Here is a 213918-nt window from a genome sequence, read left to right as displayed (position 1 = left end):
AGAAGATAAAGTGGTTAGCATTCTTTGAGGATAAGGTATTATTACTTTGTGAGGATTTAAATAAATAGAAAATAAGAGTTGTTGGGAGGCAGTTGAGCCCAGTGGCCAAGAGCAGGGCGTCAGTGTTGTTCGGGGCTGGTTTTGAGTCCTGTGCTCTGTAACCTAGTAACTCTGTGACCAAGAGTAACAAAGTCACTGAAGCCTTGGTTTCCTCATGTAAAGAATGGAAATGGTTGTAGTACCTATTGTTTGAGGCAAAATCCAATACACTGCTCTTAATATGCAGTAGTGGTTATTGACGTAGTATAATGTTGGATGTGGCTTGGTGTGGGAGCCAGAGCAGTGTCTACCTTGGACTTGTCTTTGTGTCTCCTGAGGGTGAGAGTGTCTCACTCTCAGAGTGGGGTAGGCAATTAGCAATTTGCAGCAAAAGTCCTGAGGGGGATACTGGCATTTTGACCCAGCAGTTACGTCTACTAAGAATTTATCCTAAGGGAAGAAGTAAGCGTGTGCCTGGATTGACATGCAGGGCCTTGTTCATGAGGTAGAAGTCTGGGAACCACTTCAGTGTCAGGAGGGAGCTTGATCAATACATGGATCTATAGACTCTAGGCTTCCTCCAGTGGGGTCCTCTGTAGCCCTTACAACTGAGGAAGGCAGCAATCAGATATCAGGAGAGCTAGACAGGGTACACGATGATACACTGGTAAGTGAAAAAAGTGAGTATCAAAACAGCGGCAGCCTGGACCTCCCCTGGTGGCGCAGTGGTTAAGAATCCGCCTGCCAAGGCTGGGAACACGGGTTCGATCCCTGGTCTGGGGAGATCCCACATGCCACGGAGCAACTAAGCCCGTGTGCCACAACTACTGAAGCCTGAGTGCCTAGAGCCCATGCTCCGCAACAAGAGAAGCCACCGCAATGAGAATCCCGCACACCACTACGAAGAGTAGCCCCTGTTTGCCGCAACTAGAGAAAGCCTGTGGGCAGCAACAAAGACCCAACGCAGCCAAAAATAAATAAATGAATAAATTTAAAAAAAAAAACAGTGGGAGCCTTCTGAGGGATATGGGTTACATTTGCCTTTTTATTGGTTATTTATTTATTATTAATTAATTAATTAATTTTTGGCTGCGTTGGGTCTTTGTTGCTGGGCAGGGGCTTTCTCTAGTTGGGGTGAGCGGGGGCTACTCTTTGTTGCAGGGTGCGGGCTTCTCATTACGGTTGGTTTCTCTTTGTTGCGGAGCACGGGCTCTAGGCATGTGGGCTTCAGTAGTTGTGGCACGCGGGCTCAGTAGCTATGGCTCACGGGCTCTAGAGCGTAGGCTCAGTAGTTGTGGTGCACAGGCTTAGTTGCTCCGCGGCATGTGGAATCTTCCCGGACCAGTTATTGAACCCGTGTCCCCTGCATTGGCAGGCGGATTCTTTTTTGTTTTTTTCCAACAAAAGGTTTTATATTTATTACTGAGTTACACAGTGAACAGTGGTGAGGAAAGATCAAAAAAAGAGGAGAGAGCCATTCCATTTCTCCCATCAAACACAGGCAGCTGTTCCAGACACTAGTGATGTTATGATACAGTAAGATGCAATTGACATTGATAGCATAAATGTGTGCCGCTTCATATGTGAGGCTCCTTATAGACCCAGCTTGGTTCTTCTCCAATGTCTTCTCTTGGAGTTGTACCTGATTTTATTACCAGTTTTCATTCGAATCCATTGGGGAATGGGACGATTCTCCTTTTGTTTCTTGGCCAGGAATCGCTTGATCCTGAAGGTCTTGTGAGAAGACATGGCGAGGAGCAAATTCAACCACACATAGGATGGGGGATGAGAAAAGAGCGGCAGGCGGATTCTTAACCACTGTGCCACCAGGGAAGCCCTAGACATGAAAATTCCTTAATAAGAGTAAGCACCAAGTGAATGTTCGCAGCCATCAGTGCTATGCAACAATTAATTCTGGCCAGTGGGATGAGGGATTCACTTATCTTACTGTTACTTCTCTGTATTGTCTAAATCATTATTTTAAAAAATGAACATGTATTTCTTTTGGAAATAGAAAAAAAGTTATTTTAAAATATGCAAACCTTCAGGTAGCAAGGCGATTCTAATTTTGTTTGAAACATCTTAGAACAAAGTGAATGAATGAACTTAATGCCACTGAACTCCAAAATGGTTAAGATAGTAAATTTTATGTGTATTTTACCACAATTTTAAAAAGCAACAATATCACCGTCATCAACAACAATAACAACTACCAAAAAATTCAACATCATCATCGTCAACAACAACAGCTCCAAAAAAATTTATAAGCAGAGTAGAAAGTTCTGAAGGTGTCCCTGGGACTATTAGCAGTGATGAGATGGGATTGTTTTCTGCCTTATAGCTATGGCTTTAGAGCCTAGATTTCCTTCCGCGAACACTTCTTAGTTTTGCAACTAGTGAAGTTGCTCCTCTCGATGTTTACTCAGAGCCCCGCTCCGGAGTCGAAGCTGCACGGTTGGAGCCCAGCCCCACTCCCCCCTCGGGGCCGACCCCAGCGAGCCTCAGTTTTCCTGTCCGGCAGCGGGGATGACAGCTCGCCCGGTCCCGCGCCCGGCCCCACCCTGCGGCCCTGGGATTGGCTCGCGCGGGGTTCTCCCCCAACACCCCGCGCCCGAGGCGGGGCCGAACCTCTCCCGCCTGCCGGGCCCCAACCCGGAAATGCAGCTCGGAGGCGCCGGCTGGGCTGGCCGGGGCAGCGGCAGAGCGACGGTGAGTGTGACCAATGGGCGGCGGCGGCGGTGCGGCGGAAGTCCCGCCTGGCGTCGCGCGGGGGCGGGGCGGCGCTGGGGGTGGCAGGCCGCGGGGCGGGCGCAGGATGCGGGCGGCCATTGCTGGGGCTCCGCTGCGGGGAGGAGGACGCTGAGGAGGCGCCGAGCCGCGCAGCGCTGCGGGGGAGTCGCCCGTGCAGACGCGGGGCCCATGGCCAGGACCACCAGCCAGCTGGTGAGTGCGCGGCAGCCGCCCGGGCGCGCCGGCCCGTCACCCCGCCAAGCGCGGCGGTCGCCGGGGCCCGGCGGGGCGGCCCGCGGTCCCGGGGGCCGGGCGGCGCCTCACCTGCGGCGAGCGGCTGGGCCGGGGACCGTGGGCGCCGTGGGGGCGCCGCTTGGCTGCTGCAGGAAGCTCTGGCCCGGGTGAGGCGGGCGCTGGCCCGGCGGGGGCGCTGACAGGCGCGCGGAGGGCGGGGGAGGCCGGGGAGGTGTCACCGGCCCGTCGCGGTGGAAGTGCTTGGAAAGTTTGTTTTCGGCGCGGCGCGGCCTGAGGCAGGCCTCCGGGGTCACCTTTCGTTCTGTCTGCAGAGGAACCGCCCCGGGCCTTCACCTGGGACGGGGTCCCTGTGCCTCCGCTTGCAGCGAAAGCGGGACGTGCGAGTTCTTGCTCGAAGCACCTGATGCTCGGGCCCCTCCGAATTCTCGGTTGGGGTGGAGTCTGATACACTCGGATATGCTCCTTTCCCGGCCCGGTGGGGCGGCGTTTCGGTGCTTCTCATGCCTCGGGGCTCCGCTCCGGCACCGGCATCGGTGTGATGGGAAGCCTCCTCGAGGCCGGCCTTGAAACCACCACCGCGGGCAAGTGAGCGTGACCGGGCGGAAGGATTTTAGGGGGAAGGAAAGAGATAAAGCACTTGTTGGGTTAAATGTTTTGCTGCAAGTATCGTTAGTGTTTCTGTGTTTTTTCTCTGTTGCTAAAAGTATCCCTAGTGTTTTTATGTTTGCCCTCGGTTAAGTTCGGGAGTCTTGGGAAGATGGTTTAAGGATTTATACCTTGTATGCGAATGTGAAGAATGGAAGAATGTCGAGACAGCTTGCAAAGTCTGGTTCAAAAGGCAAATCCCTTAAATGAGGGAAAACCCAAGAAATTTACATTACCCCTTATTTTCCACGGTAGCGGCTGTTAATCTTTCTGAGGGGTCATGGGCCCTTTTGAGAATCTGACCCAAGATCTGAGTCCCCTCCTGAGAAAACCGCACGGCTTTACTGAATTTTGTAGTTACTTCATAAGGCTCTTGATCCTTCTGGAGCTGGTCCGTGGACTTGAGGTTGAGAACGCTGCTTTGTAGAGATGGGTGATACTCTGAAGTCTGAGAGGAGGAGGACCTGTTCAGTTGAGAAAAATGGTGAAAGGCCAAGGGATGTCTTTGACTCTTGCGACATGTGTGGTTGTACCGCGGGGTGCCTGGGCTAAAGCGCAAAAACACGAGTTAGGCTGCTTGGCGGACCTCCGTGGCGGCTGGGGCTGACAGTGATCATGGAAGTTTGTAAGACGAACTTTCACACAGTGATGCTATTGCAGTACAAGGTGTGCGCTCTGATGGCGTCCAGGGGAAGAGGAAGAGCATATCGTGTCATAGTCTTGGTAGTTCCATGTGATGGACACTTGACATCTGGAGTTTCTTTGCAGAAGGCAGCTTTTTAGTACAAAAAGACTGGAATCCGGTGAGAAGAAATGAATTACAGAATAAAGGATGGACCTCCCCATCAGGAAGTGAGAGGAACTAGGCTTTTGTGTTTTCATCAGCTACATTTGTCCACATGTATGTGAGAATATGCTGTATTTCCCATCAATAACGGCAAAGATGCCCCCAGTAGTGGATTTTTCATCTGGGGACAGATAGATTTGCACTGTTCAAGTGAGTTTGCACCTGGATTTTTAAGGTGGCACTTTAGGAGAGGCCCCGTCCCAATTACTTTCCCGCTTCTTTACGTGTGTACCGGCAGCGGGGGAGCAGTATGAGTTGGGAAGTCTGGAAATGGCCCAGCCCAGTTTGGTACTACGGTGAGCCAGAGGCTGTCAGAACCATTTATTGAGCACTTACGTCAAGGCAGGCACTTTGCAAGATAGCTCACACCGTGTTGCTTGACTTCTGTCAAAAGTGTTGTGAGATAGGTGTCGCTCCCATTTTACAGATGCAGAAACTTCAGTTTCCACAGTGCAGAGAGGTTAAGGACCTGCCTAATATATAGAGTGCAGTTTGAACCCACGTCTGAGCGATAGCAGAGGCCTGGGTGCCACCCTGCCCCTCCTGGGAGGGGCGCCCTGAGGGAGGGTCGCAGCCCTCTGTCTGGGGAAGTCCTCAGTGCCACTGCCCAGGACGTCTTCCTGGGGGTTGTGTGTGTCCTCGGACTGCCCTGTGGGAGGCAGGAGGGACATCTTCTCGTGGAAGGACAGCACACTTAGCTATTTCTTTGGGCAGATGGCTGAACTCTGTGACCCCTGGACCCTGTTTCAGCCTCACGCTGTCAGAAAGCAGCTGTTTGGAAAGAGGCTCTGGTCCCTCCTTATTTGAGGGCTGATATTCTGAATGGGTGAGGTTTGGAATCCTTGCTTCTTAAAAAATTGTGCAACGATTTTGTTAAAGGTAAAACTGTTGATTAGGGAGAGTGGTTCCTTGCACACTCTAGGGTGGCTTTTGCAAGGGTGGCTGCATCTGTGTGGGAAGCCAGTGGGGAAGGCAGAGAACTTGGAAAGAAGTGGGTTCTGATTTTCACACACCCTTTTGGGGAGCTTCTCATGTGGCCTCGTGCAGTATGATGTATTTGTGACGCCCCTACAGCACTTACTGAGCCGAGTCCAGAGGTGGCAAGGTGAGGTCCCTATACTAATAAAAGGTGGAAGTGTAGGTTTGTTCTAGTCTTCTGACATGCGTTTTATAAGAAGGATGACAGCAGCAGCTTGTGGCGATATGGGATCTGAAAAGAGGCCTTGGGCAGCTCTTCAAAGCAGGACTTGGCCTCTAGGCTGCCTTTTTTTTTTTTTAGATATGTAAGATACATTTATATAATGATAAGTGTAATGAAGAACATACTACAGGATAATGGGTTACAATGACGGGGGTGGGGGGCAGGGTGGACTGGCGGTGGCACTTGAGACTTGAGTCAGTATACACAGTCTAGGCTGCCTTTAGCACAGGTTTGGGGAGGAGGAAAAGGCAGCTCCTGGGTGGGTCCCCCTCGTCAATCTGTGCCTTTGTCTGCTGAGCCACCTAACGCGGGGTTTGGGTGCATGTAGGGCAAGTGTGTAATGAACTGGGAAGCGCTGCAGAAATGAGGGGGTGAACAACGTTGGTCCCTTCTGAGTTGATGGTGTGAGGAGAGCCTCCACTGGCCCTACATTTTGTCCCTTCCTGAGGAGTATCTTCTTTGGAAACGGACTTTGATGGAATCCCACGTGATACTTCACTTCTGTGACTATGGAGCAAGGAGCCACTGCTGAGGAACACTTGATGCAGAAATGACTCCCTCAGCAGGTGTGAGGGTTGGGGCCAACGTGTGCGTGCTCTGCGCCTGCCCTTGTGATGACAGCTGGCCATAGGGGTGCGGAGCACAGTTGTTTTGAAGGCAGGTTCAAAGGGCAGATCACCGGGGAGGAAGTGCTGGTGTGGAAACTGTAAGTTTTGGACATGTGTTGTTAAGGCCTTTTCAGTAGTGCATTCTTCCGTAACTGGATTGCATTCTTGTTCACTGTGATACCAAACCCTTTAAAAAAATAACTTAAATATTGAGAACCAGTCGTGTATCCAGTCTCTAGATGAAACAACAGCCAGAGTGCATTTTCTCAAGAGCAGTGGGGAACATGTTCTGATGATGATGTCTTAGAGGAGAAAGACCTGTTGGGTTCATGGTGGTTCTTGGCGGGGGGTGGGTGGGGGTCTGTTTTCTGTGCTCGACGGTGGTTGCATTTATATAGTTGCATGAAGTCTGCTTCCATCCTCTTGGTCTAGAAAATTTTTCTAATTTAAAATGGAATTTTATTATTTATTATTTTTTATTTGGCCACACCGCATGGCATGCGGGATCTTAGTTCCCCGACCAGGGATTGAACCCGCGCCCCCTGCAGTGGAAGTGCAGAGTCTTAACCACTGGACCGCCAGGGAAGTCCCTAAAATGGAATTTTTATCCCAAGAAATTCCAAGTTGTTTTGAATGTGTTAAGAGAGAGAGTTCATTATAAAGCATTTACACTTGTGGGCTTCAAATCCCTTATCAGAGCAACTGATTCAGGTTTCTGTTTAAATAGTTGGATTACACATAGGCTCACAGAAGCGAGAACTGACAGCACTGCAAACTGTGTGTGTGAAAAAGAGGGACAAATCTGACCTTAGCAGCTCATGACTGGGTGCATGGCCCACAGAAGAACAAACAAGTGTGGTTTCCATCTGGAGTGTAGTCGAGGGGCCTGATGAAGGTGAGCACATAGTTCCTGGTGGCCTGGTGACCTCCTCTATCCTACAGATAGGATTGTGTGCCCTCTGTACCAGCCACTTGCAGCCTTCGAAATATTTAAAGATGTGGTTTGAAGGTATGTCTGGAGGTCCCTGTCTTCCGCCTGTTTGTGGAGCTGGTGGCAGGTCTGCCCACACTGGAGAGGGCTGATGAGAGGCTGTGTGTGTGTCTCTCCTGGCAGTATTTCAGTCAGAATCTATCTGGGTAAAAGCTTATTTAACAATGAATTCATTGTTAAAGTCTCATTCTTCAACCTGTTTTTCTTTTTTGGAATTAATTTTACTGCAGCAGGAGTTGTATCTCAAAGTGACAGCCTAATATTGGATGCTGTCAAAGAAGGTTGATAAGATTCGCCGGGAGGCTTGAAGCCGCATTGAAGTTCTCCTTAGTGCTTTGACCTGCAGTGGAAACCTGTGGGAAAAGGGGCTTGGAGTTAACTTTTCTATCTTCCCTCCCTGTTTCTGGAAGATTTGGGAAAACAGGGGCTGCAGTGGACCTGGGAACTCTGCCCCGTCCAGGGGGAGAAGGTTTACCTTGCAGACCTTGCTCTTGCACCGGGCCTGAAGTGCAGTTGGTTCTTGTGCTCGACGGTGGCGTGGCTGTGGACGCCCTCCTGCAGTGAAGGAAGTAGTTATGTCTGGAGGGGGATGGCCGCACTGCGTGCTCATCACACGCTCTCGCCTGTGGGGCTGAAAACATTGACACATTTTTTCCCTAGTTTTCCCTTTCCTGGTGAGGAAGTGAGTTGCTAGTGGGGGTCCCCAAATTCCAATGCTCCTGTGACTTCCCCTGCTTTTCTTGGCGTGTCACTTAGCTCCTCCTCCGCGAGCATCACTCAGTTGCCCGTGCCATGTGGCCTCTCTTCCCAGCCTATAAAGCCCAGGACAGTGTCCAGGATGTTCTTGGCTGCCAGGTTCTCCTCTTTAGGCCCTTCCTCTTTGCCTGAAGAAATTCCCCTCAGTGGAAACACACCGGCCTCCCCACCCCCTGGCTGTGAAGCCTTTTCTGGCCAATCAGCTTCTTTGTGTCCCCCCTACGGCCCTTTGGTCCGCATCAGCTTTTGTTATATATTCAATGTTTTGTTTCTCGAAAACAGGTTCTGTACCTTGTTATGTATATATCTCTCTAAACTTGGAGTCTAGATGGTTTCTGTTACTCTTTTTCACGCTTTCTCTTCATGGTTCTCATACCCGGCATATTTTTTTTTTTTTAAAGGATTTTCTTATTTATTTATTTATTTATTTATTTATTTATTTATTTTTGGCTGTGTTGGGTCTTCGGTTCGTGCGAGGGCTTTCTCCAGTTGCGGCAAGCGGGGGCCACTCTTCATCGCGGTGCGGGGACCGCTCTTCATCGCGGTGCGCGGGCCTTTCTCTATCGCGGCCCCTCCCGTCACGGGGCACAGGCTCCAGACGCGCAGGCTCAGCAATTGTGGCTCACGGGCCCAGCTGCTCCGTGGCATGTAGGATCTTCCCAGACCAGGGCTCGAACCCGTGTCCCCTGCATTAGCAGGCAGATTCTCAACCACTGCGCCACCAGGGAAGCCCATACCCGGCATATTTGTGACAAGCTTGTCTTACCATTTTTGCTACTTATTAACGAAGACATCTCTGAATCCTGCATGTGTATTCTGACTCCCTGTGTTCAGAGCTGTATATGTTTGAGGGATGGAGGGTCTCATCATAAACTGTTTGTTGCTTAATATGAAAGCATTCCAAACTATGAAGAAGTCAGATGGTTAAAAACATGGTCCCATGTACCATTTCTTCATTGTCTAAGGAAATATAATTCAAAAAATGGATGGCTCTTTTTTCTCTATATATATTATACCACCTACCCTTTTACCACTTTTCAGCCCTTGAAAGGTTGTATTTGAAAGCCATTGGTTCCTTTTTATACTATAGTCCTTCCTGGGAAGTTTTGGTGATCAAATGTCAGGTTAAATCTGGATTAGTAAGTGTTAGTGTCAAGCATACAGTATTCTGGGCTGAGGCTCTCCATGTTGGCACTGCTGCCCTGCTGTGCCAACAGGCAGGGGTGAGCCCTGCCATGGACCACTGTCCTCATGTGGTCAGACCCTGAGTATCTAACTTGTAAAAGAGCCAGAGTCGGCTTTGTGGACCCTGCAGGTGGGCCCTGAGGATCAGGATGACCCTAGCAGATTCTCTGACCAGAAGCCAAGCTGCTTTCCCCTCATGACGGAAGCAGCCACCCTGCTCTGCGGTCCCTTTGGCACACCTCTCTTTGCTGCTTTGGGTAAGATCAGAGAGAGCTTTTCCCAGCCCTTGGCTTTGCTCTAATTTCTAAGAGTGTCCTGTCTTAAGAGGAGCACATGCTCTGTGGGTGTGTGCAGTGCCACAGCTGTGCCCCTGGCTGTGAGGGGCTCCACCTTCCTGAGATGGTTGTGCGGCTGGTGGTCCTGGGGGATCCCAACACTCAGTGTCTGAGCAGCCCACCTTGTCTTGGGTTTTCCTGCCATGCACCTGTGCACGGATGTGGGGTGAACGAGTCTGAGTGAGAGAGCCACCAACCTAGGAGGAGGGCGGGAGTGGATGGGAACTTCAGACCTAAGTGTGTGCCAGCACTGGCCGTGAGCAGTGCTTCTCCTTTGGGAAATGGTGGGAACAGCCCAGTCTTTGGGAAAATTGCCCGAATACTGGCTCTGCTCAGGCATGTTCTTAGGAAAGTCTGATCCGTGGCAGCTAGGCCCTGGGGAAGCAGGTAAGTTAGCAAGCCAGGAAGCTTGATAACTGCTCATTTCCGGGGTCCTGTCATTATTAACCGGCTTCCTTCCAGAGGGTGAGCCCTTAGCCATTCTGCATTTTTCTCTCAGAGTGGCCTGTGACTTAGCCTGGACTGGAGACTGAGAGAATAAACTGTTTCCTCAGTGCACAGTCTCAGAAGCTCAGCCCATACTACCCTCTTTTTCCATTGTTAACTCATTTTTTTCTTCCTGCAGTTTGGCATTTTTCTTTCATGGGTTTTTTTCGTTGGTCAAAATTATAGTCTGCTGACTGTATGTACATAGCTGTTATTATCAGATATACAGTTTTAAAGTTGTGCATCTAAATATAGATTTTATTTGCGAACACATTTATTTTCATTCCTAGAAAAACAAAACTCATACAATCTAAGTGCTTTTTTTTTTTTTTTTTTTTTAAATCTTAGAAAACTCTTTTACCCAGAAGCGCTGGCACTGAGCTTTGTGTTTCGGGGGAGTGGGGGGTGAGGATGGTCAGGTGGTGAGTTAGGAGAAGAGGCATCAACAGAACAGGGCTCCATGCTTATGCCCTGAAGGAATCCTTGGGTGAAAAGGACCTGATGTGCAGCTCAGTGGGTGGGGGGCAGCCTACGTGCGCACTCTCACCCCTCTGTGACCCCGTTAACCATGGCCCCGCTTCAGGGGCTGAGGGGAAATGGTCAACAGTGCGGCCAGAAGGGAGGGCAGTGCTCAGCCAGGAGGGGGTGGCTGGCCTTTGTAGGGCTGCTGCAGTGAGGAACACAGAAGAACCTGGCCCCAGGGTGCACCGAGCAGGGGGGCTTTCATGGCAGGGGCAGCCCGGAGGGCAGGGGAGAAGGGAAGTGGCTGAGTGTGGAGGAAGTTCAAGGAGGGAGCGCCGTTTTGTGTGCTGGGAAGACCAGGTGGCTGTGCTTGCCTAGTGCTTTCTCGGGGAGACCTGCTGTGCTTCCAAACACGGATGTCTTTTGGACAGTGCATGATGAAGGTGGTGGTATTTGGAAATTTATACTGAATTTATTCAGTGTCAGGTTTTTTTTCCCTTCCTTTCAAGTGTATTATTTTCCTTCAGTAGCCCTATATTTTTCAAATTAGTATTCAGTATGGACTCTGAGTCAAGTTGTTTTTTGTTGTTTCGTTTTGTTTTTGGCCGCGCTGCACTGCTTCCCTGAGCAGGGATCGAACCCGTGCCACCTGCAGTGGAATTGCAGAGTCCTAACCACTGGACCACCAGGGAATTCCCCTGAGTCAAGTTTTTAATGACACAGGATGTTTTCAGATGCTTTAAGTTTGCTTGAAGCTATCAAAATAGCCTCCAAACAAACTTATTTTTAAAATAAACTTGAGGGACTTCCCTGGTGGTCCAGTGGGTAAGACTCCACATTCCCAATGCAGGAGGCCCGGTTTTGATCCCTGGTCAGGGAACTAGATCCTGCATGCGACAACTAAGAGTCCACATGCTGCGAGTAAATGTGCCGCACGAAGATTGCGCATGCCACAACTACGACCTGGAGCAGCCAAAATAAATAAATAAATATTAAAAAAATAAACTTGATTTTTGGAATAACTTTAGATACATAGAAAGGTCGCAAACACAACACAGAATTCCCATAATACCCATCATCCCACTTCCCCTAATGTTAACATCTATACAACGCTGCCACATCTGTCAAACCTAAGACTTCAACATTGGTGCCACACTATTGACTGTACTGCAAACCTATTGGGATTTCCTCAGTTTCCCCCCAATGTCCTCTTCTGTTGCAGGGTCCCATCCAGGGTACCACCTTGCATTTGGTTGTTGTGTCTCCTTGGTCTCCTCTGCTCTATTACAGTTTCTCAGTCCTTCCTTGTTTGTCATGAACTTGACGCTTTTGAAGAGTACTGGTCAGGTATTTCATAGACTGTCCCTCAGTTTGGGTTTGTCTGATGTCTTTTGTTGATGAAACTGCGGTTATGGACTCAGGAAGAATCCCAAGGAAGTTGGGTGCCCCTAGTGCGTATATCAGGAGTGCCTTGTGTCCACGTGACTTATCACTGGAAAGATGAAACAAGATTAGTTCTGATTGACTGGAATTAGGCCTATGGCCCTGCTCTGCTCTCTGATACTTGCTGTTTGTGTGTCATAGGATGACCACAGTATTTTTATTTTGGGAGGGAGCTTCATGCTTACCCAGTTGGATCCTTCTGGTTTCCAGATGAAGACACTTGGGACTTGGAGGGCTTCTGACTTTTGTACCAGGTCAGAGCTGGCATGGGGTCCAGGTGCCTGCCTGCTGTGGCCACTTTCTGCAGGCATGGACGCTCCCAGGACACTGTGCAGGGACAGAGATGTCCCCAGGTGCCGAGTGAACCTGAACCCACTGATAGAAACGCTTTCTAATTGGGGAAGGCCCGTGTCCCTCCGGAGTATTTGGAGGCTGCTATTTGTGATCTAATTAACATTTGCCGTCATCTGCTCAGGTCCTGTGTGCTCAGTCTCTTTGTGCTTTCTTTGCAGGTAGGAGGATAGATCTGTATCACCTGGTCCTTGTGAAAGTAGGTGGTTAGCTTTGGTACGTTCTCTAGCTTTTTTTCTTTCAAGTGAAGCTATGGTGTTGTTTACTGTCTAAAGATCTTGAGTCACGGCCTGACTTGTGGGCTGTTACTTTGAGACTTTTAGATTGAAACAGCACAGAGTTTGGAGTTTCTTCTAGCCCAGAACTCTGAAGATAGGCATATTCAGGAAAGTCATGAGTTTGGTTTGTTTTCCCACCCATCTATGGATTTGCCCCTCCAACGTCGTTTCCATATGACCACAGCAAAAACAAGACAGTTATGAAGGTAGGAATTGGTGGGAAGAAGGACCAGGGCGCTGGTATAAGGGCAAAGCACTATGAAGAAAATGACGGAGAGGGCTCCTGGCAGCAGCAGAGAGGCCTGAAGGCATTGAAGTCCCTCCCTAGGACTGACTCTAGGAGTCCGGAGGCTGTTTACGTGTTTGGGGTTGGCTAAGAGAAGGTGAAATAGAGACTGGACTGGCCTGGCCTGCTCTTCTTTCCTTCCTCCTCCTCTCTTTGTTTCTGGTAACTGAATTCTAAGTTGGTGATTGGTGGAGGTGTGGATGAATGTCATGCTAGACAAAATAGATCTTTCTCTGCACACTGATGATGTTGTGAAGCTCTTCTGTAGGAGTTAGCCGTTAACAGTGGGACAAAGTCTCTCTCTGTCTCAGTTGGCCATTATTGTTCCCAATAAGAAACTCGTTATTCAGAATTTGCAGATAAAGGCCCAGGAAAGGAAAGCATCTGTTAAAGGAGCCTTTTCAGGTGTCAGGATAGGCATTCTTAGTTAGAAATAAGCTGGGTCTCTCTCCTTCCGTTGCAAAACCATGTAAGTTTACACTGCTGGAAGGGTGTTCCTGCCAGATGATGTTGATATATATGGCCAGTGGCATTCTGGGCGCTGGTTTGTTTTTCTCCTATTTCAAAGAGAGAGGAGCTTCAGAGGATTAAAAACCAAAAGTCTGACCACATTAATCTGGCTTTTTTTTTTTTTTAAACAGGATAATCTGTTTGGGTGATTAGAACAGTTATCCATATCACTGTGGTTGTATGTTTATGTGTGGGAAACACCAATGGAGGGTAAACAAAATCTAGGGCATTTTAGGGAAGTTCCAACAGGTCCGTTTGCTGCTTTCAAGGATTGTGCACCTTGCTGGGGGAGGTGCACAAGCTGTGGGCCGGCAAGGACAGATTACAGTGCAATCCCCACTGAGGTTGAAGGACACAGGAGGAGGAGAGGGCATGGCTAGTGGGTTAGTGTCAGCAAGGGGAACGTAACGGGGCTGCTGAGGATCCCCAGCGCAGAAGAGGGGAAGGGGGGGCTGGAGGGGAGGGGTTGGGAGGGCTGGAACCCTAGAGAACGGTTCTCATTTCATTGAAAGTGCCCATGTGCTCTAGATTTTATTTTAGCCGTTGACCTTTCAGTCTTGGAGGCTGAGGGAGGTTTCCTTTAAGGAGCTGGGGTTGGAAGCTGGAGAGTGGGAAAGAGGAGCCCCAGGGTTCAGCTCCTCTAGGTAAAAGGGGAAACAGCTCAGTACCTGCTGGCCTCACCACATCACTTAACTTTCAAGATAAATTGCTTTGGATCAAGTTAGGTATCACTCAGATTCACGAACTAGATTGCAGGGGAAAAACGTTTGCTGAATGAGTTTAATTCCCAAGGAAAGATTCATATTTAAGTGGTGTATAATTAATGTGACTTGAGCTTAGAAACTCAGTTTTTCTTAGTTGTCAAGTTTAATATGTTATATTATTTTAGTAAAACAGAAGGCGAGAGCTTGTTGATATTATTGTTTTCTGACTAATAATAGGTTTTACTGAAAAGCTTTTTTACTAAAGCTTTTAATGCATATTCTTTCTAGATTTCATCCAAGTTATTTGGCTGTGAAACAGAATCTTAGGTATATGGATTGGAGTGTCTTTGAAGTGCTGCTGTTTTGCTGCTACTGCTCTAGGATGACAGGCGTTAAAAGCAGAAATAGGATTTCCACACTGGGCCCCCAGTGGTAGTTAATGATTTCTTCCTCACACATAGGATCTGTATCTAAAAGATCCTGATTTATTCATCTACTCATTAGCAAATACTTTTTATACATCTCACGTCTTTTCTGGATGAATGAACTGATGGACCTGGAAGGAAGTGCAGAAGGTCTCTGGGCCCCACGTGGTATCACCAGTGTCTATTGAGGACTTAGTGGCCCCTGTGGTCGGTGCGCCATTGATAAGGTCCCTCAGAGGCCCCCACCGCCTGGAGCCCCTGTGCTGCATCTGCTGACCCTCCTAGGTCAAATTTCATCTCTGCAGCCATCAAGGTTAATAGTTACCAGGAACCAACTGGAAGATCTATCTTTTCTTCACCCAGGGGTCATCGTTTCCTTTCTGTATTTTTAAAAAAATCAAATTGGGACCCTGACCGTATATCTGAGACAGTTTTGTCTCCTGCTGTTTTTCACTGAGTGTTTTGCATGAGCCACTTCCAGTGGTTGTGTGGTACTCCCCACTGTGGGTCAACCATGAGTAGCCATTGTCCTGTTGTGGACGTTTACATAGGCCGTTTCCAGCTGTTTGGAGTAATTTCTTAATGAATGTTTTCATAATATAAATCTTAGTATGAATTTGACTGTTTCAACTAGATTCAGTGTAGCAGAAGTTGGCAGGTCAGAAGGACTTGAGCCTAAGATGTGATATGGGAGTGGTTACTGAATGCTTCCCAGGAAGGTCCTGCCAATTTGGGGCCCTACTTTCTTGTTCCCTGGGTCACATGGAGTATCAGCATCAGACATACCCTCTACCAGCTGGGGAGGGTTGAGAGCGAGTTTGAATCTGGCTTCACTGTTGGGCTTTTGACTTTGGACAGGGACCTGATATGTGCCTCAGTGCCTCCATCTGTGAAAAGGGATGCCAGTGGTCCTTACCCCCAAGAGTTGTTTTGAGGTCTGTGATAATATGTGTGAAATGCTCAGAAGTGTGCGTGACAACAGTAAGTTCTTAATAAAAGTTATTTTTAGAAGTAGAAAAATGACAGTTCATTAAGTTCCTTTTAAGCAATATTATTTACAGTTGTATCTATAAAGGGTGTATATTGAGAATTTAAAACAAACTTGCATGTGCCACCACCCTGTTTTTTTTTTTTTTAGTTATTTCTGAGATATACATTTTAAAGTAATAACTAGGATTATGACTTATAACATTATACCAGAACATATAAGATTTTTAGAAATTTCATGTAATGTCTGAAACATTTATATTAACGTATTTCCGTACAAATAACCCAATGAAAGTTTAGTATTAGTTGTTTTGTTTGTTTGTGTTTTTATACTGCAGGTTCTTACTCGTCATCAGTTTTACACACATCAGTGTATACATGTCAATCCCAATCGCCCGATTCAGCACAACACCATCCCCACCCCACCACAGTTTTCCCCCCTTGGTGTCCATATGTCTGTTCTCTACATCTGTGTCTCAACTTCTGCCCTGCAAACCAGCTCATGTGTACCATTTTTCTAGGTTCCGCATACATGCGTTAATATACGATATTTGTTTTTCTCTTTCTGACTTACTTCACTCTGTATGACAGTCTCTAGATCCATCCACGTCTCAACAAATGACTCAATTTCATTCCTTTTTATGGCTGAGTAATAGTCCACTGTATATATGTACCACAGCTTCTTTATCCATTCGTCTGTCGATGGGCATTTAGGTTGCTTCCATGACCTGGCTATTGTAAATAGTGCTGCAATGAACATTGGGGTGCATGTGTCTTTTTGAATTACGGTTTTCTCTGGGTATATGCCCAGTAGTGGGATTGCTGGGTCATATGGTAATTCTATTTTTAGTTTTTTAAGGAACCTCCATATTGTTCTCCATAGTGGCTGTATCAATTTACATTCCCACCAACAGTGCAAGAGGGTTCCCTTTTCTCCACACCCTCTCCAGCATTTGTTGTTTGTAGATTTTCTGATGATGCCCATTCTAACTGGTGTGAGGTGATACCTCATTGTAGTTTTGATTTGCATTTCTCTAATAATTAATGATGTTGAGCATCTTTTCATGTGCTTCATGGCCATCTGTATGTCTTCTTTGGAGAAATGTCTATTTAGGTCTTCTGCCCATTTTTGGATTGGGGTGTTTGTTTCTTTAATATTGAGCTGAATGAGCTGTTTATATATTTTGAAGATTAATCCTTTGTCCGTTGATTCGTTTGCAAATATTTTCTCCCATTCTGAGGGTTGTCTTTTCCTCTTGTTTATGGTTTCCTTTGCTGTGCAAAAACTTCGAAGTTTCATTAGGTCCCATTTGTTTATTTTTGTCTTTATTTCCATTACTCTAGGAGGTGGATCAAAAAAGATCTTGCTGTGATTTATGTCAAAGAGTGTTCTTCCTATGTTTTCCTCTAAGAGTTTTATAGTGTCCAGTCTTACATTTAGGTCTCTAATCCATTTTGAGTTTATTTTTGTGTATGGTGTTAGGGAGTATTCTAATTTCATTCTTTTACATGTAGCTGTCCAGTTTTCCCAGCATCACTTATTGAAGAGACTGTCTTTTCTCCATTGTATATCTTTGCCTCCTTTGTCATAGATTAGTTGACCATAGGTGCGTGGGTTTATCTCTGGGCTTTCTATCTTGTTCCATTGATCTATGTTTCTGTTTTTGTGCCAGTACCATATTGTCTTGATTACTGTAGCTTTGTAGTATAGTCTGAAGTCAGAGAGTCTGATTCCTCCAGCTCCGGTTTTTTCCCTGAAGACTGCTTTGGCTATTCGGGGTCTTTTGTGTCTCCATACAAATCTTAAGATGATTTGTTCTAGCTCCGTAAAAAATGCCATTGGTAATTTGATAGGGATTGCATTGAATCTGTAGATTGCTTTGGGTAGTATAGTCATTTTCACAATGTTGATTCTTCCAATCCAAGAACATGGTATATCTCTCCATCTGTTGGTATCATCTTTAATTTCTTTCATCAGTGTCTTATAGTTTTCTGCATACAGGTCTTTTGTCTCCCTAGGTAGGTTTATTCCTAGGTATTTTGTTCTTTTTGTTGCAATGGTAAATGGGAGTGTTTCCATAATTTCTCTTTCAGATTTTTCATCATTAGTGTATAGGAATGCAAGAGATTTCTGTGCATTAATTTTGTATCCTGCAACTTTACCATATTCATTAATTAGCTCTAGCAGTTTTCTGGTGGCAGTTTTAGGATCCTCTATGTATAGTATCATGTCATTTGCAAACAGTGACAGTTTTACTTTTTGTTTTCCAATTTGTATTCCTTTTATTTCTTTTTCTTCTCTGATTGCCGTGGCTAGGACTTCCAAAACTATGTTGAATAATAGTGGTGAGAGTGGACATCCTTGTCTCGTTCCTGATCTTAGAGGAAATGCTTTCAGTTTTTCACCATTGAGAATGATGTTGGCTGTGGGTTTGTCATATATGGCCTTTATTATGTTGAGGTAGGTTCCCTCTATGCCCACTTTCTGGAGAGTTTTTATCATAAATGGGTGTTGAATTTTGTCAAAAGCTTTTTCTGCATCTATTGAGATGATCATATGGTTTTTATCCTTCAATTTGTTAATATGGTGTATCACATGGATTGATTTGCGTATATTGAAGAATCCTTGCATCCCTGGGATAAATCCCACTTGATCATGGTGTATGATCCTTTTAATGTGTTGTTGGATTCTGTTTGCTAGTATTTTGTTGAGGATTTTTGCATCTATATTCATCAGTGATATTGGTCTGTAATTTTCTTTTTTTGTAGTGTCTTTGTCTGGTTTTGGTATCAGGGTGATGGTGGCCTCATAGAATGAGTTTGGGAGTGTTCCTTCCTCTGCAATTTTTTGGAAGAGTTTGAGAAGGATAGGTAGGTGTTAGCTCTTCTCTAAATGTTTGATAGAATTCACCTGTGAAGCCATCTGGTCCTGGACTTTTGTTTGTTGGAAGATTTTTAATCACAGTTTCAATTTCATTACTTGTGATTGGTCTGTTCATATTTTCTGTTTCTTCCTGGTTCAGTCTTGGAAGGTTATACCTTTCTAAGAATTTGTCCATTTCTTCCAGGTTGTCTATTTTATTGGCATAAAGTTGCTTGTAGTAGTCTCTTAGGATGCTTTGTATTTCTGCAGTGTCTGTTGTAACTTCTCCTTTTTCATTTCTGATTTTATTGATTTGAGTCCTCTCCCTCTTTTTCTTGATGAGTCTGGCTAATGGTTTATCAATTTTGTTTATCTTCTCAAAGAACCAGCTTTTAGTTTTATTGATCTTTGCTATCGTTTTCTTTGTTTCTATTTCATTTATTTCCGCTCTGATCTTTATGATTTCTTTGCTTCTGCTAACTTTGGGTTTTGTTTGTTCTTCTTTCTCTAGTTTCTTTAGGTGTAAGGTTAGATTGTTTACTAGAGATTTTTCTTGTTTCTTTAGGTAGGCTTGTATAGCTCTAAACTTCCCTCTTAGAGCTGCTTTTGCTGCATCCCATAGGTTTTGGGTCGTCGTGTTTTCATTGTCATTTGTCTCTAGGTATTTCTTGATTTCCTCTTTGATTTTTTCAGTGATCTCTTGGTTATTTAGTAATGTATTGTTTAGCCTCCATGTGTTTGTGTTTTTTACGTTTCTTTCCCTGTAATTCATTTCTAATCTCATAGCGTTGTGGTCAGAAAAGATGCTTGATATGATTTCAATTTTCTTAAATTTACTGAGGCTTGATTTGTGACCCAAGATGTGATCTATCCTGGAGAATGTTCCATGCGCACTTGAGAAGAATGTGTAATCTGCTGTTTTTGGATGGAATGTCCTATAAATATCAGTTAAATCTATCTGGTCTATTGTGTCATTTAAAGCTTCTGTTTCCTTATTTATTTTCATTTTGGATGATCTGTCCATTGGTGTAAGTGAGGTGTTAAAGTCCCCCACTATTATTGTGTTACTGTCAATTTCCTCTTTTATAGCTGTTAGCAGTTGCCTTATGTATTGAGGTGCTCCTATGTTGGGTGCATATATATTTATAATGGTTATATCTTCTTCTTGGATTGATCCCTTGATCATTATGTAGTGTCCTTCCTTGTCTCTTGTAACATTCTTTATTTTAAAGTCTATTTTATCTGATATGAGTATAGCTACTCCAGCTTTCTTTTGATTTCCATTTGCATGGAATATCTTTTTCCATCCCCTCACTTTCAGTCTGTATGTGTCCCTAGGTCTAAAGTGGGTCTCTTGTAGACAGCATATATATGGGTCTTGTTTTTGTATCCATTCAGCAAGCCTGTGTCTTGTGGTTGGAGCATTTAATCCATTCACGTTTAAGGTAATTATCGATATGTATGTTCCTATGACCATTTTCTTAATTGTTTTGGGTTTGTTTTTGTAGATCCTTTTCTTCTCTTGTGTTTCCCACTTAGAGAAGTTCCTTTAGCATTTGTTGTAGAGCTGGTTTGGTGGTGGTGAATTCTCTTAGCTTTAGCTTGTCTGTAAAGCTTTTGATTTCTCCATCAAATCTAAATGAGATCCTTGCTGGGTAGAGTAATCTTGGTTGTAGGTTCTTCCCTTTCATCACTTTAAGTATATCATGCCACTCCCTTCTGGCTTGTAGAGTTTCTGCTGAGAAATCAGCTGTTAACCTTATGGGAGTTCCCTTGTATGTTATTTGTCGTTTTCCCTTGCTGCTTTCAATAATTTTTCTTTGTCTTTAATTTTTTTTTTTTTTTAAATTAATTAATTTATTTTTTATATTTATTTTTGGCTGTGTTGGGTCTTCGTTTCTGTGCTAGGGCTTCCTCTAGTTGCGGCAAGTGGGGGCCACTCTTCATCGCGGTGCGCGGGCCTCTCACTATCGCGGCCTCTCTTGTTGCGGAGCACAGGCTCCAGACGCGCAGGCTCAGTAGTTGTGGCTCACGGGCCTAGTTGCTCCGCGGCATGTGGGATCTTCCCAGACCAGGGCTCGAACCCGTGTCCCCTGCATTGGCAGGCAGACTCTCAACCACTGCGCCACCAGGGAAGCCCCTTTGTCTTTAATTTTTGCCACTTTGATTACTATGTGTCTCGGTGTGTTTCTCCTTGGGTTTATCCTGTATGGGACTCTCTGCGCTTCCTGGACTTGGGTGGCTATTTCCTTTCCCGTGTTAGGGAAGTTTTTGACTATAATCTCTTCAAATATTTTCTCTGGTCCTTTCTCTCTCTCTTCTCCTTCTGGGACCCCTATAATGCGCATGTTGTTGCGCTTAATGTTGTCCCAGAGGTCTCTTAGGCTGTCTTCATTTTTTTTCATTCTTTTTTCTTTAGTCTGTTCTGCAGCAGTGAATTCCACCATTCTGTCTTCCAGGTCACTTATCCGTTTTCTGCCTCAGTTCTTCTGCTATTGATTCCTTCTAGTGTAGTTTTCATTTCAGTTATTGTATTGTTCATCTCTGTTTGTTTGTTCTTTAATTCTTCTAGGTCTTTGTTAATCATTTCTTGCATCTTCTCAATCTTTGCCTCCATTCTTTTTTTATTTTTTTTTATTTTTTATTTATTTATGGCCGTGTTGGATCTTCGTTTCTGTGCGAGGGCTTTCTCCAGTTGCGGCAAGCGGGGGCCACTCCTCATCACGGTGCGTGGGCCTCTCACTATCCCGGCCCCTCCTGTTGTGGAGCACAGGCTCCAGACGCACAGGCTCAGCAACGGTGGCTCACGGGCCCAGCCGCTCCGCGGCATGTGGGATCTTCCCAGACCAGGGCTCAAACCCGTGTCCCCTGCATTGGCAGGCAGATTCTCAACCACTGTGCCACCAGGGAAGCCCCTTTGCCTCCATTCTTATTCCGAGGTCCTGGATCATCTTTACTCTCATTATTCTGAATTCTTTTTCTGGAAGGTTGCCTATCTCCACTTCATTTAGTTGTTTTTCTGGGATTTTTTCTTGTTCCTTCATCTGGTATATAGTCCTCTGTCTTTTCATCTTGTCTATCTTTCTGTAAATGTGGTTTTTGTTCCACAGGCTGCAGGATTGTAGTTTTTCTTGCTTCTGCTGTCTGCCCTCTGGTGGTTGAGGCTATCTAAGAGGCTTGATGGGAGGCTCTGGTGGTGGGTAGAGCTGACTGTTGCTGTGGCTGGTCAGAGTTCCGTAAAACTTTAATCCACTTGACTGTTGATGGGTGGGGCTGTGTTCCCTCCCTGTTGGTTGTTTTGCCTGAGGCAACCCAACACTGGAGCCTACCTGGGCTCTTTGGTGGGGCTAATGGCAGACTCTGGGAGGGCTCATGCCAAGGAGTACTTCCCAGAACCTCTCCTGCCAGTTTCCTTGTCCTCACGGTGAAGCAGAGCCAGCCCCCGCCTCTGCAGGAGACCCTCCAACACGAGCAGGTAGGTCTGGTTCAATCTCCCCCAGGGTCACTGCTCCTTCCCCCAGGTCCCGATGCGCACACTATTCCGTGTGTGCCCTCCAAGAGTGGGGTCTCTGTTTCCCCCAGTCCTGTCGAAGTCCTGCAGTCAATTCCCACTAGGCTTCAAAGTCCGATTCTCTATGAATTCCTCCTCCTGTTGCCGGACCCCCAGGTTGGGAAGCCTGACATGGGGCTCATAACCTTCACTCCAGTGGGTGGGCTTCTGTGGTATAAGTGTTCGCCAGTCTGTGAGTCACCCACCCACCCACCAGTTATGGGATATGATTTTACTCTGATTGCGCCCCTCCTACCGTCTCATTGTGGCTTCTCCCTTGTCTTTGAATGTGGGGTATCCTCCTTCGTGAAGTCCAGTGTCTTCCTGTCGATGACTGTCCAGCAGCCAGTTGTGATTCTTGATGCAGTTTTGAAACCAGTTCCATCAGGTACTGACAGACAGCAACCAGGAACTAGGAGCTCCTTCAGACACTGTGGAAGTGGGGAAGTGTCTTCCTTAAAATGCAGGAATGGTGAATGGATTATTTTCTCCTTTGGGGTTGAGTTATTTAGCGGTTCTTTCAGCTTCTGGTTTGAAACTAAACATCCAGGGTAAAGAAATCATAACACTACTTTCGCTGCGACTTGCTGTTCATGTTCCTTGAAAAGAACTATATATACCTTTTGATGGGTCAAAAACACGCCACCTTTTTATCCTTTGTGCTCAGTCTAGTTGCACTTGCTCACAGGGGGTCGCGTGTAGAGGCCTCACACCCGGCTCTTCAGAACTCCTCAGCTTGCTGAGCATGTGGAGAAGCGCTGTCCACCACCCTGTTTTAAACGTAGGATTTTACCAGGCTCTTAGAAGCCCTCTGAGTGGTTCTGCTGATTGTAATCTCCTCCCTTCCAACCCAGAAGTCACCTGCATCCTGATGTTCATGTTAATCAAGTTAATGGCATGTAAAGTGTACCTTTATGCAATTCCAAAGTATCCGAAGGAAGTTAGAAGAGCAAAGAAATCCCGTATTTCAGTGTTTCATAGTATGTTTGTGGTATGCACAAAGTTAATGTTGAAGGTACCGGTTTATTAGCAAAATTCAGACATTGTTTACTGAGTCTTGGGGTCTGTTAAGCCTGAGGACTAGACTTTAGGCGGCTGGCAGCTGTGACCTTGTGTTCTTCCACCTGCCTCTCGCTGGGTGAGAGGCTCCAAGGGGCTGCAGAAGAGAGTGGGAGGACAGATTAAGTGGTCACCCTCGGGGATCACCCACTAGACGCTTCTCCCTCCCCTGGTGCACTTTCTCCACGCTGCTCCATGGAACAATAGAAAGTCTTACTCGGGTCTTCATTTAAATCCAGTCAGCCATCCACCTGGAGCTCCTAAGTGTAGTTCCATGCTGGTTAGGATGAGCTGCATTTTGCTGTGTGTCGAGCTGCACAAGAGCATTGGTGACCATTTGTGTCATGTGGGCCAGCTCCCCGTCTGCCTGTGGTTGAAGGTTAATGTGGGCGGAGCATGTGGCATGGTCTGTGTCACAAGCACCCATGCCCCGCAATCCCCTCCCACCACTTTAGGCAGTAGCCATGCCTGATCTGCCCTGTGAACACAAGACAGATGTATTTCACAAAGTAACTTTGAGCTCCTGACTGTTGTGGGCACCCAGCAGCCCTCAAGGGGTGGGTTAGTGTTATACAACTCACTTCACAGACTAGTAAATTACGGCTCAGAGAGAGTGTGGCTTACCCATGGTTACCCATGATTTCAGCTAAGTTACCTTGGGTCCTCGATTTTGCTCCTTCACTCTAGTTCTTCATGGTAGAGGTCTGGGGTTTGGGGAAGGTGGCAGTGATTGCTGTCCCTGCCTCTGCCAGGTTTTCTGTGCTGGGCCTAGCTTTGTGGACTTCCTTGAGGTGAGAGGAGGTTCTTATCGGAATGTTCTTTGCCAGTGAGCACAACTGACTTGAGAGCAGTGTCCCTTTGGGGATGAGCTGGTCAGATTTTGTGGCAGTCTACCACCCCCCTTTATGCAGGGGCCTAGAGGGAGGTGTTCCTCTGTGCGGTGTGTTGGCTGTACCGGTCGAGGGCCTTTCAGAGCACACTCCGCCCAGGCAGCATTTAAAGGCAGCTTAGCCTTTTGAGTTTGGGATCCTTTCTCTTGCTGGCTGGAGTCTTAAGCTGCGTGACAGCATCTTGACCATAGAAGGCCCTGATTTTGATCTTGATTCCTCTCCCAGTGTGTTAGGGAGCTCAGCCTTCCTGTATCATTTTGTCTGCCTCACAGTTAGAATTGGGCCTCCTAATTCAGTATATAGTTAATTCAGTTTATTCACAGATAAATATAGTATGTGGAAGGGGGATGGGTTTCATTTTGGTCTTGAAGAGCTTATTTTATGATCTGATGACCCTTGGTTGGGAAAACCTGTGTGTGTGTGTGTGTGTGTGTGTGTGTGTGTGTGTGTGTCTTCTGTGTTATTTAATCATAAAGCTGCTTATAGGGGCTTCCCTGGTGGCGCAGTGGTTAAGAATCCACCTGACAATGTAGGGGACATGGGTTCAAGCCCTGTTCCGGGAAGATCCCACATGCCGCAGAGCAACTAAGCCCGTGCTCCACAGCTACTGAGCCTGTGCTCTAGAGCCCGCGAGCCACAACTACTGAGCCCGCGAGCCACAACTACTGAGCCCGCATGCCACAACTACTGAAGCCAGCGCGCCTAGAGCCCGTGCTCCGCAACAGAAGAAGCCACCACAATGAGAAGCCCGCGCACCGCAACGAAGAGTAGCCCCCGCTCGCCGCAACTAGAGAAAGCCTGCGTGGAGCAACGAAGACCTAACACAGCAAAAAATAAATAAATAAAATAAATAAATTGATTAAAAAACAAACAAACCAAAAAAACTGTTTATAGCGTGCTCCCTCCGAGTCAGCTTGAGTGCTTTGTGTAGATTAACTCATTAAATCCTCATAGCAAGCCTGGAAGGTCCGGTTCTCCTTATCCCTGACCATTAGGTGAAGTCTGAGCCACAGAGAGGTGACTTAGTGTATTCAAGGTCAGATGGCCGGTCAGGAGCAGAGCTGGGGTCCCAACCTGGCAGAGTGCAAGTTCTCACAGTTTCGTGGTAACTTCTGTACTTGTACCTGTAACTTGTTTGTCGGAGGCAGCAACTATTCATATGCAAAAGGTTTGGACAGTTTAGTAACTAATGATTAAGCATTTGCAACTATTTATTCTGGTGATGTCAGATTCTTCCTCAGCAGGTTTGTAGGTAGAAGTTTTAAACTCTTAAGAGCCAAGGCATGTTTAAAGCATCTAGTTGCGATTGCTTAAATACGGGGTGTGTAGGCCCCGAGGTTTGACTCCTTGGCTCTGGTGCGGAATGACAGGCTCCCTCCTCAGGATGAAAGACTGTTTCTCATCACACCAACCCTGAGTCTAGCTTCAAACTCCCAAGCTGCTTCTTCATATGAAATCCTTGCTTAATTTGCACTTTATCCTTCCTAAAGAGATAAAGACATAAAGAAAGATCCAGAGGGATCTGAGGAACATCAGTCAACCCTTTTCCCCTGAAGTCAACTCGTCTGCTTCCTGGTGCTGACTCAGGGGCTGTTTGCTGTTTTCTTTTCTCCTTCTAGTCCCTAGGGCTCAAGTAAGATTGGGCTCCTGGTAGGTGCTAAGTGAATATCTGTTAATAGAATGAACAGATAAATCACTTTTCATTGTAAAGTGTTTTAAACTATATTTCAGAACAGAGGAGGAGAAACCATGAGTCTTCCTTCCTAACACAACCTCTCTGAACCATTTTGGAGAAGAAATCATCTCTTCAGCTGAACCTTACCCCATGTTTAGACACAGCAGGAGCCTTGGGAAGCCACCGAGGCCAGTGGCTGTGGCTTCTCCCCTACACACTTGCAGTGCCTTCTGAAACCTGCTGAGTTGCCTCCTCTCTCCACTTCCTCATCTGACCCTCGCAATATTGTCTTGCCACCAGGTAATTAAGGTCTGAGGTGCGCTTTAAAAATATATGACTCTGCCTGCTAAGTCAGGTTAGAGACAATCTCTCGACCCCTCGATACCTGATGAAGTTCCCCATTTCCCACCTTTGATGTCTAAGTCCCTGGACTGCCTTTAGCAAGAATCCTATAAGGCCAGTTTAGCAAGAATCCCCCTACCCTCGAGGTCTCTTCTTCATAATTTTCCATCCACTGCCCCTCACTCTGCTCCTTGGCTACAAATCCCCAGCTGTCCTTATTTTATTTGAAGTTGAGCCCCATCTCTCTCCCCTATGGCAATAGTCTTGAATAAAGTTTTCCAACTGTTTGAACAAGAAAAAAAAAATAAAATAAAAAAAATAAAATTAAAAAAAAAAAAATATATGACTCTGTATTTTAAAAATAAGCTTCCATTTACCTGGCAGTTTAGTCTCCTAAGGGTTAGTGAAGTTGTTGTCTGCAGCTTTGGAAGAGGTGAGGTGTCTAGTATAGGAGACTTGATGGAGGTAGAAAAGAAATCTGTGGGTCATTGTTTTCCTTTGCCCCAAATTCATTTGCATTTTAATCTATTTGTCAATCAAATATTTGTCACATTTAGCAGTTTTGAATGTTGGATACTGGATATTTTGATGTTCATATTTTCCTAAATTCTCTTAGTGGTTGAGCAATGTATTGCATAGTTAAATTGAACCTTGATGTGTTTTTGGTGGATACGAAAATGTAATTCCATCGCAAATTAATTTTCCCTTGAGGGTTTCTACCTCTAAGAGGAGACTGCTGAACTCAACACTCAAAAAGTCAAAGAAGTTGAAAATCCTAAGCTTTTATATACAAATTGGTGTGAAACCAGTTGAAGTCTACAGAAAACGCCCAGTTTATGGGCAGTAGTTTTACAAGTTCATTTGGAAGTCAGTTGTTTAAGACTTGGGTTTGTCTTCCTTACAAGAGATGCTCTTGCGGAAGGGTGTCGTGGTCCTGCTCTGGGGAGGCTGTGAGCACACAGGCGCCCTCCTGCTTGCTCAGTCACGCGACACAGTGACAGGTGCAGGACAAGGTGCATGTTGAGTGCAGTTGGGGGGGTGTGACCCACTTTTCCGGAGACATCCCAGGTGCTGGATGTTTGTGGCACTGGTTTTCCTGGCCAAGTGCAGTTGAGAACAGCTGTCCTTCCTTGTTCGCAGTAGAGCTGAGCCACAGACATGGCTCCCACTTCATGCAGTTATGGAAGCTTGTTCTGACAGCCACACAGGAAGCAGGAGAGAGGAGCACAGAAGGGGTCCTGTCCTGTGGGGGGATTTAAAGGATGCTGGTACCGGGAAGTGGGGGAGAAAGGGTGGGGGTTGGGGCCTGGCCTGGTCAGTGCGAGACCTTGGCCACAGGGAGCCACTGGTGTGAAGCTGTTGGTGAGGCAGGCTGCAACTCCCAGCCTTCTCTTGGGTGTGAGGTGCTTGCATTTGGGGTGTACCTGAGTGTGTAGGAAAGGCCAGCAGTCATGACTTGTGGTGACACAGTGCCTACAGGACCAGGTAGAGAGCCGTGTTCTTGAGAACTTGTGACCAGCTCCATTTTATTAGGGAGGGCGAGGATGGGGGACAGGGTATTGTTGCCTTAAATTTCTCCAGAGACTTAAATTTCAGAAGCTGTTGAGTAACCAGATGTATTTACTTACCATAATTTTGGGTCACCAAGTGGATGGTAAGCTGATTGGGCTCTGCTGGGAGGGAGTGACTCTCCCAAGGCCCTGGGTTGCCTGGGCACACAGGGCTGCACTGCCTCCGCAGGGCCCAGGGCTGGAGGGCTGGAAGGAGCTCCTTAGGAGCCTGACCCCCGCCTCTGCCCCTGGGCCACCGTATAGTGAGTGTCCTCCAGATCATGGCAGACCGTCTGAGAGTGCTGTTTATGCAGCTTAATTACCACCTCAAATGTGAAAAAAATCAGCCCTTTAGAATAATAGCTGTAGTACAAATAAACATTTGGGCTTTTCACACTGGAAGAGGGCTTTTTTCTTAGGTTTTTCATTTTATAATTGATGCTTTTAAAGTGCTTTAAAAGGTAATATTTTGAGCATCATTTTAACTGCAGAAGTGAAACTGTTCATTAAAACATACCCATGCCAGCGACTTACCACTGCAGGAAGAGAAAGCATGAGCACTGAGTTGTCACTATGAACATCTCTCCATCAGGGGCCATGAGAGCTGGTCCTGCACTGAGGTACTTGGCTGGCGTGCTATGGCCGAGGCAGGAAGGAAATTGCGGAATTCCACAAAGGAGAAAGGCTGCCCATGACAAGTCCCTGTGTCATCATGCCCATAAAGCTGGAGCAGAGCGGATGCTGCTGTGGCGCTTCCAGAGCGGCAGTGGTCTGGTGTCCAGCATCTTCCAGCCCAGGTCTGATGAGGGACAGTACAGCCAGGGTTAGGCTGGCATCCGACTCTGGTTCAGGAGGCACCAGGACTCTTATGGGAAGTCCCATTGCTCAGGCTTCCACCCTTGTGGTTTGAGGTGCCCAGAAGTGACCCCAGGAGGAGTGTTTCAGGGACCCTGAGGTCCTGCCTGGCATCCAGAGGTTCTGTCTGGAGGTGGCCCGTCCAGAGGGCCAAGCTGGACTGTTGTGAGTCTAGAGCTGCTCCTGCCTCTGGGCTTTCTCATTGCCCAGTCCTCTCCTGGGAAGGCTTTCCCCACCTCCTCGGGTCTCTGTTCAGATGTCACCTTCCTAGTAAGGGCTTCTCTGATTATTTAAGTTTGTACCACTCCCATCTTCCTTCCCTGCTGTATTTTTCTCACAGTTATTTATCACCATTTGACACACTGTAGATTTTACCTGGTTTTTGTTTTTTGGGGGGAGTCTGTCTGCTCCTACTAGAATGTGGGCTTCTTGAGGGCATGGGCTCAGTTTTGTTTTTTGCTGTATCTTCAGTGTCTAGAACAGTGCATGGCACACAGTAGGTGCTCAGTGAATATTTGTTGATGAAGTGGATAAAACAGTGTGGTCTTGAGGGTACTGCATTTACCTTAAATCACTGAAGCTGCTATGAACTGCTGGTGGTGGCCCTGCCGTTTCTTATAAAGCATGTGGTGGAAAAGCAGGTATGTGTGTATGTCTGTCTGTATTACATCATCTGTTATTGCCATTTCAAAAATCCGGAGTTCATTCTACACTTCACTTGGATGTTGATTTCAGAATGACTGGTTTTTCCTTCTGACTCATAAAGGCTGCTGAATCTGAATTTTGAATCTGAAACATTAGGGGAAAGTGAAATTTTGAAACGCGTGATGCATGATTAGCTATTATTATATTTCATATTCTGTATATGAGTATTCCCCTTCCTGCCACTGCAGCACATCTAAGCCGCTGTCACCCTCCCCTGGACCTGCTGCAGCCCTCTGGCCACTCCCCCCTACCCCCCCAGCACCCTCTCCCAGCCCCTCCCCAACCCATGCTCCGGCCTCACAGCACTCATCCACTTCTGCCATGGCTGCCCTCACAGCTTTAATTTGCTAATTCTGTAAATGATATTGGATCTGTCACTCTGTTGGGATGTAGCTTCCTAGGGGTAGGGACCACGTCTGCCTTACAGCCAAGTCCCTGGACAGTCGCTAGCACAGCAGCCATGTTTGTTGAGTAACTGGGTTAAAAATGTAGTTAATTTACCTTTTTTGAGAAACACTGATGAGCAAAATGAGTGCATATATTTTTATGACATAACAGAAAAGCATGGCTTTGGAGAACAGGGTGTACTTTACAGAAGTCACTCCACATCTAGTCACTCCAGAGCTGTCTGTGCTAGTGAGTTAAAGGTCTTGGCGCTCCCCTTGACCCTCCTGGGACTGTGCGCACTGCGCTGCGGGATGCGCTATAAGCTGTGGCAAACAGCAAAATGTGCCTGCTGAGTGTGGTGGGGATGAAGGGGCGGAGAGGTTCCTGGGGGCAGTGGCGGAGTCCTGGGCATTTGAGGCGGAGGGGGATGGTGGTTGTGCTCTGGGGGTGAGGCCGGCTGGTATATGTGTGTAGACATACAACATTCTCTCCCTGCCCCCTCTCAGCCTGGCCCCAGGGTCACGTTTCCACCTGCCGGCGTCTCCAGAGCACACACACTGTTTCTCTCCTCTGACTGTAGTCAAGCTTTTTACTTCAGTGCCCACCAAACTGAAGCGGGCATGGTTTAGCTCAGGCTCCAGAACATTCTACACCTGTCCAGAGCATGCTGACAGTTTCAGCCAGCTGCCGATGACAAAGAAAGACGGCTTACTAGTTTATGTTAATTTATACTAAGGTGGTGTGTATCCCTTAAAGAGAGGCTTATCAGCTGCCTTCAAACCTCTCATTGAAGTTGTGCTTTTGGGCTGGATGAACTTGCCAGGCATCTTGTAAAAGTAAGAGTTGGCATCAGGTGCATTAATGTTTACAGATGGGAAAATCCTGTGCTCCAACCTTTACCTTATGACAGGTTCTGGGAAGTATACAGGTTGCCTGGGCATTTTCTGTGGCGCTTATCATGGACGGGTGTCAGGGAGGACGTGAGCAGGTTTTATCCAGCACGATGCTCTACCTCCTACCTTGTCATTGCCCAGCCAGATGCTGCTCGGTGTCATAGGTCTGGAGGCAGGTCCAGCTCTGTTGAGACAGCATGTTGATTTTCAGCGCACCTCGTGGTTGATTTCTGCATGTCCACCAGAAATGGACAGAGTTGCAAGCCGAGGGCTGCCGCCTGGTTGGTACCTGTGTGTGGGGTCGGTCCAGCTGAGGTCAGGAGCAAACCTGTATTTTCTAAGGGACAGTGCTCTCCTTTGAGGACCTGTTCTGGAGACCTTTTTTTTTCTTTTTTTAATAACCATAGAAACTACTTTGATGAAAAGGAAAGAAAGCTCTCAGAAACATGTACTTGTCAACCAGTGTTTCATTAGACGTACCTTTTACTGTCTTTGGAGACCACTCTCCGTGGGCTGGACGCGTGTTCAGTTATCATTATGGAAGTTGGAGCTGAAGACCACTTTCCTCGGTAAGTATTCCTGAAGCCAGCATAAGAATTCTTCACTGTGCTGGGCCTTCCCAGGGTGTTTGACATCAGGGTCATCTGTCCCTGGAGTAGCCAGTTTGATGGTGGTTGTCACGCCAGGTCTTGCTTTCCGTGGCTGTGGATGCCTGCTGCCTGCAGGCCCTGCCTCCTCATCCTTGCTGCTCTTGGATGTCACTTCCAGCACCTCCCCTCCCAGAGTTGAGCTTCTGCCCTCCGTGAAGAAGCAGTGGGTTGTCCCTCGCCTGTGCCAGAAACCTTCATGTGACACATACGTTGGCGCCTTTGCTAGAATTGCCATTGGGTCCAGAAGCATGTCTATGTAAAATTACATTTTTCCAGGTCCATGAGTCACCTCATCACGTTTTGTTATTTAAAAACTTCATGTTTGGGCTTCCCTGGTGGCGCAGTGGTTGAGAATCTGCCTGCTAATGCAGGGAACACGGGTTCGAGCCCTGGTCTGGGAAGATCCCACATGCCGCGGAGCAACTAGGCCCGTGAGCCACAACTACTGAGCCTGCGTGTCTGGAGCCTGTGCTCCGCAAGAAGAGAGGCCGCGATAGTGAGAGGCCCGCGCACCGCAATGAAGAGTGGCCCCCGCTTGCCACAACTAGAGAAAGCCCTTGCACAGAAATGGAAGACCCAACACAGCCAGAAATAAATAAATAAACAAATGTGGGGTTTAAAAAAAAAAACAAAAACTTCATGTTTGAGATTTTATTCAGTAGTTCACTTGTCAGTTTTGAATTAAAAGCAACATTTGCCACTGTTCTGTGCATCTCCGGTTGTCTCCTTGAGCCTCACTTGGCAGGAGGCTGGGCGCACAGGTGAACTTAGATGAGGTCGATAAACAGGCCCACACTTGGTGGGACAGGTGCGGTGGGGGTGGGGCACGACAGAGACAGGCGGTGCTCTCCCCTCCCCTATCCCGTTGGGCAGCGATGGCCCCCGGTGGGCCTGCGACCAGGCCAGTTGGAAGCAGTGCTGTAGTGCCTGGGACGGCGCTGTGTGAAGTGCTGGCTCTTTCTGCTTCCCCTCTCTCGTGTGTGTCCCTTTGGGTCACACAGTCCTGCTGCTCCTCAGTCCCGGGCCTGAGGGTCTGCACTTGGAATGACCCTGCAGGCCCAGGGAGTGCTTACCCCTTGGCTGTGTCTGGGAACCCTGTGAGGTTCTCGGTGCTCCCTGGGCACAGCTCTCGGTCATCGTGCATCTGGCCTGGCTGGTGAGGACAGTCCAGGCCTATCTTGGTTCTTGATGGGCCTCAGCCTGGTGACTGTGACCTCTTCCTCACTTACCACTGCCTTCGAGGACAGAAAGTTCCAGCTAATCTCCATGGGAAGTTATTGAATTTGATTACACTTCTGTTAAGATTGTATGCTTTGTTTATAGGGACAAATTATTAAGGTACTGACTGACCAGAGAGCTTGGTCCAGCCCTTGGTACCTCTCATGAGATAGAGTGTTTATGAAATGCATAAGGCACGCTTGACTTATTGCGACCCATAGAGCATTCAAGAAAACAGCAGTTTGCCGTAACTAAATGGTGCGCCTTGGATTCCCATTCCAGCTAGAGAGCCTGTACTGCTGGTCATGTTTGTGCTGTGTGCCACATTTAAAAAGTCAGATTCTCTTAGATATTTTTTACAAAGCCAATTAGTCATATTCTCCTAGTATTTCACTGACACTGTGCCTTGGGTTAATTCCTTCATATTTGTATACCTTACCTGAAGTGATAATGATCTTGACAGACCGATAAGTAAAAGAAGCTTGCCCTCTCCCAGCTGTGGTGCAGCTCCAGAGTTGGTGGTGGCTCCTTGGTTGGGAGCTGGCATGTGGTGTGTCTTCTGGGGTGACCCTGCCTGAACTGGCCTTCCCGGGGCTGGCCTGCCGTGTGGAGCCGAGGTTTATATGGCCTTTCGGGGACTGCCCAGACTCCTGCCTGTTCTTGCCATCTGCTGCCTCACTTCTCCACCTCCGTGCTCATCGTGTTTGGGTTACAGGATGTTCCGTCTAGATTTGTTTTTTACTTATCTTAAGATGAGCGTCTCTGTCTCCATCAACTTTTCTCTTGTGGTTGAGCTGTCACCCTCTGCAAACCATTGGTTACTGTGTGCTCGCCTGTCTTGCCTGTTCTTGGTGCACTTTCTACAGGCTTATTCATAGTTCTCTGAAGTCTCCCTTCCCTATTTTTTTAAAAATTATTTATTTATTTATTTATATTTATTTTTGGCTGTGTTGGGTCTTCCGTTTCTGTGCAAGGGCTTTCTCTAGTTGCAGCGAGCGGGGGCCACTCTTCATCGCAGTGCACGGGCCTCTCACTGTCGCGGCCTCTCTTGTTGCGGAGCACAAGCTCCAGACGTGCAGGCTCAGTAGTAGTTGTGGCTCACGGGCCCAGTTGCTCCGCGGCATGTGGGATCCTCCCAGACCAGGGCTCGAACCCATGTTCCCTGCATTGGCAGGCAGATTCTCAACCACTGCGCCACCAGGGAAGCCCCTCCCTTCCCTATTTTAATGGAGAGAGAAAATTTTTATCCTTTATGAACAAACATATACACAGTATAAGAAACAGCTTTGTATGGCCACAGTCCCTTAGCTATTTAAATTTATAATATTAAGTGTTCAGTTGTTTTCAATCTGCTTTTATGTTGCCATGTTGATATACTTATCACCTTGTGTATTGTTGCAGACTCATGATTTTTCCCAGTTTCAGCTCATTCTAATTAGCTGTACTTATGTTTGCAGGGTCACAACATGGCCAGTAACGACCCCTACAGGCTAGCTTTCCTGCCTTTTCCTCCTACCACAGACAGCCTCCTTTTCAGATGTAGCAAGGGATTCCAGGCCCGTGTTGATTGTCTTATTCCTGTTCCAAAATGTGGAGTCAAGTGCTCTCCTGGATTCTTTTTTTTTTTTTAATATCTTTAGTACTCAATTGTACCTTTTTTTTTTTTTTTTAAATGAGTAATGGGGTTTTTTTTTTTTTTTTTTCCTTTTTTTGGCTGCGTTGGGTCTTCGTTGCTGTGGGCAGGCTTTCTCTAGTTGTGGTGAGCAGGGGCTACTCTTCGTTGTGGTGTGCGAGCTTCTCATCGCGGTGGCTTCTCTTGTCGCGGAGCACGGGCTCTAGTCCTGCGGACTCAGTAGTTGTGGCTCACGGGCTCTAGAGCACAGGCTCAGTAGTTGTGACGCACAGGTTTAGTTGCTCCGTGGCATGTGGGATGTTCCTGGACCAGGGCTCGAACCCGTATCCCCTGCATTGGCAGGTGGATTCTTAACCACTGTGCCACCAGGGAAGTCCTCTCCTGGATTCTTTTAATGGGCAGTACTATTAGAAGCAAATCTGGGTGCTCCGAGTTTATTTCATGTTGTTCTACAACAGTCTGGTGACGAGTAGGCTAATGATGTCACTGCTAGAACAATTTAGACTCAGACTGCAAAAGAGTTTTTTTTTAATGGTTGTGGGCACAACTTTTATGTATTTCTGATTTAACTTTGACATTCTCCTTTCTTTTTTTTTAAAATTTTTTTTTGACATTCTCCTTTCTTAATGTCCATCTGAATATTCAACTGTATATCTATCCACTTTAGTATTTTTGTGTATCTCACTGACAACTGTTGTGTTGTCGCTTTGTTGGCAAGTTACCATATTGCTTTCCAAAAACGTTTTAACAGCAGCACGGGTTTATGGTGCCAGCCACAGTTGTATGAGTATACTTGCTTTATCACAGTCTTGCCAGCATTTGGTGTCTCTGTGTGTTGCCCACATACTTAATCATAATTCTTATCTATTAATTCACCCCTCCAGCCTCCTCCTGTAATTAAAAATGTACAGCACTATCTCCGGTGCTTTAACTTTCTTTGAATACAACACACATTTTCGGCTCTTAGTTACTTGTTTCTTTTTTTTTTTTAACATCTTTATTGGAGTATAATTGCTTTACAATGGTGTGTTGGTTTCTGCTTTATAACAAAGTGAATCAGCTATACATATACATACATCCCCATATCTCTTCCCTCTTGCGTCTCCCTCCTTCCCTCCCACCCCTCTAGGTGGTCACAAAGCACGGAGCTGATCTCCCTGTGCTATGCGGCTGCTTCCCACTAGCTATCAGTTTTACATTTGGTAGTGTATATATGTCCATGCCACTCTCTCACTTTGTCCCAGCTTACCGTTCCCCCTCCCTGTGTCCTCAAGTCCATTCTCTAATAGGGCTGCGTCTTTATTCCCATCCTGCCCCTAGGTTCTTCATGACCCTTTTTTTTTTTTTAGATTCCATATATATGTGTTAGCGTAAGGTATTTGTTTTTCTCTTTCTGACTTACTTCACTCCGTATGACAGATTCTAGGTCCATCCACCTCACTACAAATAACTCAATTTTGTTTCTTTTTATGGTTGAGTAATATTCCATTGTATATATGTGCCACATCTTCTTTATCCATTCATCTGTCGATGGACACTTAGGTTGCTTCCGTGTCCTGGCTATTGTAAATAGAGTTGCAATGAACATTGTGGTACATGACTCTTTTTGAACCATGGTTTTCTCAGGGTATATGCCCAGTAGCGGGATTGCTGGGTTATATAGTAGTTCTATTTTTAGTTTTTTAAGGAGCCTTCATACTGTTCTCCATAGTGGCTGTATCAATTTACATTCCCACCAACAGTGCAAGAGGGTTCCCTTTTCTCCACACCCTGTCCAGCATTTATTGTTTGTAGATTTTTTGATTATGGCCATTCTGACTGATGTGAGATGATATCTCATTGTAGTTTTGATTTGCATTTCTCTAATGATTAATGTTGTTGAGCATTCTTTCATCTGTTTGTTGGCAATCTGTATATCTTTGGAGAAATGTCTATTTAGGTCTTCTGCCCATTTTTGGATTGGGTTGTTTGTTTTTTTGATATTGAGCTGCATGAGCTGCTTGTAAATTTTGGAGATTAATCCTTTGTCAGTTGCTTCATTTGCAAATATTTTCTCCCATTCTGAGGGTTGTCTTTTCCTCTTTTCTTTTTTTTTAATTAATTTATTTATTTTTATTTATGGCTGTGTTGGGTCTTCGTTTCTGTGCGAGGGCTTTCTCTAGTTGCGGCGAGCGGGGGCCACTCTTCATCACGGTGCGCGGACCTCTCACTATCGCGGCCTCTCTTGTTGCGGAGCACAGGCTCCAGACGCGCAGGCTCAGTAGTTGTGGCTCACGGGCCTAGTTGCTCCGTGGCATGTGGGATCTTCCCAGACCAGGGCTCGAACCCGTGTCCCCTGCATTGGCAGGCAGATTCTCAGCCACTGCGCCACCAGGGAAGCCCTGTCTTTTCCTCTTGTTTATGGTTTCCTTTGCTGTGCAAAAGCTTTTAAGTTTCATTAGGTCCCATTTGTTTATTTTTGTTTTTATTTCCATTTCTCTAGGAGGTGGGTCAAAAAGGATCTTGCTGTGATTTATGTCATAGAGTGTTCTGCCTATGTTTTCCTCTAAGAGTTTTGATAGTGTCTGGCCTTACATTTAGGTCTTTAATCCATTTTGAGTTTATTTTTGTGTAAGGTGTTAGGGAGTGTTCTAATTTCATTCTTTTACATGTAGCTGTCCAGTTTTCCGAGCACCACTTATTGAAGAGGCTGTCTTTTCTCCATTGTATATTCTTGTCTCCTTTATCAAAGATAAGGTGACCACATGTGCGTGAGTTTATCTCTGGGCTTTCTATCCTGTTCCATTGATCTATATTTCTGTTTTTGTGCCAGTACCATACTGTCTTGATTACTGTAGCTTTGTAGTAGTATAGTCTGTAGTCAGGGAGCCTGATTCCTCCAGCTCCGTTTTTCTTTCTCAAGATTGCTTTGGCTATTCGGGATCTTTTGTGTTTCCATACAAATTGTGAAATTTTTTGTTCTAGTTCTGTGAGAAATGACATTGATAGTTTGATAAGGATTGCATTGAATCTGTAGATTGCTTTGGGTAGTATAGTCATTTTCACAATGTTGATTTTTCCAATCCAAGGACATGGTGTATCTCTCCATCTAGTTACTTGAGTTTTTTTGGTGTCTATCCTTTGTGCATTTCTTCGTTAAAAAAAGTCTTTAGGATTTACAGATTTGAATGAGATCTTATATATAAATTAATGGGGTCATATATGATATAGCTATTTTTATAACAGTTTATTGAGATATAATTCATATACCATACAATTCACCCATTTACAGTGTATTTCAGTGGCTTTTAGTGTATTCATGAGGTTGTATATCCCCATCCAATTCCAGGACATCCTCATCATTCCAAAAACAAACCCATTAGCAGCCACTCCCCATTCTCCCCTCCAGCCCCTGACAACCACTAATTTTTCTTCCTCTATAGATTTGCCTATTCTGGACATTTCATATAAATGGAATCATACAGTATGGGGCTTTTGTGTCTGGCCTTTTTCACATAGCATAATGTTTTGCATGTTCATTTGTTTTTTAGAATGTGTCAGTATTTCCTTTTTATGGCTGAATATTCAATTTTATAGCTAGATTACATTTTGTTTATCCATTTATCCATTGATTGTCACTTGGCGTTGTTTCCACCTTTTAGTTGTTATGTATAATGCTGCTATGAACATGCTTGTACAAGATTTGTGTGGACCTATGTTTTCATTTCTAGGAGTGGAATTGCAGGGTTATGTGATACCTGTTTCCTTTTGAGGAACTGTTGTAATGTTTTTCAACGTGGTTGCACCATTTGACATTCCTACCACCAGTGTGATGGTTCCAATTTCTCTATGTCTTCATCAGCACTTGTTATTATCTTTTTGATTCTAGCCATTCTGGTATGTGTGAAATGGAATCCCATTGTGGCTTTGATTTGCATTTCCATAGTAACTAATGATGTTGAGCATGTTTCATGTACTTATTGGCCATTTGTATGTCTTTTTTTGAGAAATGTTTATTCAGATTTGTTGCCTATTTTTTAACTGTGTGGTTTTTGTTTTTTTATAATTTAGTTGTAAGAGTTCTTTATATAGTCTGAATACAAGTCCCTTATCAGATACATGATTTGCAAATATTTTCTCCTTTAATTGGGTTGTCCTTTCACTTTGTTGGTGGTGCCTTTGAAGCGCAAGTTTTTAAATTTTGATGAAGTCCCTTTGAACTGTTTTTTTCTTTTGTTCCTGTGCTTTCGGTTTCATATCTAAGAAACCATTGCCAAGATCATAAAGATTTACTCCTACATTTTCTTCTGAGAGTTTTCTAGTTTTATTTCTTACATGTAGATCTTTGATCCATTTGAGTTAAATTTTGTTGTGGGAAAGGCATCCAACTTCATTCTTCTGCATGTAGATATCCAGTTGTCCCAGCATCATTTGTTGAAAAGACTGTCCTTTCCCATTGAAGGGTCTTGGCACTCTTGTCAAAAATCGATTGGCCGTAGACATACGGGTTTATTCCTGGACTCTGTTCCAGTCACCCATGTGTGTATCCTTATGCCAGTACCTCATTGTTTTCTTTCTTTCTTTCTTTCCTTTTCTTTCCTTTCCTTTCCTTTCCTCTTTATCTATCTTATCTATTTATGGCTGCGTTGGGTCTTCGTTGCTGCGTGGCCTTTCTCTAGTTGTGACAAGCAGGGGCTACTCTTCGTTGCTGTGTGCGGACTTCTCATTGCGGTGGCTTCTCTTGTTGCGGAGCACAGGCTCTAGGCACGTGGGCTTCAGTAGTTGTGGCGCGCAGGCTCAGTAGTTGCGGTGCACGGACTTAGTTGCTCTGTGGCATGTGGGATCTTCCCGGACCAGGGCTTGAACCTGTGTCCCCTGCATTGGCAAGCGGATTCTTAACCACTGTGCCACCAGGGAAGACCTGCACTATCTTGATTATTATAGCTTTGTAATGAATTTGGAAATTAGGTAGTGTGAGTCCTCCAGTGTTCTTTTTTGAGATTGTTTGGCTATTCTGGGTTCCTTGAATTTCCATATGAATTTTAGGATCATCTTGTTGATTTCTGCAAGGAAGCCAGCTTCTTTTAATAGCGATTGCATTGAAAAAATTTAAAAACTTGTTAGGTTTTTGAATTTGTTTAAATAACTAAAAAACATAATTCTTTAATTTGTTTAGAGATAAGTTTGGTGTGTAGTGAGCAGTTGGGCTCTAAATCAGTTATTTTTCAAATTGTTAAGCAGTTATTCCACTACTGTCTTTTTTTTGAGCAGCTTATTTCTTATCAACTATATCTTTTATGTGTAGTTGGCAGTTCTTGGGCTCTTTTTTCCATTAAGTTATACTTCCGTGTTCCAGGATTGCTAGGTTAAAATTCTATTTAGTTGTGGGATATAGTTATTTATTTATTTGTTTGTTTATTTCTGCTTTGGATCTTCGTTGCCACGTGTGGGCTTTCTCTAGTTGTGGTGAGCGGGGGCTACTCTTCGTTGTGGTACGCGGGCTTGTCATTGCAGTGGCTTCTCTTGTTGTGGAGCACGGGCTCTAGGCGTGTGGGCTTCAGTAGTTGTGGCTCGCCTGCTCAGTAGTTGCTGCTCACAGGCTCTAGAGCGCAGGCTCAGTAGTTGTGGCGCACGGGCTTTGTTGCTCCGTGGCATATGGGATCTTCTCGGACCAGGGATCTAACCCGTGTCCCCTGCATTGGCAGGCGGATTCTTAACCATTGCGCCACCAGGGAAGTCTGGGATACAGTCTTAAGCTAGTCTGTTTGTTCAAACCCTGAGTGCCTTCTGTGTGTCTAGCCTTATATTAAATGTGAGTGGGTGAGCAGGGGAGGGGTTCTGGGATGGGAGACACCGTGGTCACAGGGTTGGACCAGCTTTCTCTGTGGACAGGGCCACAGATGATGTTTAGGCCAGGCAGTGTGATGGGAAGGCCAGCTGGCCATGGCTGGGTGGGGGTGGGGGAGGTGTTGGACAATTACGCAGTGCTGAGGGAGAGGGTGAGGGCAGGTAGGTTCTGGGTGGTGGGGTCCATGGGCACGCAGGACAGGGCAGGGTGGGATTTGAGAGGGGAAGGGACTTGAGAGAGGAGGGCAGTGGCCCAAACTGCATGGCAGAACATCAGATGGCCTGCCCTGTGCTTGGTGGTGTTTTAACGATGTCAACACTTTAGTTTATACGTTTAGGAAGGGTGAGCCACTTTGAATCTTACCTCTTTTTTCCTGTGTCCACCAGTATGACACCGTTCCTATTCAGTCCAGCGTGGTATTATGTTCCTGCCCGTCCCCATCAATGGTGAGGACCCAGACTGAGTCCAGCACGGCCCCTGGCGTTCCCAGCTGTGGTAGCAGGCAGGGCCCCACCATGGACAGCACTGCGGCCGAATCCCGGCCAAGTGCCAACTCGCTGCAACACGCCACACAGCCGCCACCACAGCCTCGGAAGAAACGGCCAGAAGACTTTAAATTTGGGAAAATTCTTGGTGAAGGCTCTTTTTCAACAGTGAGTATAAGCTGCTGCTGTTTATCGAATGAGGGTGTTTTCCTTGGGAATACTGGCCTTCCTCGGGACTTGGAGCTGGGGGACTAAGACACCACAGTGGTGTTCTACCCCAGAGGAGGGTCTCAAACCCTTGGGGATTCCTCTCCTGTTGTGAAGGTGACTTGGGGCTGGCTACCACCAGGCAGATCATGTGGTTTAAATATCTAGCTCATGATTTTGTAGGGGAAAGCTTTAAAAGGCATTTCATGATCTTATTTTTAATTTTCTCAAAAAATGCAGTTAGATTGTATTCTAACCAGGCATCAGCAAGTTACATTTCATATCATTGTGTCCTGTTAGCAAGGCCCTGGGAAGCTTTCCTGTTCCTTAGAGTAAACATTAGTGTTGGTGTATCTCTTCATAGTTTTGGGTAAACATTTAACGACCTTTGTTATTTCTCTGTTATTTTTAAAATATAAAACAGTACACCATTGACATTTGCTAGCTTCCAGATTTTTGTGTCCTCAGTTTCATGGACAGAATTACTATCACAGCACTGTCACGTCACACTCAGGGTAATTCTTTTTGTTACCTGAGAGAGTTTTACCTATCTTGTGGTATTTTTCCTCTTAAAGATATGAAGGTTCAGAGCTGCCCTTTGCTGAGTTGGAGGCCTCATGTGGCTATGGCTGGGCCAGAGGCTTGCTGCAGGCTCGGGAAGGCCAGAGCCCCTGTCCCCTGGCCAGGGCGCGCAGTCTTAGTCCGTGCCTTCAGAAGAGACAGATCCTTGCCGCCGTGGTCTCTGAGCTGGGCCCAGCATGAGCTGCAGCTCCTCACGCCAGCAGGGTTCCTGAATAATGAGACTTTCTTGCCTGGCCTTTGTGAAGAAACCTCGTGTGAAATTTGTTTTCCTTTTCTTTTTTTCCATTTATGAAATATTTCAAAATACAAAGAACATGACATACTGGGGCTCACCCATGTTCCCAACATCGTTTTAAGTGTTAACTTTTGCTCCTTTTACATTTTTAATTTAGATTTTTTTATTGGCAGTTTTTAAGTTAATGAAAGAATTGGGCCCTCATGATAAAAACCTTCAACTTTGAGGATAATCCCCAGTAGGTCTGGTACTCACAGGTCCTTTCAGAAAGAAAAAACTATTTTGAAAAGAATCTGGGATGTTCTGCACAGTTACTTACACGAGTCCAGTAAAAGAAGTGTTCTCTCTCCTTTTCTCAGCTGTACTTCATTGAACATTTATATTGACTGGAAAATGAGGATGTATTTATGAAATTCCCCTGTGTCCCTGGGTTTCCACCGTGGGTAAAAGTAGGTGCCATCTGTTCTGGGTGACAGACTCCTGATGTAGAAAAGCCCCAGCTGAGATTCTTGTCATCCCTGCGCCAGGGTGGTGCCCAGGAAAGTGCTGTGAGCCTGGAGCCTCCTTTCTGGTACTGTTTGGAATCCTGCAGCCTTGGGTCTCAAATTACATGTGCTACCCTCAGTTCCTTCTCACCATTCCTGAAATAGAGACAACTTAAAATGAGGTTTCCAGGGGAGGCAGCTCCCAGGCTGGATCCCCAGGCAGGACCTTCATGTGATGGAGCCTGCGCTGGAGAGGGGGAAGCCTGGTCCACTGCCGCCAGCTACCTGAGGGTGATCCTGACGTCTCCTGCCCCTGCAGTTGGCCCGGGCCATGTGGAGGGACATAAGGAAACTGCATAGAATATGCAGAGTTCACACAACAGAAAGATGACATAAATATCTTCTTCAGATAGGATTCCATTAAATATTAGTACTCAGTGTTTTTCTTCCTTTTTCCTACTTACATAGCTAGTGCATGCTGCTGTGAAGAAATTTAGCATTACATCGGTACATAACCTAGAGAAGGCCAGCCCTTCCCCAGCCCACTCTCCTGGACTCACCAGCGCCTGAGAACAGTCCACACAGGTTCCTTCCTCCACAGAGATCTTTAAGATCTTTCCACTTGAACACATATAATCCGACCTTGTTCTTCTTAAAAACTGCAGGGTTACACACAGTGCTTTTCCAGGGTCACTTCTGATGAACTTGGTGAAGAATTCCCTAACGGGACATAACTTACAACCAGGGGCCTCCAGAGGTCTTCCCGGAGGCTCTGGTATTTCCCGGGAGTCAGCAGGTTTTCATCTGCTCTCTGGTCCTCGGCTGTTTCCTGTAGGTGTCTCAGGAGAGGAATTTGCACCAGCTGGCGGTGGTGGGGACCACCCTGCCAGACTGGGCTCATCAGGCATTTGGAAGTCATTCATTACTCAGGTTGTGCCCAGGGTGTGTTCATGTAGAAAGTTCTTTTCAGTGTGTGTGAGGCCCCACTGGTGCTCTGTCCCCGAAGTCGAGTGTAAGACCGGGCTGTGCTGTGGAGAGGGCACAGGGGGTGGGGGGCGGGTGTATGTGTGTGACTGCACGCTGGAGGGAGGCGCTGTCTGCCAGCCGCGGTTCCTGTGCCCTCAGTAGCAGGGATGGGATTTACAGCATCTGAGAGTGGCATCAAGTGAAATGCAACTATTATTTGTAAAAGCCCAAATTCAGGGTGGCCTTTTGCAATGAACATGTACTGGGGACCTATCCATAGAGTTATTTTCTGAAGAAATTCCCAGTACCCACCTTGTGGAGATATTATTTGCTGCTTCTTCCTACTGTTTGTGTGAGGGTTATGCTGGTCGTAAGATGTTCCTGAATATATATTTCACTGCATGAGGGGGGACTGTTGGCATCTGATGAGGAACCTTCTGGAAACATTTGAGAGATACATGTGTTTCCTTTAACTATTAGAACACATTAACTTAGTCATTGACACTCAGCTATGTTTGTTAGCACAGGACCAAAAATATTTAAAATGTAATTTCGTGGTGGGGGCGGGGTAGCCTGTGTGGTTGGTTGCAGGGTGACTTGTGAGACTCAGTGCCCTGGTTACATTGGGTGTTTTTTTCTCTTCTTTTTCCCCCTTTTCTTCCCAAACCAGGTTGTCCTGGCCCGAGAACTGGCAACCTCAAGGGAATATGCTAGTAAGTAACTAACTCCAGCGAGCTAGGATGCTCCAGTGTCTAGGATGCAGGAACAGCGCACCTCTGGGTACGCGGCCACCTGGCTGCCCAGCCCCTGGAGGTTTCTGTGCTGATTTCAGGGGACAGGACACTGTTGGTCTTAGAGATCATAAATCTGGTGGGTGCGTTTTGTGAAAAACTTTAATTTTTATCTGTTACTTTATGAGTTGTGTCTTTAGTGTTTTCTTACCATTTCCAATTGTAGTAACTTGCTTCTCTCTTAAGTTAAAATTCTAGAGAAACGTCACATTATCAAAGAGAACAAAGTCCCGTATGTAACCAGAGAGAGAGACGTGATGTCGCGGCTGGATCACCCCTTCTTTGTTAAACTTTACTTCACATTTCAGGATGATGAAAAGCTCTGTATCCTTTGAACAGTCAAAGCCTTCTGATATCACGCCAGTGACCCCTTATCGTTTTGGAACCATGACCCCGTTTTTGTTTTCACAAGTAGCCCCTTCCCTGGAAGGGAAAAGGGTAGCTTATTCTAAATACAGACGAATTCACATCACTTTGCTTTGGGACCCCCTGGGATTGCTGACATTCCCTGAAGTAGAACATTACTTCAAGGGAGATCATCACAGTCATTTTTGAGGTTTTTTGTTGGTAAGCTTCATATCTAAAGGATCATTATTTTAATGCTGTTCTTGCTAGACATTTATTTAAAGGCATGCCCTCATTCCTTTTTAATCAGCATCCTTGGAGTATCTGTCAGGTTTCAAATCCAGTGCTCAAAGCAGGGAAGTGAGAGAGAGAAGAAGGATCTTGGGCATCCGGGGCTCCTGGGAGGTGGGCACCTTTCTGCCCTCTTTGGCCCTGGGTTGTGGGGTTTGGTTGGAAGGAACATCTTTCTCAGGCTCAGCTGCCAGGTAGAAAGTCTAGGGAGTGACCCACAGGAGCCCAACCCTTTCTTTCTGTATCCAGGACTTGTTCTCCCAAATACAGCCCCTCCCCAGGGCCCTCCAGCCTCCCCCACTCCCGCCCCTATGGATGTCTCTAATCATCCAGTGCCTGGCTCTCCAGGGCTGTGCACACTGCTTCTCCAGCTGCTTCTCCTGCAGGGACGTCACACCCTGCTGATTCTTTGTTTTATTTCAGGGCATCTCATGTTCCCTGACTTCTCCTCTAATCCCTGGAGCACTTTTTTTCTTTCTTCTTTGCTCAGGGTTCAAGGAGACAGGGCACCGTGGCAGTCAGGGTGGGCCATATCTGTGTCGTCAGCTTGTCTCTGGGCCATTCATCATACAGCCAGGCCCGCCAGGTCTCCTCACTCCCCAGCCCCTCTCCTGCAGTTGTTCTTCCAAACCGGGACTCCCTCAGCCCCCGTTTGCCCAGAGACTCTGTCTTCAATCCCAGCAGCTGCTCTTAGCTTCTTCTTGATGAGGGAGGTCGAGCTGCCAAATGGAGTTGAGAGCTTGTTCAAGTGTAAACCTCAGTCTGTGCATCTGTTCTTTTCCTCCTGCCCTTAGGTCTCCAGAGCCCCTTCCCCTCACCCCACCACCTGCAAAGCTTGGCTTCCCCATCCCACCTGTGGGTGGGGGCCTGATCTTAACCCCCTTCCCTCCTCCTCTCTCCTCTCTCCACACATATTCTTCTGGGTTAAAACTTTGCTCGATCCTGTTTCCCCTTTAACGCCATTTTCTGGCTCCTTCAACTGTCAGCTGAATGTTTCCTTTTGTTTATTGAGAAGTCCTGGTTGAGTGCCAGGTGATGGGAACATGCTGGTAAATGAGGTGAAGGCTCTGCGCTCATGGGGCTTGCATTTCTGCACAGGAGTTAGATATACACAGGTGATTAATGGCTGTGTGATAGACACTGAGGGAACAAGAGTAGTAAGGCCAGGTAGGAGTTGGTCGGTGGAGAGTTGGATCAGCTGTTTTAACTTGGTGGTCTGAGGAGACGACGTCAGCACGAGGCCTGGGCAGAGCAGGGGCAGGTGTGCGTATGTGTGGGGGGTACAAAAAGGCTGGGCAGGGGTCAGCTCCTTGGGCCTCGGAGTCCTGGCAAGAATTTTGGATTTTCTTCTAAGTGTGGCACAGAGTCCAGGAGGAGGGTCTGGAGCAGGGTAGCTGTTTGCTCTCACTCGGGCTGCTGCTGCAGGGAAGGCTCTTGTAAGTGAGCTGGGAGGATGGAGTCAAGCTGGCTTGTGGGTGTGGGGCCTCAGAGCTGCGTGCACAATGGTCCTGTAATTGATGCATCCGTTGGTCCTTGCTACTTGAGGCCTGAGTGGGCTACTGGGTGGCTGCCTGCAGAGCCTGAGGAGTCAGGTTGGTGTGCAGATTGGTGGGGGGTGGGCTGGGGTGTCGGTGGGCCGGAGGGTGCCCAGCAGGGAAGAGTTCCAATGAGTGGAGAGAACAGAGTTCCAGGGGCCATGGACCAGATGGTTTCCGGTGGAGGGTGCTGGCTGCCCTGCCAGATAGTGCCAAGTGGTCAAGTAGCTGGGCCCTGGCCTGACCTGTGGATTGCTTCCCATGCAAAGTGTTGTTGAGAGTGGCAGTCTGGGGGTGGGGCGGAGGGCTCAATCGAGAGGGAGGCAAGGAAAGGCAAACAGAGTGGGTTTTTCCCAGTGATTTCACCGTAAAGGGGAGCAGTAAAGTGGTCTAGTAGCCAAGAGCATGTGGGGCGGCAGGGAGGGGGGTTCCTTGTTGGTTTGTTTTAGGTCTTTTAAAGTGTTTGCCTCTCCACCTGGCTTCAGCATCACCCCATGTCCCCGTCTGCTGTCACTGCTCATGCAGCAGCCATCAGTGACCTATCTGTTCTGTATCTCACCTCTGAGGCCACCTAGACCTCTTGCTCCTTGTGCTCCATGGCACCCATGTGATTGTGCTTCTCTTTGAGCCTGTGGGGCTCTCTGGCTGCCAGATTTCCTGGAGTCCCAGGCCTGGGCTTCCTACGGGGCCTGGGGAGAATAAGTCTTGTTGGTTGGGAGGCTCCAGCAGGTCACACACACTTGACTTCATCTTCTCCCAAGGTCATGTTCAGTAGGATCAGGCACTCAGGGGCTAGATGAGTGAGCTCGCTGTCTGATTTCAGACGGGATTGGCCAGAGTAATGCAGGTGGAGGGAACTCTAGGTCTCTATCCAATGGTGTCTGTTGCTTTTGACATTTTAAGACAAATTTGAAAGCCTGTGGAGATTGCAAGGGCTCACTTACCTCTGACAGGAGCGAGACCTGGGGACTTCCGCTCCACTGGAAATCCTTTGTAGTATACAGTGTGTTGAAAGATAAAGAAAAGGAAACACTCTGCCTGAATAAAAGCCCCAGTGTGCACACTGTCCTCCTTTTAGCTGTAATTTACACACTGGGGAGAGAGGGAAGCAGCTCCTCCAGCGACTACAGGGCTAAGCACACTCTCAGGACAGGTGAGGCAGAGCCTGGTGACACCCCTGCAGCAGACTGAAAACAGGCAGGTAGATCCATGAGGGGCCTCCTGGGCACTGGCAGCCTCTTTGCCCTCTGGAGGTTCAGTTTGACCAGACTCAACCCCTGCTCCCCAGAGAGGGCTGAGCTCAGAGAAGCCCTCCCTCCCTCCTTAGGTGCAATGCAGGGCTGGGCACCGCAGCCAGCCAGCCAGGGTGCCTTTCCCTCCAGCAGGGATGAAGGCTGAGGGGTTTCAGAGGCTGTTGCTCTGCTAACCTGCGTTCTTCTTCCACCTCCCACCTGCCTGTCCTTGTGTGTCCTCTCTTGCAGCTTGGGGACAGGAACAGCACACTAGACCTCAGGAAGCTGGGCTCCAGTCCTGTCCCTCCTTGGCTTTGTGACCTTGAGTCAGTTGCTTAACCTCTCTGGGCTGGGTTCCTCTGCAAAGCGCAGGCGTTGGGCTCAGCAGGCTCTCAGGCTCTGCCACAGGCCTGATCTGTGCTCATCGTCCCAGGAATTCACTCGCTCCCTGTGAGAGAGCAGCCTCCTCTCACTGCCCTGGGGCCTTAGCTGTGCTGAGCGAGGTAGAAATGTTCTAGGGTGTGAAATGGACCACTGAGGTCTGAAAGAGTGTTTCTGGGGAATGAGGAACGTGTGTGGTCAGAGAGAACACGGGCTTGGAGCCATGATCCTCGACGTGTCATGTTCAAAACCTGTCGGTTACTTAGCGCCACAGCCAAGCAGAGAACTAGAAGTGTCCCTTACACAGGAAACAGGAACTCAGGGAGTGGTCAGATAAGGGACAAAACCTGTGAAGCCGGAAGAGGCCCTGTGGCCATGGCCGAGCCTCTCACGTGGGCTGTTGGTTTCTGGGAGACTGTGCTCCTGAGTGGGGAGGCTCTGCGGCCGGTCCAGGTCCAGGCGGGGCCCCTGCTTGGGGTTGGGTGGGCCAGAGTCTGCAGGCTGCTGGTGAGGAGGCCACGGATACCAGCCTTCCCCGAGGAGGGATCAGAGCAAGGAGAGGAGGGAAGGGGCCCTGGCAGAGACCCTTTGCATTCCCTAGAAGTAAGGTTGGTTTTGGGCTTCAGCTTCCTGTTAAACGTTGTTCTAGTTGGAAGGGCTTGGGAGGCCACAGGTGGGGCTCGATCACAGGCAGGTTCGAGCAGCTTTGGTTGGTGGTCTCTTCCCTCCTGGGCCGCAGCTTCAGGCATCTTCTTTGGTGGGAGATGGCAAGTGCCTTGGCAAACAGAAGCCGGATGGGACACCTTGAGCACAGGTCACCCCTTACCCCCTCGGAGCCGATGCTCAGGGCGGGTGAGGACTTGGGTCACCCTGTCCTTGGCTGCCAGGGAGTGGCGGAGTACCTGTAGATTTCCATTAAGAGGTGCATGTGTTCGGTGCTTCCAGGAGGAAGCAGTTATATGGGACCCATTTATAGTTTCTCCTCTTAGAAAAAGGGAGAACAGAAGTAAAACAAATTACACTGCAGTGGTGTCTGAGGGAAAGATGACTGTGTTGCTCGAGTCTCTCCCCAGTGGGGGCCCAATAAATAGATTGAGTTTATCTATTAATGGCATTTCTCTTACAAAACTTGTCACTTTATACTTGGGAAGGAGCATTCATTTGAGGAACCTTGACGTGAATGGACTCAGCACGGCATGTGGCGTGTGGTTGGTGCAGGTTGGAGGCTGTGTGCTGATGGGGGCGTTGGGGCCACAGGCCCTGACCGCCATCTCTAGCAGCTTCCCTTCACTGAGCCCACAGGTGTCTTCTGGGGATGGGGGGTCCAGAAGCGGCAGTTGGCCTGAGAGGCACGTGTTTTTGTGTTGTTGGTGAGAAACTCACTCTGGGACCCTGTCCTGGAGCCAGGGATTCCCTGCAGACCCAGTGCTTGCGGTAGGGTCTGGCTGGAAGAGGGGCAGCTGTCTCAGGCCACAGGTACCTTCAGTTTTAATTAATTTAAAAAGTTGCTACTGGGCTGTTAAGGTCAGTTTAAAAGAAAGATTTTTGCTCTCTTCCTTAACTATTCAATGTTTAGACTTTGGCCTTAGTTATGCCAAAAATGGAGAACTACTTAAATACATTCGGAAAATTGGTTCGTTCGATGAGACATGCACCCGATTTTACACAGCTGAGATGGTGTCTGCCCTAGAGTACTTGCATGGCAAGGGCATCATTCACAGGTACCAAGCCAGGGGGCTGCAGGCTTTGCTCCCCAGGCCTGGGGGTCAGCTCCGGTCTCTTTTATGGAGGGTGGGATGCCTCATTGTGAGAATTAAGAAGAGTTCACATTACTCTGATGTTGAGAGACTGTGGACCTTTAATATCAGATGAAATTGGTCAGATGTCTTTTTTGCCAGACTAACGATTCTCTTAGCCACGTTGACTGGTGCTTTTATTTTGTCAGTTGTAGATTCTGTGTGTACTTACCATTTTCCATGATTTTCCGATAAAGTCAAATTGAAAGTGTTCATTTAAGCTTTTTTTTTCTTACTGATTTTTTTTTTTTGGTGGTGGTAAAATACCCATAATGTAAAATTTACCGGGAATTCCCTGGTGGTCCAGTGGTTAGGACTCCGAGCTTCCACTGCAAGGGGCATGGGTTCAATCCCTGGTCGGAACTAAGATCCTGCCAAGCTGCGCGGTGCAGACAAAAAGAAAAAAGAAAAAAGCCTAAAATAAAATAAAATTTACCATTTAACCATTTTCTCCCTCCCAGTTTTATTGAGAAATAGTTGACATATATATATATAAATTTAAGGTGTACATTTATTGCGTAATGATACCACAGAAGGTTTAAAGGCGCTTTATAGGTTAGGCATGATAGATTGTACTTCAATTAAAAGTTTATTGAAATGGTAGATGCAGTTATGAAATGATGTAATTTGAATGTCCTCATTATATGCAGTTGATATTTGTTCAGTGCTAACCTTAGACTTGCATTCTTGGTTGTTAGTCTGTAAAGATTATAGGTATTAATCAGTTCATTTTGGTTTTAGCAAAATTTAGAGTTTGTAATAATGTTACTGTTTTAAATATTTCATCTCAAACGTAAAAAAATCTGCTTTCACAGGGACCTGAAACCAGAAAATATTTTGTTAAATGAAGATATGCACATCCAGATCACAGATTTTGGAACAGCAAAAGTATTATCCCCAGAGAGTAAACAAGGTGTGTGTTTTATTTCTAGTAGATCCCTGCTCAGTGCTTAAATCAAAACCAACTTCTTAGAAACAGGTTGAATTGCTTTATGCTCATCATTAATGACAGTTGTTTGTAGTACCTTTGTTATTATAAAATGGATGCTTGAGTTTTCACAGGGGAAGCCTCTGCCTTTGGGCAGCTTTAGCTGAGGGTCTGGGCGGTGTGTGCCTGGTCTGGTGGGTGTAGGGAGGGGCTTCTCAGGCTGCCCGTGGTTGGTCCTCCTGGCCTCAAGTGGTAGTAGGTCACCAGGCGCTTTCTGCATGTTGTCATAGGCCCTTGGATGCCCACTGTGGCTCACCCTCCCTAGTCATCTTCCTGGAAGATGCTGGGGTGCCACATTTGTTCCTGGTCTCCCATGCAGGGGTGCGAGGTCAGTGTGGTCAGCTCCCAGCTCTTCCTGTTGGCACTGTGGTTTCTCTGGGGTTGGGGGGTGGTATGCGCGCCCTCGTGCGCGCGCGCGCACACACACATGTGTGCACACACACACACACACACACACACGACTGACCTTGTATCCCAGTGCCCACTGTCTGCCTGTCTCCTGTGCGCAGCTGCCAGGGGTGGTGGCCCAGGCACGCTGATTATAGTGAGGTTCTATAAGATCACAGAATGAGTTGGGAGCTGGTTTTTTTCTGCTGGTCAAGTGCATGTTAATCATTGCAGACCCATCTAACCACTGTTCCTCTAGGGTATTTCCTAGCCGGATTATGTACTGTGACAGTTGCTGGCAGTCCACCTGGGTCAGAAGAGAGCCCTGGGTATCTTAGCTACCCAGGGGCATCTCGGCCATGGTGGGGGTGGGGACATCTTGCTGTCCTTCAGGTGTTTGTTGAATGGAAATCATAAACTCCGAGGGTAAAAAAAATGGCAGTTTAACTCCTGAAAACTGTGTTCAAGTATTGGGGTAGAGAGAAGATAAAGCCCTTTATGGTGAGGGTTGGGGGAAACTCAAAGCCCCTGTGTGAGTTAATAAGTGACTTTGAAAATGAAACTTGGGTGTAGGGACAGGTGTGACTGACAGAGCTACCCTGACCTGGGAGGCTGCTGCAGGGACCTCCACTCAGGGCATGTGCTTCTCTGCCGGGCTTGTGGGTACCCCTGAAAGAAGGACCTTGATGGAGAGCCCTGGGGGGACGGACATGCTAGGGGAGGGTAGAGGGTTTGTTGGTGGAAGAAAGATTCAGACAGAAGCATCCACTTCGCTGCAGCTGCTCTCGCGTGGAAAAGGGGAGCTGTGAGTGCAGGGCAGTGGTGGGGAGGAGCTGAGCCCCTCCGCAGAGCCCTCTAACTCAGCTGCGCTGGCCTGCTCTGCCTCGGGCTTGAACTGAGGCCTGTTTCACAGCAGCTGCGGGGCTAACACCTGGGGTTTTGCTCCTCCCGGGCACGGTGGGCAGAGTCTTGACTCTGTGCTGCTGGAAGGGCCTGGCTGGGCCTCCATGGGTTCCCTTCAGCAGGGTGCGTGATCTTTCCTTTCCAGGCCTTTTCCCAGCCCTGTGTTTTCAAACTGAGGGTTCTTGTCAAGTCTGTCAGTGCTTTCATCTGTGCACAGACACTCTTTGAGTCACAAGACGGCATCTTGAATTCGGGAACTTTTCTGAGAATCTTAAAGCACCACCCTTTTGTGTTTGAAACAAAACTTGCAGTCAAGGCAGATGCTCTTACTTCTCAACGAGGCTTAGTCCTGGCGACGCTTACCTACCTTTGTATTGCACTTCCCACCCAGGGCTCCTGCCTGGAGATGCACTTCCCAACCCCCAGGAAGTCCTCCTGGCACCTGTGACATGCCCCAAACCTTGATCTATTTGACTCATTCCTATTGTATAGTAACATTTTGTTGGCAAGTAATCATGTTTTGATAGACATGGTATAACTTGTAACCTAAGCAATGTCCATGACAGAGGTGAACCAAACAGGAACCTGAATGTTCTTGCTGGGCTGCTGGGCATCTCGTGTGTGACTTGCCGCTGAGACCAGCCATCGCCTGCCAGTCAGCCATGGGAGTCACCCCCTCAGAGTCTGCTTGGTCCTTTTTCTCTTCACTTAGATTACCTTCAGATCTGATATTTGGCACAGGCTCGTCCTACTGCCATGTAGCCATTAAAAAAATGTAAGAACTTAAATGCATTGGTGAAATAGTGAAATAAACCTGATTTTTAAAATCTTTCTGGAAGCAGGAGGCTAAAAAGTCCTTAACATTGTAAACCAGGCAGAACTATCGATACTTATATATACACAGTTGAGTTGGCTTTTTTTTTTTCTTCTTAGAGGAAATGTAGAAAACATGTATAATTACGTGAATGAATAATTTTGGTGACATACTCTCATTTTCTGTTTGACGTAGTTTAGAATCTTAGAGTTTATTCCTGCATTAGCTTTTTTTTTTAACATCTTTATTGGAGTATAATTGCTTTACATTGTTGTGTTAGTTGCTGCTGTATAACAAAGTGAATCAACTAAAATATATGGAACGCTTCATGAATTTGCTTGTCATCCTTGCGCAGGGGCCATGCTAATCTTCTCTGTATTGTTCCAATTTTGGTATATGTGCTGCCAAAGCGAGCACCTGCATTAGCTTTATAAACTTTTGTACAGAGATGGTTTCCTCAAAACATCTTAAAAGCTTCCAGAAGGGAACTCTTCGTGGGAGCGAGGCCCAGGTTCCTTAGCTGTGCAGTGAGCATGTTTCGCCCTCCACCTCGTGAGAGACAAGCTGTCTGTCTTCACAGACCTCCGTCCAAGTGGGTGGCTCCTAGGAGGGGGTGAGCCCCGCATCCCTCTCTTACTGCTGCCTGTCGGGTCCAGGGAGTGACCCCCGTGCTGTGAGGGTGGGTGGGCACATGGGTCGATGAGGCCTTTCTGGCACAGAGGACTTAGGCCTTCTAACCTTGGGGTTAGAACCTTAGGGGTCCCACAGAGCTTTACACTGAGGGCGGCTTAATTACATGGAGTCAGCCCCTCATCTGTGGCTGTGTGCCTGGCCGTGGCCCTCTTTGCAAGAAGCTTGGGGAGTTCAGGGTGCCCTGGAGGTTGAGACTTGAGGTTTGTGTCTGGAGGCCTGTCCTGAGCTGTGCAGGCCTTTCTGGTACAGTTGGGCGTGGAGGCTCCTCTCACCACACACGGGGGTGCAGGGGGGGGCGGCAGGTGTGGGGACTGCTGGAGAGGGGACGCAGCAGGGAAGCCTCAGAGCCAGCATCACTGTCACTATACCTGTACCTGTGCAGTGCCCCTCTGTGGACAGCCTTTGTCCAGACCCTCAGACCAGCGTTGACCCCCATCCTGCTGTGCTGTGGGCTGGAGACCCTCTCACAGCCTCTGCCCTGCCGCCACTCTAGCACGTGCAGGGCCACCTGCCCCCCTACACTCCCACCAACCAAGCACACCTCCCAGCCATCGAGAAGCGATTACTCTGGTCTTTACAGTATTGGTATTTGTTTAGTCATAGCTGTGATGCATGGAGTGGTGGTGTTTTTAAAACACAAGAGTACCTGCTTTTTGTAAAAATTCAGACCATCCTTGTGACCTGATTTCCACCATCATCGATTTGTTTTCCCTGTAAATATTTTAGTATTTATTACTAAATACAAAGCGTCTTTTTAAAAAACATAACCATAATACCATGCCATTTTTATACATTAAAAAATTAGCAGTAATAGCTTAATATCTTAACATATTCAGTCTGTGTTAAGCTTCCAGTCGCCATAATTCCACATCATAATTTTTTGGTTGTTGCTTACTTGAATCAGGTTTCAAATAAAATTCTCACATTGAGCTTAGCTAATTTTTCTTTTAAATTTCTGTTATCTATAGCTTCTTCTCCATCTCTGTTTTTTCCCTTGCAGTCTGTTGAAGAAACCAGGTCATTTGTCTTATAGAGTTTCCCAGAGTTTGCTGATTGCATCTCTGTGGAGTCATGTAACATGCTCCTCTCCCCTCTGTATGTCTTGAAAATTGGGAGTTGGTTGTGGCTGCTTGATCACATTCAGGTTCAGTCCTTTCACACCAGAGGCTGGTGTGTGTGGTGTGTTCTTCATTAGGAAGCGTGTAGCATCCAGTCGTCTCTCCCTGTCAACAGCCCTTTATAGCCATGATGGCCTAGATCCATCAATTCATTAGAGAATGCAGAGTGATCATAGCCCAGTTCTTTCATTCTTGAGCTGGAATTCTTTTTTTTTTTAATTAAAAAAATTTTTTTAAATTATTTATTTATGTATTTATTTATTGGCTGCGTTGAGTCTTCGTTACTGCACACGGGCTTTCTCTAGTTGCAGCGAGCGGGGGCTACTCTCTGTTGTGGTGCGCGGGCTTCTCTTGTTGCGGAGCACGGGCTGTAGGGTGCGCGGGCTCAGTAGTTGTGGCTCGTGGGCTCTAGAGCGCAGGCTCAGTAGTTGTAGTGCATGGGCTTAGTTGCTCTGTGGCATGCAGGATCTTCCCGGATCAGGGATTGAACCTGTGTCCCCTGCCTTGGCAGGCGGATTCTTTTTTTTTTTTTTTAATAAATTTATTTATTTATTTTATTTTTGGCTGCGTTGGGTCTTCGTTGCTGCACGCGGGCTTTCTCTAGCTGCGGTGAGTGGGGGCCGCTCTTTGTTGTGGTGCTGGGCTTCCCATTGAGGTGGCTTCTCGTTGCAGAGCACGGGCTCTAGGTGCACAGGCTTCAGTAGTTGTGGCTCGCAGGTTCGTGAGCACAGGCTCAGTAGTTGTGGCGCACGGGCTTAGTTGCTCTGCGGCATGTGGGATCTTCCGGACCAGGGCTCGAACCCGTGTCCCCTGCATTGGCAGGCGGATTCTTAACCACTGCACCACCAGGGAAAAATCCCTGGAATTCTTATTTAAAGAGAAACTTCCCCTTAGCCACTATTTATTTAACTAGTGATATTGATTGTGGAGGAAAAACAGGATAAATGCTTGCTTCATTCCCCTTTATTTGCAGCTTTTGGAAAGCATGAATTGGTTCACTGTCATCCTCCAACGATGACCAATTCATCAAAAACATTATTACCCCACCTCACAACATACACAAAAGTTAACTTGGACAGATCAGAGATCTGAATGTAGGAGCTAAAACTATTACACTCTTGGAAGAAATCATGGGAGTAAACATTCATGACCTTGGGTTAGGCTCTGGTTTCTTAGATACAATACCAGAAGTACAAGCAGCAGAACAAGTTTTAAAACTTTGGTGCTGTGATACCATTAAGAAAGTGAAAAAGACAACCTATGGGGTTGAATAGAAAAAAAAATTTCAAATCATGTATCTGATAAGGGGCTTGTATCCAGAATATATAAAGAACTCATAACAAAAAAAGTCTTTTTTTAATGGGCAAAGGGTCTGAATAGACATTCTTCTAAAAAGAAGATAAGCAAATGGCTAATAAACACATGAAAAGGTGCTCAATATCATTAGGGAAATGCAAATCAAAACCACACTGAGACACCACTCCACACCCACTAGGATGACTAATCAAAAAGACATCCGATAAGAAGTATTAGCAAGGCTGTTGAGAAATCAAAGCCCTCGTACTCTGCAGGTGGGATTGTCAAATGATGCAGCCACTTTGGAAAAGTCTGGCAATTCCTCAGAAGGTTAAGCATAGTTACCTTATAATCAGCCATTCAGCTTCTAGGTATATGTCCAAGAGAATTGAAAAACAAATGTTTACATAAAAGTTGTACGCCAGTGTTCATAGCAGCTTTATTTGTAATAGCCAAGGAGTGGAAACAACTCAAGTGTCCATCAACTGATGAATGGATAAACAGAGTGTGGTCTATGTGTGTAGTGGAATATTATTCAGCCTTAAAAGGAATGAAGTTCTGATATAGGCTCCAGCATTGATGAACCTTGAAAACATTGTGCTAAGTGAAAGCCAGCTGGGATTGGGATAGGGATTTTGTTGAATGTATAGATCAGTTTGGGGAGTATTGCTCTCTTAACAATACTGTCTTCTGATCCTTCAACGTGGAATGTCTTTCTGTTTATTTATATCTTTTGTAATTTCTTTCAAAATTTTTTTGTAGTTTTCAGTGTTATAAGCTTTGCACTTTTTTTTTGGCTGTGGTGGGTCTTCGTTGCTCTGCACGGGCTTTCTCTAGTTGCAGTGAGTGGGGGCTACTCTTCGTTGCGGTGCGCGGGCTTCTCATTGCGGTTGGCTTCCCTTGTTGCGGAGCCCGGGCTGTAGGGTGCGTGGGCTTCAGTAGTTGTGTCGCGCGGGCTTAGTTGCTCTGTGGCATGCGGGATCTTCCCGGACCAGGGATCGAACCCATGTCCCCTGCATTGGCAGGCGGATTCTTTTTTTTTTTTAATTTTCAACTGACATTTAAAAAAATTTAATTATTTATTTATTTATTTATTTATTTTGGCTGTGTTGGGTCTTCGTTTCTGTGCGAGGGCTTTCTCTAGTTGCAGTGAGCGGGGGCCACTCTTCAGCGCGGTGCGCGGGCCTCTCACTATCACGGCTTCTCTTGTTGCGGAGCACAGGCTCCAGACGCACAGGCTCAGTAGTTGTGGCTCACGGGCCTAGTTGCTCCGCGGCATGTGGGATCTTCCCAGACCAGGGCTCGAACCTGTGTCCCCTGCATCAGCAGGCAGATTCTCAACCACTGCGCCACCAGAGAAGCCCTGGCAGGCGGATTCTTAACCACTGCGCCACCAGGGAAGTCCCAGCTTTGCACTTCTTTTGTTAAATTTATTCCTAAGTATTTTATTTTATTTTTGAGGCTATTGTAAATGTAATTGTTTTCTTAATTTTCAGATTGTTCATTGAGAGTATATAGAAATATACTTGATTTTTTTTGGTACACTGATCTTACGTCCTGCAACGTGGATAGACTTGTTTATTAGTTGTAATAGTTTTTTAGTGACTTCCTCGGGACTTCTTACATACAGGATCATGTCATCTGTGATTAGAGATAGTTTACCTCTTCCTTTCCAGCCTGGATGCGTTTTGCTTCATTTTCTTGCCTAATTGCCCTGGCTAGAACCTCCCCATTGAATAGAAATGGCGAGAGCAGGCATCCTTGTCTTGTTCCTGATCTTAGGGGAAAAGCTTTGTCTTTTCACCATTGAATATGATGTTCGTTGTGGGTTTTTCATAGGTGCCTTTATCAGGTTGAGGAAGTTCCCTTCTGTTTCTAGTTTGTCTTATACTTTACCATGAAGGAGTGTTGAATTTTTGTTAGATGGTTTTTCTGCATCTCTTGATCAAGATGGTCATGTGGTTTTTGTCCTTTATTCTAATGATGTGATGTAATATATTGATTGGTTTTTATGTGCTGAACCACCTTTGCATTCCTGAGATTAAATCCCACTTGGTCATGGTGCACACTCCTTTTTATGTGTTGCTGGATTCAGTTTGCTTGTGTTCTGTCCAAGAGCTAATAAGCACATTTTGTGGAGTGTGTTTGCTGTGCTTCACATGTGGGTTCATGGATAAGACAATAGTGGTCTGCACTTTTGGCTTTGAAGAGAGTGTTCTGACATCAGGAGCATGTCAGGTCCCTCCGTCCCCACTGGCACCTCACAGTCTGACCTGCAGATCTGTGGTGGCCAGGGTGGTCCACAGCCCAGGGTGCTGGTCCGTTTATTTGAACCACTTTGAGGGTGGAGGTAACAACCCAGCCCAAACCCTTCTTTACCCTGACCCTTTGGCCTCCTGTTGAGTGGGTCAGTGGCCTAAAGGAGGCAGCATAAGCCAACAGTGGCTTGTGGACCTTGGTTTTCCAATAGCTGGAGAATTTTGACCTCTGGCTAATCTCTGAGCTTACAGGGGGAGGTAACTAGATTATCTCTGTGGCTTTCTAATGCACTCTTGGGCTCTTAACCTGGTGTCACAGATAGAAATCTGCCATTCGTGAAGTGGGAGAGGAGAAAATTACTTGTTTTCACTAACCCCTCAGTGAAATCGAGCATCTCGTTCAGTTATGAAGGTAGGCAACAAACATCTGTGTCATTAGAAATCACAGATGTTTTCATGTCCTGTCACAGTCGTCACAGATTCTTGATCTATTGTTTATGCTGATCGCTACTTCAGAATTACTCTATTAATAGACCTGCTGCCAGATCTTGTTGGTGCATTAATTAAAAAAAAACATATTAGTATATTGCATATTTATTACTTTAGTATTTTGATACTTTCATTATGTATAGTCTTGTAGATATTATTTTATGTCTTCAGAACATCATTCTGAGGACAGTTATTCTTTTCCACACTCCAGAGGATTCATTCATCTCTAGACTAGCGAAAGAGCTCCTTTCTAAGGGGGTGACTCTGTATCCCCAGGGACTTGGAGTCCCTTTAAGCAGGTGGACATAGGCTCCTGGGGAAGAGGAAGCAGCAGGTGTTGTGGGGGACAAGCAGACGCAGGCCCAGAAAGCTTACAGCAGCAGCAGCAGCAGCAGCACACAGTCCTAATGCCGTCACGATTTGCTCTTTAAAGCCCAGCCATGTCGTGTGTGTGTGTCTCCTGTCCACTTTGTTTTGTGCGTAATGTAGCTATTTAAAAGCACAGATACCTCTGCATACTGTATGATAGTCTGAATTATTTAATTATGTGTAATACATATCTTTCCATATAAAAATATATTTCTAGAACTTTTTAATAATAACATTTAAAAATATAAATCCCGGAAGTAATGCACGATTATTATGAAGAACAGAAACACTAAACAGGTGAAGCATTGAGTTGAAGCCTGGCCCCCGAAGGATTGTGTCATGGCCCTGCCATCTGTGCTGGCTCTGTCCTGGAGGATCAGGTGCCAGAAATGAATTGCTGGGTCAGAGAGCAAGCCTGTCCTGTATGACTTTTGATGTTTGTTGGAAAATTGCTCCCCCAAAGTCACAGCATTTCACATTCCCACCAGTAGCACTGTGAGGTTTTCCTCTTCACATCCTTGCCAATACTGTGCATTTTCCTTCTTTTTTATCTTTGCTGATTTTGCGTGTTCATTAACATTTCTTTGATTCATTGTAAGGTTGAATGGTTTCACTTGGTTTTAGCTCTTGATTTGTTTTCTTCCTCTGTTGAATCACTTCGGTGTGTTCTCGGCTGTCAGGGTCCTGGAAGGATGTAAATGTGGCTGAGAAGTCTCTACAGGAGAGTAGCTGACCTCTAGGGGACCAGTTACAGACAGCAGGGCCCAAGGAAGCTGGACTCCCGCAGCGGGATAGAGAGCCCCTCGGTCCTGGGAGGGCAGGTGGGAGGAACCAGCACCTGAGGTGGGGGGGCCCTCTGTGGTGGGAGAGGGCTGTGGCCTGGGGGTTGGCCAGGAGGAATAATCTCCATCTCTCTCCTGTCTCCCACTGGGGGTTCCTGCTGGCTCCAGGGCACAGAGAAGGACAGAGACCGCATCTGGGAACACATGGGGAAGATACGCAGCATGTCGGCCTTGTCTGTGTTTTTTAGGCATCTGCCTTTGGAGGCTGCTGGACCCGCAGTTAGGAAGTCTCCCGTATGGGGAGCCCTGCTGGCTGACCACCCCAGGGATGGCAGGTGGGGAGCCAATGGCCACCATGGCCAGTGGGCCTGCCTCACAGCAGACCATTGCATGCTGAATTGGTGTGGCCATGGGCCCTGGGTTTCTTGTGCATTTTAATTCTGGTGTTGTGTTGTTTATAGCCATACACTGTAAAGAATACAGCTATAGACAGACAAAGCATGGGTCTGTTGTGTTTTACTGCAGGTGGCTGTACCCTGTCAAGTTATTTCTGAGTCAGGCCTAAGTTGAGGTGCCCAGTACAGAGCCTTCAGTCAGTGCAGGAAGAGAAGGGTACTTTCCCCAAACTGGAGCACTTTGTGTAGCAGGGTGGTTGACTTTGAGAAGGAAAGACGAAAAAGAAGGAACTTTCAGCCATCCTCCCTTCCCCAGCTCTCCCTCCTCTAGAACATCCCAGAACTGAGTGAGTTGCTCCTGCTGTGTTTAGAGCCAGGTCTTTGGAGGGCGGGTACTCATGTCTGGGCAGAGCGCTGTCCCATGGAGGCCGCCCAGGGCTTCACAGCCAAGCCCTTGGGGGCGTTTGGGGTTGGAGAATTCTTGGCTGTGGGGCTGTCTGGTGCCTGCAGGATACTTAGCTGTATCCCTGGCTTCTACCCACTAGGTGACAGCAGCCCCTTCCCGCCCCCATTGTGGCAGCGAGAGATGTCGCCAGGCATTGCCAGATGTCCCGGGGGCCCAGTTGTCCACAGCTGAGACAGTGGGGCCAACAGGCAGGCCCCTTCACCGGGGGCCTGTTACAGTTTTTAGTGTTGCCTGATTTCAGAAGTGATCCTGAAGGGCCAGAGACCTCTCAGTGGTAGGTATATTGGTGTAATGTTTTACCCGGTACACTTTCTAAGTTAGTTCAGGAAAATTTGTCCACGGAGACAAGTAATTTCTAGCCCAGATTATTAAACATGTTGAGGAAAGGGACAGCTTGATCTGTAGAAGGTCAGGCTAGGTGAAAGGGTCTTGTTTGTCTGGAGCACAATGGTGTTGAGCTGTGGTATTGTGTCCTGCTTGTGCCCCGGGTTGCCGTGCAGGGACCTGGTAGTGGGAAGCGCGGTCTGAGCAGGGCCATAGCCTCGCTGGCAGCCGTTCAAAGCGGGTTACCGAGTCTGGTATGCGGCGCAGGCGTGGAAGGTCGTGGGAGGCAGTTGGCTGCCAGTGCCATGGGTGTCCCCAGTGAATCAGTCGGTGGAGGTGACCCAGCACTTCACGTGCTCCTTAGAGAAGTGATTTGTCCTCAGATGGTGGGCGGCTCTCACACGGGAATCCCCAATCCTGTGTCCTCTGGTCGTGGGCAAGGCTGAAAGCAGCTGTTCTGTCCCCGATGCCAGAGGATGCCCCGCGGGGGATACCTCTGGAGTGGCGCCGGGGGGTGGGGGGTGGGCAGGCTGGCTTGTGCCCACAGTGCTGCTCTGTCAGGGCTGCCTGGACACTGATGAGCCCCTGAGGACCTACTAGGGTGACGTGGGTGTCATGCCTCCTTGCGGCAGTTATGGGTGGGTCCAGCAGCCAGACCCCACAAGTCTGCATTTGAACTTGGCACAATCCAGTACTAGAGGTGGCAGACTGTTGCAAAGGGTCTCTGGCCGTGACGCCCGAGTCTTATTCCTCTCGTAGTCCCTAACCTGCCTGAGCTGTTTGTTATGAGGAGAGGGTATCCCTGCCCTGCGTGCAGCCTGTGGGAGATCCAGTCCTTTCCACATTCTGCGTGTGTCCGGGGCTGTTTTAGGCACCACAGGTCCAGCAGTGAACAGACAAGCCCCCTGTCCTCAAGATGCTCCCAGCTGACAACACGCTGGGCGACGTCACTCTGGTGTGTTGGCGAAAGGCAGGGAGGGGTCCAGGAGGGGCTGCCATGGCAGTCAGGGCTGGTGTTGCTGAGCAGGTGACCTTGAAGCCAGCCCTCGAAGGGGCGGGTCCAAGAAGGGGGTGTGATGGGAGGGCCCCTGACAAGTCCTGTTCTCGGGAGCGTACAGTCTGATCTCAGGTGACCGTGGCTTCCCAAGAGATGAACACCGACTGTGCAGCGTCCACGGTGGAAAATGCTCTGTGTCTCAGCATGAACTTTACCCTTTTCCCTCTTCTCATCAGCCAGGGCCAACTCGTTTGTAGGAACAGCCCAGTATGTTTCTCCAGAGCTGCTCACAGAGAAATCGGCCTGTAAAAGGTAACCTGTTTTCATCTGATCCATAATTCTCTTTTCTCTAAAGTAGTTGGTATTTTTTTCAGGTGAAATTAATAGTTAAGGGAGTGCCTTTCATGGCCTTTACATAGCCAAGCCTACTTTGGAAGAAGTTAGCCTTTTGTCTTTTAACCAGCATCTTTACTTTGATAACCTATGTGCTACTTTGTTACTACTTATACTTCCTGGCGTGGTTGTTGCTTTTATGCTTCGAGATTTGATCTTGCTCCTTCAGGAACAACTAAACAACTAACTATTCAGTGGGGAGTACTGTGGCCGACAGGTCTGTATTAGTGACACGAGGCTTCCTGCTGTGTCCCAGAGCCCCGGGACCCTTGGTGCCACCTCCGGCTCAGGCACCCTTGCTGTGGCAGCAGCTGCAGGTCAACTGTTCAGTGTAATGTGCTCTGCAGAGTGCAGGACAGGCCCAGAAGGCAGCGTCTGTGGGAGGAGACAGGACTGGGCCAGTTTCCCAGCAGGGGCCCAGCCAGCACTACAGGGGGCAGGCCCAGTGGTGGCCACAGGATTGAGGGCCTTGGTGGAGTCCTCAGTTGTGAAAATGAGAGGTGCAGGGGGTGGGATATTGTGTTCACAAGAGTGGAGGTCCAGAGAGTGGAGAGGGTCAGTGGCAGGGCAGTTGGGCAGTGGAGGTGAAGCAGGTGGGAGTGCCGATGGCCAGGAGCTGGGAGAAGTCTGGGGTGCTGTCTTGGGTGGACATGAGGCAGGTAGAAGACGGAGAGGCGGCAGGAGAACCTAGGCTTTCAGAGTTTGGGGATGACAAGTTCTGTGGTTGAAGCTTTTCTTTGGATTTTTCCTGCCCTGGGCCAGACACTCAGCCCACTGGGACCATTGCTGGAGCTGACAGAGGCCCACACAGTCAGTGTCGTGCACTGGCATGCTGCAAGGGGCTGCCTTCCTAAAGTGACAAGTGACTGCCAGGGCAGCAGAGGAGTGATGGTTCTGGGCACAGCAGCTCTGTGTTTCTGAGCCTGACGGCTTTTTAAAACCTCTTTAGCGAGTGGAGCCACAGGGCACAAACATGACGGTTGGAAGGATATTCAGAAAAATTAAGCTTGGGCATCTTAGCAGTCTCTGGGCTCTTTGGGTTTTTTTTGTTTTTGTTTTGCTTTTTGTTTTCTACTCTTATTGAACCAACAAACTTTGAGCTCTCACTGTGGGCCAGATGCTGTTGTAGGTCAGGGCTTCCCAGATGGGACAGTTCTGCCCGCCAGGGGACATCTGGCCATGTCTAGACACAGTTTTGGTGTCACAACTTGGCGGGGGTGGGGAGGGAATGGGTGGAGCCAGGGGCACTGCCCAACATCCTACAGTGTAGAAACGGCCCCCCAGCGAGGATGACGGGTCCCAGATGCCCACAGGGCCCAGGCTGAGAAACCCTCCTCCAGGTGGTGGGTACACTGGGCCAGATTCTACAAGTGTGTGTCACTGCTGCCTAAGAACTAGCTTTTCCTCGAGTTGGGGTTTACTTTCAGCAAGAGGAATTCCTTTCGCACTAATGGAGGAAGGTCTCCAGGCTCTACTGAGTGAGAGAAGGAAGACACAGAGTGGCCTCCCAGAGTCACTTGTCTGTGCATTTAAACCTCAAGAAGGATATACAAGCCACGGATAACTGGTTATCTGTGGTGAGGGTAAGGGTTAGGGCTGTGAGTGAGACCTCACTGGGTGCCTTTTTATGCTTTTAATTTTTAAAGTCATGTGATACTTATTTAAAAAATAGTTAAGAATTTTTTTCCTGATTCTAAAAATGATACTTATTCATTATAAAGAATTTTTAGAAAATATGGAGAATAAAAAAAAAAAGGTAGGGAGTTTCCTGGTGGTCTAGCGGTTAGGATTCGGCACTTTCACTGCTGAGGCCTGGGTTCAGTTCCTGGTGGGGAGCTGAGATCCCACAGTCCGGGTGGCCAAAATCAAACAAACAAACAAAAAAAGCCAAGGAAACACTCATAGTCTCCAACCCACTAGTAGTCACAGATAATGATTTGGTATGTCTTTCTTTCCAGCTACTTTTTTCTGTGTGTTTTAAATGTGTTTACATAATTTTTATACAACTGGAATGATACTGAATAACCACTTTTGAATCCTGCTCCCTGTGATTATATGATGAACATTTCCCCATACCACTAACATTATTGGCAGAAATCTTTTAACAGCTGTGTGATTTTCCAACATATGAATTCATTGTAGTTCATTGAGCTTTTCCTTTACTGTTAGACGTTGAAGTAGTTTTCATATATTGGGCACAGCCTGGTGTGCCTTTACGTGCGGCATGCCCTGCACTGGGGAAGAAGGGCCCTCCTGCCTGTTCAGCTGGAGAGTCTGCCAGGGATGCCCCATGTTCCTCTTTGAATTTCAAGAAGTAGAGTGACTTGGTTTAACTGAGCATTTAAAAAATCATCAGTGCATACTGCTTTCCAGAAATGTTACACTGGCTTCCCCCTTTAGTTTTCATTGTATTGAAAAACATTTTAAATGGCAAGATACCTGTGGAAAGTTAGCCCCGAAGCCGTTCTGCTGGCAGTCCCACTCCCTGGAGATGACCCGTGAAAGCAGCACAGGCAGCCCCACCCCACAGCCCTGCCCCTCCTCTCTGGCCACTGCCACATGGAAAGGCCGATACTTTTCTGTTGGCGTTTTTCTCTTGTAGCTCCCCATTTTAACTACACTAAACAGCAGAGAAAACCAAGTGTAAGAACTAGTTACTGAGTAGAATGTACGTTCATTTTTAACATGCCCTTCACTCCATCTGTGTGTTGTGACTCAGATTTCTGATCTGTGGCATTTTTCACCCACATCAAGTGCTTCATCTACCCCGGGCCAACGGTGCTGTGATATGGGTCCGAGGACAGAGCCTTCACCCAAGGCCCCCAGCACTGTAATTGGCCTCTTGTCTCCACCCACGACCTACGATTTCATCTTCCAGAATGCCAAGCTGTGGCCTCTTCCAGAAACTGACTGTATCCAGCAACGCATGAGCCCTACGTATATTTAGGGCTTGCGGGGAGGTAGTTGGCCATGCAGGGCAAGTTGCATCTTGATGCTTTCATAGGGCTGAGCTGGGAATAGAATGCAAGATTTACAGAGGAAATAAAATATGCAAAGTAGTTCTCAGCCGTGAACTCTGAGATGCACTGAGGGGAGAGAAAAAGCAGGAGCAGGAGGGAAGGAGGGTGGTGAGCAGAACAGCCCCTCCAGGGTCCCTGCCAGCTGGTTCCGGAAAAGACTTAGGGAAATTCAGAACCGTAGTGTGTTTCCTTTAAAATGTATAATTAAGGGCTTCCCTGGTGGCGCAGTGGTTAAGAATCCGCCTGCCAATGCAGGGGACACGGGTTTGAGCTCTGATCTGGGAAGATCCCACATGCCGCGGGGCAACTAAGCCCACGCGCCACAACTACTGAGCCTGTGCTCTAGAGCCGCAAGCCACAACTGCTGAGCCCGCGTGCCACAACAACTGAGCCCGCGTGCCACAACTACTGAAGCCTGCGCTCCTAGAGCCTGTGCTCCGCAACAAGAGAGGCGACCGCAACAAGAAGCCCGTGCACCACAATGAAGAGGAGCCCCCACTCGCTGCAACTAGAGAAAAGCCCACACACAACAACGAAGACCCAATGCAGCCAAAAATAAATAAAAATAAATTTTAAAAAAATGTATAATTAAAATGTTCATAAAGGAGGGGCAGGGCTTTGCACAGTGAGTCCAAGAAGGGAAAGAGAAAGCTTGCTTTGTGTGCATCCTGTGGACTGTGATTTGGCTCCTTGGCATACATGAGCTCGCATCTGTGTCCTGGGGGTAAACAGTGAGCTGTGAGAGAATCTGAGACTCAGCTGTACCAACCTGCCAGTGCCCCTGCCCCCGCCCCTGGGACTGGAAGAAGGGGCTTTTTGGCCAGTGTTTGCTGTAGTCAGGAGTGACCGCTGCTCCCTGGCCAGGACCAGACCGGGCCTGTGAGGTCGTTGGTTGCCCCTGAGCGAGGCACCCAGCCTGGCCCAGCAGTGCCTGCTGTGTGTGTGTGGGATCCTCTGGTCCTGGATCCGCAGAGAGGCCCCCTCATGGAGAGCCCAGAGCAGGTTTCCACCCTCACACTGACCTGGTTTTAAAGGTGAGAAACAGATCAGAGGCTGAAATGGGTGGTGTGAACAGACAGGATGGAAATGAACCATGCTCCCCACTGAAATGTTACAAATGTCATTCTTTTTTGTTTTTCTCCTCCCTTAAAGTTCAGACCTTTGGGCTCTTGGATGCATAATATATCAGCTTGTGGCAGGACTGCCACCGTTCCGAGCTGGGTAAGAGACCCACAACCCACACCCCCCTCCTAGCCCTTCGCAGCAGCCTGACAGAGAAGTGGGAGGGGGCAGTCCCAGGGTTAGGGCTGGGTGGGGGGAACTTTTATGACAGCTCTTTAGTGAACCTGGTGGCTCTCTGGGGAGAGAGGGAGACGGCTGTCCCAGGAAAGTACAGCTCTGTACTGGGGAGGTTTGTGTGACCCTGCCCAGAATGATGGCTTTTCTTATTTTACAGAAATGAATATCTTATATTTCAGAAGATCATTAAGTTGGAATATGACTTTCCTGAAAAATTCTTTCCTAAGGCAAGAGATCTTGTGGAAAAACTTCTGGTAAATATTTCGAATTTTCTTCTGGTAGGATGATCCAGTAGCCACACCCTGAGTCCCTCTGAACTTGTGATCAGAGGGCCTTTCCTTGGAGGCACCTATGTTTAATAAAAGGGCATTTTAGGGTTGATAGTGATTGTAGGTAGATGCATATCTTCAGTCTCATCCCATCAGGCCTTTTCAGTTTCCAAGTGCCTGATTCTTGAGCTTAATAAGATAGGAAATTACTGTATCACTTTGCATTTGCTCATCAACACACACACCATTTTAAGTTACCAGACGCTGGAGCAGCTTGGCGTGCTGCAGTGGCAGGTGGCTGTAAATTCTACTTAGCGACATCTGTGAGTATCAACTTTATAGAGTCAGCTACATGAAGGTGCTAAAGATCAACCCAAGTTATATAGCAAAGGTGAACAGATTTACCCAGGAATGGAGTGTCTGTTTATGTTCTGGAAACTGTAGTGTCCCTTCCCCTGGTGTGTTTTGGCTCCAGACCTTCCATTCACTTGATTTGGGGGAGCAGGGTCAGTCAGCCTCTTCCTACCTGTCCCTTGTGTGTCTGTCCCCTCTGGGGGAGTGCGTTGGATCCTCTGTGGGTCTGGGGGGGGGCAGCCGAATTCTGGAGGAGCTGGCTCTGGGGCCCTTTGAGACCACGTGCAGGTGGGGGACCCAAGGCACTTTACTCCCCATCTGTGATAGCTTCCTGTTCACGTAAACTCTTCATTCTCTTATTAAAGCCAGTGAGTTCCTCTTTTTCCTGTTTTAGGATTTTAAGAGAATACTTGCTGCTATTCATTAACTTTTGATGTAGTGATTCATTTTCACCTGTGGGGGGAGGGGCAGAGACTCAGGAGAAGTGAAAGCTGCGCTTGGCCCCCCCCCCAACCCCCCACGGTGACTCAGTTGTCCCCAGCACACTGTGCCCTTCCTATTTCCAGGAGATCCCAAGAATTGAAAAGAACTACTCAGAAATAATTTTTTGTCAGAATTACTTTTTAACCCCGACACTGACTTGACTTCTATTTAAGGTTTTAGATGCCACAAAGCGATTAGGTTGTGAAGAAATGGAAGGGTACAGCCCTCTGAAAGCTCATCCGTTCTTTGAGTCCATCACGTGGGAGAACCTGCATCACCAGACGCCTCCGAAGCTCACAGCTTACTTACCGGCCATGTCGGAAGATGATGAGGACTGCTATGGCAATGTAAGCCAGCGCGCCAGGGCCGAGATGGGTCCTGCTGGCCCGCCTGGGAAGTGGCTCCTCTGGGCAGGGCCAGGGACCCCAGGTGGTGGGATGAATGGCTAAAGGGGGAGCCAGTGTAGATCCGTGGAGGGGGAGGGGCAGTGAACACTCTGTGGCCCGAGTCTGAGTCCCTCACTGAGACTGGGGCCGAAGAGGCTTAACGTCTGCCCCGAGTGCAGATCGCCAGGTACGTGCATCCCTTTCTCATTTCCTCTAGTTAATTTTTGCCCAAAGGGGTCGAACCAGAGCCTGGGTGCTGATTCTCCTGGTGGGCTTCTGTCTTCTGGTTTTGGCTGATGTCCTTATAATTTTGTATCTGAAGACATTCCGGAATGCCTCTGGTATTTCCCAGAGAATCCCAGGGTGCTGCTGCTGCTTTGAACTTTTGGGGGATGTAGTGTTGAGGATGGACACTGGTCACTGTCAGCTCTTAGTGCCTGGTACAAGCGGGACAGTGGCGCAGGCCCGAGGGATGAGGCACCCTGGGGTCCGAGGCAAGCTCAGACATAGGGTCTTCAGTATACTTTGTCCTTTAAACTTTCCTTATGGACGGTGTGAAACATGCAGAAATGGGCCGAGGAGGATGGTGAGCTGCAGTGTGTCCGTCACTACCTTCAGGTCACCCTCCACCAGGACCCCCATATTTACATGTAATGTCAGGTGTTTTGATTATCAGCCATAGTCCATATTTCTGATTTGATTTCTGTCATTGTGGCTTATTGTAACCAGTTATCATATATAGAGTTCCGCCTCAATTGACTGAGGAATTCTAGAGTTCACGTAAAAGTCATCCAAGGCTAAGTTAAAATTACAACTGGCATCACCTCTTGGAGATCAAGAGCCCCCTATGGGGCTTCCCTGGTGGCGCAGTGGTTGAGAATCTGCCTGCCAATGCAGGGGACACGGGTTCGAGCCCTGGTCTGGGAAGATCCCACATGCTGCGGAGCAGCTGGGCCCGTGAGCCACAACTACTGAGCCTGCGCATCTGGAGCCTGTGCTCCGCAACAAGAGAGGCTGCGATAGTGAGAGGCCCGCGTACCGCGATGAGGAGTGGCCCCTGCTTGCCGCAACTAGAGAAAGCCCTCACACAGAAACGAAGACCCAACACAACCAAAAATAAATAAATAAATTAAAAAAAAAAAAAAGAGCCCCCTATGTCTCCTATCTACTGTTTTAAGCAACACATCCCTCCCTTTTTTGCCCTAAAATATCCTTTATGCCCAGACTTGAATTGAGCCAGAGGTGGAGTGCCGTCTGTGCTCCCCCCTGACTTGCTTCCCTACCTCAGTGGTCACGGCTGTCCACAGCCTCTGCGTGTGCAGACTGCAAAGGGCTACCTCCCTCGGCCCTAGTTGCCGACCAGGCCCTTGGGCCCTGATGTCGTTCTGGGGTCATGGCCGGCAGGCACGGGTGGGGTCCCCAGGGCCTTTGGCAGGGGTGTGCCAGGGGAGCAGCACGCTCTGCTGGCCAGACTCTGAGGGAGCCACTGGGGCCCCGGTTGTCTCAGGTCTCGGTGCCCAGGGAGCCTGGCTTCATGGGCGTGTGTGCACTCTTGAGTGTCTGTTGCAGGCTCTCTGTCTGCTATTCCATCATGTTTGCCATGTTGAGAGCTCTGGCTTCTCGGTACTCAAGTGTCGCCATCTTAATCCTGATCCTCCAGGATCAAAGAGGCCAGCAGGCCGCAGGTCCCGGGCCTCCCCTTCCTGTAGGTTAAGACTGAGGATAAGCTCCTCTCTGGGGCGAACAGCTTCTGACATTGCCATCAGAAGGGGGACGCAGGGCAGGCTGGATCCAGCCTGAGGCTGGTGGTCAGCTGTGTAGTAGAGGAGAAAGCTGGGCTGCGTGTCGGTGACTCGTCTCCCACGGCCTTCGGGGTGAGAGCTTGCTGGGTGTACGATAGGTCAGAGTGTGTCTGGATCTTTGGACCGGAGGGAAGTCCAGGCGCTGTTCTCACTTTTCCCTCTTCTCTGTGCAGTACGACAATCTCCTGAGCCAGTTCGGCTGCATGCAGGTGTCGTCGTCCTCCTCCTCCCACTCCCTGTCTGCCGCGGACGCGGGGCTGCCCCAGAGGGTGGGAAGCAACATCGAGCAGTATATCCACGACCTGGACACTAATTCTTTTGAACTGGACTTACAGTTTTCTGAAGATGAGAAGAGGTTGTTATTGGAGAAGCAGGCCAGCGGAAACCCTTGGTAAGAATGTACAGCTGTAAGCAGCGCCCCATTTAGAAACGCAGGGTGGAACGCACGGGGATGAACGCCAGCCGTGGTAACTGACAGAGCTTGGGCGTCCTACCTTCGACACCACTGCTGTAAAGGCTCCACTCCCTTCCGCCTCACACAGCTGCCTTTCTGCAGATGAGGACCCTCAAAGTGTCCAACTGGAAGTGGGTGTTTGGAGGGCCGGCTGGGGGATGAGAGGGTTTGGGACCCTCCGGGCTCTGGCCCTTGGGACTTGGCGGGCCAGGCACGCCAGCAACCGTGTTGGGACCTGGATTCACCATTATTTAAATAACCGCTGCCCAACAGACTTTCCTGCCCTGGAGCATTCAGATGCTCTAGAAATGGACCCGTGTGATTGGCGTTTGTGTTCTTATTGAGGCAAACATCTTCCATGTTCATTGGCCATTTGTATTTATTTTTTGAGGTTCATTTGTATCCTTTGACTCTTTTTTTCTTGTATGTTTTGCATCTTTCTAAAATTGACTTTTCAGAGCCATAGATATGAAGACTATTTCTCTGTTTATTTTGCAAACATTTTTTTCCAGTTTATCTCTTCATTCTATTTGTGCATTTTTTGGTGGGGGGAGTTGCAGATTCTTACAAAGTTGAACCTGTTTGTGTGTTTATTTTCTGCTTTCCATCTTGGTCCTGTTGAGAAGAGCTTCTCCACCTAGACATTTTCTTCAAGGATTTTTATGGTTTCACCTTTTGAGCAGGCAGAGAGGAGCCTGGGTGGGGGTGGGGAAGGAGGCTTAGAGGAAGAGAGGCCACCTGGACATGGGCGCCGTTGTGCAGAGGAATGGGGGTGGGGGACGCAGAGGAAAAGTGGCAGGTGGATGAGGCTAGGATTTTGTACAATTAGAAATGATTGTCTCTAGGGACTTCCCTGGTGGTCCAGTGGTTAAGACTTCACCTTTCAATGCAGGGCGTGTGGGTTCGATCCCTGGTCGGGGAGCTAAGATGCCACATGCCTCCTGGCCAAAAAACGAAAACATAAAATAGAAGCAATACTGTAACAAATTCAATAAAGACTTTAAAAATGGTCCACATCAAAAAAAAAAAATTATCATCTCTAGAAAAGTGAGTGTACCTCTTGGCCAGCTGAAACAATCTCCAGTTCTTGGGGGCTTACGTTCCCTGCAGTGGTGTTCCGAGGAGCCCTAACGTGTACCGAGCAGGAGGGAAGGGCTCCTGCTGGGCGCCCTGCTCTGAGCAGGTCCATGTGCCAGGTTGTGATCCTTGAGAAGGGCCTGCTGTGTCCACCCCACAGGCTTGGCCGGGTGCAGAGCACGGCCGAGAAGCACTGTTGCCGGCATGGGGGTGGCTACTCAGAAGGCCCATGTGCCCCGCCCGGGGCGTTTTCAGAGGCCCTGGGCAGCCTGGGCCCTTCAGCCTGCGGTTCCGGGCAGGGCAGAGTAACTGGTGGCCGGTCAGGCCCTGCAACCTCTCACCCACTCTTTCTTTTTTTTTGCGCTCTCCTCCCTTTCCTCCCAATTCAATCCCATTTGGAAGCTGACGACTGTGGAAAGTTTAAGGCATCTCTCATTTGGTCAGTGGAGATCCCTCAGGCACATTCTTTAGAACGGTGATTCTCAATGTCTGGCCCATAGACCACAATAATCAGTCTGTAATAATACTAAGATGGTGTTTGCTTTTCTACTTTTATTTTCTATGAATGTACAGTGGAGTTTTTCAGAAGCTACACACTGTAGGATGACATTGCTTTGACAGCTAATGGAATTTGTGTTTTCTATCTTTTGAATCTTCTAAAGAGGTAGGTTTGTGGTATAAATATGTGCACTTTTAGACATTAGTAAGTTCTCAGTATTTCTGCTGGGCTCTTACTAGCTATTTTCAGCTGTACCTCCTATAATTATTGTAACTTCCTATCATCGAGTAATTTACCGCTTTGCAATCCTGAAATTTTTCCTGTGCCCACATGGAAACACAGTGAAGAAGTAAGTATACTTTGAGTTGTTTGGCAATATTATTTTAAAATTTCTCAGAAACTTTAATAATTTCTATCTGAAACTTATTTTAGATTTTAATGATATATTCTAAAACAAAAGAACATTTATATGTTTTTCATATTTGAGTATAGATCATTGACTTAAAAAGGGAGAAGACTTGCTTTCCCACCCACAGTAGCATCACCTCAGTCTAAAGATGCAAAAAGAAGACACTGGGTTCTCTGACTCATGGAAGGAAGGAATCCACTCCAGAGAAACTAGGCAAAACTATAAATATGAAACAGAAATAGGACAAAAGGCTGTCTTTCCCTGGCTTTATAGATGTGAATACCTTGCTGTGTTGTGTCTATGAACAGAATGTCTTTGCATACTATTTTGGTGCCAGTTAAGTGGCAGCATCATTTAGAGACCAGTCATTCAGAATTTTAAAGATACAGGAATTGAATATTGTAAGTGTACACGTGATGAGCTCTTTCAGAGCCAAACATCAGAAAGCCTCTGGAGCACCTTAACAAGCGCTGGGAGGCTGAAGAGCCTCGAGCCATTGACCCTGCTGAGTGAATGCCATTGATGCAGATGAGAGCCACTGAGAGGAATCCCGGCCACAATGGTGGTCCACGATACGATACAGCGACTCTCTGGATTAAAGATGTGGCTGCGGAGGACACAGGGAGTGAGTTGGTATCTCTACCTCCAAATTGTTTTTTTGCCTTCCAAGTGGATGAATCTACAGATGGGACTAGACTCACTGCTTTACTTGTATTTGTCTGGTGCTCACCCCAACTTACCATCAAAGAAAGATGGTTCTTTTACCTTTTACCTAAGTGCTTGGCAGAAAGCACAATTTGTGCTGAGACAGTCCGTGTTGAGCACCTCTTTTGAATTTCACAGTTCTGGAACAAACATGTTGACATGTGCAGTGATGGTGCAGGAGCAACGGTGGGTAAAACTGTCAGTGCCAGGCCATGAATCCCGGCCATGGCACCAGGCGGTGCGAGAAGAGCCGGCTCTTCATAGCCACACGATCACAGGGGCAGAGGAAAAGACAACAAGCCAGCCTCACTTAGGAGTGGTCATTGAAGATGATTGATTTAATTAATGTGCTGTAGAACGAAATGGGAAGTACGCATAAAGCACTTCTGCTGCACCTCCAGGGTGACGGCTACCTCAAGAAAAGCGCTGTGTGGTGGTTTGTGCTGGGAGCTGAACGAGCTGCTCTTTTCACGGAAGACCATTTTCACTGGAAGGTTTGACTGACAAACTGGTTGTTCAGACTTGGCTATTTGACCAACATTTTTCTGGAAAATGACTGGAATGAGCCTGTCACTTCAAGGAAAACAACTGCTGGTGTTTGTTACCAATGATAAAATCAAAACCTTCAAGTGAAAATTAGAATTGTGGGAAACTTTATTCATCACTGTGAGCTTGACATCTTCCCAATATTTAAAGACTTTTTTGGGGAGAAAGGTAGCAATATTTATGAATTGATTTGTTGATATCGTAGAATGAAATTTGTCAACATTTGGAAGATCTCCATAACTCAGCGAACCACTATTTCCAGATGACCAATGTTTGGTGCTGTAAACTCATATAAGGGCGGAAGATCTATTCAAAGTGCAAGGTAGGTTGGTGGATTCTAATGTCAAAAGTATGAAAAATTCATTCTTGGGGATTCAGATTCCACGTGGCAGCTAACCTTTAAGAAACTGCACTTCTGGAGTTTTGGTGTAGTATCAAAGAAGAATGCCCACAAATATCTGAAAAGGCTATTAAAATACTCTTATGATTTCTTCATGTACTTCAGCCTGGACAGCATTATCACAGTAGAGTGAAGGCAGAGGCAGATGTGAAAATCCAGCTCTCTTCTGTGAAGCCAGATGTTAAAGAGATTTGCAAAGTGTACAGCAGTGTCATGCTTCTCATTAATTACCTTCATTTTCAAAAGAAATTATTTTTAAAATTAAAAAATCATTTATGTTAATGTGGAATGGATTTATTTTGTTTTTTAATGAATTAAATATTTGAAAATGTCTGTTTTAATTTCTTATACATAAGTATTGATGCATCTAACCCAAATGAAGGAGAGCTCTTTGGGGTCTTCCATAAAGTTAGAGTATGAAGGGGTCCTGAGACCTGAAGGGTTGAGAGATGGCATTTTAGAGCAAACTGGCCGTGCTCATGTGGTCCTCCCTCACCTGCCTAGAAGCCCAGTGTGGATAGCCTGCCCGAGGTGGTTGTAGAGCCCATCGGGCCCTGGCAGACTCACTCCGCTCTCCTGCAATGGCCCAGACTTGCTGGTGGCCTCAGGTTTATATCCTTGAGGTTGGTCTTCTCGGGGTTTGGGTGGGATGGGAGAGGCTGAGGAGCAGAGAACTGGCTTTGGAATCAAAAAAAGTGGAGGGTTTTGCACTGTTACCCCTTGTGAAATGATGGTGGGGAAGTCGTGAGACTCTCAGCCCCCGTGTTGACATCTGTACAGAGGCAATGACAACTGTCGCCTGAATGGTGGGAGCCAGAGGCTGTGTGAGAAAGCAAGGCTGTGTTAAAGCCCTGTCTGCACACTAACTACTTGCTACCTACATGCTGAGAATCAGGCGTGTCTCTGACTTAGGTCTGGTTTCGGCGCTTAAGCTGCAGACGGGCATCTACCACCTGCCAGAGAGAAGAAGGTGCCAGTGCGGGGCGGGGGCCTGGGGAGCTTTCTTCAGGAGGGTGGGAATTGACTTTCTGAAGTAAAAGATCAAAATGATTAAGTCTTTAAGCTTTTCAAAGTAGGTCAATAACCGGTAGCCTGTTGTAAGCTGCTTGGTTAGTTAACTGAATGAATGAACGGACTGGGGTGTTTATGTTGACAGTGGAGCCTCAGGCTGCTCCGTCCACCCTCTCTGCGTCCTGCCTCCTGGGCTCATTTCACCGCAGCCACGGGGTGCAGTCGGAGCCCAGCTTTGGCCTTTCCCGCTTTGGGCCACCCGTGGTTCTCCTGTCTCTCGGGAGAAGCTGGGAGAGTGTGGTGCAGGCTTCGGCCTTGTGTCAGGAGATAGCTGGGCCCCTCCCTCTGCAGGGCTGGGAAGGGGCTGGCCTGCTTCCCTGGCTTCAGGTTCACTCATGTGACTAGTACTGCTGTGAACATTTGTGCTCCTCCTTTTTGTTTTTCTTTTCTTCCTTAGAATAAATTCCTGGGAGCCGGATTACTGCAGTATTCAGCGAGTCCTCCTCATTTCAGGGCCGGTGGTGGCGGTGCGGGTGAGAATGCTACTCCACAGCCCCCGCCTGCGTTCACCTCACCCCAGTGCACCCCAGTAGAACGCCTGAAAAGTGGGGCTCGATTTCCTTTCTTTGTTTAGAGCCATTGAGAATTTGTGGTCACTTAATTCCCTTTTGGGAATTTCCAGTTTGTGTCCTTCCTCAGTTTTCTCTCAAGGTTTTAAGCCTTTTATGTTGCTTTATGTATGCTCTCTAGAGTACAAATGTTTACTCTTTATAGGTAATATTTGCTGAAAATCTTCTCCAGCCTGTTTTCATGTGAATTTTGGTTATTTTTGTAGTTAGAGATTCCTTTTGTTCCTGTGTAGTCACGTCTGTTACTCTGTATTTGGTGACTTGTTTTGTTTTCAGCGTAGATGACTGGCCCCTTTTCTTTTTCGTTCTCTTGTTTAATTTACTGTTTTAAACCGTCCTTCGTGTTAACCCAGCTGAGGCTGCAAAGGCTCCCTGAGGCTTCTTCTGTCCTTGCCTGTCAGGCTTCCCTGGCGACCCGGCCCCAGCAGCCCAGCTAAGTGGAGGGCTTGGTGGTGCAGTCCTTAACCGGCCTGGGATTAGACTGCACTCGCCCCACCCCCCCCCCAACCCCCCACCCCGCCGATAATTTAATTAAAGTCTTCCGCTTATTATCAGTTTGTGGTTCTTTACTACGCATACATTCTGACATAGTAGGGCCTGCTGGTTAAGGGGCTTTCCCTTCGGCCCTGTATTTCTTGTGCTGCAGTGACCCTCATTACGTCTCCTTCTCACAAAATCTCCTTGATTTTTTTCTTTGTTTCAAGTCTTGTTTTTGTTTGGTTGGTTTTTAAATACGTCTGAGAGGAAGCATCGCGCTTTTCCTCATAAAGGTCACAACACTTTTTTTGTTATTATTGACATTTTTCTTAGTTGTTTTCAAAATCCATATGACGCTGTGTCAGTTCACCTGGGCCTGTGGGTCCTCCGTGATGGGGCCTTGGTGGAGAAGCCCAGTGGGCTCTGGGGAGCGGGCCTTGGTCTGGTGTGTTAGGCTGGGCAAACCTGGGGGCCAGTTAAGCTCGGTGGGAGAACGTCTCAAGAGGAGCCAGGGGAAGTAGGTGGATGTGCTCAGATACTCACATGGTAAAATTGTCACTGTTTGAGGTGACAGTTGTCTTATGCCTTTTACTGTTTCTACAGTAGAACCTTAGATCAGGAATTTCAGTAAAATCAGAACATAAAGCAGTAACTGTTAGCTTTAACCAAAAGAGAGAACCTGCAGAAATTAAACTCCTGTGAATCAAAGTGGACTATACTTGTTAACAATGTATATTAAGTCAAAACCAGTATTTGAAGCTTTTCCTTCTAAATTCCTGCCGTATTTGGATACAAGTGCTTTATTACTATGGTAGAAATACCAGATAAGATGTTCTATTTTTTTTTTTTTTTTGATGTGGACCATTTTTAAAGTCTTTTATTGAATTTGTTACAGTATTGCTTCTGTTTTATATTTTGGTGTTTTGGCCTTGAGGCATGTGGGATCTTAGCTCCCCCACCAGGGTTCGAACCCGCACCCCCTACATTGGAAGGTGAAGTCTTAACCACTGAACTGCCAGGGAAGTCCCCAGATAAGATGTTCTTAAACCAAGTTTCCCACTTGGCTCTCTTAGGGATTTGTGATTCTAAACAGTGCAGTGGTTTCTGAGCGCTGAGTTGGGGTTCCAGCTTGGGGAAGTGACTTGAGAACAATAGTTTGCATCCTGAGCTTGCCTCGCAGCGGCCTCCCGGCTCTGGTGGGGTTCTGCGTCTCACCCCAGCCTTGCTTAAAGTAATGAGGACTTGTGTTCCCACCACCTCCCCTCTGCCTTTCCCCTGCTGTGCAAACACTGCTGAGGAGAGGTGAGGGTAGGTGATATTTCTAGGATCTGTGGACCCTGGTCCACATACAGATTGCAAATTCTGTAAAGCAGTAGGGCTTGCATGCTAAGGTACATTTGGGTTTTCTCACGTTACTGAAGTGATTTTGGATCTCTGAAGGGAGAGGATTGAAGCAAAGTTCACAGTGCCATCAGGGAGTTTGTTTTGAAGGGAGGAGTTTGGAGAATTTCTGTCTCTGACTCTGATTCATGTTTTCTTCTTTTTATAGGCACCAGTTTGTAGAAAATAATTTAATACTAAAAATGGGTCCAGTAGACAAGCGCAAGGTAAGTTAGATTACTATGGCTCCTTGCTGTGCGTCTGTGTCTTCCTCCCAGTTCTCACTCAGGGTCAGGCCTTGCTCCTCGGGCTCCTGTATAACTCATTGCCCATAGCATCTTTGTCTTGGTTCCCTTTAAGAGATCATCTCTAGATTTCATAGCTGAGGAAGATTTCAGCCGTTCAGGGGAGGCATTTGAAAGCACGCAGAGGCCGTGGCAGACAGAAATGCAGACTCTCGTTTCTGACTGGGGAGCCAGGGTTCCGATTTGTGCCCAAGGCTGGGTTCACTGAGGTCAAGGTTTCTGTCTGGTTGAGGAGGTTCTGTTTGAATCCCAGCAAGTCGTTTATTACTTCATTAGAATTGTTTTTGAAATCTTACTTACTATGTCTTATGGATTAATTAAATAGATTAACGTATCCAAAAATATCAGACTCCACAAATGTTCTCTCTCTGCTGCGGCGGGCCCTTCTCAGTTCGGGCTCCCAGCCTGCATTGCTGGCCGCACTCAGCCTCCCATACCCCGGGGCATCTCTGCCATGAGAAACTCTGTGAAGGTGGCTTGTGGCGGGACCGCCAGCAGAAAGGACGCTGTGCCTCGGCGTGGAGCAGAGGGCAGGAGAAGCGGCAGGGGCCTGACTGCCAAGGGCAGGCCCCTCTTGGCCGACTCAGCAACAGGGCCGTGTGCCGGTGTGCTGGCCTCGGGTGTGCTGCCTGTGTGGCCACTGCCCCACATGACGCCCGGCACAGGGGCGTCGGGATCCAGCTCACAGAGGCAGACAGGCCGGGCAGTGAGTGCTGCCTACTTCTCTCTGACCTTAGGGGCTGGGTCCAGGTGAGGAGGAGGTGTGCACGCCCCTCTGTCCCAGGCGAGTGGGCAGGTGGCCAGCAGTGGTCCCTGTGCCAGGAGCTACTCTGACAGTCCAACCTCCAAGGCAGCAGTAAGTGCTGTCAGCATCCACTTCTGAGCCTTAACAAGCAGTGTCTTCTTTCTTTCTTTTTCTTCTTAATTTGCATCAGGGTTTATTTGCACGGCGACGACAATTACTGCTCACAGAAGGGCCACACTTATATTATGTGGATCCTGTCAACAAAGTCTTGAAAGGTGAAATTCCATGGTCACAAGAACTCCGACCAGAGGCCAAGAATTTTAAAACCTTCTTTGTCCACACGGTGAGTTTGTCCCCACGGGTTCTCCCTTGCAGGGCACTTCAGAGGCCTTTGGGCCTTTGTGCCTCCATTCAGAGCATCCAAATGCTGTGGCTCAAGGAGGCATCTGGAGTTGAGGGGCAGTGGTCTCCCTCTTTCCCACCTTCCAGGGACCCCAATGTTCATGGCTCAGTTCAGAGTTGGGCTGGGAGATGCCTGTGCTTGTTTTCAGTTTGGGGGTGACCTCAGGGAGCTATAGGTCATCACTTGTATGTTTAATTTCTGCACATATGTGGAAAGAAAAAATTCACATGCTCATGTGCTTCCGGAAGGGACTTGGCAGTGGCTGCAGTGGACGGCGATTTCTTTTTACAGTTTCTCGCTGATGGGTGCAAGTGCTGGTCTTGGTGGGACTCCCTGGAGAATGTTAAACGTTTCTGTCTCTGCAGCCGAATAGGACGTATTACCTGATGGACCCGAGTGGGAATGCTCACAAATGGTGCAAAAAGATCCAGGAGGTGTGGAGGCACAGATACCAGAGCCACCCGGATGCCGCCGTGCAGTGACGCCCGCGGCCCTGCACCCGCTGCAGGACGTGTGCCCAGCACGGCTCACCGCCACCTGGACACTTCCAGACCACCTGCCAGCCATCTCAAGGGGGGACGCAGACGGCGGAACCTTGCAGCTTTTTTATTTAAAAGAAAAGAAAAATACCCAACCACACAAAGAACAAAACCAATAACGAAAAGGAATTCAGGGTCGCTTTGCTTGCTCTCTGTGCCACGTGGAGCTTCTCGCACTCTGCTCGCCATGGGAACCAGCATCGTGCACATCCGCCTGGTTCCCGCCCGGACTCGTAGACAGACTCGCGGCACCACCTCTCCACCATGTGCCCTGTCACCTGCCGGTCCTGCTGTGGCCAAGGGGACCACCCAGGCATGTCTCTGGGCTCTCTCTGCCCCCGGATCATCGTGGAACTAACTTTTCACCAGGGAGCCGGGCATACCTCTCTTGGGGTGGCCCCCGAGCTCTGTGGGGCAGGAGAGTTCTTGGCTTTTGTCCGTGTGCTCCTTTCTTCGCGTCCCTAGTGTATGGCCTGGTCCCCACGGCCCGTGCTTGCCTCCTCAAGTAACCCTGGCTGCGAGATTTCTGCGGTCCTTGCTGTCTGTCTGTGAGTTGTGTTGGCCGGGCAGGCTTCGGGCACTGAGAAGTAGAACAGGTTGTCCAGGTGAAATATGGATTCGCTGTTGTGTTAGAAGGTGCCAGCCAAGCATTCCGATGTGTCATCCCTTGGAGCAGCGTTGCCCTCTGAGGTGGGGAACTGAGTACCTGCCCGTGAGGAACACCAGGTGCACCAGGAGACGGGGCTCAGTGACCTCCCCTCCCCGTGTGAGGCCAGGGCAGTGCAGCAGACGGGCCTGGAGGCCTCCCTGTGGAGGAGTAAGAGCTGGTGGCCCCTCCTGAGAGTTTTGTTTGAAAGGTGGAGGGCTAAGTCAGAGCTGAGAGGTGCCTGGAGTCGGCACACTGGATGGTCCTCCATCACACCCAGGCCTCACGGAGGAGGGCAGGCTCCCAGCTGCCACATGCACACTTTTCCTGCTAAAGTTGAACAGTCTCATAGTCTAACTCAGAGCGTTTTTACATATGCACAGTGAAAATCGAAAAGCCTTCTCATGTTGCCAGGTCATCTGGTCCCCATCAAGTGGACTTTGCCTGGAAAAAAGTGTCACTCACCTTGCATGAGGGGCAGGAACACCACACTTGAACCCAAGCCCCAGCCCGCTCTCCTCCAGTTTCAGGCTTATTTCCTTTAGCTCTTTAGAGGCTACACACTGCTGTGCACTTAGGATGGTCCAGGGCTTACTGGTCCATTGATTGTCTTTGCTGCTGCCCCCTGAACAGAGAATGCCTGTCAGCCAGGCAGGGCTCAGCCATTCCTCTCCCTGCCCAGGGTGTCTCTGGGGGGCAGTCCTCAGTCCCAGGTGGGAGAGGAGTAGGCGCTGTGGCCTGCAGGCTGCCGCTCACAGACACGGCTCTGTCCCCAGGGGAGGGATGACTTTGCCATTTCCTTTAGACTTTCACAAAGGCACCAACAGAACCTCCCACAGAAAAGTTCCCCTGACGACTTCCCTGCCCCCATCTCCTATCTCGAACGAACCATCCATCACCCTGTGTGACCACTGGTCCACATGTAGAGGAAAGATGTCTTAAACTGTTTTAGTGATATGATAGCAGTGGCTCTTAAACTAGGAAAAAGGTTCGGATGTGGAGAATCCCACGGTGCTTGGACAGGGAGAGGGGTTGGATGGGAGCAGAGGTGGGAGCCAGGTTTGCCAGGGGTTTCTGCTTGGGCTGTGTGTGTGTGTGTGTCGAGGATACCAAGGTGTAGGGGGTGCCTGCCCTGGGGGCGTCCCAGGGTGCCCTGGGCGTGTGGTCGTGGACTGAGCCCCCTTTCCTCCTCCTCACTTTGGAAAAGTCTTGCCTGTGTTCACGTGCTTTCCAGAAAGTGAGTCTTTCTTGACCCTTTCTTTCAGGACTTTGATTTCAGGCGCACTCCCATGTTTATATTTACCCTCGTCAGAGCGTCCTCATCTGTGTGTGTGCAGTTAGGAGAGTGAGGAGCCCGCTCCTGCACAGCGTCTTTCCTGGGTGTCTGGTTGCAGGGAAATAAGCAGAGCTGATATTTGGCTTTTAAAAGAGCACTCGGCTGGGCTGCTCGGGGAGAGACAAATCTTCCGTTGCATTCTTCCCTCTGGATAGCGCCACTACCTCCTGGGCTTAACCGACAAGCTCCATCTTAACCTCCGAAACCAGAGAATAAGGGGTTCAGGGTTGAGCTCGAAGCTGGCAGAGCTGAAGTGACTGCCCAACCTGAGCCAGTGACAGCTGAACCCTTCTTTGTAGGTCACCGTTCTCTGCTCAGAGTCCTCTTTCCTTTTTGTTTTTTTAAGGCCCCTATATATTCCAGTCTTACCCTGTGCTTACTCATGTCATCTTTAGTTTTATCCACCTCATCCTTTGAGCCATCGTCCTGGCATGCAGGTGCCTTATGTTCTAAGACGTGGACGCGGGTGTCAGTCTCTGTACACATGCAGACATACCTAGAAATATATATAAATGTGGTCTTAACCAAGGTGAGAAAGAAAATGCCCTGGTGTTTAATAGATCCAAGAGTGTCTTACTGAGAGGGGACAAGACAGGGATAAGCACCAAAGCCAGCACCTGTCAAGCAGCGATGGTCTCACACCATGCAGCCTCTCTTGGCACAGAGTGGAGGGAGGACGGCCAGGAGGGCCAAGTCTCTGCTGGCCCAGACAGCCCGCTGTGCCTTGCCTCTCTCTGGGAACGTGAGGAAGCTGGGTTTGGATGGGGTTTCCTTCCCTCTGTGGACCTGACCAGGCCAGTGGGCAATGGGCAGCCCCATGTGGAGCACGAAGCCCCACCCTGTGAGTGGCACCCTGCGTGCCTGCCATCCTGAACCTTGACTCTTGGGAGGCTGGTTACGGACTTGCTTTGGGAAAGATGGCTCTTGGGGTCATGCCACAGCTGACGGGAGCTGCACCTACCCCAGCCCCCTTGGGGGCTACTCTGTGGTATTTGTGGTGCAGGCCTGAAGGAATTGTAGGAGACAGTCTGTGGCACAGACCCCCGAGGACAGGGTGCCAGCATGGGGTTCCAGGTGATTTTGTACTTTCTTAAAACATTTGTTTTCTGAAAAAAATCAACTGGAGGCTCAGCGCCCAGGAAAGACCACTGCGAGCATCTTGGTGCCTAGCCTGCTGCCCCCTCCTCCCCACCCGCACACGTGTGTTTGCTTTTGTAACTGAAGTGGGAACATTGCAACGTGCACCATTTTGCACCCAGCTTTTTTCACTTGGTATTTATCTTAATGTCATTCAAAAACCTTGTTTTTAATGATTGTAGAGTTTAATGGTTAATAATTTTTATCATAATTTATCTGACCATTTCATTGCTATAAAACATTTAGATGGTTTCTGGTTTTTCACTATTTAAATAAGGCTGTGATTAATATCCTTATAAATCTTTGATTTTTGACTCTGATCTCCCTTGCCCCCACCCTGCCCAGATTCTTAGAAGTGGTATTTTGGGGTCAAAGAGTTTGTTCATTTTAAAGCTAGTATAGTCTCTCTTCTCCTCTGTCTTGATCTGATGCTTAGGTGTTCAGAGTTCCAGTACAGAACTTTCTTAGTTGTGTCCTACAGATCCTGAACAAATCAATTTCTGGTAAGCTGTGTGTTCCCAAGAATGTTTGAATAAGACTGCTCTTTTTTTTTTTTTTTTTAATGCTAAAATGTTGTCATTACTGCAGGCCATTTGTGACATATTTTTCCAAAAGCCAATTTCCTTATTTTATTGAAAGAACCTGGTTGTGCTTGCATGTTACCTTCCCATCCCTGCTGCTATGGCTTTCAAGTGCTTGGTGATATTTACAGAGTCTTGTACTTTGTGTCCACAATGGTACTGAATTTGCATCTGCACAGTCAGCAGAGATAAAAAGTGTTGAACTGACCTTGCCACATACTTAGTGGATGAGTTGTAATTAAGTTTATAGACTCAGAAAGTACATTGGGCCATTTGGAATCAGTAAAAGAGCAAAGGCTCTACTTGAAAAAGAAACCATGTAGACAACTAGATTTTACAGAAGTGTGTTTGCCCCCATGTTCTTGAAATCGCGGGACTTAGTCAGAAGGTCTTAGCAGTTCAGTAGAGCACACTGGCCAGGCTTTTTCATTGTAGAATGTGATTGTCCTGGCTGACAAGGATTTAATGATTTCTCCTCCCCTCTCCTCGCCCACAGTGTTGCAGGTTGCCTAGTTGTCTTGAAGTACAGACCACCCAAATTTGGTTTCATTCTTAATTTCTCCACTTCAGTTTGGGGTCTGTCAATTCTGAGGTGAAACATGCATGAAAGATTTTTCTAGATGCCATGCTCAGTGCCACTTGGCTATGCCAGAGATTATGGCCAGATTGTGCAGAAGTAGGTTTCCTACCTTCCCTCTGACACCCCAAATCCCCTTCTCCCCGGGTTGGTCCACAGAATGAGGCAGAGGCTGCAGCCACTATGAGAACATGGTGAAGGTACTATTCTTGGAGATGGTGCCATATGCGTTTTTACATATTGTTTCTTTTCATATCCAAACCTAACATGAACTGATGGTGACTCAAGTGGGTGTGGCCCTTGCCTCTTAGGCAGACTACATGGCAAGTGCCTTAAATCGGGGCAGGAGTCACTCCCAGAGCCTCTGAGGGGTGCAGGCTGCTGGCCCAAGATTGCAGGGTTGTAAATTAGGCTGCCTGTGGAGAACTGGTCTGGGGCGGAAGCTGTTCCAGCAAAGGGCAGTTTTATCTGTAGCTCAGACAGCGTGGTGGGCAAGCCTAAATGTATACCTGAATTTCCCCCAGAATTCATTTCTTCAATATGAAGAAATCCCAAACTTTATGTACAGAGAACTTTTTACAAAAGGCAAATGTTTTTTAGCTGTGTGATCCACCCTAGTCTAACCCATCTGGCTGAGTGACTATGAATAAGGGTCGTTTTGTTGATGAAAAGCCTCTGTCATGATAAGTTTGGACATTGCAATCAAATTTTTGCAATATTTAGAGCTGCTGTAGCTGTTCCTTAACAACACAAAATAGGATGAATCAGTAGTATGTTAGCTGTCTTTCAGGTTGGTGGCAGTCAGTTAGAACATGTATAATATTCTCTACCTGGTCTGTAGCTGTAACTGTGATGTACAGGCAAAGCAAAAATTTAAAAAAAACAACTTATGAAAACAAATAATGCAATGATATTAGGATATACACTTTTGTATTTTTATTCTTATATAAGGTTATTTGCTGGCTATTGTTGGCCTCTAGTTCAGTCTGTGTTATTTAAAATCTAATATATGAATTATTTGGATTGAATTCATGTTCGGGGCCACGTTGTTGTATGTATTGATGTACAGCCTTGAATGTGAATAATTATTGTAAACTATATTTTACAACTTTTTTTCTGGCTTTATTATATAAATTTTCTATTTGGTCGATGATTTAATCATATCATAATTTAATGAATCTGTTTATTCTTTTTTTCAAATATTTGTGCTTTAGATGTAGTTGCCGGATGATGAATTTTCCACGTATGCTCGGTAGTCTTGTAATAAAAAAGCATGTAGAGTGTAGACGCTCGCTGACGTAGCTCTTCCTTTGGCCGGGGCTCGGGTCGGATGACCTGGATTCGCGGCTGGGAACCGGGCGTCCGGGCACGCAGGTGCCCGGCGGAGGCCAGCGAACCCCTCTAGAGGCCGACGCCCGGCTCCGCCGCGGCCCGCTCGCACTGGCTTCATCGGACCACGCCGCGCCGGGCTCCGGCCGGAAGGTGGCACGGACGGCCGCTTTTCCGGACCTGAACTTCCGCCTCCCGCGTGACGTCGGGGTGGGCGCTTTACGAGGGCGGACCTGTGGGCGGGACGGAGCTCGGAGGACTGTATTAAAGGCCGGACGCTTCCGGTATAGAGGAGCTGTGGCGGGGCTTGCTGGGATCATGGCGGAGAATCATTGCGAGCTGCTGCCGCTGGCCCCGGGCGGCCTCGGGGCGGGGCTGGGGGGCAGCCTGTGCCGCCGCTGTAGCGCGGGGCTCGGCGCCTTAGCCCAGCGCCCCGGCAGCGTGTCCAAGTGGGTCCGGCTCAACGTCGGCGGCACCTACTTCCTCACCACTCGGCAGACGCTGTGCCGGGATCCGAAATCCTTCCTGTACCGTTTGTGCCAGGCCGACCCCGACCTGGACTCGGACAAGGTGAGGGCCGCGCGGGCCAGCCAGGAGGGTTCGGGGCGCCCTGGTCGGCGGCCCGCCGCACGCCCCCTGCCCCACGCTGAGGAGACCCGCCCCGGCTCCGAGCCCCGCGCTCCCCTCGTCTCCAGCTCGACCCGAGCCCCCCGACTCCCTGTCCTGGGCCGGGGAAGGAGAGGATGACGCCCTGGCGCCCACCACCCTCGAAGATCCCCAGCCAGTCCACGTCGGGGTGTCTCTCTGTCTCGCCCTCTCTGCTCTTCGGTGGAGGAGGTTTCGCAGACCCCAGACTCTGCTGTGGATCTACTTTCTTTTCCTCCGCAGATTGTTTTGCCCCTGGTGTGAGAACACCTCTTCTCCGTCCCAGTGTACTTAGTGGCTCTGGAATCCGAGAACCCTGGTGTTCTTCTCATCTTCTCACATTCCAGACGTTTGACTTAACGTTGGTGTGGGGGGTTGACACGGGTGGCCTGCCTTTCCCAGTGACTTGCATTTAGAGAGTTGGTGCTCCATCGTTTTCAGCCGCAACACGCACCCACTCAGCACTCTCAGAAAGTGCCGTCCATAGAGTGATTTTTCAAACGGAATGTTGCTCATATTAAGGGGTGGCTTAGGGGTGTTAAGGAAGGGCAAAATAGGAAATCTTTTTCAATCTACTTTCTAATTAACCTAGTTTCCCTATTGCCCTCTCAAAAGGATAGGAATCTCTAGCTTGGTTTGCTGATTGCCTTTCATCAGATTAAATGCTCATACTGTTGTGCAGATGGTACTAGAAACTATTTTAATTATTACCTTTACAAGACTTGTGTGGCTGAAGAATATCTCTGGAGCTGAACAGCATTGAAACTCATAAAAGGCTCTGTTGGAAGAATAGTTGTTACCTGTATTTATCCTAGGCAGTTCACAAACCTTATTCTAACTTTCCTGTGTCTTTCACTCGAGCCTACATAATTGCACTTGGCTTTGTGCCTTGCCAGCCCAGCATTTGCCAGGCATAGGCTTCCCAGAAAGATTCAGATCCGTCTTCAAGATCCAGAAGCCTGACACAGACCATCCTCTGTGTGGCATGACCTTATGATCGGGAAATGAGAACTCGAGTTACCACAAAACCACCAGTCATGGGTAGAAATCAGGATTTGAGATGCCAGCGCTCCGGTACCCTCCCCCACCCCCCCAGCTGTTTCCATTGCTCATTTGACCAAGCTCTCCACTCTTAGAGAATTGACCTCCCAGAAAATGATAGTCATCTCCAGGATAGAAATAAGCTTTTGTTAGCTATGATTTTCCTTTTATAGCGTGGGTGTATGTTTTACTGTTTTGTTTTTCTGTTTAAACAGTTGGCCTTAGTGGTCATTCACTTGCATTTCTACTTGAGCGTTTCTTTTTTGTATATTGAGTCCGATTTTACATTGCTCTTGTCCATTGGGTTGTTTTGAGGCAATGGCTGTCTGTTCAGCACTGAGACAATTATTCAGAGCTGATTAACTATAGTTTGCCCAGTTAAGTCTTTACTGTCTTAAGACTACTTAAAAAAATTATGCTTTACTGTATAGTAGTCCTTTGGGGAGGGTAATTTATCAGAGTATGTCTATGTTGAAGTTGCTTTTTTTCACCATCATCCACTTAACCACATTTGATTTCCCAATTGTAAAATTGAAACTTAGAACATAAAGGTAATGCAGCAGATACAGTTTCTGTCTCATAAAATAGTTGATAGTAAATATGGGTTAGTTTTAGCCACAGATGTGAATTTGCCAGAAAGAGTAATGCTAATTCCCATTAGTCATGGTCGTAGAGTGTTTTACCTCAAATGAGAAAATGTATAAGGTACTCATTCTTCTCAGTTTTTTCCCCCTTTGGTTCTGATGAAAGAATGTCCCAGAGATTCACTCCTAGATCATTAAACCTTGAGTGAGGAATCTGAGGATGAGGGTGGAGGGAAAGGGGTGTTTGGAAGAGTGGGATGCTAGCAATTATGTGATGGAAGAGAAACAGGATGTTGAATCACATGTAAAAATCTCCAAGCCCTGACCTCATAGTTAAGATTGATGAAAGCATACCTCACAGATATTCACAGGGCTGGATGCACCTGGTGGAAGATTTCCTGCTGGGCATTTGTCTCCTGTTCATTGAGCACCTGGGCTTGCAGAGTAGTGCTTGGGTCGGGGTTGGGTGGGGAGATCAGGGGGAGGAGTTCCAAGAAGTGGAAGATCTGGAATCTTTCAGGAGCCTGATGGGTTTGGAGTTCACTGGGAGAGTACCTGGAGCTTGCTGTTAAACGCACAGTGTCTGGCAGGGAGCTCAGTCATGAAGCCCTGTGGGAGTGGTGGTGTCAGGACATTTTTCTGGAGGAGTGCTTTGTTAAATAGCCGACAGGTTGTTAGGGAGGGTGGGGAGCTGGGCTGTAACTGGGACCCACTGCCCACGGTGCCCCAAGCCGCTAAACCCTTACCCTCTTGTCTCCAGTTCTGACTCGGGGCCCTTGCTGCCACGAAGTTCTCTCTATAGATAGCCCAAGTGTGAATTCTCACTTCCTCCTGGTGCTTCCCCAGTGGGGCTGTGTCTGTGTTATTCATTTCGGCATCTGTTCACCTGCTATCCTGGGTCATTTTTCTCTCCCCTGTTCCATCAGGGGCAGGCCAGGTGTAACACTCCTTCCCAGAAGTGCTTTGTAAATACTCGACATGTGATTCATTTGGGTTATATCTCTCTCTATTCCATGGTACCTGGCCCAGTGGCATTGTTGAAAACAGATTAGAGTTTGTTCAGAGCTGAATCAGTCCCTGTTTCAGTGTGGAGATACTTTAGGAATAAAAGGGAAACAGGAAATACTACTTGGTGGTTGGAAACCACTCAGATTAAGTAGGATTTGGGGTGGGGGGGCATTCAGTCTCTGCACCTGAGCCAGGCCTCGAGAAAACTGTGTTTCACATGAGCTTTTGCCCTTCAACAGGGCCGTTGTCCTGGCTTTGGGGTTGCAGATGTGGTGGCATCAGATGGGTCTTTGAGGGGTGGGGCCGTCGAGGTGCTTCCGATGACATGCCATGTCCTCTGCAGTTCTTTGCCTGTGCCAACCCCCAGCGTACTTGGTGTTGGCTAGAGTTTCAGGATTAGAAAGATAGTGAGTGAAAGGAGTTTTACGGACAGGGCTAAGTGATGGGGGTGTGGGTGGAAGGACTATCTTTTAAGCTGCTTGGCAGGAGAAGTGGGGATTACTTAGAGTGAAACGGCAGATTATGTTCTGTGTGACTAAGTCAGAGGCGAAAGGCTGAGAGCATTGTGAGCTCCAGTGAGAGGGCTGGGTCTCCGGTCTGAGGCCAGGAGTGGGGGTCCCGAGCCACTGTGCATTTCGTCTCACGCTTTGCTTGAGGATTGGCTCTGAGCGTATTCTCAGCCCTGACCCCACGCCTGGCTCAGGCCCTGGGCAGGTGGTGGCCCAGTGCAGTGGGGGTTCGCTCGCCGTGGATGCCATGGTCACCTCTCCACAGGGCCCCTCGGACCTGAGCAGGGAAGCCCTGAGGAAGGGCTTGCCTTTAGTGAGGAGAGCTGTTTGGGGCATCGGACACAGCCGTCAGCCATCTGAGGGTGGCTGGGAGGAAGTGGTCGTCAACTGCAGAGCAGTTCCTCTTTCCCCCGACCGCACGGGCAGCCTTCACTCGCTCTTGGCCAGTGGGACAGTGACTGGTCTTGGTTTCGAGCAGCAGTCAGAAAGCTGCGGTCCACCTGCCTGGTTTTGCAAATAGAGTTTTATGGGAACCCAGAGATGCCAGCCCCTTATGGCTTGTCTGTGGCTGCGTTCCCCTGGAGTGGGTGCACATGGCTGCTTTCCAGGGATGCTCAAGGACAGCTTTCATTGGGCCAAGAATCTTTAAAGTCCTTTAGAGGAGCTGACTCTGTGTGGCACCCAGGGAGGGGTCTGTGTGGCCAGGGTGCCAGCAGGCCACCTTGAGCACTGGTGCTCTCCCCAGACTGCAGAGCGCCCAGCACATTCTGGTCTGGAGTTGGTGGGATGTGGGTGTTGGGGGTACGGGGCATTTTTCATGGTGGCCAAGTTAGACTTTGGACTCAGGCCTGACTTTGACTCCACCCACAACTTAACCTGCCCTGCGATTTGGGGTTAGTTAATGTACCTCTCTGAGCGGAGTCACAGAGGAGGAGTTGTGAGAATTAAGGAAGCTGAGGAATATGAGCCCTCCCCCACACAGTGCCTGGTGCTGGGTTGTTGCAGGAATTAGAGATGGCTCTTAGTAGTCTTTATTTTACTTTTGTACTTTGTTTTTAGAAAGAATGTACCAAGAATGCTTTTTTGTCCCCCTCAGAATTTGTTTTTGTTCCTGTTAGTCACTTATTACACACTCCCTCACTTGCCGCAAACCTCATGCTGCTGGCAGGTAGCTCTGGTTGCTGGGCCAGCCTCAGAGGGTGGGGTGTGGCAGCCGGGCCCTTCAGTGCCCCCTGCGTCCCAGACGGACACTTCTTAGGACAGGCCCTGGAGGGCCGGTTCCCAACTCTGGGCACTGGAGCCTGTGCCAAGGGGGAGGGGCACAGCTTCCTGGGCAGCCATCGAGTTATCGTACAAGAAACCTGATGCCCTCGAGCCTGGAGAACACAGCTCCAGAGTTCAGTACCATCCTCCATGTGTATTTGCGATGGGCTTGTGGCATCAGGGAGGCGTCTGAGCGGGGGTGTATACCGTTCATCTCTCCTCGTCATCCGTATTATGTTCTGTGGGTTTTAGTTTCCTCAGTGGTTGGGCTTCCAGGATCCTGGCCTGGTGTTACAAGTCAGCCTCCGTTGGGGCTGGTTCTGGAGGTGATGAGCTGGGCCAGCCCATCACTGCCACTACGTAGGCCAAGGTAGGTTTTTCGAAACAGGTAACGGAGAGGCAGGCAGTCCTGGGCGCCAGGCAGTCCTCGGTGAGGAGGGGAGGTGGGCGAGGGTGCAGAGGAGCCGTGGGCCTGCTCTTCAGCCCCAGCGAGAAGGAAGGGGGAACTCTGCACCGGATCTGCCGGCAGGGCCGAGCGTAGGAAGAGAACAGAGGCCGCCTTGGAGCCAGCAGGGCGGTGGCTGTGGGGCAGCTGCTGGGGAGGGCTCGGGCACCCCTGGGAGCAGCGGGCGTGGTGTGAACCCCTGGCGGGGCGTCCTGGCTGCAGAATGTCCTGCCTGCCTGAGCTGAGTGACTGGCGTCCAGGGGACTGGAGACTCTGGGCATGGAGGGGGGCCTCGCCTCCAGGCTTGCAGAACCACTGTGGGGAGGTTTGCGGCCAGGGACCTTGGGCTCTTCCTACTGGTGCTTCTCTCCCAGGCGGACGTGGTTTCCGCCTGTTTCCATGTCAAGTTGACTTCCTAGTTTCTCTCTCTCTCTCTCTTTTGCCACCAAGCTGAGTAGTGTGGCATCTGTAGGGGATTTATGTGCAGGTGTTCTGTAACTGGAGTGTCTGTAGGGAGGGAAGTACCTGAGAAATCCGGACAGATGGCTGCCCCCTTGCCTTGTGATAGAGATGTTCATAGCGCTGTGACCTGGACGGGTGGCTCTCTGGCTGGCAGGTCCACCCACGACATCCTGCCCACGACTGCCCCACACCCTGGGGTGGCCCGATGCCTGTTTCTGTCTGCACAGTTGATGTGGCATCTGCTCCAAGAAGGCCCTGGTCCTGCTGAGCTGAACGGTCCCTGTGAGCCATCTCCGTTTGTCCGTGGAGCTTGGTGGGACCCCCCCCCCCCACCGCCGCCACCTTAGGTGAATTTGAAGCACATTTGTTCTACGAGAATAACCAGGAGCCTCCTGTGCTGGGGTCCTTTCACATGTCCTCTTGCATTTGTTTCTTAGTGAGCCTCATTTGAGTCCTCTATGTCACCCTAAATTCTGTTTCTAAGCCACATTCTAGGACTGGGAGGCACCCGGGGGTCAGGGCCCTGAGAGCTTGGTGCTGGTTGAGATCTGAGGGTGGGAATGACCCAGAGCCCTTGCTTTTCCTTTATTCCCTGTGTGTGCCGGAGGGTTTCCGATCTCCAGGTGTACACAGGGCATCGTAGGGTCTTATATGGGGAAAGCTAAGTCAGAAGCAGCCAGCACTCCCACACACGTCAGCACAGTTCTGCACATCTGCTGCTTGGACAGGCCTCTAGTCTCTGGGCCTCTGGGCCTCTGTTTCCTCATTTGTAATTGGTGATGTCTAAGGCCTCTTCTAGGTCAAGGATTTGACAAACTGTAGAAAACAAAAGAGAAAAGAGGGCAGAGGTGAAGGTTTTAAGTGAAACAGAATCACTTAAATGGATAATTTCAGAGTGAAAATTATTTCTAATTATGTTGATTGCAAATGTTTGTGTACAGAAAATTCTATGCTTTTGCGTTTAGATTTCAAATGGGGAAATCTGACAGAATACATCTTGCGTTTAGCTTGGGATACTCAACCCTTTGCATTTCTAGTCTCCAGTGGCCGTGCGTTTCTTGTGTTCCATTTCCTCGTGTGTTTGTGGAAGTTGGGAAGGTGATAGAAAGGAGCCAGGTGCAAGCCTCTCCAGAGAATGCACGGAGCTGGAGTGAGACTTGACCACAGAATGCATTTCCGTCTACAGCCTTGCCTGAGAGCCTGACTTCCTCGACCCTCGTTCCTTATGGCCGTTTTCAAGGCCATGTGCATGGTTCTATCAAGGGGGCCGGCGGCCCGCCCTGGACCCACGATGTTTCGCCGGGCAGTGCATTCGAATCTGTCTTGAACGTGAGGGCCAGGCACAGGCGGGCGGGAGAACCTCAGCGGCCCTGTCAGAGCATTACCTCCTAACCAGGGCTGAGGGGTGAGGCTGCTGGGCTGCTCAGAAGGGAGTGGACGGGGTGGGGCTGCGCGGGTTTCCAATCAGGATCGTTTTCTCTGCCTCCATCCATTTTGGGACTGCAGGTCAGGGGTCTCCTCGGAGAGCATGTGACATGGGCTCTGGCCTGTCTTGCCTGCTGGCTCCTCTCAGAGAAGTGACTGCGGGCAGGGTGCTCCTGGCCGTGGCCAGGGCGTTCCCTCTGCGGCACAGGCTCAGGGATGCAGGATTCACAGTTCCCTGGAGCCCAGCAGCTCGGCCTCAGAGGCTGGGCCCCCTTGGAGTGGGATTCGGCCAACTTGGCCATCAGTGAGCCCCCAGCAAACAGTGTGTAACCTGACGGGCATGACCGCCATTAAATATTCAAGAGCCAAGTCCAGCACTTCTCTCTTTTATGCCTTTAGGATGGATGTATATTTTAAAAGCCAGCACCTCACAAGTAGGTCAAATGCAGACTCAGTGAGAAGTGGGGATAGTCAATAGAGAAAAATGATTTGTCAAGCAAGCAATCTTAATTCTGGCTCTTTTACAAAAAAACCCAAAAACCTCAAGCCTTGCCACTATATAAATGTAGCACATGCTTGTTATATAAACTGAGGAGAGGACGGAGGGAGGGAGGAGAGAGATCCTCGTGTCTTGCTGCCTTTTGTAAGTGTGACCATGCCAAGTGCACATCACAAGGTTCTTCTCCCGTGAGCAGGTGATGGATGGGGTGCTGTTACCACAGCTGCCAGTGGCTGAGCCTCGGACATCCCCTTCCGCTGCTGGTGTGGGTGTCACAGAGACCATTCTCTCTATGCTTTTGCATAAGCGAGTCTGAGACTTCTGAATTTGGGATGTTTTGGTATTTTCTCTTTTTCTGTGTTCTGTAGTTTTCTTTATTTCTGCCTTAGGATGGAGGCCCCAGGGCCACTTACAAACACAAGCAACATGAGATGCCGAGGGCCCTGGCGCCCGTGTCAGTCGCAGCCTGGTCACAGTCAAGTGGGCAGGCAGCCCTTGCCGGCACGCGTACACCCTCGAGTGCTGCTCGGGCTCAGGTGCTGGAAGACGGCGTTCCTCCAGAGCTCCTGCCTGGGTGCCTCTAAACGAGAGTCAGTCTGCGGTCCTCTGTTGCCCAAGATAAAGCCCAGTGGAATTTGGGGGCCCTGGCACTCCTTGTAGGATGAGAGCGCCGCCCCAACATGCTGCTGCCCAGTCTCTCCTAACCCTAGAGTCTCAGCCTTGTTTGTTTCTTTTTCTTAATTTCTTTCTTTTTTTTTTTTTTTTTAATTTTGGCTGCACTGGGTCTTCGTTACTGTGTGTGGGCTTTCTCTAGTTGCAGTGAGTGGGGGCTACTCTTCGTTGTGGTGTGCGGGCTTCTCATTGCAGTGGCTTCTCTTGTTGCAGAGCGTGGGCTCTAGGCATGCAGGCTTCAGTAGTTGCAGCACGCGGGCTCAGTAGTTGTGGCGCACGGGCTTAGTTGCCCCGCAGCATGTGGGATCTTCCCGGACCGGGGACTGAACCCGTGTCCCCTTCATTGGCAGGTGGATTCTTAACCACTGGACCACCAGGGAAGTCCTCGTCCTTGTTTCTTAATGAAGCCCATCAGATCAAAACAAATCCACGGGAAGAAACTGGGCCAGAGAGCCCTGTGGGGTCCATGGAGGAAGCTGCCATGAAGCCTCCTAAAGTCTGCTTAGCAGTGGCGGGGCTGGAGGGGCGGGCTTGTCACTGCTAGGGGATGGCCACTTGACCTTCAGTATCTTAGGGTCACCCCATGGGCCTGCATTTCCAGGTCTAGGTGGGTGGGTCTTCCCTCCCGGGAGGGAGTGCTAAGGCCACACTGCTGGGGCCAGCGTGGCAGCTGCTGGACTGAGCTTCCTGCCCTCAGCTGGTGACACCACGTGGGAGAAGCATGGGGTGACAAGGGTCCCAACTGAAGCCCATTCCAGCTTCCCCAGTCCCCTGGAGGCCAGCGCAGGCAGTGCGTCCTGGGACACCCAGGGAGCTGGTGCCCAGCTGTGGGCAGCCAGTGCTCTGGTGCAGGTCTGGATGCCCAGCACCCAGGCCTCTCTTTCTGGGGTGCTCTCGGCCCCAGCTTTCTAAACCCATGTGTGGATTGAGTGCCCAGGATGGCCTCCTCTAGGTTTTCACATGGGTTTTTAAGATAAGCCACGGACTGTGCGGTGGGGGTGGGGGTTGGGGAGGGTGTCACTGGAGGCACTGCCTTCGCTTCCTACCCGGGGAGGAGGCGTGGAAGGCGCAGGCCTCTGAGGGCCCGGCCAGGTGTGTGCTTCAGTCTCCTGGCTCTGTGCTTCCCCATCTCTGTGGCCAGAGCATGTGGCTTCCTCTGCCTTGGAATTTGTCCCAGCCACCAGGACAGGTCACGAGCCCAGCTCTGTCACCTTGAAGAGATGTTGGACTAGACACAGACCGTTAGAGCCAGAAGGGCCCCCGGCCTCCTCTTGGCTGAGTATCTCATGTGACAGATGGGGAAGCTGAGGCCTGGAGAGAGGAGCAATGTGCCTTGAGTAGCCGAGCGTGAGCCTGGACCCCAGGGGTTCGACCTCCGTGCTCCCGCCAACTGTGGCTCTGTGCCCCCCTCGCTATGGTGCCAGCTCTCTCCCGGCTGTGCTCCCGGCATCTCCAGGGACCAGAGCCTCTCTTGTTCTCCCGGTGGGCCACCAGGAACATCTGTTGGTGGATACGAAGCCTGGGTTCCAGACCCTGAGATGCAGGTGGGGTCCTCTTTGCTCTTCCACCCTTGGGCCTGGGCTCCAGCCCAGTTTGCAGCAAACGCCTTGGACTCTTTGGCCTTGTTCTGGAAGTATCCGTGAGGCTGCTCCTTTTATGAAGGCAGGGGTCCCCACACAGCGACGGGCCTGCCCCTCCCTTGGATGGCTGGGTAGTTGAGCATGGAGGCCACTTGCCTTTGAGCACAGGGTATGGGCGGGAGCATGTTGGGGAGGCTGGTGGGGGCGTGCTGTCCCCCAACCCCTTGCTGCTGCCTCTGCATTTGCCAGCCTGGGTGCTGGGTCCCCAGTCTCTCCTGGGGAGTCCTCAGCTCCCCGGGGTTAGAGGGCCTCACCTCAGGCACCCTAAGATGGGGCCACGAGCCTGGCCTGATGTGCGCCGAGCTGAGGGCTGGGCCTGGGCAGGAGTTCCTTCGGAGCATTGGCCACGTGGCCTTTTAGTGAAAGAGCCACCCCTGTTCAGCAGCCTCCCGCCCCTGCCCTTCTCCGGGTCAGCCTGGTGTGTGGAGGCCCAGCCCCATCGCTGGCTCTCCAGTGCTCTCCAGTGCTTGGTCAGGGGTCCCTTTGTATCTGGGCGGTGGCCCTCTCACCTGGCCCTGGGCGTGCCACCACCACAGTTTTGTGGGCTCACCTCCTTTCCCTCCTTCTCTGTCCCATCCCCCATCCCTCCAGGCTTTGGAGGCCTGGGTCACTTCCTTTTCCTCTCCCGCCCACTCCCAGTGCTGAGCGAGATACCCAGTGTGTCGGTGGCATAGCCTTGAGACCTGTCGTGGGACCTCAGCCCCGTGTGACAAGGGAGGCTCCCTGGGGTGTCCTGAGGGCGGAGATGAGCCCAGTCCCTGTCTGATCTTTCCTTCTCGATCTTCTGCCAGCTGACTGTGGAGGTAGCAGTGAGCCGATGAATAATTCCTGAGCTTGGCAATCTGCACTTGTCACGCTTGGGCTCTTTTCATCGGCAAGGTGCAGGGGAGAGCCCCTGGATTCCGTGTTGCGGCAGCTCCATCCTTTTCTTTCCAGACCTCGGCCCCTTTGTAGGAAGTGGCGGCTGTTTTTCACCAGTAGAGAGGCTGCTGAAGCATCATTCTTCCAGAAACCTGTCCCAGGGGTCTTCTGGCCTTGCTTGGAGAAGAGGAGGGGTCTAGGGAGTCTGGAGAAAGGGCTGAGGAGCCAGGCCGGGAGGCAGGGTCCCTTGGGACAACATCTGACCAGTGCTTCCTTAGATGAAGTTGGGGGTCTGTGTGTGGTTGGATGCTGCCCTGGGGGCTAGGAAGCCCATGGGGGGACCAGGCGGTGGCCTATCGAGGCAGGAGGTTGGGTTGAGCACCCAGGGCCTGTGGGAGAGAGGAAGGGGCAGAGGTGCTCCAGGCTGAGCGGGGCCTGCCCACCCATCAGCGAGGCTCCGGGTCCCGCTGGCCCCACATCCGGATTTGATCTGAGGAGAGCAGGTTTTTACAGCTTTGTGGACTCGGGAGGAAACCCTTGAAACCACCAGGTTTATTACACGAAATTCCAGATTTGATGCTCATGAGTGAGAAGGGGGCCCTAACACAGCACTCCGCTTCACGGTTGAGATTCCTCCCAGTGGGAGTGAGCTCTGGGGACCGTGGGCTCACCACGTCCAAGAGGTTCAGGGGGTTCCACCTCGCCACCTCCCTGCCAAGATGCCTGACGCTGTGTGCCGTGGGCAGTGAGGGTCCCTAACACTCAGAAAGGCCCTGGCCCATGGGGGCGAAGCAGGGCCTGCCCAGGTGTGGAGGGAGCGCCTTCTATAGATGGACCCCGGGAGGCGCTGCTGTGGGGGAGGCCTCCTCGGTGGTCAGCAGTCTCAGGGGAGCTCTAGGGTCACTTGGCAGCAGAAAATGAAGCTGTGTTCCATGAGCCTCTGACTACCCAGTCCTGCCCAGCGAGGAGCCCCGAAATGAGTAGCGGCGGCCCGGGTCACGGTGTCCTTCAGATGCTGACCTGTTGGTATCAGTCCCGCCTTTGAGAGCATCCCATGGGGGAAAGTGTGTCAGGTTACTCTTGTGGGACGGTTGCTGAAATGAGAAAAGGATGAACTCGCCCTCAGGAATTATTGGAGCTGTGAGGAAAGAGGCCTTGTACACAATCTCCTTGCCTCAGAGTAAATAGGGAGGTCACCTTGATGCAACAGAGCTTAAACTTGGCTTCACTTGCAGTGGTGACAGATCAGGGTCAACGGCTGCAGGTGGCTGGAAGCAGACGACGCTGCTTAGGGGTTCCCTAAAGCGCCATAAACACTGATCCTTCCAGTTGTGTGTTAGACGCGTACAGCCCACAAGCCTCCAAAACCCCCTTTAGCTGTGGCTGGGCTGCGGGCCAGCTGTGGGAACTGTGCTTTCTTGACTGGGATTCACCTTGGTGTGTTGTTCTTTGTAGGATGAAACAGGTGCCTATTTAATCGACAGAGACCCCACCTATTTTGGGCCTGTGCTGAACTACCTGAGACATGGAAAGCTGGTCATTAACAAAGACCTTGCCGAGGAAGGTGAGTCGCAGGCGGGACCGGGGTCGGGGTGGGGGGGGCCCTCCCTTGCTCTCCAGCTCCATCCCTCACAGATGCTTATCTCAGAGGCAACAGGGCTGCTCGGTGCTGCCTCTTCCCCTTTTTTTCCTCCGGGAAGCTGAGACAATCCAGAGCTGGGTGGGGGCCGGTTGGGACTGCAACCCATTCCCTCCTTCAGGCGTCTGGTTGCTGGTGCCGTGAGGGTGGGGCTCCTCCCTGGGGCCCGCTGCTCTATGGTTGCCTTGATTCACACAGCTTGGGGCCCGCCGCCTCCCGGGGGTCCCCGGTCTCGGTCACCCCGGGTCTGCTCTCCTTCTGGGGCAGCCCTGGCAGAACCCCCTCTGAGTTCTTCCTGCGTTTCCAGATGCCTGCCGTACTATGGCTCCCAGCTCAGGGTCCGGGTGGTGCTGAGAGCCCAGGGCTCTCTCCCCTTTGCTTGTTGAGCTGAGCCCGCTGCCTCCTTCTCTCTGGGCCCTCTTGCTCCTCCGACTGCGTGTCTGCATCTTCTTTTGCAGCGTCTTTTTCGTGCACACACGTGTGTTCTGTGTGTGCAGCTGTACAGTTCTAGGCAAACTGTTCCCAGCCTGATTTGCTTAGAAAGCAAATGTGGTACTTGCCACAGATCAAGCCCCTGCCGCCCGGCCCCGCTCACCTATCTTCCATCAGCCTCAGATGCAGTGCTTTTTTTCGGGAGAAAGGCCCCCACGGGTGCCGTTTCCCATCTGCCCCTCAGAGCACGAGGGGCGCCTGGAGCATCTGGATGGTAGAAGGCTGGCCCTTCAGGCCAAAGCGCTTATCCTGAGGCTTCCGGGGCTTATTCGCAGCCCCACAGTCCCCACCCCTGGATCCAAAGGGAAGGGTTGATAGGACGTCGCCCCGCATCATCCTGAGATGGGACGTGCCAGGTGCACCTCCCTTTGGGGCCTTGAAGAGAGAGACGTCTGCCTGGGCGGTGGCTGCCCCACCCCCCGCTCTGCTGAGTCCCTGAGACCTCATTAGGCTGCAGCTCGAGGGTCAGACAGAGTCCACGGCTCTGAGCTCCCGGTGCCGCTAGCGCAGGGACCCGCTGTGCAGAGTGCAGACTGGTCGGGACAACCAGGCATGGTGGCAGCAGGCATGCACCTGACCTTCTGGAATACCCACGAGGAGCCCCCGAGGCAGGGCCCCTCCGATCCTCTCTTCAGAGTTTCCTGGCCGTTCCGAGCCCCTAAATTGGGGACGTTGCAAACGGCAGGAAAGGGTTCCTAAGCTGGCAGGACTCCCGCAGCTGAGCAGCCTCTCAACCAGCCATCTTCTGACTGACGCAGGGACCCATGTGAGGCGGCCGCTAGCCCAGGACAGACGGCCGCAGGCTCTGGAGGGGGTCTGTTCGAGAAACGTCCCGGGCACCCGGCGTGAACTCAGCACCCAGAGGGTCACCTGGAAGGACGCGGGCCAGACGTGTGTCCACAAACATGCCCTTTCTCCGTGTGCGCCCTGGGGCCCTGAGAGCCAGCGGTGTCTGCAGAGTCTGTAGGATGGCAGGACAGGGGCCGGGGGCTTCCAGTGGGCTGGGCTGAGAATGGGCCACTGGTCCACTGAGGGGCAGAGGCACAACGTTTATTCTTTGATCTAGTGGGAATTATAGTTGTTTTTCTTTATTCTAGGGGTGTTGGAGGAAGCAGAATTTTACAATATCACCTCACTAATAAAACTTGTAAAGGATAAAATTAGAGAACGAGACAGCAGAACATCACAGGTGAGACCGGTGACTAAGGTGCAGGAACCTTCTGAGGCCTGGCGTAAAGACGCGGCTCGCTTCCCTCCCTCCTTGCTGACCGGCTTCCTCTGGAGTTGTCCTGGCGCCTGTGGCCTGCCCTCTGGACACCTCCCGCGGTGCTGCCAGCTGGCGCCCTGGCCGGCACGCAGGGCACGTGCTTCGGGGGCCCCACTCCAGTGGGGAACGATGAGCAGCTGCTGAGGAGGACGGTCCAGTGAGGGTGAGGAGGGGGCAGAGGGAGAGCAGGAGGCCTCTGTGGGACTCGAGTGTGTGGCCGTCTCGGGGAGGGTATTGCAGACAGGGCACAGCAAGTGCAAAGGGCCTGTGGTAGCTGAGTACTCAACCCATTCAGGGGGCCAGCGTGGCTGGAGGAACAGCACAGGGCAGTTGGCGGCAAGCTGGGCACAGACGGATGAGGTGGGGGTCCTGTAGGTGTGTGTAGGCACGATGAGGGTTTGGCTTTTACCAGGAAGGAAGGGCTCAGTAGGTACTCTTTGTGCTGGACTGTGTCCCCAGTGGTGCAGAGCTCCATGTGGGACCCATTTGCACTTGACCACAGTCAGCAGTGCCAGGGCCAGCACGGCCACTCTGCTACCCATTAGGCCAGTGTTGTTTGAGGTGGGCTGTGTCTAGCACCTCCCACGAAGGGAGGTGCCAGAGTGTCTAGGCATTAGTCTTTGTTGCGGTGCCGGCTCTGCACTTGCTAGCAGAGCGCTAGGCCCTGCCCGGTGGGTTCCCTCTGCCAGGAGGCTGCTGTGAAGTGCACTTTCTCTCAGAGCTTCATGCCAGACTACATGAAGAGTCTCCGTCCACTTAAAACCCTTTCACTGCCCCCCACCCACCCCGGGCTTTCCTGCTGGGCGCCCGGCAGGCCCTGAGCTGGAGCTCTTGGCCTTTGTGAAGAGGCTTGCTGACAGCCTGGCCTCTCTGAGTGGCTGGTCAGGGGCCAGGGGAGGGCACACTGGGGCGACGGCATGGGAGGCTGGGACCGCCCACCACACAGCCCCCGCCCTCTCCCTGTTTCAGGAGCCACGGGACCATCGGGACAGCGGGAGGGGCCTGGGGAGGGGGCAGGAGATGTGGCCACGAGCTCCCCAGTCATCTCTGGCCAGTTTGAGGCCTCTTTCCCCTCCGCCCAGCCCCCCTGGTTACGAACCCTGTGACCTGGGCTGGCACCAGCCCTCTGTGCCTGTGTCCCCCCTGCATGGTGGATGTGGGAGAGGCCCCCTCACAGGCTGGCAAGGGGATTAGCAGGCTCAGGCTGAGCAGCGCTCAGTGTTCTCCACTGTTTCACAGATGAAAGCACTTGGGCTGTGTGGTGACCAGTGTACTTTGAGCTGTGATCCTGTCACTGACGCGCTGTGTATCGGCTGGAGCGGCAGCTGTATTGGGACAGGCCTTTGGCCAGTGCTCCCCGCGGTGTTGCCAGAAGCCGAGCTTGGAGCATAGCTCAGCGAAGGTCGGGTGGGTGAGTGGATTGGAAGATCCACGGGCTCCTGTCCGAGCTGCTGTGCGTGTCTGAGAGCTTTTTTCTGGGAGCAGGGCTGAGGCTGGTCCTGCCTGGCTCTCAAGGCACCCCCTTAGTTCAGAGACTTTGTGTGGTTCCCCCAAGGCACAGGAATGGCTGTCATCGTGTATTCACATCTAGCCACAGGTGCTCTTGGGATTTCAGGAACATGACTCATTTTATTTTGGAATTCAGAAATGGAAATATTTTTGGAGGTGGATGGGAAAGCAGAAAACGGCAGCTGTTCCAGCATGTTTGTTTTTCTTCTTCGGTGGATGCCTTTGGGGTTCCTTTAGGCATCACGACCTGGGCCCCAGAGGTGGAAGGGAACCGTCGGCCTCCCAGGGCCCCTGTTGCCATCCCTGATTGGCACGTGGGGTGGGGCTGCGAGGGGGCGGGGCACAGGCATTGCCCTCACCTGTGGCCCTTCTCACAGGTGCCAGTGAAGCACGTGTACCGTGTGCTCCAGTGTCAGGAGGAGGAGCTCACGCAGATGGTCTCCACCATGTCCGACGGCTGGAAGTTTGAGCAGGTAGAGTACCCCCTGAGCCTGCAAAACAGTGGATCTTTTAATTATAAAGGCTCTGCTCGGGTCCTCAGGTCAGCTGGCCCCCGGGACCAGTAATGAGGTGTTGGGCGGCCTGCAGTTCATGGAAGCATGGGTCCCCATCATGTCTCCAGCACCTCTCACAAGCAGCAGCTGTACCAGTCCCGACTGGATTGGTCACGGGTGATGGGGGGAGTGGCAAGAGTTGTTCTTAGGGTCCCACCTCCCAAGTCTTCTCTCTGCAGTTATTTTTCTTAGTCTAGCCCATTCTTTTGTGGGAGGACTGTTCTGTGTGCTTTTCTCTGACATCTCCATGTGTCCGTGCGTGTGTGCGTGTGTGTGTGTGTGTGTGTGTGTGTGTGTGTGTGTGTGTGTGGAGTCAATATCCTGAGTGCCTCCTGGCCTGACCCCACCACCCGTCCCCTCCCGTGTCTGCCCTGGCCCCTCCTGGCCCTTCTGTGCTGGCCGAGCAGATGGGGCTCCGGCTCCTTTGTGCTGCCGTTGGCACAGATGCCCTTCTCCTTGGGGCTGCTCTGCAGCCCCCCAGCCCCCTGTCCTGCCCTTGATTGGAAAGTGCTGCTGACTCTGGCTCAGCCATGCCCCTCATTTTCCTCAGCTCTGCTTTTGCTAGGACGGCTGTGAGAAGGGGTGAGAGCCAAGTCTCTTCCGCCCACCCACCGCCCTCTGTCCACAGCGCTCTGGTGTTTCTGTGGGCATGCTGCCTCTCGTCCTGGGGAGCTGCAGCCCGTTACCTGTGGGCCTGAGAACACGGCAAGGATGTCCTCTTGAGTGGGTGATACCTTGCCCACAAGCTCATTGTCGCTGTTTGTGTGTCTTAGGCAGAGACTCTGAGGTTTGGGCTTATGACCCTGCCCGGCCCGAGCCCCGGGCGCTGGTCGTGAAGGGCGGAGACCAGGTCTGTGACCCCAGCCCGCCCCCTCTGGCTCCTGAGAGCGTCCTCTGGTGCCAGCTTTCTGTCCACGGTGGGAAATCATGGGGTCCCCTGGCATCCCTCCTAATTAAGGCTACCCTTTGTTATGGGTCTTTTGAAATAATGAATCAGGCTGTAGAATGCTTGGCAACCTCTTGAAATGTCATGAAAGGTGCAGCCGGCACTTGTGTCCCACTCTCCACCCGGAGATGTAGCCAGCAGGGCTGCTCTGATGCCCTGCCCTTGCCCTGGGGCGGGGGTGTGGAGGGTGTCCAGGCGGGGTCCCGTGGTTGCATTTGCATTCCTCACTCCCTGACCCCAGCACAGTCACGCCAGGCTCACAAAGGAAAGGAAGGCTCCCACCGCCCCTCGTTTTGTCCCTTGGTGTGCAGCCTAGAAAAGGGCTGGGGAGACGGGAGCTGTGGTCACCGGTTCAGGATCCGTGAACTAGGTCACCCTCGCTGTGGCTCCTGTGGAAGGGAGAGGGGTTCCCGTGCCTCCTGCACGGGCACTTCCTCCCCGAGACCAGCTCAGGGGCTTTGTCCTGAGCTCCTCCGAGCGGATCCCAAACCCACAGCAAAGAGCAGCTCCTCTCTCCCCAAGTCTCACCCGCTTTGCCCAGTTCCTCCCTTGGGGACGTGCTCCCCCTGTTCATGCCGGAGAAACTCCAGAACCAGGGTCATGTTTGTTCACTTGTCTACTTCCCAGAAACAGGAGCCGGAACTGCAGGGGAAGAGGGGCCGGAGCCTGGGACCCCGCGAGGTGGTGGGGCTGAACCCAGAGTCGCCTAGTGGTCAGTGACAAGGCCAGAGCCAGGTTCTGAGAGGCTTGCACGCCTCGTGAGGATGTGGTCCCTGGGCAGACCTGGTTATGAGTGGCTGCGTACGCGCTGCTCCGTCTGCATCCGGGGCCGGGCACCCCTGAGGTCCGCAGGTGGCGGGCCTGTCTCCGAGAGGCATTTATGAACCTAGAACAGCCTTCCAGTCTGTTCCTAGAACAGACCTTTTTTTTTTTTTTCCTCCCCTTCCTCAACTCTTTATTTCAGTATCGCTTTGGTAGCCATCTAACCCCCAATGAAAAGCCTAAGGTTTACAAAGAAATTACAAAACAGCATTGCTGCAAGATCAGTCCCATGTTTCGGAAAACAAATACCTGTATGTGTACACAAAACACAAACTCCCTGGACCCCATTCCCTAGCATCCAGAGTGTTATCTCTGGCAGAGGCTGACAGGTGGGCACCCTACCTAGCCTTGGGGGAAGGGTGGGAGGGATGAGTTTCTCGGGGATCTGATCAGTTCCCTCCGTGACCTCTAGAAACCATCCACTTCACTCCACCAGAGAGGCAGGGTGGGCACGCTGGCCCTGGGGCTTTCCTCTCCTTTCCCAGAGCGGGCCGCACCGCTCTGCACACTTCCCTCGCTCGGCGGTGCTCACCGTGTCCTTGTCACTGCACGTGGTGCTCCCGCCCCTGGCCTCTCCTCCGTGGGCAGTTCCATCAGTAGAGAAGGCAAAGATGGAGGGCCTTTCAGGCACTGCCTCGATAATTGTGCCACTGATAGCTCACTACAATTTTAGTGCTTTTCTTTTGATTAAACACAAAGTCCCTGGTGGCTCTGGGGCTAAGCTGGAGCAGGCGGGTCGGCCCTCAGCTCCTGTGTGGCCGTAGTGGTGACCTGGAGGCCCGGGGATGCAGGGCCATGGGTGTGGACACACCCAGACTGAGATTTCGGCTGAGGCGTGGGAAGCCACAGCCCCGGCATCTCTCTTGCCCCCGGCCCTTCCCTGAGCCTGGAGCTGCTGCGGCCCTCCTATGCCCCTTCGCAGTCAGTAGCCCCAGTGGGAGGAAGGCTTGGTCCTGGCTTCCCTGGGGAGGGGCTCGCCCTCACATGTGTGTGGGCGTGTGCTCACACTTGTGTGTTCAGAGCCCGTGCGGAGGGCACAACTTATGGGCAGAGCAGAGTGCCACCGCCCCGCTGCCTGCTCTCGGGCCCGGCCCGCTTGGTGCCCACTCCAGCATCGCATTCCCCTCCCTGGGTCGCTCAGCGTCCCCGGGACCCAGCCAGGAACCTGAGAGGAGCTTGGACGTGCTGGCACAGGAGGCCTGTCCTGCACGTGGTGTGTGTGTACGGTTGCGTCCGAGCTTGAGTGTGGGTGTTCGGGGACTTTATTTTCAGTAAGTTTGTTAAAAGTCTCTTGGCTGAATCCTGTCCCTTAGCTTCCCTGAGCATTGGCCGTCTTTGCCGGGGGTCTTTGCAGGCTATTTCCCTCCTGGCGGGGGGCTGGTCTTGAGCCAAGTGTGTGAGGCTCTCTGCCCACATCCCACTGGCCTTCTCTCCTCCCAGCTGGTCAGCATTGGCTCTTCCTACAACTACGGGAGTGAAGACCAGGCCGAGTTCCTCTGCGTGGTCTCCAAGGAGCTGCACAACTCCCCGTACGGCACGACCAGTGAGCCCAGTGAGAAGGCCAAGGTGGGTGAGGCTGCGGCCCGAGTGCCCTCTGCAGGGCTGGGTTTCTCTCCTTTGCTGTGTTGTTTCTTACTGTCGTCACGGCGCTCCTGGCCGTGCAGGCTTCCTGGCGGCCTGCTCGCCTCATGCTGCTTGTCCATCATCACGTAATTCTCGCCTGGCATATCAGAAGCAGAGTCCTGGAACAGAGGACACGGACGTCCACGGGATGCGAGTGGTGGAGCGTGGGGTTGTTGAACACGCTGCGGCTCCCACAGCCCAGGCCTTCCGCCCTCACCTCTTCTAACCCGCTAGCCTGCTCCTGGAAGTGTTGCTGTCTTCCAGTCCTGCCGGTGGGGGCTACGCTTCTGAGTGATGCCACTGTGGGCTGTTTTCCTGGGGACTGGGGATGTCGAGGCTGGAGGGCAGGGCCTCCTGGTGGCACCCGCCTCGGATACACCCATCCCAGGCTTGGGAGTCGTGCTGGTTTGTAAATGGAGCAGATACGGCAGGTTGTGTGATTTTGAGACTCCACGGAGTGTTGCCTTGGCCTGGCACAGGCCAGTTCCTGTTGAACTGCACCGGCTCCCTGCTGGACGTTTGGCCCTTCTGTCTCCCGAGGAGCGCAAGGGCAGCCTCGTGGCAGGGAGCAGCTGCTACCCTTGCCTGGAGGTGACAGGTTCTAGTGGCAACTCCTCTGGGCTTGTTCCTGAGGTCAGTGACTCCAGATGTGTCTGTCCTTGCAGAGTCCAGCATCAGCCTGGGCAGGCCTTCTGGACCTTCAAGCCAGGTGGTGCCTGGACAGCCCCACAGCCGGCTCTGAGGGGACCCAGGGGCTCTGTGGCGGCCAGCCTGTGTGTCCTGGGCCCACAGGTGGCCCTGGTGGAAGGCTCCGACATGCTGTCAGAGGGTGTTTTGAGTGAGTGTGGGCAAGGCCAGAGGGGTTTTAACTGATGACATTAAACCAGGAGCTCCAGGCCTTCCTCACACTCTTGGCTGGTGCCACCCTGGCTGCTACCTGCCTAGAACTGCCCCTGTGAGCCTTTCAGGGTCTTCCTTGGAGGCGTGGGCTTGGGAATGGATGGCAGATTCACCTCGCCTGCTGGTCCTCCCGCAGTGGCCATCCTCCACTGGTGCTCGAGGCAGCTCTTTCACCCCAGCATGACTGGGCAGTTGTCCAGGCCCTGGGGCCTCCAGAGTCCTCACATCCTGGCCCCCACCCCACCCCCAACCCCTGGCCTGCAAGGGTGCCTGCAGCTGCAAGTGCAGGGTCTGGGCTGTTCCGCCGCTGCCCAGGACAGGCTGTTGTGGGGATTGGTGCAGGTCCCTGCAATGGGCCGGGAACAAAGGGGTCCCGGTGCCATGCCTGGGGACATGCTTCCTGTTGAGTCAGGGTAGGAGGCAACCCCACCTCCCGGAGCCCCCAGCCTCACGAGGAGCCATACCTCTCTGAGCGTTTGCAGGGCTCTTTTGCAAGTTGTCTTATTTTTAGAAACTTTTATTTCTGAACTTGAAAAATTCTCATAGCTAAGTCCTCCAGGGCAACTGCCTGAGCTCATGTCCCTCGGGTGGCTTTTCAGCTGCAGAAGGGATGCGTTTGTGCTGACAGAACTCCACTCATGACCCCAAATCCCTTTGCCATTGAAAGTGCGGCCCTATTTCTCTCTCCAGAAATACCTGGCTCTAGAGTGTGGCAGCCACAGCGGCTTCTAAACTGGGGCCGTGGCAGGAGCTCCCCAGGAGGCGGAGCACAGCCAGGGCCTCCGTAAGCCATGGAAAAGTGTTGAGGCCGGATTGGGGGTCGGGATCTGGGGACACTTGTGCACAGCCTGGTTGGAGCAGTACTTCATGTTCTGAGGACAGTGAGTCCACTACTGTGGACCTGCTCACTGGGTGCCCACAGCACGGGCCAGACACACACACAGACACACACACAGACGTCTTGAGGTGGAAGTGGCAGGAGAGAGCGGGTGGGGGTCGGGCAACTCAGAGAGGGGACCGGTCCACTGAGAGCGGCCACCAGCAGCCCCAACTTCAGGGGCTTCCCGAACCACTCTCCGACTCCATGATCTGCTGGGAGGACTCAGAACTCACTGCTGGCTGTTCTGCTCAAAGTTACAGTTTATTACAGGAAGTACGGAAAGAGGGGGGGTTTCAAACTTGCCAGGGGAGGGTGTGTGGGGCAGAGGCCAGGAAGTATGCCAGACGTGGAGCTCATGTCGCAGAGGTGCTCCTCATGCAGTCAGGATGCGTGGCACTGTGCATGGAGCACCGCCCACCAGGGGTGCCCCGACAACCTCCGTGTGCAGAGATATTACTGGGTTCAGTCACATAGGCATGATTGATCCATTGATCAACAGTTGATCACCCATGTGCCTGATTGCAGTCTCCAGTCCCCCGGCCAACTGACCCCACCCCCCCATCACATGGTCAGACTGGTGTGTCCTGGAGGTCATGACCTCCCAGGAGCTGAGGGCAAAGGCCAGACCTCTGTTTGGGCAAGGTTCAGTTTTTCACAACACAGAGGGAAGGAAAACTCTGGAACTTTGGGAGTGCCGGGGCCCAGGGACGTCGTGCTTCCCCCCACAGTGTGATCTGGACGAGGCTGGCCTGTAGTTCGCCGCACAGCACAACTTCAGGTCCAGCCCTGAGCGCCGTGCTCTCTGCTGCCCCGTGGAGGCCTGGCCTGTCTGGTTGGGCTTCCCTCTGCTGCCTCCCGCCTCGCCCTGCACTGACGGTCCCTCTCTTCTTCTCCTCCCTGCCGCCTGCCGGTGCCGAGCCAGAGTGACGACGAGGACACGGGTCACGAAGGGAATGACTCAGATTAAGTGTAAATGTCATGGTGAGCCTGTGCCCTTGAAACTGACCACCTACCTTAGCCTCCTTGATCCCAGCCCCTCCTCCCCTGCGTCTGTCTCGTGCCTGTAGTTGACAGAGAACCTTCCATGCTAGATGCCAGCGCATAGATCTGCACTGGAGCCAATCTGTCTCGGGGCGGGGCTGTCTGTCCCGTTTGAGGATGACCATGTGGGTGGGGTTGGGACCTTGGCTGAGGCACCTGCGTGCTGTGTGTGTCAGGCTTGGGAAGGGCCTCCTTGCCATGGGTGCCAGCAGCAGGGACACGGGCCTGCGCCTCCTAGGGACACGCAGCCCCCAGCCTGCCAGTCTCCCCACCTTGTCACCAGTCCACCCATGGGCTCAGGGCCAAGGAGTCGGGGCTTGTGCCACAGAGAGTGGGCCCTGATCCCGACACCAAAGCCCATGGCACCCCTACTCCCTCATGCCTCAGACTACGGGTGCTGGTGGAGAGGAGTCTGTGGGGACCCTCCTTCTGTTTGCCCTGTCATGGGAGGCTCCGTGGATGCCCCCTCAGCCCCTCGCTGCTCCTCAAGTCCGTGCTGCCTCCCGGCCCCTCTTGTTGTCCGAAACCCGTGGCTCAGCCAGGATCCCATCAGCAGGGAGCGCCTCGTCTGCTCCCTCGCGTTGCGCAGGGGAGGTTGAGGCCCAGAGAGGGCAGGGCACAGGTGTCATGCAGGGGTTCCCCGCCAAGCCCTGCAGGTGAGGAGCTCGGGAAGAGCCTGTGGCCAGCCATGTGCTGAGAGGCCAACATCTGGCTGTGAGTCTGGTCTGGGGACGCAGACCAAGAATGGCTTTTACGTTTTTAGTGGTTATTTTTCTGGTGATTATGTGAGTGCATAATATCTTCAGCTTTACTTCTTGACTCGGAAATCCTGAAGTATTTACTACCTGGCCCTTTAAGGAAAAGTTTGCTGGGCCCTGGTCTGGACCACTGCCGTCCAGGGCATGTGCAGCACGAGCTCCATCTGTCGTTTTAAACTTTCTAGCAGCCACGTTAAGAAAATAAAAAGATGCGTGAAATTGATGTTAATACTGTTAGCCCATTACATGCATAATATTGTCATTTCAACCTAAAAAATCACTGACATATTTTACTTTGCTCTTCTCTAAGTCTTTGAAATCAGGCGGTAGTTTGCGTTTGTGGCCCGTCTCGGTTTGGAGTGACTGCACCTTAGGGGCTCAGCTTGACTTTGGCCTGGCCTGATGGTGAACTGTGGTAGGAGCCAGGGGCACGGGCTGGGGCGGGGGCAAGGATAGAGGAGCCAACCTCCAGGAGGGAGGAGGGGCTTCTTTCAGCAGCACTGCCCACCCCCCGCCCCCAGTTACAGACTTCACATCTGCTGGCAGGAGCCGCTTCAGTGGCCGTGACTGCCAGGGTCTGGGCTGTGGGAGGGGCGAGGTGGGCTGATGGCAGGGCAGCCCTGGAGTGGCCCTGGCCCCTGGGCCCGCTGGGTTGGGGCGGGGGGCGGGGGTGCCATGTGCCATGCACAGCCTGCTCAGTCCCTGTGGCCCAGCTCAGGCCTTCTTGTGGGCGGCAGCCCAAATGAGAGCTCCTTCCAGGGCAGACGGGCCGTGACCATCACAGGTCCCGGGAGGGGTCTTCTGTCCTCGTTAAGAGATAGTCACTGGGGCTCTGGCTCTGGCAGGGCGACCCCTCCTGTGCTGTCACCTCGCTGCCAGGCTGCGTGGTAGTTACGTGGGCCTTGTCCTTTCTACCACTGAGGCCTGTGAACTCGGACGCCGTCTGCTCTGCTGGGCTCCCACTGAGTGAGCAGCTCTCGGCTTCATGGCCCCCCAAACTCCAGCTTTCCCTGCAAACAGCCACGATGATAGGGCGGCGGACCCTCTTGGGGCTGGGACTAGCGCCATGGGGGCCACAGGGTCTTCTAGGGCTGAGTGGGGACCCACCCTCACCCCAAGTCGTGTCCTCAGACCATGTCCCTCCGACAGGGGCCTCCTGGGCTTTCCCAGTGAGCGGGCGACTCCTGCTGAGCTTAGGGGCTTGTTCTTGTCTGGCTTGAGGAGGGGCCTTCAGCCTGGGGTGCTGTTCCCCCAGCACAGTGGAAGGTGCACCTACCGGGGAGTGGGCAGCGGGCAAGAGGGTGTGCTGCCTGGACGGCCTCAGAGCTGTCAGAGACAGAGGGACAGGCCTGGGGAACCACAGGGATGGGGGGGCATCAGGGGACAGGCTGGAGAGCTTGGGCTTCTCTTGAGTCATTTGAACAAGCCCTCAGGGGACTTGAGAGATGGGCCTTGTGGTTCTGGACAGCCGCCCTGACAGTGAGCAGGAGTCAGGGCCGGTGGTCACTGGCCATGAGCCTGAGAAGTCTGCCTGTGCCCGCAGGGCCTCACTCTGGCTGGGCATCCGTGTGAGCTGGGCCTGACATGAGCAGGGCGTGCCCCTTCCAGGCATGTCCCCGCGTTGCACCGGGTCCAGGGCTCAGCAACACACAGTGTCCTCGGGGCCGTATCTCTCTCAGCTCTGAAATTCAAGTGGAAAATGCTCCCGGGAGGCCACTCTCACTGCCAGTGGGATCGCAGGGAGGGTCATCTTACAGTGCTGGCCTGGGCGCGGTTGGGCTTGGCCGGGACGCGTGGCCTTTCTGTCCTGGTTACTTGGTGCTTAGCAGCCATGCTTGACGTGTCGAAATAGCACAGTTTGCCAACTCCAAAGTCTCCCCTGGCTCCCATGGGGTTGTGGCCTTGAGGAGCTCCCAGCTTGATTTGGGGGAAGATGGGAGGCATGGATGGTTCCAGTGGCGAGGAAGGCTGGGTGGGGGCGCTGCTCTGGCTCCGAGGTGCTGAGGAGGAGTGGGAGGGAGAGGCTCAAGCATGGCGGCCGAGGGCTGGCAGGGTTCCCCAGTGGGGTCAAGTGTGTGTCCCAGAGAGTCCTGTCTGGCTGTAGCAAGGAGGGGACTGGCACCCTCAAGGGGGGTGGTCCATTTATGGAAGATGTGACCCCAGCCAGGCAGTGTGGGGAGCAAGCTGGCACGTATGGATGTGGGCGTGACAGGGCAATCCCAGGGGCCCAGGTTTCTGGGTGTGTGGCTGCAGGGTGGAAGGGACATGGTTTACAATGGGGCATGGAAGAAAGAAGAGGGGCAGGTTGGGCTGGGGGCCCAGGGGGCCTTGGTTGCACACATGTGTCTTCCGCCCGGGATCAAGCTGGGCTGGAGAGAAAATCAGGAGTCGGTGGGCAGTTAAACCGCCGGGTGGGCTTTGGCACCCTTGGGAGCAGGGAGCCTCCCATCCTCAGGAGGCCATCAAGAGAGATGCTGCCCAGAGGTCCTTGGGGCCTCAATGAGGAGTCATCCCCCCGGAGCCCTGCCACATGTCTCAGGAGGCCCGGGAGGCGCCGGGTTGAGGACAGGTCTGCTGCTGCCTCCCAGGCGTGGTCGCTCGGTGGTTTCTCGCAGCCTCCACAGGTTCACTACTTCCCAGGCATGGTGATGTCAGGCTCGGGTGGAGAGGTGGAGAGCTGGGAGGCCTGCCCCTTGTGTGCGGCCTGGAAGTGGGCAAGCTAGGCCTGCACAGCAGGGTCCCCGTTCTCGGACCCTGGCCTGCGGTGGGCTCCACCCCCAAGCAGGGCACTTGGCCTCAGGGCCGTGAAGCTCCCGGCTGCAGGCTGCCTTTCCATTCAAGGCCCGAGTTCTCATTGTCTGCATTTGGCATTTTCAGATTTTGCAAGAACGGGGTTCAAGGATGTGAGGAACACAGTGTTGACAACTGAAGAGATGTTTTACCTTTTCCCAAGATGCAATGATCTGCCATGTCGAGGAAGCTTGGCCGTGAGAAGAAACCTGCTTTTGACAATTTCTCTAGAGATCTGGGTGTGAATCCTTTTTTTGCCTCTGAGGTGGGTGGTGAGAGACAGGACCAGCTGTCCGAGGCCGGGCGTCGCCACTCAGAGGCGGCATGCTGCCTGGGCGGGCGTCTCTGTAGGGACCTCCGCTTGGTTTTCACAAGTGCCGCTCGGGCCTGAGGCAGGGCGCTCCTGACTGACCCTTTAATCACCGAAGATCATTTAAAGGACAGCGTTCTTGGTGCTACATAAACAGTCTGTAACGGAGCCTGGGCCTTGCTGGTAGGAAGTGGCCGCAGTGCCACGGCCCTGGGCTCTGGGTGCCTGCTGGTCACCCTGGCATGCACCAGGCCCTGGTCCTCAGGGCAGGGGGTCTGCTGTGCCTCCCAGACATGACCGGTTGGTGGTTTCTCCCAGCCTCCACGTGTTCACTACTTCCCGGTCCTCCTTCAGAGCTGGGCTCCACTGGCCTGACCCGCCCTGGCACAGTCAAGGCTTCTCCATTTGTAGTTTCCAGGCGAGAGACCTTTGCATCCTTTGCATCCTTTCTTTCCAATTGTGGATAGACTACCCAGTGCTTTCACTTCTTAGAAATGCCTAAAAGTGCTGCTGCCTTTTGGGCTGATCTGTTAAGTCATGTAAAGGGAGGTACAAGTTTTGCCTCGTCTGACCCACCTTGGGGCTCAGGGGGAGCTGGCGCCCATCAGTGCCTTGTTCTCACCTGGGGTGGAGGTCGGGGCGGGAGGCCTGTCCACCCGGCGTCTGGAGCTGAAACTCCAGGTCACGTTGGAAATTGGATGTTTACAGCACATCACAAACATCTCTCTCTCGCCGGCTCTCTCGTGTAACTATGCAGTTCTCTCTGACGTTTCTGGGGCACTGGGGACACAGGCTGCACGGGCCCTGCCCCCTGACGTGACGGAGCTACCGGGATTCCTTTGAAAACCGCTGTCCGCATGCTTTGAGAACAGACCTTCCTCAGCTGGTCGTGGGGCCTGTCCATCTGGGGGGCCTGGCCCGGCAGGCGGCTCTGCCTCCTGACCTCCAGCTTCCAGGGGAGCTGTGCCTACCGACCGCTGTCTGGCTCCAGACGCTTCCAGAGGCTTCTTGCCTGTGCCCTCTTCTCCTTTGCCAATATTACCTGATGAACCAAGTTCTCCAGCACCTAGGACTTACCTCCTCCTTTTGTAAGGTCTGTTGTATGTTGTTAAATGTTTGGCTTCATCCGTTTATAGCAATCTTTCTGCAGGACACACTTGGCCCTGGTGACCTGTCCTCCCGGTGGAGCGCGTGGGGGCTGGGCAGCCCCTCCTTGGCCTCGGGGTGTACCAGTGGGGCGCTGCTGGCCATTTAGCGTTGTTTGATTTGTGACCTTGACATAATAGATAGGCTTGTGGGGTTTTTTTTTTTTAATTTAAAGATATTAAGACTTAATTCACTAAAATTTATTGTAAGGGGATATTTATACTTTTGTACTTTTTTAGGTATCCGTATTTTATCAGCTTACAGTTTAATGCCTAAGTTTCCCCTGAAAATAGCAAATAAAATTGTGTATTTATGAATGAGCGGAACAACTGTTAGTGTCTTAAAATGCACGGAAGAGCCACTACTGCGGAAGCGCCGCCTTGGGCTCGCGGCAGCCCCGGGCCTGCCGCCTGTGTCACTGTCCAGCCTGGGGCTGGCAGGTTAGAGCAGCACAGGCTCGTCTCCCCGCTCGGCCGGGCCAGCCCCCGGCCCCTCACCCATCATCTCTTGGTGGTATCGTGCCCCCATCCTTGGGCCAAGGAGATCATCTTCAAGTGACTTTTTAAAAAGTGCTGATGCCTCGTTGCGTCAAGCGTGTGCACCTGTCTTGTCTCTTTCCCTGGCCAGAAGCACCAGCTTCAGAGAAATTTCTCTGAAATTCCCTGGGCCCCCATCCCCCACAGCCACTCTGGCTCCCCCTGGTGGTGGCTCTTCAGAAACTCCCGGGACGCCAAGGCTTTGAGGAAATTCCCGTTCCCCGTGTTCCCTGGAGAGCTCTGGCTCCCAGAGGTTGGGTAGGATGTCTTTGACCCCAAGATGCCGGAGTCTCCTGCAACCCAGACTCTCAGCCTTCTTGGAGTGTCTGTCGTGTTTCCAGGGCTGGTGTCTATGAGCAGAGGCAGTGCCACTCTGGCACCTTTGGACTGAGCCGTGCTTCCCTAAGACAAACTGCAAATCTGGACGCTGGTGTACAACCCCTGGGTTGGGATGGTGTCTCTGGTTTGGGGGGGCTTTGAGTTGCACCCCTGCCTGCTCCAGGTGTTGGCGTCAGGACCATGGCTGACCCCTGATCCTTGAGGCCAGAAGGGGTCAGGGGTCCTGGGGTCCTGGCCCAGCGGTTTTCCTTCTTGGGGCTCCCACAGGCTGATCTTAAGCCTTATGTTCCCAAGCGTGCAGTATGGTGTGTGCGCACATGGATTTCCAGGCTCGGTTGTGGCCCCCTCCTGTGGCTTCACCTGCCGGCCGCTCTGGTTGCTGCAAGGTGGGCCCTGCCCTGGGCTGGGCCCCGCTCCCTCCGCCTGCCACGGCTTGGTGGTCTGTGCCAGCCAGCTGTCACTCCAAAGCCTTCTCCCTGCAGCCGGTGGGGCCCTGGTGGGGCCCCCACCCACCAGGCGGTGGCTCTGAGGCGCTGCTTGGGGGCAGCATAGAAAGTTGTGTCTGAGCGGCGCCCCACCCAGGTGGGAGAGGGGACCCGTGACAGCTGGGGGCACTTCTCTCCTTCCCCTTCTTCACAGCACTGAGCGCACTGTGAACAGCGTGAATAAACTTGCTTCCCTTTAAACCCCTAGTCTCTGCATGAGTGTATCCCTTCCCCTCCTGCAGCTGTCTCGTTGAGTGTCCACGCTGGGTTTGGGGAGCCCAGGGCGTGGGGGATCTGTGCCCTAGGGTCGCACACTGGCCGCCACCTGGGACCCACCCAGGACCCTAGCCTTGCCCTCCCAGCCCGGCTGGGTGGGGCGTCACTGGGGAGCACTGGGCTGCCCTGACATCTTCGCCCCTCCTCCCTGTTAGGCCCACAGGACCCTGACCAGACCCCTGCCCTGTAGCAGAGGCAGGAGGATGGTGGGGTGATGGGGGACCCCAGGGCACTCAGAAAGCTAGGACAGCAGGAAGAGGAGGCAGGGGCGGGGTGGCAAGTCCTCCTCCAAGGGGGGCCTGGCCCTCACCTGGGCTCCATCCTGGCCTCTCACCACAGACGTGGCAGATGGGCCACCTAACCTCCTCTGACCCCCATCACTGCAGGACCTGAAGCTCTTTCTATTCCCCACAGCAGCGTCGCCTCTCTCCAAAGCTGCAGGACCCAGGCCAGCCCCTGCTCCCAGCCAAGATGACCCAGAACTTGTCCCTGGGGCCACTCTCAGGACACCCACAGCCCGGTTGTCCCCCCATCAGGCCTCAGTGCACCTGCTGCCCCGCGCCCCCACCTTCCCCGCCGGGACTCAGAATCCATCTCTGCTCTGGAGAAGAAGCCCTCAGATGGCCCAGTCCCTGGAGGGCCACCAAGCAGTGCTCCCTGCCTGGCAGGAACATGCCCAGGCAAAGCAGAGCAGAGGCGAATTCAGTGTGTGTTCCCCACTCCATCCCCGGGGCCGGTCCACAGCAGGTGCCTGCTAAGTGCTTACTGATACGTTCCATAAATACCCAGGCCTGCTTTCTCCCAGCACCTGCCGGGCCAGCTGGGCCTGTGCACGAGCTCGCGTACGTGTGTGTGTTTCTGTGTGTGGGTGTGCAAGTGTGTGCATGTACTAGCATGTGAGCATGGGTGTGCATGTGTGGTGTGCAAGGCCCTGCCCTCTCAGGCCTCTCGTCTGTTCATGGTCACTGAGCACGGCAGGAAGCTGGGTGCCTTTCAGGAATCGGCCCACACTGGGGAGCTGACCGTCCAACCGCAGAAGGCCTGCCGTGGACACGCTGGGCCAGGCTGAGAACCCGGGGCCACCTCCGTGGGCAGCCGCACCATCGTGGCCAGGACAGGCAGGGCCAGAGCGAGCTGGGGCCTGGGCTCTGAGACCTATTCCTGCTAGATTCCTGGTGGCCACAGGCCATCACGGGAGGACTGGGAGGGGGATGGCGTGGAGCTACTGACAGGACAAGGGACGAGAGGGGGCAGCAGAGCTGGGGTGGGGCCCCTGGGGGCAGGACCAAGCACCAGGCCCTCTGTGCAGGATTGCAGCTCATTCCTGAATTCCCCAGGGGTCGCAGAAACCATTAAAGACTGCTGCAGGGATGGCCTGAACCCCAAACTTTGCGGAAGGAAGAAGGAGGGGGTCCTGGCCCAGGGAGCTGCTGAAGCCTTGGCCTATCTCGGTTGGGGGGCCTGTCCTGCCGACCTCCACGGCCCCGAGTGGCCTGGGCCTTGCCTCCTCTGTGTGACAGCCAAGAGAAGTTCAGGGTGATTCAGACATAGGCAGTGGGGGCTGTGCTCCCCCACGCCCCGCAGAGCCCCCCTCCTTCAGGACCCTCTGCCGGGCCCCCTGCCGGTATCTGTTGCTGCCCCCAGTGCCCAGCACAGGGCACCCCTTGGCAACACTCATGGTGACGACCACGTTGGCAAGGATGCTGAGGCGGGGGGGAGCAGGGAAGCCCCTGTGAGGGGGTCAGGCCACAGGTGTCACAGGACTCGGTGATGTCTAGCCTCCAGTGTGCCTGCTGTAGCTTCTTCCACTGGGGAGCCTCGTCTGCCACACCCCCTGCCCAGCACCAGCCCCCTCCTTCCCGGAGGGTCTACACCCAGGCAGCCGGCACTGAGGTTGGGGTTTTATTAGAGAGTGAACATAAATAGAAATAAGTGGGCATTAGAGAGTAGGGAGAATTGGAGAACTATTTACAAATGCACACCATAGGCCCCGGGGCGCCACTGGCCCACTGGCCTGAGCGCAGCTCAGAGGAAGGTGAGCAGGGCCATGAGGACCAGGAGGATGGCATGGGCTGCCAGGAAGGGTGCAAAGTTCCGACTGAGGGGCTGCTGGCCCCGGGGGTCCCGCTTCTGGCCACCCGAGCTAGCCCGCTGGAACTGCAGTTCTGGGATGATCCGATGGATCCAGTTATGGTGGGAGGTGACCCGGATATAGACACCTGGGCGGTTCCGGCGGGCGCAGCCCTCACCCCAGCTGATCACCCCAGCCTGCAGCCATGACTGACCCACAAGGCATACCAGGGGGCCCCCCGAGTCTCCCTGCAGGTGAAGAAGAGGTACCGTTAGAGTCCACGGAGGCCCAAGAGCCAGGCTTTGCAGCTACATGGGTGCACACATGCCTGTCTGCCTCCCTTTATCTGTTCTTCCCTGCCCAGGACCCACCCCCCCACCCCCACCCTGCCACCCCGACCCCACCACCCAGTCCTTCCTCTCTGACCTGGGGTGCCCATTTCTCTAGCATCCCCAGACTATCCACCCTGATTCACCTCAGGAGAGTGTGTTGAAAATGCAGTTTCCTGGGTCCCACTGCAGACCTGCTTCCTGACTCCCCCTGGGTGGGGTCCAGGAATCTGCTTTCCCAGCTGGTCAAATGCACAGCCCTGTCTGGACCCCATGGGCCCACCTCCTGGGGCCTTATCCCTTGTCCCAGGTGGGCTGGCTTCCACCTTGACTGGGGCCTGGGGAGCAGGGCTCAGCCTTGGCACGGCCCACCCTGGTCCCTACCTTGCAGGCGTCCTTCTTGCCCTCGGCGAAGCCAGCACACAGCATGTCATCCTTGATGGTTTTTGGCTGGAAGCTGGACTCGGAATCCTTGCTGTAGAGCAGGTTGCACTTGGGCGTGTCAATGATGGGCACAGCAAGTTTCTGCAGGATCCGGGGGTTGGGCAGGTGGTCTAGGGAGGGGAGACACAGCCTGCGGCTCAGTGGACAGTCTTACTAAGGACTCCGGGGCCCTGGGTTCTCGAAAACCACAACTCTGTCCCTCCCCGTTTCTCGCTTGCGTTTAGACCTTCTCTTCTGGCTGGGGGCTTTGTGGGACAGAATTCCTTCTTCCCTCCTCCCACCCACCAGCCTGGGCTCTTTCTATTCCCCACTCTCCACTTCCCCATGGCTCCTCTTCCTGAGTCTGCTGCCCCTTTCCCATACCTACTCCACCCATTTGAGTAGAGATCACGTGCACCAATATCAACAGAAAAAGATTGTTGGTTCAGAGTGGCCCCCACGCTGCCTTCTCTAGGCATGTCCCGCATTCTGCCCTGGCCCTGCCCCATTACCTTGTTCACTAGGGCTGCCCCAGCCGGCGACCCAGCAGTTCATGCCCGTCTCAAAGACGACTGAGGGGTCAGGCACACACACAGGGAGGATGTAATTGTTGAAGGTCACAGGTGCCTCCAGCTCCACCAGAGCCACATCGGCACTAGAGGCCATGCCTTGGTACAGGGGGTTGCTCTTGACCTGCTTCACCCGGGCGTACATGGCGTGCGGCCCTGGCTTCACCAGTTGCCGCACCCCCAGCAGGACCTGGTACAGGGATGTTTCAGAGGTGCTGGTGGGAGAGCAGAGAGCTGGTGTGAGGCAGCCCCACAAGGGCTTCACAGATGGAGTTGGTAGAAGTTAAATGGAGACGGGAAAGAGGGAGGAGTTGGGCTCCCTCTAGGCCCCCCATGGTGCCAACATCTCTCTCTGCACATTGTCTTCAAAAAAGTAATCTCCAGTGGGACATACATCAGGATGAGGTGGGTAAGGGGGTAGAAGCTGAAGCAGCTTTAATTCCTGACTTTAATTCCCAGCTATACCCTGGCCAGCCCAGCGACCTTGGGCAAGTCACCCAGCAAGTTCTCTGTGACTCAGTTTCCTTGTCTGTGAAATGGGGACACTTACAGTCCCCACCTGAAAGGCTTGCTGTGAGGGTTGAAGGAGATGATCACCCACCAGGGTGCATCTGGGGGTTGGGCCTAGCCTTAGGCAAGCCGCCTGCTCCCTCTGAGCCCAAATATCTGAACTTAAGATGTGAGGTTTTAAAAGAATTGCAGAGCTGTGGTGAGGCAAGAGCCAAGATGCTTGGGAAACCCTGAAGGTCTAGGACCAAGTGGGTCATAGTATGGTAGTAGGGATTGGGTGACTTGGCCCTTTGGTTAGGGACGGCATAGGTGACCTTAAGGCCATTCTGCTCTAGTCCACCTGTACCCAGAGTCTCAGCCAGAAAGGGAGTGTCTTATATTTGAGGTGTGGGAGGGGGACGGGGAAGAGGGCCAGGGCATGGGAGGAGCCTGCCAGCATCGGCAGGGGCAGGCCCCAGGTCTGGCAAAGCACCTCACTGGTGAGACCAGCAGTAGGAGAGTGGACCCCTCCCAGCTGGGCTGGGGGGGAGCAAGAGCCGGGAAGCAGGGGTTGCTGCTGGAAGCTGGCCCCGAGGTTGGACCTAAAGGGAGCTCTGGTAGGGAAAGCTCAGATAATGCAGACCGAACCCGCCCCCCATAGGTGGTCAGCCTGAGCGCCCCACACTGCAGCGGGTCGGCGCTGTCCGAGGTGCTGAAGCTGGGCGTTTTGCGGGGTTGGGTAGGTGTGGGAGGTGTTGTTTTGTCTGCATTATCTGCGCCCCTGGTGGGGAGGGAGGCTGGCTGTGCTGGCGAGGGGTGGGGAGGGGGAGCGTGGGGGCTCAGCCAACTCACTTGGAGAAGCAGTGCGCTGCGGTGAGGACCCACCGCTCTGTGATGAGGCTGCCCCCGCAGAAGTGGCTTCCATTTCGCTGAATGCTGACCTGCCATGGCCACTCGCCCTCCAAGGCGTCCTGCCCGCCCACCATCCGGTTCAGCATCCTCGGGCTCCCGCAGGCTAGGGGAACACAGCCAGGGGTGCGCTCACTGGGGGCCAGTTCCATCGGCTCTGATTCCATACCCTCAAACCCACACTTTCACATTCTGTTCACTTCCCGGCCTCCCTGCCCCTGACCTGCTTGGGGACCTTAGGCAAGTCAGAGGCCTGGGCATCAGGTCAGCCTCTGACACAGGCAGACCCTTCCCAGCTGTGGGAAAGTCCCCCACCCCCATGGGCCCCACTCCTTTCACCTGTGAAATGGTGACATCAGACCTACCTGGGGCGGGGAGTGAGATAACACGGGTAAAGGTCTTATCACAGAGCCTGACAAATGGGCTCCCAGAAGGTCAGTGGGTGTTGGGAGGGTCCCACGTAGGGTAGGTGAGTGGTCTTCCAAATCTGTCTTTAGATTTAGCTTCTTTTCTGTTGCTTTCCCTGCCCCCCTTCTCCATGCTTCCTGCCTTGATGGCCCTCTTGTGCCACCTACACTGTGTGTCAGACCTTCCCCCTCCACTCCTGCCTGGGCTCCACAACTTTCCCGCACTGTGGGATTCCCTGTGCCCGGCCCATTCATTCTGGGTCTCATTCCGGGGGTGTGTGAGGGTGTGGGTTTCTGATTAGTCTTGCAGCTCTCAGACAAGCCCACTCCTATCCCCCAACCCAGGGGACTTGGATGCTTACCAATTAATGCCTCAGCCTCCTGAGTCCCTGGAAATGAGAAAAAAGAGGGTGATCAGCCAACTTAGCTGAAGCTGAGGTCTGCTCCTCCCCGCCACCCCCACCACTGCTGGTCAGCGTAGCCCCTCATCTGCTCCACACGCAACCTCCTGAGGACTCAGCAGGACAGCCCACAGGGGGACCTGGCAGGAGAGGCCAGCGGCCTTCAGTTCCCCACAGATCCGGCCCCCGAGATGTGTACAGGCCAGGCCTGTGGGCCAGAGCTCACCTGCAAGGGCAGACAAGCCCCTTGCCACAGGGGGAAACAATCAGGAGATGCCAGTGAGGGGACCCTTTCAGGGCTGACTCTCCTGTTTGGGGCAGGAGGGCTCCTTCTTGTCCCCACAGGACCTTCCCTCCACACCCCACACTCGTCCTGGTCGGAAGCTCTGAGGAGCATCCAGCCTTCAGCCCTGGTGCTGTGGGGTCTCCCTCCCTACCCCTCTCCACCAGCCTGGGGCTGGGATGAAGGACGAGATAGAGGGAGAGAGGCTCCATGTCTGGCTGGAGTCCTGGGGCGACAGCCCAGCTACTCGGGTCTCTGGGGAGTAGAGAGAGGCCAGCCAGTGGTCGTGGGTCAGTCCTCCCAAGATTCCAGATTCCCAAGAGCCAACCGGTCTCTCAGACATTCCAGCATGCTTGCAGTTGGAGCCCACAGCACCCTGTTGGGCCATGGCACCCCTGCCCATGTGAGGGACAGGGGAGGGTGAGGGTGGGACCGTTCGGTAATGGCCTCCATCTCCCCAGGATCCATTGCCCCCATGTCTCTGGACATAGGCACAGGGCCTGCTACTTGGCTTTGACAGGACCCACCCCCCCAGCCCAGAAACCCCAGCCAGGCCGACAGTCCCCAGCCCAGTGCCAGCAACACTCCAGAAATACCCGCCCTGTAGAGAGAGCCCCACTCGCATATCTGGTTCACTGGGGGCAGATCTGATCAGAGCTGGGATGGGGGGCTCAGGACAGCCTCTCCCCACCTCAGCGCTCAGTATTCCCCCTATACACCAGCCCCTCTTGGTAACCAGTCCCAGGCAGCTGAGGGGCCCTGGGGGCAGGAAACGACCAGGCTGAGCCACGCCTCTCTAAGGGGTGCCCAAGGACCCTGGGGATTTTTACGAGACCCACATTCTTGCAGTCTAAGGGGTGCACTCCCCAATGCTGGGGGTGCTGGATGAAGAAGCGGTTGTGGGGGGGAGCTGTGCTTGGAGCAAGAGGAGGAGGAGGGGGCTGAGGAGGCGCAGGCAGGACTGGCCGCTCTTCAAAGTAGAGGTGCCAAGCAGAAATGTGAGGGTGGAAGTAGTCAGCCCAGGCCAGCGGGGGGTGAGGGGGAGCAGGAATTCTGCCTGGACATTGATTTGTGTTAATGAGGTGCCTTTTTAAAATGCAAATGCCCCCAGGAGGGCAGTTCCCTCCAGCCCCTCATCTTAGTATAATATGATTTAATTAGATTGATAACACCAGACCCCGTGCTCTTTCTAAGGCTGATGCTTCTGCTGGCAAGATGCTCCCATTCACCTTGTCCTCGGCGGCATTAACGTGCTTTCAGGCTTGTTCCCTCCCTGTGGGACTTTTCCAGAGCCTTGTCCAGATCCTCCCCACAGCCATCCCCCCTCCCACACATGCAGATGGATCCTCCACTGCCTGCTCCCAGGATCAAGGGCACTCGCACCCTGCCTGGCAGCACACCCACCCCCCACCCCGTTGGAGCTCTGCAGTCTTCCTCACCCCAGCCTAATGCAACTCTGCTTCTCATTCGGACTGAGCCTTCCGGCCTCTGAATGTTTGCCCACAACACCCCTTTCCTCCTGGTGTCTACAAATCCAGATTCTATATGGTCCTAATCCAGATCAGGCCTGAAATGCTTCCTCCTCCAGGCAGCCCTTCTTGCTTGCACTGTCTGGGAAGCCTGGCTCCCTCTTCTGAGCTTTCTGTCCTCCCGCCTGGCCTCACAGAGCTCTGCTTACCTTGCCCTGGGGGTAGAATTGTTGTCTCATCTCACCTATGGGCTCAGGAGCTCTGTGAAGGCAGAGCCCACATCCGTGGGGCCTGAGCCCGGGGAATGTATAAGAGGGAGAGAATGGGAGCAGCTGTGGGAGCATGGCTGACCGGGAATGGGTGATGTGGAGACCTGGGCTCTGCAGGGTGGGCGTCCTATAGGGGCTGAGTGAGCTGGTGGGAGTGTCAGGCCCCTCCTCTGGGCCCAGGGCCCTCATGCTCCTGTAGCTAGTTGCTAGTGGGGATAGATAGGAGAGACCCAAGGCTCTAGGAGGGAACAGCCAGGGATGAGGGGCAAGGACAGTGTTGAAGGAGTTCAGGCCTCTGGTCACAGCTGTTTGAGAGCCAAGTGCAGGCCGCTGTTTCCATTTTGGCGATGACCTTGGTTTCTCAACCCACCAGGAGCAATCACGGTGTTACACACCCTGGCGGAGATGGGCTCCCTCAAAGAACGCTGTGGTTCTTGAACCAGGAGGCCAGGAGAGGTAGGCCAGGCAGAGAGACCTGGGGAGGCCCTGTGGAGCCCAGGGAGGCTGGGGCCTCCCCACCAAGGTGCAGCCCTGGTGCCCTCCTCCCCTGGTGGAAAGCCTGGAGCCCTGGCTGAGTTGCAGCCTGGGGTGACCCGGCCTGGCCCTGGGAGGTGACTTAAGGACAGGGAAGTGAGGTGGCCCAGGAATGCGGGAGAGTTTCCCTGGCAGAGAGCAGCCCGCCCACTGGGAGGGGCCTGCAGGTGGGGTGCCCTGGCTGGCACCTGCTAACCCTGACCCATGATTGGGAGAGGGGACAGGGGTTCAGGGCCTGCTCCTCCCATACTCTCCCTCTCTGGTGGGAGCTGGAGCCTGCACCCCTGTACCCCTGCTCCCTGCTAAGCCCTCGCCAGCCTCCCGAGGCTCCCAGGCTCAGGCAGCAGCTCAGCTACCCCTCCCGGGCCCAGCGAACAGTGGCCCAGGGATTGGAGGCCAGCGGTTTCGAGTTCAGATCCTGCACCCATGCAGCCCTTGGAGAAGGGAGAGAGGCCCAGATGAGAGGAAGCAGAAGCTCCAAGCCCAGAGCTTGGCTGTGCTTGCCCAAGGCAAGGGGAGCAGGGTTATGGTTACTGCCTCCGGGCTCCTCCCGGGCCTGCATCCACACCCCCATTCAACCTTCCCCACTTCACTCCCCCAGGTGGGACGTCTGGAACCTTCCCCCCTGGGGCAGGGAGGAGAGGCCCATGCTGCAGCCCCAGGCCTGGCCAGGGAGTGGGGGGCTTAGCTACAGCTCCAGGTAGGAGAGAGGGGCCCTGCAGCCTCTTAAGACTCACCAAACCGCAGCAGCAGCAGGAGCAGGAGCAGGGCCACAGCCGGCACCTGCCTCATGGTCTTGGCCTGGCTGGAGTGCCTGCCAGGCAGGGGACAGCAGTGGCAGGAGCTCCGTGAACACTAGCACAACATTCGGGGCTCCATGAAGTGGGGTTATATGCTGGAGATGAGTGTCAGCTCGGCTATGCCGCTGGACCTGTCAGCCTGGCCCGCCCAGTTCCTCTCAGCAGGAAGGAGGCACCCCAGAACCCCGACTCCTCCATGACCTGGCCCTGAACCCCAAGGGGCCAGACCCCTCACCCTAAGACACCTTGGGGTTTGGGGGCCAAGGTGCATCTGCCCCATTTAGGTGCTTGTGGCATGGGGTTCCACCCCGCACCATGGCTGACCGCATCCCCCAACTGACCACAGGCCCCACATAAGCTGACTACAGTCCGCCCATGAGACCCTCCCTGTTTCATTCATTCATTTGTTCATTCATATTTATTGAGCATCTACTATGTACCGGACATCAGTGAATGAAACAGAGTCCAGGACTGGGGCTTACACTTTGGGGGAAGGGGGGATGGGCACGGGAAAGTCCAGGTCACTTGTGCTTATGGAACAAAGGAGAGCAGGGAGGGAGTCCGGAGCGGGGTCCCCAGCGGACCCCAGCGCTCTCACCGGCCCTCCCTCCAGGAACTGGGTCCCAGCAGTCCCAGGACCGGCCCCAAGGTGGCCATGACCTCCCTCCCCCTGCCTCCCTCCCGTCTCCGGGTCGGCACCCTCCTCCCCTGGGCCGGGGGCGGGGGGTGGGGGTGGGGGTGGGGGTGGGGCTTCCCGGAGCCCGAGGGCCGGGGTGGGCGGGGCGGAAGCTGGCTCTGGGAAGGCCGGGCCGGGATGACCGTCCCGGGTGACCCTGCCCTGGGCGTGGCTGGCCGTGTCCGGGACTTGCGGCCGCCACGGAAGCGGCTCCGGGAGGAAGTTATTTGGGGCACGGGGCTGACGTCAGAGGCGGAGTCGGGTCTCGGCGGCCACTGCCCGCCTAGGCGGCGGGTTCGGATTGGGGCCGGAGGAAGGGACCAGGACCGGCAGATCCCCTCCAGAACTGGGGTGGGGAGCGCAGGATAAGAGGCAGAGCCATGCCTCAGCCTCCCCGCCTGCGCAGTGGGTGCGAGCGTGGCCTGGGTGTGCTACGGTGCGCCCCGGGGGGTAGTGGGGGCCGGGGTCGCGGGCTCCGGGGCTGGGTTGGGTGTCAGGCAACCCCCGCCCCTCTTGCCTTGGCCTTCACGGGAGCTCCTGGTCAGCGCAGTTCTGCCCTCTAGTGGCCGCCGGCAGCAGCGCCGGGCGGGCCGGGCAGGATGCTGGTGGGGGGCGGGGGAGGTCTCTCACCTCCTCACTGTCCCTCTTCTTCCCATTCCTCCCACCGCTCCCCCCCCCACACACCGCGAGCACTCCCACCGTCCGTTGTCCTCCTCTCCTGACCCCCTCCCACCAATTCTCACTTTGCTTCTCCATCAGCCCTGTGAGGGGGAGGGGTCGTCACCCTGAATAAGTGACTGCCACCCAAGCGCTGGCCCGCCTTCTCTCGCCCCCCTGCCTCCCCTGTCCCTCCTCCGCGACCCCTCCGTGCTGTGTCCCGGAGTTCCCGGTGGGGTATCTGGGCGAGTGGGGTCCCTCGGGGAGGGAGGAGCAGAGTATGGGAAGAGGGATTCTAGAATCATTCGGTCATTCAGTCCGCAAGTGTTTTTTGAGCACGTTGGGTGCCCAGCACTGTCCAGGAGACGGCAAGACAGAATTAAATCGAAAATGTCTAATCATAAACTTTGGAAAGTGTTTCAAAACGTCAGGGTAACCACATTTCTCCAGGCACCTGATGATTAATTCCCGGGATCTCAGAGGCCTTTCAGATTCTTTTGGGCCGACCACTTACTCTCAGGTTCTTCTCGGTTTTCTCTGCCTTTGTTTTTAAAAGCCAATTCTAAGAAGGCTTGCCTTGAAATCAAGCAAGCAACAAAAGTCGAGAGGTGATCAGAAAGTGGGGACGCCGGGGAAGGTTGGGCTCCTGATGACTCCAGTGACTAGAGAAAGAGCACCCGTGTCCCCTGGACAACCGGAGCCTGTGGACCCCCAACTGAGCAGGAAGCTGGGGGCAGGGGTGCAGGGTGAGCAGGAAACCAGGTCCCTTCCTCACTCCTGCCACCAAACAGGTGAGGAAGATTGGAATCCAGAGGGATTCAGAGACAAATATATTTTATCAGTTTCTCCTAAAAAAAAAAAAAAAAAAAAAAAAAAAAAAGTGGGGCTTCCCTGGTGGCGCAGTGGTTGAGAATCTGCCTGCTAATGCAGGGGACACAGGTTCGAGCCCTGGTCTGGGAAGATCCCACATGCCACGGAGCAGCTGGGCCCGTGAGCCACAACTGCTGAGCCTGCGCGTCTGGAGCCTGTGCCCCGCAGCGGGAGGGGCCGCGGTAGTGAAAGGCCCGCGCACCGCGATGAAGAGCGGTCCGCGCACCGCGATGAAGAGCGGTCCCCGCACCGCGATGAAGAGTGGCCCCCACTTGCCGCAACTAGAGAAAGCCCTCGCACGAATCGAAGACCCAACACAGCCAAAAATAAATAAATAAATAAATAAAGTAGCTATAAAATTAAAAAAAAAAAAAAAGAATTGCTTTAAAAAAAAAAAAAAGAAGTGGATATCTATCAACTCTGGAAGGGGGCACGTTTTCTAATGTTAGAAGTCACAGTAGACAACACAAAATAAAAGAGATACGGCCCATAAACTAAAAAAATACAAGCAAAGTTGGTTTCAAAATAAAATGGCAAACAATAGGAAAAATATTTGCAGGAAATGTGGCCAAATGATGACAACATTATTGTCCAGAGTGCTTAAGAAATTGATCAGAAAAACCCTGAGCCCCTAAAGATGAAAAGAACAAAGGACACAGACAAGTCTCGGAAGAGGAAACCAATTTGGCTTATAGACTTTTTGAGAAATGTTCAGCCTCAGTGATTAAAGAAATGCAAATCAAAGCCACAGCAAGGAGATACTGTTCTCCTGTGTGGAGTTAGCTTGACCTTGGAATGTTGTTAGTTGAGGATGTGGGGAAATGCCCCAGCTGGTGGGCATGTAACTGGCACAACCCTTTCATAAATTGGTTTGTCAGTCTTTTTAAAATACTTATTCCCTTTGACTCAATGAATTCATCATTGGAAATCTATTCTAAGAGGAAAATCCTAAATACAGAAAAAGCATGAAGATGTCAGTGGCCAGGTTATTTATAATTGCAGAAACAAACAAAACAAAAACAAAACTTGTTGGATGATGGTAAATAAAACTTCCTTTGAATATAATTAATAAAAAATGACATTTCCATGGAGAGTGGGTAAATGTGGAAAATGCTCATGATATAAGGGGAAATTTTAAAAGAATGTGTATAAAGATTTTTAGAAAATATAATGACTGAAAACATAATTAAATTTCAAAACAACAGCAGAAAAGCTGTTGTTTTTAAATTTAAAAAGGAAAGCTTGCAGAATGTTCAGGAGTGACCATCCAAAAGAAAAGCTTGCAGAATGTTCAGGAGTGACCATCTAGTAGGGCTTCTGCAGTCATGTGGATTTCTTTCAAAAGCAGGTGACAGCAGAACTAGAACAAAAAATTTTACAGTTTTTATGGAAACACAAAAGACCGAATAGCCAAAGCAATCTTGAGAAAGAAGAAATGGAGCTGGAGAAATCAGGCACCCTGACTACAGACTATACTACAAAGCTACAGTAATCAAGAGAGTATGGTACTGGCACAAAAACAGAAATATAGATCAATGGAACAGGATAGAAAGCCCAGAGATAAACCCATGCACATATGGTCACCTTATCTTTGATAAAGGAGGCAAGAATATACAATGGAGAAAAGACAGCCTCTTCAATAAGTGGTGCTGGGAAAACGGGACAGCTACATGTAAAAGAATGAAATTAGAACATTCCCTAACACCATACACAAAAATAAACTCAAAATGGATTAAAGACCTAAATGTAAGGCCAGACACTATCAAACTCTTAGAGGAAAACATAGGCAGAACACTCTATGACATAAAGCACAGCAAGATCCTTTTTGACCCACCTCCTAGAGAAATGGAAATAAAAACAAAAATAAACAAATGGGACCTAATGAAACGTAAAAGCTTTTGCACAGCAAAGGAAACCATAAACAAGAGGAAAAGACAACCCTCAGAATGGGAGAAAATATTTGCAAATGAAGCAACTGACAAAGGATTAATCTCCAACTGAGACTCATGGAACACAACAGGTATTCATGGGACCTTTGGTCCTGGTTCATGGGACCCAGTTCATGGGACCTTCCTGTGATGCTCCAGTTGAAGGAAGAGCTTCAGGACCCAGGGTGGTGCAGATGGCCTTCCATCTTAGCCCCAGGATGTGCTGCCACTCTCTGGTGGTGATGCATTCTCCAGTCTCCAAGATGACTCCTGGAACCAGGCACACTGGAGTCCCTTACTCAAGGAATGCCAGCTAAGTGGGCTACAGCTCCTCCTCTGCCCCACTCAGTGTGAGCAATCCTAGGGAAGGACATTAACTGTCCCACAAGTAGCCCAGGCTCGTCGCATGGCCACTATGTGACCACATGACAGAGGTTGTTAGCAGAAAGGAGGAGGGAAGGAAACTTGTCAGCAAGAAGCAATAACTACGACACTGACTCCAGTGTGAGAGTGAAATAAAGACATTTTCAAACATGGAAGTTCTCAGAAAATTTACCCCCCAGGCATGATTTTTGGGAAGCCACTGGGGGGAAGATGTTCTCTGACTAAAGAAGGAATAAACCAAGAAAGTAGGAAATATGGGCTGTGGAAAACAGATCAAACTCAGAAGAGGAGAGAAGGGAATCTGCAGTATGCTGGTGAAGGGAGATTCCAGAATGGCAGCTGTGCCCCAAACAGAGAGAGCAGCCTTCACTGGAACACTGTGACAAAAGAGACAGGAATGCTGACAATGTCACACTGTCATCATGATGCACTCTGCCACTGAGCTGTCTTTTCAATCAGATGAAACAACTGGAGGATGTGCTATACACCAAAACAAGATGTAAATCAAGAAAGAGGAAGATGTGAGACCCAGGACGGGGAATCCAAACCAGGAGAGAGGCAATTGGAATTCCAAGGATGACAGTTAAAGGGACATCCCAGGATGACAGTGGTGCTTAGAGAGCAACTATCCCTGAGAAAGGAAAATGGGTATATCAAGGGGGGTTGAAAAAGAGAAGAAAAAAAAAAAAAGGAACTGATATGTTCCCTAATGGGATTGACCTGGTGGAGAGTTGGAAAGTTTGGGTAGGTACAAAGGCAATTAACAATAACAAAGGCTATTATTAACTTCAGGGGAAAAAATTAAGAAAGGGAACAAATGTAGTACTCCCCACCCAAAGTCTCATCCTCTTATGGTATCAGCCAGACTTGAGGTCCAGGATCTGGTCAACTAAATCAGATTTAGATGCAGACGAGGCTTCTTGGGCATAGTTCCTCATGATCTGAAGAACTGTGAACTAAAGAGTTCACCCTGCTCACCCAACATGCAAGGGTGAGGAAGGGACAGGATAACCACAATAGATAACCCCACACATAGCAAGCACTGGTCCATAGCATTTCTGAAATCTCGCTAAGGACACGTGCTGCCCCCTTCTGCTCCAGGAGCAGGGAGTGTGTGTTGTCTAGAGGCCCTGGGAGTAGCTCTTCATGACTCTTAGCTCTGCCCTTGGACTTTTGGCTTTGGCTTCTGAATCATCCATGCTTTCCCATAAAACATGGTTCATGTCTGTAACTGAATAGCTTTCTCTGCCAACCTGCTTCTTGTCTGTAGAAAGTTGGGAATTTAAAGAACTGTCCCTTTCAGTTCAAGCTTGTACAATTTGCTGACTTATCATAAATAATGGAGACCAGAAGACAATGGAACAACTTTAAAGTGCTGGAATAATGGCAATGGTAGTAATATCTGCCAACCCGTAATTCTACATCCAATGAAAATATTCTTCAAGAATGGAGGGGAAATAGACAATTTCAGATAAGTGAAAACTAAGAAATTTATTGCCAGTAGGTCTGTACTATAAGAGAAGCTAAAGGAAGTTTTCAGGCTAGAGGTAAATGATCCCAGGTGAAATTAAAGATCTTCAGAAAGGACTAGGAGCACTGAAAATATGTATATAAATATAAAATACTCTTTTTTCTTCTCAATTTCTTTAAAACACATGAACGTTTAAAGCAAAATGTATATTGTGGGGTCTGTAATATATGTAGATATAATACATATGACAACTATGTAGATATAACACATACGACAACTATAATAAAAAGTACAGGATGAGGTAAATGGCCTATATAATTGCAAGTTTCCTACATTTTATATGGATTGGTATAATATTAGCTTTAAGTAGACTGTGAAAAGTTAATAATTTCCACTTTTTACATTTGTTATTGGGACATCCCATGTGATCAAACCAAACTCCCAGTAACTGATATCTTATTAAGAGTATGATGTGTTGACTTCTCAGGAGACACCTAACACTCTGGATTTCACTGGTTTGTACAAGAATTTCCACCCTGGCTAAAAAATATTTTTAAATGGGGTACCTGTAACTTACCTCTGACTCTGACCCAGATAAGAGATAAAACAAACCATCAATTTTTAAATGCCACTTGATAAATGAGAGTTGACCAGTCTGATCCTTGACCCTTATTCTCCTAATTAGGCCTCAGTTGACTAAAAAACTGAATGCAAGGTATGTTCTCACAATACTTGTGATTGTTTTCAGATCATTCTGCCCTCTCCACTGTTTGATTCAGAGTGTTAAATATTGCCACAAAACCATTATTCTGAACTGGGATCCAGCTAATCACACCAGGCAAAAAAAAAGCCTCATGGTCAAAAGTGGTGCTGTCGGAGCTTGTTTTGAGGGGGTTGTGGAGAAATTCTGATGAGGGAAATGGTGCACACCTGGATGAACCAAGAAGGTGCTGATGGAAGGACAATGACAGACGTCACATAGGTGTGTCCCATCACCTATGCTCTACCTCACGACTCTCAGGTTTTCTCAGAATCCAGAAACAACTGAAATTGTTTTCTCTGATACCTCAAGTAGACCTACTCAGGGACAGAATGAATAGACTTACTGCTCTGCTAATTAATTTACCTCTCAAAATGTGCAAAACAGATTCATCTTTGTCAGACCATCTGGTTTGTTTCTCCCTTCTTTCTCCCTGACAATATTTATTTATTGACTCATCCAGTTTTATGGAAGTATAATTAACAAATAAAATTTGTATATATTTAACATGTACAATGTGATGATTTGATATATGTATACGTTGTGAAATGGTTACCACAATCAAGCTAATTAACACGTCCATCACCTCCTGTAGTTACCATTTTTGTGTGTGTGTGTGTGTGTGTGTGTGTGTTGAGAACACTTAATATCTAATCGTTTAGCAAATTTCAAGTATACAATATTATTAACTATAGTTACCATGCTGTGCATTTGATCCCTAGAGCTTATTCATCTTATAACCAGAAATTTGTACCCTTTGGCCAACATCTCCTCATTTCCCCCACCTCCCAGCCCCTGGCAACCACCACCATACTCTCTGTTTCTCTGAGTTTGACTTTTTTATATTCCACATGTAAGTGAGATTATACAGTATTTGTGTTCATAGTGTGTCTGGCTTATTTCACTTAGCATAATGTCCTCCAGGTTCATCCATATTGTCCCAAATGGTAGGATTTCCTTCTTTTTAATGGCTGAATAATCCATTGTATATTTATACCACATTTTCTTTATCCATTCATCCATTGATGGACACTTGGGTTGTTTCCATATCTTGACTATTGTGAATAATGCTGCAATTAACACAGAAGTGCATATATCTTTGAAATACTGATTTTATTTCCTTTGGATATCTACCCGGAAGTGGAATTCCTGGATCATATGGTAGTACTATTTTTAATTTTCTGAGAAACCTCCATACTGTTTTCCATAATGTCTGTATCAATTTACATCCCACCAACAATGTACGAGGGTTCACTTTTCTCCATATCCTCCCCAACACCTGTTAGCTCTTGTCTTTTTAATATTAGCCATCCTCGGGGATTCAGTGCTTTCACTGCCGTGGGCCCGAGTTCGATCCCTGGTCAGGGAACTAAGATCACATAAGCCATGCAGAGAGGCCAAAAAAATAAAGGATGACCTGTTGGCCATCCTAACAGGTGTGAGGTGATATCTCATTGTGGTTTTTTTTTTTCTTTTCATTGTGGTTTTGATTTGCATTTTCCTAATGATTAGTGATGTCAAGCATCTTTTCACATACCTGTTGGATATTGTATGTCTTCTTTGGAAAAATATCGACTTGGGTCCTTTGCCCATTTTTAAATTGGGTTACTTATTTATTTTTTTGCTATTGAGTTGTGTGAGTTCCTTACACACTTTGGATATTATCCTCTTAGTATATATATGCTTTGCAAATATTTTCCCCCATTCAGTAGGTGGCCTTTTCATTTTGTTGATTGTTTCCTTTGCTGTGCAGAAGCTTTTCAGTTTGCATAGTCCCAGTTGTTTATTTTTCCTTTTGTGGTTTGTGCTTTTGGTGTCAAATCCAAAAAATCATTGCCAAAACCAATGTCAGGGAGGTTTTCTCCTATGTTTTCTTCTAGGAGTTTTATGGTTTCAGGTTTTACATTTAAGTCTTTAATCCATTTTGAGTTAAATTTTCTGTATGGTGTAAGGGTCTGATTTCATTCTTTCACTTGTGGATATCCAGTTTTCCCAACATCATTTATTGAATAAACTATTTTTTTCCCATTGTGTATTCTTGGCACCCTTGTCAAAGATTAATTGACTGTATGTGTGTGAGTTTATTTTTGGGTTCTCTGTTCTGTTCCATTGGTCTATGTGTCTGTTTTTATGCCAGTACCATACTGTTTTGATTACTAATAGCTTTGTAATATAGTTTGAAATCAGGGAGTGTGATACCTTAAGCTTTGTTCTTCTTTCTCAAGAATCCTTTGGATTTTCAAGGTCTTTTGTGATTTCATATGAATTTTAGAATTACCTTTTCTATTTCTGTGAAAAATGCCATTAGAATTATGATAGAGATTGCATTGAATGTGTAGATCCCTTTGTGTAGTGTGGATATTTTTAAAATATTGTCTTCCAATCCATAAACACATATCTTTCCATTTACTTATGTCCTTTTCCAATTTCCTTCATCACTGTCTTATAGTTTTCAATGTACAGACCTTTCATGTTCTTGGTTAAGTATATTCCTTAGAACTTTATTCTTTTTGATGCTATTATAAATGGGGTGGTTTCTTAATTTCTTTTTTCAGATAGCTCATTGTCAGGGTATAGAAATGCAAATGAATTTTGCATGTTCATTTTGCATCCTGCAACTTTGCTGAATTCATTTATTAGTTCTAACATATTTTTGGCAAACTCTTTAGAGTTTTCTATATGTAAGGTTATGTCATTTACAAACGGAGAATTTAACTTCTTTTCTGATTTGTATGCCTTTTATTTCTTTTTCTTGTCTAATTGCTCTGGCTAGGATTTCCAGCACTATATTGAATAGAAGTGGTGTCATACAGAGTGAAGTAAGCTAGAAAGAGAAAAACATATATCATATGTTAACACATATATGTGGAATCTAGAAAAATGGTACAAATGAACCTATTTGTAGGGCAGGAATGGAGACATAGACATAAAGAATGGACATGTGGACACAGCGGGGGAAGGGGAGGGTGGGATGAATTGGGAGATTAGGTTTGACATAAATACACTACCATGTGTAAAATAGATAGCTAGAGGGAACCTGCTGTATAGCACAGGGAGCTCAGCTCAGTGCTCTGTGATGACCTAGATGGGTGGGATGGGGGAGGTGGGAGGGAGGTCCAAGAGGGAGGGGATATAGGTATACATATAGCTGATTCACTTCATTGTACAGCAGAAACTAACACAACATTGTAAAGCAATTCTACTCCAAAAAAAAAAAAAAAAAAGTGGTGAAGGTAGGCATCCTTGTCTTGTTCCTGATCTAGAGGAACAGCTTTCAGCTTTTCACTGTTGAATATGATGTTAGCTGTGGGCTTGTCATATATGGCCTTTATTATGTTGGGCTACATTCCTTCTATACCTCATTTGTTGAGAGTTTTTATCATAAAAAGGATGTTGAATTTTGTCAATGCTTTTTTGTAATCTACTGAGATAATCATATAATTCTTATTCTTCAGTCTGTTAATGTAGTATATCACATTTATTGATTTGCATATGTTTAATTTTTCTTGCATCCCATGGATAAATTTCACTTGGTTGTGGTGTATGATCCTTTTTTTTTTTAATAGTGAACTTATTTATTTATGGCTGTGTTGGGTCTTCATTGCTGCACGTGGGCTTTCTCTAGTTGCGGAGAGCGGGGGCTACTCTTCATTGCAGTACTTATTGCAGTGGCTTCTCTTGTTGCAGAGCATGGGCTATAGGGTGCACAGGCTTCAGTAGTTGTGGCACGCGGGCTCAGCAGTTGTGGCTCACAGGCTCTAGAGCGCAGGCTCAGTAGTTGTAGAGCATGGGCTTAGTTGCTCCGCGGCATGTGGGATCTTCCTGGACCAGGGCTTGAACCTGTGTCCCCTGCATTGGCAGGCAGATTCTTAACCACTGTGCCACCAGGGAAGCCCGCATGATCCTTTTAATGTGCTGTTTAATTCAGTTTTCTCTCATTTTGTTGAGGGTTTTTGCATTTATGTTCGTCAGAGATATTGGCCTCTAATTTGCTTTTTTTATACTGTCTTTATCTGGCTTTGGTATGAGGGTAGTGCTGACCTTATAAAATGAGTTTGGAAGTGTTCCCTCCTCTTCAGTTGTTTGGAAAGTTGAGAAATATTGGCATTAGTTCTTCTTTAATTAATTAAATTCTATTTATTTTTAGCAGGGGAGGGGGAAGTAGAGGAGGTAAAAAAAAAAAGTTTGGTTTCTGCATCAAAGCACTTTCCCTAAGAGTGGTGATTCATTCATTGCATATCATCATGGGTGCACATAGTTATCCTGGCTTTCATGACAGTTTGAATTCAAGGTAATGTATGGAATATGTATTTTTCTGAAATCCAGTGTATTCATGTGGACATATACAGGGTATCCCTTGTGTTTTCATTCTCATGTGAAAGATAATGGCACTTTGGCTTCAAGAACAAATAAAAAATATCATAACTACAACTTGTGTTTGATTTGGGTCTGGGCTAATTACTTAAGGAACAATTCAGTAATAAAGGTCTCAGATATTTAAATTCCCTATGAAGCTGCAGTTAATTAAGGGGCTGCTGATTCTGAGAACTATGCAACCAACAGGGAATGAGGGAAGAATTACATGTCTGGATGCCAGGTTCAGAGCCAAATATCAATAATCTCCTTCACACTTTTGCAATATCTACAAATAAAGTAGAGAGAAAGGATAAAAGTAATATATAATGATAAATAAAAAGTACATATAGAACTGGGAAAATCGTTTTTCATTACGTTTGCCACTTATTCCAGTTCAATAAGATGTTTGTAAGGAAAAAAAGCAACTTAAGACAGAAAACTAGTTACACTGTTGCAGTTCAGAACTGCTTGAAAACAGAAGAATGAATACGAATCAACTTCCCTGAATTAAACCTAATTGTTTTAAGACATATTTTGTAACCTGAACATCTATGTTATGCCTTGAAAATTCAAAGCAAAAAGTAAATCATATGGAAAGCCAGAAACTTCAATACATCTAGACAGACGTTTGCTTGTAGCTTTTGGTATCCAAATTTTTTCCCCCACATAGCGCAGACGCCCTTTTTGTAGGCACAGCACTGGCAATAATGAGAACCCAGTTGGTGCACAGAACTTTTCCAGATTCTGCAAGTGGAGGACCTATTCTTTCCATGTGGATCAAGTCTTGCTTTTTTTTTAGGTCAAAGCTTTATTTTTGTCCAGCTCTCTTCTACCACTTCCTGTGATATTCCTTGCACCATCTTTCCATGTATCTAGAGTGATAACAGTACCAAGTTTCTTTTTACATTTTTCACACACCATCCTTCCATGACAGAAGGAGTGGTAGCTAGTTCTTCTTTAAATGTTTGGTAGAATTCACCCATGAAGGCTTCTGGTCTTGGGCTTTTCTTTGTTGGTAGGTCTTTGGTTACTGCTTCAATTACCTTACTTGCAATTGGTCCATTCAGATTTTCTATTTCTTTATGATTCAGTCTTGATAGGTTGTATGTTTCTAGGAATTTATCCACTTCTTATAGGTTATATACAATTTGTTGGCGTATAGTTTTTCATAGCAGTCTCTTATGATGCTTTGTATTTCTGTAGTATCACTTGTAATGTCTCCTCCCTTTTTTCTTTGTTAGTCTAGCTAAAGGTTTTTCAGTTTTATCTTTTTAAAAAACCCCAACTATTAGTTTTGTTGATCTTTTTAATTGTCTTTCTAGTGTCTTTGAAATTTATCTCTAATCTTTATTTCCTTACATCTGCTAACTTTGGACTTATTTTTCCTTCTTTTTTCTAATTCCCTGAGGTGTAAAGTTAGATTGTTTATTTGAGATCTTTCTTTTTTCTTAATGTAGGTGTTTATCACTCTCAACTTTCCTCTTAGGATTGTTTTTGATGAATCCCATAAGTTTTGGTATGTTGTGTTTCTATTTTTGTTTGTCTCAAGATAGTTTTTTATTTCCCTCTTGATTTCTTCTTTGACCCATTGGTTGGTTGTACAGGTGTATATCGTTTAATTTCCACATATTTATAAGTTTTTCTCCTATTTTTGATTTTGTTTCATACCATTGTGGTTAGGAATGATACTTGATATGACTTCAATCTTATTAAATTTGTTAAGACTTGTTTTGTGACCTAATGTATAATCTCTCCTGAAGAATGTTCCATGTGCATTGAAAAGAATGTGTCTTCTTCTGGTTTTGGATGGAATGTTCTGTATATGTCTGCTAGGTCCATTGGTCTATAGTGTTATTCAAGTCCACTATTTCCTTATTGTTTTTCTGTCTGAATGATCTATCAGCTGTCGAAAGTAGGATATTGAAGTCCTCTACTATTACTGTATCACTGTCTATTTCTCCTTTTAGTTCTGCTAATATTTATTTTATATATCTAAGTGCTCCAATATTGGGTGCATATATATTTATAATTGTTATATCTTCTTGATATATATATATATTGGGAACTATGTTCCCCAGAATTCCCTTCCATGTTGGTATGGCTTGAAAAGAAATCCATGTGTGATCAGGAAGGTTTAAATGAAGCAGCAGCCATGAAGCTCTGAGGTCAGTGCAGGGATGAGTCCTCACTAGCTCATGCACATGGTCACTGATCTGCTGAGCCCCTTTGGTCAGCAGCAGGTCCATGGCTCCTGCAGCTCTCACCAAGTCTCTTCCACTAGCTTCTCAGTGTCCTGAGCCAGGCACATTTGCAGATTCAAGGTGAAGGACACCAGCTCCTTCTGCAAGTCATTATGTTATCAAGGGTAGAGGCAGAGAGAGACAGATGTGGTTCCAGTTTGTCCTCGCTCTCCCTTGCTTCCCCCTTAACTCTTTTTCTGATTTTCTGATTTCTCTGACTTTAGCAGTTGTAGATGCAGAGGCAGCCAGCCTTCCATAGACTTTCCCCCTTACTCCCACAATCATGTAAAACGTGATCTCTACAATTAATTCCTTATTTTATATTGCTCATGGAGGTTCTGCTTCCCTGGTCAAAACTTAACAGATATGTGTATGAATTTTACCCTAACACATATACATAAATGTATCTTATGTCGATGTCACGTCAAATCAGTGGGGAATGAAAAGGTTATTCAGTCAGCATCCTTGAAAATAATTAGCTAATATATTTGGAAAATAGTATATCTGCACTTCATACCATTCATAAAAATGTGATGATATGCTTACAGAAACATATTGGAAGAAAATATAGAATATATTTATAGCCCCAGAATACAGAAACAAAATGCAAACATCGAAAAAATTGAAAATTTTAATGTATCAAACATAAAGCTGTTCAAAGACAGTTTTATTTCTTGAGTTTGTCCAAAAATTTTTTTAAAAAAAGAATCTCAGGGGACTGACTTTGAATCAAGACATCCAGCTAGGTGATAAAAGTTGTATAAAATTTCCAAAATGGAGTGTGTGTGCGTGTGTGTGTGTGTGTGTGAGTGAGAGACAGAGAGACAGAGAGATAGATAGATGGAGAGAATATGTGTGTTTGAAGAGAATTTTGGTCATAAGAGCAGCGTGGGCCAGGTATGGAGTCAGGAGCCTTCAGCCATCCTGGGAATCAGTATTCCTTCCTGGCTGGATCACAGAAGGAAGATAGGAGACGTGGCTGAAACGTCGTGTTGCTGCAGACGTGGAGCTCACAGCAGGAGAATACACAGAGCATCCGCCATCCCATTCTGTCAGGACTTGCTCTTTGCCCCCACACTAACCATTCCTGCTCAGCCTCAGAAGTGAGAACACCAGTGCTTTTCCAGATCCATCTCCCATCACCCTCCTCTTAGCTCTCCTGTTCCAGCCAAATCTCCAAGGCCCTCTACAAACCCAGGCCTTTGCCTGGGCAGTTCTCTCAGCCTGGAACCCACCCCTCTTCCTTCTTTTGATAACTTCCCTCTGCCTACAAGCCCTACTTGTCAGGGCTGGGTCACAGCTTCTTTGCCTCCTCCAGAAAGAATGTCACCCTTTGGCACTTTGAACTGCCTTTTTCAACGCACTTATCACACTCATAGTAATTGTCAGTTTACTATCTCTTGCACCATAAGGTTGAACTCCCTGGGGCCATGGATTGTGATTTACATTCCTCTCCACAGCCTTGCCCCTACACAGGTCCTGAGTGCTGAGCCAAGTCTTGAATGAACAGTCTGGTCTCCTGGTTTCTGTTCCTTCCTCCCTTTAACCTGTCCTGCACACAGGCCTGATTCTCATCCTAAAGCAAAATTTGAATTATATTATTCCCAACTCAAAATCCTTCCTTGGCTGACCTTCACCAGGGAAACTATTTCAATTGTTGGCATTCAAGGCCTTGCACACCACGCAGTAAGGACTGTTAGGTCAACTGGGAAAAGGTCAGGTAAGACGCACAATCAATGTTAGGTAAGCTGATCTTAAGAAAATTTACAGAGAGCCAAGTTTAGCATATAATTTTCTCCCTCCCTCCCTTCCTCATTCATTGAGCACCATGGTCAGGACCTGTGCTGGGCCTTGATAAAGAGGAAACTGATTATGTTCCTGTGCTGGCCCCCCAAAAGACATGGGCCTTGTTCTCTGTGCACCCCACCATTGTCTGACTCAAGTGGTGTGCTGGTTAATGACCCTGGTGGGAGTTGGGGGTTGGGGGGTGGGGACTGATTTCTAGAGTTTGCCAATTTCTGTGGTATAAATACTCCCATTATGGATGATGTCAAGTTACCAACAAGGTCACTGAATGTGGAGTCAGAAATAAATGTACAGCAGCACATCATTGTATGCTATTTCCACCATACGGACATAATAGACACAAAAACCTCAAGAACATAGATAATCGTAAAATAAATAGAAAGCGATGAATTTTGATTATTTGCTAAATTTTTGAATATAATTTAATTGTAGGTTTATATAATACAACTTCTAACGATGACTTTTTTTTTAAAAACATCTTTATTGAAGTATAATTGCCTTACAATGGTGTGTTAGCTTCTGCTTTATAACAAAGTGAATCAGTTATACATATACAATATGTTCCCATTTCTCTTCCCTCTTGCATCTCCCTCCCTCCCACCCTCCCCATCCCACCCCTCTAGGTGGTCACAAAGCACTGAGCTGATCTCCCTGTGCTATGCGGCTGCTTCCCACTAGTTATCTATTTTACATTTGGTAGTGTATATATGTCCATGACACTCTCTTACCCTGTCACATCTCACCCCGCCCCCTCCCCATATCCTCAAGTCCATTCTCTAGTAGGTCTGTGTCTTTATTCCCGTCTTGCCAGTAGGTTCTTCATGGCCTTTAACGATGACTTTTTAAAATATATATATTTATTTGGCTGCACCGGGTCTTAGTTGCAGCATGCGGGATCTTTAGTTGCGGCATGCGGCATCTAGTTCCCTGACCAGGGATTGAACCCTGGCCCCCTGCATTGAGAGCGTGGGGTCTTGACCACCAGGGAAGTCCCCAACAATGACTTTTAAAAGATAAATAATGTATTGAACATCCAGCTTGCAAAACTCCTGAACACACTGTCTCCTCATTTTTAAAAAAAAATTTATTTTATTTATTTATTATTTTTGGCTGCGTTGGGTCTTCATTGCTGCGTGTGGGCTTTCTCCAGTTGCGGAGAGCAGGGGCTACTCTTCTTTGCGGTGTGCGGGCTTCTCAATGCAGTGGCTTGTGGCTCGCGGGCTTCAGTAGTTGTGGCTTGCCGGCTCTAGAGCGCAGGCTCAGTAGTTGTGGCTCACTGGCTTAGTTGCTCCGCAGAATGTGGGTTTTTCCCGGACCAGGGCTCGAACCCGTCTCCCCTACAATGGCAGGCGGATTCTTAACCACTGAGCCACGAAGGAAGCCTTCTCCTCTCATTTCTGATGGTTCGTATTTTACTTCTTCCAAGGCGCTGGGAAACAAAGGCAGGAGGAGGAATGGGGCTCAGGTGGGGAGCAGCAAACTCCGGCTCGAGTCCCCCACACGGCCACTGGGGGGCGACAGACACAGTCTGATAGGCAGCCGGAGTCGGAGTCGAAGACCCCTGCGGTCCGCGGCACCTGTTAGGCTCCTGGACCATGAAGACGCTTTTCCTTTTATTTCGGGCGCGTCCAGGCCCCGGGGACGCTGGCAGGGGTCTTGGGGCGCGAAAGGGCCGCCCCCAACGCGGCCGCCCTCGGCCCAAAGCCCACACCCGGCAGCCTCTGAGGCCGGAAGTCGGCCCAGCCGCCGCCTTCCCGGCATCCCCCGCGCGGTGATCGTGCTTCCGCCTGCTGAGGTTCCAGAGCGGTTCTAGGTCATCAATTAATCAGTGGGCAATTAGCTTATATTTTCCTGGACTAGTGTGGATTAGTGCGGAGGGACGAGGAACAGGAGCTTCTTCCTGGGTCACCCTGAGGCAGCAGCCCCCGGGAGATCAGGGAAGGAGGCTTCCCAGGCTTCCAGTGTGGGTGAGGACGAGGGCAATGGCCTGCTGGCCAAAAAGCCTGCGTTCTCCTCCCAGCTCTTATGCCAACAGTCTGTGTGGCCTTGGGCAAGGCATTTAACCCGGCTGGGCATGGGTTACTGCAGTAGACACTGTTGTTTGGCTTCCAGACATCTGTTCCCTTTCTTTCTCTTTGGCAGGTAGTGCCCACCCCTCCAGGGAGATTTACTCCAGCGCTGCGTCTGGCCCAGTTGGGCTCGGCCCACCGTGTTGGTCCTGTACCCCTCGTCAAATGCTGGCTCCTTGAAAATACTATCCAAACAGCCTGTTGCAAAGACAGAACTGAGTTTGTTGCTTCCCTTGTTCAGGGAGAGCACCATCTTGAAAGAGTCCTTAGTGGAGAGGAGGTGGGAAGGGCAAAGTTGAGATAGAGAGGTTTTGGGGTCTGGTTTAAGGTGGACCTTAATGAGGATTGGGTAAGAATCATGTTATATAGTGTAAGGTTGTTGGTCACAGTAGTTTAGGATTTGTCATCTCAGCGAGGTGAGGGTTTCAGAGTCTTGGAGCTTCAACAGTTGTTTGATGTTACCTGTTAAAAAGTTGTGCCATGGGGCTTCCCTGGTGGCGCAGTGGTTGAGAATCTGCCTGCCAATGCAGGGCACACGGGTTCGAGCCCTGGTCTGGGAAGATCCCACATGCCGCGGAGCAACAAGGCCCGTGAGCCACAATTACTGAGCCTGCGCGTCTGGAGCCTGTGCTCCGCAACAAGAGAGACCGCGATAACGAGAGGCCCGCGCACCGCGATGAAGAGTGGCCCCCACTTGCCGCAACTAGAGAAAGCCCTTGCGCAGAAACGAAGACCCAACGCAGCCATAAATAAATAAATAAATAAACCCAAAGTTAAAAAAAAAAAAAGTTGTGCCGTTTTTGATGGATTTTTCTGAAGTCAAGGAGTAAAGTTATCTGCACCTTTTGTGCTCCCGGGCAGGTGTTTCCGGGAATAGTAAACTCACAGTAACAGTCATGTTATTTTGCCTCAGCCAGTGTGAGTCACAGTCCTCTGCTATTTGCACCCAGAGGAATCCTGTATGTGGTGTTCTTGTGCGTGAAATGGGGATTGGGGCGCGGGGCGCGCGGGGGGCGCGGGAGGAGCTGGGCATGCGTGAGAAGACCAAGGTTTCAGCCTGTTGGAGCCTTTCAGTATTACAGCACGGTGGGGCTTACAAAACTGTCTGCGTCTTGAAAAATAATTCTTACTCTCAAATCCGAAAAGGGAGCTGCCAAATCGAAACGAATAGATGTTTATTAAATGTCTCCAACATATCACTATGTTCACTTGCCAACTGCGACTGAACGCATATAGTAACAGGGTCATTGCATTTACTCGGTAAAGGGAGGTGCACGTTCACATGTTTGATGCCATGTGGTGGAGGCGTCAAGGTTACAAATGTTCCAGGCTTATCAAGGCCTTAAAATGGCCCTGGGGTGTTTGACTCCTGGCCTTCCTACTTCCCAGTCATGTGAATTGGGGTGAGCTCCTCCCCTCTCTGAGCTCATTTCCTCCTAGGTATGGTGGGGAAGACGGTGCTTTGGGCAGGATACGGAGGCTGAAGTGAGTTCATGTGTTGAGTGCCAGCAGTTGCAACTGAGGTGCAGATGATTCTGGAGCAGCGTCAGCCCTTAGCAGTGTGGGCTGCCCTGTGAACTGTGGGTCTAGGACAGCTGTGAGAGAGAGACTGGTTCCATGGGAAGCAAAGTTGGGAAGGACTCAGAGGATTAATCAGGTTGGGAGAGAAAGCAGGAGAAATGAAGATGACAGTAACCACTATCCCAGCTCAGGGAGTCTGGGGCTTGTTCAGGTCAGTTCCTGCACTGCTCCCCCTGACCCCCTCCCCATCCCCAGGACAGGTGCAAGGGCAACATAAAAAATATTGAACAACCAGTTCTTTACAGGCAGGAAACGATCAGAAAAGGCTGGCCGGAGACCATTGGAGGTCCCCTGTCTCAACAGGCATTAACCACCCCCCCTCTTTTTTTCATTTTTTGGCCATGCTGAGTGGCATGTGGGATCTTAGTTCCCCAACCAGGGATCAAACCCATACCCCCTGCACTGGAAGCACAGAGTCTTAACCACTGGACCGCCAGGGAAGTCCCCAGCATTAACCCTTTAATTACTCCCTTTGGGGGTCTAGGGGAGGGCTGGAGCAGCGGCATTAAGGGGCAGTCGGGGGCTTGAGGAAGCAGCTATTTACAGCCTGTAGGTGTCATTCATTTGGGCCCCCTTGGAGCGTCCCGGCTGGATATCTGCTTTGCTAGGGAAGCGTGGAGGTGGCATGTGTGGCACAAGTGGAGGTTGGCAGCGCAGCCCAGTGCAGGGCAGGCATGGGTGAGGAGTAAATTCTGATCAGGTGGGTCCTCTCTGGGCACTCCCAGGCCCTGGCACCTGATGGCTGGGGTCTCCCAGTGAAGCCTGGGCTCCTTGGGGCTCCTGAGCCTTTGAGCTGCGCCCTCACACGGAAATCTGCTGGTCTTCCCTTCATTTAAACTAGGGGAATTCCTTCCCCCTTTCTGTTCCTCAGTGAAGCATTTCCTGTCTCCTCTTGTCTTTCCCAGCAGACCTGAGGGCAAGGTAAGTCTTGAGACCAAGTCATTAGCAACTGGAAAACCAGTTCTCTTTTCCTCAAGGGCAAGAAAGATGGGATCTTGAAACTCTGCCAGGATATGAGGGGAAAATATTTGCATTTCATCTTTCTATGGTAAAGAAAGGAAAGGAAAATAAATCACTATACAATTTTAGAATAGAGAGTAGTTTGATAATACATGCTAAAAGCTGTATATAAGTTTATAACCTTTGACCTAGCAATATCTCTATTAGGAATATAACTTGTGGAAATAATCAGAGATGTTTTTCAAAGATTTCTGAATAAGATTGTTTAATGAAGCATTCTGTACAGTAGTAAAAAGAATGAATGTCCAGTGTTAATTTTCATGTTATGAAAATAGTTTACTGACATGGGAAGATACCAAAATATATTACATTTAGAAAACAGATTGAAATAATGTAGTGGCATGATTCCAATAATATAAAAGGGTAAAAATAGAATCCATAGCCTGTTTTATCAGTTAGGAAAAAAGTTGTGTACTGTTTCATTTAATTAAGTAATCAATTGACTCAGCAAAAGTGGGAGCTGCTACGTGCCAAGCATTGTGGGTATAACAGTGAGCTGTTAAAAGTGTAATTTTCAAAAAAGGTAAAAGCATGACTTTCAAATAAATATAAAAGTGGCATTTATCAAAGATTTTAACTCATTAATGAAGGAGGAAACCATCAAGATGTTAAAACTGGTTTAAAAGAGAATCTGAAGAAGAGACATATACATGGGAAATCAGGAATGCTGCAATCAATTTGCTAATAATGGATGCAAGACTGCTCAGTAGCCTAAAGCAAGGAATGTAACGTTTGGAATCATCTCTTCCACAGGACGACGAGAATGCCAGCCAGCAATGCTGTCCATCCTCACAGGGCAATAATCAGTAGCATTGGTGGGATGTGACTTGCTTTCTAGGAGCAGGAATTATTGGCATTACTATCAGTTTTCTGCCAATTAACTTCTGTCTCCACAGAGCTGTCAAATAGCCTCATCAGAGACAAACAAAGGTGCACTCCCCTATGGGATCAGATGATCCCTGGAGGCTCCAGCTTGCCTTGGAAGGCTATCCAGGCATCTCATTTGCCCATTTCAAGTCTTCCACACTTTTCCCAACAGGGCTGTGTAAAAGAATAACAGAGGGACTTCCCTGGTGGTCCAGTGGCTAAGACTCCACGCTCCCAATGCAGGGGGCCTGGGTTCTATCCCTGGTCTGGGAACTAGATCCCACACGCCGCAACTAAGAGTTCCCATGCCACAACTAAAGATCCCGCACGTGGCAACGAAGATCTTGCTTGCCACAACTAAGACCCGGCGCAGCCAAGTTTATTAATTAGTTAATTTTTTAAAAAAAGAATAACAGGGTGTCACTTAAACTAAGGCCAAAGAGAAGGTGCCTGCTCTGAAGGTGCGGTCAAGACCTTCCGGTTAGATGAAGCAGCACGTGCAAAGGGCGAAGAGGAAATAGAGGCCCAGTGGGGCTGGGCGTGAGCCAGGAGTGAGGACAGGAAGGGGAAGAGGTCAGCACGGGTGGATGCTGCAGCACCTGCAGGGAGGAGCCGCGAGGATTTGAGATCTCCTAAGTGCAGTGAGCACCGCTAGGGTTTTTAACGGGGAGATGCCGTGATCTAGTTGGTGTTTTGTTAAACATCTCTGGTTGCTGTGGGAGAAGAGCCTGGAGGGGACCCAGGACCCACCAGGAGGGGGGCTGGCGGGCCTGTGCCGGGGTTGTGGGGTGGGGGAGAAGGCCTGGGCTCTCCCGCTCGCTTGTTCTGGGCTGGAGACACCAGGACGTGCCGATGGATTGGTGGGAAGTAAGAAGTATTGCTGTGTCGGGCTCAGCCTATCAGTAGTAACGCTGGTGGCGAGGGGTGCCTGAGCCCCTCCCCCGGCCCCACGACACGGCAAGGCCTTCACAGACGTGTTGTGGCTGGACTGGCCCTTGTGGTTCTTATTATGATTGCAAGACACACCTTAACAACAACCCTCAGGAAACTTTGGAAAGAAACCAGATTTATTACTCACAGGTCCTGGAGGGCACACCGCACACCCTAGGGCCACACAGCGAGGTCGAGGGTAGGTGGGGGATGGGGGACGCGGACAGGGGGCTCTGCCTTTATTAGGGTCCAAGGGTGAGGAGGCTGGGGTTTCCCGGCTTCACTCTTTGTCGAATTTAAATTCTAATTCATGGCCAAATTTAAAAGCTGAGAGTTGGGGGAGTTCCTGGTGGTCTAGTGGTTAGGATTCAGCACTTTCACTACCGTGGCCCAGGTTCAATCCCTGGTCGGGAAACTGAGATCCCGCAAGCCTCTCGGCAAGGCCAATAAATAAATAAATAAAACCTAAGAGTGGGAATTTGGGCTCAGGAAGGGAAAAGTGGGGTCACTCCAGTGGTCAGTTATCTAGGTCACCCAGGGCTTTCTAAACCTTTCTAATCCTTCATGGGCGGGGCCGCCTGGCTCCTTATCTGGTTGTCAGCTAGTAGCTGTGTCGCACAGCTGGCGATGTGTTCATTCGAGATGGATGTCTTGAAATGGATGCCCCAGCAACTAAAAGCTTAATGTCAGACACTTACACTGCAAATATGTATATATTGGTCTCTCCCCGCCTCACCCCCGTTCCTGAAGCCCTTGGAATTCCTGGGTGATTGGAGCATCTTTTGTTCTAATGAGATAATTCTTGGTGGCCTCTTTGGCTCCTGGATGGTGACTGGTCACCAGAAAGGCCAAGCCGTGATTAGAAGCTTGAAACTTTAAGCCCCATCTCCCATCTTCTGGGGAGCAGGGAGGGGCTGGAGATTGAGTTAATAATGGATCGTGCCCACGTGACGAGCCTCCATAAAAATCCCTAAAGTACAGGGTTTGGAAGGCATCCAGGTTGGGGAACACATCCACGTGCAAGGCAGGTGGCACACCCCAGATCCATGGGGACAGAAGCTCCTGCAGTCGGGACCCTTCCGGACTTTGCCCCATGCGCCTCTTCACCTGGCTGTCCATCTGTGTCCTTTATTGTATAATGAACTGGTAAATGTAAATAAGTGTTTCCCTGAGTTCTGTTGAGTCGTTATAGTAAATTATCAAACCTGAGGAGGGGGTTCCTGGGAAGTCCCGATTTGTAGCCACGTCAGACATGTGCAGGTGACCTGAGGACCCACCACTTGTGATTGGCATCTGAGATGGGGGGAGTATTGTGGGACTGAGCCTTTAACCTGTGGGATCTGCACAAACTCCAGTTAGTGTCAGGATTGAGTTAAATCGTAGGACACACAGTTGGTGTCCACAGAGAATTAGAGAACTGCTTGTGGTGGAAAAACCCGCACACCTGGTGTCAAAAGTATTTTGTGTGTACAGAGAAGGAGTTTTTCCTTTACAATTGGTTATGGGTGGGGAGAAAAAGGCTGAATCAAGGATGGCTCGCAGGCGTGTGGCTTGAGCAACTGGGTGCACGGTGGTGCCGTTTTCTGAGACGGGGTGCCTGTGGAGTGTCTGAATTCGAGGGAATCTCCAGGTTCCTAGTTAAAGATGCCTGGTGGGAATCCAGATCCCCAGTACCCAGCCTGTGTCTTGGAGGCACAGCTATGGACTGCAACTGGGGGGTGTCTTTCTCCCTGGGCCCCTAGAACAGGGGTATCCCAATCCCAGCTGCCTACTGACTCCCCCAGAGCTGTCTGTCCTCCTGGCAAGAGAAATGTCCACACTCTGACTTACCCAGAAGCCATTCATTAGCAGTAATTAGCACAGCCACTTATTTCCCTGGAGGGTTGATGGGGGAGGAGGAACGTGGCTGGAGGCAGGTGGCTCTCCACCTTGCAGGGGATGCTGGAGCCGGTTTCTCCACGCCTCCTCTCTGGCCAGCATCACGTGGCTGCCCAGCTCATGGCTCAGTAGGTACCCCACAGGCAGACCTGCAGACTCCAGCTCTGTGCCCAGCTCACCTCTGGAACTGGGGGCCTCTCATTCTCCGCCTACCCCTAGCCGAAGTTAATTCTGTACAGTCACTTCCTCTCCATGAGCCCTTGGCCATGACGTCTGACCTCACAACTTCTAGGTCTGCGAGTCATTGATGAGTCACCAAGAGTGCTAGAAGTGGCCCAGGCCGGCGATGGGCACCCAGCAAGGCAGTTTGTCCCGCGTGCCCATTCCCTCTGCCCTTCCCAGCTCAACTCTTCCCATCAGGCTCCATCCGGGCTCGGCCCTTCCCAGCATGGAGCTCCCCTCTCTGTTTCCTGGTGCAGAGGAATTGCAGTCCTTCCAGACTGATTTCTCAGTGTTGCAGTGAGAGTCATTCTAGTTGGTCCTGGGTAGGAGGAAGAGCAGTGTGCTTGACTGGTGAAGAACGCTCTTAGTCGTGGAGGAAAGGAGACCTTTCCAATGACATTTCTGTAGGATGACTGGCCACCTTCCTCCCTGGTGATTCCCAGCCAGGCTGGTGGGATATTTTTCCAGAACAACAGGAGTCAATGGGGAAAACGTGCTCTAAGAATTCTGATGTACAGCCAACTTTTCCGAAGAAGGAATAGGTTATGAACAAAACCTAGGAGAATGCTCTAAGCCATGGAAGGAAAACTCTGGAGGAAGCTGACATGGAGACCTGCCATCAAGAAAGAGATGGACCACTAAGGAATGGAGGAACAAGTATAAGTGCAGTTTTTTAAAAAGTGCTGAAAGTCTTGGTGGACCACGAGAATGAACAATGCTCCATATTCCAGGAAGACATTAACCAGAGTGAAGATACATGGCGTCACACCATTAACACCTGGACCCTGGATGTCCAGCATTCAAAGAGTCAGACAGTGGTGTGGGTCAGGGAGGGGCTCTGTGTTTAGAAAGTATGGGGTTGAGGAAGGGACTGGGGAGGAGGGACCCCTAGGACTACAGAAAGGAAGGCTGGGCAAGGAGGGGGATGCTCAATTTCCATTTTGAGGAACTGTCAAGAGAACAGACAATGCTGTTATAAGATGGAGAAAATTTTATTTCGCAGAATTTGGGGTGGGGGTGCGGGTGGGGAGTGCCTGGACTATACAGCCCAGGGTCCGAGAGCCTGAAGATGGGGAAAGGATTCGGTGTGCACCGATGAAGCTGGGTTTCTCATGGAAGGGAGAAGAAACAGAACTCTGGGGCTGGGACTGGGGTAAGCAGAACCGAGAGGGCCTTGAGGAGCCTGGGCAGAGGTAGAGGAAATGCGAGGCCTGGGGCCATAGGAGCCATGGCGAGGCTCTGAGGGGGACCCAGGCTCTTGGGATGGGGAGAGCTTTCCAAACGTCACTGGAAAGGTCTCCTTTCCTCCATGACTAAGAGCATTCTTCGCCCCAGTCTCCAAGAGGCAGGGAGACCCCGAGTGACAGCTGAGCTCCCAGGACAGTTCAGGAGTGGTTAGATGGAAGGACGTCCCCTCGGAAAGGTGATGAAATGCCAGCCGGTGAGCAGTGTCCCTGAGACCAGCCAGGCCAGGTTCCTCAAAACCATTAGTGCCCTGGAAAAACTTGCCTGCAGACAGCACAGCCTGGCCGTTGCTCAGTCGGTGCTCAGCCTGGCGTGGCCTCCAGCCCTTTGCCTGAGCAGTCATGACAGACATAGCGGGGCTGACAAGCCTCTGCACAGATGCACAAACCAAGGCCAGGTTGGAAGAAGCAGCTGCTATGTCCCTGGCTCCTTCGGAGTTCTCTGCTTGCTCTGGGAGCTTACTTGAGTCACCTGGCAGGGATGGAGCATCTGTTCTGTCCCAAGCCCTGCCCTCCGAGCGCAGGAGATACCCAAAGACATGGTGCCCTGGCTGGCCCAAACCGCAGAGTGCGGGTGGGTGAGTGGGGCTGGACTGGAATCAGGCCTCTCAGCCCAGCGGGGCCCAGTGTTGCCACAGCTTCTGAGGTTCATGAAACGGTGGATATTCAGATTTCTTTTTCCATTTTTTAATTGTAGTGAAATATACATAAGATTTATCATTTTAGCCATTTTAAAGTGTACAGTCCGATGGCATTACATACGTTCACAGTGTTGTGCAAACATCACCACCATCCGTCTTCAGAACTTTCATCTTCTTGAGCAAACTCCTTACCCATTAAACACTAACTCCGATCCCCCCTCCCCCAGTCTCTGGCACCCACCCTCTACTTTCTGTTGCTATGAATTTAACTGCTCTAGGGACCTCATATAGGTGGAATCATACAGTATTTGTCCTTTTGTGTCTGGCTTATTTCACTCAGCATAATGTCCTCAAGGTCCATCCATGTTGTAGCGTGTGTCAGTGCTTCATTCCTTTTCATGCTGAACAGTACATAATGGTCCACCTTTTGTTTATTTATTCATCCATCGATGGACACTGGGTTGTTTCACCTTTTTGTCTGCTGCGAATAATGCTGCTGTGAACATGGGTGTGCAAACATCTGTTTTAGCAGGGACTCAGAAAAACATTTGTACACTTGTGTTCACAACAGCATTAGTCAAAATTCAGATTTTTTTGGCCACGCCGCCTGGCTTGTGGGATCTTCGTTCCCCAACCAGGGATCAAACCCGTGCCCCCTGCATTGGAAGCATGGAGTCTTAACCACTGGACCGACAGGGAAGCCCCCAGATTTTTTTTTTTAATGTGGATTTGCCCAATTTAAAAAACACAGCAGTGCGGGTCTGACCAAACCCACTGGAGGGCTAGATTCCACACCTGGAATGCAGTGCTGATCTCAGCCAAGTGGCTTGCCTGGAGTTCAGCGTGACCCCCACCTCACCCCGGCTCCCCTCTCCAGCTCAGAGATCCAGCCTCTCCTTACAGAAAACAGCTCGCAATCTCCAAGCCAGGGCCAGAACTGCATGAAAATGAGCCTCAGAGGAGAGAGCAGTTCCTGCGGCCGATGTTCTCTGCTGGGTTTCTGTCTGCAGGGCTCCTGCCCTAAAGCCAAGGCTCCCTTATATGGTTGGGCCCACAAGGACCCTGGTGGTCTGGTGGCCTCTGCCCCGAGTACCCTGTCCCTGTGCCCTGAGCTGGTCGGCCCCTCACCCTGGATGGCTCTCCCCACCTCTTCTCCTAGCGTCCCCAACTCATACTCTGGAGCCAGGCTCAGTGTCACCTACACAGGGAGACCGGGTGGCCGGGCCAGGCCCCCTTAGCTCCTGTGCTTCTCCTTTGCCACTGGAATCCTCCATTCCACCCACCGAGACTTTGAGTTTGCTCTTCCTGCGGCTGGAATGGCCTCTGACCACACCTGCCTCTGCCCCTCTCCTGCAAGTCTCAGCTGAAGGTTTGCACTTCTTCCCTGGGCTCCTGATTTAAGATTACAAACCCCAAAACCCCACACCCCACCTCCTGTTCCTCCTCCCATCCCCACCCCCACCCCAGAGTCCCTTCCAGCTTTGGTTTTCCCCATAGACTTTATCATCTATTAAACTAAATGATTTACTTATTTATGTTGTTTATTCTGTTTCCCCTGGTGTCCCTGCCATGAGGGCAGGATTGTCTTTGGTTTGGTTTATTCACAGCTGTATCGCAGTAGGTGCTCAGTAGATTTGGTTGGATAATGAACGGATACCCCTGATCAGATATCTGCCAGACTCCGGTGCCCACATCTGAGATGCTGAGAGAAGCGGGGCAGTAAGTCACTTCTCTGGATTGAGCATTGCTGGCTCCAGCTGCTATGCCCTCTGAGGCCTCTGCAGCCCTATCTGTCACCCCCACCTCCCTGCAAAATCATCAGTGGTCTGAGACGGCCTGGCAGGGACACGGAGAGTGGGTGGCAGGGTGGGCAGCCCATCCATCTCCTGCCCCGGCGAAGAGATGCCCAGCCACGATGCCTGGCATAGGGCTGGCATACCGTGGGCACAATGAATATTCTGTTTGAATGAATGTTGAATCATACCAAGGTCTCCACTCCTTGGGAACTGGGGAGCCGGTCTGTGGGGTCCTTTTCCAGGACTTGTACCAGGTAGTCTTCACTGGCTTTTCTGGACTTCCCCTGGTTCTTCCAGGGCCCTTCCCCTTGGGGCTATCTTCCTGGCCACCCCATCTCGAGGACAGCAACATCTTGGGGCACATGCCTGCCCCTTGGATCACCTGGGAAGTGATCCAGGTGGCATGAATGGCATGAAGAGCTGGAACAGAGAGGAACTGGAGAGGCAGGAGGCTGGAGCAGTTGGTCCCCAGTGGAATTCTCCAGACTCACTTCTTCCTCACTTGTTTATTCATTCAACAAACATCCATCGAGACCCAGTGTGCACCAGGTACCAACCTAGATCCCGAGGATCCATGGGGAAACTCCTCACTGTCCCTCCCCTCTGAGAGTCGCAGCACACAGCACCCACCCTCAGGAGGGCCCTCCAGGGTCCACGCCTGCAGCCTCCTCCTTCCCTGACACTCCTACCCCAGTCCCAGGCCTCTGTGCCCATCCCCCCATGACCCCTTGCGGTCATTACTTGCTCACTGCCTCCCACCCCTGGGGAGACGTGTGCTGTCTAAGGACAGGACATGTGTCTTATTCATTATCGTGTCCCGGTGCCCAGCACAGGACCTGGCATACAGCAGGTGCCCAATTCTCTAGAATTGGGGTTCACATCTGGGCTCCTCCCCTCACCAGCTGGGGGACCTTGTGTAAGTCACTAACCTAAGCGGCCTCAGTTTGCTAATCTGCAGAATGGGAATAATAATAAGGGACTTTGCAGACTGAATGAGGTGGTGCCTGGCTCACTAAGCACGCCGTAACTGCTGTTATGTCCATGCCCCTCCCCAGGCATATCGAGGGCCATCGCAAGGTTTGTTGATCAAATGACTGAAGGACAAAGATACACAGTCTCACTCAGAAGAGGCCTGACTCCTCCTGCTCAGGGCACGGGTGTCTGGAGTGTGGGGCGCTGAGTCACGGAAGACCTGACTGCAGGGTGGGGGCTACAGGATCACGCGGGCAGATTCCTTGGGGGAGCATTTCGCATCCCACACCCCCACCTGGGCTCCCCGCTCAAGCATCACCCAGCAGCCGTTTGACCCCAAGGAGGAGTCCAGGGGGGTGGTCCTGGGAGCACAGGGGCTGGGGTGGGGTGTGGGGACTCAGCATCCCAGCCCTCCCCAGGCAGCCGCATCAGTCACAGCCACCTGGGCAACTGGCTGCCCCGCCCGGGCTTCCTGGGAGTCCAGGTGAGAGATGAATCCTCAGGCTGCTGAGTGACAGGACCCACAGGAAGGTGTTCCCGGGACAGGTGGCCACTGGGGGTCTGATTCACACCTTCTGGCAAGTGGGTTAACGGGATCCCCGAGCCCAGGGCTGGGTCAGGTCTTCCGCTGAGTCACAGGAGCCGTTACGGAGCCTCTGGGCAGCCCCTTGCCCGCTGTCACCCACCCGAGGCCCCAGGGCCTCCCCAACGGCTCCCGCCACCGCGGACCCAGGCCCCAGGGTCTGAGTGCCTTCCTTCCCCACCTGGACCACCCCCCCTTCAAGCTTAAGGGCCTTTCTCTGCCCTGCCCCCCCCAGTCAAGGTCAAGGCCCAGCCTAGACCTGAGGGCCCAGGTTCCCTCGCCTGCCCCTCCAGAGCCCAGATCCTGAGACCTGAGTCCGCGGATCCAGGCCCGAGGTAGGGGACCCAGCTAGAGCCCTCCCACCCCCACCTCCAGCCCCACCCCCACCCCCGACTTTAACGGCTTATTTCCTCCCTGAAGCCCCACCCCCTCCCTGTGACTGACAGCCCGGGGTGGCGGGACTGAGACACTCACTTGGGGGACTGGTCCGACGGCATTCCGCCTCACAGGATAAAACCTGGGGTGGCCTGCAGGGAACCCAAGCTCTCCTGTCGGCAGTGGCCATGGTGGTTCCCAAGACTCTCCCTGCCCTGGGGAGGCACTACCTCAGGATTGTAACCTCCCTGCTGCTTCTGGCTGCTCCAGGTGAGTCCTGAGGGCCTGCTGCCCCCTCCACCCCTTCCCCATTGTCCACCCAGCCGCCCTCCCTCTTGGTCCTGCCTGAATCCCTCCTCTCCCTCTCATCTGTTGCTCTGTTCCCCCACCTCCCTCTCTCCCTCTCTCCCTCTACCTCTCTTCCTCTCTATCATTATTTGCCTGCTCTGAGCCTCAGGTTCCTGCACAGCTGTGAGGAGTACATGAAACACTGCACTACAGGGCCCAGGACAGGGCTGAGCGCAGTCAGCGCTCAGTGTGCTCAGCTCTGCTTGTTATTTACCCTCTTCATGTCCCGTTCCTGTCTCTTGGGTCTGCATGGTCCACTGCTGGGGCAGCGGCATCCAGACCTCTGGCCTGAGAGGGGGGTTCTCACTCTCACCTCAGTGAGACACCCCAGGAGCTGACCCCTCACCCCCAGGCAGGCTGGATGGAGCCCGGGCACAGGCTGCACCGGAAGTTGCAGGGAGGCCAAGGCCGCAGCTCACAGCGAGGGCCTGAGGTTTCTGTCTGTCCTGCCCAGGCTCCAGGAAATGCCCCGCCAGGGGTGGCCTGGAGGGCCCCAGGGACTGAGCCACTGGGAAGGATTGCTGGGCACCAGGGCTCCCCTCCACCGGCCTGACCCTTTCTTTCTCTTGCCCTCAGCCACCCTAGCTGCTGCCAAGACAGCTGGTAAGTCAGAGCTGCCCTCAGGGAAGCGGGGAGGGAGGAAGCCTGAAGGGCAGGATAGTGTCTGTGTGTCTGTCTGTGGGGGACAGGTCAGAAGCGGGCAGTGGGGCAAGAGGGGGTTTGAGCTGGAGAGGAAGGGCAGGCAGGAAACGAGGCCCAGAGAGTCGGGATGCGGAGGAGAGAGGCCCAGGAGGGGGTGAGCGGCTAGAGGACCAAGTGCTGAGCCAGAGGGGAGCACAGAGGGTGGAAGGGCCGGGGAAGAGGCAGCAAAGGACGGAGCAGGGTGGGAGGAGACTGGAGCACAGGCCTAAGTGCTGAAGGCAGGGAAGGGGGGCTGGAAGGGATGAGGATTGTGCCTGAGGGTTTGACACGCCGGCCCCTCCTCCGCCAGGCCCCCCAGCCTGTGGAAAGCCCCAACACCTGAACCGAATCGTGGGTGGTGAGGACAGCACCGATGCCGAGTGGCCCTGGCTTGTGAGCATCCAGAAGAATGGCACCCACTACTGTGCAGGCTCCCTGCTCACCAACCACTGGGTGCTCACGGCCGCCCACTGCTTCAAGGGGTATATACGCTCAGCCGGTCCCCTCCACTCGATTCCCCAGACCCCGGGCTGCCCACACGGCCCTGGCTTCCAGGCCTTAGTCCAGTCTTGGGTCCCTCAGGGGAGTCCCTGCTTCTCCCCAGAAGCCTCTTTTGCTCACCAGGGGCCTTCATATGCCTGCCATTCCCCCAGAAACCCTTCCCAGACCCTTCCTGACCACCCAGTGGTTCCTGGCTGATGCCACCCCCTCCCTCTCCCTTCCAGCCATCTGAACAAACCAGCCTTGTTCTCTGTGCTGCTGGGGGCCTGGCAGCTGGGGAACCCCGGCCCGAGGTCCCAGGAGGTGGGTATTGCCTGGGTGCAGTCCCACCCTGTGTACTCCTGGAAGGAAGGCGCCCATGCTGACATCGCCTTGGTGCGCCTGGAGCACGCCATCCAGTTCTCTGAACGCATCCTGCCCATCTGCCTGCCTGATTCCTCCATCCATCTCCTTCCGGACACCAACTGCTGGATTGCTGGCTGGGGGAGTATCCACGATGGAGGTGTGGCTTTTTTCCCACCAGGGGGGTGGGGGTGGGTGGGGATAGAGGGTGGTGGACACTGGGAGATACAGGTGCCATGGGCAGCAAAGGATAGAGGCCAGAGGCAGAGCATGACACAGATAGAAGAAAAGACAGGCTGTGACCCAGAGATGTGATGACGCAGAAGCCTAGGTGGATAGTTCTAGATCATTTCTAGTTAAAAGGTACCTTTTGCTGTGTTCTGAGGCAAAGATGCCAGATCAACCAAGATATTAAGTGATATAGGAACAGCTGAGAGGAGGTGTCTATGGGACCAAGCTGAACCAGGTGAATATGAAAACAGCCCTAAGATTCCAAATCTGGAATAAATGCCCCCTGGTGGCATCATGACACAATTGCAGGCAAAATTCCCAGGAGAAAATGCAGTCTCCATAAATGGCAAAATATAATTGGCAAACCAAGTCTGGAGGTTTGGAAAACCTCATCTAGAAACACAAATTAGATTAGATAAAGTAAGAGGCAGAGAAGCAGTGACATATATATATGGAACTTTAACCAGATTCCAGAATTAAGAGAAATGACACAAGTTTGGGCATCTGGGGACCCCACTGACTCTGAAGTTTCAGCCAGCCTCCCCACGGTCATTCTTAGGGGCTCCTGTGAAAGGTGGATTTATGAACTGGGGAAGGTCTAGAGACCAACCCTAGGGTCAATCCCCCTAGGGGATGGGGGGGGGGTCCCTCAAGTCCCAGTAACATTCAACACTGAGTGGCCATTAGTCTGTAGCAGTACCGGTGCTGGTTAAAGTAATGCCTGAGACGGGACAAGACTGGACCATTGGTTTGAACCATCTCATTGGCATCAGAGATCTTGTTAAAGATTCAGAGTTTCAGGCTGCACGTTCATTTGGGATTCAGTAGGTCCAGAGTGGAGTCCTGGAATTTGGGCTTTCTGCAGGCATTGTGGGAGAGCCTGACAGAGCTGATCCATTTACCCTTTGAGAAACGCTGCTGAGGGAATTGAGGAGGGAATTGAGGAGGCCACCAGGAGAGTCTCCCAAGCCTGACTCTCTCCTCCCTGCTCCCAGTGCCCCTGCCCCACCCTCAGACCCTCCAGAAGCTAAAGGTTCCCATCATCGACTCAGCAGTCTGCAGCCGCCTGTACTGGCGGGGAGCCGGGCAGGGCGCCATTACGGAGGACATGCTGTGCGCCGGCTACCTGGAGGGGGAGCGGGACGCCTGTCTGGTGAGCACACCACCTCCTTCCCAGCCCTGCCCCACTGAGCTCCATCACCCCTCTCCTCCTGGGCCTCCTCCCAGAATCGGCTGTGACCTGGTAGTCCCCCTAGATAGATGCCTACAGAACCCGGCCCCAGCCTGGCTCAGCCATTCATACATCAAACATTCTGAGCACCTCCGGTGTGCCTGACCCCATTCTCAGGGAGCTGGCATCCTCCTGAAGGGGTGCCACGGTCCTGGCCCCCAGAACCAGCTCCAGCTCCACCACTGTGGCGGAGCACGGCGGGACGGTGCGATGGTCCACACCCGGGCTGGGTCAGTTTTCTTCTTTCTGAGGCTCGGTTTCCTCAACTGTGAAGCAAGTCACAATCCTCCCTGCCTCCAGGGCTGTGAGGGAGAAGGTCTAGCACAAAGTGCTTCTTACCGGAAGTGAGCCTGGGAAGTGTGTCCTTCCCCGCCCTCCCGGTCCTGGTGGCGCTGGTTAGAGTGCCGCGGCCCCCAGGTCGGAGAAATGGTCCCCCGCGAAGGGAACTGCCACCCGCTGCGGTGCGGGTCCTGGGCTCTGCTCACCGCTTGCCCCACGCGGGTCCCTAACCTTCCCTCCTCTCCGCAGGGCGACTCCGGAGGCCCCCTGATGTGCCAGGTCGAGCGCACCTGGCTGCTGGCGGGCGTCATCAGCTGGGGCGAGGGCTGTGCGGAGCGCAACCGGCCCGGCGTCTACATCAGCCTGGCCGCCCACCGCTCCTGGGTACAGGGGATCGTGCAAGGGGTGCAGCTCCGCGGGCACTCGCAGGGTAGCGGGCCCACAGGGCGCCGGGGACGGGCTCTGGGGGCGCGGCGAGCTCGCAGGGCCGCCCGGGGCCGCGGGGTTTAGGGATCTGGGGAGACCACGTGCTATTTCCTCTGTTGTAAATAAGCGGTCTACCTCTGGGGGGGCGCCCGAGTGCCGGCGCCTGATCTCCTCCGCGGGGAGGCCCCGTCCCGCCCCTGGGCTCAGGCCCCACCCCCGAGGCCCGGAGCGCCTTTGTGTACATACATGTTAATGATTTTTACAGTTATTTGTAACTCCTCCCACACGTCTTATTTATTCCTCCAATTTCAATAAATTGTTTATTCCCCAGTTCCTATTTTTTCCCTCGTGTATGGGAACACTGGGAAGCAGGGTCCAGTCGGGGTTAAAACGGGGGCTGGCAGGTAGGAGTTTGGATGGTGGTCTGGCCAGGGACCCAGGTGTCCTGCCCACCTAGGATTCAGCATCCTGACTTCTGACCTTTGCACTGTCCTTTTGTAACCCCTTGCCACCAGAGAGACCAAATGGAGAGGAGGCAGGAGGCCCAGCTCTCCCACATGAAAGGTGGGTGTTGGGGGCTGCAGGGCCAGGCAGGTCCCCAACCTGCCTGTTGAATTTCCGAAACAGGGCTGGCTAGGAGAACCCCCGCCACACACACGAGAGTGGGGTGTCCCCCATCCTCCCTCATTTTAGAGCCGGGTGTCTCAGTTTGGGCTGAGGCAGCCAGGACTCCCCAGGAGCTGACTCAGCCAGTGACTCACTGCCGATTCTGTGAATCCTCCCCCCAGAACGAAGGAGCAAAACAGTGAGACAGCAGGTCTCCGTGGGGGCTTGAGTCACCTCACCTGCCCCCACGGGGTGGGGCTGAGAGCTGAGTCCTAGGCCACCATGGGGTCTGCCTAGGACCGAGCTAATGCTCCCCTTTCCCACCGCCCACCTTCCTGCAGCCAGGCCTCTGGCCTCCTGGACCAGCCCTGGCCCTCCTCCCAGGGCCCAGGACGCTGTACCCCATCAGCCCCACCTGGGCTTCCCAGAAACAAGCGAATGTGCAGGCAGGGCTGTGTGGTTGGTTTGATGAGTATGTGCGGGAGATATTTTTTCTAACAGTCAGGAAGACAAGTAGGCCCGGCTGTGCAGAGGACAGAGCTGAGTGGCTGCCTCAGGGTCTCCAACTAGAAACGATCAGTGCAGTGAGCTTGAGGAGGCAGCACAGGTGTGGTTTGGTTGGTTGGTTGGTGTCCTTTACTGGGAGCATTGTTCTAAAACTTTTGTTCATATTGTTTTGATTACCCCCATGTTAATAAGTGCTGTGGGGTTGGTCTTATTAACAAACAAACGCTAACCTGGCCTCCCGCTGGCCTGGGAACCAGCTGGGGGGTGAGCAGGTGGCTCAGGTGAGGCCCCTCCCCTTTGTGACCTGGTCCCGCTTTACCTGTCACTCTGCTTCCCTTGTCCACTTACCCTCCTCTCTGGACTCAGTCTCCCCTCCCCCCCATACCCCTCCACCAGTGCCTCATTCGCTGCCCTTCTTCCTGCCTCCGTTTCCCCCTCTGCCCTCCAGGCTCTTCCTCTGTTCCTCGTTCCCCCACGTCCTGTCCCTGTCCCCTCACTCCTTCTCTGTCTCTGTCTCTGGCCACTGGCCTCTGTGGCTCAGTGTCCCCCACGCCCTGCCTCTCACTGCCCTCTGCCTCTGCCTCCAATGGCATCCTGACAGAAGCCCCTGAGAAGGCCACACCTAGAAACATCTGCTGGGGGGACTTCCCTGGTGGCACAGTGGTTAAGAATCCGCCTGCCAATACAGCAGACACAGGTTCGAGCCCTGGTCCAGGAAGATCCCACATGCCGTGGAGCAGCTAAGCCCGTGCGCCACAACTACTGAGCCCACATGCCACAACTACTGAAGCCTGTGCACTTAGAGCCCATGCTCTGCAACAAGAGAAGCCATCACTATGAGAAGCCCACGCACCGCAACAAAGAATAGCCCCCGCTCTCCGCAACTAGAGAAAGCCCACATGCAGCAACGAAGACCCAACGCAGCCAAAAAAAATAAAAAATAAAAAAAAATAAAATTAAAGAAAAAAAGGAAACATCTGTTGGGGCTAAGTCACCCCGTAAATGTGGGACCCTCAGGTGAGGGTGGGTTTTCTCTGAGCTGGCCATCACCCTCCAGGGAGCCCCAGAGCCGGAAGCACCTTCCCACAGCCCCAAGAAGCCTGACAGACGGGCTGGGCCATGGGGTGGGGAGCCCGCCCTGGGTCCAAAGTGTGACAAGATTTCCAGTGACTCCCTCCCCAGTCAGGTGGGGGGTCCAGGAGGTGGAAATGTGGTCAGTCTAGCCCTGGTGGGGTCCACACCAGAATCGCAGAGAGCCTGTTTGCCCCTTGTTTGGAACCAGGCCAGGAGCAAGCCCCAAATGGGCGGGGGTGGGGGCCATCACTGCTTCGGCTCCGCCGACACCTCCTGCCTCTGGGGGCCACACATGGAGCCCCTTGGGCCTGTCGGGCTAAGAGGAAGTGCCAGTGGGAGGGGCTGGCACGCCAACCTGGGCTCCCAGCAGGTGCCTCCACTCACCTTTAACCCCCCACATGGAGCAGCCCCAGGGAGAGTCCTCCTTACCTCCCCCAGGGCAGGGGTGCCGCCATCTGGCCACAGTGACCCATGTCCTTACTATGGAAGTGCCTTAGTCATAGGCTGCGAGGTCTGGCTACTGCCTCCACATGCTCCTTCCCCAGATCTTTAATTCTTTAGAAGACTTTCACTCCCACGCCAGGGACCTGCCAATTCGTCTCTATTGTGCATCCAGAACAAGTGTGTAAATCACATCTAACCCCATGAGCTCCCTTGGTGGCCGAATCCTTTGGCTGGCTAAGCCAATAACCCCATTCCAACACCCCTCCCTTCCTTCTTCCACCTTAGAGACTGGAAAAACTAAATGCTCCTTTCCACAGTCTCCCACAAGGTCCCAGTGGAAACAGATGTCTGATGGGTAGTTTCTTGGGAAGACTTTGTTTTGTTCCTGATAACAGGAACATGTTCAGTTGGCATTATCCTTTCCCACCGTCTGCCTTCTTCTAGTCTTGGATACAGATGTAATGCCTAACCCTTAGCAGCCATCTTATCACCATGAGGCTATGAGTTGAATAACACCTAAATTGACGGTGAACAAAGATTCAGAAGCTGCAGGTGTGAGGACATGGTTGAGAAGTTGCCTCCATCCTAGACAGCCACCTCCATCCTTCTTGTGTGCTTTTAAGCCACTGTTGGTCGGATCTTCTTTTACTGCAGCTAAATGCCTTTGTAACTGATATACCTGCTTCAGACCCTCTGTCAATCTAAAACAATTCTGAAGAATCGTTTTTTAAATTATTTATTTATTTATTTTTATAAATTTATTTATTTATTTATTTATTTTTGGCTGCACTGGGTCTTTGTTGCTGCGCCCGGGCTTTCTCTAGTTGCAGCGAGTGGGGGCTACTCTTTGTTGCGGTGCGTGGGCTTCTCATCGTGGTGGCTTCTCTTGTTGTGGAGCACGGGTTCTAGGTGTGTGAGCTTCAGTAATTGTGGCACGTGGGCTCAGTACTTGTGGCTCTCAGGCTCTAGAGCGCAGGCTCAGTAGTTGTGGCGCACAGGCTTAGCTGCTCTGCGGCATGTGGGATCTTCCCGGACCAGGGCTCGAAGCCGTGTCTGCTGCATTGGCAGGCGGATTCTTAACCACTGCGCCACCAGGGAAGCCCACAGAATAGTTTTTGCTTATTTTTTTTTTTTTTTTTTTTACAAAAACACTGTTATCATGGAAACAGTATGTCAGATTTCGTCAGTACAATCAAATCACACTTAAATTATCCAAATTATGAAGGCTTTGAGCTCATACCTGTCCACAAGAGCTTTGGACCTTCAGAGGGTGTCCCAGTTAGTTTCATGTTTTCATATCATGCTTACTCAAGAGCAATTATTTTCTTTCTCTCCCTTTCCTGCTTGAAGTCTCCCAGTCAGTGCTGCTGCCCACGGAGGCACCTGAAGGAGTCTCACCATGACCCCATTGATGGTGCCCTAATGAGCTCACCAGTCTCCTCACCAAGGGCACCATCTCCCCAAGCTCCCCAGACTGCCTGGGGAGTGTGGGATTCTATGTGAAGGTGGAGACAATGGATTTCCCAGCTCCAAGCCAAACTTTGCTACCTGTGCCCAGGTCGTTGTGCTCATAGTATCACAAAGTTGCTCATGGGAAAGATGACTGGGCCTGTGAGTATGACCTTCAAGGTCTGCAACATTAGACCTCACATGATGACACCAGGCAGACTGGCAGGCAGCTAGTGAGTAAGAGCGTAACCAGGGCATGGGGGAAGGTGGTGTGTGTCAGACTGTGGGGGCTGTGTTCATCTGCATCACCACTTGACCTTGACCCAATGGGCCTGTGGGTCTGATTTCCTGTTGGCAGCTACTAAACAATCACACACAGGCAAACCAGGACATATACCAGTTTTCAGGGACACAGTTGTCTCAATTCTTACTGAGGGGGGAAAAATCACTTTCACAGAACATAGTCTATTTTGCTGATTCTTCCTCATTTTCCCAACCTCTGTGTGATTGATGCCCCAACATCAGAGCTGGGGCTTCTCTCCTCCTTCACCTACTTGTATCCATGGGTGATAGCATCTGGTGTCATAGCTCTACACACCATCCATAGAGGTGACTCCAGAGTTCTCTCCCTGCGTGTCCACTCAACTAATCAACATCCCCTTGTAAATATCATATAGACATCTCATCCTTAAGGTGACCCCAAATGAATCTCAGTATTCCCTCTCAAACTTGCTCCACTGGCAGAATTTCCATCTCAGCACAAAGCAGCAGTCCTTCCTTCCAACTGCTCAGTTTGGGAACCTTGGAGTACTGACAACACCAAGTGCTGGCGAGGATGCAGAGCTCCTGGAACGCTCACGTGTTGCTGGTGGGAGTGCAAACTGGTACTGCCCCTGTGGAAAACATGCTGACTGTTTCCGGTAATGTTGAACATCCATGCAGCAATCCTACTCCTAAGATTGATCCAAGAGAGAAGACAACATATTCTTACAAAATCTGTATGCAGATATTTATAACAGCTTTATTCAGAATTGGCAAAAATTGGAAACAACCCAAATGTTTCTTCAGCTGGTGAATGGATAAGCAAACTGTGGTCCATCCATTCAGTAGACTTCTACTCAGCAACAAAAATGAACAAACTATACACAACATGGTGAATCTTTTTTTTTTAATCTTTATTTATAAATTTATTTATTTATTTTTAATTAATTAATTTATTTATTTTTGGCTGGGTTGGGTCTTTGTTGCTGCGCACGGGCTTTCTCTAGTTGTGGCGAGCGGGGGCTACTCTTCGTTGTGGTGCGTGGGCTTCTCATTGCGGTGGCTTCTCTTGTTGCAGAGCATGGACTCTAGGTGCACAGGCTTCAGTAGTTGTGGCATGCAGGCTCAGTAGTTGTGGCTCTCAGGCTCTAGAGCTAGGCTCAGTAGTTGTGGCGCAAGGGCTTAGTTGCTCTGCGGCATTTGGGATCTTCCCGGACCAGGGATCCAACCCGTGTCCCCTGCATTGGCAGACGGATTCTTAACCACTGCACCACCAGGGAAATCCCTCTTTTATTTTTGTCTTTTATGATGCCGAGGGGAGAAAGCTGAACTCCAAAGGCTCCACACCATGAATCCATTTATATGACACTGTTGAAAAGGCAAATCTATAGGGACAGAGAGCAGACGGGTGGTTGCTAGGGGCTGGGGTGGGGGAAGGATTGCCCCCAAGGGGCTTAGGGGGATTTTTTAATAGTGATGGAACTGGCTTTATATCTTGATTGTGGTGATGGTTACATGACTGGATGCATTTATCAAAACTCATAGGACTATAATTTATTAAAAATAGTGAAATTTACTCTGTAAACTATACCTCCATAAAACTGATTTAAAAAACCCCAACAACACAAAACTGTGGCGTCTTCCTTACGCCTCTCTTCCTCTCATTCTCTAAATTCAAGCCATCAGCACATCCTGTGAGTTCTATCCTATCTCCAAAATACGTCCAGATCTGGCCACTTCTTCCCACGCCATCCCAAGCGACTTTCCTCTTTATCCCAGATTTCTGTCATGGTCTCCTAACTGGTCCCACTGCTTCGGCTGTTGTTCCCACCAGGCTGTTCTCAGCACAGCAGCCAGAGTGGTTCTCTTAAAACCTATGTCAGATCCTGTCATTCTGTTCCAAACCCTACTCAGAGTAAATGATGTCATCTTTCCAGCCTCCCTTCTCATCTCTCTCCTTGTTTGTGGGGCTCCGGCCTCTCTGGCTTCCCAGCTGTGTTTGGGAACACAACAGGCATGCTCCTGCCTCAGGGCCTTTGCACCTACAGTTTCCTCTTCCCCTGCAGGACTGCATGGCCACTCCCTCACTTCCTACAAATCTCTACTCAGATGTCACCATGTCATCATCTTGTTTACAATGTTCCTTCCCTCCACTCTTGCTCCTTTCCTTGCTTTCTCTTTTTCCAGCACATTTATTACTATTTAATATATACAATTTATTTCATTTGTTCCTTGTTTATCATCCCCTCCCTAACACACATAACCGGAAGGTAAGCCTCTGTCCCTGCATTTGTCATGTTCTCTTATTACTGTCTATTTACTCAGTTATCTTTCCCAGGAAATATTCTGAGCTTATGAAGGGTGAGACCTTTACCTTATCCACCATGATACGGTCAGTGTCCAGAAAAGGGTCCCGGAAAAATAGCAGATGTTAGTAAATGTTTCTTGAGTTAATGGTAATGGTAATGAGTATGGTCTATGTCATCAGTTTGGTGGACGATGTGGACACATCTCTTTTGTTTTTCTAATTACTCCCTCAAGCACTGAGTTCTCTCCTTAGCAGAAGTCTATTCTCTCTTGAGGCCACCCCATTCTGCCCAGAAATTATCCAAGAATCCTACAGGTTGACTCGGTCCGTAGGGAGGAGTCCTATGAGAACTGGAAAGTCGTGTTATTCCTTCAATTTGGTTCCACTGCTTGGGTCAAGGTCAAGTGGGGACGCCAATGAACACACCTCCTGCCTGCAGTCTGACTCACAATGCCCTCCCCCTCGCACTGCTTACACTATACACAAGCTCACTGCCAGCCCGCCCTGGTGTTTGCACGTGAGGTCTAAGTTTGCAGGTCTTACAGGTTGCACTCAGAGACCAGTCACCCTTCCCACGAGCAGAGCACCCAGGTGGCTATGTTCAAAGGAGCATCTAGCCTCAGCCACCTGCTGAGCTCCAACCCTTAGATACTGCCATTGACCCACATCACTCAGGAGATTTGCCTTTGGGGTCCTTGGGTTTAATTTCTGCTAACTGACCCAGTGGGGACTGTCCCTAATCATCAGAGAAATTCTAATAATGTCAAACTCACTAAATTCAACTTGCCTTGTCCTACTCCACAAATAAAAAGTGAAGGCTTTGTTGTGGATTAACCATGAACTCAGAGATTTCTACTCTCCGTGAGCTGCAGTTTCCTCTGGGAAGAAGGGAGTCAGGAGGTGGCCGGTCCACAGGGAGACCTCGCGTGCCCTGGGTGGGACAGGGAGACCAGGTGGCCATCCCTTAGCAGTGAGTGGGGACCCCAGGTCTCCTGGACACAGGGGGTGATGGGCTGCCTGCAGGATGACGTGGCTTTCACGTCTCAGTCTGGGGAGGCCCGACCAGCTCCACCGACCCTGGATCCTAGGAGTGACTGGCCTCAGATGGGCCCTGTGGTCCCCGGCCTCCTCTCAGCTGTCTCCCTGGAAGTGGCAGGACAGGAGTCCGAGAAGACTGCCAGTGAGGAGCGGGCCAGGTCCTGCCCAGCTAGGGCTCCGGGTGACTGCCATTGGTGAGGGACCCACCAACCATCCCTCGGGTGCCATCCAAGGATGCTGACCCTTGAACAGTGTCTGCAGGTGGAGAGTCATGCGGCTGGCCAGGCCTCTACCTGCTTCTGCTGCTGCATCTGCTGACTGCTGCCCTGCCCCGCACTGGCCCCTCTGCTCTCCTATGGGGCCTGGGTCTCTTGCTTCTGTCATCCTCCGGGGAGCTTTCTGGATGGCTGGGACAGGGCCAAGGGGCAGAGGCCTGGCCCTGGGGGGCCAGCAAGCCTCCTGGGGAAGTGGGAGGAGGAAGAATCAAGGAGGAGACCCGGAAGCTCCTTCCATCTGGGGTGGCCTCCCCCAGACCAGAAGGAGAATTGGGATTCGCCCTGTTCTTGCACTCCTGGTCTAACAGAGGGGGGTGACTTTATGACCAGAATGGTGACCCTGCCTCCCTGGTCTGTCTTTCCTAGGGGCCCTCAGGGATGTGCTGCCTCCAGGTTGGCCCAGCCCTGGACGTCCCAGCCAAGGGTCCAGGGCCAGTGAGGTGTGCGTAGGAGGTGCTGGAGTAGAAACTGAGAGGAGGGGACACATGTGATGGCCGAGGCTGGGCCCCGTCCCCACCTGCCGGTCTCTCCCGGGGTGGAGCCTCTCCAGGGATGCCGGGAAGATTGTGGGAGATCAAGGGGCCCAGGAAGGACTGTGGCTGCAGCAGGTGAGCTGAGGATGGCCTCAGGGGGCACGTGGGTGGGGGCTCCCTCACCCACCTCAGCTGGGTGCGCTGGGCGTTACTGCTTCCTCGGGTGAGTGGGATGGGTGGAGGGCGGCCACCGGCTCCTTAGCTGCAGAGGCAGCACCTGCGTCTGTTCCCTCCTAGGTCTTTATTGATTGATTGATCACGTGCTTTGGAACAGCTGCGCTTTACTAAACAGGATGGCGTCCTCAGCAAGAGTGAAGGGGCGTCTCTACACCTGGCTCTGGATGCGGGACCCAGGGTCTGTGTGAGCAGGAAGCTAAACGGATGCCCTCACTCACGTGGTTGTGTGTCGTTGTTGTTACTGCTGCTGCTGCTGCTTTTGCTGTGGTCACTGTGGGTGCTGTCGCCACTGTCGCTGGGTTGTGGTAGTGGTTGTTGCTGCCGTTGCAGCGTGAGTGAGGGCGGCCCCTCAGCCCTGCTGGGCGGCGGGCTCGCCCGGAGCTCAGGGCTCCATGGAGGGCATCCCCCACTGCTACTTCCCTGCTGGTCTTGCAGAGTCTCCTGGAGGGCAGGGGCGGCCGAGGCCCACCCGGGGGACACAGACCCTGGTGCCGACATAGTGGGGACACTCACCCGCGCCATCATCCCCGGAGGCTGGCACGTGGGATCATCAGCGCCTCATGGGTGTTCGGATCCCAGCTCTACTGTGTTGAGGCAGGTGGGTCGCTCCCTCCCTTTCCCATCCCAACTTGGCCTCCGTGTCTCCTTGTCCCCCCTCGACCATGGGCAGGGGTGGCCCAGGGGACAGATTCCTGGTGCAGTTAGACTCCCTGAGCCCTCTCACCACAGGGACCCGCATAGGACTTGGGGGCCTTGGGCCGGTGTCCTGGATTCTGCCCGTGGCGGAGCCAGTGCAGTTGAGGCTGAGAGTCTGTGAGATTAGTAGGGCCCTCAGTTCCCAGGCAGATGCCTGGGGCTTGAACTTACTGCCCCAGCCCCTGCCTCCTGGCTCTGGGAGGCGGGAGGAGCTGGGTGGGCAGAGGGGCAGGAGATCCAGTCCTAGCGCGGGTCCTCCCGGCGGTGGCTGGGCCCATCTGGGTTTGGGAGACGTACCAGCAGGTGAGCAACTAGGATAGCCCAGCCTCCCCAGGAAGAGCCTCATCCAGGATGACATGTTCTGTGCCTCTTTGTGATGGGAGAAAAGACTCCTGCGCGGTGACGGTGGCTTCCACCCACCCTCCAGGTTCTTTGTGTCCCCACTCGGTCCCCACCCCCACACCCCAGCGTCCGCAGGGAGCAGCATCCTTGCCCAGCCCCTGTGGCCTCAGCAGAGGGTGCGCAGGCCCATGGGCCCCGGGAGGCCTTGTGCTCGGCTCCTGCCCTCCCTGTCCCTGGGGTGACTGTGGGGGCCACTGCTCTGTCCCATCTATGATGCTTGGATCCAGGTTGGGACTGTACGCTGGGAATCAGGCTGCGCTGGGCCATACCAGCCTGGTGTCTACACCCATGTGCCAACCTACACAGACTGGATGGGGAACACTGGCAAAGTCTCCCTCAAGCACCTCTGGGTTCCACGCTGTGCCCCTGCTCGAGCCGGTGGCCTTATTCTTGCTTGGGGCCCTGTGAACCCTGAGTGATGCAGTCCAGACTCACCCTTCTGGTGGGATTTGCGATTCAGGAGGCTTGGAGGTGACACAGAAAAAATGTACCTCAAACTGGGGATTTGAAGGTGACAGCCCAGGCGCTTGAGGCCCCAGAGCTCAAAGTGACTCTGGTGCATCGTGACTCCTGGAATAGCTGGTCCTTCACTTAAGCAAAACGCCTCATGTGTATGTGTACGTTTATGTTTCCGTGTGTATATGTTTGCGTGTGTGTCTGTATTTGTGTATGTGTCTCTGTGTGTGTGTGTGTCTGTATATGTCTGTGCATCTATATGATTGTGTACATGTATGTATGTGTGTTTATGTGTCTGTGTACATTCTGTACGTGTCTGTGTTTGGGTGTTTCTGCGTGTGTGTCTATCATGTGTGTATGTGATCTGTGTGTGTGTGTTCCTCAGAGCACCGCACATTTGCTGGCAAAAGACAGCAGAAACGGTTCAGTTCCCCCAGCCAGGGGTGCCTCCTCCCCCCACCCCACCTCCCACTTGTGCCGATGGAGAGTGAGGAGGAAGGAGCCTGAACCAAGAGCAAAACCCACGGAGACCTTGCAGCCTGACCTTGGTTGTGATACACACACCAGCCCCTTTGTCCTGTTTCCCCAGCCACTTCCAGAGGGTGTTTGCAGAGGATCTGGAAGACTGACACTTGTGCTCATAAAACTCCACCCCAACCCCGGCTTGGTGCAACAGACAAAGAGGGTTCTCTTGGGGCCTCTTGGGGCCTCCACTGGGTGGGGTGGAGTGGAGGGGCTGCCCCACCTCCAGCAGCTCCTCTCAGCATCTGGCTGCCCAACCACCCTGGCTGCACGGCTGAATGTCTCTCAAGGGCCCCCTGATGGCTGGCCGGTGGTCCCTGCACCCTGGTGGGCCTCTGGTGGGCCTGGGACTAGTGACACTGTCCAGGGACAGGTTAGGGGCTGGGAGTTCAGTGCTGTGGAGAAGAAACAATTCACAGCCCCCAAACAAACGACCCTCCATGGCTCAGCCAGGACGTGGATAAGGAAGGGGTTAGAATGTACTCAGATGTTCCGAAGGCTGACAGGCTGACTTCCGACCAAAGCCCAGATAAAGAGCAGGATCCGAGCCCAGGATAAACTGTCCCTCTGTCAGCCTGGACCCCAGGGCTCAGGTTTGACACGTGCCTGGTTTCTTAACTTTTGTAGAACCACTGAGAAGGAGATCACAGGGGCCAGGCCGGCTCTGCCAAAGGCTCTGTAAGTTCTGGGCCCCGAGTTCCCAGAGCAGCGGAAGGAAACCTGCAGGGAGACCGCTTGCTGTGTGAGTTTTGAAGTGTGTGGGGACACTCAGGAAAGGACATCCCTCCCCCCAGATGGCACCCAGATGGGTACTGGATGGACATCTGAACAGGGGAGTGGGGGGCAGAGCGATAGTGGGTTTAAATTCCATAACCACTGGGTAAATTACATCAATTCTCTCAGCCTGGGTTCCCTCATCTGTAAAGATAGGATGTTAACACCCACCTGAGAGGTGTTGTGAGGATTAAATGAGAGAACAATTGTGAAACCACCTGGCAATAGGCCTGGCCCCACATGGGTGCAGGATGGATGCTAGTGTTCCTTCAATCCATCTTTCCATCATTCCATCCATCCACCCCCTGTTGCAGGAATAAATCAAATCACAGGAGAATTACTCACACACGTACACAAAACACTGCAACAGAAAGCAGTTTTCACAAGCAGCACTCTGGAACCAGTTCCTTTCTGTTGCATAATTAATTCCTTGCCCCTGACTTGCTAAAAGGGAAATGTTTCCAGTACTGAGGAGACTCGACCCCTTTTCTGGGGCCCACCTTTCCTGGGGCTGGCAGCTGGGAGGGGGTCGCCTCCCAGTGCCTCCTGGTTGGCAACAACGAGGGTCAGAATGGGACAGCGTTGATGGGAGGAGTGACAGCACTGATCCCCACAGCAGTCAGTGCCTTAGACTGGGGAAGGTAGGAGAAGAGGAGCATTTGGAGGAGAGCAGGAAGAGGAGTGGGTGGGGGGAGGAGGGGAGGGAGGGGGCGGAGCAGGCGTGGCGCCAGCTCAGGGGCTGCTGTGGGGACTAATTGCGAAGCACCGTCCCGGGCACAGTTCATCCTTATTTGGGAGCCAGTTCTTGGGAATTCCTTCATCGTTCCCACTGCAAACACTGAGGTGTCCTCCAGGCCGAGGCCTGCCCGGGCCCCACGGAGTCACGCGTGGTGGAGACAGCGTCCTGAGATGCTGTTCTCAGGACCTCCGGTCATCAGGATATAAGGCTCGCATAGTGTGCGGGGCCGGGGAGCTTGGGGGCGCCTGGAGCCACTCCCCTTGGGGGCAAGAATCAGGCGGGCTCACGTGTGTGCAGAACCTTTCTTCAACACGGGCATTCAGCATCACTCTGGCCTTGCCGATTGGTACCGGCCCGGGGTCACCTGGCCTCTGGTCCCGACAGGTGAGGGAGCCCACCTGGCCGCGAGGAAGCAGCGCGTGGTGGGACCCGAGACCAGCTCAGGACCACACTGGGCCTCGCTGGGTCCTGCTTCCCCGCGCGGGTCGTCAGCTCTCTGGTCACCGCGGCGGGCCGACTGGGCGGACGGCTTCTCGGGGTCAAATCCCCACTTGAAGCCGATTCCCGAAAGGCAGTGGAGCAGGTGCTGGCTGTTGGCGGACGGGAGTGGCCGCCGGGAGGCGGGAGGGCGGGCGCTGAACCGCAGGCCCGCGCGGTACCCGATGGTGGCCTGGCACCCCCTGCTGGTGCCGCAGCGCCGGTGCCGGATGCAGGCCGCCCGGGTGACCCTCTAGAGCGTCTACCGCAGGGACTCTGGCCCGCTACCGCTGGGGGCTCCTTACCGCGGGCTCCAGTGCGCCCTAAACCTCAGCCGGATGCTGGGAGGGAGGTGGACTTTCCGGCCACACACTCCCCCCTCCAGCACCCCCTCCCCACTCCAGGACTGATGTTTGCTCTGAAACACCCAAGAGCCACAGAGCCCTGGGTACGTGAGGAGGAAGAAATCAGGCAGGTTCTGCCCTAGGTGACCCCCAAGGGGTTGGAGACACAGAAGCAACTGCACGGAACAGAAGGCCGGCTGCAGAGAAAGTGGGAGACAGGGCCCCACCCTTCCCTCATTTAGGTGGAGTTGCTTGTGCTCTTCTAAGTAAATTGAAAGTCTAATCCCACGGCCCCGTCCAAGGACTTGCGGGATAACACTGCTGGTGGAGCATCACCCGGATCAGGCCTCCAGACTAGCGTCCTGATCCTGGTGACATCGCATCACTGCTTTATTCCCACTGCATCTGAAGAAGCAGCCTCGGAGAGGTTCCGCACCTTGCCTGAGGTCACTAGGGGAGATGGTGGCCAAGGCCAGGCAGGACCCCAGTGACAAGTCCTGAGCCAGGCAATCATCGCCACACCCCATTGCCCCTGATCCACGGAGACCCCTGCTGAGCTCCAGGCGCCCCTGGCTCCTCAGCCTCTTCCCAGCCAGCGTTCAGCCCCCTTCCCTGTCCCTGGTTCTTGCAAACGTCCCCCAGCTAATGGGCACATGCAGAGCTCAGCACAACCCAACCCCCCTCCCCAGGGGACCACACAGGAGGACAGGCTGTCACCTATTCGACCCCTTGTGACAAGTGGGGAGCCCACCTGGGGAGGAGGGAATGTAGAAGAGCTGCCAGCCTGCTAAGCCCTCAGCAAAGAGCACACTCAGCGCAGCGCAGACAAAGAGCTGGAGATTCCCCTCGACCAAGCCTAAGACTGGAAAATCTCCACTGTGAGTTTTGCTGCCCTTTCCAGTTCCTTCCTTCTGCCTCCCCCTGATACAAGAAGAAAGGAACGTCCCGCAAAGCAGCTGCAGATACACCTGTTAACACGTGCCTTACAAGTGTCCTATGAACACCTGTGCTTTTATTATTGATTCAGGAAAAGGCAAATCTGGGGGTTCCCTGGTGGCCTAGTGGTTAGGATTTGGTGCTTTTACTGTAGAGGCCAGGGTTCGATCCCTGGGGTCGGGGAACCATCCTGCATTGCAAGTGGGGCGTGGCCAAAATAAAAAAGGAAAAAGCAAAACACAAACACCCATAATTTGGAAGCAGTGCTGAGTGTGAATTTCAAGCTATCTGGGACAACTGTAATTGATATGACGAGGGCACAGGTGCTGTTAAAGAGGGGTCCCAGGTCCCTTCTACCGATGGAAACATGAAATTTCCAGTAGAAGACAATGAAAATATCGGTGCTTTTCTCCTGATCTGAGTTCATGGATTCCTGAATTTTCCCACAGACTCCAGGTTAAGAACCACTAAGTGACTCTCAACCAGCATGTAAAATTAGAATTAGAGAAGAGGAACATGTCAGTGAGTATCACAAAGAGACGTGAGGATCCGTTAGGAAACTTTTGCTGGGTCTGCGGTTCTGAGCCCAGACGATGGTGATGGTGGTGAAAGCACACGGATAGTGCTTACTCTATACGGGGTATTATTCTAAACCCTTTATATATTAACTCATTTCATTTTAACAGTCTATAGGGAAGGTACAAATTTTTAGATATAAAAAATGAAGTTGAACTCTCATTCATTGCTGGTGGGAACACAAAATTGGCATATCCACTTTGGAAGACAGTTAGGTGTGTCTCCCAGGCCACTGAACAGTTTGGGACACATTTAAATCAAAGTAATGCCTTTGGGGCCACACACAGGGCCTTCTGATGGCCTGAGGAGGCTATTTCTTCAGATACGAGAAGGCCTCCTGTGAAGAAAAGGGAACAGGCCCGCTGTCTCAGGCGATTCCTCAGAGGTGGATGCTGAGGGAGCGAGGGACAGGGCGGAGTGAAGACGGCGGGACAGCTCGCTGCAGCCTGCTTCTCCTTCTGAAGGAAGGGCACCATCGCAGAGCCCAGGGGGTCCCGCCTGGGCAGGAGGCAGCAAGCTGGGGGCTGGGGTCTGGGCTCCGGGCTCCTTTTCTTGCTCTGCCCCCAGCGCCTGTCAGGGTGGATGTGGGGACTTCCTCTCAGGGCCAGGAGGGGGCGCTGTCCCAAACTGTAGAGCAGCCTGGGATGGGCAGAGCCCTGTGAGCACACCCCTGTCCCCCCACCCCCATCGTGTGCCCAGGGGGCACCCCAGGAATCCCCACGGGGCCAGAATCAGCCCCTGCTCAGCCGAGGGGCCGGGTCACCCATGCCATGCCCAAGCGGGCCCAGCCTGGCTCCCAGGGCAAATGTGCCCTGAGAACCTGAAAAGAGGCAAGGTGTGAATATTTCTTTGTTTTGTTCACTTATTTGTTGACTGGACGCCCTCCCCCCGCCATGAGGAGGTGGCCTTCCCAAAGGTCTGTCTGGGTCACGCATGGGTCACCAGCTCTGAAAGAGGAGATTACACGCCCCCATGCCCACCCCACACCACAGCAGGCCCTGAGTTGGGCTTGGGGATCCTCAGCCTGAGTCCCGTGTCCCCTTGGGCCCTGGCTAGGCCCTGTCACCTGTCCTCTTCTCCTCCCCCACACACCCCCATGTCCTGGGTGTCCTCAACCACGTGCAGCCACCGGGCCGGGCCTGCCCGTCTTTGCCCATCTTCCTGGTGTCAGGTCAAGTGCTCCTGAGTCCGACCCTTGCTGGCCCTACAGGGTCCTGGTCAGGCCAGGGCTAGGTCCCAGTACTGTCCCCAAGAAGGGATCAGTGGGGGGCTCTCATCCCCTCCTGGACACACAGGGTCCTGAGGGCCAGGCTGGGGCAAACAGGGCTGGCTACATGACTGGGCCCTATTGCCCGCCTCCCAGGACCTTCCTCCTCCCTCCTGTTCCCGCACCCCCGCAGGGGGAGCTGATTCTGGCCCCAAGGGGAGCTCCCCAGTCTTGTTTCCCAGGACAACACTGAGTGTCTCTAACATGAGCCTCTTCAGCCAACTGGGGCTGAGGTGCAGTCACCTGGGACACCTGCCCTAGGCAGGTTCCTATTCTGACATCCCAGGGAGCTGTGCCTTTGTGGGTAGATGCCACTAGGGGGTGCCCTCTCTCCACCCTTCTCCTGCCCTCAGGTGGCCTCTGAACCCCAAACCTCCCCCAACTTCCGCCTCATGCTGGGTCTGATGCCTGGTGGATCTGGGTCTTACCATTTGTGGGCTAGAATTCTGACAAGTCCGTTGCTGAACTAAAATCAAGGTATTGGCAGGGTGTGTCCCTTCCTGCAGGCTCTGGGGGGAATCACTTTCCTTGCCTTTTCCAGTTTCTAGAGGCCACCCTCATTCCTTGGCTTGTGGCCCTGCCTCCATCTGCAAAGCAGCAATGGTGGGTCCTGCCTTACCACTTCACACCCCATCCCTCTGACTCCCTCTTCTGACTCCTTCTGGTATAAGGACCTTGGGATTACACTGGCTCACCCAGATAATCCACGATAATCTCCCCATGTCCTGTCCTGAACTTAATCACGTGTGCAGAACCCCTTTGCCAAGTGAAGTACATATTCACAGTTTCCGGAGATTAGGACATAGGCATCCATGGTTATGGTCCTTGGATAGGGCAGGTGGGAGATAAACCTTCTAAGCTTTCCTGTCTGAGAGCGACATAATTTTGCCCTCCCCTTTAATTGATGGTTTGCGGGGTTTAGAATTCTAAAACTAAGCTAATTTCCTCTCAGACCTTGGAAGGCCTTGCTGCATCATCTTCTAGCTTCCCAGTCTAGATTCTTATTAGCATTCTGTGCTTACTAATAGCAGTGGTCCTGAAATTTTTACTTAGAAGTGGCGTAGGAACAACAGTTTGGTTGGAGGCAGGTGGCTTGAATCTGCATCTGTACAGAATCCCTTCTGAAAGCCTGAGAAAATGTCTCTTGTCCAAACTGCCCAACCAATTCTGGATTCTTGTTTGGTTTTGGTTTTGGTTTTCTAGTAACACACTAGTAAATGGTTAATGAAGAAAATCTGGAAATGGCTAAAAAGTATACAAAAGATGATAATCACCTATACCCCCAGCACTCAGGGGTAACAAGTGTTGATATTTTGGTGTCTTTGTATACATACCCAACTCTCCATATGCAAAAATATATACAAAGCTCTGAATTGTGTTTACATTTAGAACCTGTCAGAAATACTTCGATTTCCCCTATATTCTATTAAACCTTTGCAAAAGGGAAATAATAACCTTAGTGGCTGTCTAGAAGGTCTGTTCTGGCTTTCTACAACTTTTTGGAGAATAGGAAAAGGAAGGGAAAAAATGTATGAGCGGTGCCATCCACAATATGTGGTGAAAAATAATAAGCATGAGCTCAATAAACTAACAATTACCCTAGAAAAACCAGGCTTAGAAAAGCATCTTATGACTACAAACTAAGGATGAAAGTTGCAGGTTTAACTGTCTTAGCAAATGTGAGAACAAGAGGAAGCTCCTCTCTGTTAACACTGGTTGGTGGGAAAACACACCATAGGACATTGGTCACTTATGATCTAGCCGACAGGGCCCCCCATGTCCCCACCTTGTGGGTTCCCCCAGTGATCAGAGGGACTTCAACTGTCCACAGGGTCATGGCACTCCCGGCCTCAGTGGTGGCGGGACAGGCAATGCCACTTGCAAAGCAGGTCAGCACCTACTGGTCAGTGATGGGTCCCGACTGGGGGTGGTGCAGGACCCTTGTGTCCAGGAGTGCCCAAGGCCACTCTCTGGGGCCAGGGTCATGTCTTTCGTGGACGGCAGCTGGGAATAAAAAGGCTGAAGGTTATGGGGCCCAGATGGTGGGGGGTGACAAGCCCTGAGTTTCTCCACCTAGGAAAGGCCCTGCCCCATCACCCCTGCCTGAAGATCTCCAATTCCTTCCCAGGTCTCTTCAGCCTGTCCCAGGACAAGTGCTGAGAGCAAGGGCAGTGGACACGGCAGGGGGTGAACCAGGGACCCTGGTGTCCCCTCCCTGTGCTTACCCAGTGCCCAGGGCTCTGTATGCCCCAGCTGGGCCCTTGGCTGCATGGGTCTGCGCCCACGATGACAGTAATGAATGACCCCGGGGCACAGGGTTGAGGGTCCCCAGCTGTTCACTTTCTCCCCAGCCTTGGGCCCCGATTCCTGGTGGGGCTGTCAGGAGGCTCCACCACAGGGGTATGCCATAGGTGACCTACAGGGAGAGCACGTGGCTACTCAGTCCTGCTGTGGCCTTGTGCGCCAAGCACAGACCAGGGAAGCACCTCACCCTGCCCAGCTCGGGGGAACAAACGGCTTCTGCAGGCTGAGGGCCACCCATTTGGGAAAGTACCACAAAGCCCACATTCATGACAAACAGAGATAGTTGGCATGAGGGACTGACTGTGAAGGGTGTGGTGAGCAGGCATGATGGGCCCGATAAAGAGACAAGGTCTCAGCTGAGGCCTGGAGGAAGGCAGGAGCCAACCAGGAAAGAGAGGAACATTCTAGAACATTCTAGACCAAGGGAGCAGCATCTGCAAGGGCAGAGGTGGGCAAGAGCTGGGCACCTAGGCGCTAGGCAGCCAGAGTGGGGGGGGTGATAAAAGGGGGGCCCTGCAGGAGACCCTAGGAGCACTGGGAAGCTGCAGGGGTGTTACAGGGGTGTTACGTGTTGGCCGGACTTGTTGGGTGTAGATTTGAATCCTTGTGGCTGCAGAGGGGATGAGAGCTGGCGGGGGAGGGGCGGGGTTGGGTGTGGGGGTGGACGGGGGGGCGCGGGACACAACCGCGGGGGGCACTTCCGTCTGGTTCGGGGCTGCCCACCAGCGTGTGCCCACCCTCCCTGTTTGGGAAACCCCCAGGGCTCACACATGAGCAGGGAGGATGGGGGTCTCCGGGTGGGGAGGGAGGGCAGGATGTGGACCCACCAGAGCTTCTCATACCTTCTGCTCTCACAACACCTCTGGATCTCATGAAAACGCAGATCTGCCCGAGCAGTTCCGAGTGTCCCGAGTTGGCCCCGCTGGCCTGGTCCCTTGGCCGTGCTGAGGCTGGGTTCTGCGACCCCAGCGTGGGGGGGGTGGTGCGACACGCTTGCTGCTGCCTCTCCACCCAGGCCACCTATGGAGCTTGGAGCCCCCACGCCCCCAGGACAAGCCTCAACCACGGGGAGTCAGGAGAGAAGGGGCCATGCCAGGTCCTCGTCCCCCACGGGCGATGCTGAGGTGTGTCCCCGTGATTTCTCAGGGGATCCCGGCCAGACAGTGCCTCAGCTGCCAAAAGGGTAACCTCCTCATCTGGGCAAACGTCACTGGCTCTCGCCCCTCCTGCCTCATTTCACCACTCTTCACTGGGGCTTCTTGGTATCGCCTCCTAAATAAACTACCCGCACCCTCGTCCTGGTCCCGGGTCAGCCTTTGGGGGACCGTGGTGAGGCCAGGAGCATCCGGCGTCTGTGTGGTGGGAAACACGGCATGAGCGCTGGGGGTGTTTGGGGGCGTTTCCTCCACTGCACTCCACTCCAGCCTTCCTAGCCCCCAGGGACCTTGGTGCTACTAATGTCCTCCCATAAATTATCTTTCTGATTGAACTAACCTGAGAGGGTTTTGTTGTTCGCAACCAAAACCAGTATAGCACAGATGGGTGACAATGATTTAGGACTTAAGGAGTGGTCTTGGCGTGGATGGGACACGGGTGACCGTGAGGGTGTCCAGGAAGCCACCAGGGGCCACAGAACACAGTGCAAGGCTTCAACTTGAACATGCACAGGTTTATTAGCAAAGGGAACTGGGCCTGACTCAGCAGATGGCCCTGACTCTCGGGGGCCATCTGCTGGGCTCAGGCCAACTGTAGGAATGGGGGAGCCCAGAGCAGAGGGAAGAGCAACAGCAATGGGCAGGAGTCCAGCCTGCAAATGGTGTTTTTGGCCAAAATCGTTCGGATCCACTTGTAGTGAGCACTGATGTTGGTGTAGACACCGGGCCGGTTGGGCCTACCACAGCCCACTCCCCAGCTCACGATTCCAACCTGATACCACAGCCCTTTCATTTCGCAGGTCAAGGGTCCACCTGAGTCACCCTGGGGAGCAGCATGGGTGAGCCCAGCCTGGGGTGGGGCAGGAGGGGTGAGCAGAGAGGCCAGGAGAGCAGGAGGGGCTGTGGAGCTGGGCAGACTGGATGCAAATGCCACTCCTCCCCCTGGAAGTAACCAAGCCTCAGTTTCTGCATCTGCAAAGTGGGGGCAATAGTCTCTACCCCCGCCCCCAGGGTTGAGGTGAGGACCAAATGAAGTGCAGGGATACAGGTTGCTCTCAGGCCTGGGGGCTGGGGTGATGTGATACTAAGGCCCAGAAGCCCTGGTTGGGGACGGGAGGGACACTCACAAAGCAGGAATCCTTGCCACCTTGAGGGTCGCCAGCACAAACCATGTCTCCCCAGATGTCACGGCGGAAATCAGGCAGTGAGAACAGGTGGTTACACATGGTGGTGTTTATGATGCCGACCTGCACTTCCTGGAGGGTGTAGGGAGATGGCAGTGCTGCTGTAGAGTTGAGGGGACAGAGAAAGATGGCATCCTGAGCCTCTCCCCTACCATCAGGTTGGGAGGAATGGCATAGGCTACGAAGGCGGTGGGTGGGGGGAGGCGGTCCTTGGGGCACCCACGATGCCTGGGACATTGCCCCTGATTCCCCTGCTCTAGCCCAGCACCCAGCACCTGATGGGTGATGAACAACATCACATAAAGAACCAATGGATGGACAAGCTGTTACAGGTTTCCCTCTCTGTAGCCTGCAGATAACAGGCCCTGGCTGAGGCCCCGGGGAGAGACCGTAGCACGCCTGAGGGCGGGGCTAGTGCAGCTGAGATGGTTTAGGATTAACACAGTCCAGCGCCCAGGTGCCTGAGGAGGTGGGGCATGCCTGGTGCACTCTCTCCCCGTGCATTTGCGCATGCCCGGCCCCCCAGGATGCAGTGCGATCAAGCCCCATTCTCAGGTAAGGAAAGATTCAGGAGCAAGATTGCCCTCCCCCACCCACAGCAAAGTATCAGGGAACTGCCAGAGCCTGATATGAACCCAGGTCTGTCCAATTCCTAAGTCTGGGTCCGAATCACCTCCTTATCCTGCAGAGGATGGTGACCACAATAACACTGAAAGCTGGTCTGTAAATAGAGCTTCCTGGCTGCCGGGCGCTCTGCTAAGCCCTCGTGTATGAATGCTTTTAAGCCTCAGAACTACCTTCTCAGGTGGGAGCTATTATTATGCCATTTTGCAGATGAGGAAGCTGAGACACAGTGAGATGAAGTGCCTTGCCCAAGGTTTCCCAGCTAGTACAGAGTATATCAGGTTTGGGGGGTGGGGGACAAGAAGTCACCTTCTACCTGTGAGAGTGAGGGTTCAGCCTGGGGCTGGGTGTTACCACCTGTTAACCGGGGGAAGGGAGCAGGGTCTGCCTGGCTAGGCTCCTTGGCTCACACCCATTCAGCCCTTTGGGCCCAGGCAGTCTGCACAGGGGCACTTTCTCCAGCCCCTTCGGGTGAAGGGAAAGAACGGGGCAGGTCTCCTGTCGACTCCTCTGTCTGCCCCGTGCCAATTCCAGGTGTGCTACCCTCTCCGGGCCAGTGAGCCCTGGCTTCTCCATTGAGCCCTGGGGCCTTGGGCAATTTCCATACCTCTCCAAGCTTGCTCATCTGTAAAGTAGGTATAAAAATGTTCCCAGCCTCATTGGCAGGTAGGCTCCAGAAGGAAGAGAGTCCCTGGAACCCAGAACAGTGCCAGGGACACAGAGCGCATGAGAGGAGCTTTATCTATATGGTTGCTGTGGTTAAGGGTGAGGCAGGGCCACGCTGGGCCTGGGAGCAGTGTGAGGCGCCGTCCAGTCCGTCAGGCTAGAGCCCCCGCAGCCCCTCTGGGGGCCTGTGTCCAGCGGTTTCAGAGGATTCGTGGTGAGAGAGAAGCAGGTGGCAGCTCATGACAGCGCAAGGAGCCCCACAGAGATTCAGGGGGGAGCCAAGGCTGGAGCATGGCTTGACATTTCAAGGAGAGAAAAGGAGCTGGCACTCCAGGACAGGAGGCCACTCCGGCAGCTGCAGAAGGGATGGAGAAGCCAGAGTGGGAGGCTGGCTGGCGGTGGGGGTGGTGGTGAGCACCCTGCTGGGGTGGAAAGGAGGCCTTCCTGAAACAGCCCTCCCCAGCCCCACCCCTGCAGGCTGGGGCTTTGGGCCTGGGCCAGCGAGCCACCCTCTCTGGCTTCCAGCGTGCCACCCTCTCTGGCTTCTGGCTCACAGTCTCCGGAAGGGAGGGGGAGCTGAGTGTGTGTACAGAAAGCACTGCTCGTTAAGGGGGAGCAAGAGTGGAGAGCCACGGACTTCCCTGGCGGTCCAGTGGTTAAGACTTCGCCTTCCAGTGCAGGGGGTGAGGGTTCCATCCCTGGTCGGGAAGCTAAGATCCCACATGCCTCGTGGCCACAAAAACCAAAACATAAAAAAACAGAAGCAATATTGTAACCAAATTCAATAAAGACTTTTAAAAAATGGTCCACATCAAAAAAAAATCTAAAATAAAAAAAAAAGAGGACTTCCCAGGTGGCGCAGTGGTTAAGAATCCGCCTTCCAATGCAGAGGACACGGGTTCGAGCCCTAGTCCAGGAAGATCCCACATGCCACGGAGCAACTAAGCCCGTGCGCCACAACTACTGAGCCTGCGCTCTAGAGCCCACAACTACTGAGCCCACGTGCTGCAACTACTGAAGCCCGCGTGCCTAGAGCCCGTGCTCCGCAACAGGAGAAGCCACTGCAATGAGAAGCCTGCGCACTGCAACAAAGAGTAGCCCCCGCTGGACACAACCAAAGAAAACCCGTGCAAGACCCAACGCAACCAAAAATAAATAAATTTATAAAAAAAAAAGAGTGGAGAGCCAGTGTGGAGAGGATGCTGAGTAGGCCAAAGAGGGGATGCTGCCAAGGTGGGGGCCACTGAGGCTGGTGCAGCTAGAATGAGTGGACATGACATTGCCGCCCTCCCCTGCCCCAGACCCATCTGTCCCCAGCCTCACCCTGATCTTCTTCAATGTCCCCCCAGCCGGTCACCCAGCAGTCAGTCCGGTTCTCAAACTCAGAGGAGGAAGCCATGAGACAGATGGGCTGGATGTACTTGGTGTAGGTAATGGAGGAGGACAGCTTCAGCAGGGCGATGTCATACGATGCAGACCCCAGATACCTGGGGCTCAAAAAGATCTGCTCCACGTTGTAACGGTTGTAGTAGGCTTGCAGGTTCCAAATGGATGGTGTGGCAGACAGCTCGCCAAACTGGACCGACCATTCATAGGGATCTCTGTTGCTGGCAGGGGAGGAGAAAGCCGTCAGGGGTCCTCAGAGGGAGGGTGGGCCACCTGAGCACACCTGGGGCTGCTCCCTGAGCTGAGACCCCCGGGCTGCTGCGGGGCTCACCCCAGACACCATCAGCAGGTCTTCCTTCGACCAGAGAGGCCAGGGTAGAAACGGGGAGAGCCCAGACAGCCCCAAACAAAGTCCCACACCTGGGGACTTGAGGGGGTTGGTAGGAGGGTGCCTCCCCTGCCAGCTCATCTGGCCAGTCACTCAACCACCTGTCACCTCCAAGAGCCCTTCTCTAAAGGGAACAAGCAGGTGCACGGGCGCCACAGCAGGCTGGGCTCAAAACAGCTTCCGGGGCCACTGTCACCACAGGCCAGGCTCTGTGTCCAGCACTTACTTCAGCTCATTCCTCCCGCGGGGGGGGGGGGGGTCACCTCCGCTGGGAGGTGGGGTGAGGAAGGTGGAGGTTGGTGGTGCCATTTGGGGACAAGTGAAGCGAGAAAGAAAAGAACAAGACAAACAAATGTGCGTGGGAATGTTCTGGGAGAACGTTCTGGTAGAAACTGCACAGGGTTTCCTCCCGGAGCGCCCTGGGGGACTCGCGTGGGTGCGTAACGGGCTGCAGCCGGGACTGGGCCTCAGGAGCACACGAGGGCCGTGTCCACGTGGGGCATGCGCGCAGGTCCTGCTGCAGACCCAGGGCCCGGGGTCAGCGGGCCGCCCGCCCCCAGACTCACTTTTGGAAGCAGTGCGCGGCCGAGAGCACCCAGCGGCGGTTGAGCAGGCTTGCTCCGCAGTAGTGGGAGCCCCATAGGCGCAGGCTGCCCTGCCACGGCCAGCGCCCAAGCTCTGCGTCCTTTCCACCCACTATGCGTGTCGGGACAGTCCGTTGGCCACATGGCCCTGGGATGGACAGATGGACACCAGGCTGAGCTGCGGGAGGCAGGCCCACGCCGTCCACCCTCACCCACCGGGTGGGAGAAGGGAAGGGGCGCCCCGGGGAACCGCGCGTCCAGGGGTCTTGCCGCCCAGCAAGAAGGGGACGCTGGGGACCTGCCCCACGTGGGCCACAGGCGCCCGCCCCTCCCCCACACCCAGGGGCGGCCCCATCAGTTACATGCGAGCATAGAAGAGTTCTCGAAACCTGGGGCGGGGAGAGGAAAAGATGAGTCTCCCTTCGCGCTCCGGCTCAGGTGCCCTGCGCAGGGAAGCGCGCCCCCTGGACGCCTTACCTGGAAGCAACAGGTCCCTATCCCGCAACGCTGCGGGTAGGAGAGAAAGTGAGCTCCTCTCGGTCTCCACGCGCCCCACCCTTCCCCCATCACCCCTAGCTGCGCCGGCAGCCCCAGCCTCAGCTCACCCTGCCTCGCGATTTCGACCCGCACCAACAGTTGCGCGAGCAGCAGCGCCCCGACCTGCGCGCCCATGGCCTCTTCTTCCCGCCGCCTGGCGCCCCCTCTGCTTCCGCCAGCTCCAAGGCCCGGCTGGGGCGCCCCCTCGGGGAGAGGGAGCCACGGGAACCCTGGCCGCCCCCTTCCCTCAGCTTGACCTCTCTGGTCCAAGGGCTGTTTGGGAACCCGAGACGTCACAGTGCCCCGGCTTTGAGCTTCTACTGGGGCTCGGTCCCCCAACTACGTACCTTGTTATGGCCCAGGAGCCAGTGTACCCAGACGATCCCTTTCTTGTCTGCGACCCTGGGGGCCTGGCTGCCCCCCCGTGCTGCCCTCTTTTCTACCCATTCCTTGTGCGAGGAAGGACCAAGGACCTGACCCACAGCCAGGACTCCCATGAAAGCACATTAGCAAGTCCTCACTGAGCGCCCATTGGGGGTCTCGCACTGTTGGGCTCAGCCAGGAAGAAAAGACCCCTCACAAGCCTTTCTTGGGGAAATGATGATCTTGGGTCTTGTCCCTCCCTGTGCTGGCCTCAGGCTAGTGCCCACGTGCGGCCCAGGCTGCCCCCTGGCGGCAGGCCCCGGCCCCTTTTATCAACCTCCTCAGGATTCAGTCTTGAAAGTTGAAACTGCCTTTCACAAACTTTCTTGCCCTGGGTCCTGGGGGGAAGGAAATTGCCAAAGAAAGTGAGAGAGAGACGTCGCTGGGTTGTTCATCCCAGCGTCCCTGTGACCGGTGACTCTACGGACTGGGAACCTGGGAAGGCTGTGCCTGCTTGGTGCCCCTCTGTGTGTCCTGAACACTGCCTGGGATGTGGAGGTGTTCACGGAGTGATGAGTCCCCCAGCATTGGCTTCTGGGGGTCCCTCCAGGCAGGGGAGCCAGTCTGGACTTGCAGGAGTATCCACAGGTGTGTATCCCCCTCGGGAGCCCTGGGTCTTGGGTCCAGCCCGGCAGCACCCTCAGCAGGGCCTGGGTGGTGACTGCCAAGGGAATGAGCCGCTGGAGGCAGGAGCAGGCAGAGCAGGTTCCCTGCCTGGCCAAGCGGGAGAGAGGGTTCCCAGATGGTGTCCTTGACCCGGGCACACTGGTGGAGACACGGGGGAGACGCCTGATGCTTGGGGACAATGGAAACTTCTGCAGAGGCTGAAGCCAGCCAGTCAGCAAACCTCGTGGACTTCACACACTGCAGAGGGGACAGTGGGCATGGGCTCTGGCTGGTGGATGCAGGGACAGACTGCGTGCAGCAAGGGCTGGAGTTTTCCCCCAAGACGGTCCCCCTCTGTGGCCTTTGGCACCGCAGTGCTTGTGACTGGCCAGTCACTGTGAGCTCCCTGGATCAGGGCTAAGTGCGGCTCCTTGCACAAGACGAGACACAGTGCCAGCGCCTACCTTGCAGTGCTGTGGGGACGGCCCAGGAACTCCTCCTCCCCTGCAGCCTGAAGGATAGCTTAAGCCGCAGATCCTGTGCAATCCTCGGGGCTGCCTACGGCTCTTGAGAGCTCTCTCCTCCCTCTGACCACCTGCCTGTCTCCTGCTCCTACTGTCCTTTCCTGGTGAATGCCATGCCTGCTCCAGCCTCGGGCCGGCCTCTCCCTGCAGACCCCTCGTCCAGATGGTCACGCAGCAGGCTTCTTCTGGGCCTTCAAGTCTCAGTGCTAATGTCACGTCCTCAGCTAGGCTTTCCCTGTCCCCCTCCCATCTAAAGCCAGCCCCATATGCCCCCACTGACTGTCCTTCTCACTGACCTGTTGTACTTCCTCCCTAGAACTTAGCAATGTCCAAAATGATCTTGTTCGGTCCTTTGTGTGTGTAGCTGTTGGCTCCCTCCAGGGACTGTGTGTGACACACCCAGTGAATGTGGAATTGAAGGGCTGATGGAGGACCCAAAGGGCCCCGCTCCTGCTCCTCTGCCCTGCACAGTGGCCAGCAGGGGTCCCCACTCACACACACAGGGTCCCAGCCCTGTGCTCCCTCCTCCAGCTGCCGGCTTACATTTCTCCAGCCAGTTCCTGGGCTCCCCTGGAAAGACTGGGGTTGGGGAAAGAGGGAAAGAGCAAGCCCAGCCTGGCCCCGAGTCCTCACCGTCCACGTCAGGGTGATGTGGATTCCCCCCCAGCCCTTCCAGGAACCCCAGGATATGTTACTGCTCTGCTGGCCACTGAGCCAGGGACAGGGCTGCTGGGGAGAGTGGGCTCGGGCAAGCCCTGGGGTTTGCAGCCCTCAGTTTCCCTGTCTGAAAAATGGAGATAACAGTAATGTGCACCTTGCAGGGCTGCTGTGAGCATCTGGCGACGCCCTGTGGTTAAGCTCCTACACATGGAAGATACTTTCTCATGCACCCCTCTGGGGCCGCAAGGCACAGGGAGGATCACCCAGCCAGAGGAATGTCCTTCTGCCAGCTAGGCTTTACTGCCTCTCAGACAGACACGTCTGCAAAGGCACCAGCCCAGCACTGGGCGCTGGAAACCCCAGTTCCAAGAGTCCCAGAAACCACCCAAGGAATCCTTGAATGTGGGTGCTCCTTGGGACTCAGCCTTGAATGGTGGGTGAGAAACAGGTTCTGTCCCTGGGGGTCCACGGGGTGGCAAGGAGGGAGAGAGGGCATCTTGGGGCCCCCTAGGGACACATGAAACGCAGATGCTGGGCCCAGGGCTGTGAGGTCTGAAGAGGGATAGATGTGGGTATTGGGGAGGGGGCTTGTCATGGGGCTGGGTGGGGGGGCGGAACCAGAGAAGGTCCCTGGAGGACAGAGGATAGGTGGATGGTTGAAGGTGGCTGTTGGGGAGGGTTTGGGGAGTAGGTCCCTGCAGGAACTGCCTGCTACACTCTTGGCAGGGAGCAGAGAGAGAGGGCATGAGTTTGGGATGCAGGGGCTGAGGTTGCAGGGCTGACTGTCCGGATAGGCAAGGCAAGCCACGGGGAGACGGGGGTGCCCCCAAGCGGTCCCAGAAGCAACACCAGGGCAAAGATAAGATCCTAGCAAGGCTTGGAGAGAAGTTCCTGACATCCCGAGCTGAGCTCCAGGTTGTGCTGACAACCCATGTGGTGTAGACGCTGACGTTGGTGGAAACACCCAACCTCTTAGGGAGCCTGCAGTGGGATCCCCAGCTCACAACCCGTGTGACAGACGTGACCAGTGTCACAGACCAGGGGGCTGTATGATCAAGAAAGGAGAGCTGACCAGCCTTGAGCACTGCAGGGAGAAGGAATGTGGGAGACTTTTCTGATTCCTAAATTTTTTCCACTTCTCAAAAAGCTAACATATGACCCGGCAATCCCACTCTTAGGCATAAGTCTGGAGAAAACTATAATTCAAAAGGATGCATGCACCCCAATGTCCATTGCAGCAATATTTACAATAGCCATGAAATGGAAGCAACCTAAATGTCCATCGACAGAGGAATGGATAAAGAAGATGTGGTACATATATACAATGGAATATTACTCAGCCATAAAGAGGAATGAAATAGTGCCATTCAAAATGGCAAATAGTGCCATTTGCAGGAACATGGATGGACCTAGAGATTGTCATACAGAGTGAAGTAAGTCAGAAAGAGAAAAACAAATATCATATAATATCACTTATATGTGGAATCTAGAAAAATGGTACAGATGAACTTATTTGCAAAGCAGAAATAGAGTCACAGATGTAGAGAATAAACTTATGGTTACCAAGGAAAGAAAGTGGGGTTGGGATGAATTGGGAGATTGGGATTGACATAGATACATTACTGTGTATAAAACAGATAACTAATGAGAACCTACTGTATGGCATGGGGAACTCTACTCAATGCTCTGTGGTGACCTAAATGGGAAGGAAATCTAAAAAAGAGGGGATATATGTGTATGTGTAACTGATTCACTTTTCTGTACAGCAGAAACTAACACAACATTGTAAAGCAACTATACTCCAATAAAAAAAATTTGTTTTAAGTACCCATTCTTCTCAATTGACCCTCGCATCAACCTAGCCTGCAGGCAGCTCCCCTCGAAGGGGCTCGCTGGGTCTCTGAGCAGCCCCAAATGCTTGGTTTAAACCAAAATCATGCTCAGTGAATACTCAGTACTGCATTATTGCTTTTTTCCTCTACCTAATCTCTTGATTTCTGACTTAAAAGATGTGGATTTATTAGTTTATGGAGTATTTAGAACATTTTTTGCTTTATGTATTTCAAAGCTCTGTTATTGGGGCATAAAGGCTCATGCCTCTTACATCTTTTCAGTGGCTTGTAACTTTTATCAATGTAAAATACCCCTATAGCTCATTCTTAAGACTTCGAGCCTTGGGTTCTATTTTATCTGCGATTATCTGCTGTGTGATACTCCACAGCCACTTTCATCTTGTTTGCAATTTTTCCACCAATATATATTCTTAAATCAAAACAAAATAAAAAGAATACATTTATAAAGAAATTACAAGAAGTTAAATTTCTCAACCTATTTATGCTTGGCCCTTATTGGAACAGACTTGCTGGAATCCTTGTAAAATAGTAAAGTACCTCCACTAACAGTATTATGGATTTTTGTTATTGCAAAAGAAACATAAGTTTCATATGATTTACTGACACCTTATGGGGATAAAGGCACATCCTGCCTGCTTGAGATTGGGTTTCTTTGGTCCCAGAAATTATGTTTGAGAACTCCTAGATTATCAGAATTATGTAAGAGCCAGTGTATTTCATAGTAAATCTGATTTAAAGACATCCCTATTATTCAGCCATAAAAAAGAATGAAGTAATGCCATTTGCAGCAACATGGATGGACCTGGAGATTATCATACTAAGTGAACTAAGTCAGAAGGAGAAAGATAAATACCATATGATATCACTTATATGTGGAATCTAAAAAAATGATACAAATGAACTTATTTATAAAACAGAAATAGACTCACAGACATAGAAAACAAACTTATGGTTACCAAAGAGGGAAGGGGGGGAGGGAAAAATTAGGACTTTGGGATTAAAATACACACACTACTGTATATAAAATAGACAACCAATGAGGACCTACTGTATAGCACAGGGAACTATACTTAATATCTTGTAACAACTTATAATGGAAAAGAATCTGAAAAAGAATATATATATACACGTGTGTGTGTGTGTGTGTGTATGTGCGTGTATAAAACTGGGACTTCCCTGGTGGTCCAGTGGTTAAGACTCCGTGCTTCCACTGCAGAGGGCACAGGTTTGATCCCTGGTCAGGGAACTAAGATCCCACATGCTGTGCAGCATAGCAAAAAAACAGACAAAAAACGGAATCACTTTGCTGCACACCTGAAACTAGCACAACATTGTAAATCAAGTATATTTCAATAAAATGTTTAAAAATAAAATTAAAATTAAAATAAATAAAAATAAAGACATCCTGATGGTCCTGTCATCATCATCAAGTGTTCCTTAGAACTCACAACCATTCAATAACCCTTTTTGTGCTCACAGGTACCTGGTCACCTGCTAAGTGTGATACTGAGGAGGTAAAATATGCATAGTCCTGGTGCTGTGATCTGAATGTTTGTCTCCCCCAAGTTCGTATGTTGAAATCCTAACCCCCAGGGTCATGGTGTTCAGAGGTGGAGACTTTGGGAGGTACTTAGGTGATGAGAGCAGAGCCCTCATAAATGGGATTAGTGTAGATATATATAAATTTTTCTTTTTTTGGCCACGCTGCGCGGCTTGCAGGACCTCAGTTCCCCAACCAGGGATTGAACCTGGGCCACAGCAATGAAAGCCCGGAATCCTAACCACTAGACCACCAGGGAAGTCCCTATTTATTTATTTATTTATTTATTATTTATTTATTTATTTATTTTTGGCTGCGTTGTGTCCTTGTTGCTGTGTGCAGGCTTTCTTTAGTTTCAGCGAGTGGGGGCTACTCTTTGTTGTGGTGCACAGGCTTCTTACTGTGGTGGCTTCTCTTGTTGTGGAGCACGGGCTCTATGTGCACGGGCTTCAGTAGTTGTGGCACGCAGGCTCAGTGGTTGTGGCTCTCAGGCTCTAGAGCGCAGGCTCAGTACTTGTGGTGCAGGGGCTTAGTTGCTCCGCAGCATGTGAGATCTTCCTGGACCAGGGCTCAAACCCGTGTCCCCTGAATTGGCAGGCGGATTCTTAACCACTGCGCCACCAGGGAAGTCCTATTTATTTACTTTTTATTGAAGTATAGTTGATTTACAATATTGTGTTAGTTTCCGGTGTACAGCAAAGTGATTCGGTTATACATATATATGTATATTTTTTTCAATTCTTTTCCGTTATAGTTTATTACAAGATATTGAATATATATCCCTGTGCTATACAGTAAATCCTTGTTGTTTAGATTAGTACCCTTATAAAAGAGAATCCAGAGAGCTCCCTCACCCCTTCTGCCATGTGAGGACACAGAGAGAAGGCAAAAGCTATGAACCAGGAAGCAGGCCCTCAGACATGGAATCAGCCAGCACTTGGATCTCAGACTTCCAGCCCAGGAACTGTGAGAAATAAAGGTCTGTTGTTTATAAGCTGCCCACTTTATGGTATTTTTTCATAGCATCCCAGTGGACTAGGACACCTAGCAAAGCATTTGGCTTAGCAATGGATGAGCTTTCATAATCCTCTTTTTCCAAGTGTGTTCATTACATTCCATGTTTCTACTCACATTATGTTAAGAATATACAAAGTGGAGGAGATACTTCTTCCTCTTCAGACTTAAATAATCTAGGAGAACTCAGAGTGCTGTAGACAGATAACCTGGCCGATACGGAACCAATATCATGTACAGACCTGCCTTTCTAATGGTCTGCTAATAGGGATTCTAGAGCCTGGCCTGGTCTCCTTTTCTCAACCCCTTACTTTATTTCACTTAAAACATTTTTTTTTATGGAAAATGTATATACAAGAACTGATCTTGAATATCCTTCCACATCTCTACATTTTTCTCTCATGTAATCTGCCCCTTTTAAACATTTGCTCTAAGTTCTGACCATGTTTCACTACTTTATCTTCAAGTTTGCTGATTCATTTTTTAGTCATGTCCATTTTATTATTCAGCCTTTTGGCTAAAATGTTTTACTTCAGCAATATTTTATTTTTATTCATTTATTTATTTTTTAAAGATGTATTTATTATTTATTTATTTTTGGCCACATGGGTTCTTAGTTGCGGCACTCGGGATCTTTGTTCAGGCATGCGGCCTCCTTGTTGCAGTGCACGGGCTACTCTCTAGTTGTGGCGTGTGGTTTTTCTCATCTGTAGTTGTGGGGCGCAGGCTCCAGGGCGTGTGGGCTCTGCAGTTTGTGGTACGCAGGTTCTCTAGTTGAGGCGCGTGAGCTCAGTAGTTGTGGCATGCAGGCTTAGTTGCCCCGTGGCATGTGGGATCTTAGTTCCCCGAGAAGGGATCAAACCGGCGTCCCCTGCATTGCAAGGCGGATTCTTTACCAGTGGACCACCAGGGAAGTCCCAACTTCAGCAACATTTTTTTTAAAGTAATTTTTATTTATTTATTTATTTTATTTTTGGCTGCATTGGGTCTTCGTTGCTGCGTGCAGGCTTTCTCTAGTTGCGGCGAGCGGGGGTTCTCTTCGTTGCAGTGAGTGGGCTTCTCATTGCGGTGGCTTCTCTTGTTGCGGAGCACAGGCTCTAGATGCATGGGCTTCAGTAGTTGTGGCACGCGAGCTCTAGAGCGCAGGCTCAGTAGCTGTGGTGCAAGGGCTTAGTTGCTCCGTGGCATGTGAGATCTTACCAGACCAGGGCTCGAACCCGTGTCCCGAGGCAGATTCTTAACCACTGGGCCACCAGGGAAGTCCAATTCAGCAATATTTTAAATTTCCAAACACTCTTTCTCGTTCTCTGATTGGTCTTCTATAGTATAATTCTTATTTAATGCTGATAAACCCCTCTTCAAGCTTTCTGAGGACACCAGTTAGAATTTTCCAAGTTGTCTGCTGTTCCATGTACAGTAAGTCCCCTACATACAAAACTGAACGTTGTGAACTTTCAAAGATTTGAATGTGCATTTGAATGTCCAATCACATAAGTTAGTTCACGTGTCTGGTGTACTTTGTCACGTGCGTGCATCCTATACAAGTGGTTGTGCTTTTGTGTACTTTAGTGTACAGTACTGTATAGAGTACAGTAGTACAGTAACTTTATTTCAAGCCCAGGATGTCCGGAAGTAAGCATAAAAGCAGGAGTGATGTAGCTAGTACTACTGTACTTTTCAAGGTACTGTATTGTAAGATTAAAAATGTTTTCTTTATGGACTTCCCCGGTGGTCCAATGGCTAAGACTCCATGCTCCCAGTGCAGGGGGCCCAGGTTCGATCCCTGGTCAGGGAAGTAGATCCCACACACCACAACTAAGAGTTTGCATGCTGCAACTAAAAGATTCCCGACTGCCACAACTAAAGACCCCGCATGCCACAACGAAGATCTTGTGTGCTGCAACTAAGACCCAGCGCAGCCAAATAAATAAATATTTTTTTAAGTTTTCTTTATTTTTTGTGTTTGCTTTTTATGTATTATTTGTGTGAAAGTATTATAAAGCTATTACAGTACAGTACTATATAGCCGATTGTCTTAGGTGGGTACCTGGACTAACTTTGTTGGACTTATGAACGTGCTCTCGGAACGGAACTCATTCGTATGTAGGGGACTTACTGTATTATCTCAATTTTCCTTGGAGTCAGTTCAGTTTATTGAAATAGATCCTTCTGGTGCATGCGCAGATTTTCTGCAAATATTTCTTCATCCTTGGTTGCTGTGCAGTAAAAGGTTAACTGAACAGGCCTAGGATGTTCAAACCCTGCACAATCCAAAGAAAGGACTGGCCCTTGCCCACCTCCTAGGAAATAACCTCTGAGCCCTTGGAATGTCCTGCCTGAAAAGACTGTCTTTGTAGACCTGGGGTCTTGGGCCACTCCAGACAGTTGATGATAACGATGTGATTTATGGCGGGGCCTTGGGTCACACTGGATCAGCTGGACCTATGAAGGGGCTGCAGTCTGAGAAATAAGGTTGGCCACATGGGCCCTCCATGCCTATGTGATGAAACCCCAGTAAAAACTCTAGACACCAAACTTTCAGTGAGCTTCCCTAGTTGGCAAAACTTCACGAGTGTTGTCACACATCATTGCTGGGAAAATTAAGCACTGCCCACCTGACTCCCCTGGAAGAGGACAGCTGGAAGCCTGCACCTGGTCTCTTCCAGACTCTCCTCTGCACCTTTGGCATTTGCTGATGTTATCTGTATCCATTAACTGTAAGGAACCATAACCAGGAGTACACCAGCTTTTCTGAGTTCTGTGAATCCTCCTAAAAAATCATTGACTCAGTGGGTGGTCCTGTGGACCCCAACTCAGTGGTCTGCTCACATCTATGAGAGAGCCAGTTTGGTGACTTTCGTGCCCTGCAATATTGTCTGCAAGGAAGGGAAGCTACCTGTAGACTCCGTAGAGTTAGGTGAGGCTTGTTGCCGGGCAGCAGGCAGACAGGGAGGCTAAGAGCCCTCTAGATGGTCAAATCAGGCCAGCGTTTATTCTGTGGGTCCTGTAAAGGATCATCACGTTTAACAGTAGATGACACAGTGCGAGACCCCCCAATGGGCGCTCAGTGAGGACTTGCTAATGTGCTTTCATGGGAGTCCTGGCTGTGGGTCAGGTCCTTGGTCCTTCCTCGCACAAGGAATGGGTAGAAAAGAGGGCAGCACGGGGGGCAGCCAGGCCCCCAGGGTCGCAGACAAGAAAGGGATCGTCTGGGTACACTGGCTCCTGGGCCATAACAAGGTACGTAGTTGGGGGACCGAGCCCCAGTAGAAGCTCAAAGCCGGGGCACTGTGACGTCTCGGGTTCCCAAACAGCCCTTGGACCAGAGAGGTCAAGCTGAGGGAAGGGGGCGGCCAGGGTTCCCGTGGCTCCCTCTCCCCGAGGGGGCGCCCCAGCCGGGCCTTGGAGCTGGCGGAAGCAGAGGGGGCGCCAGGCGGCGGGAAGAAGAGGCCATGGGCGCGCAGGTCGGGGCGCTGCTGCTCGCGCAACTGTTGGTGCGGGTCGAAATCGCGAGGCAGGGTGAGCTGAGGCTGGGGCTGCCGGCGCAGCTAGGGGTGATGGGGGAAGGGTGGGGCGCGTGGAGACCGAGAGGAGCTCACTTTCTCTCCTACCCGCAGCGTTGCGGGATAGGGACCTGTTGCTTCCAGGTAAGGCGTCCAGGGGGCGCGCTTCCCTGCGCAGGGCACCTGAGCCGGAGCGCGAAGGGAGACTCATCTTTTCCTCTCCCCGCCCCAGGTTTCGAGAACTCTTCTATGCTCGCATGTAACTGATGGGGCCGCCCCTGGGTGTGGGGGAGGGGCGGGCGCCTGTGGCCCACGTGGGGCAGGTCCCCAGCGTCCCCTTCTTGCTGGGCGGCAAGACCCCTGGACGCGCGGTTCCCCGGGGCGCCCCTTCCCTTCTCCCACCCGGTGGGTGAGGGTGGACGGCGTGGGCCTGCCTCCCGCAGCTCAGCCTGGTGTCCATCTGTCCATCCCAGGGCCATGTGGCCAACGGACTGTCCCGACACGCATAGTGGGTGGAAAGGACGCAGAGCTTGGGCGCTGGCCGTGGCAGGGCAGCCTGCGCCTATGGGGCTCCCACTACTGCGGAGCAAGCCTGCTCAACCGCCGCTGGGTGCTCTCGGCCGCGCACTGCTTCCAAAAGTGAGTCTGGGGGCGGGCGGCCCGCTGACCCCGGGCCCTGGGTCTGCAGCAGGACCTGCGCGCATGCCCCACGTGGACACGGCCCTCGTGTGCTCCTGAGGCCCAGTCCCGGCTGCAGCCCGTTACGCACCCACGCGAGTCCCCCAGGGCGCTCCGGGAGGAAACCCTGTGCAGTTTCTACCAGAACGTTCTCCCAGAACATTCCCACGCACATTTGTTTGTCTTGTTCTTTTCTTTCTCGCTTCACTTGTCCCCAAATGGCACCACCAACCTCCACCTTCCTCACCCCACCTCCCAGCGGAGGTGACCCCCCCCCCCCGCGGGAGGAATGAGTTGAAGTAAGTGCTGGACACAGAGCCTGGCCTGTGGTGACAGTGGCCCCGGAAGCTGTTTTGAGCCCAGCCTGCTGTGGCGCCCGTGCACCTGCTTGTTCCCTTTAGAGAAGGGCTCTTGGAGGTGACAGGTGGTTGAGTGACTGGCCAGATGAGCTGGCAGGGGAGGCACCCTCCTACCAACCCCCTCAAGTCCCCAGGTGTGGGACTTTGTTTGGGGCTGTCTGGGCTCTCCCCGTTTCTACCCTGGCCTCTCTGGTCGAAGGAAGACCTGCTGATGGTGTCTGGGGTGAGCCCCGCAGCAGCCCGGGGGTCTCAGCTCAGGGAGCAGCCCCAGGTGTGCTCAGGTGGCCCACCCTCCCTCTGAGGACCCCTGATGGCTTTCTCCTCCCCTGCCAGCAACAGAGATCCCTATGAATGGTCGGTCCAGTTTGGCGAGCTGTCTGCTACACCACCCATTTGGAGCCTGCGGGCCTACCTCCGTCATTACAGGGTGAAGAGTATTATTATATAACCCAAATCCAGGAAGTATTCGCAGGACGACATCTCCCTGCTGAAGCTGTCCTCCTCCATCACCTTCAATAAGCACATCCAGCCCATCTGTGTCCTGTCCTCCTCCTTTGAGTTCAAGAACCGGGATGACTGCTGGGTGACTGGCTGGGGGGACATCCATGAGAAAAAGAGTGAGGTTGGGGACAGACGGGTGGGGAAGGGGAGTGTTATTCACCATGCCCTGTGCCAGCCACACCAGCTGCAGTGGCCCCCACCTTGGTCTGTGTGCCACTGTGCTTTGGCTTTGGCCCGCTGAGCAATCTCTCCTCACCTCCTTTCCACACCCTGCCCCGCTGTAGAGCAGGGCTTTCTGTACCCACACTCAGCTCCCCCTCCCTTCCCGAGACTGTGAGCCAGAAACCAGAGAGGGAGGCCCCCCACCGGCCCAGGCCACACCCCCAGCCTGCGGGGGTGTGCGAGGTTTTGGGGTGGACTTGTCAGAAAGGCATCAGGCATTGTTTGGTTTTTTTGTTTGTTTTTGGGGTTTTTTTGAAGTATAATTCACAAACCATAAAATTCATCCTTTTAAAGTATACAATTCAGGGACTTCCTTGGTAGTCCAGTGGTTAAGACTCTGGGCTTCCACTGCAGGGGGTGTGGGTTCGATCTCTGGTTGGGGAACTAAGATCCCACACCCTGTGCGGTGCAGCCAAAAAAAAAAGGCATAAAATTCAGACGGTTTTTTTTTTTTAGTATATTCACAGAGTGGTTCCAGCATCACCACTGTCTAATTACAGAACATTTTCATCATCTCAAAATGAAATACCATGCTTATTAGCCATTACTCCTAATTCCCCGTTGTTCTAGGGCCATAGCCCCTGGCAGCCACTAATCTGCTTTCTGTCTCTATGGATTTACCTACTCTGGATGCTTCATATGAATGCAGTTATACACTACGTGCTAGCTGCTCTCACTAAGCATAATATTTTCAATGTTCATTCATGTTTTAGTGTGTGTCAGTACTTCACTCCTTTCTTTTTGAGGTTTAACTCATATAACATTAACCATTTTAAAGTATATAATTCAATGGCATTTAGAACATTCACAGTGCATAACCATCAACTCTATCAAGATCCAAAACAGTTTCATCACGCCCAGAGGAAATCCCATAACCATTAAGCAGTCACTCCCAATTACCCCCTCCCTCCAGCCCTTAGCAACCACTAACCAACTTTTTGTCTCTATGGATTTACCTATTCTGGACATTTCATATAAATGGAATCATACACTGTGTCACCTTTCATGTTTGGCTTCTTTCACTTAGCATAATGTTTTCAAGATTCATCCATATTATAGTATGTATCAAAACTTCATTCTCTTTTATGGCTGAATAATATTCCATTGTATGGATGCACAATTTGTTTATCCATTCCTCCACTGATGACATTTTTGTTGTTTCCATCTTTTGGGTATTTGTATTAGTATACAAATTTGTGCTTGAATACCTCTTTTCAATTATTTTGTGAATGTATTTAGGAGTGCAATCCTGGATCACATGGTCATTCTATGTTTAACTTCTTGAGGAGCTGACAAACAGTGTTCCATAGCAGCTGCTCCATTTTACATTCCTATCAACAATAAGGGTTATAATTTCTCTCCATTCTCCTTAATAAAAAACTTGTTACTTTCCAGGTTTTTGTTTGTTTGTTTTGTTTTGTTTTGGCCATCCTAGTGGGTGTGAAGTGGTATTTCACTGTGGTTTTGATTTGCATTTCTCTAATGACTAGTGATGTTGAGCAACTTTTCATGTGCTGGTTGGCCACTTGTATATCTTCCTTGGAGTAATGGCTATTTAAGTCCCTTACCCTTTTTTTTTTTTTTTTTTTTGGTCACACCACGTGGCTTGTGGAATCTTAGTTCTCCAGCCAGGGATTGAACCTGGGCCCTCAGCAGTGAGAGCACAGAGTCCTAACCACTGGACCTCCAGGGAATTCCCAACCCAATTTTATTTATTTGTTTGTTTGTTTTTAAATAAATTTATTTATTTTATTTTTGGCTGCGTTGGGTCTTCGTTGCTGCACGCAGGCTTTTCTCTGGTTGCAGCGAGCTGGGGCTACTCTTCATTGTGCGCAGGCTTCTCATTATGGTGGCTTCTCTTGTTGCAGAGCACGGGCTCTAGGTGCGCAGGCGTCAGTAATTGTGGCACATGGGCTCAGTAGTTGTGGCTCGCGGGCTCTAGAGTGCAGGCTCAGTAGTTGTGGCACACGGGCTTAGTTGCTCTGCGGCATGTGGGATCTTCCTGGATCAGGGCTCGAACCCATGTCTCCTGCACTGGCAGGCAGATTCTTAACCACTGAGCCACCAGGGAAGACCACCCCCCCCAACCCATTTTTAAACTGAGTTCTCTTTGTTGTGACGTTGTAATCGTTTTTATATATTCTGGATACTAGACCCTTTTTAGATATATGATTTACAAATATTTTTTCCTATTCTGTGGGGGGTTTTTTTCCTTTTTTCTTCTTTTTTTTTTTTTAACTGGTTCCTGGATCTCACTCCATGGATTTAATTGGTCTGGGATGTGGCACAGACATTGGGATATTTTAAAGCGTCCCAGGTGATTCTAATACATAGCTAAGGGTAAGACCAGCTGGCCTAATGGGGTTCATGATGCTTAGAGAGCCAAGTGATGCCAGGAAAGAGGCAATAATCTCCAGGAAAAGGACAAAGAGCTAAAGGTTTGAAAGTTGAAATGAAGACCTAGCCGAAGTTCTGCAGAACAGGTGGGCTTTAGCATCAGAAAGTTGTGTTTTGAATGCTCTTACTTAACCCTTCAGTTTCTTCGAAAGAGGCATCATAGCTCCTTCCTTCCAGGTTCCATGTTGTCAGTCCCTGGTGTTGATGGGGGAAGAGCACTTCAGATGCAGGGCTGAGCCAAGACTCGTGGACCACATCTCTTTTCACTTTCATGATAGTATCTATTGATGCACAGAATATTTTAATTTTGATGAAGTTCAGGTTATTTTTTCTCTGGCGCTTTTGCTTTTGGTGTCATGTCTAAGAAATCATTGCCAAATTCGAGGTCATGAAGATTTACCCTCATGTTTTCTTGAAGAGTTTTATAGTTTTAGCTGTTATATGTATATCTTTGATTCATTTTGAGTTGATCTTTGTTTATGGTGGGAAGTAGTGGGTCCAACTTCATTTTTTGCATTTGGATATCTAGTTGTCCCAGCACCATTTGTTAAAGAGATTCTATTCTCTACTCCACTGAATTATCTTGGCACCCTTGTCAAAAATCAGTTGACCAAAGAAGAATGGGTTTATTTTCTAGACTTGCAATTCTATTCCGTTTGTCTGTATGTTTATCCGTTTGCCAGGACCCCATTGTTTGATTCCTGTAGCTTCCAAGTATGTTTTGAAATTGGGACGTGTGTATTCTCCAACTTTGTTTACTTTTTCAAATATTGGTTTTGTTATTTGGGGTCTCTTGATAGTCCCTCTAAATGTTAGGATGAGCTTGTCAATTTCCACTAAAAAGGCCATTGGAATTTGGATAGGGATTGCATTGAATCTGTGGATTGCTTTGGGGGAGTATTGTCATCTAAATAATATTAAGTCTCCAGTCCATAAACAGAAGATACGTTTCCATTTATTTATGTCTTCTTTAATTTCTTTCGGCAGTGTTTTGTAGTTTTTTGTGTACAGGTCCTCAATTAAATCTAACTATTTTATTCTTTTTGATGCTATTGTAAAATGAAATTTCTTTTCTAATATCCTTTTGAAATTGTTCATTGGTAGTGTATAGAAATATAATTGACTTTTGTGTCTTGATTTTAGATCCTGCAAATTTGCTGAATTCATTTATTAATTCTAGTCCTTCTTTGTGTACTCTTCATTATTTTCTATATATAAGATCATGTCATCTGTGAATAGACATAGTTTACTTCTTCCTTTCCAACTTGGATGTGTTTTATTTCCTTTTCTTGCCTAATTGCTCTGACTAGAACTTCCAGTAAAGTGTTAGATAGAAGTGGCAAAAAACTGGCATCATTGTCTTTTTCCTGGTCTTAGGGGGAAAGCTTTCAGTCTTTCACAATTCTGTAGCTGTGGGTTTTTCACATATGATCTCTATCATGTTAAGGAAGTTCTCGCTATCCTTAGTTTACTGAGTGTTTTTATAATGAAAGTGTTGGATTTTCCTGCATCAATTAGGATAACCATGTGGGGTTTTTTTTTTTTTTCCTTCATTCTATTACTGTAGTCTGTAGTATGTTATATTGATTGATTTTCGTATGTTGAACCCACCTTGCACTCTGGATAAATCTCGCTCGGTCGTGGTGTAGAATTCTTTTAATATGCTGCTGGATTCAGTTTGCTGGTATTTTGTTGAGGATTTTTGCATATATGTTGGTCTGTAGTTTCTTTTTGTGTGTGATAACTTGCTTGGGCTTTGGTGTCACAGTAATGCCAGTCTCATGGAATGAGTTAGGAAGTGTTCCTTCCTCTTCTGTTTTTTGGAAGAAGGATTGATGTTAATTTCTTCTTATGTTTGATAGAAGTCACCATTTAAGCCATCTGGCCCAAGGCTTTTCTTCATTGGGAGGTTTCTGACTAGTGACTAAATCTTTTTACTTGTTATGTGTCTGTTCAGATTTTCTATTTCTTCTTGAGTCTGTTTTAGTATTTTGTGTGTTCCTAGGAATTTGTCCATTTCCTCTAGGTTATCTAATTTGTCGGAATACAATTGTTCATAGTATTCACTTATAGTCCTTAATTTTTCTTGAAGGTCAGTAATAATGTCCCCACTTTCATTGTCAATTTTGTTGATCTTTCAAAGAACCAACTTTTGGTTTTTGTTGATTTTCGCTATTGTTTTTCTGTTCCCTAGTTTGATTTTTTTCCCATTCCTCTCTTTATTATTTCCTTCCTTCTTCTACCTTTGGGTTTAATTTGCTCTTTTTTTCTAGTTCCTTAAGTTAGATTGTTGATTTGAGATTTTTCTCCTTTATTAACATAGGCATTTCCAGCTATAAATTTCCTTGTGAGAATTGCTTTTGCTGCATCCCATAAGTTTTGGTATGTTGTGTTTTTATTTCCATTCATCTCAAAGTACTTTCTAATTTTCCTTGTGATTTCTTCTTTGACCCATTGGTTAGGAGTATGTTGTTTAATTTCCACATATTTGTGAATTTTTCAGTTTTCCTTCTGTTATTGATTTCTAGCCTCAATCCACTGTTTTCTATGATGTCAATCTTTTCTAATTTATTGCAACTTATTTTGTGGCCTGACATGTCATCTATCTTGGAGAATGTTTTGCATCCACTTGGAAGGAAGGTGTATTCTGCTCTTGTTTGGGTGGATTGTTCTGTATATGTCTTTTAGGTCTAGCTGCTTTATAATGCTGTTCAAGTCCTCTGTTATCTTACTGATCTTCTCTCTGGTTGTTCTATCCATTAATAAAAGTGGGGGGGGCTTCCCTGGTGGCGCAGTGGTTGAGAGTCTGCCTGCCAATGCAGGGGACACGGGTTCAAGCCCTGGTCCGGGAAGATCCCACATGCCGCGGAGCAACTGGGCCCGTGAACCACAGCTGCTGAGCCTGCGCATCTGGAGCCTGTGCTCAGCAACGAGAGGCCGCGATAGCGAGAGGCCCGCGCACCACGATGAAGAGTGGCCCCCGCTCGCTGCAACCAGAGAAAGCCCTCGCACAGAAACAAAGACCCAACAGAGCCAAAAATATAAATAAATTAATTAATTAATAAAAAAATTTAAAAAAAAAAAGAATAAAAGTGGGGCATTGAAGTCTCCAACTGTTCTTGTAGAACTGTCTATTTCTCCCACCAGTTACAGCAATTTTGCTTCATGTATTTTGGAGCTCAGTTGTTAGATGTGTAGATATTTATAATTATTATATCTTGAGGACTTGCCACTTTTATCAATATGTAATGTCCTTCTTTGACTCTTTTTTTAAAATATTTATTTATTTATTTATTATTTATTTATTTTGGCTGAGCTGGGTCTTAGTTGCGGCATGCAGGATCTTCATTGTGGCATGCGGGATACTTAGTTGCGGCATGTGGGATTTCTTAGTTGCAGCATGCAGACTTCTTAGTTGCGACATGCAGACTCTTAGTTGCAGCATGCATGTGAGATCTAGTTCCCTGACCAGGGATCAAACCCAGGCCCCCTGCATTGGGAGCACAGAGTTTTACCTGCTGGACCACCAGGGAAGTCCCCCTTCTTTGACTCTTGTAACATGTTTTGACTGAAAATCCATTTTGTCTGACATTAGTATAGCAACCTCAGCTCTTTTTGGTTACTATTTTCATGGAATCTCTTTTTCCAACCTTTCACTTTAAACCTATATTTACCTTTGGATCTAAAATTGTTGTCGGGCTTCCCTGGTGGGGAGTGGTTAAGAATCTGCCCGCCAATGCACGGGACACGGGTTCGAGCCCTGGTCTGGGAAGATCCCACATGCCACAGAGCAACTAAGCCCATGCGCCATAACTACTGAGCCTGCGCTCTAGAGCCTGCTAGCCACAACTACTGAGCCTGCACTCTAGAGCCCATGGGCCACAACTGCTGAGCCCACGTGCCACAACTACTGAAGACCGCGTACCTAGAGCCTGTGCTCCACAGCAAGAGAAACCACCGCAATGAGAAGCCTGTGCACCGCAACAGAGTGGCCCCTGCTCGCCACAACTAGAGAAAGTTCACATGCAACAATGAAGACCCAACGCAGCCAAAAATAATAAATAAATAAATTTTTAAAAATAAAAAAATTTAAAAATAATAAAATTATTGCCTTGTAGACAGGATATAGTTAGATCTCTGTTTTTAATCCATTCTGCCAATCTCTGCCTTTTAATTGGAGTGTTTAATACAGTTACATTAAAATTAATTACTGATAGGGAAGGATTTACTTCTACCATTATTCAACTTGTTTTCTATATTTTGTCAGATGTAGAAGATATAGATATCTTATATCTATATCATATCTATATCTATACCTATGTCTTATATCTTTTTTGTTCCTTATTTCCTCCTTTTTGTGTTTAATTGATTTTTATTAGTGTACTGTATTGATTTCCTTCTCACTTCCTGTTCTGTATATTTTTTAGTTATTTTCTCAGCAGTTTCCCTGGAGATTACAGTTAATAACTTAAACTTATAACAGTCTATTTTGAATTAATATCAACTTAGGTTCAATAGCATACAAAAGTTCTGTTCCTATACAACTCTATTCTTCTCAAGTTGTTATTGCCACAATTTACATCTTTATATATTGTGTAACCATATCTTTATATATTGTGTAACCAATCTCTGTGTAACAGAGATTTACAATTATTGTCTTTTAAATTGCATTTGTCTTTTAAATTGTATAGCAAAAAAGGTATGAACCAAAACTATAATAATACTGGCTTGTATGTTTACCTGTGTAGTTACCTTTACCAGTGTTCTCTATTTCTTCCTATGGGTTTAAGTTACTGGCTACTGCGCTTTCATTTCATCCTGAAGGGCTCTCTTTTCCATTCCTTGTAGGGCAGGCCTACTAATGATGAACACTCTCAGCATTTGCTTATCAGGGAATATCTTAATCTCGCCTTCATTTTTTTTTGAAGGATAGTTTTGCCTGATATAGAATTCTTGGTTGACTGTTTTAGTCTCTTAGCACTTTACATATGTCATTGCACTGCCTTTTGGCCTCCAGGGTGTCTGAAAAGAATGTGGCTGTCAATCTTGTTGAAGATCCCTTATACCTGATGTGTAGCTTCTCTCTCGCTGTTTACAAGATTCTCCCTTTGTCTTTGCATTTTGATATTTTGATGAAAATGTATCTCATTGTGGATCTCCTTGTGTTTATCCTACTTGGAATTTGTTCACCTTCTTGAATGTGTAGATTCATATCTTTCATCAAATTTGGGAAAACTTCAGCCTGGATCCTGCAGCTATACTGATTATAAACAAGCTCAACTGCAGCAGCCCCTCCCCCTGTGTATGCTTCAGCCATGGTCTCTCCCCACTGGCTCAGGCAGGGACTGTCATCTGCAGGCTACAGAGAGGGAAACCAAGTCTCAGGGAGGAGCTGTGACAGCCTGTCCATCCATTGGGTCCCTCTGTGATATTGTTCATCACCCACCACATTGCTGGGTGCTGGACTAGAGCAGAGGAATCAAGGGCAATGTCCCAGGTACTGTGGGTACTCCAGGAAGTCCACTCCCCTTCATACCCCCTTTCCCCAGATGGCAGAGGAGTGGCTAAGGTTGTTGTCTTTCTCTCTCCCACCCTCAACCCCTGACAGATCTGCCACCTCCCTACAATCTTCAGGAAGTGCAAGTCTCCATCATAAACAAATCCAGGTGTTCCTACCTGTTCCATCAGCCTGATTACCGCAGTCACAGCAGTAATAATATGATTTGTGCTGGCTCTGAGGATGGCAACACTGACACCTGCAAAGTGAGTACCCCTGCCCCGATGAGGGCCATACTGAAACTGGGTACCACCCCTCCCAATCTTGGGCCTGAGAGCAACCACCTTGACCCCTACCAATCCACCCTTAGAGTTTATTCATGAGAAAATCATTGTAGACCTCATTTATCCAGCCTATAAAACAAGCTTCCCGTTTTACATTAATTGTACCTCCTTTGATCCTTATGTGAAATTGAGTGGATAGACTATTGCCCCCCTTTGCAGATGCAGAAACTGAAGTTTGTTTGCTTCCAGGGGGAGGAGTGGGATTTGCACCCAGTCTGCCCAGCTCCACAGCCCCTCCTGCTCTACCAGCCTCTCCACTGGCCCCTCCTGCCCCACCCCAGGTCTTGCTCACCCACACTGCTTCCCAGGGTGACCCAGGTGGACCCTTGGTCCGTGAAAAGAATGAGCTGTGGATTCAGATTGGAATCGTGAGCTGGGGAGTGGGCTGTGGTAGGCGCAACCGGGCCGGCATCTACACCAATGTCAGTAGTTACTTCAACTGGATCCAGATGCTGGTGGGCCGCAGCACACCCAGGCCAGACCCCTCTCAGTTGCTGCTGCCCCTCTCTCTGCTCTGGGCTCCCTGACTCCTGCAGCTGGCCTGTGCACACCTAAGCCCATGAGGGTGCAGTAGTTACTGCAGCTCCAGGCACATTCGCCAGGGGCTGGGGGCACCCCAGTGGCAGGACTGCCTGCTGGACCAGGCCCAGTCCCCTTCTGTCCCCTTTGCTAATAAACATGTGCATGTTCACGTTGATGCCTTGCACCACGTCCTGTGGCCCTGGGTGGATTCCTGGACACCCTCACAGTTACCCGCGTCCCATCCCCCCTAAGACCACTCCTTAACTCCTAAACCATCATCACCCATCTGTGCTATACAGGTTTTGGTTGCAAACAACAGAACCCTCTCAGGTTAGTTCAATCAGAAAGATAATTTACAGGGATTTCCCTGGTGGTCCGGTGGTTAAGACTCTGTGCTCCCAATGTAGGCGCCCGGGTTCAATCCCTGGTCAGGGAACTAGAACACTCATGCCGCAACTAAAGATATCCTGCAACAAAGATCCCGTGTGGGGCTTCCCTGGTGGCGCAGTGGTTGGGAATCTGCCTGCCAATGCAGGGGACGCGGGTTCGAGCCCTGGTCTGGGAGGATCCCGCGTGCCGCGGAGCGACTAGGCCCGTGAGCCAAAATTGCTGAGCCTGCGCGTCTGGAGCCTGTGCTCCGCAACAAGAGAGGCCGCGGTGGTGAGAGGCCCGCGCACCGCGATGAGGAGTGGCCCCCACTTGCCGCAACTGGAGAGAGCCCTCGCAGAGAAACGAAGACCCAACACAGCCATAAAATAAAAATAAATAAATAAATAAATAAATAAATTAAAAAAAAAAAAAAAAAGATCCCGTGTGCTGCAACTAAGACCCGGCGCAGCCAAATAAATATTTTAAAAAAAGAAAGATAATTTACAGGAGGACATAAATAGCAACAGGGTCCCTGGGGGCTAGGAAGGCTGGAGTGGGGTGCAGTGGAGGAAATGCCCCCAAACACCCCCAGCGCTCATGCCGTGTTCCCCACCACACAGACGCCAGACGCTCCTGGTCTCACCATGGTCCCCCAAAGGCTGACCCAGGACCAGGACGAGGGTGCGGGTAATTTATTTGGGAGGCTATACCAAGAAGCCCCAGTGAAGAGTGGGGAAACTGAGGCAGGAGGGGTGAGAGCCAGTGACGTTTGCCCAGATGAGGAGGTTACCCTTGTGGGCAGCTGAGGTGCTGTCTGGCTGGGATCCCCTGAGAAATCACGGGGACACACCTCAGCATCGCCCGTGGGGGACGAGGACCTGGCATGGCCTCTTCTCTACTGACTCCCCGTGGTTGAGGCTTGTCCTGGGGGCGTGGGGGCTCCAAGCTCCATAGGTGGCCTGGGTGGAGGGGCAGCATCAAGCGTGTCCCCCTCTCCCCCATGCTGGGGTCCCAGAACCCAGCCTCAGCATGGCCAAGGGGCCAGGCCAGCGGGGCCGACTTGGGCTGCTTGGAACTGCTCGGGCAGATCTGCGGTTTCATGAGATACAGAGGTGCTGTGAGAGCAGAAGGTACGAGAAGCTCTGGTCGATTGAGAGGTGGTCTCTGTGAAGAGGCAGGTGGAGGAGTCTTGGGAGGGTGCCCTCCTCGCCTCTGCCCACCCGGACAGCCACACAGGCTGTAGGACACCACGCTCAGGCTTCATGCCCCTCGGCAGCCCTGCGAGGCTGGAGCTTCTCTTCCCCCTCCTCACAATGAGGAAACTGAGGCCCAGCAAGGTGACAGAACCACTCAAGTCACTCAGCTCACAAGGGCCTGTGTCCACCTCTCACTGCATGGCCTGACTCAGAGGGGCCAGCAGGTACCAGACGGGTGGGGTCTCCCAGGTCTCCTGTAAGACTCACCTGCATTGAGATTTCCACTTCCCCCATCTGCCCTCCCCAACAGCCAAAACCTGAGGGTACTACCACTCACCTCCCCCAAAGGCCCTCTGAGTTGACCCCAAGCAGAACACTCACTACCCTGGTGTCCCATGTGTTACTGGAGGACAATGTGATTTAATGCCTATTAAGCGCTTGGCCCCAGACCGGCTACACTGCGACACTGCCCTGCAGGCCTGCCTGGACATTGCCCTTCCTCCAGCGCAGGCAGAGTAGCCTCTGGTGGCCCAGTGCCCGTGTGACAGACTCATCCACAGAAATACCTTCAAGCCCGCCCAGGAGCACGTCCACCCATAGGGTCCTGTTCAGGGCCACCTACCCAGAGGCTCAAGAGGACTCCAGCCAGGTGCCACGGCATGCCCCTCCCCCTGGCCTGGCTCACCCCACACCTTTGTCCCTCCTCAGGCTGCTTTGGATGACCCCTGGTTGTTGGGTCAGCATGGTTTGGGGTCTGGCTGTGGCCGTCCCAAAGGGCCCAGCTTCTGCTGGGACATCAGTGAGCACACCACCTGGATCCTGGAAAGGCCACCCCCTCCTACCTCCTCCTGCTGCCAGGTATACAGGGTGCCCCTGGGGTCTGGCCAAGGGCAGGTCTGGGCACTCGTCAGAGATGAGTCCTGTGCTGAAGATGGTGGGCTGGGCACCGCCATACTGAAACACACTGGCAGGGCAGCCAGCTCAGGGCGCACCTCCCCTCCACCTTTGTTGAACTGTTATTTTGTTTTCATCCTTGGCATTTAAAGACTTTGGTTGTAAGCAAAAGAATCCCCTAGTACCAGCATGAGTGAAGGAGAGTTGCTTTAGAAGGATAAAGGACAGCCCACCAAGGGCAAGGATGACTGGAATGAGGCGCTCCAGCTCCACAGGACACTCTTTCTCAGCCTGGAAGGTTGCAGGCTCTCAGGCCAGCTGAGAGTCCTCGCCAGTGGCTGCAGCTACGGCTGCCCCCTGCCTGAGCCCCAAGGGGTCCTCTCTCCCTCCTCCAGGGTAAAAATCCCAGGGAAGAATTCTGATTGGCTGGTCTGGGGTCATGTGTCACTTCTTGATCAATCACTGTGACCTGGAGGACATGGTGGGATGATGGCCCCCATTTGGGTCATTTGCCCTCCCCTGGGAGTGGGGACAGGTCCGGCACCAGAAAAAGGTGGGGATGACTCAGCTGTGGCCCTGAGAAGGATGGTTGTGAGGACGGCAAGTAGATGACATTTGCCGAGGGGCCATTTCTTCAGTGTGACTCAAGGGTGGGACTGAAGGGCGTGTGGGCCCAGCAGGGGTCTGTGCCTCAGTTTCTCAATCTGAGACAGGGGCTGGGTTGGGGTGAGCCCCTGGAAAGAGGTTCCTTTCCTACTCCTCTCAGGTTTGATTGTCCAATATTCAATCAGTTCCAGATCCTCCCACCATAAGCCAGTTTCTCAGTGGGAACTTGTTTCCTGGTCCCTGCACCCAGGTGTCTGTCCTCCAGGCTTCCCGCCCCACCTAAATTGCAACAGGCAGACACCCAGCTCCTTCCATCCCACCTTCCAGTGAAATCCCCTCTCAAGGTCTGGCCCATATCCCCAGAGATAGCTGTGTGTTCCCAGGGTCCCTGGTCACTCTTGCTCCCACCTGCCTCTCCAGCTGCCCCAACTCTGCACCAAGGGGAGCACTGCCCACCTGGCTCCATTCCTGCCAAGCCCTCTAATGGCAGCTGAATCGGGGGTAACGAAAGGTCAGGAGCCTTGGGGAAGGTGCTGCTTTTATTCTTGTGGCACTTCTATAGCATTTACATCAGCCAGGCACTGTTCCAAGCTCTGCGTGAGCTAACCCAGTTAATCTTCACAACCACCTGGGAGGAGGGTTTTACAGAAGAGGAAACTCTCCCAAGTTCTCAGGGCTGGAGGGAGGGCGTTCCACAAGCCGACTCCAGAGACTCCAGAGTCCTCAAGCGTAGGCTTGAGCCTGCTCCTAGAGCGTGGACAGCAGGGGTCAGGCCTGAGGCTGCCCTCCCTCACTTCGAGTGTAGGGGCTGGAGCTGGGGCTGGTTCGCCTCTAGGTCCCCTCGTTCATATCCTTTACCCTCACTCCCGGCATGATGCCCTGCTGGCCCCTTTCACTCCCAAATACTCAGTGCCCACTCTGTGCTGGGCACTGTTCAGGCCATGGGAGACTGGTATGCACTGAATGTCTATGTCCTCTCCAAAATTTATATGTTGAAGCCTTAACCCCCAATGTGACTGTTTGTGGAAGTAATTAAGGTTAAATGAAGTCATAAGGGTGGGCTCTGATCCGATAGGATTAATGTCCTTCTAAAAACACACCAGCACCCCCCCCCCATGCCCAGCAGACATAAAGAGGAGGCCGTGTGATCACACGGTGACATGCCAGCCACCTACAAGCCAAGAGAAGAGGCCTCAGAGGGAAACCCATCTTGCCAGTTCCTTGTTCTTGGACTTCCAGCCTCCAGAATGGTGAGAAATAAGCTGTGTTTAAGCCCCTCAGTCTGTGGTGCTCTGTTCTGGCAGCCTGAGCTAAGACAGGGACAGAGACCCAGACCCTGCCTCATGGAGGGAGGACAAACAAATCAAACCTCCTCTATCACACATCAACTCCCACTGTGACGTGGCAGAGGAGGAGGTGTGCTGGGCAGGAAGGCCCCCACGAGGAGGAACCAAGTGGAGGGCTGCTGGATGACTTGGTAGAAGGAGGTTCCAGAGCCTTCTGGGAGGTGGGCACAGTCCAGGCCCAGCCCGCCAACTGAGCCCTGTCCCCAGCATCTCCCAGCCTCACCCGAGACTGGCAGCCTTGCTGTCCTGGCCGCCCCAAATTGAAGAGGAGACTGTTTCCCAAGGTCAAGTCTGCTCCTGCCTCTAGGGTTAAGCGAGGAGAGCTGCCAGGTTTAAACAAGATATTCATAAGACATTCATTCCCCTCCCCGCAAAAAAACTGTGCAGAGCTGGGGCTGGGAGGGCCTATGCAAGGCCTGGAGCCTGGGCTCTGTATGAGGCTGTCCCGGCCAGGATTTCTGGACAGAACGATGACGCTCAGAAGCCCCAGTGACCGAGCACTGCAAGGAGCCAGGAGGCAGGATCCGGTTCAGAGGTGAGCGGCCGAGGATCCTCTGGAGCTTCGTGGCCCGACCGAAACAACCCCCACCCTGTTCATCCCCACCCCACATCGCCCCCCCTTACCTGGCTGGGCACAGGCTCCCGCCCCCAGTTCTGTGCACCTTGGCCCAAGCCAGGTTTCCTTTGAGAAACACAGGTGTCCCTTTCCTGCCACCTCAAAAGCACTGTTCAAAGCATCTTTGTTCAAGGCTGGGCTGATGAAGCCACAGCCCCGCCCTGACCTCCTTAATTACCTCCTGGCCAGGCCCCCACCCCCTCCTGGGTCTTTAAGCCCCCAGGTCATCCCCCAGCCCAGTTAGCAAGGAGGACACCAGCTGCAAGAGTGAGAACAGAATCCAGGGGCTGCAGGGTCTAGGGGTGGGGGGCACGCAGGAGCAGCTGTCAGGAAGTGGAAATACAAGATGGGGGAGGGGCTGGGCTCCAGGGCTTGTATCGAGACCTAAGGTGGCCAAATCTCACAGTGAGTGGGGCGCAGGGGTGGTCTCTGGGGCCTGGGCATAGGGCATAGAGCCTGGGCCACAGGGCTAGGTCTGGGACCAACCAGGGTCTAAAGGAAGACAAAAGGGCCTCTGGGGGGCCTAGATCCTCCTCCTCTCTCTGCAGGCTCCAACCAGAGGGCACCCTCATTCCTAATCTCTGACCTCCCTCCCCTCACCCTGTTATCTGACACCAAACCCATAATCCAGTCCCTTCCCTGCTTCCTCCTCCGGTGTGCCAACCCCCCCCAACCTTAGCCCTGTGTCTCCCTGCCCCCATCCTCCGCCCAGTTCCCCGCTCCTCTGCTCGTCCTTGAGTTCCCCTTGTCCTCTCACAGCCTGCGGGCGGCCTCACGTGTCAAGTCTCATCGTGGGGGGCCGGGACACCCAGGACGGAAGCGAGGCAGGCGAGCATCCAGCACCGCAGGGCACATGTGTGTGTGGGCTCTCTCATGCCCCCCAGTGGGTGCTGACGGCAGCACACCGCTTCCTGAGGTGAGCAGGCAGCCCAGGCTTGGACAAGGGGCATTCCCCTACTCTGAGGGCTCAACGTCGAGGGGGGCAGGGGCGGGTGGAGCAAGACCCACGGAAGGGGAAGCGCCACTTGGCGGAAGCGTGGTCCCCAGGCTCTGAGTGAGAGGGTGGCAGGGACGGGGGCCCTACTGGGGGTGGAGGAGGAGCTGCTTTAACTAGACCCACCGCTGTCATGCAGGAGGGCGCTGCCATCTGAGTACCGCGTGCGCCTCGGGGCACTGCACCTGGGTCCCGCCTTGCCCCATGTTCTCTTGGTGCCCGTGCGGAGGGTGCTGCTGCCTCCGGACTACTCAGAGGACGGGGCCGGAGGAGACCTGGCGTTGCTTCAGCTTTGCCGCCCAGTGCCCTTGAGCACATGAGTCCAGCCCATCTGCCTGCCTGAGCCTGGGGCTTGCCCACCACCAGGCACACCGTGCTGGGTCACTGGCTAGGGCAGCCTCCACTCAGGAGGTGAGGCAGAGGGCGGGGCACTGGGGCATTGGGGGAGGGACAGGCGCTCTCTCTCCACCTCTCTCTGACCAGGAATCCCAGCCCCTCACTGCTCCAATCCAGGACCCAGCGTGACCTCCAGGGACCCAAACATCCTCACAGTTTTTCCACCTCACCGTCTCCCAGCTCTTAGAAGTCCCCCTTCTTCTCCAATGCCACTCCCAGAGTGGCGACCTCTGCAGGGAGTAAGGGTGCCACTGCTGGATACTCGCACCTGTGACCTCCTCTACCACATGGGCACCAACGTGCCTCGTGCCGAGCACATAGTGCTGCCAGGGAACCTGTGCACCGGCTATGTCGAGGGCCAGAAGGATGCCTGCCAGGTGCGAGAAGCTGCCTAGAAACTCTGGAGTCCATTCTCCTATGGCCAGCACCTTACCTCCTTAGAACCCAGGACCCAGGAGGTATCACCTCCAGGGCTCAGTGTCCTGGACCCCAACCCAGAGGCACCACCTGGGGGACTGTAGCCCTGGGACCCAAAGTCCCTGGAGGGCTGGGACCTAAGCTCTTCTTTCTCCTGCAGGGTGACTCTGGAGGACCCCTGACCTGCATGAAATCTGGGCGCTGGGTCCTAGTGGGTGTGGTGAGCTGGGGCAAGGGCTGTGCCCTGCCCAACCGTCCAGGTGTCTATACCAATGTGGCCACTTACAGCCCTTGGATTCAGGCTCGCCTCAGCCTCTGATGCAGTGACACTGACCTGAAGCCAGACTCTGGGGTCCCTCAGCTGCCTGGTCTGTGTGGGGATCTACACATCCCCCAACCCTGCCCCTTCTGACTTAGGGCTTAGAGGCCTAATAAATTTAAGGGGCCATCCACCCATCCATTCATCTGTCTATCCCCTGCCTCCTCCTTGGGGCGCACCAAACCCAAGCTGCCAACCCTCCTCCAGGAGCCTCCCGAGTGTCCGGGGGTCTCACACTCCCTCCCTTCCCTTCCTGCTCATATTTAACCCCCTGAGCTCCAGTCAGAGCACCCAAAGACAGGCAAGTGAGTCAGTGCTAGGTCTGGTCTGTGTGCCCTTCTTTTCTGGAAGAAGTCAGAGAAACTCAAATATGAGAGGGATTCAACACCAAGGAAATGATTGTCCATTGCTAGCTTTGAAGATGGAGGGGCCACGTGGCAAGGAGCTGAAGAAAGCCCCTGGCTGACAGCCAGCAGGGAAAGGGACACCTCAGCACTACAACTGCAAAGAACCGGATTTGGCCAATAACCTGAACCAGCTTGGAAGCCAACTCTTCTCCCAGCCTCCAGATGAGAGCCCTGACAGGCCAAGTCCTTGATTTCAGCCCGGTGAGATCCTAAGCAGAGAACCCAGTTTAGCCCACCCGCAGAGTTGTGATTTAATAAGTTAGTGCTTAAGCTGCTATGTTTGTAGTCATCTGCTACACAGCAATAGAAAACTCATATAGATTTTGCCCCACTGCAGTGAAAGTGCCCCAGGAGGCAGGTGGCCAGCCACCAGGCCTGGCCTTCCCATGAATTCTAAGGTCTTAGGAGTTTGGGGCACCTGACATCATACCCTCTGCCAAGAGGAGACAGGAGCCCCCAGATAGGCCTGGCCATAACTTCTGCTATCCTTGTTTTTTCTGCCACTGCCCCCATCCATGCCCTGGATGAGTCTGAGGCTGTGTCCTAGCCTTGGCCAGGCCCCCAGGCCCAGGACCGCCCCCTTCCCCCACCTGCATCTGGAGACCGGCCTAGGCCCTTTCAGCTCCCTGACCACCCTCATGTGCTGGGACCTGGTGTCCTATCCCCTCTCTGCCGTCTCCTCATCCCCAGGCCAAGGATCATCCATCCCTATAGACAGAGCTCAGTTTCTAGAACAGCAGAAAGAACAAGAACCGGAACAAAACCTGGAAACTCCGAAGCCCCCCTTTGGAGTTGACGGGGCAGTGGGGAAAGGGGGGACAGGGGAGGCTATCACTGAAGGGGCAGCCTGGCTGGGCAGGACCAAGTGCAGCTGCCGCCACGCAGGCCTGAGCCTCGTCTTCCTCCCTTCTTTCCTCCCAGGGGAAAAAGTGGCTGCAGCACGTGGTCGCTGCTGGGCCAGGCCAGGCTGGGAGGGTGGGGCTGTGGACTGGGCAGTGAGGGAGATCCAGGCTGCTGTCTCCCCTAGGCTGAGGGCCATCTACTGGCTGCCCCTGGTGGGGTCACTGGGGACCAGGGTACCCAGAACAGGGCATGGCTGTGGCAGGCCAGACAAAAGGCTGTGGGCACATCTGCGGTGGGACCCTAGCCGCCCCTGCTGGGTGATGCTGACCGTCCTCCCATCCCGCCCTCAGCTGGGGGCCAGCCCAAAGAACTTCCTCAAGATGCCTCCCAAGGTACTGAGACCAGAACAAGCCAGGGACTGAGAGCCAGGATGCCTCAGTCTTGGACCTGCCGTGATTAGAGTAATGGATCCCCATTCAGAGCCCAGTGTTTCTTTTCTTTCTTTCTTTGGCTGTGCTGGTTCTTAGTTAAGGCTCACGGGATCTTCGTTGCAGCATGTGGGATCTTTAGCTGCGGCATGCAGGATCTAGTTCCCTGACCGGGGATCGAAACTGGGCCCTCTGCATTGGGAGCGTGGAGTCTTAACTGCTGGACCACCAGGGAAGTCCCAGAGCCAAGTGTTTCTGAAGCTTAAGGTGAGAGCTAAGCAGGGGTGTCCTAGAAGTGGAGGGAGCGGGCTGCCCATGGAAGGGAATGAGCAGAAATCTGCTACTCCTCGTTAAACCCTCACCAGACACGGTGCAGAGAGCTCTACTGCACCATCTCATGAGATTCTCACTAGACACTCTGTGAGGGGGGTTTCCCCATTTGTCAGATGAGAAAACAGGCCCAGAGGCATACAGCTGGTAGATGGTAGACTGGGATTTGAACCCAGGTGGTCTGATTCTGGAGGCAGCTGGGGATGGTAAAGAGGGTATTACCGCCTTGGTTCTCTCCACTTCCTCCCACTCCAACAGTGTGGCCTCCAGGCCCGCCTCCTCTCTGCTCGTTCCTGTTGTGGCAGCCTCACAGGGCTGGACAAGCTACAGCTCTTCTCTGTCCAGCAGGCTCAGTGGCGCGGCACCCTGTGCTGCTGCATCCCGCCTGTCAGCAAGGTCATTGGGCCTGGAGCCGGGGCGGGGGTGGGGGCGGGGGGAGGTATGGACCTGGCCCTGCATCAGTAGCATCCAGCCCCCGGCCTCACGACGGCTGCCTGACCTGCCAGGAGGGAGACCCTGGGGCGGCGAGGATAGTCCTGAGAACCCACCGGGGACAGGACATCAGGCTCCTGTCCAAGCAAGCATTTTCTAGCTGCTCACCTGCTCCAGTTGGAAGAGCTGCAACCAGATGGCCCAGCCTCTCCCAGGAGTACTGACAACCTCAGTTTCCCCATCTACAATCTGAACTGGTAACACCAACCCTATCATGGCTGTTGGGAGAGTCTGAATGACTCAGTTCTGCCCAGTGAGCACGCAGGCTGCGCCAGGCACTGGCGGGCTCTCCGCTGATCTCTGAACACCCGTGAGGTGTTCCCATTTCACGAATGGGGAAACAGGCCCAGAAAGGCTAGGTAATATGCCCTAAGACCCACAGCAGGCAAGAGGTGGAACCAGATTTGAATCTGGGCGACTGACTCTAATTCCACACTGAATTATCACTTCCCTCGTAGAAATGAAACCAGTTGTATGACACAACTAGAGGCACACTAGTAACGAGTGATGATGGACAATTACTATTTATTAATCAACACTTTAAAAAGTTTAAGTAGACCAAAGGAGAAGGCCCACCAGGCTGAGACCCTACAGGCTTAGTTTGGAGGCCGGGGAGGGTCTCTTCGTGAGCGCTGGGTGGTTGAGGCAACAGGGCAGAAAGGGCCCAGGAGGACTTCCTGTGCAGAGAAGCAAGAGCAGCTGGCCAGCTGGCTCACCCACCATCTTGAGACTCCCATTTTGTCTGTCATGGCCCCCAGGAAGGAGGGCCTGCGCCCAGCTAGACCACAGAACTGGGGGGCTGGGGGCTCAGCCCCTGCTCCTTCCTCAAACTTCTCCTGACCCCATTCCCACTGCAGGAGGTGTCACTGTACTGACACGAGGACTGCAGTTACCTCCTGCAACCGACCCACCCAACGTAGCACAATGGGGTGCACAGAGATCCCATCTGAGGGAAAGGGCTGCCTTGAGGCACAGGTGGGGAGGAGTCCCAGGAAGAAAAGGGACTTCAAAGGACTCCTGAGGAGCCAGAGGCCAGAAGTAAAAAATGATAACTATAGCTACAGTTTAGGAAACATCTATTGAGTGCTAACTCTTGGTGATGTTACCCACAAACTGGGTTTGCCTCTTGGTGAGTGTCAAGTGAAAAGACACAACCAAGCCAAAGATCGGGAGAAGGAAGGATTTATTATTATTTGCAGCAAGTGAAGAGAACACCAGGGATCTTTCCCAAAGCAGTGTCTCCCCGAACAGCAAAATTGGGGGAATTTTAGGCTAAGGGTACATGCATATTCACGAAAGGGCTTGCAATGAGGCCAGGCTTAGATCACAAAGTGGCTTAGGCCAAAAATGGCTTCTCTTCTGTCAAGAAAACCATGCTAGGTTCTCTCTCCAGGGACCCCCCCCCCGACCCTATCTGCTTACAGCAAGGCTCCACAAACTTTACAAACAGTTATTCTCCAGTCTCAGAGAGGGGGAAACTGGGCCTTGGTGAGGTTAACTGCCCAAGGCTGCACACTCAGTGCCAGAGCAAGGATTTGAATCCCAGCAGGTCTGAGCCCAGAGCCTGCGTGGCTAGCCACCAGCTTGATTCAGGGCCAAGGCAGCAGCATCTTCAGGTTCCACCCACTCCAAAGAATCCTCAAATTGTGGCCTCAACAACTGCTGAGCTGTTCAGCATCCAGGGGCACCACTGGCTCATCTCTCACTGGGTGCCACGGCACATGCCAGCGATGACTCAGCTGACGTTCTCCTTCTCCCTGGGAGAGGTTGAAAGAAAAGCCTCCTTCTCTTGCTCTAGTATAACTGCAGTTTGGGGCGACACAGGAGAGCGTCCAACTACCAAGGAGGGAGGCCTAGGCTGTCAGTAGGAACGAAGGGCGGCCAGAGAGGGAAACCAAGTCCACAGGCCCTTCCGGAGCCTGAGTGGACCTGGGCAGAAAGGCGGGCAGTTGCCAGGGCACCCTCCTCCTGGGAAGCGTGAACACCAACTTTGGCCATGCATGCTGCTTCTTCTGAGGATGTTTGCCAGGCCTTGTTATCAAATGGGGGTCCTGCTGCTTGCTGCTCACAATCAATTGCATACTCACAAATGTTGGTGGCAAAGGAAAGGTGCTTTTAATCAGAATGACAACAATCTGGGGAGATGGTGGACTCAGCGTCCCCCAAAAACCACCTCCGCAGATTGTACTCAGCCATGAAACTTTTAAAGGGCAGAAGGGAAGTAATCGCAGTTAATTGTTGAGATAGGGGGGTCAGAATTATTGCCATCCCTCCACTTCATGCAGGCTCGTCAACTTCTTGGGCTCTTCCTCTAGATGTTATCTTGTTCACACAGTTTGGTCACACAGTTTGTTCAGGTTACTGAAGGGAAAGCTAGGGAAGAGATCTGGTTATCTGTTAAATACTTGCTCATTTCTCTAAAGAACCAACTAGTTTGGCAAGGTATTGTGTAATTAAAAGATTTGAAAGGTGTGCTTGGGCCAGATATGGGTGGAGGGGCAGTGCCTGGTTTAAAAGTTAGTTACAAGGACTTCCCTGGTGGGCCAGTGGTTAAGAATCCACCTTCCAACGCAGGGGGGCAGGGGGTTGGATCCCTAGTCAGGGGAATTAAGGTTCCACGTGGTGAGCAGTATGCCCCCCCCCCAAAAAAAGTTATTTACAATATAGTTTTGCTAAAGTGACAAGAAAATGGGCTTCCTGCTGAGGGCGGTTTCCTGCAAAGAGCTGCTTACACACTCCCTAACCCCAAAAGCAGCTTCCAAAGATCCTTACAGGCCCTAAAGCTTCAGTGAACTGGTTTAAATAATCCTTACAACCAAGGCTAGGG

The 213918-nt window shown here is 51.1% G+C and overlaps 7 protein-coding genes, 1 non-coding gene and 1 pseudogene across 14 annotated transcripts; 5 read left to right on the top strand and 4 right to left on the bottom strand.

Moving 5' to 3' along the window:
* Positions 1–2834: 2834 nt before the first annotated feature.
* On the top strand, positions 2835–84378 carry PDPK1 (3-phosphoinositide dependent protein kinase 1). 6 transcript variants are annotated; one of them, XM_057528523.1, is made up of 17 exons: positions 2880–2982; positions 25618–25861; positions 30701–30862; positions 40008–40274; positions 43252–43294; positions 43559–43696; positions 48733–48877; positions 49768–49865; positions 59298–59384; positions 61468–61543; positions 65797–65865; positions 66101–66197; positions 67223–67396; positions 69411–69628; positions 76994–77051; positions 78065–78217; positions 78643–84378. In XM_057528523.1, the coding sequence occupies exons 4-17, from the start codon at positions 40065–40067 to the stop codon at positions 78757–78759; spliced, it is 1683 nt and encodes a 560-aa protein (XP_057384506.1). In that variant the 5' UTR covers positions 2880–2982; positions 25618–25861; positions 30701–30862; positions 40008–40064; the 3' UTR covers positions 78760–84378. The 6 variants fall into 6 exon arrangements, with proteins under 6 accessions (XP_057384508.1, XP_057384504.1, XP_057384507.1 ...); XM_057528522.1 differs by lacking the exon at positions 25618–25861 and having other exon boundaries at positions 2843–2982; XM_057528525.1 differs by lacking the exons at positions 25618–25861; positions 30701–30862 and having other exon boundaries at positions 2835–2982; positions 69573–69628.
* LOC114237910 (U6 spliceosomal RNA) lies at positions 52355–52461 on the bottom strand. Its single transcript, XR_003623378.2, has one exon. It is a non-coding gene; the product is annotated as a U6 spliceosomal RNA (small nuclear RNA).
* A 331-nt stretch (positions 84379–84709) lies between the features above and the next one.
* On the top strand, positions 84710–112473 carry KCTD5 (potassium channel tetramerization domain containing 5). 2 transcript variants are annotated; one of them, XM_007181967.3, is made up of 7 exons: positions 84710–84992; positions 96932–97040; positions 98705–98796; positions 100761–100856; positions 104146–104271; positions 107031–107089; positions 110785–112473. In XM_007181967.3, exons 1-6 carry the CDS (start codon positions 84741–84743, stop codon positions 107073–107075), a joined length of 720 nt encoding a protein of 239 aa, XP_007182029.2. In that variant the 5' UTR covers positions 84710–84740; the 3' UTR covers positions 107076–107089; positions 110785–112473. The 2 variants fall into 2 exon arrangements, with proteins under 2 accessions (XP_007182029.2, XP_057385880.1); XM_057529897.1 differs by lacking the exon at positions 107031–107089.
* Positions 112474–115814: 3341 nt separating this feature from the next.
* Positions 115815–122905, bottom strand: PRSS27 (serine protease 27). The gene is made up of 6 exons (XM_057529695.1): positions 122680–122905; positions 119349–119375; positions 118523–118685; positions 117125–117396; positions 116574–116743; positions 115815–116108 (listed from the first exon to the last, which is right to left on the bottom strand). Exons 1-6 carry the CDS (start codon positions 122732–122734, stop codon positions 115815–115817), a joined length of 981 nt encoding a protein of 326 aa, XP_057385678.1. The 5' UTR covers positions 122735–122905.
* An 11555-nt stretch (positions 122906–134460) lies between these two features.
* LOC103010391 (cysteine-rich PDZ-binding protein-like) lies at positions 134461–134765 on the bottom strand (annotated as a pseudogene).
* A 17425-nt stretch (positions 134766–152190) lies between these two features.
* Positions 152191–156371, top strand: PRSS22 (serine protease 22). The gene is made up of 6 exons (XM_007181619.3): positions 152191–152338; positions 152993–153019; positions 153408–153579; positions 153823–154100; positions 155167–155324; positions 155931–156371. Exons 1-6 carry the CDS (start codon positions 152257–152259, stop codon positions 156189–156191), a joined length of 978 nt encoding a protein of 325 aa, XP_007181681.2. The 5' UTR covers positions 152191–152256; the 3' UTR covers positions 156192–156371.
* A 19638-nt stretch (positions 156372–176009) lies between these two features.
* Positions 176010–180930, bottom strand: LOC103005272 (serine protease 27). Its single transcript, XM_057529694.1, has 6 exons — positions 180864–180930; positions 180736–180765; positions 180241–180436; positions 179224–179501; positions 176554–176708; positions 176010–176249 (listed from the first exon to the last, which is right to left on the bottom strand). Exons 1-6 carry the CDS (start codon positions 180928–180930, stop codon positions 176010–176012), a joined length of 966 nt encoding a protein of 321 aa, XP_057385677.1.
* A 9626-nt stretch (positions 180931–190556) lies between these two features.
* On the top strand, positions 190557–201443 carry LOC103004987 (testisin-like). The gene is given in 7 exon segments (XM_057529693.1): positions 190557–190655; positions 190799–190934; positions 191033–191062; positions 191362–191557; positions 192289–192572; positions 200684–200838; positions 201225–201443. Coding segments are annotated over 7 exon segments (1119 nt in total).
* Positions 201444–206319: 4876 nt separating this feature from the next.
* Positions 206320–208591, top strand: PRSS33 (serine protease 33). Its single transcript, XM_057529692.1, is given in 7 exon segments — positions 206320–206384; positions 207178–207285; positions 207287–207336; positions 207339–207381; positions 207599–207870; positions 208063–208232; positions 208433–208591. Coding segments are annotated over 7 exon segments (867 nt in total).
* Positions 208592–213918: the final 5327 nt, after the last annotated feature.

Source organism: Balaenoptera acutorostrata, chromosome 15 (genome assembly GCF_949987535.1).
Source record: "Balaenoptera acutorostrata chromosome 15, mBalAcu1.1, whole genome shotgun sequence".
Lineage (NCBI taxonomy): Eukaryota > Metazoa > Chordata > Mammalia > Artiodactyla > Balaenopteridae > Balaenoptera > Balaenoptera acutorostrata.
This window is presented reverse-complemented; position numbering and strand designations above follow the sequence as displayed.

Excerpts from the sequence above, each read along its gene's own strand:
- PRSS22 (XM_007181619.3), top strand. The coding sequence starts at position 152,257 with ATGGTGGTTCCCAAGACTCTCCCTGCCCTGGGGAGGCACTACCTCAGG. Across the intron at positions 153,580-153,822 it reads GCCGCCCACTGCTTCAAGGG|CCATCTGAACAAACCAGCCT; the intron begins GTATATACGCTC and ends TCTCCCTTCCAG. Across the intron at positions 155,325-155,930 it reads GGGAGCGGGACGCCTGTCTG|GGCGACTCCGGAGGCCCCCT; the intron begins GTGAGCACACCA and ends TCCTCTCCGCAG.
- LOC103005272 (XM_057529694.1), bottom strand. The coding sequence starts at position 180,930 with ATGGGCGCGCAGGTCGGGGCGCTGCTGCTCGCGCAACTGTTGGTGCGG. Across the intron at positions 180,766-180,863 it reads GGTCGAAATCGCGAGGCAGG|CGTTGCGGGATAGGGACCTG; the intron begins GTGAGCTGAGGC and ends TCCTACCCGCAG. Across the intron at positions 176,709-179,223 it reads GGACATTGAAGAAGATCAGG|CACTGCCATCTCCCTACACC; the intron begins GTGAGGCTGGGG and ends ACTCTACAGCAG.
- KCTD5 (XM_007181967.3), top strand. The coding sequence starts at position 84,741 with ATGGCGGAGAATCATTGCGAGCTGCTGCCGCTGGCCCCGGGCGGCCTC. Across the intron at positions 98,797-100,760 it reads GAGACAGCAGAACATCACAG|GTGCCAGTGAAGCACGTGTA; the intron begins GTGAGACCGGTG and ends CCCTTCTCACAG. Across the intron at positions 100,857-104,145 it reads ACGGCTGGAAGTTTGAGCAG|CTGGTCAGCATTGGCTCTTC; the intron begins GTAGAGTACCCC and ends CTCTCCTCCCAG.
- PDPK1 (XM_057528521.1), top strand. The coding sequence starts at position 2,959 with ATGGCCAGGACCACCAGCCAGCTG. Across the intron at positions 48,878-49,767 it reads GGCAAGGGCATCATTCACAG|GGACCTGAAACCAGAAAATA; the intron begins GTACCAAGCCAG and ends CTGCTTTCACAG. Across the intron at positions 77,052-78,064 it reads GTCCAGTAGACAAGCGCAAG|GGTTTATTTGCACGGCGACG; the intron begins GTAAGTTAGATT and ends AATTTGCATCAG.
- PRSS27 (XM_057529695.1), bottom strand. The coding sequence starts at position 122,734 with ATGAGGCAGGTGCCGGCTGTGGCCCTGCTCCTGCTCCTGCTGCTGCTG. Across the intron at positions 119,376-122,679 it reads CCTGCTGCTGCTGCGGTTTG|GGACTCAGGAGGCTGAGGCA; the intron begins GTGAGTCTTAAG and ends TCTCATTTCCAG. Across the intron at positions 116,744-117,124 it reads GGGCAGCCCTAGTGAACAAG|ACCACCTGCCCAACCCCCGG; the intron begins GTAATGGGGCAG and ends TCCCCTCCCTAG.